At 41.9% G+C, this 212,405-nt stretch overlaps 7 protein-coding genes across 13 annotated transcripts; 5 read left to right on the top strand and 2 right to left on the bottom strand.

Moving 5' to 3' along the window:
- Positions 1 to 5,091: 5,091 nt before the first annotated feature.
- On the top strand, positions 5,092 to 14,790 carry cpa4 (carboxypeptidase A4). 2 transcript variants are annotated; one of them, XM_069686300.1, is made up of 12 exons: positions 5,092 to 5,101; positions 6,805 to 6,889; positions 8,374 to 8,455; positions 11,760 to 11,894; positions 11,978 to 12,076; positions 12,169 to 12,270; positions 12,361 to 12,462; positions 12,536 to 12,646; positions 12,839 to 12,929; positions 14,002 to 14,201; positions 14,375 to 14,459; positions 14,603 to 14,790. In XM_069686300.1, the coding sequence occupies exons 2-12, from the start codon at positions 6,822 to 6,824 to the stop codon at positions 14,788 to 14,790; spliced, it is 1,263 nt and encodes a 420-aa protein (XP_069542401.1). In that variant the 5' UTR covers positions 5,092 to 5,101; positions 6,805 to 6,821. The 2 variants fall into 2 exon arrangements, with proteins under 2 accessions (XP_069542401.1, XP_069542400.1); XM_069686299.1 differs by lacking the exon at positions 5,092 to 5,101 and having other exon boundaries at positions 6,822 to 6,889.
- An 879-nt stretch (positions 14,791 to 15,669) lies between these two features.
- Positions 15,670 to 29,182, top strand: smc1b (structural maintenance of chromosomes 1B). Its single transcript, XM_069686750.1, has 25 exons — positions 15,670 to 15,778; positions 16,374 to 16,562; positions 16,964 to 17,076; positions 17,294 to 17,497; positions 17,692 to 17,930; positions 18,209 to 18,467; positions 18,832 to 18,972; positions 19,621 to 19,703; positions 19,785 to 19,992; positions 20,803 to 20,988; positions 21,138 to 21,329; positions 21,636 to 21,782; positions 21,910 to 22,047; positions 22,165 to 22,281; positions 23,730 to 23,836; positions 24,264 to 24,405; positions 24,591 to 24,736; positions 25,418 to 25,571; positions 26,226 to 26,324; positions 26,403 to 26,559; positions 26,754 to 26,908; positions 27,606 to 27,757; positions 28,136 to 28,205; positions 28,898 to 29,008; positions 29,102 to 29,182. The coding sequence occupies exons 1-25, from the start codon at positions 15,670 to 15,672 to the stop codon at positions 29,180 to 29,182; spliced, it is 3,699 nt and encodes a 1,232-aa protein (XP_069542851.1).
- Positions 29,183 to 29,940: 758 nt separating this feature from the next.
- borcs5 (BLOC-1 related complex subunit 5) lies at positions 29,941 to 34,723 on the top strand. The gene is made up of 4 exons (XM_069686460.1): positions 29,941 to 30,375; positions 30,923 to 31,066; positions 31,592 to 31,749; positions 31,887 to 34,723. Exons 1-4 carry the CDS (start codon positions 30,318 to 30,320, stop codon positions 32,118 to 32,120), a joined length of 594 nt encoding a protein of 197 aa, XP_069542561.1. The 5' UTR covers positions 29,941 to 30,317; the 3' UTR covers positions 32,121 to 34,723.
- Positions 34,724 to 61,397: 26,674 nt separating this feature from the next.
- Positions 61,398 to 109,811, top strand: LOC138613106 (alpha-1,3-mannosyl-glycoprotein 4-beta-N-acetylglucosaminyltransferase C-like). 3 transcript variants are annotated; one of them, XM_069686693.1, is made up of 5 exons: positions 61,398 to 61,581; positions 67,137 to 67,225; positions 107,987 to 108,129; positions 108,225 to 108,372; positions 108,471 to 109,811. In XM_069686693.1, exons 3-5 carry the CDS (start codon positions 108,010 to 108,012, stop codon positions 109,637 to 109,639), a joined length of 1,437 nt encoding a protein of 478 aa, XP_069542794.1. In that variant the 5' UTR covers positions 61,398 to 61,581; positions 67,137 to 67,225; positions 107,987 to 108,009; the 3' UTR covers positions 109,640 to 109,811. The 3 variants fall into 3 exon arrangements, with proteins under 3 accessions (XP_069542794.1, XP_069542795.1, XP_069542793.1); XM_069686694.1 differs by having other exon boundaries at positions 61,398 to 61,639; positions 108,228 to 108,372; XM_069686692.1 differs by having other exon boundaries at positions 61,398 to 61,639.
- A 3,895-nt stretch (positions 109,812 to 113,706) lies between these two features.
- On the top strand, positions 113,707 to 118,842 carry rnf141 (ring finger protein 141). Its single transcript, XM_069686485.1, has 5 exons — positions 113,707 to 113,902; positions 114,672 to 114,780; positions 115,593 to 115,774; positions 117,630 to 117,737; positions 117,869 to 118,842. The coding sequence occupies exons 1-5, from the start codon at positions 113,769 to 113,771 to the stop codon at positions 118,017 to 118,019; spliced, it is 684 nt and encodes a 227-aa protein (XP_069542586.1). The 5' UTR covers positions 113,707 to 113,768; the 3' UTR covers positions 118,020 to 118,842.
- Positions 118,843 to 121,996: 3,154 nt separating this feature from the next.
- Positions 121,997 to 189,519, bottom strand: ampd3b (adenosine monophosphate deaminase 3b). Of its 4 annotated transcripts, XM_069685749.1 has the most exons (16): positions 189,288 to 189,519; positions 185,664 to 185,727; positions 181,742 to 181,964; positions 128,956 to 129,133; positions 128,406 to 128,571; positions 127,939 to 128,158; positions 127,584 to 127,713; positions 127,151 to 127,345; positions 126,648 to 126,779; positions 125,879 to 126,042; positions 125,349 to 125,475; positions 124,990 to 125,153; positions 124,464 to 124,584; positions 124,001 to 124,174; positions 123,728 to 123,838; positions 121,997 to 122,657 (listed from the first exon to the last, which is right to left on the bottom strand). In XM_069685749.1, exons 2-16 carry the CDS (start codon positions 185,719 to 185,721, stop codon positions 122,481 to 122,483), a joined length of 2,340 nt encoding a protein of 779 aa, XP_069541850.1. In that variant the 5' UTR covers positions 185,722 to 185,727; positions 189,288 to 189,519; the 3' UTR covers positions 121,997 to 122,480. The 4 variants fall into 4 exon arrangements, with proteins under 4 accessions (XP_069541850.1, XP_069541849.1, XP_069541851.1 ...); XM_069685748.1 differs by lacking the exon at positions 189,288 to 189,519 and having other exon boundaries at positions 185,664 to 185,739; XM_069685750.1 differs by lacking the exons at positions 185,664 to 185,727; positions 189,288 to 189,519 and adding an exon at positions 184,180 to 184,438.
- A 4,469-nt stretch (positions 189,520 to 193,988) lies between these two features.
- admb (adrenomedullin b) lies at positions 193,989 to 195,466 on the bottom strand. The gene is made up of 3 exons (XM_069685999.1): positions 195,363 to 195,466; positions 194,745 to 194,879; positions 193,989 to 194,262 (listed from the first exon to the last, which is right to left on the bottom strand). The coding sequence occupies exons 1-3, from the start codon at positions 195,464 to 195,466 to the stop codon at positions 193,989 to 193,991; spliced, it is 513 nt and encodes a 170-aa protein (XP_069542100.1).
- Positions 195,467 to 212,405: the final 16,939 nt, after the last annotated feature.

Genomic DNA, 212,405 nt, shown 5'->3' with positions numbered 1-212,405 from the left:
ACAATAGCAACACAAGCTGAAAATGTAGAACCAAAAATCTATGCAATCATATCCTGCGAACATAAGAGCAAGTCCATTTAAGCCTTAAAGGATGCAGATTTGTGTAACCTAATGCATCAATGTCATCGAATTATATTTAATGATTACTTGTGAAAGTACGTAAAGGCACAGCGTTTCATAAATCAGATCAATACATTTTTCACATCGCTCCATGAGACCCTGCTCATCCTGTCTGACACAAAATAATGTCGAATATGCACCTCTCAGGGAAGCACACATCCTAGCTCCTCTCTCACCCGGGGGACCCCCTGCATTGAGCACTGAGACATTAAAGCAATAAAGCAGACTTGAACAAGCTCAGCATGACTCTAATATCACTTGAGCCAATATGGGGAGCTTCTCGAGTCCCCGAGCTGCCGTTTCTGCCAGTTTTTATTTCCCTCGCGCCCCCTTAATAAGCTCATCAGCTAAGAGATGCCTGCATCCTTAAATAGCTGCTGATGAGTAATGGAATAAGGAATAGTGCGTAAAATTTTGATGACAGGCACCTCAAAAAGCCCGCAGCCAGCACACAAACATTCACAGACTCTAGAGAAGGCAGCGTCTGTCCACTCCACTCAGAAAGTACAGGGATTAAACCTCCTGGCAAGTACAGGGCACAGTCTTAGGCTGAATATGAAACATCTCTGCAGCTATTCTTAGCAGTGGATGTTGCTATATATAACCAGATCGTTTTGTGCCTGCCTTTCTATTTTTGCTCAAGCTGAGGCCTTCCTGGGCTGTTACGGTCTTTTTTTAGACTATTATATAATAAACAGATCTCAAGGCATGATGCAATACAGTAACACAGACTCAGACCCAGAAGGAAGTATTTCATCATCCAAAAAGGAGAGAGAATTTTGTGCTCTTATAAAAAAGATCTGTTGTTGTTTTTGCCACAAATAAGACTAAGATGTGCTGTAATCGTGACAGGATGAAACAGCTCAGAAGACAATTTGTCGGCTCGCTGTTAGCTCTGATGGTTGACAGGGAGGGAAAGGTAATGAGTTATTCCTCTGGGACACATGTCATCTTGAGTATGCAGAAGAAAGAACAGCTAAGAGGAAAAAAACGCTGATTTTGAGCATTGAAGTATGCGCCTTGGGACAGATAACATTCACTGCTCGTTCTCATATTGTGAGAAGCAAGTCAGCAGAGCCTCTCCAGTGTCTGCATCTGAGATGTCGCACAGACGTACGGCTCCATCAAGCCTCAATCGGCCAAAATGGAGGATGTAAATGTGACAGGGCCATGGAGCATAGTCAAGAGATGTGGCTCTGTTTCATAGCTTACGTAACCTTTATACAGATCAGTGTAAACGCCCGAATGCATTTTTTTAACGACGTCAGTGTGGATGGAAAATACTGTCAACAAAAGACGAGAAGTGGGGTCTTCTGTTTTATCACAGAAGTTTTCTTTGTGTCAACAATTATTTAGCCTGTTTTTAATGTAACAGTAACCAATAACTTATGTAAAAGGAGTCATTGAAAGAGCTCTGCACTGAAAACCAACACCAAACCAACCCATTGGATATATTTACATTATTCCTTCTACAAAGATGAAGTTACATGTTTGCTTTGAAACGGCTTTCTCGCAAATTTCAGTTGACCCCCAGAACAAAACATAAACAGCCTCCAATGTTGGCGGGTAACTGGCTGGTAAAATCACCATAACCAGCTGAACTTGACACCAATACAACTAGAAATGGTCACTAGTGGTGGCAAACATTTACAGTAGATAATAATCACAACACGATGCAACTTTAACATTTTTAGCCCATTTGCCTTTTTTCATTCAGCAAAAAGCTATTAAAAGTTAATATTTAAAAACAATTCTCAAGCTAAATAATAAGAATATAAAACCTTACAACTATAAAGCAACTGAAATAATGTTACCTTCCCATCGCCAAGCAGTAGAGAGCAAAGTAAAGAATGTACCATATTCACTTGGCGGCCATTTTCCCTTTGATGTCACTCTCAAGGTGGGATGTTCAAATGCTGTTATAATGTCGTACCTCTGTTGTCCAGGTTGTAAATTGTATAAAACATATTGAAATGTATGCACTTTACCATTGATCAAAAACTGATAATACAATGGATGGCATGAATCACACTAATTGGGCCAAATTTGTTGTTTTAATGTTAAAACAACAAATTTGGTAAGCCAGGTACTGAAAGCTAAGTCACAATCGCTAACGTTGGCATTTAACTTATTTCTAGCTAACCAAACCTTTGGCTTGCTAACGTTACTCTTAGCTAATACTACTACTTTCTAGCTAGCATAACTATTAGATAATATTACCATTAGGTAGCTAGCATTACTCTTAGCTAATATTACTAGTTTCTAGCTACCATTACTATTACATAATATTACCATTAGGAAGCTAGCATTACTCTTAACTAATATTATCACTAGATAGCTAGCATTACTGTTAGCTTTCCATATTGTGCAATCAAATGCAATGTTAGCTGGGAAGTGGCTGAATGCTAGTGTTAGCTAGACATTGTTAGCTAATGAGTCATCAAATTTGTTGTTTTAACTTAAAATATGGCCCATATAAAGCACAACAAATGATCAAAATGTCTTAAGTATCTCTGTTTATGTATCTATCAATCCTCTTACACGGCAGTGCAACACTATAACAGCATTTGAGCGTGGCAGAGGAAGATGGCCGCCATGGGAATATGGTGAATTGGCAGCTGATGAAAGTAACATGACTAGCAACTTACGAGACAGATATTTGCCTCAGTTAGTTGGTGGAGCTAAAAGAAAACTGTTAGAGATGCATTGATCCTGAAGCTAGGAACTAGCTTGGTGTCAGTTGATTAGCTTTAACATCTTGATAAACTGATGTTATTTGTAGCTTTGAATCTATTTAACAAAATGATTAGAAATACTGTCACATGTATCCTATAATTATGGTTAAGTCTATATTTTAGTGTATTCTACTAATTTAACAGGCTAATCATAGAAGTGAAGATTTAGCTAGAAGTGAAACAATGATTAAATCCAACAATGTAAAATGTCAACATCCCAAAAAGCATCTTTCTATCCTCAACAGCGCCAGCCTATGTTTAGTATTCAACACGAGAGGCAGGGACAGCATTTGTGGATCATAAAGTTCAGCCGCAGGTCAGGATGCATTTTGATTCAGAGGTCTCTTATTTTTTCACCAGCAGAGAAACTGTCACCCTGCTCTCATTACGTCTTGTTTACACCCGCCGTTATAAACTAAACTGACACAAACAATACAACTGAATTACAGCACTCGGTCATAAAAGGTTGACAATTTGCTGATATGTTAAGAGTGTAATCGAATCAGAGGAGAGATTTTGACTCACAAAAGGAAGTCACAGGTGATCGACTTCCCCTCGCCTCTGTCATCTGACCGCCAGACTGGACAGAAAGACAAATCACATGGTGCTCAGGTGAACTTATCTATGAAACATAATTAAATAAATGCTGAGTCGTCTATTCTCTCTCATACTGCTGTTTTTATAGACCCAAAATATCCAAAAATACACATCACAAAGCTCTGTAATATCCAAGTATATGCGTTGTGCAAAATGAGATGAACAAGTGAGCAATAAATGATTAATGGTCAATTTACTGGTGGCCCTCTGAAATATTGAGAGAGAGAGCTCAGCCATGAAATGCAATGTAAATGGATCTATTTATAGTGTAGCAGAGGAAGTCATGTGGAACAAGCTGCTCGGGGTTTTCTTGTTCATATAGCTTTTAGAGGCAAGCAGCAGGGGAGAAAAGAGGGCAAACGCACACAAACACGACACCCACATTTGCATGTAAAGCCACTTTTCATGGGGACATTAAACTTTTAGACACACACGGCAGGAATAGCAATAAATAATTTCCACATTGAGAAAGACGGAAAGCCCCCAGCTCAACTCCCACGTGCCCTGTAGCCTCCCACTCCAAGTCAAGCCTCCACACCCCGTCCCTCCCGTCCCACTTTGTCTCGTGGGATTGTTTGGGAGTGAAAAGGAAGGGAAGTGACACGTTAAAACCCTCTTTTTATGCATTCTGAGAGGAGGGAGCGTTTGGCGGGGTGTCACTGCAGCTGATGGGAGCAGGGAGGGTGTGTGATGCACGTTCTGATGTCAAACGGTGGATATCAGGATGAATAACTTAACACAAAACCCCAAATCCTCGGCTAACAGTAATAAAATATGATCCTGTTTGCAACATCGGGGGGAAGCCGAGAGAGGAATTCAGATCAGGTCTCCATTTTATTACATTTTCACACCTTAGGAGTTCTTGTAATGGTCCCTTTCTTCGCAACATATTGCAAGAGCTACATGACAGGCTATGTATTCTTGACATGAATAAGTTAGTGTTCAATTATAGTTTGCTGCCTTTGTTTAAAAATTTCAAGTCTACCACAGGAAGCAGTACTTTTGAGGTGTTTTTAAATACCATAAATAGGTCTATAGCTAGCCCTTTTCCTTGTTATTATTGCATTATAATGAAAAAAGGTCATTACAATATCCCAAGACGCCTATAGGTGCATCTTTCAAATAGTGACTCACCAATCGTCCAAAACCCCAAGATATTCAGTTCACGTGTGAGAGGCTGTGTTTGGAAATTTTCCATGAAAAGTGACTTAAATAATTAATGAATACTCTTATCAATAAGTTGACCAATCGCTTCAGCTCTGATCATATTAGTTTCAGCTGCGTTTCCACCGCAGGGACCAGGGTCCAAATAAAGTTACAGGGACTTTATTGCACCCCCTAAAAGGTCCTTGCGTCAGGTGATGTAGTTTCTGCAAGTATGGGGACGTTGGGGGCAGGCCTTGCAGCATTATACAATTCTGATTGGTCGATTACTCATAGCGTTCAGAAGACTGGCAGAGCAGGAAGTAGTTGGACCGTCTAGATGTGTTGGCATACAATAAATATTTGCAACGCTGTGAGGAAGTTTAGGCTCTCAATTTTACCATAATGCACCATTTAGCTCAGTATCTAAAACAGGGGAGGGGGCATAGGATGAGATTATTAGTGGTCTAAATGCTGAATTGCTGTTGATCTGTTGTTAAAACAATAGAGGTATGCAGCTATGACTGTTTTTATCACGAGAAAATGTCATGAGTGTAACCTCTGTATACGAATATTAAACAGGTGTAACTTTACACACCTCAGCAGACTCATTTGCCTAATCTTTACAGGTCTTAAGACCCCAGCTGAAACACAGACAACACCTGGCTGCAGGAACCTTTCAGTAAAAGAAGCTGGTTGGACTAACGGGTCCCGGGTACATTTGGTGGAAACGCAGCTTTAATAAGAAGCTCCCCTCTCACTGGTACTCACCACTATAATGATGACATTCATCAAGACAAAAAAACCCTCACTGTGTGATTAATAATTTAAGATTCGGGGTAATTCCAGTCTGCTTAATCTGATGTCACTCTCTGTAGACACAAATGGTGTGTATTATGATTGTATGGTGCCCTATTAGAGACGTTTGGTAGTGCCAAACTGCCATCTACTGGCTGCTGCGTCCACATGCAAGAGTGTGTGAATCTCTTTGGTTGATTTAACTCATACACACGAAGGCATGTGGACACCTAGATATTAAACCTATTTTAAATTTTGCACATCTCAGGCATTAATCTGCAGATATAACAGCTTCCACTCTTCTGGTTTGAGGTGTTTCTCAAGATTGTGACAGCAATATTTCCATTGTTTTTAAATATTCTAAGGATGGACAACATCAGTCATCCGGGTATATCTTCCCTGCGACCCCATTGGGACTCAAAAGGGGCACGAGATCAATGACACAATTTCACTTGCAAGTTTAGAAGGAGATTTAAAAAAAATCTGCTTTTTACAGTTTGTGTTATTTTGTGTTTCCTTTCCTATCCTTGTTTTCTCGTTACGAAAGTAAAAACAGAAAGAGAAAAGTTATAGTTCAGCTTTAAATGCTTTAAATGTGTTAACATTGGTTGGTATTTTTGTGTGGATTGGATTTTAGATTGGATTTGTAAGCAACCAAAATTATCCACAACTTGTGTGCACATTGGTAATTCCTCATTTAATAAGTGGAGTTTCCATTTTTGACTATTTTGAGCCTCTTTTCTCTCCAAGGTTTAACTCAAGGGGATTAAAATCAGACTTATTTTTTGAGTGAAGCATCACCTTTTGATTGAAGTGTTCACCACTCATAGACACATGCAACCTGCCATGAGAGCTCATGACCAGCATTTCTGTCTTTTAAAGGCTCACAAATTGTGTTGCCTCCAATTTAAAGCCATAAAGTTTAAGTGTACAGTATCGTCCCAACCAAACCAATCCAACTGTAGTGGCGTAAACAGTGGATGTAGCAACCACGTAAACACTGGTTACCCACCTGTCATGATTTGAAACATTTTATGTATGTTTTGTGTTGTTTAAGAAGAAAATAAATCTTAAAGGTCTGTTTAACAGAAGTACATTTTCTCTATTGCCTTCACCACGACAGTCCTGCACTAACGGCGACTATTGTACCTGTTGTTAAATCGAGTTCTTTAAAGCAGAACAGCAAAGTCGGGAACAAATCCAGGGAACTTACCGCTATCTGCAGCTGAGCGCTGGACAGATAAACACACAGCTTATTCAGCAACGAAAACATTTTGTCCTGTCAGGAGAGCTGAGTGGTTATCAGAAGTGTGAGGTAACTCTCCTGTATGGGAACAGTCCACCTGTCACCAGGTGATATGAAAAGACTAGAAAACAGATGCCTGACTCACTCCTGGCTCCTGAAACGGTCCCGGACGTACAGACGAGATGAGAGGCCTCTGGCTGCTGTTGGTGCTCGTGGCTGCGGCCACATGTGACGAGAGGGTCTTCATTGGGTAAGTTAGTTTTTGCACGCTGGAAGAAGAGAATTTATTTGTTTTTTTTAGATTTCACGTTGTTTGTTGATTTTGAATAGAGCAGAAATCATCAAAATTCTTATTTCATATGGACTGTGACATTTTAAGGAATCCAGGTTTTCAATCCTGTACTCATCAGAATGATTTTGTAATCAGATTATTAACCTTTACTTCCCTTTCTTACTCGTTTCAACAACACCAATAAGGTATGGATATGTTAAAGGGTTCTCCCGATAATGTTTGTGGCATCCAACACATCCAACAACCATTTCAAACAGTAGAAAATCATAGAAATAAACAAACTTTTATTAATGCCTGGTGTACACTCGGCAGCTGCGCCACATACAAATAATTGGAAAATGAGGTTAAGGTAAAGACCGTATAATGTTAAGGGTCTTTAATGAGTTATAATCAAGTCGATTTTGTCATTAAAATAAAGCTCTTTTCAAGAAATTGTTTGTCCAAACACAAAACTCCAAAAGATAGGCGTGTTATATACAGTAATATATAGTATTAGATGTCAAATGAAAAAGACAAACATACATGGGGCAAAAAAAGAGTCCGTCCATCCATTATCTATACCGCTTATCCTGTTCAGGGTCGCGGGGGGCTGGAGCCTATCCCAGCTGTCATTGGGCGAGAGGCGGGGTTACACCCTGGACTGATCACCAGTCAATCACAGTGCTGACACATAGAGACAGACGACCTTTCGCGCTCACAGTCACACCTCAGCAATGAACCTAACGAGCGTGTCTTTAGACTGTGGGAGGAAGCCGGAGTACCCGGAGGGAAAACACGCATGCACGAGGAGATCATGCAGACTCCACACAGAGAGGCCCCATTCGTGCAAACCGGGGTTCGAACTAGGCAACCACTGCACCGCCGTGCAGCCTCAGAGTCCAAATACAATAAAATATGTTGTCACTGGTGTAAAACAATGTAGCAGTCATTTAAATTGACTGCTGTCTGTATTGAGTTACCTGATAGCTAAAGGAATAAAAAAGAATTGAACCAGAATATTTATTGGGAATTGAAAAGATTGGAGTGAGTAAATGACAGAGTGAGCCCATTAACTGAGTCTGCCATTTAATTAAAAAACAGAATATGCAGTCTGAGTTATTAAATTACACTTTTTAGAGACTTGATTAGGTGGATTTTCTTCCCTAAATGCATCACATATTCAGAATGTCAAATACCTATCCAGGCTGAAGAGGCACATTTGTATTCACTAAGCAGAACATGACGAGGCTTTATGTTTGGAGAGAGATTAAGTCATAATTACAGTCGTATTAAAGGGAGCAGAGTGGGAGTCTGGGGTACTCGCTGTTCTCCAAGATTAATTGCTTGCTATATTGGTAAGCAATAAATTAAATCTCAACGGAGGAACTCGCTGTAGAGTTTGTATCGAATAAGAGCAACAGCAAAAAAATGAAAATGATAATATTCACATTAATTTCTTGCAGAGATCAGGTCATCAGGGTCAATGCTGAGTCTGAGGAGCAGATCCAGCTCCTGCAGGCTCTGGAGACTCAAGAGGAGTGGGAGGTAAACTCACACACACACACACACACACACGCAGCAGTACAAACACCTACGTTCCAAGTTTTCTCAGCTGCTTGTGCTAAACAGTTTCTCACGAACCCCCAATGAGCACCAGAGGCAAATGAAGTTCAGCCTGGAGTAATCCGCTCCAGAGTGTGTGTGGGCTGAAGGTTAACAGAGTCATCAGCACTTCAGGCTGGTGTTTGGTATTGCACTCTTTAATACACAAAAAATAATGCAGAGATTAACCTTTACTCTTATTTCACTCTAATTATTACGTCTATTTCTGCAGATGTAGGATGAATTAATTAAGTGTAATCAATAAATGTCAGCAACAGAACTTCATTAAGAAAGTGTCTGATTTAGTTTATATTGATAAGATTATTCACATCAGATTCTTACTGGGATTTTTCTAATGATTTGAATTGTAGATTAAAACCTTTGACTCAAGAACTTTTGGTGTTTTCAAACCTCTGCGATATTTATAAGTCTGTTTTGGACATTTGGAGAGCCATGATAAAAAACTTCAAAAGGAAAGTCGATGTATGAGCCCAAAGCAGTTTATCAATGTTTGGCTAATTAATTAGCATCTAGCAGGATTCTCATGCGTCCTGGAAAACCTGGAACACATGGAAATTTAGAGACTAGTTTTCCAGTCCTGGAAACACCTGGAAATTGATTAAAATGTCCACCTGGATCTAAAAATGTCCTGGGAAATTATTTCTTAAAAAGAGTGGGAGCCCTGTCTAGTCGTATTAATTTAATAACAGTCATTGCCTTGGTTCAGTGATTTGGAAGAAATTGGAAGGCATATCTGCAGATTCAGTTGAACTTAAATACCCTGGAAATTTCCCCCCTGGGGATCACTAAAGTATGATCTTATTTTTTGTTGTGAGTTATAAGAAAACGGGCAATCGTCAAGCTGAGGCTTCACAACTTTACAAACTTTCAGTTCAAGTTCAAGTCACTTTAATTTCCATTTGCACAGTTACAGAGCACAAGCGCATTGGAATTGTTGCATGTTTCTTTCAGTCAAGAAACAAACATGGCGAGGCACCAGTTTGGCTCAGTTGGTGGAGCAAGCTTCCCATATGCAAGGGCGAAGTCCTTGATGCATCAGCCATGCGTTCAACTCCGACACACAGCCCTTTGGTGGATGTCTAGCCCCGCTCTCTTCTTCCCATGTTTCCTGTCTATCTTCACTTTTCCTATCAAACAGTCCAGTCGAGGCAGATGGCTGTTCAACATGAGTCGGGCTGTGTTTGTGGTTTTTCTGTTGCCAAATGCTGCTTAGTGCTGCTCATGGTGGATTCATGCTGAGTCTCTCTATAAATAACTTTTAAAAAAGAGTACAGAATGGAGCTGCTCTTTTTGTAAAGCGTCTTGAGATAACTTTGGTAATGATGTGGCGCTATATTCTGTAAATACAGTTTGATTGATGAATTGAATTGAGGCAAAAGGCCAAAAAAAAGAAACAAAGATGGTGTTGTAGAAAAAACTCTTAAAAGGGGCCAAGATATCTTCAGCAACACTTAATTTCTAATGACTCCAATACAGTTATTAATTAATTAATTAACCAATAAAGGTAGAGTCAACAAAATACAGTTAAACCGAGGCTAGTTCATGGGCACTCTATGTGAGTTCCATCAGGCGAGAGAAGTAAATGAAGGAGGAATATTTATTTTACAGTGTTGATGTGGTAATGGATCATGGTCAGAAGTCTTTGGCGCTTGGACTCCACGGGGAGATATGGTGATCGAAGGGTGTCGGCCCTAGCACAAGCAAGATATATATCCTCGCATGGAGTCCGGACACTGGTGGTAGAGGTGATGGCTGATGATGAAGACTGGGCGGTGACCGCGAGGTGGAGGGTCGCGCATAAGGACATCATGAATGAACTGGAGGCAGAGAAAGGCCGTATTTAAAAAGAGGGCTGTGATGTGCAGATGTGACCAGGTGATGAGAACAGCTGATGAGTGCAGGAAACTAAGAGTGAGCATGTGTGAGGGGAGTGTGAGCAGCATGGTGTGAGATATGAGCAATAGACCCAGCATGCAGAATAAAGTCTTCCTGACTGAACTTAGTGTTGTAACGAACACAGATGGGACCCACAGTACAGACACAAAAACAAGTCCAAACAAGGTTACGTTTAACTGTTTATTCCAAACAAATTCTTATATTGTATGCTGATAATGCGGAGGTCATAGGCTGTGAGAGCGGGGTCGTGGTGGTTAGAGTCTCCAGAATCCAGAGTCAGGGGCTGACAGGGCAGAGCTGGGCGCAGGAGGCACAGAGATCTGGGCACAAAAAGGAACTAGGTCAAGAAAAATGCAACAATACTTTCGAAAATTCCTTCAAGAAAAACCCTGAACTGTGTACCACTCAGGGTAAACGGACGATCTGGCGAGGAGTGGAAGACTGAGCCGGGCTGAGTGTGTAGGTGGCTTGATTGTGGATGAGTAGCAGGAGTGTGAATCCATGCCCAGCTCCTGATGAACGCTCACACACAAACACAGAGAGAGAAAAGGAGAAACAAGGGGGAAAAAGACGAGGATCCTCACAGCTAGAGCTCCATTTAAACCCTGCTCGACCCCTGATTTTGTGAGGCTTGTTTTAAAGTATCATCCCACTTTTTAGTATGTTGCATACTCTTATTATTTTTGTCACACACTCCGTCTTTGGCAACATTACAACCTCCTAACATCAACATCTAGACCTCATCAATATTCATCAATATGCCTTGACAGCCGCAAGGGATGAATACATGTTTTAGCCTTTTACCGGCACAAGACTAGCAGATAAAAAGAAGAAAAATATCTGTGTGTAATTCGAAGCTTAGTCCAAATGGATGGATGAATTCACCTGCTCACCTGTTTGTCAGTCGGGAGAGGGGGTGAGTGAGGAGGACGCATTTTTGTTGACCGCCTTTATGACCGCATTTGTCTGATATTACGAGCTGTAATTCGATTTTGCCGTTTTTACTCTTTCTGTTTTATAAATAATTAAATGGATCTTGGACTCGAGCGCGTCAAACAGATGTCGCACTCCTTCACTTAGCCTCTTGCGATCTTTGGGGTCAAGTAGATCGCAGGAAAAAAAGACGTTCATAATGGATTTATAATGTTTTAGATCTACTCTAATAATAGCCAATGACATCAAAATACAACAATGACAGATTATGAAAGAAATGACTACAGATATTCTGCTTGGTACACTTCCCCACTATAAAAATATTAGCATCTTAGTGTTGTGATTGTTCAGGTTTTCTAGTCCAGTCCCTGATCTCTCATCACCTGTCTGTTCTCAGGTGGACTTCTGGCTCCACGCGGTCTCCACTGAGCTCCCCGTCGACATCCGAGTGCCCCTCTCCAGTCAGAGCGCTGTGACAGAGTACCTCCAATCCCATGACATCCCCTACTCTGTCCTTATTGACAACCTCCAGGTATGTGATCCTCCTTGACTGATAGTTCTAACACATATATACCTGACAAAGCTGATTTTACCTCTCTTTCATTTCACATTCAGGATCTTCTGGATGCGGAGAAAGCTGAGATGCAGCAGAACCAGATGAACGAGCGTAGCACCAAGAGCTTCAACTTTGGAGCCTATCATCGTCTGGAGACTGTAGGCTATTTATACAAGCACATAAATCACTCTGGACTCACTTTCCATATCTGTTTAGTATCATATTTTAAAGCTTGATTTGCCTCCCTCAGATCTACAGCTGGATGGACACTCTGGTGGCGCAGCACCCGAACCTGGTCAGCAAGCAGGAAATTGGGAAATCTTATGAGAACAGGCCCATGTATGTGCTCAAGGTAAGAATAATCTTCCTATGTGTTTGTTCCTGTACTGTACTGTTTGTGCATGTGTGAGTCTGCTTCTGATTCTGTCGAAGTTGTATTTAGTTCAGCACCGGGGGAAACAAGCGCCCTGCAATCTGGATCGACACTGGCATCCACTCCAGAGAATGGGTGTCTCAGGCTACCGGAGTGTGGACAGCCAACAAGGTACCACATGGCCATCAGATGAAGTGTGTTAGATCGTCATTCCTTTAAACCAATGCCTTGTCTTTTTCATTAGATTGCCTCTGATTATGGCACCGACTCCTCCCTGACCTCCCTCCTGAACACCATGGACATCTACATGCTGCTGCTGGCCAACCCTGACGGCTACGCCTACACCCACAGCAACGTATGTAACTTTCATTCAGTGCAAGCATGTTGGCTCTTTTCTTATGTGTCTGTTTAATTATGACAATGTACCAAAATACCAGAACACATTATTTTAATTTGTAGGTTGAATATTTGAGAGGTAAAGTTGCTTAATATGAGTCAGTGCACGTGTGAATGTTCTTAACTGACATAAACTGTGTGATGTGTTCAGGATCGTATGTGGCGTAAGACCCGTGCCAGGAACTCCGGCTCCTCCTGCCGTGGAGTCGACCCCAACAGGAACTGGGATGCAGGATTTGGCGGTCAGTATAGAAAAGACAGCAAGTGCTTCTCATGAACCTGAACTTTTTGTTTTATACTGTAAGTTTGATTCAAAACTAGATCAGACAGTCGGGATTACTGTGTCTGCTTACACAGGTCTTTCGCAGATGCGTATTTGGATATGTACTGCCACATTAATCCATGCTGTCATATTTTGCGGGTAATTTATGAACACCTCAGTTTTTACAGAAGCTGTAGGTATGTTTTGTAAGCATTGAATTAAAATGTTCCTGTTAAAAACATCCATCCATCCATATCTATGCCGCTTATCCTGTTGCGGGGGGCCTATCCCAGCTGTCATTGGGCGAAGGGCGTTGTACACCCTGGACTGGTCGCCAGTCAATCACAGGGCTGACACATAGAGACAGACAACCTTTCACGCTCACAGTCACACCTCAGCAATGAACCTAACGAGCGTGTCTTTAGACTGTGGGAGGAAGCCGGAGTACCCGGAGGGACGAATGCACGAGGAGAACATGCAGACTCCACACAGAAAGGCCCACCTTGCCCAAACCGGGGTTTGAACCGGTGACCTTCTAGTTGTGAAGCAACAGCGCTCCACCGTGCAGCCCCTGTTAAAAACATGGATACTGTAGAATATTTTAGTTTAAGAAAGGATTAGTTTCTGTCATAAAAATTGTTTTGGCAGATTACTATCCTTATTAGGCAGCTCTCTGCCGGTCAAACAAAATGCTAGTGTTGGACACAACATGTGAATATTTCCAGTTTATTAGGTTCAGCTAGCAAAAACAATCTTACACAATGAACAATGAATCGCACAAGATTATTATTTTGAGTTCTATTTTATTTTGTTTACTGTATGATCATTTTAGAGGCTGAAGTTTGGGATGCAGTCAAATGGCCAATGGCCTGTAATCTTTTATTCTGAGCGAGTTGTACCTAATACAGGAAGCTGAGTTTATGTATGTTTGCATGCAAGAGCACAGATCTCATGTTGTACCTGAACATTAATTGTACTATAAGTAAGTAGGCATCGGTTATGATGTCTATTGTTACTCATGCATTTGTTTTTATTTTAACGTCTTCCTCCAGGCCCCGGAGCCAGCAGGAACCCCTGCTCTGATTCCTACCACGGCCCCTCGGCTCACTCTGAGATCGAGGTGAAGAACGTGGTGAATCTGATCAAGAGCCACGGCAACTTCAAGTCCTTCATCTCCGTCCACGCCTACTCCCAGCTGCTCATGTACCCCTACGGCTACTCCTGCGGGAGCGTGCCCCATCAGTCCGAGCTGGTAAAATCTGACACCTATTTTTCTGTCTTTGCTGTTTCTGCAAAGTAATTCACTAAAGTTGTAGTACACTAAACTTTACCCTTCACTCCTGCATGTCACCTTCTGCTGCTGTATCATCTGTTCTCTGTACCTACCTACAGCACTGTGTTCTCTTTTTTCCTTGATACCTATAGGACTCCGTTGGCAGAGCAGCAGTGCAGAAACTCACCTCCCTCTATGGTACCAGGTACAAGGTTGGAAGCATCTGCAACATCATCTGTGAGTCGTCTTTTTTTCCTGTTTTTAGCTATTTATACCACTGTACCTGACATTATGGACTTATTATAGATATAAATTGGTATCTGCATATGTGTGAGTAGAGTAAGTAGAGCTGCTGCTTTCATCATTTCCTTTCCTCTCAGATCAAGCAAGCGGCGGCAGCATCGACTGGTCTTACAACCTGGGCATCAAGTACTCCTATGCCTTCGAGCTGAGGGACACTGGCCGCTATGGTTTCATCTTGCCTGCCAATCAGATCATCCCCACCGCCACTGAGACCTGGCTGGCCCTGAAACACATCATGGAGTATGTCCGTGACCATCCTTATTGAGAGATATAACCTTGAAAGGGAAAGCTTTTGATTAGCAGACACCTTCTATGCTGATGTATGACATCTGACTTACCAATGTAGAAAAATAAAGTCATGTTTGCCAAAGTTTCAGCACTCTTTTTTGTCTTTTTGTGTCCTTTTGATGTACATATATAGTCAACCCGTCTGTCAACGGCAGTGATGTGAAATAAATGAAATGTCACAGCAATAACAGTTTTATTAAATTGAGACTCAATAAATAGGAGAAAAAATGTCTTCAGTTATTGACTTGAGTTTAAAGGCATGGCAGTTTTTTATCCTAACTCCATATAATCATGTTATAACACATTTATCCATTTAAATATTCCATGGAAAAGTTTAAATTAGTTCTCTCTCTGGTTAAGACTTGACATTTCGTGAAAAACAGGGCTAAATATTCATTACTTAGCGACTGACACAGGGTTCTGGAAATTGATCAATCCACATTTAAGATAAGATAAGATAGAACTGTATTAATCCTGAAGGAAATTATAGTGCCAGACAGCAACAAAAATACAGTACAAATTAGAGAAATGCAAAAAACAACTCAAATATAAGTGAAAATGTAAAATATGAAGTGTATGGGTTACATAATCCATATTAGTACTTTTATTTCCCAGGGAGTTCTTAAGTTTTACATACTCATTGATCCTGTTAAAATCTACTAACAAAAGGCATTTTAAAATTGCCTTGCTTGTGTTGTATTAAACCATGGATAATGATCTTATGAAATGCTCTTTATGCCTCAAAAGGAAGAAAAAAAGTGTTTCCCGCCTAACAACATCCTGTCTACTCCTGTAAGATACCTTGAACTCTTACACATAAATTAGCAGCTTTTTTGCCATTAAAGGCGAAATTAAAATGGTCTATCTAAAAGAAATAGATGTCGCAAACTTCAAGTCATGGAAAGGAAAACAAGTCATCGGTCCGTTTATGCGATTTAATTGTATAATTGGCACAAACGGCTCTGGTAAGTGAATGTTTAACTTTGCTAGCGAGCGAGCTAACGAGCTAAATTTAGCTATCGATGCTAATAGCCTAATTACGTTCATATAACGGTAACTTTCGCGTTCTTCAACAAAGTTATGCTAATTTAGCCTGATATTGTATTGCATACCCTTTTTGAAAGAACACGAACAGTAGTTAATCACTGTATACAATATTTAAGTTTATTAAAAGCATTTTTTTGTTAATTTTATCTTATATAATGGAGTAACACAAATAGTTAAAATGCATATTGACGTTAGCTAGCTTAACACAGTGTTAATGTAGCTAACTAGCTAACTTTAATGCTGAACATAGATATGTAGTGTGTATATCTGAATGCAAAAGGGAAAGCCGAAACTTTATTGCATTAATCAAAGGAGTTAAAACTGTGGAAGCCCTCAGCGGACATGCGTCCATACATTTTATTTTCTCCGTTTTCCCGTGATAACGAGTTATTTCTGGTCTTTTTCTGAAGATCTCAACTTATTTATCCGGTTATAAATAATACGTATGGATGCATGTCCGCTAAGGACTTTCGTAAATCTAAGTTATGTTCTGTGGATGTTAAATCGCACTAGGCAAGTCCAACGTGATGGACGCCCTGAGCTTTGCCATGGGTGAACCCGCTGCCTCTCTCCGGGTGAAGCACCTCAGGGACGTGATACACGGAGCCCACATAGGGCAGCCGGTGGCCAACACCGCCCGCGTCGCCATGCGGTACTGCGACGATGAAGACCAGGAGACGGTCTTCTGCAGGAGCATCTTAGGTCGGTTGGAAGAGTTCAGCTTATTATTTATCATTTTTGAGCAAGCCTCTCAAACTTATTCTCATGGAGGGCAAGCTAAGGGGACAATTCGCTTGTGACAATAACGTCGTTTAGCCTGTCCTCTAATTTATCATGGTTGTTGTTGTTATAGCTCTGATTTATAGCTTCTCATTTGCTACTGTTTATATGCTCTGCCATAATACAGTACTATATTCTGCTGTAATATAGTAATAATAATTAGATAGTAAGGCTCTGTTTGCGATGTGGTTAAAGGAGTAACGTCAGCAATTTGATGGGTTTTTATATTGGTTCATAAAGATGTTTGTAAGTCCTTGATATAAAGTAAAAGCAAGTTTTGAGAAACCAGCTGCCGTCATAACTCATTACATTGTATTTTTTAGGTGACTCCTCTGAGTATCGTATTAATGGTCAACATGTCAGTCTGGCCAAATACCTGGAGGAGCTGGAGAAGATTGGCATTGTGACCAAAGCTCGAAACTGTTTGGTGTTCCAGGTAAACACAGTTGTAATAAACATGAAACTTATATTATATATCTAGTACTGTCTTGGGGACATTGGTGTAGATGCATATAAAACATGAATATTTGTGAATCTGATATCACATATATACGAGTTCAGATGAATAAATAGCCGTTATATTTATGTGTTCTTCTGAAATGATATAATAATGTCTCACAAACAAGTCTGCTACTCATCATGCTCCTCACCAGGGGGCAGTGGAGTCCATAGCACTGAAGGACCCAAAAGAGAGGACCAAAATGTTGGAGTCCATCAGTCAGTCGAACGAATTTACTGCAGAGTACAACAAGAAGAAAGAGGCTCTGCTGAAGGCCAGAGAGGACACACAGTTTCACTTCAACAAGAAGAAATCCACTAGCATTGAGTGGAAACAAGTGTCCCAGGAAAAAATGGAGGTAGAATCACACTAAAAGAGGAATACAATGTTGATGCTTAGGTCCAGCGGGAAGTAGACCTAGGCCTTGGGGGACATCAGGCTTGCAATTCCCTGGTGAAAACCCTGTGTAGGTGTACAACAAAGCAGAAAAAGTAAGTTCATGGTGTCTTCAGTTGAAAATGGATGCATCTTCCCCACCTCCTACTTTTCCAGGCTCAGAGGTACCAGACACTGGTGGATGAACTCTACCAAAACCGCCTGCAGCTAAGCCTGGCTGAGCTCTACCATAATGAGAAGGGCATCAGCGCCCTAAGCCACGTCCTGAGGGTGAAACAGCAGGCTGCAGCTGTCAAGAACAGTCAACTGTTGAACGCAGAGAGCACGGTCAAGACTTGCAAGAAGGAACATGGACGCCTCAGCAGAGAGCAGCAGCACACAGAGAAGGAGATCCGGTGAGTGTGTGTGGATTTATGATTTTTGGGCTGTTTTCATTAAATGTGAGACAGTAATTTGTTTTTTTCTAAAGTAGAATAAACAATAAAGAAGCACTTTAAAGGTATTTGATTTGCCCTTTCCATCTGTTTTATTTCTTGAAGTAGGGATGTTAAAAGGAAAGCCTTGAATGATAACATCTATTAAGCCCTGGATGGAAGTTGCATATATTATAGATGCACAGTTGGCCTGCCTGGTCCATTAACTAGAATTTACTACCTCTCACTCTGTCACAAAGTGCCCAGGAGCATATTCAGTCCCAGTGTTGCTCCCAGAACGTCAAAGCCAAAGTGAACACCTCCCATCACATGAAGAAGGCTGAGGAGGTCCGTGATGCCCTGAGGAAGAGTCAGAAGCTGATGGCAATTAAAGAGCAGGAGCTGGCAGAGGGACGGCAGGAGATCGCTGAACTGGAGATGACCTGGAGGAGCTACGAGAAGCAGGCGCAGGAGAAAGGAGCCTCCCGAGGGAGAGACATCGACCTGGATGAGGATCAGGTAAGTATGCGTCAAACAATCTCACCTCCTTTCCCGTTCAGTCAAAGTAAGTTAACGTGATGTACAAAGTAGCTGCTGGGAGGTTGGAAGCCAGGGTGATAAAGAATTTATTGTTCCACATAGCACTTTTTCTAAACCTAATAATAAACCCAGTGGACTGTATGTGAGGCTCCACAGCAGGGGCTCCACTGAGTGGCCAAAGCTCAAAAATTAGACAACAATATTCTCATAGTTTATTTTAATTAAAGTTGTAAAAAGTTATTAACACCATATTACCAAACTTTACATACCTCAAAAACACAGAGGACAAAATAGGGTCATGTTAAGACACCCTGATGTGTCTTTGCATGCATTTCTGCTACAGCTGGAGCGATACAAAGAGCTGAAGGAGCTGGCGAGAAAGCAGGGCGCTGTGTTCAGCCAGCAGGCAGAGAAGCTGCACTGGGAGGTGAGAGCGGACTACGAAAGGATGGCCTTCGACCAGTGCAGAAAGAAGGAAGTGGAGGTACCATCAGTTGCACATTTTTTGCTATTCCTACACATTATACCCCTGTTTCTAATACTCGTTCTCTTTTTACACTGTGATATTTAATCCTTTATAGTGCCAGTTTGCCAATTTTCAACCCCAGTGCTATCATGCTATTATGGGGAGCTAATGCCATTATGGTAGCCTTACGGCCAGGGAGCTTGCTGAACTACACTCAATATCGGATGCCTGCCTCCGATGTCATGTCTCGTTCAAAATCATCAGGTTTGAAATGTAGACTGCAGACCTGAAGATTTTTTAGACGATCCTGCAGTAAATCCTCATCGTATTTCAGATTCTGTACCGCTCTGAGCCATTGCCTGCAGAGAAAACCGTAGTATTTCACTCCATTGTCTCTGGCTGGGCAGTTCCAGTTTTTGTTCTGGTGCTGAATAGATAGTGTACAGTTGGTTTTCAGGGACAGACAGCTGTCGAAAAATTAATCTACAAGAGCGCTGAGAGCTATCAATGAGATGAAACTCCCTCAAAAAGAAACAAAAAGCAGATGGGGGAACATTTGGAAGATTCTGGCACATTATCACATTGACATTTAAAGTACTGTTGTTGAACAAAATATAATTAATAGCAGCTTTAATTGTACCACCCATGGAACATCATCTGTTGTAGGCCACCATCAGGAGCCACCAGACTCAGCTGGAAGATTTGACACGCAGGGCAGAGATGCTAGAGGAGTACAACAAGACCTGCAAGTATGTCACATGCACACCTAATACCACATGTCTGTGCAACTTGATGCCAGCCACTTTTTAAAGAGTTACTGTACGTTTCAGGTCTTCCCTTGAAGAGTATCATCAGCAGGAGGAGAGCCTGAGTGCTGAGCTGCAACGGGGCCACCAGCGCCGAGCAGAGGTGAACCAGGAGCTGGGCCAGGTGCTGGAGGAGCTTGGGAATGCCCGTCTGGAAGGCCAGGAGAGCAGACGCCAGCTGCAGCGCAAAGAGCTGCTAGAGAGGCTCCACAGACTCTACCCTGAAACTGTGGTAAGAGACAGACTGACCAGGGACAGACATCATGAGCAGGGATAACGTTAAGAATGTCCTTTAAGTTGTCGAAAAAGTATTGAATTTATTCTTCTTTTAAGGCCTTAAAAGCGTTCAGTCTGGTTTATAAAGGGTTGACTTGTTTTTAAATGTCTTTTTTTCTTGTCTTTTAGAGGATTAATTAATTACCATAACCTCATAAAGACCTTTGAAATGTTGTCCTAGACGATGATTATAATTCTGCACATTTCATCCCTCCAAATCAAAAGACAATTTTTAAATTTACCTTTAGTTACAGTCCACTCCAATGCATGATAATTTATCATTGAGAACTTTGTCATAGTTCCTTAAACTGAAAAATACTGTTAGGGCCCGATCAGACAGGACACGCTTTGCAGGCTGTAAAACGCGAGGCGCACCGCACTGCCTTGGAAGTAAACACCCGATCCGACAGCGCGTTTTAGCAGCTGGGGCGGCTTTTTTTCCCTACTGTTGTTAAGGCAACCACCGAATCATTAGCTGTCATTAACCTAACCGATACATTGTAAAACTGACAGAAGGCTTGCCTCTCCTTTCATTCGATTGGACAATGAGAAAAAACGCCCATGACTTTTTCCTTAAAAACGCGAGGCGCACAGAGTGGAAAAAAGCGAGGCGCTCTGCGAAGCAAAAGCAGCACGCAAAAAGCGTCCCTCTCATTGAAAACAATGACAATAAAGCCGCCCCCAGCTGCTAAAACGCGTCCTGTCTGATCGGGCCCTTATACTGCATTTTTCCCCCCCATTTCATTCCTTTTTGTCCCTGTGGCAGTACGGCCGCCTGTCTGACCTGTGCAGCCCCATCCATAAGAAGTACCAGCTGGCTGTCGCCAAGGTGTTCGGCCATCACATGAACTCCATTGTTGTGGCCACAGAGAAGGTGGCACGTGACTGTATCCATTTCCTCAAGGCGGAGCGATTGGAACCCGAGACCTTCCTGCCCATCGACTACTTGGAGGTGAGTCAAGACTAAAGCAAGCCATGTCTTGTTTGTATAGTTGAAAATCTAAAAAAAGTTTCGGTGTGCAGAATCAATAATGTTTGTCATCCAAAGTGTCATACACACGTATTTGACTGAAATAATAACTATCACGTCTGTGTGCCCAGGTAAGCCCTCTGAATGAGCGTCTGAGGGAGGTGCCCGGCGCCAAGATGCTGGTGGATGTGGTACAGGTTAACCCCTCCGCAGGTGCTGCACACCTGAGAAGGGTGGTGCAGTTTGTCTGTGGCAACACGTTGGTGTGTGAGAACATCAAAGAAGCAAGGACTGTGGCCTTTGACAGGCAGGAGCGCTTAAAGGTAAACCTGGAACAACAAAAGGACTATTTATTTAGCTCAACAGGTACGCTTCCTGAGTATTTGTAAAGAGAATAAGCATAGTTGTCATATATTTAAACCATTGGTTACACAACAGGTTTACAGACTTGTATGCATTAAAACACATATCTAATTATAATTGTGTTAAACACTATAATATAGCAAAAAACACGCATCTGATTGGGCACGCACTCCTGCGGTTTCGGGGACATACTATGTTGAAAACCAGCATTACAGGTTTTTTTGTACTGCTGCTTTGCACCACGTGATCAGATATGTTTTCTGCAGACAGTGTCTCTGGACGGGACACTGTTTGCAAAGTCCGGCATCATCTCTGGAGGCTCCAGGGAACTGCGGAACAAAGCTCATTGCTGGGAGGAGAAGGACATAAAGCAGCTGATGGAACGCAAACACCGGCTGACCGCAGAGTTACGCGTGAGTCACAAAACTGTGGAAATGTCAATTTCAGGATTGTAAAGTTGATTGAATGAATTTCCAGCCCTTTCTAAGCGTGCGCTATTTATTCAGTTAACTTTCACTCTGTGTTTTGGTCCCATGACAGGATTTGATGAGGCTGCAGCGGAAGGAGTCAGACCTGAAACAGATTGTTGCTCAGTCTCAGGGTGTTCAGACGCGCCTCAAGTACACCAAAGCTGAGCTGGAAAACCTTCGAAAGAAAAACATCCTTAAATGCCAGGTGGTAAGGCCACAGAACTCTGACTTTCTTACGTGTAATATCATAATTGAGGCCATGTTCTTTGAGATTGACAAACAGTTAGTTTCACAGTCCTCAATCTGTCCTGCTGCTTGTTTCCAGGAGATTTCTCGTATGGAGAGTGAACTAGCAAACCTGGACTCTCAGATCCAGATGCAGCAGGAGAGTGTGGAAGGGAAGGAAGCAGAGATGAGGAATATCAGAAACCAGATCCACCAGGTACAGCTGTCCTCACACCGTCCTCAACCTATTTCTGCATGAAGATTGAATTTTTCAAGTTCTAAATAATGTATTTAACTAGAGCTAAAACAATAGCTGACTTATCAAACTATTTTGGTTATGTAATTGTTTGAGTCATTATTAGGATTTTAGAGTAATCTGATGTATAGTCATGCAAATTGAACACATTTTTGTTTTGGGGCGGCTGTGGCTCAGTGGTAGAGTCGGTCGTCTTTTAATCGGAAGGTCAGAGGTTCGTTCCCCAGCTCCCTCAGGCTACATGTCGAAGTGTCCTTGGGCAAGACACTGAAACCCAAATTGCTCCCAGTGGCATAGCCAATGGGTATGAATGTGATAGCTGATTGACAGTTAGGCACTTTACGTAGCAGCCTCTGCCATCAGTATATAAATGTGTGAATGTGAAATAATAATAATGATAATAACTTTATTTATATAGCACCTTTAAAAACAAGAGTTTACAAAGTGCTTTGACAGCAAAGTAAAGCAGAGAACAAGCAGATCATAAAACCAGCAACTCACTCAGGACCAGCAAATCACAAAACAAGCAAAGCACAAAACCCAATACCCAATAGGTAGCAGGAGAACCCACACAACCAAGACCAAGGGGACGAAGCAGGAAGAAGTAGAAAGAGTAAATAAAATGAAATAAAATTAAATACCTAAAAGAGATAAAGAAAGGAAATAATGCAAAAAGAAATAAAAGCTGTAAAAGCAATAGGAGAGATAGAAACCAGTAAAAGGCAATACAAACAATAAAAGAGCTAAAAGCAATACAAGCAATAAAGGAGATAAAGGATCAATAAAAACAATGAAAGATGGAAAAGTAAGAATAAGGTGAAATAACATTTTAAAAACATAAATAAGAGCCAATAATAGGACGATAAGAAGATGATAAGAGGACGACGTCACAAAAAAGCAAGTCTATAAAAGTGAGTTTTAAGAAGAGATTTAAAAGATGTCACCAATTTTGCGAACCTTATCTCCTCAGGCAGGTTGTTCCAAAGCCGAGGGGCCCTGATGGCAAAGGCACGATCCGCTTTGGTTTTAAGCCTCGACTTTGGAACGACCAGAAGGCCCCCACCTGAGGATCTAAGGCTGCGGGCTGGCTCATATGGTGTCAACAACTCTGTGATATGGACATGTAAAAGCAGCTTTGAGTGGTCGCAAAGACTAGAAAAGCGCTATATAAGTACAGTCCATTTACCATTTTGGACTGATCAAACGCAACATCACTGCGGGCTTTGGGGAAAAGTTTTCATTTCCAACGTGACATTTCTTACATTTTTTGCACCAACCAACAAATCAATTAGTCGGGAAAATACGTAGCAGATTAATAAATGCCAGAAATTGTTGCTGGCAGTAAAAAAAAAAGCTTAATCGTGCTGGTCATATGTACTAACAACATTGTGGGTGCTCTGTGTGTTTAGATGGAGGACTTGGTGTTTTCTGACTTCTGTCCCGAGATCGGTGTGGAAAGCATCAGAGAGTACGAGCAGGAGCACCTGAAACAGCAGACGGAGCTGGACAAGAAGCGGTAGGACAACACACACCAGTATAAATGTACAATATTAGGATTTAATGTGAGTATATCTGTATCATTTTGGATCACTAAGAAAGACACAAAATACTTTTTAAAAAGCTTTTTGAAACCATTTCAGTCTGATTTATCTAAAAATATCTGCAGCAGCTGCTAAAATAAAAGGATGTGTTGTGGTTTAACAAGTGGTTTAATATAATTCAGATATATCTTTACAGTGATGAAATGAACATAAACATTTACCAAAAATAAAGGGCATTAGTTTCACTACTTATATTGACAGACTTGTCTGGGTCTTTAGGAAACATCCGGTTCAGAATATTCTTGATTCTTTGTTAATACATGGTCCGTGTTGGTGCTCAAATGATCGTACGGGAAATTGAAGTTTAACATTGGAAAACCCTTAATATGTCCCTCCTTTCAGACTGGAGTTTGAGAGTCAGTGCACTCGCTTGTATGCTCAGCTGGAGTACGAACAAGAACAACTGAACCAGCAGAAGAAGAAGCTTCTCAAAATGGAGGAAGCCCTCGACCAGGAGCGGAAAATAATCGCTGGGCAGCGGAAGGTAGTCGTTTCAGGCTTTCATTCTGTGTTAAAGAAGGGGTTAAATGTGTCCAGAATGAATTAGTTACTAACAAGTGGCAAATACTTCTTATGCCCCTTATGCTTGAACATTGTCTATTTCTGATGATTATAAAACCTCTCAGCAATAGCAGACTGTTTCAGCCTGATGTGTCCGTCCCTTCTCAGGATGAGGGGAAGCTTCTGGCGGCGGTGGAGGAGAGTCAGAACAAGCTGCTGGAGCTGAAGAACCAGCTGCTGACTAAGAAGAGTCAGGTGTCTGCTGCCAAAGCTGAGCTGGACCAGAAAACGCAGAGCCTCCAAGCTATCAACAAGTACTAACACTACTACTATTGCTGCAATGCAACTGCTACAGTTACTGCAGCTTTTGGACTATTATTTTAGCCAACATTGGCGCTACTTGCTGTTTCTGTAAAACGTGTGTTCGGACCAAATGTGCAGCATTTTCTTTCTCTATCTAAAGATGCAAAAGTCTATGATTGTTATCTCCCTATGTCCTTAGGCTGCAAAAGAACTAGTCAATCCAAACTCGCAGACAGACATGACAAAGTAGGATTTCAGACACGAATCTGCATATTGATGAAGTAGTTTTTGACATCTTTTGGACCCATTATTTGCAAAGAAATCAAAATATAATCTAGAGGGTTATCGTGTTCAAACAGTTTTAATTGATTTTAAAGATTACAACAGATTCTGTGATCTTAATGAGATCCTGTAATCAAAATACAGCGTTACCCAAACACTTGCTTTTTTTGCTAAATGGATTCATTGTTTTATGATCCATGGTTGTTTTAAACTTAAGTATTTGTAGTCATTAGTCAAACAGAGCCCTGTTTCCAAGTATCATCTGTCCTTATAAGGAAACAGCATCTTTATTAGAGCTCGCCTCTGCATTTTGATACATTTTTGATACATTTCTGATACATTTCCATCAAAATATCACGATAAGATTCAGCAAGAAAATGCACACAATTTCGTCTGTCTTTTTGTCTTAGACAGTTGGTGGAGCTCCAGCGGGAGGTGATGTCAGCAGAGTCGGCCCTGGAGCAGAAACGCCTGGCCAGACACAACCTACTGCTGGCCTGCAAGATCCAGAGCCTGCCCATCACTCTGCTGTCCGGGAGCCTGAATGAGATCAGTGAGGTGCAGGTAGGATGCAGATGCTCTTTTAAAGATTGAAACTTCATGGTCTTTTCTTAAGTACCATCTTCACAACAGTCTTGAACAATTTTGGAAAAGTACACGTTTATAATATTTTATATTTTTTGCGGGTAATGTACTGTAATATATAATAATCCGGAATATATGACAGTATGTTTTGGGGGGTATCCCAAAGGGAAAAGGGGTTTTCCATAGTAATTTATGAATAAAACAGGTACAGTTAGTTATTTAAACACTATTTCAATTTCATTTCATTTGAAACACACACAAATCACAGCCTGTCATCTTTTTTCGCCATGTCGAGTTTGCCATCCTGCTAGCTACCGGTGCTATAGTTGAGCTAAGCCTACGGTAACGTTGATTGTTGTTGCGTCTGCACTGGCGATCATGGCGGCACACGTCCGTGATGAAGCTTTAGCTAGAGCACCATCTTCTGGGTAAAATACCGTATATAGGTCACACCTTTTTATCCAAAGCAGCCCACTTTTTACATGAAAGAAAATGTATTAAAAGTGCGTCATATACACTGAATTTTACGGTGATAAAGAAGCAGTAGACACCTTTATTTTAGATGAATAAGACAGAGAAACCCCTCAAATTTTAAAGATGAAATGAAATAACTTCTCATCTTCTTTTCTGCAGATGGACACAGAATCTGAGAGCACTTCAGCCACCATGGACATCTATGAGAGAGAAGCACTACTAGTCATCGACTACTCAGGCCTGGGGATGGATCTCAGGGTGAGACATCAGTCCTCATCATTGCCTTAAAGTTCTTTTAGTGCAGTTAATTCTTTTAATTCCTGTGTGTACGTGAAGAGTCTGCAGGCAGAGGAGGAGGTGGAGCCCTACTTGGAGAGGATGAAGGAGTCGGTGTCCTCCACAGAGGGGATGCTACTTCGCACTCCTGCACCCAACCTGAAAGCTATGGAGAAGATGAGGGAGGTGAAGGACAAGTTACTGGGAGTGACAGAAGGTATTTGATTGCTAAGTGTATCTAAATTCAAAATGAAACTCTTGATGGGTGAAATTTTGCAGATCTCTTGAAGTATAATCTTTCCAACTTCTTAATGAGAGTGTCAGAGTCTGGGTTTAAGTTAAAAGTTGTAATATAATAACTGAAGTACCTGGACTCCTGATTCCACGTTGTTTCCTTTTTCCCTCGCTCAGAGTTTGATGCCAGCACCAGAGCAGTCAGGAAATGCAGTCAGGAGTTCGAGCAAGTGAAAGCCCAGCGCTTCCAACTCTTCAGCCAGTGCTTTGAACACGTGTCTGTCGTCATCGATCAGATCTATAAAAGAATATGCACAAACAGCAGCGCTCAGGTGAAGCAGCAAAGCCTTAACCTTAACCACTCACACATTTCTCTATTAATTTGCATTTGAGTCTCTTCCCAACAGTCATGGTCGTAAAATGTCCTCTTTTGTTTTGTGGCTTTTTATGCCTTCGTTGAGAGAAAGGTAGGACAGTGGGTAGTGTTGGAGACAGAGGAAGCGAGAGTGAGGATGACAAGCGGCAAAGGGCAGAGGGTGGGAGTCGGACCTGGGACTTTTTGAGGACTTGAGCCTCTGTATAGGGGACGCGTGATTTAACCGCTGAGCTAAACCGGCAAACTTAAAATACTTATATGCCAACTAACTAATTATTAGGGTATGTTTAAGGGATGTAACAGTACTTGTATTCGGCCCAAAGCATTTGGAACATGACCTTTGGTTCAGTATGCTGTCTCGGGTTATTCCAGCTCATTTGGCAGCGATACTTGTTACAAAAGATGTTTTCAAAATTTACTATTTATTCTTATTTTGCTTCTTTTTAAATTGATTATGTGCATATGGACGACTTCATTATTTGCACTGCATTTCCATAGGCCCACTTTGACACATAATCTTTTTGTTTACGTCTTGAAAACATACAGGGAAATACTTAATTTCAGTCTCAAGTGTTCTGTAAATAAAAAGAACAGATGCATTAACAGAGAAAATCCAAAAAATGAAATTAAAACTGCTGCTTTTTGTGCTCCAGGCTATTCTGAGTGCGGAGAATCCAGACGAGCCGTACCTCGGTGGTATTAACTACAGCTGTGTGGCGCCGGGGAAACGCTTCATGTCCATGGACAATCTGTCTGGTGGAGAGAAGGCCATCGCTGCCCTGGCCCTGCTGTTTGCCATCCACAGGTAACACCGGGCCTCAAACAGCCCTATCAGATCGCACTTCATCAGATTATAATATGGGAAACTCAATGAAAATGTAGAGGAAATCGACAAGATGTATTTCATTTTTATATAAAAGCGACAGGTAACAAGTAGAACAAATATCATTATGCATCTTTCATGACAGATTTGACATCATTGCTGCTTCTTAATTATTTATTTTCTTTTGTACTGAAACAATGTTTCAATCTTGACTTAAACACTCTTTTTTCTATTAATCTAAAGCACTTTTTCCACATTATATTTTATTTGTTGCATCAGTTTTAATAGCAGTGGTTCTGACATTTGAACAACATTGCTGCTTCTCTGTTTGTGTCACGGATTTTTGCGAATTTCTCTCAGCTTCCGCCCTGCGCCCTTCTTCGTCTTGGACGAGGTGGATGCAGCCCTGGATAACACTAACATCAACAAGGTAAGAATCCAGCTGCATCCAGGGGGCTACAGTTACAGTACAGTACAGATCAATTTATCGTGATTGTACAGAAGAATACTAAGTTAGGAGTGCTATCCCCAGTTAGTGCTTCTAAACAAAGCATACAGTCATGTCATTTTGCCCTTGAATAGATGTACCCATTCACTGGAATAACCGCATTTATTGCACTGGTTTGAATGCTTATATTTGCACTCAAATAATTGTTTTTTTATTGCACAAGGTCCAGTACGCTGCCCTTGGTCATAATGCCTTGTTTCCACGCTTTCCAATTTCTTGGACAAAACAGGACATTTTAAGGCCACACATTAAGTTCAGGGAAATTGGGATTGGAATCTTGAGAGTTTATACACTATAAGATTAATTGAAACAACTAACAAATCACATATTAACTGATTAGGTAAACAATTGTTAGTTGCAACCTTAATCTATTGTAGTCTCATCCACACATGCTGTTTGAAAGTTAATTTCTTACTTGAGCACAGTACTACTTTGGTGTCAGAGCTTTTGATTTTGTGGTGCAAGGATATTTGTTTTGGACACAGCACAATGCAGTTAAAAGAACAACTTCTGCAGTAGCATTCATATAATTTTATGTTTTAATAAGGTTTGTATCTTATTTTTATGGGTTATATCAGTACTAAACTTATGCGGGTGTTTTTGTTTATGTCCAGGTGACAGGTTTCATCAGAGAGGAGTCCAGGAAGAACATGCAGATCATCGTCATATCCCAGAAGGAAGAGTTTTTCTCAAAGGCTGACGCTTTACTGGGAGTCTACTCAGACGTAAACAAACTTTTTCAACATGTTGCAAATTGGAGAAGAAGTTTTAACTCTTTTCGATGACAGCAGTAACGTTTGTATTGTCTTCTTTCACAGTTTGATGAATGCATCTTCAGTCGTATTCTGACACTCGACCTGCAGTCTTACCCTCTGGGTGAAGAGGACAATGGGACATAGGCAGACAAGGAGAAGACCACGCTTGTGTAGCCTGAAATCACTTTCATGAACACCTTGCATGTGGGTCTCTTGGATTATTGATCAGAGGTCATATCAATGATTGCTTTGACTAGATGTTCAGATGAAGTTGATGATGGTGTCTATGTTCCATTTTAGGCTATTTTATAAGACTTAGTTTTTTATAAGTCAGTTTTGAGGGCCTTCAGGTATTTCACAGTTAACTAGACCTCATAAAAAAAACTGTTCATGTTACTAAATGTCTTTTGTAGATCCCCCGGGATGTTTCATGTTATTGTTGTATTTTTAACTGCTGGGTTTTTATATTTGTTATTTGGATTATATTGTATTTAAGTTATGCTTTTCAGCGTGACTCATATCCTGTTCATTAAATATTTTACAGAGTTGAAGATGCTGTTTTTCTTCTGCTGTGTTATTTCTGAAGGTCTCAGCTGACCACAGTGGGGCAATATAACACAAGTTTTACTGCTCTCACATCGTTAGACGATTTTATAGTTTAAGTATCCATAATTTTAGTATAACCACTGTTATAAGCTATAATTTTATTATTATTCTACTCGATACGTACAAAAATTACAACAATAACATAAAAATAATGGTTAGAAAAAGTACCTTCACTTGCAGATGTTACACCTCAGCACCACTAGGGGGCGGTGAATTGCTGTTCGGGCACGATGAAGAACAACCTCGTGACCAATATTTACGGAAGTGCTGCCTCTGAGAACTGACAGTGACAGTACTGAACCATTTCTGCAGTACTTGTGTCGTTTATATTTAAATATTTTAACTGTTTAACTCCATACTCCGTGTACCATTACTGTCAAGATTGCACTCGAATTAGCACTTAGCTTTAACGGAACTTCCGGTAGCCTGTAAGTGAGTGAACGAAACGGACAATCGAGAGGCTAGATTAGCTGAAATCGCAGAACCAAAACTGATTTTCAGTCACCTGCTTGTGGGCCTGGTTGTCATCTTTGGTGTGTGTGAAAGTCGTATGAAGTCCGAGTGGTGGAGCTAACATCCGATATTTTATATACGATACACTATATGGCTCCAGTTTCTGGAAGCGTTGACGAAAGCTAAACTCTCGCTAGCTAGCTAACCAACCGTTAGCACAATGGGAGCCGAACAGAGCGTCGATACGGAGCACAAACACTCCGATTACAGCTCATCGGGTGAGTGAGACTGCCTGCAGTAGTGGCCTTTTTAAAAACATGATTTATCATAGAAAAAAAACAAGGTACCCTTGGCATATTTGCGTCGCTATAGAAGTCTGTTCGTAATCATATCTTCCTATTCAAGTAACAGTAGCAAGGACGCAACCACAATGTAAAAGTACTTTGCAGAGTTTACATTAACAAGTTCTGCGTTTTTATTCTATACGTATATAGCAAGAAATAATAAATATAGTTAGAGTTAATGGTATTGCTGTTAGCATAGATGCAGTGACATCAACAGCAAACATTTTCATGTTGTAGCTGGTCTGAAATTAAGCTCTTTGGATACACATGTATGTAAAACGTTGTGATGAAAATCGTTAACTCAATAAGAGGAAGCCTAAAGCACAATATTTCCATATTAAAATACAGTACTTGTACTGTGCAAAATGCAAACCATGTATGTTATTGGAGATACAACTGGATCCTTACATGCTTACATGTTGTGAACTTTCTGTTCATTCTGTACTATCTGTTGATTTTAATGGAGATGTTGCCATTGCAGTGGTGCCGTCTCCAGCAAAGCAGAAGGCAAAGATGGATGATATTGTGGTCGTGGCCCAGGGGACCCAGTCATTGAGAAATATCCACAATGACCCAGATGTCATAAAGCTTCAAGAAATCCCCACATTTCAGCCGCTTTTGAAAGGTGACCCCCATGCTTTCACATGCTGACATGGATTTACTGTTATCTTTAAGAGACTAATCTTAAAGTCAGACTGTTCATTTTCTGCACCTAATCTATGATGCATGAAAGGAAGCAAAAAGAATTTGGGGCACTTAACAGAATAGATAGTTTTAACATAGTTTTGAGTGCATTTTTCACAGCTGCTAGATTAATAAGCACAAACTGAATGCAGAGGTCAGAGAAAATGTCTGCTTGCTGCACAATGTTTAAATCTTTTGCAAGTGTTAATGTCTGACTAAAATTTGTGAGATCTAATTTCCAACCAGTCCATTTTCAATTTTTCTGTAGCAAAGTTAATTGTCACTGCAACCCATTAGCACTGTGTTAGAAGATGCATAATGAGTTTCCTGTGTGGGCGCACTCCTAAAAGTGGTTGGAGGGGTTGATCTGTCAGATCCTTTGCAATGCTAATTACAATAATTACCAAGTGTTACGCTGTTCCAACTCGTCCATGAAAGTAATTTGCTCTCTTCACTCTCTCTGCAGGAGTGTTGAGCGGCCAGACGTCACCCAGCAGTGTGTGTCTGGAAAGGCTGGATGCTGCCCAGGTTATGCAGCTCTGTGTGCGATACCAGGACCACTTACACCAGTGTGCAGAGGCTGTGGCCTTCGACCAGAACGCCCTGGTCAAGAGGATCAAAGAGGTACAAATACCAAAGTATAACATTCAGCATAGCGTGTTGCAGAATACTCCCAAAACAATTCTACACACTTTTGTGTCTCTTTTTGAAAAGGGTCTCAAATACTCTCTTTTTTTTGCATCCTGGATGTTGCTCTCCAGATGGACTTGTCGGTTGAAACGTTGTTCAGCATCATGCAGGAGCGACAGAAACGCTACGCCAAGTACGCAGAGCAGATCCAGAAGGTCAACGAGATGTCCATGATCCTGAGACGCATACAGATGGGCATCGACCAGACGGTGCCGCTGATGGAGCGCCTCAACAACATGCTGCCTGAGAGCGAGCGCCTAGAGCCCTTCAGCATGAGGCCTGACGGGGAACCTTCTACCAAGTAGCCTCCTTAACGCCGACACAGCTGCTTCTTACTTGATCCAGTCATCTGTCCAGGAGGGAGTGCAGGTCTGTCTAGCTGTAGGGACACTCTTAAGCCATTTAAGTCTTTGGTGTTATAGCAGGGGTACGTCTAAGGTGTAAATGTGCCATAATAGATCTCCACATCGTTATCAGCGCTTTTATTCTTTCACTTAAAGCTACTTAGGAACCATCATTGCGTGTCAATTTTTGCGGCCCCTGTGGACAAACCAGTACGTATGTTCTACAACCTATGAAAACATAAACACAGGGTCTTTCAGAGTGCTTGCGCTATTTCACTTTGTCTGAATCAAACCTGGTGGCCGAGGCCTTCAATTAATTGTATAGAAGAAGACAATCTTCACGCTGATGTTCTGGTTAGCTTTTGTAGATCATTTGAGGCATCGGAATTTAACTAAGTCTGTTTCATGACCAGTTAAAAACCCCTGCTGTGATCAAATGTACCCCAACTGCACAGGGCCTGGAGAACAATATCGCAGACACAGGCCTTCCTTACTAATATTCAGGAGAGGTAGGACATAACATTTTTGATTGACTCAGAATGAACCCCATTTGCTCAAATCCTTGTCCAGCAGGTTTGTTGCAACTTTCCAAGACTCGAATGGTTGTGAGGGACATAAAATTCTTCCTACTGCTCTGAAGATTTGCGCCTAAGAACTTACGGCGGATGGATTTTGGATTTTGAACTTTACAATCCTGATATTTATCTCGGTTCCTCACCAAATGCCTTGTTCGCTGTTTGGAGACATTGAACTACTTGCAAACACATCGAGTGCTTTTTAATTTCTGAACAATATCAGTGTATCAAGGGACTCACGGAGAGAAACCAGGATGGATTATTGCTGTTGGATAACACAAGAAGCACAGACTTTCTGTACGGTGGAGGCGAAATGAGAAACTTTTTCTTCGTCTTATTAAACTAATGAACTTGTGAACTTTATATTTCCGATGAGAGGATTTAATTTATTCGGATACTTTTGCTCTAATATTTGTGTCAAGCCTTTTTGCATGCAAAACAGGAAAACAAAGGACTGAACAGAGACCCTGACGCTTCACGTTTTCAGCTGAGTGAAGAAGATTGGCGATGCGGTGGAGTTGCCACAATTTCAGATCACTGCACTGCAACTTCAGCATTAACTTAGTATGTTGTTAGCTTGTTACAGTGATAGCCAAACATCACACATACCAAAGATTCACGACCTGTTGGATAATAATTGGAACCTTGGAAACATTTGGTCGTGATTATGGCCTCTTCGAGGAAAGGGAACAAGTTGACTTCACTGCAACTTCTGTTGAATATTTGTGTCTGTATCATACGTTCTGCTTTCTGGGCTTAAAGGGTCAGTTCACCCAAATGGTAAAAAATCTCTCTTACCTCAAGAGGTATCTGAACGTGCATATGTTTTTTATATATATATCTAATTCTAGGTTTTAAGAGATCCGTATGAGATTTCTGCCACAACATCAATCAAATCTAACATTTAAGAACTAAAGAATTAAATTAAAGTTGTAAACTCGAAGATATCTGTTTTGTTCTCTTTGGCAGCACCTAATGTCGATAAACGGTAATTGCAGGAGCACACTTCCCAGATATCCAGACAGTGCTGCATGTGTGACGTCCACGGTTGGCTCCGGTTGTAACTCTTGATTTTCCTGGCTGACGGTCGCTTTCCTTTTCAGACTGTTTGCTTCATCTGAGCGTCGAGTTTGTTTCTTTTTCTTTGGATTTTCACTTCTTGTTGAAGTTGTATCTGTAGTCATCCATCTTTTCTTTGTTTGTTAAGACATAGTAGATTACTGTTTACTCGCAACACTTGCAGAGAGCGGAAAAGCAGCCGCTTAGCTCCGCCTACCCTCTCTGGCAGACCAACCACTGCTGGCTGATGGAAAACGCGTCACTAACTTGGCACTGCTTGGGATTTTTTCCGTGAAAGTCGCCTCAGACAGCCAGTCTGTAATACTGCACATGCAAAGGCTTTCATCAGTGGGCCATAGGCTCAATCACCATTGTGTTGCCTCATTCGGCGATAGACAGTGACTTAACAGACATTTATTTAAAAATCTTCAAAATAATTACTTTAAATTAAATAAACCTATCCACCGTGGTTGCAGGCCACCTAAAAATTTCACCTTCCTGCAAGAACTCACTCTGCATTTTGCAGATGCTAATTTAACTCCCTGGAGGAAACCAAAATTGTATCTCGTGCTCACAGCAATAAAGAATAACATTAATCTGCAATGTTGTTGGAGAACAAATGTCCCTGTTATTTCAGACAATCCACATAACGCAGTATAAACAGGCCAAATAAAGGCTATTAGATTAGATTAGAAAAATAACCAGGACGTGAGCACCACAAACTTGATTTAATTCAGCCTTATGTATTTGTTGGCAGCAGAAATCTAAAAGGCAGTTCTCTACAAAACCTGGGCAAATACAGTCAAAACTATTTGCATTGCTAAATACCACTAAAGTATGTTTTTTTCCTTATTTGGGTGAACAGGCTCTTTAACTACCCATCCACTGGTCAGTTTACAGAGTGACAATAAAAATGATGTTTTTATTGCAGCAGAGTTTCAGTACGTTCATGTGAAACCAGCAGGTGGAGCCAGAGATCAACCAGTATCTGTGGATACTTCACACATTTTAAGGTCAAGTACCTCAGAAGAGAGCAATTTCAGAGAGTTTGAGTGTAACGCTGAAGGGCGCTCAGGCAGTGCTCACACACCGACTGTCAGAGGAATCGTACCTTAAAAGTATTAAACGAGGCGTCCTGTTTTTATTTTCAATTCTTCCAGGAGAGCATCACAAAGTCTAATCCTATCAGAGAATGTAATTGTATTTGCGTCTGCCGCTCGCTGCCCCTAAAGGGATCACAGCTGTTGCCAAACACTGAAGATTTTTGCCCCCCCCCCCCCCCCCCCCCCCCCCCCGGTCCCCCTCAGCAATAAACCGCTCACACAGACATAAACACACTGGATGGTAAGCCAAAACTAGCCTGTCTTTAAAGTTGAAAGTCATTATCTTTCCATGTGCAGTCTGATTTATATGTTTTTGACATGTTCATATTCACTCTTATTTGACACAGTTTAGGATATGAGATCTTTCAGCTTTACTTTGAGAACATTTTTACAGTGACAAATCTTTGCAATGTTTATTATCTGCAAAAAACAGTCTTGTTATCAATGAATTAATTGAAAGAAAACAGCCAACAACTATTTTCATTATTCATTTCACTCTTTTTCAATGCAAAAATGCCACATGTCTTAATTGCATTTGCTCACTTTGATATTTAAAACTGCTTTAAATTCACACGGAAGACGTTGCAATACTAATGTGAGCTGTTACGACATGAGCTCTGGTACACGTGCATATGTAAATAGCCTTTTCATGTGGCCTGTACTATATTTATAACTTACTTCATCTATTGTGTTTTAAAACTTGTCACCTAGTTTTTATTCTTTACAAGTTGCTTAAACTTTATTCAGTAATAATAATAACTTAGATTTATACAGCACCTTTCAAGAAACAAAGTGAGCTGGATAACTGTAGTTATTGATTGTAGATCTTGTTGAAAAGAAAAGTTTTGAGCGTTTTTTAAATGAGTGAATGGTTGTTGCGTTGCAGATCTCCATAAGGAGAGAGTTGCAGAAGGCGGGGGGTTGCCACATTGAAGGCTCTCTCCCCAAAAGTCTGCAGGTGGGTGTGGGGAATGGTGAGCAGACCCGTGTCCGAGGACCGCAGAATCCGGGACTGGGTATCGGGGTATAGAAAGGTACTGCGGGGTTTGGGCATGGAGGGATTTGTAGTTGACAAGGAGGATTTTGTGTGACCTGACCGGGAGCCAGTGAAAGTGGATGAGGGTGGGGGTGATGTGTTGTCGGGGCTTGGTGCGGGTCGGAACCCTGGCAGCACAGTTCTGCACATACTGGAGCCCGTCCAGGGATTCAAGAAAACCAACAATCAGAAATGAAAATGAATGAATCCTCCAGCACCCCTTCATCTGTCCTTGAAGTTAAAGGTATAATAAGTAGGATTTTTCACACATTCAAACTGGGCCCCTCCTCCGGGCTCACTGTCACCCGTTCGAGAACACGCCCACCCCGCCGAGCTAACACCGACAGCATCACGGTTACCTTTGTGCTAGCATGCTAACCGCCGGTTAGCTTGTCCTACCCGGTTTGAGGCACCTACCTGTCCATCAGAAAGAAGGCCAACTCTGCATCGCTCTGTCGCCATGTTCTCCGGTCTGAATGGGGCCCAGTTGCTTATTTGACCCACTCCCACACTCACCTAAATGCTGTGATTGGCTCAGGGAACCAGGACAGCGCCCCTCCTGAAAACGTCCCATTCAAAGCAAAACAACAGAACAGATGCAGAGGGAAGGGTCTCACAAGGGTCTGCACACACACTCACCAACACACATGTATGGAGGCCCATCAGTGATGATTTATATTTATAAAAGTCTATATTTTATTTTTCTAAGAAAATCCCACTTATTTAACTTTATTTATTTATCACCTTACATACAAGCAAGGTGCCAAAACTACTTCACAGAGCAGGATTTAAGCCACACAGACAAAAAAGTAAGAACAAAAATGGACATCAATAAATCAAATTCAGAAAACAAATAAATAACAGCTCAGAATATCAATAAAATAAGTGAACCAAAAGATAAAACAACAGTATGCAAACCAGTGATTAGAACTAAGGCAACAAATTCTGAGGCATCTCAGGCGACTGTTCAAGAGACCAAGGCCATGCGAGAGTGCCACGGCGCCCACTTTGGGATTTACTGCCTGATTAAACTCAGTTTTTCTGAGAACTCCCTTTTTCCAGCGCGTGTTTCTTGTCTTTTTTAACAGCGTCACAGAAGCCTGCTGTATCCTGTGGGGATTACAACGTGTATCAAACTCAAACCAAATCAGAATGTGGAATTAAAGGATTTCTCCCAGAAAGGACTTGCACAGCTGACGGTGAGCGGCTCCTCTCTGGATTCAGCAGCGCATGGTGTTTTTCCCATGAGCCTTTGCAGTCTGATTAGGGCTGGTTGTGTACATTGTTGAATTTTTCATCTGTGTATAAACACGCTGAACTCAATTACACCCACAAAAGGATCCTCCTCCGGCTAGCTTGCTTTGAGGTTCAGAATTAGCGTCTTTGGTTGACATAAGGGACACGAGGCAGAAACAAGTTTTCTTTTGAATTTCAAGCAGAACTCCTTTGATATGTTATCGCCTTTCATGTGTAAATTAAAACGGGTGAAAAACGTCTTAAACGGCCTTGGGGGTATTGTTTGAACATCGAGACAGAAATGGAAATTGTCGCTGCATTCTGTGGCGAGGAGGTGTGAGAGTTCCTGTGAGTCTTTGTAATGAAGAATAGCTCCTGACGCTCAGAGCTGGATATTAACGCCACGAGATGATACAATACGATCTGCCACCAGGAAATTCATTCTCTGAAATGAAAGAGGAATCCAATTTCCCCTGTATACTTCTCATTTGAATATAAATCAAAGGCTGGCTTTTCCTTCCTGTTTTGCCCACTCAAAATTGGAAACATGAAAGTAAGTCTCGGCTTTCTTATCCCCGTCATCTTTTAGGGAGGTTGTTTTTCTGCGATAAGAGCAGAAATGTAAGTTTCCAGCCTTCACATCACTGAACTTCAGAACACATTCCACTTAATTATGTTTTAGTTTCATAATTCAAAGGCTTATTCAGCACTTTTCAGCCTGTTTGAGGTTGTGAAAGAGAAATATCTAAGTTTTACTTAAGATTATTATTTAATTGGATGTGGTGCTCAAACTATTAGTAATCTGCAACTATCCCAAGGATGATAGTAGTGAAGTATAAATGTCAGAACACTCGTAGTTGCAGGTTCTCATGCAGAGGATTGTTTGTTATTCAATGTTATCTGAGTTGAATTGATGAGTCAATCAATTGATTAGTCAATCAATATAAAATTAATTTGATTCTTGGCTAATAAATTGTCTCAGTTTTCAATCAACATTAAAGAAAAAGAGGACCGACTGAAAACAAGACATCAAGATTTAAAACCCGGCTTTTGCAAACTTTTTTTTTTACTTTTTTCTAAAATTTTAATTGAACAAACCAGAAGTCCATTTGTATATCATCAAATCACAAACAAAGTTATCACGAGACTACAAAAGATCAGGCGTGGACAGTCCTCTATGTAAAGCCCCTCTCCCATTGGTCAAAAAACCCGCTAACGCCCGGCTTTATGGCTTAATGGGACCCTTGGCAAAAGACTCTACAGTAGACCCGGGTGATTATTGAACTCCGATCGGCATTGATGGGAACACAAAACCCGTGTGGACACGTTAGTCTCCGCCCCCTCTCCGGCGCGATGCTTTGCTCCGTCGGTAACTTCTGCGACTCCTCGTCATCTCAGCTACAAATTCTGCCCGTCTCCGTCCAAGCAGCGCTCGAACATCATTACAAATGTGTCGTCGCCGAGTTTAATACACAGACATAATGACTAATAGATACAATAAAGACCTAACCACCGTAACATTTTCACTGTGTACTAACTCTGTCTCCGGCGCATTTGTGATTTCTGACGCAGCAGAAAGGAGACTGACAGGAGGATACTCCACTGACAATGGGAACAGAGACAATCGGCATTTATTAGCGGGTCTTCTCGGGTCTTAAAAACCTTCGTCAACACGCTAATTTTGATGGGAAAGAGGTATTATTTGCTGTCCTGGAATCTGTACTAAAGAATGAAGCTACAGCCAGCAGTCGCTTATTTTAGCTTAGCATAGAAAATGGCAGCAGGGAGAAACATCAAGCCTGGCTCGATCTAAAGGTATTCAAATCTTGTGTTCCAGCACCTTTGAAGCTTACTTATTAACCCCTTATATCGGCTAAAATTGGCACAAAAATGTAGGTTATGTGCAGGACTATTTCTTGACCCAGCTGCTTGGCCCTGCTTTTTTCAGACTAGTTCAGGTCAAAAATGAAGCAGGCTTTCTAGTTTGGGTTTGCTATGGAGCAAAAAAATGATATTCCACCTTTTGAAAGTACCCGTTTCTGGGCTCATTCCTTTTTTAAATGTTTTTCAGCAATAATGAAAAACTTTCAATTAGATATCTTTCCAAAAATCATCAAGAGCATTGCTGTTTTCCTGCACAAAAGCAGATTTAAAAACTCAAATGTTTAATAATTCCTTTGATTTGACAGATTCACATTAGTTACTGACTGTACGTGTGCCAAAACCAGTCCCTCTCCCCTCTGAGCAGGTTAAAGCCATTTGTCCTGGACTGTTGTGGCAGTAAGTAGCTCGAGGAGAGGCGAGAGGCGTCCCTTAGATGATTGCCTGTATTGACTGTATTGACTTTCATCCTGTAAAATTACCCTGCACTGCTTTTTTATTTGACACCCTGTCACCTGCAGTGATGGATACCCCGCAGACCCTCCCTCTTGAGTTGCAGCCAAACATTACACCTCTGACTGGAGACATGAATTCTGCCTCAGACCAGATCTATCAGGGGACATCTAATAAAGCACTTTGTTACTTCATTGCACCGTCGTGCTTCAAGGGCATTTAGCCGCTACAGCAGGCCAGGAGGTGACACTGGGAAACCTCTGATAGAGTAGTGTTTGGAGCTGCCCAGCCTTTTAGGACATCTGGAAACACATGCAGTCAGACACTGTTTGGGCTCTATGTTAGTAATATTTCACATGTAGGCTTTCATCTTGGAGAGGACCAGCTGTGGCCGCTCTCAGCTGTTTGGATCATTCAGTTCTCACTGGAGGACACTTCAGCACCTTGGCTGTGTGGGGTCTGAAATGTCCTTTATTATTTAGTTTTCATTGTGAGGTTTTTAACCTCTTTTGTACCACTTGTAGTGCTATTTTAAATACAGTGATATCACATGAGAGGGAGTCGTACTTAAAATCAGCTGTGATTCAGTCCTGGGCACGAGTCTGCAGGCAAAACATCAAAGATGATCACAGCCGTGCTGATATATAGTACAGCAGCATGGCCATGAGTGTGATATTTCTTTCAGACAACACTCTACAAGCAGCACATGGTAGTAAACAGTAATAGAGCGACGCCTGTGAGCTAGTTCAGGCAGGCAACTCGAGCTGCACTTGATAGACACTTGACATGTGTCACTCACCACAATCACCTGACAAACACTTCCTCCCAATTTGGCGTCTATTTAAGCTGCAAGATTTCCGGTCATTGCCACCGCTGCCCTGCACCAGTCCTGCTCTCATACTTTCAGCCACACCACCACCCCAGCATCCACCTGCAGACTCCATCACTCCTTCAATTTCTGCCTGTTAAAATATATCTGCGAGGAGTGCTGAGGTCGGAGCCGAGACGCCAAACACAAGCTGTGTTCTGCTGCTGCAAGAAACATTTCAAACTGTTACAAGCGCGAGTTGTCTGACTGAAATACGTTACACCGGATTATTAGTTTTTGTTATTGTTTTTGGTGGTCACAGGTTAGCACAGGTTTAAAGGGCACTACACTGAAAGTTAATGGTGGAAATGTGGCTCTATTTGGGATTACAGCCAAGTCCTTAATCTTCCGAAGAGCCAGGTGTCGTGCACTGACCACCTTGAAAGCACTGATTAGAATAAAACACTAACTTTGGAAACCATTTACTGAACCGAAACTGAAACCAAATATATATAAAACCAAATATTCTGCATCAATTCTGTGTGAGACGCTTAAATACCCAGTTTATGATGTTACATTTAACCACTGACAAGACAGTGAGGTCTGATTGAAAGCTCTGAGAACTTCTCAGTGGATGTTTAAAGACCCCCTCCAGTGAACATCAAGTGTTTAACCTTGTAAACATCTCCATGTGGTGTTCTTCATGTGCTACAAGACATATCAGGGACAACATCAGCAGTCATCTCCATGGCTGGGCCTGTCTGCTTTTAAACTGCAGTGTACCAAGGACAGGCTGAACAACACGTTTTCAGATTGGCAGGTTTACGCTAATGGACAGGGTGACGCTATGCATATCATTATGTGCAACCTATGGCAGCCACTTTGGCGATGCGCGAACCAGCTGTAACTGTCATCGTAATTTTTGCAAACTCGCTACTGACTAACGTTAACGTTACCACTACTAATTACTACATTTCAAGCTTGCTAAGTTTCAACAAGTTGCCACTAAACGATGGCGTGTTTTGCTTTTCGCGACAGAGGGGGCGGTTTTAAATTTGCATAGTGGGCGGGGCTTATGCAGATTCATGATTTTTTTATGAGGGAGAAGGAGGAGATGCCTCGGGAGGTAATTAAACGTATTTTGCAGAAAAAAAACATATCAGACACAATTTATAATTTCAAGCAGAGCATTTTATCTGTCTTGAAACATGACTGGAGCTGCTCTTTAAACAAAGATTCTCTGTACTCAGTAAATCTGGAAAAGGAATCAAAGGTGCAATCGAGATGTTTGTCATTAAAAACATCTATATCTAAAATCTTTCCAAAGAAGTGGGTACTAACTTACGTTTCTGTAACGACAATTACACCTCAGGACCTCCAGCTGTACTCTGTTAACAGGAGATCAAACGTGTGTGGGCAGCGGGGTGTAAATCTACAACATTACAATGACTCAAACTGTTTAATTATACTGAAGCTACAAAAACATGTTTTGCTTTGCCTTAATGTGTTTAACTTTTAATTGAACAAATTAAACTCCCAGGCCTCTCTACACCCCCACTCAGTCTGCTTGAGTGTAAAAACAATGATAATGTGCCCCTGAGCGTTGCACTTTGCCCCCCACAGCTAATAATCATTGTAGATGTGTGTATAGGCAAATGAATAATGTGTAACACATCCTCCCCCACAGTTATCCTACCAAATCATTAGCGTAAATAGGAACGTGTTTTTGGCCTGTCTTGATAAATGAAGGTTTAACAACAGTGATAAAAAGAAGAAATAAAACAAGAATAAGGACATTAGCACCTGAGACAACATCGAAAATGTTTGAGAACTTGCCTTTGATCAGACGTGGGACGGTGAGAGACTCAGATGGTGATTCAGAGCCGACGGGGCCGCTGCCATGAAATGTGAGTGACAGCATCATGTCTCATCTCAGACAGCCTGTAGCCAAACAAACAGCAGCTCATTACAGCATCAGTTCTGATCGCCTGCTGTGAATGGGAGAGAGGTGACATTGGCTCATAATGTGCGGGAGGGATGAGTAAGTGAGGAGGGGGAGAGGGCCGCGTGGAGCCATAAATTGCTTAATGTTTCTTTTCGTCTCAACGGTCACGATGTCTAACCAAAGGTACTTGAACTTTGGATGCACCGGGGTTGGAGAATACGAGGAAGTCAATCTTGTGAGAAGCTGCAGGCAAGCAATTTGGTGTGTTAGAAAAGTATTCGGGACAAGTAGTAGCTTTAAATCGTAGAGGTGTAGCTGTGTGATTTTCTTTAACGCTTCTAGACGTTCCATTTATCCGATTCAATCGCTTGGCAGTCAGTGATGTTAGACAGGAAGTAACCATAGACTATAAAAAGATGGACGACATGACAGCTCCCTAAAAGTGAAGCCAAACCCTCTCTACCGCCCCCTGCTGACTGGCTGCAGTATAGGTCATAAAGCCCGCCTCCTCCATGTTCACAGATGGGACATGAGTCAAACTATAAAATCAAAATACACGTCAAATACATTTTTCTCAAACATGGTTTCTGTCATTATAGTTAGTTCTTATCATGCTGATTTATGTCCAAGTGTTCATTTTTCAGACAGGTTTACTTTGAATTAGTTATTTGATGCTATAAAGGGGGTGTGGCCTCTTGATTGACAGCTCTGTTGATAAATAAGGCTCCTGCAGCGTTCTGTTCCTGAGTAGCAGAGTATAGGAGGAACGACGAGAGGAGACGTAATTAACACTAACACTACAGTCATTGAACTTTACATAACCGTGAATATCTGCTTCAGACCGACACGAGAAGCTGTTCTGCTGCAGACTGAGCCCACCTGAGGGCTCCAACACGTCAAGGCCACGATTCTGCGGCTCCACCAGCCGATCTCTACTGCACTGACTCTGGATGCTAATGGGCTAGATGGGCGCACTTCACCTCTGGCATTTTGACTTCACTTTTGTAGGGCGAGAGGAGATGGAGACGGATCGTACATCTTTATATACAGTCTTTGGGAGTAACATTCAGGTACCCAGGTGGTTTATAGCTTCTCCAACCAGGACTGAATACTGACTACTTGTCCTCCTGACTGCCCAAATCTCTTTCGAAAGTCTCCCTAAAATATGTTTCACCAAATCCCTGTTTAATTAAGTGTCCCTACAGGTGTGGAGCACTTCCATTGTGATGACTGGATTTGTAGCGTTTTCTGTTGCATTTGTGTTCTGGGGTTTGTGTGTGACTTTGCAGCAATTACTTATTTGCTGTTGTATTTGTCCTCGATTATTATGTGTGTTTTTGAATTTGCATAGTATCTAAATTTGCAGTGCGTTTCTCCCAGTGGAAATCTGTTGTGCTGCTGCTGCCCACGTACATTATGAATCTACTTAATAAACGTACAAAGCCAAGAGAAAAAAGGAGACACGTGATGGAAATCACTGAAAGAACTGGTGTTCCTGGTTAGTTCTGGGATCAGGTGGAGGCTGACATAAACAACAAACATTCACATGGTCAGTGAGAAAGTTTCTAACGAGCCTGTAGAGTTTCCATTTGTGCCGGTGGTTTGAAAAATTATAAAAATTGTCGGTTGCAGCCCCCCAAAATTCCACTGTTGCAAAGATTGTTTCAGGTATTGTGAAACTATCAAGCAGGCACTCTTCTGGCAACACTGAGGCCTTCATACTGTGGCAATGTGCTTAGAAATGCACTGCTTTCAATCGCGAGTGCTGAGGGGTCTTTTTCCAAACGGCCTTTTTATGTGAAGACAAAATATTTCATCCATAATTCATAGAAGAGTAAGAGGAGGAAACCCGGCGAGACAGGAGCCACGTCCATCACTGCTCTGTTATGTTTGACTTGCTCAGATGAGCGAGTCAAACAAGCCGCTGGGACTTGTGCTCTCTCTCTGCTCACTGTTACTTATTGTAGGGCATTTCCATTCACGTCCCTGAGCGCTCGTGTTTTGCTTTTCGGTGCACAACTGCTGGTTACAAATGTGGGGGTTTTGTTTACAGCTAATTCTTCTCTGTGTCATCTTATTGGGTGCTTTAGATGAAAAATCCAGCTAATATTCATTATCATCAGGGCTGTACACAAGAAGACAACACAATTATCCTTTGGGGAATAAAAGAAAATGTAATGCCATAATGTAAATGTTATGATGTAACGTGGAAGATATACAATAATGTTTTACAATGGATTTACTGAACTAGCAAAATAGGTCCTCAATGTAGTACAACGGTGATGCATCTCACACAATGGCAGTGAGCAGCACATTGTTCATTATGGCATCATTTAAGAGGCTACACATGTGGTGCTTCTCTTGGAACAATAACAAGTAGGAGGAATTCATTATTCGCTGGTATTCATATGCAAATCCAAACTTATCCTCCACAAGAACGCCCTCCTCTTCAGCCTCCTCTTAGCTCCAGCTTTGTGTGCGTGCGTGTACGTGTTTGTGTGCTCGAGTGAAGAGAAAAAAAACATCACATCCTATATCAATTATGTCGAGTGGTCTCTTCACCCTGATTACCAGATAAGAGGTTGAGCCAAATGCTTTGTTGCTGGAGCATACTGTGGGCAGACGGGTTGGTGTGTCGGTGGAGGACCCTCGAGGTTTGATCAGAGCTGAACTCAGTGAAAGTGTTGGACACGAGTGAAATGTCCTCTGTGTTTGGGTTCCTCCTCAACATGGACTAACACCCAATCCATCTAACAAATCAATATCACCTTCTCCCCGACACCGAATTATCTGCAGCTTCAGCTTTCTGTTGGCCGTCTCTGCAGCTGTTTGTGACTAACAACACGGACTGTAATACCATTTCTGTTGCCTGCATTTGAGAGCGGAGCAGAGAGCTGACTGACAGACACTTTAAGCACCACAACACAGTTTTTTTTCCATATTATAGCTTATTTAGTACAATTTGTATCCTTTAAGGATATGTCCAAACAATATGACACAGGAGGGAGTGCGGTTGTATGCTGTGCTGAATATCTGCACGGCTGTGATTTGATCAAAGTACAATGCTGCAGGACGAGTGCCAAAGATAATCACATTGGTGCTGATATTCGGAGAGATCTAATGGGTCTAATTGTTAGCAGATCTAAAAATCAAGACCAAAACTAACCATGAATTGATCTTATCACCAAGAACTTTCTGCGTATCCAGTGTGTTATTCTTCTGTGCCAAAGAGCTCAATTGTCGTCCAAATTCAAATCTGCTATGAGCCACACTGTTGCAGTGGCGTACATGTTCCTACATAACCTTGAACAAGGTTGTTTATTTTGAATCAGTCCCACATACACCATCCTGCTACTAGAAATAGGCACTAGACCAAATGAGCAGCTTGAAGCTACTGTGAGGAACTTTGAGCTTATAGTGGCGCCCCCTGTGGACAAAGTAGTACCTCTTATCTCTTTGCTGATCTTGTCCTGTACATGTGTAAGTTGGGTTTTCAGACTAAAAATCTCCTGCTTCATTTTAGCAGTCAAACTCATCACTCAGCCTTTGCTGTTTAAAATGTAAACAAACTCGGTTCTGGCAGAGTCCTGTTAATCGCCTCGTCTGACACCTCGTCTCATGGTGACAGGCATTATAAATAACTGTATATAAATAGTCAGTCTTCTTAATGATGGTCTCGTTTGCTTTTGTAGGTCATATAGAGGCATCAGAATTAATTTTAGTCTGTTTCATAACCAGCTCAAAACTCCTCACAGGAGCTTTGAAACAGTCTCCAACAAAGTTCTGTGCTCAATCTGATGCCTTTTTTTCCGAGGTAAATAATAACACTGGCTCTGACAATGACACCAGTGACACCTGACAGTCCAAGATGTGGCCAAAAACAGGCACATTTGTCTCTCTGAAAGGGAATGATCATTATTACTTACTAATTACTTTCTCTGTGTTTGCAGTTGGACTGAGTACGAGGGAAATGTGGTTTGGTGTGGTCTGAAAATGTGGGAGCATCTGCAAACATCGGGCGGTGGTTTCATGCGACTTGTAATAACAGTGCATAAGAAACAATAACCCATATAAACAAGCAGTATCTGCATGTTGAGCCTAGATTCATCAGCAGCCAGTTGGAGTTTGTCATCTTTTCATTTGATGAGGAAAGCCTCAAACAAATGAGTCACTCGACAAAGAGAAAGCTGAGAGAAAACATGGCATGTTTCTATTTGACGGAGGTTATTACACTTGAGTCAAGGATGACTGCAGTGTCAGATGCTCTGGAGCAGAACCAAGCTGAGTTTGAACTTTCTTTAAAGCTACAACACAGCACGACTGACTCTTTTTAAATTAAAAGTAAAGTCAGGGGTACAGATCGACAAACACTTTTGATGAAGGTCTCACCTTGAAGAGGAGACACCGGGTTAGAAAGATTCCAGTTTGTTTGTCCTTTTTCTTTCAGAAGCTCAAACTGGGATTATTTCTGTTGGTCATGTTTGATTTGTCCCTCAAGTCTTTTCTGTCACAGGTTGAAAGATCGAGATCAAACTAACACCGTAACATGAAATCAAGATGATTCAAACACAGCTGCAGGGCCAAAGCACTAACCACTTGGCTTCTGTTCCACTCTTATAATATTGGCATACTTAATTGATATGTGCTGTCCTCGCTCTAGCTACTCAGTTTGCACATGTCCTGTTTTAAAGCAGGGCTTCTCCACCTCCTCTGGCCTTCAGCTTTAGGCCGTCACGCCACCAGAGTTGTAATTTTCAAACCTCTTTTTAAAAATAAAGCAAGGGCAAAATGTCCTCTGGGTATCAGTCTTCCTCACTTTACAAAATCCCTTTTGCGTCCCTCTCCCTCTTAATGTCTCAGGCTGAGGCCCTTCCTTGAAATGTGTTCTCTTACTGCTACGGGGTTTTCTCCTCGATGGCGAAGGTGTCGGGGCTGTGTTCAACCTAAGAGGACGACTTTAAAACGGCAACCACTTCAGCGATGTGTGAGCCAGCTGTAACCGTCATCGTAATTTTTGCAAACACGCTACGGACTACTAACGTTACTACTACTTATTACTACAGTTCACGCTAGCTAGTTTTCAACAAGTTGCCACTAAACGATGGCAGAGACGTGTTTTGGATGGGGCGGTTGGAAATTTGCATAGTGGGCGGGGACTATGCAGATTCATGAATTTTTAATGAGGAAGAAGGAGGAGGATTTTTACATGGTAATTAAATGTTTAAAAAACATATCAGACAATTTATTATTTCAAGCACAGTCTTAAATGACTGGAGCTGGTCTTTAAAGTATTTTACAATTGAATCAATCTTCAGCCAACCCTTCTGCATATGAAGTCCCTCCCTGAAGGTTTAAAAAGTCAGGTATGATGTTGACTACTATTGACATCTCATAAAGAAGTTTTAGATTCATGCTGAATAATTTATTTCATTTCAGAAAACCTGACCCGGAGAATCAGCAGAGGGAGGCGCTCTGGTTCGGGCCTCCAGGTGACGAGGCGCCGCTCACGTCTCAATGCTGCCTTTCATCCCGTTCCAGCGGGTTAAAATGTGAGTAGCAATTCACTGAATATTTAGTCACACTGGGAGCTCTTGCAACCCTTCAAATGATCGGTTATGAAATATTCAGAGCTCATCTGTGCGGGGACCGAGCGGGAACACAGCAGGAGATTCGACGGCTGATTGGGCGACAGAGTTTCAGCGGAGCTGCTTGTTACTGCATTCACCTTTTACACTGACAGGGCTGACTTTAATGGATACCCTTCATGCCTTTCAAGCGTGTAATTATGGAGCAGGCAGTTTGAAAATACTCTAATTGGCAGTTAAGAGAGGGGAGCATTGTGTCAGGGTGAACTGTTATCCATTACATGTGAAAAAAATAACACGGAAACAACCTGGAATTGAAATAACGGAGCTCTATGTGACCTCGTAATCAAATCTATTCATGATGTTTCAATATCAGTTCATGCAAATATGAGGTTAAATTTCTGTTTTTAAAAGCAGCAGCTGGGAAATAATGTCACAATTTGATTTAGCACACGCTTTTTGTCCAAACCGATCAAACGATCAAGACAGGAGGGAACAAAGTCAGTAAGTGCCAACAAACAGCTTCAGTACAGTACGATCAGACACAGGTGCAGACAGGCAGTGCACAGAGGCAATGCACAGCAACGCACAGAGGCAGTGCACAGAGGCAGTGCACGGCAACGCACAGAGGCAATGCACAGAGGCAATGCACGGCAACGCACAGAGGCAGTGCACAGAGGCAATGCACGGCAACACACAGAGGCAGTGCACAGAGGCAATGCACGGCAACGCACAGAGGTAGTGCACAGAGGCAATGCACAGAGGCAGTGCACGGCAACGCACAGAGGCAGTGCATAGAGGCAATGCACGGCAACGCACAGAGGCAGTGCACAGAGGCAATGCACAGAGGCAAGTGCATGGCAACGCACAGAGGCAGTGCACAGAGACAATGCACGGCAACGCACAGAGGCAGTGCACAAAGGCAATGCACGGCAACGCACAGAGGCAGTGCACAGAGGCAATGCACAGAGGCAATGCACGGCAACGCACAGAGGCAGTGCACAGAGGCAATGCACAGAGGCAAGTGCATGGCAACGCACAGAGGCAGTGCACAGAGGCAATGCATAGGATGAATGATATGTTTTATCAGAGAAATAAGGGACGTAGAGTAACAGCTTTACCATCGAGGAAGAACATCTTACGCTCAACATCTCAGAAATGCTTCCTTTACAGAATAACAGCTCTTAAGACATCAAATGCAGCTTTACTGATCAATAATTAAACATACAAACTGCAGTTTAATTGAGCAGAGCTACATGTGTAAATACAAAGTAAGTTCCTTTAAATGTTTTTAGCCCACTGAAGCCCCTGAAGCGAGAGGACTTGACTTTATTACCAATAAAATACGTTAGTTTACACTAAAATATAAAGAACAATTTGAAATGAATTACACTGAATATAAAAGTCTCTAACAGCCCTGAAACTCGTGTGAGAGTTTCTGATGCGTCCTCCTTTTCCCAGGCCATGAAGGATCTATTGAGTCCATCTCGCAGGCCAACGGATCCCAAGATTTATTGCTCGCAAATTCAAATGAGATGGAGGACTCTCAAGCGGCCGAGGAATACACTTTAAAATGTAAAAGTTTTTGGTCGCAACTCAATCAAATAGCTAGAGAAACAAATGTAAAACAAAAAGAAAGGGGCCATGAGACTTGAAAATTAACTTAAAAAAAAAAAAGGTGATGAGTTACGTAAAGTTAGTTATGATAGCTAGTTAGCCCACTAGCTACCTGTTGCTAGGCAACAGCAACGGTTCTTTGCGCCCTTACCCTTGCATCACAAACAGGAAATCCTCTGAAGACCAGACCGTCTCATTTCAGTCCAGCCTTAGTGGTCTATGCAGGCTACGAATAAACTTGACCTTCGATGGATGCAGCCCCCGAATTGAGAGACAGCTATGGTGAATGTTTCAGGGCCATGTTTGTACAGAAGCCCAGAATGGACAAACTAAATACTGGCTCTTTAGCTTTTTTTTGCAAGTTCTGTGGCCTCTGTTGGTTTTCCAACACGCTTGGAAGAGGATGTTGAGGAGAGCGGTTGTCACTCAAGTGGCTGCAATCTGCACTGCATCTTCTTCCTTTAGAGTGATCTTGGAGGCGCTACGATGCAAATGTTATAATCAAATGAAAAGGGTGAAGGTCTTTCAGATTGAGCCGGCCAACTGCAGCTTTTTTGATGGCGTCCAACAGGCTAAATATTTTTCCAACTGTGTTTTCAGGTTGCTTTTATTGTACCAGTAATCAGAGCTTTGGCTGTCAGAGCCGCCTGCTCTGTGCAGTTGGAAAGAGGAAGCAGGCAGGGAGGTTGCCAGCTTTTCAAATAACAACGCTGTGTGCTTTCGATGCCAAAGCACCTCTTGTATTAGAAAAAGAACTAATGCATATTACCATTCATTCATTTATCCATCCATTCATCCAGTCAGAGACTCACAGGGAGTTTAGGAGGCAGACATGTTTACCTGCTTCTCCTCCTCCTACTCTTCCTCTGCCCTGCAGCACTTTACTGTTCCACTGTTCTACATTCTCACCATGAGACATTAAAGCTCATTATCCTCCACTCAGAAGCAGCCGTTTCCTGCCATTCACACGTCCCCTGCCTGACATAATCCATCATATGCTGTTTAGGTATAGTTGGTGTTTTCATCATTTTTTTGTGGTGTGTTTTGATAAGCAGCATGGTGTTATACTCCCTGTCAATCACCTGTCAGCCACAGAAAGAACCAGAAGTCTCCTCCAGGAAATACACCCTCAGAGACATGTCGCCTTATAGACTCGATTTGTCACATCACTGTTGTTTTATGAAGCTGTATTTGTTGGCTTGAACATCTACAACAATGAAAAATCACTTAAAATATAATAAACTTAATACACTGTGGATCAGTTTGGGTAAATGCAAACCAGACGCAGTAACTTACTGAGAAAACAGCATTTTAACCCGAGTATTTTACCCCAGCTGCTGCTGCAGACACGTCTGTATTCGATGTTTCTGTCTGAATTCTAATTCTGCACCACAAAATCCAGCCAAACACAAAAGCACCAACTCCACCGTCACAACAATAAATAACCCAGACAGATGAATAATTACGGCGAGGGGAATCAATTCCAATTCAAAGTTTCTGACAAGTTAATGGATGGAGTTAAAGTCGGGCCGTGGTGCTGACGTAAAGAGCCGCCGGCCGCCGGAGATGACGGTAAAATCTGAACGCCGCTGATATGATCCACTGCGTTCCCTCTGTGATGGGAAATCTCATGATCTATGGAGGAGATGAGGGAAAGTATTGACTTATCTCGCACAATCATCGCTCTCATTGCGTCCCTCAAGGTCCCGTATTAATCATTCATTGCATCAGGAATTAATTTTATTTTCAGAGGTGGAAGAAGGGCTCCTTTATTAGAAGTAAAAGTAGTCTTACTTTATATGACATTAAAGGACTGTTAATCCTGATGCAACAGTGTGTAAGCAGCGTGTTTACTGTTGCAGCTGGTCAAGGTTCAGCTGGAGCCCCCTCCAGAGATCACACCATAAATCTGAGTGCTACAGTGATGATTTTATGGCTCCGACTGAAGCTAAGCTTTGCTACACATATCTGTTTTCACTTCCTCTTACCTGCACTTATTATGATGTATATGGGATTTTTACCAGTCAGACTTTTTAAGCGGTTCAAACTATATGAGACATTTCGTTGAAAATTTAGATGAAATGATCACTTTGGTGAACTTGCTAACAAAATATAGACACATAAATGTGGAAAAGAAAACCCAGCAGACAAAAAGTTCTGCAATCGCTGGTTAAAAGCTTGAGTAAGCAAATTATTTGACGCACATTTTTGGTTTTATCTGTTAAAAGTCTTTTAACAACCCAACAACAATCAATACATACACATGCTCGGACCAAAAAAGCTTTAACAGGCTGTAAGAAGCATGTTCAATGATTTCAATGCTTAGTGAATGGATGTCAAACCTGCCTGCTTACGTGTGCACACTGTCTGTGCACCCGTTGCATGTGAGTGGAGTTTCCCACACGCTAAACCTAGAAAGCTAGGGGCGACAAAGATGCTCCTCTCTCCTGAACTCGTCCTGCCATAGTATTGAAAGTGCTTGCTCATGTGTTTGGTGGGGAGTTGCTTTGAGTTGCTTTGGGTTGAATACAATCTTTAAGCTAGCTTATTCCTGCTGGTTTCTCCAAAGTCTCCAACCCTGTGTCCCAATCCAGGGGCTGCATCCTTCGAAGGCCATATTTGAAGGCCGAAGGCCGTCCCATTTCGAAGGCTCCTTCAGATGCGGCAACAAATGCATTGTCCTTTACCCGGGCCACGACGGATCCATCGGGTGCATCCTACGCACCCCGGCGTATCCCGAGATTCATTGCGTGCCAATTGAAACAAGATGGCAGACTCTTAAGCGGCCGAGGTACACACTTTACCTTGCCGTTTGATGACGTAAGCATAAGGGCGGGGACAGCTGGTGACACAAACAGGAAATCCTCCATAGACCAGACTGTCTCATTTCAGTTCAGCGTTAGTGTCTACACAGGCGACGAATGACTCATCCTCCATAGTCCTTTGAAGGATGCAGCCCCCGAATTGAGACTAATGTCTTCTTTTATACACTTACCTGAGGAACTGTGATTTTGCGTAGATTTTGCCGCCCCCTGTGGACGGAGCTTGTGTCCTTTCTCTTTACTGATCTTGTCCTGTACATGCGTAGGTAGTATTTTCCATAACATATTTTGTCCTGCTTCCTTGTAAGTGTCTAACATTCAGCTCACAGTGAAACAGATTCTGACCCGCTGGCCAGGGTGACAGACATTAAAATAACTAACTAGAAAGAATCAGTCTTCTAGCTGATGGTCTCTTTGATTCGAAGGGCACATAGAGGCATTAATATGAAAGTGAGTTTATGTTCAGTACACTTAAATGAAAGCACTCAGTTACTTTTCAAGACTGGCTGTGTTTATATGTGAAAGAAAGAGAGCAGGGGTTCAAAGTTCTTAGAAAAGAGGTTTAAAGACTCGCACAGCGAGGACACAAATGTGGTGAAAACATCAGATTAGACTCGTAACGGTTGCTGTTACTCAGGCTTTCAATGCCCCCTGTTGTTGGCGCCCTAACTTTGTTTGGCAGCTAAATCAGAGAACATCTTCTTTTTATTGCGTTCCAGACGGAGGAAATAGTCATTTGCATCCGTTATCAGCGAGACAAGACGAAGCTGAAAATTCAATCTTTCTCCCTCCCCTACTTGTTTGCGATAGACTTAAGTGTCATCTGTCGACCTTAAAAAACGCTCTCACAGCAACTTGAACTTTTAAACAGTTAATTAGGACTTGTTCCGACACATTCAGTGTTGATTTCCCCGGCAGGAAATCCATATTCATATTTGAGAGAGAAGAAGGTCATGCAGCAAAACGCCAAAAGACCAGTCACCCGTGGATGTCTTTGTGCAGGACTTTGCATCGCCTCATCAATTTTTAATTGATTTATTCATCTATTCATGAATTAGCTTAGCTTGTCTCCAGAGCACACATGAATATCTAAAGTACACACCCGGCCCCTGATGTATAATTGCGTTCCCTTGTTGTATCAGTCGTCAGCTGACTGTCACTCTTCATCATGACTGCTAATGGTTCCAGGTTGTTTGCCGCTCAGAGGAGCTGACGGGGAACTTTTGCCCTTAATGAAGTCGCTCCTGAGAGAAGACTGTTTAAATTAGAATCAACAAGCCGAGTTCCCGAGACAAAATGCAGCAAATAATGGCTGTAATCAGGCATGTGAAGAGTACGGAGGCATCGACGGGTCTGCTGGGCACTGAAGCCTGATTTCTGTTTGAGTGGACTGAGCACTGACAGTAGCTTCAGGCTGTTGATATAATTATCACATTAACACTTGTGTGTTATTCCCCTCACAACATTTCTTGGTACCAAACAGCACTGCCTACATATTAGTCACAGTTTACCTCTTAACCTTCAAAAATTAACATGTTGAGTTTCCCTTTAAGCATCTTTTTATTATATTGTCTTAATTTATGAGGACAACACAATTTAATCAACATATTAATGTGCCAGACTTAGCCAGCGGGCTAACTGGGTCTTTAACTGTGTTATTCACCTACCAATGTGTCAGGTTACTGAACATTTCTGTCAGCCTCTCTGTAATTGTGTCACTTCTGATATCTTATGTAAATCTGACTCATAGAGTTTGTACTTTATTTCTCTGACTTCTTATATCCTGGATTTAAAGGGGCCATATCTTTAAGATGGTTATTCTCATGTTGTGCATGTGTTTCACGTTTTTGGGTGTTTATTGTTCACAGTGAAAAAGTGAAAACTGCATAATTCTGTGTTTTTCCAGACTGACATGTTTAAAAAGGTCGCCTCTGAAATGAGCCGTTCAGAACAGCTGCAGGTTTCTACGTAGAACGTTGCTTTTGCTGACATCAACCAATCGTCATTCATCGTCATTTACCTCAGCCTGCCAACTTACCATTCAGATACCTCCTGGAAACTCATGGGTTGCTGCACTTGCTCCGGTGTATCGTCCTCCCACTCAAGGTCCGATTCTGCCTCATACATATAAGGCCGAATAACTGATCCTAGAGCAGCCATGTTTTCTACGACTTTGGAGTGACAGTGCAGTGTGTCCGCTTCCCCACGTGAGGGAGCGGCTACACGGTCACTCCCAATGCTGTCAGCCAATCGCGGCTAGGGTCCTAACCTTTGTATGGCAAAATGGCTCTTTCATTTCAGGAGGAAGGAGAGGCTCCGAAAAATAATTACATTAAAATATGAATGCCATTTTTAAAACGAAACAAACTTTCAATTCAAAAACACATTAGAATAATAGAAAATTGATTGCATAGCTAAAATATGTCCCCTTTAAATGCTGTTTGTGCTCTATGCTGTCTGATCATTTTTACTGCTGCAAATAAAAACATTTGCCCCTTTTGGAATAAAGTTCAACTTGACTTTGGACGAAATGTAAACAACCAGTATAATTTATCTTAATCAAACATTAATGGAAAGAGTTTAAAAGTAATTGAAGTGGTAAAAAGCACATATTGAACACTTCAGTCAAGCAGCAAAGAGTCATAAGACACACGTGCAGAATAATAGTAAACCACATTGTTAATATAATGTTGGTAAACGCATCTATACACACCCAAACCCAAAGCAAGCGAACAGGCAGCAGGAAAAGGGCACTGAAAAAAAGTAGTAGAGTAATGAAAATAGACAACTAGATGCCCTGTACAACATCAGGAGGATCAGACCCCACCTGTCAGAGCATGCAACACAACTGCTGGTAATATCATGCATTGACTACTGCAACTCCCTGCTGGCAGGCCTTCCTGTATGCACATTCAAACCTCTGCAGATGATCGAAAACCAAACCAGAACGGCACATGACACTCCACTGCTCATATCCCTTCACTGGCTCCCAGCTGCCGCTCGCATCATATTCAAACCCTGTTGCTCGCTTACAAAACAGCGACAAAAACGGCTCCTGCCTACCTGAACGCCCTCATCCAGGTGTACACTCCGTCCCGCTCACTACGCTCTGCCAATGAAAGGCGCCTGGTGCTCCCATCACAACAGGGCCTTAAGTCTCTAACTAGACTCTTCTCCTCAGTCGTCCCCCGGTGGTGGAACGAGCTACCAAACTCCATTCGGTCTGCAGAGTCCCTTTCACCTTTAAGAAGAAGCTAAAGACCCAGCTCTTTATGAACACCTCTGACCTTAATGATGATGATGCTATTGATGATGTTGATGTCGGCACCTGTGTCTGAAGCAGTTTGTTGGCTCTTACTGACTTCGTTCCCTCCTGTCTTGATTGTTGCTTGTGTTGTATTTACTCTCAGATGTGCGTCGCTTTACACAACAGTGTCTGCTAAATGAAATTGTAACACTGTAGATGTTTTGCGTTAAAGGTCATTGTAGTTTTAGAGCTTTAACATGTTAAAAAAAGGCTCAAAAATATAATTTAGGACTAGAATTTTGGTTTAATGACAGTCCAATACCTGTGTCGTTTCTTATTACTTGATCAAAGTTAAAACTACAGTTTGATAAAGTGTTTTAAAGTGGTTTGAACATTTTTGTCTATTATCTACAAATTGCATTCGCTTTACATTCCTGCACAAATTTTTCCATACCGGCCTTTCTTCATTGATTTTTATCTCTTCCAGGCAGACACATGTTTCAGCTCATTTAACAGGATTAAAATCATCTAGCAGTAACCACACAGCGCTTCAGGTATAAAATCCATCTCAGTGAACATTTATCAGCTTTCTTTCTTGACGTAGACTCACATTATTGTGCGGTAATTATGTGGACGTTCTAGAAACCTCTCCCTGTTTGCTTCAAGTCCAACATTTGTTGCGAGAGGAGAGCTTACGCACTTTACTGTTATCTGTTTTCTAGTTTAGATTTCCAAACGCTGCAGCTCATGAATGCATTGTGTTGCTGTAGGGGACTCATATATAATGACGTGTGTCCTTGAATGCATCACCAAGGACAGTTATGAAAAGTACCCAGTATAGCAACAAGGAAAGAACCAAATCACAGCCAATTTTTCGAAGTTTTTGAGGCTAGTAAACAGACCAGCAGAGTCGCAAAAAACCCACAAATAAAAACAAACAAGAACGACAATAACACGACTCCTGATGACGACAGAGTCTCCCGCCCCCGGTAACAGCAGGACAGATGTTCCAGCATTCCTCTTTAGTTTCCTCTTCATATTAAAGCTGCACTTGAATCAGGCTGATGCTTATAGGAGAGTTGTAACAGCAGGGGCTCCGTGTTGACGCGTGGTGTTACATGTTGTGATCTAAATGATTTAGGACGCTTACATTTTAAACAGATGCAGCACATTTTTAAAGCCCAAACACGACAACACTGAGAGCACTTCACGCCTTCAACACGACTCCGCCATTAATCTGTTTTCATGCTGAATTAGGGCTAATATCACACGAGGACATGGCAGCATGGAGAATATATGTAATCTACATTTTAAGGGGCTTGGAGGATAATTATAATTGCAAATTGGCAACTTGACTCCTGGCCTTATTTCCACGCAGACCCAGTTCAAACCGATTATTAAAGGCTACATCCACTCAGAATTCATAGATCCTCTTAGAGAGGGCGGCTCAGTGTCCTGCTTTTTAAACTTATACAGAATATTATTTGATTTCTGCCTCTTTCATCAGACGTCATACACTTTGTCAACTTGTCATTTGCGATGCGATAATGAAGGGGGCTTTCACGTTAGGGACCCGGGCCCGGATCCGAGTACACTTGACCCCAAAGTCCAGTTTGTTTGATTCGTGTGAACACTGTGTAACGTACTCGAGACCACCTTTTCAAGTGGACTCAGGCACTGATCAATGAACCGTACGTATGCATCAGGTGTGAAAGCTACTGTACCAAACCACAGAAGTGGACTGCTTTTATAATGTCTCCTCCGAAATCTGCGAACGCACGCAGCACCGCCGATCCCATCCTCTGAACTACACAGCTGGGGCTGATACCGTAGGAATGTAGGTGAGAGGGTCGTTCTTAAGATTTTATTCGAACGACAACATCACCATGTCGTGTAGTTGATGATACTCTTCTTCTATGTGTTTTCGAGATGCATTACCGCCACCTTCTGCTTTGGAGTCCTACCGCAAGTGTACTCGGGTACGGAACGAAATTATTCATGTGAAAGCTGACCGGCGGGAGAGAGGAGAGGGGGGGTGATCGTACTCAGACACCATACAAAGCAATCGTACCTAATGTGAAAACACCCTAAGCCTGTGACAGTATTGTTATCAGCACTTTTTAAGCGGATGTTTGTTTATAAAGATTAATAAAATGCTAAATAGTTGTCCGATGATAGCCTACGAGTTACAGGATTGCGTTTCAGCCAATGTGCTCGGCCTCTTTTGCTCTCCGCACAGACTGTTTTCCGGCGTACAGCCAAAGCCGGCGACTACTCAGACTACAAACAGAACACTTCTGACATCAGAAATCTTGCCCCCCGCCTACAGACTCTGTATTCATAAGCAGACTCTGTTTATAGTTGCATAGTTCTTTCATCCATATGTTGCTTGAGTGGGATGTTCCGGTCTCAAAGCGCTCAGAAACCCCCTCTTTAGACTTCAGAGTTAAAGAGTTTGCTGAGTTTTTAACCTTATTTCTGTCTGAGTTAGGCTTACAGGATATTCTCTGTATCTCTAGGGGGGGGGATAGCTCGCTGCAACTGCATCTATTCTCTTCCAGCACCAGCACGATCAATTGACTTAGTTATGTCCCGATCTCCAGGCTTCACCTTTGCTTTTATTGCAGACTAGCTACATTTGCTACAAGCAGCGAAAACGGCATCCAAAGATAAGCTTGCAGACACGTTTGATTGACCTGAATATTTAGATATATTTATTCAAACCAGAAGAAAAGTAGTGTAGCAAGGTCCACCATCTGGCTGCAATGCATCCTGGTACATGTAGGTTAATCTGCAATTAGACAACTCGGCTTTTTCTGTCAGTGTAGCAAGCACCGAGGCATGCTTCAGGTTCCTCCTCTTGTTGGTGCATCTTAACAAACTACTTAATATGCTTATTAAAACACCTTTCCACATCTTGAAAGTGCTTACAGCTGTTCCTGATCGACAGTTAAAGGCCACAGTCATCATGTTAAACAGCATTATTTAAAGATGCAGGAAACATCAAAATTCACTGTGCCTTTAACTGCATTTTCTCATTATTTATCTTTTCAGATTTTCTAACACGGCAGCCGCTTGAATTAGATGCGTTGCTGCAGGCGACTCAATATTAGATGTCGGCGTGTCCTTGAATGCATCACCAAGGACAGTTTTCAAATAGGCCCGGGTATAGCAACAAGAAAACAGCGTTAATCAAAGTGACTGAATGTTCAGGGTCATGAATCTTTCTATTTCAAACTCATTGCGAGCTTCTTTTTCTTTTACTGGAACTCAATAGAAACAAGGTGCTGCTTAGAAGGTAGGAAGCGAGGTCAAGGTTTCAGCTCGCTTGCAATGCATCCTGGTACATGTAGGCACTGCAAGCACAGATTCACCAGCAGGAGAACTCAGCTTTCTTGGTCAGTATAGCAGGCGCTAAAGAATGTATGTCAAGACCCAAATGTGATTACAGCCGCTCCTTATTCCCCCCACATGAAGGTGGACAAGTTAACTGTATAAAGGAGATATTGACACATAGTTTGTACAGCCTCTTGTCAAAAGCATTCATGGTGTTTTACACACAAGTGATTAAAGTAGTTCAGAGACAGGTTGAAATCCCAGTTACATCCTCACCTCTGCACACCTGACAAAGTTGACATCACATTCAAAAGAAGAAATTAGCTTGACCCATACTGTAATCTGTTGGCCAGTTTTTCACAACTGAAACCAAGGTAGAGTAAGAAAACCAGACCAGCCTTTCAGAGTGTCACTTTTCAAGTAGAAAACCTTTGTACTTGAAGCGCACCTGGTCCTCTCCCTTTTTTTGACCCTGAGAGGACCCAGGTGCAGACAATGGAGGATTTATGAAACACAAAAACAAGGTGAAAACTAAAAACTTACTTCCAACAAGTCCAAGTAATAAAAGTCCAACAACACAGAAGGAGCCACAAAGTAAATAATCCACACTGGGAACACTGGGAGCAAGGAAAATATAGTTTTCTCAAAGGTTTCACACGAGATCGACGATGGTTAGACGAAAGGTTTCACTCAGAAAGATGATGAATGGCCCAGACACAGGGGAGGACAAAGGCTGTGTTCGAAATGGCATACTAACTATATACTGTATACTGTATACCACATATTGCATACTGCGTTAGTATATACTACAGAGCTGTTCAAATTTATTGTGCCAGTTTCCACTTTGGAAAGCAAAGTAAACAATAACCCACCAATAGCAAACCCCCGCTTCTTTAGCTATAGCGCCCCCTTCTGCTCTTCTGCTGACGTCTGACATTTCAACTGCCGTTGTGAAATTTCAGCGATGCATACTGGGGATTTTCTCCGAATCAGAACGGCATCCGGGTATTTTTGTCCTACTGTAAATTTTGCTTTTGTTTGCAGACATTTTGGCCAAATCAGTACTGCTAGTGTAGTACGGCATTTCGAACACAGACAAAGACTAAACACAGCGGGAGGTGAGGGTAATCAGACACAGGCGAGACAATCAACGAGCAGGTGAAGAACAATAAGGACAGGGAACAAAACCAAACAAGCCAGAAACAAACAAATGCTGTGCTCCTAATGCCGTACTATACTAGCTGTAAGTACTGATTCGGCCTAAATGTAGTATGTAGTATGCAAACACATGCAAAATGTGCAATATGCCAAAAATACCCGGATGCCGTACTGATTCGGAGAAGATCTCCAGTATGCATTGGACTAGTCCACCTCGCCTACTGTATCCCACAATGCAAAGCGCTGGAACGTCACAACAACAGTTAAAATAGCGTACAGCTGCATACTACAAGCTCCTCCATACTACATACAACCGCCAAACGCAGTAGTAGTATAGTATGTAGTATGTACGACTGTGTATTTGAACACAGCCACACAAAGGCAGGAAGTCGAACGTCACAGGAGACACGGTCACAAAGTAAAACAGGAAATGATCAAAACAAGAAAATACAAATAAAATACAAAACTAAAAAAGAGTTGGTAAATCTGGGTACATTACTTTCCTGTATTTATAATATTTTAAATCTTATTAGTATTGTGATCATAAAATAGTAACAGTCGGAGCGCCCGTTTAGCTCAGCGGTTAAAGCGGGCGCTACATGCATTGAGGCCAAGATTCAACTCCGACCCTCGTCCCTTTGCTGCATGTCATCCCCCCTCTCTCTTCCCTCGTTTCCAACTCTATCTACTGGCCCTAAAAATAATCGTATAAAACATTAAATAAAATAGTAAACTGTGATCCTTTTCTGCTTCATGAAAGTGACTTGCGAGCTCTGCTTACACACAGATCACAAACGCTGAAAGCTTCGTTTTTCACTAATGATTGTCACTTACCGGTTTTAACTGCTGATGAGAGCGCTGCTAATGTTTGCTTTCATCAGAGAAACTTGTCATAATAGGTTGTTAACAGGTTGTATATCCTACTGCAATCAAATCACACTTTTTGCTCATTAAATTGTCTTAATAACAGACTGTAAGAGAAGGACTGAAGTGTGAATCTCAGCTGCAGAAAAACTCATTATTTTGACAAAGACGGAGCTGTGTTTGCCCTCCTCTTATCCAGATGTTACTTAAGATCAAGCCTTTTCTTTCTTTCCACCTGAGATACAAAGATTTTAAATGTAGCTGGCTAAGATGAAGATGTAAACCGAGTTGTGCGGCTGTGGTGCGATGTGTTGCCTCTTTAAGGTGGACACTCTAAAGAGAAGGAGAGTCACAGAGAGAGAGAGAGAGAGAGAGATGAAGGGGGAAGAGAGGGAGAAGTGTGAGCCAATAAGAGACAGTGGGTGCAGACACACTCTGTTTGTGACACCTTGTGGAGGAGAGTGAGGGGGTGGCAGAGATGGAGAGAGAGGGGGGCACCACTGTATAGAGAGAGAGAGAGAGAGAGAGAGAGAGAGATCAAAGCCGAGAGAGAGACAGAGGAGGAGAGGAGGATGAGAGATAGCAGCTCTGCAGAGAGAGCGAGCGCCCTGCCTGCCTGCCTTTGCAGCGACTGTTTACTCCACTTTTCCTGAGAGCCGGTTATCTTCCCCCTGCGTGAGTCATGGAAGTGATTTAGGTGAGTGGAGCGGCTGCAGGAAGCCACAGATCTGTGTGTGTATCTGCGCTGCGTGCAGGTAAGCTCGCTCTGCATCTTAATCTGAGTGCATATTACATTGTTTAGCTGCTTCTGTCCTCCGAGAAGAGACGCAAACAACTTCTGCACACTTTGTTTAATTTCCTCCTCCTCTCCTTTTCCCTTTAATTGATTCCATATTTCTTCCTCTCAGCGTCAGGAGACTTTGTGCTCAATAGGCTGTATGTGCGACTGTGTAAAGTGTGAAAGGCGTGCTGCAGCTTCTCTCTGGCAGTCTGAGCAGCGTTTAGCGGCTCCGTATTGACAGGCGGGCTCAGTGGGACTCAGGGCTGGAAGAGGATGAGAGGGAGATGAGTCAAATCTCTGCTGGAGGGACCAGGAGGGTAACAGCATCAGCGATGATGATCCCAATCTGTAACGAGAGCGGAGATGGAAAATAGATAATCTTGCACAAATAAGCCCTGGCTGCTCGACAGATTATACACTGCTTTTATTGTGTTTGTGTTTGTGTGTGCATCGGGTGAAGCTGGATGTCTCCCTGGTCTTCCCATCACGTCCACTGACTGAGGTGTGCCGGGTTTTTTTTGGGTGTAGACAGCAGGTGATCTGGGATTTGTGACAGCTGAGCTCTATCACAGCTTGACTCAAGCTGGTAAACCGCAGCTCAGCTCGTGTCACAAATCCCCCCCCCCTCCTCGTCCCCTCAGCGATGTGGGAATAACCTGCCTTCATCTCTCGGCAGGATTAGAGTGATTTACCGCTGCTCCCCGTCAGCCCGGGTGTGTTTGTGTGGGGTTTGACCTATAATGGCACCTAATGGCATCATATGTTATTTCCAAGAGGACACTGTCAGACGGGACGCTGTTGGCGAGCCACATCCAGATGTACTATGACAGATGTTATTAATGTTAGCTCTCCTCGTGACCCCCATCAGAACTACTACTGGCGGAGGTGCTGGATGAGAATTAATGGAGCTCTTAAAATTAGAAATTACATTTATCGCGTGGTGGATTTACTGTCACTCTCTCTTCCGTAAAGGACAACTCCAGAGGAGAGTTTGATCTTGGCCCACAAACACACGGGCCTTCTCAGAATGAAAACATTCTGATCATCTCCTACTGATCAGTCTTCATCCCCTTTCTTGCAGCTTCCATTCCATCTCGTCTGCTTCTCTTCACCTGCCTCCACTCCGCTCTGAGGAAAGGTATGGATTTAATACGAGCAATCAATAATGGAGCACGGCTTTTACCTGGATTGACCTCACTCATGCGCTGTGTGGGAAGAGGAAGAGTCCCTGACATGTTTTTAGATTCAGCCTACTTCGCTGCTCTGTGCGAGCTGCCTGGCACTTTCCAGGAGCTTTTACCACCTTCCTTTAAATTCAAGGCACCATATTAAAGTTTCAGCATCGCAGCTGGGTGAAATAGCTCACTCTGGAGGATCAATAAACAGGGAAAAACAATGTCAGGGTGAAGCAGTACAGCCGGTAAACAAATTTAACAGCTTGTGCCAAGGCAGGTGGACTTACAAATCACAGTCGTTTTGTTAATGTCAAAAAGTATCGAGCAAATAAAGATTTCAGAGCGTGCAGGGACGGGAAGGGATTTTGAGCGTGCAGTCCTGGTTTGATGTGCATTCACACTAAAATCTGCTCTCATAGTTTTCTCCAGAGACCACGAAACTTTTGACGACTGTGATGAAAAGAAGCATATTACTCGCTAAAATCTGAGGGCACACGTTCCCCTCTGGGTACAAAAATCTGAATTGCAAAATTCTGGCCTTACATGCTCCAAAGATTTGTAACTTTCCATTCTAGAAATTCTTCTTTAATCTGAGGCAAGCACAGATCTGATAAACCAAGTCTGCACCAGTACTGATCGTACGAAAGGAGATGCGGGTATTCTTCATGATGTGACAGATTATTTTGTTTTTAGTTTATGTCATTACATACTTAACTATTTCTTCTAAAAGTTGCATTCATTCAGTCAAAGTGGGGCTCCATGTCTGCCCTCATGTTACCTGAAATAAGGACGTCTACAGAGTGAGATTCACCAATGTTTTTAAAGACTGCACTGGTATTAGATCTTTACTTGCTGCAGATACCCTGTGTTGAGGCATCAAAATGTGCAAAAGGAGAGAGAAAGAAATTGATCATTGCATCCCCAGAATAATTTGCAAGATAGATGCTTTGTGAGAGAAACTTAATATCGTCTGAATACGTTTAAACATCACCACTATAAGTCAAATTGTAGCATAATTCATATAACTGTAGCTGTATTAATCGGCTATTTTAACACCTTTCTTAGTGAGTTGACAGAAGAAATATTTTGATTAATTTGTCAATTGGACAGTCGTTTTCTTTTTTGTCTTATTGAAAATGTCGTTGGTAATTTTTTAAAACACAACGGCAGCAAGCCCCTATATCTTATTTTGTTACTTTCCCATTAGTTCCAGGATGCTCCCTGCCAAATTCCATTCCTGTAAGACTATTTATACAGATGCAGTACCTTCATATGTGCGAGGACATCATGTAACCAAAAGCATCTTTCAATAAAGGGGTTTTTGGGCCCCTGAGACCAAACAGCCCCGAGTTGGGAGTGGTCATTATCATGTCGTGATGGCCCAAGGTGTAGGCTAGCAGAAAATGATCGTGAAAAAAGGTAGCAAAAAACATCCTGAGGGCTTTGCCTGGCTCCGGGCCTGATAGAGATGATGTGAAAAAAGTCATTGCACCTATAATGCTGTAGTTAACTCAGCCACCACAGTTAACTCTTTATGGTCACATTGAGGCACCAAAAAACGTTTTTTGAGAGGGTTTGTTTCAATGAAGTATCAAGATCAAGAGAAGATTATGACTTTCCTCCCTTGTTGAAATCACTGATGATCAGAGGTGTGCTTTGTTGTACCTGTAACCTGCAGCAGGGATGTCACCGTGTACCAACACAACCTGAAGTACTCATCTTCATCACTGCAGCATGATGACAAGTTCAACCATCAACAGCAAAAACAAGATTTTCAGTCGATGTGACGTCATTCTGTAAATACTCCAAATGTTAACACTGACTGTAAGGTTTAGATAATAGCTGGTCAAACTCTGCATGCATGTTGACCTTAGTTGAATATTTATCTTCATATACACCGATCAGCCATAACATTATGACCACCTGCCTGATATAGTCCTGACCTGTGAAGGCATGGACTCCACTAGACCTGTGAAGGTGTGCAGAGGTATCTGGCACCAAGACGTGAGCAGCAGATCCTTTAAGTCCTGTAAGTTGCGAGCTGGGGCCTCCATGGATCGGACTTGTTTGTCCAGCGCATCCCACAGACGCTCGATTGGATGGAGATCTGGGGAATTTGGAGGCCAAGTCAACACCTTGAGCTTCCTCGAACCATTCCTGAGCCATGTCTGCAGTGTGGCAGGGCGCTTTATCCTGCGGAAGGAGGCCACTGCCATTAGGGAATACCGTTTTCATGAAGGGGTGCACTTGGTCTGCAACAATGTTCAGGTAGGTGGTCAAAGTAATATCCACATGAAAGGCAGGACCCAAGGTTTCCCAGCAGAACATTCCCAAAAGAATCAAATTGCTTCCATCGGCTTGGCTTCTTCCCGTGACTCAGGATCTGACCTTTGACCTTTGTTGTGCACTGCCTTGCACCCCCAGCGTTCACCTCCACAACTAGCTCCATACGGCTAAATGTTCAGTAAAACGCTCTTATGCTCTTTATTCTGTTATTTTTGCGAGGAGCTTTGATCGCGCATTCACTTGATTAAATTTGTTTTTGTTGAACCTCCTGACAAATCATGTTCCTGCAGTTATAAGATTCAATTCTGACTCATTTCATATCAGCACATTTCCCTTCCAATTGGCTAAATGTGTTATGTACCTCTGAGATGATGTTCCTCACCATCAACAGAACATAAAAAAGTATAAACCAACACTCAAAGGTCAATTTCTATTTAAAAACGTCCAAAAACAGCCTCGGATCTGCGAGTATCCTCCGAGTTGGAACAAAGAAGAGTGTTGTCTTATTTTTTTGGCCTTGGCTCATCCGTGCCTTCTACAAAATCGAGTGTGAAAAATATGGGAGGTGGGTGGACTGCCTACTTTTAAACAAGCAAGCAAAGTCTACACGGCCATCTGCTCGAAGCTGAATGTTTTTTAATCAGGGCTGCAGAGTCTCTCTCTCACTCCCGTAATGTAGCATCTTGTTCTGGGAGCCAACAGAACACACAGTAGAACATGTGAGGGGCAGCTAACCCAAGTTTAAATCCAAGCGCGGCTTCGGGGCCGGGAACAGATGCTGCGTTTGAGAAAGGAGGTTGCTGGGTGTTGAAACATCCAGTTATTTTCTCTTTTATTTTTGGAAGTTTGGAAGAAATTTAGATGCACATTACAGCTTGAACTATGTTAGATATACAAGCTTTATTTAGTGTTACACTTGTGTACTTGTAAAAATGACATTATCCGGTATGTTTTTGGGTATTTTTCAGTACTTATTGTACGGTACTGCTGTACAGTGTTTTATTTTCAGGTACAACTGCAGTGCAATATGTAAAATGCAGAGTGGAAAAGACCAGTGTGTAATAAAGAATAATGATTTCAATAAGAGAAAATAACAGAGAAATATAAATATGTAAAATTTAAAGACAATATTTAAAGTTATAATCTTGAAGATCTCAGTTTCGTTCTCTTTGGCGGCACCTGTGGCAATAAACGGTAATTACAGGAGCACACTTCCCAGATATCCAGACAGTGTCTCATGTGTGACGTCCACGGTTGTCTCCAGTTGTAACTCTTGACTTTCCTCGCTGACGGTCGCTTTCCGGACCGGAAAAGTAGCTCCGCCTACCCTCTCTGGCAGACCAACCACTGCTGGCTGATGGAAAACGCGTCACTAACTGGGCGTCGCTTGTGACCCCCAGTCTGTGATACTGCAAATGCAAAGGCTTTCACCAGTGGGCAATAGGCTCAATCACCATTGTGTTCCCTCATTCGGCGATAGAGACTTAACAGACATTTATTTAAATGAAAAAAAAAATCACTTAAAAAAGAAAACCTGGAATAACAGTATTAAGATTTATATTTTATTGCATATTTGCTTTGTGTTTGTGTTCAAAGTACATTTTTTCAATATATTAAATGTCATATTTTCAAGGCTCATTTTACTACTTAACTTTGAGTTTTGTATTTGGAGTACAAATATATAAATGTGCATGTTTCTAGCTTGTATGAAGAAGCTCAAATTTGCAATAAGCCAAACAACACTGTATTGGAGATAGCTGATAATGAGCCTGTGTGTTTCTTCCAGTCTAAACACAGATGTTGTGTTTTGTAAAGAAGCACTTAAACCGGAGGACGCTCTGTTTGTGAGAGTGTGACGCTGCAGTCTGACTGAACAAGCCTCAGATGGTCAGACAGTTCATTAGACAGTGTGTGGGAGAAAATGCAGTACATTTTTCTTGAGTTATAAAACAAAATGCGTCACCGTGTATTGTTTTCTTCCTCTCTAAGTGTCTTTTTTTTCTCCTTCAGGTTGTCTCATTTCATGATTAAGGATCCATGCCAGTCCTCAGAGCCAGCAGACGAAACAACAAACACGACCTGAACACAGCAGCAGGAAGGTAAGAGTTCAAGACTGTCAGAGCGTGCAGTTTGTTTGGGGCTTTATTTATTATTAATGATTCGATTGTGAAGCGTTTTCTCACGTTGTTGTCGAATAAGTTGTGATCACACATTTTAATTGTTGCCACAAATGTGACTCCTGTCAGCAGAACAACAGTAGCGCCACTTAACAGTCTGTGTCATCCTTTCATCCAAATGTGAGTTCTCAGATTTAATTGTAAAAATCCATGAACACCCTTTGTGTTGAGATGGTGATTTATGCATCAGAGAAACTGGGAAGGAAAAAGCTGCACAGATTCATTAATTCATCAGCTGAATTGAAATTCCCTTTTATAACCTTAATGCTACTGACTTGGATACCTGCAGCCCTCAGAGGTGATTTATTCCAGTTTTTCATGACTTGTAAATTGTTCTTTCTTAATAATTTCATAGCAGTGTTTTTGGTTTATTTTTTAATTAGTGCTTGTAAAGAATACAAATGTATTTAGATCCTATTTATCTATCTATCTATGTATGTATCTATCTATCTATGTATGTATCTATCTATCTAGATTTAGATCTGATATGATACGTTACAATATGATACAATACGGGACAGTATGTACCTTACGTTACCGTATGATACCGTATTACCGTACGGTACGGTAAGATACAGTATAGTACGATACGATACCTTACGGTAGGATACAGTACGGTAAGATACAGTATGATACGATACCATACGGTAGGATACAGTATGGTACAATACGAAACCGTATGGTAGGATACTTTAAGATAAGATACGATACAGTATGTTACGGTACAATATTGTACAGTAGGATACAGTACGTTATGATACCCTACAGTAGGATACAGTACGTTAAGATACGATATTGTACGGTAGGATACAGTACGATACGGTACCGTACTGTAGGATAGAGTATGGCACGATACGATACCGTACGGTTGGATACAATACGATACCGTAGGGTAGGATACAGTACGTTACGATACGATATTGTACGGTAGGATACAATACGATACCGTATGGTAGGATACATTACGATACCGTACGGTATGGTTAGGTTAGGATAACCACTTTAATACACTACCTGGTATAAAAGTTACAGTAAGGACAGCTTAGCGTTCATCCTAAGAGAGAGCACAAGTTACTGTAGGAGGACTAACTTAGTAACTGTTTATCTGTAAAGGCTTTTTTCCTAAACCAGGTCACCATAAGATATGTGATAGGGTCTGCAGTTCTAATAGATCACATTTAATAGAACATTTTGATGGCAGTAGTTTGTTCCTTGGGTGTGTTGATCCCTGTGTGTAAAATATGCTGGTAGCTTGAGGGTTAGAAAACTCAGATCTATATCTCATCTCTCTTTCCAAAGGAGGTTTAAACGAAGAACTGTGTGTCGGCTGAGCAGAAGTCAAAGACAACTCAGCGTTTCTTGGAAAAACCGCTTATTTTGTGAGCTTGCGATCATTAATAATTCAGGAGAGCTCGTATTTTTCACTACATGACAGAACTTTAACAATCTAAAAGTTTCCCATGGTTCGGCACAGTGATCTGCTGCGGAGAGACCTCACCGTACGCCTGCATTAAACATTCATGTAAACAGCTGCTCGGGGCTCAGGGCAGCATGTGTTCACGCTCCAAACTGTGTTTCTGAGCAGGAAAAAATCACAGGCTCCTTTTTGATGAACATCGCTGCTATTTTCCCTGAGATAAGAAGGAGAAGTTTTAACGTCAGTCAGCCTGAATTGACCCTGAAATGATGCTGCAGTGCCTACGTGTGATTGTGAATAAAAATTTTGTTGGCAGGCTTCTGCTGAGATGCCCTTAAGTGAGATCGCTCCAGGGTCTGATCTTGACCTCTGACCTCCCCTGAGGCCAGGAAAGAGAAAGAAACTGCCCGGCTTACTTGACTGAGTTAAACCTTTTCTCTCCTAATGGAGCAGAGGTCATCCACATCTCCTCTCCATCGCCCCCGGTCCTGATCCGACCTCTCCAGCTCCTTCCAAGTTATTCCTTTTCCTCCGTACTTATTGACGTCCTGCAGCTGTTTATGCATTAATTTTGAGAAACTAAAAACACAACAAGGAACTCGTCCTGGAATAAATATCGGAAGTCTGTCAGCTGCTGAAATATATGGACTCAACCATATTTCTGAGGTTTTAGTGATGAAAGGGCTGCAGATTCTTCTACTGAAAGCAGCTGTGAGGAACTTGTGTTTGTAGATCATTCCTTAAAATAATCTCTGCTTCCTTTTTAGTGTCTAACGTACGACTCTTGTCTGGAACAAGGTAAACGGCCAGCATGCTTTAATATCGCTTCGTCTAAATCTGACCCATAGGCAGCAGGCATTTAGAACACCCATAAAGAAGTCTCCTCCCTGATAGTCTTGTTTGCTTTTGTAGGCCATAAAGAAACATCAGTATTAAATTGAGACTGTTTTAAAAGCAGTTAAAAACTCCTGACAGAAGGTCTAACTTTTTTTATGCCTGTAAAACTGCAGAACGGTCTGGCTGAGCTCATTATAATTCAGCACTAAGGGAAAAATAATACTCTGGGTTTTTGGTATTTCTTTAAACTAGGGCTGTGATGGTTTTGCCGTGGTGAAACACTAACAACCCCTTGCGGTTTTAAACTTTATTACCATCTATAAAGCAGCAAAGTACTTCCCGTCCCTCCTGTCACTCGCTGCTGTTAATTTCTTTATCCTTCAACTGACGGTCGGAGACTCTGAGCTGCCGTGCTCGCGTGTCGTGGTTCCACACGCGTGTATTAGTGCTGATCACTTACCTGCTTACTTTTGCCGCTACGCATCCCGGCCCTGTTTACCATCGTTTAGGCATGATACACAAAGTGACCACAGTGCTTAAGACTAAAAGGGTAACCTTTATTAAAACAAGATAAATATTTACCATCAGTAAAGAAAGAGGTGAATTTCTCGGACATAGAATCAGTTTTACTTTTCTTTCACTCTCTTGGCGTCAAGTGTCGCCAGAGCGATGTCAGGGTGTGTAGTCATTGGACCCAAAAGCAGAGACAGAAGGAGACAGTTCAAAGTTATTTATTTAACTTGAAGTTCAGGTTGAAGATGAGAAGTAGATCTGGAGTTCTGTTGGAGCAGTGGCGGCAGCAGCAGAAGCAGAGAGCACGGTGAAATGAGGCAGGCTGACAGAGATCCTGGGCGGCTCAGCCACAGATCAAGAAATAAGTTTGGCCGCAGCACAGAACCACTGATGCAAACTGAACAATCTGGCGAAGACTGGTGTGCAGAGCTGGGGTACATAAACTGCAGGAGCTGGTGAGTGAATGGATCCCAAGTGTGCGGGTGGATTGGCAGCAGGAGGGTAATTGATTGCCACACCCAAACACACACACACAGACAGAGAGAAAACACACAAGGGAACAACAACACACACAAGGAGGAGGGGAAAACAACAGAAACACAAGGAATGAGGGAGAGGCACAGCCCAGACCATGAGAAGCGACCTGTAAATGTGACGTGTGGCGAGCTATAGGTCTGTAATAAAAAAATAAACAAGCGGTGATGACGGTCACTGGGTTGGCGTCACACAACCGCGGTATTGCAGTCATGCGATTACCGTCACAGCCCTACTTTAAACCAGTAACAGTTGTCTTTAGATGCACTGAGCCTGCAGGAAGCAGCAATGTTGCCCCTGCAAAACAGTGCTGGAAGAGAGCTTGTCTTGGTGGAACATTGACCACATGGTGCAAAGAGTCCAGGCAATAAAACGGCTAAACATCTGCAAATAAAACATATGACATTAGGATAGAAGACCTAAGGCCTGCCTTAAATCTTTTCTAAAACTTGCTGTTGACAAAGTGTGGGCTGCTAGCTTGGAAGTTGTTGCTGTCTCTCAGAGAGACTGTAAACATGGGGAGGAGAGAGTGGGGGATGACATGCACCAAATGATCACAGACCGGGAGTCGAGCCTGCGATCAGTGCGTCGAGGACTGTAGCCTCTGTACATGGGGCGCCTGCTCTACCAACTGAGCCAAACCAGCGCACCCCCACCGGGATTTTGAAAACACGCAGCTAGAAAGGAAGGAGAACTTAGTCTGAGATAAGCAGCCAGCATAAGCTTACAGGCACAGCTGCTTCCCTTTAAGCCAGACTGAAACTATACATCAAAACTTTTCTTCTGCAATTAACTAATTGATTGCTCGACTCATCATTAAAATCAGCATCAAACTCTAACGTGTCTTTGTTTAGAGGGCCCTGATTTCAAACTTTGTCTGGAGTTCAAACAAACTTTTCAGAGTGCAAGTGGAGAGGCAAAGAAGCGCAGCTTCAACAATACGTCTGTTGTCTCGGGTAGATTAGCCTTTTTATTTTCTCCTGTGTTTCACAGTCGTTTGATCTGCCTCGCTCTAACGTTTGACAACTTGGAAGAGGAAAGCCTGCAGCAGTCCCACAAGGCTTAATTATCCCTCAGCCTGATAACAACCTGGTACGAGGGGAGGCCTCGGAGAGAACAGGAACTTAGAGAAGATAGAGACGCTGGGATTAATGTAGATTGTCTGATATTACCTGGACTCTGATCAAAAGAGAGTGTTGGCAGGCGGAGCTCCTAATCCCCCTGATTTCTCCCGTTGATGCCAAAAACTGCTGGTGCTGTGTAGAGCAAGACATCAGTGCTTGTTCCCGATGGGTGCGCTCGCTCTACTGTAAATACAAATCTGACGGCTTTCATCAAACAGCACAGGTCAGGGTCCCGGCCTCACAGGTCTGAGGCAGCTACAATTAAATATTCTGTATATATAATAGCTTTCAAACTGAGTCCATCCTTATTTAAATGCAAAATTTAAGTCATATTCTCCGGGATGTTTTTGCTCAGAGAGAGACCACCATTCTGGACACATTTCTCTTCTTTCATCATCCTCTTTTTTCTCCTCTGAAGTGCTTCTCCGCACTTCATGGCATCTCTGTTCAGATTTTTTGCTCAAGGACATTTTAACAACTCGTGTAGAGAAAGTGCACAAAAGACGAAACTTTGAGTGAAATTTTAAATGTTTGTAGACCTCAAAATTCAAATCACAAGCTTTAGTTATAATTGAAATGACTTTTTGTTAGAAATTCCAAAGTCATGATATCTAGTCTTTGATTCAGTAAAAACAATCCTGGTGTACTTACAGTAATAATCTGGAAGTTTTCATGTAAATAAATGTCTGTTAAGTCACTATCTATCGCCGAATGAGGTAACACAACGGTGATTGAGCCTACGGCACACTGATGAAAGCCTTTGCATTTGCAGTATGCAAGCGGCGCCCATGACGCGTTTTCCATCACCCAGCAGTGGTTGGTCTGCCAGAGAGGGTAGGTGGAGCTAAGCGGCTGCTTTTCCTGTCTCTGCAAGTGTTGCGAGTAAACAGTAATCTACTATGGCTGAACAAACAAAGAACAGATGGATGACTACAGATACAACTTCAACAAGAAGTGAAAATCCAAAGAAAAAGAAACAAACTCGACGCTCAGATGAAGCAAACAGTCTGAAAAGGAAAATCAAGAGTTACAACCGGAGCCAACCGTGGACGCCACACATGCGACACTGATTATATCTTTAAACACACAGGGTGTCTTCTGCAGACAGCATGAAGTCTGATCTGGACTGTGTGCATTTATCTATTTCCATAAGTAATATTGTGATGATTTTAGACAGTTTTCTATTTCATTTTATGTCAGAAGAAATGATGACAAGCAAAGAGATATTTGCGTGTTTGCGTGTGTTTAAATCTGCAGAGAGCTGAGCTATATGCAGAGAGGAACAGACAATGTTTCCCTCGGACACCTAAACCTTATTAAAGTTAGACAGAATCACTCTGCTGCAGCCTCTCACTCTAACAGTCCAGTGGGGCCACTCACTCACCTTTTAAACACCTGTGAGAAATCATTTCTGTAAAACGAGGATCTCACTGTGTGTTTGTGTCCTGTTTGGAAGAAAGAGCACAAACTCTGCTCTGTATGAGGTCTTATCGAGTGCTTCTTTTTGCAGAGCCGTCTGCTGCTGGCACAGACAGGAATAGTCACGTCAATAAAACTTGATCGAAAGTGTGGATTGCAACCCATTTTCTTATGGCTCAAACATATAGGTGTGAGTGTGCTCTCGGCTTCCTGCAAAGCAACATGCATCCTGGTTTTTCAAAGCCTAAACAACCGCCACATTGGACTGTTCAAACCCAGCGAGGAGCGGTATAAACTGGTTTTATGCAGTTATATAAATCAGGAGGAAACATCTCCTCTACACGCTCTGGATGTAAAAACAGGAGCGTTATCCTCTAACAGAGATGTCAGAACGCTAAGCTGCTTAAGAGGCAGAAAAAGCCGCTGATTTCGTTTGCACTTGACGGCTCTGATCTGGTCCCAAAAAGAAATCTACTTATGACTTCAGTTATTCAATCATCAATATTCAGTTATCATGGCGTCACAATGCCCACACTTTGTAATAAGGGTACACACACGAGCAGGAATCTATTTAAATGTATTCATGAATGATGTGTAACAATTAGCTGTTTCTCATGCGTGTCTTAAAGCAATGACAATATGTTAATTAATGCCACCACACAAAGAAGTCGTGTAGAAGTAATGCTCAGCTGTGACTGGTCAGTTCGCACCATCCCTCTTTATTAATTTATGAGAGATGATTACGACTGCAGTGTCTTACTTGATGCATTAATTAACATATTGTTCTTGCATAAAGATGAGTTTCTGTTCAGTCTTGTATATTCCTGATGAATGAGTTAATGCTCTTTCATGTATGCATGATAATTCATAAACCCTCACCACACTATAAAATCTGGCAAGTTGGTATAGACTGATCAAAATTAATGATTTGTTTTTGGCACATAGTTTATTATTAAAAACATAATTTGGATGGATTTTTTCACATGGAGTTAAGTAGCAATATTATGCTGTAAAAAAAGAAACTTGCGTATTAATATGTTACTACATCTAAAGTAAGAAATATCAAGAGTTAAAGTTCTCATCATGCAGACAGAACCTTAACTGTTGGTTGGTAAACGGTGTTATAATATTGGATTATTATTAAAGTTGCATCACTTTGTAAGCAGCATTTTAAAGTTGCAGCTTGTTAATGAGAAGCTAAATTTACTGCTTAGTATCCATGTGGGTTATTTATGGAAGCCCTAAGCAGACATGCATAAATACATTTATATGCAATACATATTAGTGAGTAATTTCCGGTTGTTTTCTTGACTCATTTATCTCGTTATCTCAAGATAACATCGCTGCAGGGCGCTGAATTAGCTCAATGGGTAGAGCAGACCCCCCCCATATACAGAGCCACAGTCCTGGAAGCAACGGCCGCAGGTTCGACTCCCTTCTTCTTTTCTGTCTATCTCCAGCTGTCCTATCAATAAAAAAAGGCAAAAATGGCCAAAAAAATAGATCTAATACAAAAACAAAATAACAACGCTGCACCACCGTAACGTCAGAAGATCATAACTCGTATCTCCGGAGCTGCGAAAGCACAAACCAAACATAGAAACAGGCTGAACTTACCTCATTAGTGTGGGCGATGGCAGCATGGCGTGTCCTGTCTGTAACATCACAGTGACCAGCCTGTTGGTCTGTTTTCTGGATCGACAGAAAATAATCCCGTTATCTTTGTTATCTCGAGATAGCAAGATAAATGAGTCGAAATCACGAGAAAACAACCAGGAATTACTAGTTATAATGGGAAAGCAGAGTCAGTAAAATGTATGGATGCGTGTCCGCTTAGGGCTTCCGTAGTTAAAGTCTTAACCTGATATAATTAGTGATTATAGCTTTTAAATAAAGAATTAACTGGAGTAAAGGTATTTGTACATAAAGTAGAAGAATAAAGTAGCAGAAAAAGATACAGTACTTAAAGTTCTTGTGTCACTGCTACTGTTAATAGTACAGTTCTGTTACTCATCTAAAAGTACATATATTATAAAAATAATAATATTAATAATAGTAATCATCATCAAATTGCAGTTATTGTTAAATTAATCTGATTCAAGAAAAGCTGCCGGAAAAGAAAACCTCAAAAATCAATGAAACAGCAACTTTGTACCATCACAAATTGATAGTAGATCATAAGCGGTGATATTAAGGCACATTATAATGAGCTATAACCAAATTAGCCCCGTAACAGCTCACTAATCACTGAGTGTGTCATCAGTTTGCAGGCAGAAGGACAATCAGATGGGAGCTTATCAATCCTGCGTTTGTATCAGCGACCTGGTGATCCGTGAAGAGCAGCCGAGTCAAACTCCCGACACATGCTCCGTGCTGCTCGCTTACCGCGCTGACTCAGATCAGGGATTATTCCTCTAATTAGCAGGGATCCGCTCCTCTTCTTTGACACAAACCGAAGCCCGACAGTGATTGGATCAGATAAGCGTTTGACATTCAGAGCTCGCTTTTACCTTGTTTTGGAAATCCCAGAGCGGATTTCATCACAGATGCCTGCCTGCTGCTGCTGCTGCTGCTGAGCTCTGAATTCAATTTTCAATCTTTTCCAATTTCCACCCTGCAGAAGAACTGTGCTGGAGCTGCTTTAGATCTGGTGAAGTGTTATGACTCTTTTGTTTTCCATTTGAATACTGACCATGACTGTATAAAGATGGATAACCTCTCTGCACCTCCTCTAAAAGTGAAGCCAAAATACCCCCGGATCCAGAGTCAGTGCAGTGGAGATCAGCTGGTGGAGTCGCAGTGTTGACGTCCCGCTCCTTCCTCTACCTGAAGCACACATTTACCTTGTGGACTTGACATGTTGGAGCCCTCAGGTGGGCTCAGTCTGCAGCAGAACAGGTTGTCAAGCAACCTGTAAGCAGGCAAGAATGGACAATGTGTTCTCACCCCAGTGCCTCAAATACTGACGCTTCATCTGTTACGTGTCATACAGAAGCACAGGTTAGCATCAGTTATCATCCTGTCTAACAGTCGGTTCAAACGGTCTGTTTGGTTAGCTTTAAATGGGAAATGGACTGTAGTTATATAGCGCTTTTCAAGTCTTTGTGACCCTACATATCACATTCACCCATTCATACACACATTCATATGGCAGAGGCTGCTACGTTAAGTGCCCAATTGTCAACCAGTCACATTCATACCCGTTGGCTATGCCACCGGGAGCAATTTGGGGTTCAGTGTCTTGCCCAAGGACACTTCGACATGTAGTCTGAGGGAGCTGGGGATCGAGCCTCCGACCTTCCGATTGAAAGACGACCGACTCTACCTCTGAGCCACAGCCGCCCTTAAGAGGCTAATATGCTGAAGGGTACCTTGTGCATCTTTATGTGATACAGAATGACGTGACAAAGTGTCTGTATGTGATGCCTTGGGAATGAGAACAGACTGGAATGGAGTTGGACTTTATCAATTAATATAACTTTGACCAAAAAGGCAGTACAATCAGAATCAAGGTGTATTGCCAGGTAGGTTTACACATTCCTTGACTTGGTGATTGTCTTGGTGTTACAGGTACATTGTGGTAAACTTCAAATACATTATTAAACAGCATAATATAAAATATGTACAATGTATTTATTGTGTATACTACTATCCATATCTATTCAGACTTTTTGGCACTCACTCACGTTGTTCCCTCCTGTCTTGATCGTTGCTTGTTTTTGTATTAGCTCTCAGATGTACGTCTCCTTGGATAAAAGCATCTGCTAAATTAAATTGTAATATTGTATATATACAATGAGAATATGAACACTTCTGAAACCAAAATCTTTCATTTGTATGCAGATACTTGTTTATTGGGGTTACCTGACTTCCTCTGTTAGTTCTGTCATAAATACTTCTGACATCAGAGGAACATAAACGTTTTGTGGCCTTTGCAGAAACCGCTGATTGAAGTTATACGTATACACTCGAGCCAGTAGTTTGATTAACAGTTGTCCGTCATGTTCAACCTTTTTAGGTATCACAGAAATGCTTCAGGGCCACTTCTTAGTGATAAATATGTCCATACAGTTCTGTTAGTGTTGCACCTGAATGCACCTTTAGTTTTGCTGTCTCTTGCGTTCAGCTTTCATGAAGACTGCAGCTTTTAAATGCCGTGTCTTTCTGAGGACAGTCTGTGATTGCTTATATATGTATATTTGTCAAAGTGCACGCAGCATCAGCCATGTTTACCTCCCCAGCATCTGATGTTTTATTCCAAAGAGCTGAGCGAGGATGAAAGGTCAAGGATTATATTGATTGAACTCTGCAGTTTAAAGCAGATTTAGGAGACATTTTTCCTCACTAGCTTCAACAGACTCTATAATATCAAACCATCTGTGAGTCGAGACCAGCTGCATTATTCCAGACTTTCTTTAATGCAGCATTTTTACTTTGGTTTTACATTTTGCCCTGTGCAGCTTCAAGGTGGTGCAGCCTTTGCAAGTGGACTAAAATATGCTGAGATTTCCTACCAATTTAAACTCAAGGAAAATATGGTTTGGTTTAAAATAGGCCTATTAGAGCAGCACACGGTGTTCTGCTTTCAACTTTAACAGGCATGCTTATTATGAAGGATATTAAAGGTAAATCGACAGGTAGTGCAGGTTTGGTAATTGCTCAGTGATTTTCTCTGTGATTTGTTCTGCATCTCTCTGAGCTGTTCTGTGTAAGACGATGCGGAGCATAAGCAGCGTCTGTGTTTAAAGCGTCCCAGCAGGCAGCTACATGCAGCACACAGCTCCTCCACTCTTAATAAGCAGATCCTGTCTCCTCTGGAGGCGGCGGGCTTGTCAGGCGTCCCTACATTCTGAAGAGCCGGTTCCATAGTTTCCTGACAGCAGCTTTTGATCATCGTGGATGGCTGCAACATGCCACACAAAGCATCGCGGCGTTATTTTCTACCGGCACACCTCGTTCCTGGAACAACTTGTGCAGGAAATGAAATCCCCGTAGATCCATTCAAGTCGAAGACGGGGATTGTGCTTTAAAAAATTATGTTCTCGTGCAGTTCTGCTGATGAGGATCCAGCTGTCTTTTGGCTGAGGTCTCCTGGAAAACAGAACCAAAAAAGTGTTTGAACGCCACCTTCTAAATCCGTGGTTCTCAACAGGTAGGTGAAGATAATGAGATCTTACGTGAATATAGTTAATATAATAGAAATCATAATGAATAGATCAAGATGGGTTTTAAACCTGGAACTGCTGCATGAAACATGCGATGATTTTCTACTACACTTGAACTGCTATTATCTAGTCACAACTGCCTTGAAGTAACATAGCTAAAGAGAGTAAAAACCTGCATATAATAAGTCAATGTGTGTGTTTTGTAGTGATACCTTACAGATTAGATTTATTTGGTATCCTTGTTTTGTGCTGCACATGTAAACATCCTGTTATGTCTCTCATGTTATGAGCTCTTTAATAGAAAACAGGAAACAATGGCGCCTAATAACCTCATCACAGTCTCCTTACATTCTTTATTTGTACAGATGAAAGCAGCAAGGCAGACAATAAGAAACCTTAATACTGATAAATTGTGTGGGTGTATTTGTGTGCTTCACTTCAACATCATATCCTAGATGAGGTCAAAACCATAACAATAATGTGCCCTCTGGTCATTTTGAAGGCTAAGTTTGTGTCCAGGATCATTCTTTTATCAGGTTTTACAATAACTTTGCTACACACACCATTATTTATAACAGGGTTATTTATTAAAGTCGAGGTGAAATGAAAAATGTCATTTTAATCCTTTTAGATCACATCCCCGGTAACATTGTGCATCTATTTGACAATATAGGCCAAAAAAAATACAGAAAATCCATTTCTTCCAATCGATCATTTTTTCTTCCTGTAAAACAAGAATATCCCGCGTGCTTACGTAAGTTAGCACCAACCAATTTCAACCAATCAATCTGCAACATTTAGCCGCAGAGCACCAAGAACGCTCGGTCAGTTAGCTAGCTGCTGCGCTGTGGAGAACGTCTGTCTACTCCCACTTCTCAGCGATCAAATCAAATCCCTCTGATGATATGTCCCGCCTGCACGTCCTGTTTCACTTGGAAATACGTCACGATACGGAAGCTAGATACTCTCGAAATTTCACCTTGACTTTAAATGCTTTTTGTCACTTTAAACAGGGGAAACCGACACTAGCTAAAGCTAGCACTAGCTGCTAGGCATGTGAGCGTGTTGCCTTCGTTTTAGCAGTAGTGAGCTGACCTGACCTGAAGATGTCTAACAAGCCGTATTGTGTTGTGTGTTAGCTGCACATTTAACATTGTGTCTTGATAATTCATTTAGTGTTTTAGCTGTAATCCTGTTTTAGACATACAGTCAGCAGGTCAGATTTTAGGGTACACTATTCATTAGGATACACTCCTTTAAGTTCTTATTTTCATATGGCCTTCATTGTAATGTTGCACTATCCACGTTGCTGCTGTGACGCTGTAAACTTCCCCGTTGTGGGACGAGTAAATAATTATCTTAGCAAAGCACTACAGACGCAGGATATTCATTTAAGGCTTTTCTTGAACCACACTGACATCATTCAATGTGTGTAAGAATAAAGTACACAAATTGAATCAAAATGTCTAACTCCACGGGGGTTACAAGCAGATTTGCTATTAGCTCTGAACACATTGTCCCCGAGGGATGTGTATGACGCACCGCGCTGTAGCTGCTACTCTGTTCAAGGTGGCTGCTTGCTGATTGTCTGAGCGTTGTGCTGCTGCCAGTGTCGGCTGTATTTGGTTCTAGTTTTGACTCTTATAATCCTCCAGTATATGATGGATTTTTTCAGAAAATTAACTCATGCACATTAGACTGTTTTTCCACGACATAATCTTTGACACGCTCAGACCTTTAATTGGTAGGTGGCTAGTTACTGTAGCATTGACTGCTGTACTGGTGGATTTGATATTTTCAATATCTGAGGGAAAAAAATGGTTCACTGCACAGAAATTCAAAAATAAATCAGGTTCACTGGGTTGAAAATTTAAATGCAAATTATTTTTTTTGTTTGTCTGCCTCTGTTATGCGGTTTTGGAAGTTGGTTCATGGAGATAAAGAGTTGGTGCTTTTGATTCTCTAGTATACGGCTGAAAACCATTGAGCAACGATGAAATGAAAAGAGTTCCAGTCATAAATAAACATTGAAAAAACCTACCAGAAAACATGTTGCAAATATGGCATTTATTTTTGTTTCATTTGAAGACCGTTACAGTCTCCTCAATGTGTCGTTGTTAATACGCTAAATCTGTTTCCCATGTCGTGTTGTTGTCAAGTTTGTCAAGAACTTAGCAAATCATAAATCTTTATGGGGCGGCTGTGGCTCAGTGGTAGAGTCGGTCGTCTTTCAATCGGAAGGTCGGAGGTTCGTTCCCCAGCTCCCTCAGGCTACATGTCGAAGTGTCCTTGGGCAAGACACTGAACCCCAAATTGCTCCCAGTGGCATAGCCATCCGGTATGAATGTGATAACTGATTGACAGTAGGGCACTTTACGTAGCAGCCTCTGCCATCAGTGTGTGAATGGGTGAATGTGACATTGTAGTGTAAAAGCAGCTTTGAGTGGTCGCAAAGACTAGAAAAGTGCTATTTAAGTACAGTCCATAAATATTTGGATTAAAACAGGTGCATGGAAAGGCATCCTATCACTAGGGTTAGTAAATTCAATATTAGACGTCAGGTTTTGTTCTCCTAAGTTTATCTGTAAGCAGTGTTTGTGAAAGTCCTGAAAAGAGACAAATCACAGTGAGCTAACTCCCCAGCAGAAGAGGAGAGAAGTCGCATCGCAGTGGACCAGACGAGTGCAAACACATCAGTGTCTTTGAACAAGAAGGTGTCAGCTCCAATCCCACAAACTGAAGTGAAAACGACACATTAAACGTGACGATCTCAGTCAGAACATCAGATTTAATTTAACCTTCGACATGCAGAGGTCCGACAGATACGCAGCTGAAGAAAAAGAGGGATATGAGAAGAGTATCGACTCGACGAACAAAATGAGAATTGATCTGGTGAGAAGATTGTTTACACTTCCTGCAGTGAACTGTTAGACTGCTGGTCGGAGTCACACTCTCATTATTCTTCCCGACAGGCATTCAGACCTCAGATTGGAAATGAGAGCGACTTCAGATGGCTTAAAAAAATCTTAATTGATAGAGCTGAGGTTGGTGTCGAGGTCCTTCTCCGGTCTCACAGCCTCCTCTCATTAAAACAGCTTCACAGTAAAGAAGAACAGCCGCAGAGCGAGCTGCGGAGCGAGAAACCCAACAAACAAAATGAAATGTTTTCCTCCAGCACTCTGACATCTACACTTTAAAGGCTGAAAAATCAACTCTGACACTGAGCGCTGTCCTCTGCTGATCCTTTTCAGAGCAAAAGAACAAAACCCCATCCACAAAAATGCTCTTTTAATGTAGGAGAAAGTCTTTAATGCTGTAATGCTGTAGTGCCAATCTCGGAATCCATTGGCTATCGTCTGTAGCCTCTGGGAGCAACGGTGAACATGTCGGGTATTCCAGTGTAGCCAGGTTTAGCAATAAATGACTTCCTTTTCAGTGCGCTGCATTGTTTACAGTCCAGTTAGCAACTTGTGAAGCGACCGTGTGTTCAGATCAAAAGGGAAGTGAACTTCTCCCCTCCAGATGTGTCTGCACAATAAATGCTCTCATCTCTTGTTTCATTAAATCCCCCAGAGGAGCGCCCGTTCATCTGTTTGTGCTGAGTCTCAGTCTCACTGTAAACAGTAAGTTACACAGAGGCTGCACTCGGGCTTACTTCAGCGGCATGAAGCCGAAAAAGAAACAGATTTCTTGTGATTGACTTTCAAGTTTGCTGAAATAACATCATGATGCAGATTAGGAACAACATGAAGCTTTGTCAGGTCCGTCCTCAAGAGGAGAAGAAAACTACTTTAACATGAGAAGTTTGTTGAACGGAGGTCGGATCGATTGTTTCTGATGCGTTCAAGGAAGTCACGCTGAGCGGCTTTCATGACACAGCGTCAGGTAATTTATCTCAAGTTGAGTTTTAGAACAGATTGTGAGCTGAACTTGCTGCAGACGTCTGTTCATTAAGAGATTAATAAGAAGTTAAACCATTGACCGCTGATAGGAGCCATCATTACAGCGCACTACGTCCCGCCTGCTTTTGTTCTCCACACTGACTTTTTCATGCAAACGCCGCAGCCTGCTGATACGTGATTGGTCAATATCACTCGGACTGCAAGCGTACTACAAACAGAAACCAGAACACTTCTGGTACTAAAATCCAGTTGAAAATAGAGATTACATTCAATATAATGAACACCACTTTAATATATTAGCAGCTATTTGGTCATTTTTTACATTATCCAGCTGTAGATTCGAAAAGCAGTGCCGTGTTTAGTTTGTGATCTTTTAACTGTGTTTATTTTTTACTGTTTTAATTGAAGTTATTTTTGTCTTTGAGGACCAAATAAATGGATGAAATCAGACTGAGCTTTTTTCCCCTTTAGGCTTAAATCTTATTGTTTCTTTTTTCAAATCTAATTTAGTCTGGTCCAATTTAATCCAATCCACTCCACTTCAGTCTAATCTAATATAATCCAATCCATTTCACTTCAGTCATGTCTGTTAAAACATCACATCCAATCCTCTGTGAGACGTTTTCACACGTGCCGAGACTCGATTTTACACATTGTTGTGAAATCCTGTGAGAGTAGGGGCTGTGATAATCTAAAACAGGCCTTCAACATGCTTTCATCGGTTGATTATTTCAGCGTAATAAAAAAGACCTCATTATAGCAGTCTGAAAATCTCTGTTTGATGGACTATGATGGGATCTCTTCATGGAAAAAAGGACAATGAGATGAAATGTTTCATAAAGTCAGACTTAAAATTGAGCATTAAAGTTTTTTCTTGACCGCAGAGAAATTAAATCGAAGGTCAACCAGCTTTTAGCGGAGCTCTCTGCAGTCTGTTAACTGAACACCATCTGCTGAGGGAAACAGAGAGATGTGTTTTAAAAGCTTGAAAATGAACCTCGATGCTCAATTTAATATTTCACTTTGTTATTTCCTTTTGCCAAACAAAATCAGACGTTGTTTTGGAGGACATGTACGAGGATTCATCAGCACTGAATGATAAACTTGTCAAACCACTTGCTCATGTTTTACAACAGGCAACAACTGGGAACAAGCATACGTGTCTACAGCTATGCTAGTGGACCTGCCAGACTGCAATGAGGCACAGCAGTGGTTGGAGCTAAATGCTAACTTTAGCATACTAGCAAGCGCACAAAAAAAATACAATAACATAACATGTTGACGTTTATTAAGAATAAGGTTTATAAAGTTTACAGCATGCTAGTGTTTGCTAATTAGCATTACACACTATGTAGAGCTGAACTTGGCAGGAGTGTCATTAGGTCTGCAGGCATTTGGTCATAAACCAAAATATTGGACAAACTAGAATCTGGGCTGCACGGTGGTTCAGTAGTTAGCTCTGCAGCTAGAAGGCTCCTGGTTTGAACCATAGTTCAGACGTCGTCAGTCTTTCTGTGTGGAGTTTGCATGTTCTCCCCGTGCATGCGTGGGTTCCCTCTAGGTACCCCGGCTTCCTCCCACAGTCCAAAGACATGCTCGTTGGGTTCATTGGTGACTCGTTGCCCGTAGGTGTGACTGTGAGTGTGAAAGGTTGTCCGTCTTTATGTGTCAGCCCTCTGATTGACGGGCGATCAGTTCACGATAAGCGGTATAGATAATGGATGGATGCTAGAATCTTACCTGATGATGGCTCTAATTTAAAAGTTAATGAATCATCTAATGTATTAACTTAGTCTCGAGGAGAATGTGAATGTATGTTCCAAAAGTTACCTCCAAACAGAAGTGGAGAAATGAACATATCAACATTCAGGTTTATTAAGTCATAATTTGTCATGATGTACTTTAACTGTAAACAAACAAAACTCTAGATAAAGTCTTTTAATTAATTAAGTGCAGTTATGTGCTTTGGTTTCAGCCAAGCATCATTAGTGGAAGTACATCAATACAGCAGAAGCCAAGCTTGCTAGTTTGATTGACTGATTAATTGATGGTTATCAAGGCGGCTCCAAAAGAAAGCTTGAGGGATCATTAAACTTGGTAGGATTAATCCTCAGGGATTATTATTCCCTGTGATGGTTGCTGAGATTTTTCAGTTTGGAGCCACACAACTAGCACAGCTAAAAACTGCTTTAAACTGCATTAACGTGACCCATTAAAATGTCAGTAACTTCTGCGACTCCTTGTCTTCTCAGCTACCAGTTCCACCCGTCTGAGCAGCACTCGAACATCGTTCCAAATTTGTCGCACAGAGTTTGATAAATAGACTGAATGAGTAATAGACACAATAAAGACCTAACCACCGTAACACCTTCACTGTTTACTAACCCTGTATCGGGCGCGTTTGTGACATCAGGCGGTGACGCAGCAGAAAACAGACCTGAATATTTAAACCTAAATTATTAGACGCAACGAAACACAACAGGAGAAAACATCCAGCCTGATCGCACAGTAACAAGTTGGAGGCAGGAAGAGCTGCCAGTTTGAGTAACAGTGAAGCGGTAAAAGATTGTAGCATTAGTCATCAAACAACGCTTATTTACATCAAACTGAGGTATTAGAGAGAAACACGAGTGTGGGTTGTACTCCAGTCGAAGCGGAGATGTGCTGAAACAGGACGGCTTCCAAGAGCGAGTCAGCCTCTCGCTCGCCTGATTGATGAGCCTTCTGGGAAACATCATTTTGAACTCCCGCTGATCTCCTGAGGATTTATTAGCATCCTATTATGTTCGTCTCATAGTAGCAGCTTCTCTGGTACGCTCTTGGCAGGCACCTGAGTAATGATGGTTTTGTTGCTCTGCACTCTCAGGCTACACATTCTTTCGGGCTCGTTTCCAAATCTCTGCTCCTATCTGATTATTCGGATCGCTGTTTCACGTCTCTGCCTGGGTGTAATAAAATAATCATATTTCAAAATGAGCTGACAGCAAAGTCAGGAGGAGTTCAGAGGGTGAGAAAAGCCTCCTGGCTTCATCCATGGTGGTGATGACCAAAGTTATGATTGTATGTAAAGTAAAGCTGGATGAGTGGAATGAACTCTGATTGTGTGAAAGAAGGTACGTGTTCCTCCAGCGTTAATTAGACAGAATGGTTTCATTCAACTGTACTCTAACGCTTAAAGACCCCCACTATGCTAATTATGTTTTTACACATGTCCATGTGGTGTTTTTTACACACTATAAGACATAACCGGATCGAGACAAGCAACTGTCAATATTATCGACACGTTATCGGTATCGGCCGATATTGGCTTAAAAATGAACGGCCAACACGCCGATATCCGCCGATATAATTAACCGATAAAATAATGAGCTGCTGCATACTTGATTAAATGCCCGACCTCGGCGCAATGTCCCCGGCGCGAAGAAGACCTGCGCGGCGCAGCGTGATGATGTCACGTGTGTCTACCTGCAGCATGAGAGAGTTAGAAGCCAAAATGTCCGTGGTGTGGAAGTTTTTCAAAGTGTCCGAAATAGATAGCAAAACTGCTATTTGCAATGACTGCTCAGCTTCGGTGATGCGAGGAGGAGCCAAGGCAAAGTCTTTCAACACTACAAACTTGATTAACCATCTCAAGACCCGTCACCCCGACCGTTGTAACAAATGTGATGAGAGTATCACCATTGTACTGAACGCTAATTCCAATACAGAAGAGAGTTGATGATCTCTGCAATTAGGTGTGCGGGAAAAAAATATCGGTATCGGATATCGGCTAAATGAGTTGTAAAATATCGGCATATCGGATATCGGCAAAAAATCCAATATCGTGCATCCCTAATTTCTATCCTCAAGAAAGAAAGTTTGGTAACATACAGCAACCATTTTTGGTCCAATATTTCCATGAAAAGTTCACCATAAGGCACCAGTATTCATTAAACCTTTGCCGAGTTGACATGTAGCAGAATTTTTATATAACTCACCTGTTTTAATTACATTAAGCCTTAAATTACAGGGGTGGGGTCACTTGAGTGACAGGTGGATACTGCTGGCGGACACACAGACACACAGTCACTGAACTTAACTTCGCCGTGTTCGTGAGCCTTGGGGAATCTTTCATTCCAAAACCTGGCAAATAATCTGTCTCTCTCTGAACTATCTGGCCTGTTCATCAAACATTTATTCATTTGGCAACCAGTAAATAGAAGTCAGAAGTTGTTGGCTTTTCCCCGGAGAGAGTGAGTGAGATGTAGTGAAGAGAAGAACGGTTATTTTACGTGTTTATCACGTGCTGCTGTATCACCGGGCGAGCTAGCACACTTCTTTGGTGTGATAAATAAACAACTGCGGTCAGTCACCGCCACAAACAGAATCTCCTTTGTGGGAAACACAAAGTTTGACTAGCTCATTCACGAGCCAGTGGATCAGCCACAGCCACAGACTGTTCAGCTTCGATAACTTGGCGTTTGCCAAACCCTCGCTCCTCTGCAGCATCACACTCTCATCCATATATGGTCGCTTCTGGCTCCAGAAAACCAACATGGCGGTGGCCATATTTCAGCTGCATTTACACCGGTCGAGAAACCAATTGGTGACGTCACGGTGGCTACGTCCATTATTTATACAGTCTATGGGATTGGCTTGCTTTTGGATCCAGCCTCAAGTGGCCACTTGTGGAACTGCAGGTTTTGGCACATCCACGTTGACCCCTTTCACACTGCACTGCACTCCTAAAAATATCCGAACATGGTGGGCTGCATGTGAGAAAGCAAATGTCTGAATCCCTTCACCCTGACTCTAATTTGGCTTCAACCTGCCAGCCCCCCAGTGTGAAGGGCGGTGTGTAAGCACAGCAGGTTCACACTGAGCAGAGTTTCTCTGCTTTATACTTTTATCCTCTCACCTCAGTTGCCTTAATATTGTTTTCCATTCTTACATTTGTATAGCAGAATCATCCTTTGAGCATAGATCCCTCCTACGCCTCATCCTACTGTGTGCGACATGCGTGAAAAGGCGAGTCTGGAACATGCCTGGGCATAATCCGGAGATCCATCCATCCATCCATCCATTTTCTTCCGCTTATCCGGGGCCGGGTCGCGGTGGCAGCTGCCCAAGCAAGGTGACCCAGACATCCCTCTCTCCGGCAACATTTTGCAGCTCCTACTGGAGGATTCAGAGGCGTTCCCAGGCCAGGTGGGATATACAGTATAATCCCTCCAGTGGGCTCTGGCTCGGCCCCGGGGTGTCCTCCCAAGAGGCGCCCAGGAGACATCCGAATCAGACGCTGGAACCACCTCAGCTGGCTCCTTTTGATTTATTTCTTGCATTTTTTTCCATGTTGAGTGACAAAGATCAAGAGAGAGACATTTTCTTTTGACCAAACTTGTAAAATGAACTTTCATCTACATGTCAGCGCCGACATGCTTCTTATTATATTGTCATGCTGTTCCCCTGCTGTCTCAAACCGTCACTTTCTCTGACACTAATGAGGGGAAAAAATGTGAATTGGGACATGTTCAGCTGTGGTGTGAATCGCGCTCTGCTTTCCTTAATTATCATGTCTCTGGATCATCTTGTGGGTAAAAAAAAAAAAATTGGGAAGATTTTTTAACGGCTGAGTTAGCTTCAGAGCGGAGCTTTGTGACACCTCTCCCTCCTCCTCTTCCTCTCTCTCTGTAGAGCCGAGCTGTGGGATGGTTTTACAGCGAGCGGCATCGTTTCAGAGTCAAAGATTCTCTGCGTCTTGATGCCACTGAGCTCACACTGATGTTTCCATCCTCTCCTCCATATTCCCCTAAATCTCCACATTGCATCTCCCTGTTTCCCCGCACGTGTTCCTCCCAAACTTGTGCCCCCTTCTTACTGCTTGGCCGTGGATTTCCCCCGTTCCTGCACACTGAGAGAAAGTGATGGGCTTTGAGAATACTTAATGACGTCTGTATTTCCCTCTCGGGCACTTTCATTTCAGATCTCACTTCCCCCTGCGGGCGGGTTGCACACATTCTGAATTTATGCAGCGCACATTGTCATGCGTCCAGGGTGACAAATCGCACGTGTCTCACCTTGGGGCATTGTTGACTTCTCACAGGAGGGCTGTTTGTTATTGAAAATGTGCTTCAGACGAGGCCTGACACTTCTCACTGCCCCCTAGCTGCTTTCTCGCTGATAGAATTTTATTATTGGCAAGTCCAGGGTGATATCATATCCCTTCGTCCTATTGCCCCACAGCGAGTGAAACGCAATAACAGGAGAATTGATTATACGCGGAGCACAGAGCAGCACTCAGAAAATGTGTTTACTGTAGTCTCCTTCCCGACTAAATGCCAAGAATCCGCTCCTCTGCCCGATGAATCATTAATGATGCTTCCAGAACTGGCCTCACAAACACATTTCCACTCAGGTACATCAGCGGCGTGTCGATCCTTCAGCAGTGAGAGGAAAGACAGGAACTTCTGATCAAAGAATCAGGACTGAAGGGAGAAGGTTGTTGGTTTAAATCTCCGTCCAAACTGGGAAAATACACACCATCATGGCAAAGGTTGCACTGGTAAAATGATTGTGGCATCTGTGACCAGTTTTTGCTCCTTAGTACCCTAGAGTAGCCAACAAGGTGCAGATGGGAGGCAACGCATGGAAATGTTTTTAACGCTCTGTTGTGAGCCGAGTGTTTTTTATTTTTGCTGCAGCTGTTGTTTTGTGTGTTTTTGACTTTGCAATGTTTGCAGTGCAGGTGCTGTTCTTTTGGCTTTCTGCAGCTTTATATTTGCAGCTCATTTCAGGTGTTGCATTCCTTTGAGACCTTTTTAACGTGTTCTTGTATCTGCATCGTTTCTAAACTTCATTGCCGTAGCAGCACGTTTGCTCTTGTCGGGCACCGTACATAATCCGTCTCTTCATTTTTTAATTGTATGTTGGCCTTTTTATGCTTTTATTTGAGAGAGAGGACAGCGGTTAGTGTCGGACACAGGGAAGAGAGGGTTGGGGGTGACACACGGTAAAAAGGGCCGAGGAGCTGGAGCCCCATGATCCGTCTCTTTAATATGATGCTGGACATACGACAATGGCTGGATTCACTGTGATTGAAGAGGACGATGTGGTATCAAGATGCTTTTTTGGGGTTTCGGGAAAAACTTCCATCAGTCTGACCTCAATATTTCTGTAAACTTAAACCTGAGCTTGAATAACGATTTCTGGCATTAAGTCTTCTGCTTGTGTGCTTTTGTTTTGGCAGGTATGAGTTTACTTTGGATCATGTTCTTGTGCTTTCCACTTTCCTTAAGGACAAAACATTCTCCTCTCCTGTCCTGTTTTGTGGAAGCTCTCTGCGTTATTTACCAAAACAAACAGTATTGGTGTAAATGGTTAATCCATGCGTCCATTATTTACCCAGCCCCCCGCTTATCCTGTAGGATCGCGGGGGGCTGGAGCCGATCCCAGCTGTCATTGGGCAAGAGGCGGGGGTTACACCCTGGACTGATCACCAGTCAATCACAAGGCTGACACATAAGCCCCTTTCCCACTGGTCAAAAAAAACGCTAACATCCGGCTTTTTTGCTTAATGGGAAAGGTTACAATCGGCATTCAGACCTGGCTCAAATTACTCTCCAGTACACCTGGGTAATTATTGGAATTGATGGAAACAACAAACCTGTGTCAACACGCTAATCTCCGCCCCCTCTCCGGTGCAATGCTATGCTCTGTCAGTAACTTCTGCGACTCCTTGTCATCTCAGCTATAAATCCCACCCATCTCCGTCCCAGCAGCGCTCGAACATCGTTCCATATTTGTCGCACCAAGTTTGATAAACAGACTGAATGAGTAATAGATACAATAAAGACCTAACCAGCGCAACATCTTCACTGTTTACTAACCCTGTCTCCGGCGCGTTTGTTACTGAAAGAAGTATATTCCACTGGCAATGGGAGCAGAGACAATCGGCATCTATCAGCAGGTCTTCCCGGGTCTGAAAAACCTGCGTCAACTCGCTAACTTTAGGTGGGGAAAAGGAAATAGAGACAGACAACCTTTCACACTCACATTCACGCATAGGCCAGTTTAGAGTCACTGCTGAACCTAACGAGCATGTCTCTGGACTGTGGGAGGAATTGCCACCCAGAGAGAAGGCACGCATGCACAGGGAGGGCATGCATGCTCAACTCAGAGGGGCCCCTAGGCCCTAGCTGGGATTCGGGCCAGGTGCCTTCTGGGTGTGGGGCAACAGCACTGGCCACTGCAGCCCAAAGTTACACCAAGAAAAGCTTGTAAAATCTAGCCAAGAGGTTTTGAATCTTAATTAAACTGGAATCTGCAAGTTCACCACTTGCTTCTCAAGGCTTGACGTCCTTGTTATTCTGGTCAAGTAGAGACAGTGAACGTGGATGGTACTCAACGGAGAGACTCTTTTAATGCACAGTGTGACAGCAATACAGAGAGACGAGGAGATTTAGTGATAAAAGCTGCTTTTACATGAACAGAGCAAAAAAGCCCAAATATTTCTTATTAATAGGTTTCTTCTTTCTTTATATAAGTACTTATATTTTTCATGCAGGAATACATTTGACACATAACATAAAAAAAAAACATACAAGACTTCCTTCCTGTAAGAAAAGGCTTTGTCCTCCATGCTGGCTAACACATGCTGTGTGTCTCTTACATATAAACATCTTTTACTGTCTGTCTGAGCATGCCAAATGAAACCAGCACCAGTAAAAGTTAATGGAGCTGAAACCTTTGTGAGAGACAGCACAGACAAATGTGACACAATGTACCCAGAGTACATCAGAGGCCGGATGTCAGCCTGACTCTACTAAAAATGTTATCAAAGTCATCTGAGGCAATTAATGTTTCCAAGGTGATCATGTGTCTCAAACTGACCCCCTCACCAACACGACACCACCCACCAACCTGCCCGCCGCTTCTCACACCAATCACTCATTTTCCTGCATTGAGCTTTGACGTCACACGACTGGACAGAAAAAAACATGGCAGGGTTAGTCATCGAGCCCCGACACAGATCTCAAACACTACATAAATAATCAGACAAGCTGCTGAAATGCTGCCTCAAATAGACACAGTGACACACGATGGCGGATACTGATAATTAAACCACTTTGTGCATCACATAATGAGACATTTTAAGCTTTTTATATTGAATACTTAAAGCCACAAGAAACCTTAATCAGCCCTCGATGTAATTTAGGATCTTCTGTTCATTAAGCTTTTAAAAGTCGCAGTTGTAAGCCAAATTCAAAATATGTAATTTAAGTTCCTAAAAGCCTCTCTGATATTGGGTTTGAATTGGACAAGGTTAAGACGGATATTTGTAATAATGAGCAGTCGAGCTGACTTGACGGCCTTTTGTAGATTGGGGCGTTCTTTTTTTTAGCTGCAGAAGTTTAGTAAGGCAACGGCAGCGTAAGGGCCCGATCAGACGGTGCGCCTCACGTTTTACAGCCTGCAAAACGCGATGATAGCGGTCATTAAAGTCGAGCTGAAGAGAGAGTATCTAGCTTCCATATTGTGACGTATTTCCGAGTGAAACAGGACGTGCAGGCGGGACATATCATTAGGAGGGATTTGATTTGATCGTTGAGAAGTGGGCGTAGACAGACGTTCTCCACAGCGCAGCAGCTAGCTAACTGACAGAGCGTTCTTGGTGCTCTGTGGCTAAATGTTGCAGATTGATTGGTTGAAATTGGTTGGTCCCAGCCTACGTAAGCACACAAAAAATTATCAGATTTTGATACAAGAATACAAAGAAATGGATTTTCTGTATTTTTTGGGCCTATATTGTCAAATAGATGCACAATATTACCGGGGATGTGATCTAAAAGGAATAAAATGACATTTTTCATTTCACCTTGACTTTAATCTAACCTTTATGTTGTTTACTGACAGAAGGCCCGCCTCTCCTTTCATCCGATTGGACAATGACAAAAAAGCCGCCCCCAGCTGTTTAAGTGCGTTCTGTCTGATCGGGCCCTAAAGCAGCCCCAGTGTGTTTTTACACAGCGTTCCGGCGTTGCGTAATCAGAAACGTGCGCGAGGTGCAAACAAACAGCGCGTGCTTCAAATACACACAAACACACAGCACTGTTCTGCCCTGCAGGCTCTGCTGTTTACACTTCTTCCCCTCTGTTACTACCTCTGATGCCGGCTCAGAGGCGGGACGACTTCGCCCCACCACCCCAATAATCACAGCAGATCTCCCAGTCCTTTTGAAGCATACAATAATGTTGCATCAGTGTAGCGATTTTTAGGAGAGCTGTTTTAGTGAAACTCTCCTCCTGTCTAAACTTTGACGCTGTGTTGTGCTGAAAGTTTTAACAATGAATAAAACAAGTTTGTGCTTCTTCTTGTTCCTCTTTGAAATTTTGATGTAAAAATAATGATGACATGTGTTTCAGCCCGTGGCGGAGCAAACGCACGCTGACAACCTCTGCTACCGGGAACGTTCAGCAGAAATATGAATATTTCATCTTTATGATGATTTAATCAATACTGCTGAGCATGCATTAGTTACTGACAAGAGGCTGAATGATATTAATAACCTTCTCTGACCTCATGCTTCACTTCTTAAGGCAACGTCTACACAGTGTGATACGACGGGCCCCCGAGCAAAGAGTGGAAATCATGGGAGAAATGGTTCAGCTGGTTTAGCTCAGTTGGTGGAGTTTACAAATCTAACCAGACTGTGAGACAGTTTTACTTAAAGACGTGGAATCACAGAGGAGAAGATCTATAGAGAAGATTTTTGTCCGTAAACGTTTTTATTTCTGCTGTATAATTGTGCATTTTCACATGGGGGTCTAATAGGAGTGACTGTCTTTTGGAGCGAGCCTGCAGTTTTTGGCACTTCAAAAACCACTAAGCAAGGACGTGGCTGAATGCTAACTTTAGCTGTTGTGTCGGGGTAAAGTATCTTAAATACGTCCGTATCTCCTGCTGGATTTTCACTATCCATTGTCTTGTCAGTTGCTGATCAATCAGGAAGCGGTGTCAGATTCCCTTTGTTTATACCATTGCAAAATCAGTAATGCCAATAGCTGCATGGGGCCGCATCCTTTAAAGGACGTATTTGAAGGCGTATTTTTGCATCACAGCGCCGTCTCAAAGGCTGTCCCACTTCGAAGGCTCCTTCAGATGCAGCCGACCAATGCGTCCTCCTTTTCCCGGTCCATGAAGGATCCATCGGGTGTATCCTTCGTGGCCTAATGTATCGCGAGATTCATTGCGCACCAATTCAAACGAGGCGGCGGCATCTTCAACGGCCGAGGAATACACTTTAAATGTAAAAGTTTTTGTTTTCAACTCAGTCAAATAGAACAAAATGAGCCTTAAATCTAATTATCTTTAAAGTATTCGGTGAAGTTACGCGACGTTAGTTATGATGGCTAGTGAGCCCGTTAGCTACCTGTTGCTAGGCAACAGGAGCTGCATTTGGTGGTGCAAGGATAAGAGTGGGAACAGCTGGTGACGCAAACAGGAAATCCTCTGTGGACCAGACCGTCTCATTCCAGTTCGGCTTTAGCGTCTACGCATGCTACGAATGACTCATCCTCTATAGACCGCAGCCATCGAAGGAGGCAGCCCATGAATGGAGACGCAGCGAATATGAATAATCTCTTTACTTTGATGTTCTGTTCAAGAGGTTTTAGTTTCTTTACCATGTGCTCTTTTCTTTCTCTTTGTCCATGATTGCAATTTTGCACCAAATTATTATCTGCACGCAGTTTTCCAAGGCAAGATCCAGCCGAGACTTATGGGCTTTGACACAAACATTGAAAATGTCCATGAGCTGCAGGTTGGATAAATGCACAGTTATATAAATGACCGATGGGAGCTCAAAAAAATAAGCAGAGAAATGTTGCAGATTATTACTGTAAGCACTCATAAACCTTAAAGCAAAACCAACAAGCTGTAAGTACATTTTGCTCTCCACTCCCTTAACAGCTTCATCCCACTGGATCTCCCTCCAACCTTTGAAGGCTCTTTATTACAGTTTCAGTGGAAAGGCTCAGTGGCTAACAGAGGAATATGGTTATGGCTCTTGACAATTGTTATGGATTGCAGCAGTAAATCGTGCTGGGAAAAAAAAGCAGTTAAGAACCTGCCGCAGTTTCCGACCCGCATGATGCTTTTTTCCACTTACTAATACAAATCAGGCCCCTACAGCTGAACGTTTGTTTCATGTGGGCTGTCGAGCCTTGTTTTGATCGCTGTTTTTCACTGATATCAAACGTTAGAAGTGAAGCTTGCATCACGGCCTCCCTGCTGCGCTCGCTTGTCTTCCCTCGCCTACAAAAGAAATCACTTTTGTCACAGAAAAAAAAAATCCTCTTCTTCACTGAACTGCTGCAGCCTCGTGTTAAAGTGTTAATGAGAAAATACTGCTTTCATCCATCAGGACCATACCATCGTGTTTGTAACTTAACTTATTTTAATGCATACGATACAGTTTTGGATTATTCATGTGTTTTTCTGCTCTGGGACGCCAACATTTTTCTGTGGTTTTTATTACAGATAAAAAACAGTGTTTGAGAGTGAAACCGTAGCTGTAACTGCAACAATATTTAGGTTTACAAGTGAAGTTAATCCATATATTTGATACAGCATTATACAGCTTTTATGCATTTTAATATTTAAAAGTTAATATGTGCATATTTATATGCTTAAATATTTTCTTTAGCTAACTGTAACAATAATCTGCTGACATTACATTTACCTCAGCCTTTGTCATAGCCTCTGATTGGTTAGTTCAGTATCAGGTGATAAAGAAGCAGGAAGTAATGTTATTGTTGTGAGGCCGATGACGGGTGGAGAACAGTCAAAGTACTCACGTTACAAAACCATCAAAATGTGTTTTATGCCAGTGGTCTCAGATGATACTGCAGGTCTGTCCATTGGTGAGTTTATTGACAACATTGATCCAGACTGAAACATCTCAACAACCACCAGAGAGATTTACATTTTGTACAGAAATTAACAATTATGAATGACTCTTTCTGACTTTTATAACCCTTGTTTTCTACTCTAGGAAGAGTGGAAGACGTGGTTTCCATGATTGGCCATAGCTTTAATTTAGCTTTAGATGCTAATCTAAGATGGTGAACATGCACGTTAACATGTCCCTCCAGGATTTCAGGCTTTTTCTGTGATTGTTGCAGCCAGAAACGTCTGATCTTGTGGAAGCTTTGTTCAAAAGCTGCAAAGCAAGGTGCAATTCGAGGCTTTTTTTCTGTGCAGCACATTACACATCCACTGTTAACACGCTTCTGACATTACTTCCAGTTGATTTCTGTCAGGACTCCAAATAGGATGTGTAATAACTGAAGTAAAGTGAAGCCAGAGCCTCGTTAGAACGGCGCATGTACATGCAACGAAGATTGGTCAAATGCTTAAAAGTTGCGGCCATTGGGAGGCATTGGTTCCTTTTGTGAATTTGTGCTCCTTTTTTTCTACTTTGCTAAATTAGTTTTGAAAATTCATGTACAGTTTCCTTTGTTTCATGCTTTTGAACACACCTGCTCAAGCCTGTGTAGATCAATAGGAACAGTTTACAGAGAATAAAGATGTTCATGAATTGCGGTAAAATTGGCTCAAACACACATCACCACTGGTCTGGTTCATGAAAAAACATTCCACTTGGAGGAGCCTCTGCTTCAAAGGCCAAACTTCAATCCCCTCTCTGAGAGTCGCATCAGCTCTGCATCCTGACAAACGAACATGCAGCGTGGGTGCATGATTATTTGGCAGAGGACTTGCAGCCGCGCCTGTTCCCATGCATTTTTAATGGGGTCTGCCCCTCTTGTCCAACAGCAGGAAGAGGGTAACTGCTGGAGCCTTGAGTCTGAGAAACCAGCCCCCCCTCCTCCACCTTGATGAATAAGTAAACACATCGAACCGGGCAGAGATGCAGTCGGTAAAACTCCCAGCTGGAAGCAAAAAGATTTGCTTTCTTCTGGAAGAAATGCTGTTTACTCGCTGATGATTCCACCGCTCGCTCTCTCTGAACTCTATTAACATTTTCCCTCCGAGTCTGGATCCATGCATCAACATTAATTCCAGCCAGGAGATTGAATTTCAGAGCCTCGATCAAATTCTCAGCAACAACCATCAAAGTACAAAACAAATCCTGCTTCAGCCTTGAAATCAGGCATTTTAAACTGTGATTTTAAGGTTTTAATTTACTTCTTTGAGCTAAAATATTTGCTACATGGTTTCCCACCATTTATGAACCAATCAGAGCGTGGTTGTGTTGTTTCTTGAGTTTCTCAGAGATGGGAGGAGGATTAATCACTTTCGCTGACAGTTTGAGACTTAAAGGGATAATTTTTAATTACAGATTCATTTTACTTTAATTGTTCTCTGTTAATGACAATAAATGATCATTTTTATACTTACCACGGGTTAAATAACTAACCTTTACGTAATTAGTGAAAGAAGGGGACTCCTAAACATTTCTTTATTTCCTCTGAGGTTGAAACAATTGTTCTTAATCAGACGACTCTGTCCATGGTGCTGATGCAATATAACCTTTACAGCTCTTTATTATGCTAACAATCTGACACTGAACTGGGCAGAGGCATACAGTATTAGGCACAGCTGTTTCCATGACAACAATACAACACAGGCTCTTAGTCCCACCAGTGTTGTGGAGCTGTGTTTAGCTGCTGATGCTTCTTCACATTTGAAGTCGAGCTCTTCACATCTGACGAGCACTTATCCTCCAGACACAGCCCACATTTCACCGTCATGTTGTTCTCGTCCCTTTCATGCAAACATTCAAAATACAATGTGAATATTTCCAAAATGTAAAAACTGTCCTCTGCCATCTCGTTAGCTGAATTAGCTAGCTACACATGTGCATTGACACAGCTGTGTTTACTTTCTGCTGGTACGCAGCTACCTGCCAAGAAGTAGAGCTTCTGGGATTTTCTTTTTTTGTGGCAACAAAAGGAAAAGAGAAATACGCCGACTTATCTTTCAGTAATGTTAAGTGAAAAAATAACTAAATAACAGATTACTTGACTTGCAGAAGAAACACGTTACGTTACTCGTTACAAAAAAGCAGTAATCCAAGAACTCTAATGGATTACTTTGTAACTCATTACTCCCAACAGTTCTTATAACATGCAAACTTTGGGCACTGCTGATGTGAGAGAGAGCTATACCCCTGTAATAACAGTTTTCAATAGTAGTAGGTCTTTGGGTTCTTGTGTTGTTCAGGCCAAGGTCAAGAATGATATTGTCACGTTTCTCTGTGCTTTTTTTAGTTTTCCAATCAAATCAGACTGTAAATAAAGCCCATAATACTTTTCATACTGCTGACTTAGATTATGTGTACCATGTTCCACAAATCCCTCCATGAATCAGTCTGTTCACTTTAATTTCCTCCTTATTTATTTAGAGATTAATCCAATCCCGGCGACTACAGTGTAAACAGACTCCAGAGGAAATACAGACTCAAGGTTAAAGAAGGGCTCCATCGCTCTATAGTGTGACTATTTGTCACGTTCACTTCAGCAAAATTAAATACATGTTTAAAGCTCATTCAAATCAAATCAGTGCAAAATGTTTGAATTAACAGAACACAAATGGTTTCATCAAGGACACATAGACGACAGCTTTCCTGCAACACACACAGGAGCACAAAGACAGCCGAGCTCAGCAGGGTCCATGTGTGTTCATACTCTGCCTGGATGTCAACAAGCAAATGAACAATGGTGTTTACCAAATGGCTTTGTTGTTCAACACACAGGCTTATTAGAATGGCATCTCATTAGAGGCCCTGAGTAGCCATTTTATAAGAGATTAATTGCATTTTTTGAAAGCGTTTTCTCTTCATTATTATTCCGTGTTGCATATGGATTTGCTGTGACCGTAACAGCCCTACATATTCATATAACAGGAAGCTTAGAAACGGTTGGGAAACGAGCCAAAGGCAGAGCTGTGTTGGTGTGCAGACCGACGCTGAATTTCTAACACAAGCTTTTCTGCTGTGGATGTAAAAACAGGCTCAGTGTGGTCCCTCATAAATTAAGGAAATATGAAGAGTATAGCTCCCTCTGTCCATTCACACTGTCAGCTTAATTTCCCTCTTTTCTCTTTGTACTGTCAAAATGTGAGGAGGATTAAAAGTGTCAGGGTTATTTCCTGACCTTGGAAACAGCCGTTCAGGAAACAGTCTCACCAAAAAGATCCATTTAAAGGTTCTTTGGTTGTTTTTTGTCGGGTCTAAATAAGAATAAATTCAATACTTGTCTCAGCCATGCTAACAGCTCTGTAAGGATGGTGTTTTGAGCTAAATGCTACACCAACATAGGCTGCATGTGGTGAATGTAGACGGTGTGATGTCAGCATTTGGTGTGTGGACATTTTGAAACCTTAAATTAGCGGGCGCCATCTTGCTTTTTCTGAGCCAGAAGTGACCGTATTTGAAGTAGAGGGTTGAAACCAAGAGGTCAAAATGAGTGGCTTGAAAGAGTTGAAGCCTAGCAGCCAGCTAGCAGCAAACAGCTGCAATCCGGTCAAGCCTTTAATTCAGAATCAATTAAAGCCTACATAAAGTGTCATTTGAAGGAGTTAGTTCTGTTTTTTTTGGTTTGTAGCAGGCTGTACACGTGTTTATTTCTGCTGTAAAGTTTTAACATGGGGGTCTATGGGGGTTAACTCTCTTTTGGAGCCAGCCTCAAGTGGCTATTTGAGGAACTGCAGTTTTTAGTAACTCAGCATTGGCTTCCCTTTTCCAGCCAAGGGGTTGCTACTTGGTCAACATGCACACTTAAAATAATAATGCTAACATGCCTGTTCACAGTCTTTAACATCAAGTTGTGCTAGCTAAGTCTCTAACTAGACTCTTCTCCTCAGTAGTCCCCCGGTGGTGGAATGAGTTACCAATCTCTATTTGGTCCACAGAGTCCCTTTCACCTCTAAGAAGAAGCTAAAGACCAGTGTCCGGTCGCACTTGAAGCTGTTTGTTGGCTCTTACTGACTTTGTTCCCTCCTGTCTCGACCGTTGCTTGTGTTGTATTAACTCTCAGATGTACGTCGCTTTGGACAAAAGCGTCTGCTAAATGAAATTGCAGCATTGTAACCTTGTAAAAACATTGACTTGCTGATAGTGCTGGAGGACAAATTAAGAGTTTATGGGTGAAATCTTTGACCTGCTGGTTGCACTAGAGGAAAAGGTTAGAAGATAGCAGGCCAGGAGGATTCATCTGCAGGGCACCATGAATGTTGTTTCCATATTTCATGACAGGCCAGCTTATAAGTCGGAGTTCTCTATTTTGGTGATTGACACTTCCTTCTGCAGAGCCATACTGCTACAATGTTTTAAAAAATAGGCGTTTAAGAATGTCTAAATTGCTCCTCATAATGTCTCTTTTCTAAAATGTGAAGACCAACTGAACAGAATTAATGTACCGAAGACTGCTTGTACCCTCACAGCATTTAAACAATTTGTACTGCCTATCCGGCACCATAAGGCGTGATCAAATTACCCGGGCACTTATTTTCACTTCACCATAATTATCCCCTGATACTGGAAAACAAAAGCTGTTCTCTGCTGATAAATTATCTCATTTTTCTTGAGAAAACATCTTGAGATTAACTTTGATCTCCAGATTACAGCGTTAAGAACTGAAAGTAATTCAAGCGCAGCTGTCGTGCTTTTGGACCAAAGTCGAGCAGTTAGAATATAAAACTGCTGCATTGCTCCCAGAAACCTTTCCATTATCACTACTGTTGTTTCAGATCTCAGTAATCAATTATCACGGCTGCCGTCAAAGTGCAGATGCACAGTGTTCATGATTAAAGGAGTCTTTAGCCCTAAGCAGATCTAATTCTCTGTTTTTGAAGCGTGGTACTTGTGAGCAGCAGGCCTGCACCACATGTAAATTGCATCTGGAGTGTATTTACCTTACAGGTCAAAGTCGAACATGAAAGGCTTTCGCAGTCCCAGTGGTGGCGGCTGTAATGAGGATGGGCTCTCCTCAGCAGTCAGCGCTTTGACCCACATTAGCTCTCTGCCCGAGGCCCGCCGAGGCAGGATGGAGATGGAGAATAATAGCTGGATATAGTGTCTAAGACGCGCATTGTATATTAAATTATATTCACAGAGTTTCACAAGACTCTGTGAAGTTCATAAACTAGAGGGGATTTTAAAGAAAGCCATTAAAAGCCCTTGGCACAGATTCCCGAGCACATCTCACTGCTCCGAAGCCGAACTGCAAGGAACTCACTGCAGAGGCTTTATCATTATTATTGTTCAGGCTGCAGTGGACGTTCAACTTTAAAGACACTTAAAGGAGTGATGCTCGATCAGTCTGCTTTTATTTATACAAGGTCACTCAGAGAATGGCCTCAACTTAAGGCTGTTTACAAGAGAGAGGAAAGAACAGAAAATGTAGAAACAAGAAGGAAATGTTGAGTCCAACTGTCACTATAACATCTTACAAGATACAGTGGGCGGTGTTGAATACACCTTCCGGTGATACTTGGACACGTCATCAGTGAAGAACCCGGGGTCATAGGATCTTTCAGGTCTTTAATCTTCATACACTGTCGCCCCGGGCGACCCAGCCGGGGATGATCAGCCCCCGGCTTGTGTCCAAGTGCTGCGTTGTTCCACGGTTCCCCCCTACGGATCCACAGCCACCTTGAGGCCCTCTCTGCGGCCTCTAGTGTGTTCTTGATGGCTCTCCTAGATTGCAGTCCTTTCACTCCAAGGAGTTTAAGGGTTCGCAGTAATGAATGGCTAGCAAAGCCTCGGCACCCAACCTCGACTGGCTCACAGCGGGCTTTCCAGCCGTTGCTCCTGCACTCTGTGGTGAGCTCTGCGTATTTGGCCCTCTTTCGCTCGTTGGCCTCGTCAATCCGGTCCTCCCAGGGGACAGTCAGTTCCAGAAGAACCACTTGCTTGGTGGACTCTGATGTTAGCACCAGATCTGGGCGGAGAGAAGTGGTTGTGATGTTGACTGGGAACTTGAGCTGTTTTCTAAGGTCGACTTGGAGCTGCCAGTCACGAGTGGTGGTGAGGAGCCCCCCTGTAGAGCTAGGCTGATGTCGATGAGCCTTTTGTCCAGGTCTAATGAAGGAGATTGACTGTTTGGGGGCGACCTGGGTCTTGCTGTGCTGGATCGCCGTGCAAATGGAGTCCGCCAAAGATCTTAAGACTTGGTCGTGACGCCAGCGGATAAAGGCAATATTCTTTATCTTAGATTTTGTCAATAATTTCAAACCGTTGTGCGTCCAAACCCTGAAATATGTTATTACTCTGAGAAGCAAAAACACTTATAACACATAAAAGAGCCAAAGTGGGTGACTTGTTCCCTTATTACACCGACCTGCTGCAGCAAATTCTCACCAGAAGGACAACAGTGTATTAATCCACAGCTGAAAATAATCACATGCACTTTTTCCTCATGTATGAGGCCTCATCGCACCTTGTATTTTTATGAAATTGTAGAATTTGAGTTAATACTTATTTGATATAATAATATTTAATCAACTTAAACATACTTTCATTAACATTCATTCTGAATTTCTTTAAGTGTGCAAACATCCACAATGTCAGAGTCAAACTGTTAAATTGATTTTGCTTTCTATGAATTTGCCACATGAAAAACACAAAAACAAACACATTTGCAAACAGACATAAAGCTAACGTTGGAATCATAGTATTACCAGAGAACGTTATATACTCATTATTGCATTTTGTATGATGAAATTGGTTGGGCATCGATAACAGTAAGACGTCATAGGCAACATACATCTTATATATCGCTGTCTTAAACTGGTCCTGTAGTCATTATCTGACTCTTTTAAGCGATTGGCTAATCCTCCAAGTCTATGGCAAACACTAAATGTGGCAGGAGGTCGTACCTGCTCAGCCCAAGTTATAAAGTTCCATGGTGGGAATGAAGAAGGCATCATTCTCTCTGTCAGTCAAGTCAATGTACCAGCAACATGATTTTGAAGCTGTTATTTTTAAGATTTTGTTTGTTTGTTTGTTTGTTTGTTTGCATGGTGGTGCAGTGGTTAGCACCGTCCCCTCACAGCTAGAAGGTTCCTGGTTTGGACGTAGGCGGCCTTTCTGCGTGGAGTTTGCATGTTCTCCCCAGGAGTTCCCTCCAGGTACCCCGGCTTCCTCCCTCAGTCCAAAGACATGCTCGTTAGATTCGTTGGTGACTCTAAAATAGTTGTGAATGCGAGCGTGAACGATTGTCTGTCTCTGTGTGTCAGCCCTGTGATTGAGGTCTACCACGACTCTCGCGCAGTGACAGCTGGGATCGGCTCCAGACCCCCTGGACCCTGAACAGGATGAGCGGTATAGATGATCAATGGATAGGATAGGATAGCTGAAGATTGACAGGAAATGGGGAAGAGAGAGGGGGGATGACATGCACCAAAAGGCAATGAGTCGGAGTCAAACCCACAGCCGATGCGACGAGGGGGCCCTGCTCTACTGCCTGCGCCAAACCAGCGCCCCGAAGCTGTCATTTTAAGGTGAAATAGTTCCATTATGTTGCTTTAATGCTGCTTTAACGATGCTTTACATCGACTCCTGGCACTAAAATACAATCTGTATGATGGACATGTGAGTTAATAACCACCCTTCAGTGTTTTTTGGTGCATTCCCATCTTTATTAGCCTTTAAAGCCTTCATCTTGTACTCAGACTATCCAACAGGCACTCTGTTGCCATGTTTGAACAGGACGTTGTGCAGAAACCATCAGAAGGAAAATGTGTCTAAATGCTGTTTCAGATGGATTAGCTTGCAGAGCTCACAGCAGGTGCAGGATGTGAAAACAGTCACCACACGGCCGACCTGAAGTAAATGTGTTAAGCACATTTAATCATTCGTGTTCATCGAGGCGGTGATGTGAGCCAGCTGTCATGTAGATACATCACTGTGGAGTCTCACCGTGCTGTGTCTCTGCAGCAACATGTATCCCATCCATCTTTTTTATGGCTTAATTTATACAGGGACGGTGTTTTTGCTGAGGAAGCAGGCTGTGTTTCAGCATTTTATACAATTCCCACATGTGAGCCTCCCAGTACAACCAGCCCCGTCTCCTTACTGGTGGAGCTGAGGCGACTGGGGATTAAGTGCCTTGCTGAAGGGCACCTTGATGGAAGTGGTTGAATTTAAAGTATTCATTTTAAACAATCACGCTTTCACAGCCGGTGTTGTGTTTGAGCTTCACACCCTCCAGAAACTCATCTCTTTTAGTTTCCAAACTGCTGCTCAAATCAGACATTTTCATTTCATTTCAGGATCCGTGTAAAATATCCACGATTTTGCAAAACCCCAGCAGCAAACGAGATTTTCTAACACAGCTGCGGTTTCCGTTGCATCTTGTTGCCCTCCGATCTGAGGTTTTATGGGCTGAAAACATCGGTATCAGATGATCCTGCAAAACCCCAGATTATACGTCTGATGCCAAAGCCTTTAAAACAGCGCTTCACCGATTCTACATCTGAAGATCACTTAACTCGTCACAAGTAGTGCTACTCAGCCCGTGAGAACAGTTGGAGGAGCTCTCAAAAAGTCTTACAAAATAACCCTGATTATGATGTCGAGGTTATCTTTGTTTGAAGCACTCTTTGGCAGTTGTGTGAAGCAGAAAATGTGCTGCTTTCATTTCATGGAGGAATCAAATCAAGCTTTATTGGTAGTTGTCAGGATGTGAGTTCCACTAATCAGGGGACTCTTGCATAAAGTTAAAGAGCAACGTGCAGGTTGGAGACTCCAGTGAATCGATGTGTAGGATAATGATTTAGTTATTATTATATTTTCAACGTGTATGAATGTCAAACCCACAATGTGTGAGTTACTACACTACAGTGGTTTCTGCAGTCACTTTCTTTTATTTTCACTTTAAAACAGACAACTGGATGTGACGTAACGTAAGGGAGTCCCGCCGATTAATGACGGGTTTAACATCAAAGACCAGCTCCAGACATGTTTTAAAACATATAAAAATCAAGTATTAACCTTTTCCACAGCCATTTTCAGGCAAGATTGAGTATTAATGTAGACTGGGACACTTCTGAGTCTTTGTAGTGGTGTACAGCACTAGACTACTTTTATGACTCTGTTGATCCTTTAATGATCTAATTTTATAATCAGGCAAAATGTTTGCGCTTCAATGCTTGAGTTTAGGAGGAAATGATTCAAATGAAATGGTGGACTTTTAAACGGCTGAGGAATACACTTTAAAATGTAAAAGTTTTTTGTTTCAACTCGGTAGAAAAGCGTTTCACATGTTTAAGAAAACAAAACAGCCCTTGAAACAAATAATCTTTAAAATAATAGGTTAACTTACTCCATGTTATGCTAACTAGTTAGCTTGCTAGCTACCTGTTGCTAGGCGACAGGAGTGGCATTTGGTAACGGAAGGGTAGACCAGACTGTCTCATTTCAGTTCGGCTTTAATGGTCTACGCAGGCTATGAATGGAGCTTCCTCCATGGACCGCCTCCTTCATAGGCTGCAGCCCCTGGACTGGGACACAGCTTTTGACTTGCTAGCGTTAGCATTTAGCTTGTAGCACAGCTATGCATAAGAACAGCCTCACAGGGCTCCTAGCATAGTTTTTCTTTGTTTGTGGTTCAATTAATACCAAATGGCTTCCTTTTGTGTCTCCAGTGTTTGGCGCTGTGTGAACATTAAAAGATATCTGCGGATGGCAAACACGTTTCAGTTGATGTTAAAAGGAAAGCTGAAGAAAAGATTAGGTTATGGCTGTCCGACTACAACTAGGATTGGTTAAGTTTAATTTTGAGTGCCATGGTAAGAAAAGGCACCATGATCCTTTTAGCTGTGTAAAAACAGAGTGTGAGACTAACAGGCAACCATCATGTGCAATTATAGAGAGTAGCGATACAAATTACTGCAATACCCCAGTGTTTATCCTCTAAACATAATTTGTCCTCAAGCTATTGTTGAAGCTGTTTAGCTGTTGATTGTTAAAATATTAATGGACTGAGAAATTGCTTGTTTGGGTCATCTCATTCAGTTTAATTTACTGACCTTCATCCAGAAAATCTACTCGCAAGCCAGACTAATAATACTGTTTTAATTCCTCTTTTTGTGTTTGGTTTGAATTCATAAAAACAAACAGTTAAGTGGTCAGGACAAATCTCCTCTCATTTCCTGTTCTGCAGAGTGTTTTGTTAATGTGCACGAGTAAAGATAAGTGCTCCTATGGGACATATAACATTTTTTTCAGTGCTGAGGTCTCATTGGTATTCTCCTCTACCTGTTATTATTTTACTGGCTCTAATCTGAAATGACTTCAGTGGTAGAAATGAGCTCACCGGGCGCACACACGCTGATAATTTGCTGAGGAAAAAAAAACAACTTGGCAGAGAGGAATTGTAAACAAAAGCAAATAGACCCAACAAATGGTGCTTATTTATTCATAGACGTACCTTCATTTCCATATAAATATACGTGACCTATGGGAGGCTTGTTTGTTGTTTACTTTCACTCGGAGAAAGCAAACAAAAATCTAATTTCTTAGCTGTATTTTCCCGCAGAGAAAGCACGAGGCCATTATTTCGCCTTGTTAGATATTCTCTCATCACTTTGATATCTGATTTCGCCGGCTGCTGTCTCGAATAATGGAGTTTGTGTGTGTGTGTGTGTGTGTGTGGAGGTGTTTCTTCGTGAGGACTTTCATAATATTGACTCACAGCTGTCATTGAGTTTCCACTTACTCTTGCCTCTGCATCTCTCAGGTGCCGCCGCAGAGCTTTTCCGTGACAGAAACACAAAATGGCTCACTTCTCTGGCAGATGGCAAATGTGTTTTTTCCCCACTAAAATGGAACTCCAGCAATGAATAACATGATGAATAATAAGTTGTTTATTGAGTTATCGGGCCCGGCGGCGGGCGAACAGGCCTAGGCAGAAATTTGTCGTTGTCACTGGGGAGCTTTGCGGCTCCTCACATCGAAGCCGGTTTTCTTGTGTTACACAACATCAGAATTAGGGAGGGTGTCATGGGACTGGTAGTTTTTTTAGATGAGGTGCCAAATAGGACAGAAAGTGAGCAGAGTAATTCTTTTTAGTTGAATAACTGTCAACGCTATGAGTAAATATCACACGGAACAGGGCTGGAAGCATTTGTTTTGTATTAAGAGATGGCAGCGGTGCTTATTGAGTTTTAAACATCATCTGGCTCGTCAAACTGAACAGATGACTGACTTTTCCCCTCGTGAAAAGTAAGATTAACGACCAAAATGATCCATTATTAGATCAATTTAACTTAATCCAATGATAAACCTTCAGATCAGCCGTCTGTATCTCTGTGTCAGTGCTTCTGGCCACATCTGTCGTCTCCAGCTCCTCATCATAACCCAATTAAAGATGAATTTCATCCAGATTCATGATTGACACCTCAGGGCTGCAACTAATGACTATTTTAATTAAAGCTGCAAAATATATATTTTTATACTAAAGGGAGTTTTCACTATGTTTTATGTAAATGTCCAATCACTACTGAGGGTAATTTAAGTCACTCGAAGCAAGAAATTCCTCAGTATGTGCTATACTATCCAAGAAAGTTCCTGCTTGCAGAGCCTACATGTTCCAGGATGCATTGCATTCAAGCAGATTTACATGGCAGCCATTTACCTCTGACGTCACACTCAGATGCTGTTATAATGTTTCACCGCTTTGAAATGAAGGGTATCTGACAAATCATTATCTTCCCACCCCTTCTCAACTGACAACATCTTTGCTAACTCATTAGACGAGCTAAAGTAAGACAACAACTAATGTCAGCTTTTAACCACTGAATAATAAACCCCAACCATCAGCGAGAAAGTGGCTGAAAGCTAATATTATCGTTTGGTAGTGTTATACTATACAGTCGGAAATGTGTAAATTCCCAGCTAACTTAAGTTTAGCTTTGAGTTTGCTTCATAGATAACATATTGTAACCATGGTAACTATCCTCCTTATTTCAGAGGAAAACAGAACCATGCTGTCTGTCATAATGTTAGCTAGGAAGTGGTTGAATGCTAACATTAGCTGTTGTCTAACATTAGCTAATTTGGTTGCTCAGCCCGATGTTTCCATATAAATTGTTTTTTCAGTTATTCATTAATCCAGAAGCAGTGAAATTATACCGAATGTTAGACACCCAACATACATTATACCGGTGGTTCTCAACTGGTCTAGCCTCAGGACCCACCACCACCTCCTGAGTGACAAATTGTGACCCAAATTTTTCAACCACTCAAATGTATTGAATAAAAAATTGTGCAGGTAACAGTGCAAAGAAACTGTATTCACTAAGCAGCCTTTTTTTCCAACAGAAATAAACTAAAAAAGTGCAACATAAATGCTACTAAATGTAGCTGCAGCTGGGGTTACCCAATCAGTGGATACATGGAGTGTGAATAAACTACACTACTACTGCCCACACCTCATAGGAAACCCATGTCCTTCAAAATAAAAGCACAGCATTGACTTTTTGCCTCAACTTGTTTTTTAAGCACACATCCGCGACCTACTGAAAACCGCTTCATGACCCACTTTTGGGTCCCGACCCACCAGTTGAGAACCTGGGTATTACACGACTTGTGACCTGCAACAAAGTAGTAAAACATTAAACATTTAACATTAAAGCAGGAAATGACTCTTTGTTATTCTAGCCTCCCATTAATCCCTAATGTCAATGTTCTAACCCAAATGTCCACACGACACTCTTCTACACAGTTTCTTTGTTGAGCATCATCCTGTTTTGTCTTTGTTTCCCCGCAGTGAGGGACGTGATCTTGAGGCTGATGTGGAAGTCCGTGGACAAGATGAGGTGTTTCAGGAAACGATCCATGCTCCCCTTCCTCGGCTTCCTCATCACCTTCCTGCTCTTTTTCAACCTCTACATGGATGATGGATATGTGCTGGTAAGACTTTCTCACCTCTGAGAAGTCGATGCTTTGTGACGATGCTCTTTGAATGCTCAATTTACTCTCTTGTGTTCTCGTGTTTTTAATTTGAGGAGGCGGAAAAGAGACAGCTGGGAGAGACACTGATGCATCCTGCAAACTCTGACAGATACGTCCACACGTTCAGAGATCTGTCCAATTTCTCCGGGACTATCAATGTGACGTATCGCTACCTTGCTGGAATTCCTTTGCCACGCAAGAGTACGTATTTCTATCAATCTGATACCACTTTGACTTGAGTTGTTGGGGTTTTGTACACATTTAATGTCTTTTGTTTTCATTTCTCTTTCTGTTCACAGAGTATCTGACCATTGGTTTGTCTTCTGTCAAGAGAAAAAAGGGGAATTACCTTCTAGAGACGATCAAATCGATCTTTGATCAGTCCAGTTACGAGGAGCTCAAAGAGATAGTGGTTGTGGTCCACCTGGCAGACTTTGACCTGGTCTGGTGTGAAAACCTGGTGCAGGAAATCACCAGGAAGTTTGCTCATCACATCATAGCCGGACGCCTCCTGGTGATTCACACGCCAGAGGAGTACTACCCTTCACTAGATGGTTTGAAAAGGAACTACAACGACCCGGAGGACCGGGTCCGTTTCCGCTCCAAGCAGAACGTGGACTACGCTTTCCTCCTGAACTTCTGCACAAACCTCTCTCACTTCTACATGATGTTGGAAGACGACGTGCGCTGCTCCAGGAACTTCCTGACGGCGCTGAAGAAGGTGATCACCTCCAGAGACGGTTCCTACTGGGTGATGCTGGAGTTCTCCAAGCTGGGCTACATCGGGAAGCTGTACCACTCCAGAGACCTGCCTCGTCTGGCTCACTTCCTCCTCATGTTCTACCAGGAAATGCCCTGCGACTGGCTCCTCATCCACTTCAGGGGTCTGCTCGCCCAGAAGGACGTGATCCGCTTCAAGCCCTCGCTGTTTCAGCACATGGGCTACTACTCCTCTTACAAAGGAGCCGAGAACAAGCTGAAGGACGACGACTTCGAGGAAGACTCCATAGACATTCCTGACAACCCTCCTGCCAGCCTTTACACGAACATCAACGTCTTTGAAAACTATGACTCCACGAAGGCTTACAGCAGCATCGTGGATGAATACTTCTGGGGGAAGCCTCCGTGCACAGGAGACTTCTTTGTTATTATCTTCAATAAATCAACTAAAATCAGCAGAATCAAGATCGTGACGGGCACAGAGGACAGACAGAACGACATTCTCCACCACGGAGCTGTGGAAGTGGGACAGAAGTCTGTGGACACCAAACAGGGACGGCAGTGTACGTCCTACATCACGTTAGGAGAGTTTAAAGGAGGGAGTATTGAGGTTAACAGCGTGGACCACAAGATCGGCTTTGACATTGAGTGTGTGCGAATAGTCGTGACTGCCAGTCAGAAAGAATGGCTCATCATAAGGACTATCAGTTTATGGACCACACAGCCTGTCAGTCAGTTTAAAAAGTGATCATCTGCTGTATGTACAGTATTAATGTTGGATGCTATGAGTTCATTTTGAACTACTTCTGGGACGTATGTGTTTCTGGGATTCAAAGCGATCCATATTTTCTTGGGTTGTTTGGAGATCTGTTTTCAATGTGATGTATTAAAAATGAATTATATGTACAGTATGGAGCCTTTATACTCATGTCCATTTTCATAAACTGAAAATCTGTATATAAAATTCTTCATACTTGGCGGCTTCCTTGTTTTGTTTTCGGTCACAGCCTCTGAAAAGGGCGTCACACTCAGGCTGTACTCAACTCAGAGTTTAGTCCGTTTGTAATCGACAGTTCAACGTGAAGCTTCGCCTGTCTGTTCCTTATTTCAGTCCAGAGCCTCCTTAAAGTCCTACAACATCAGCCTACCTGTGCAGTGTGACAACGGAGGATTAAAGAAACTATTTCTTTATGTACATCCATTATCTGACTCCAGCTCCTGTCGAACTGTGTTTGGTGTCCTTTGCTGCCATCTTGTGGTAAGTTGACACAAAGACACAGTTAATCAGCAATTGAACCAAGAGAGCTCTCTGTAACGAACAGTTATTTAAATGTCATAAACTTCCCCTTTCACTTTTTTCTGAAGTTTAGTTTTTGTTGACTTTTGTTGTGTTGAGAGTCAGAAGAGTGTAAATTCAATCATGTGTTTATTACTGAGCACAGACCCACCACTACTTATGACCTTGTCAGCTCTGTGACAGCTTGTAAACACCTGTACATTACCGGCAACATAAAAGCAAATCTTCTGGCTGAGCTGGTGTTTTGGATTACATTAGATTTTTCAGATGTAGCGAATGAAGTGGCCGGTGAGTGTGTATTTAAACAGGATAAATTACTGCATTGTATGGCACCCAACAAAGGCCCAACTCAACTTAGCAAAACTTTAATTAACTTACAACTTCCGCTACAGATTATGGGGTAAAGTTTGCCCCACTAAGGGTCAATGAAGGGTTAATTTAACCCTTTCCCAGTTGGATGAAAACAACTCCAGACAGAGGGTTATTTTAGATCCAGGAATCCAACAGAATTGTAAATTAATAGAAGAAACACAAACCATACTGGGTAATAGTGACTCATGCTGAATCAATTATTTACCTCAATGATTTTTATTGATATGTATTTTATTCTATTAACAGAGAACTGTATGCAGGTTATTATTGGCAGCAATTACATTTAGATGTATACCTTGTTTACCTTGATTTAAATCAAATTATATATTTTAGTCTTTTATTCAGTAAATGTTATTTCTCACAGGTTATGACATTTTATGACATCCGTTTGCTGCTAATTAAATCTTACTTAACACATAAGAACAAAGATAGACATGTTCTCACATAGACATCCTGCTCCTCGAGGGCTACAACCATTGTGTCATGTCATGTCAGTTTTATTTATATAGCTCCGGATTGACCTTAAAACGGTTGCAATCTGTGCGGCATATGACACCCTTTACCTGAGAAACGGTAAAGAAAACCTCACCATGACAAAACCTTTTAAGAAAGCCAGCATATGTTCACAAAAAACTACATTATGGAGAAGCAGAATAACAATATTAGGCGAAAGAACTAAGTGCAAACGTACAGTATGAAGAGTATGATAAAAGGGAAGATTGTTTCCCTCATCCCCTCAGGTTTCATACAGTTACAGGTGTCTCTTCTCTGTACGAGTCCCCTTCAGGTGCTGTGGTTGCCAGTATAAAACAGATGGCCTGGCTACAGACAGAGCCAAACCCTAAATGAGTTTCTAGGTGAAAAATAGACTTTCTGAAGTTAGTTATTTTTTGGATTTTCCTTCACACATTTCCGCGTTACTCATCTCTCATGTCTTCCCCCTGAATCTTACATTATCCTCCTTATATCTGTCCCTAGTGGCCCATTCTGCTCTCCTGCCTTCCAGTCCAATCCAATTTCCCTCTTCCCGTTCCTCCACTCATTATTTCTCCCCCTTCTCTTCTCTTTTTTCTTCTGAAAGGGATGGTAAACTTCATGCTCTTCAATCATATAGCTTAGCAGGAGGGGAACAACATAACAAAATACTTATTCTAAAATAAGATATATGTATTTATGTAATGTTTGTGTCCATGTGATACCCCCAATATGAAAGCCATATAATCTCTGAGATTAAGAAATAGCAAAAGTCTTTCTAAAAACTTAAAATTATGGTGACATGAAAAAAGTTAGGATAAAGATTGCCATATAACTCATATCCACCATACTAATTGCCCATTAAATAATCTTGTGAAAAAGTTTCTTTCTTTCTTTCACAAAACATTGATTTATTATCAAATTTAAACCTCATTAAAGAAAACATATCTGAATACTATATATACAGAAAATACCAAAGGATACAGTAATAGCAATAAGATAAATAAACAGAAATAAATAATAAAAATATCGCTACAGAGACTTTCGTTTCTTAAAGTAGTGCAGTTTCCGTTAGGCTGTTAAATGTCAATTTTATTAAGCTAATTTCAAAAAAGAATTGCATACGTGGAAAAATAATATAATGATGTTAATATGTTGTAATAACGTTGTTCAGTAAGAGGATTACACTCAGTGTAAGTAACAATTGTGAGTCCAATGTCACCAAAATCTTAAGTGAAGTAAATTCAGTAACTGTCATCCAAACGGTCCAGTGGTCTGAGTGAAACCTGAAACAAAACGACACACTGCGACGTCATCAAACGGCGACGTCATCAAACGGCGCCATGTCAACACATACCGAAACAACGCTAGTGTTGAAGTTTGAGCAGAAACTTCTGCCTCCGATGTGAAGTATCTTTCAGAAAAGAAGCTTCTTTTTTCCCCACGACCGGATAGACAAGTAATTTATCATTTTTTTCGTTAGAGAGCTTTTCTCTTTTCCACCCCTGGCTTTAATGGTAAGTGTAACGTGCAAAGTAACTCTTCCCGTTAGCAAACTGCTATAAGGCTGTTGTTAAGATTAGCAGTTCATGTTTCAGTTGGGGTTCACTGTTGGATTATATCTCAAAAGCGGGTGCTTTAAAGACACTGAAGTGTTTTTAAAACATGAGTCTTGCTGCGGTGATGGTTAAAATAGTTGACGTCCGCAGCGTTAGCTTACTGATCACTTGGATGTTCTTACATAATGCTTTATTACAGCTGACATAGTTAAAGTACAGTTTCTTGGGAGCACTTCATGCATTTGTTTTTTTTATCTGAAGTTCTATTAATGATCAAATTATTAATCATTGTTGGATCTTTATCAAGTTTGATTCGTAATTGCTGTAGAAATGTTGCACAAAATCAACTGTCAGCTTGTACAGGAAGAGATATAACGAGATAACAGCCCTTCCTTAAACAGCAACATAAGGGTTAACAGTTGCTCGTTCATTCAAGGGAGCACTTAAGACTTGACAGCCCAGCTCAATGTGATTGCACTTCCGCAGTTTCAGATGAAGTGAAACCACAACATCAGGTTACATGCATGCTAAATGCACCAAAACGTGTTCGCCTATGTCACCAAATGTTAGTGTACTTTTGGTTTTTGCTTGACCCTGCAGCTCCAGTTAGACACACACACACTAAGTCCTTCCTTTCAGATTTCAACTCAATGGTGCCCCAATGCAGAAAGTCAGGTCCATTAAGAATTTAGTTGTCCCACTTGGATGTGGAAGAACTTCTCTGGGCTGCACAAAGAGCTGATCCAGACCTCAGAAGCCAGTTCTTAACTTTCAAAATTTTGGTGACGCTTGTGTGAGAGTGGCTTTCATGACCTCTTGTGACATTTAGGCCATTAGGACATTTCTGCATGACAGAGCAACAATGTTAGAACGAAACCACAGCTTTTGATGAAAGACTCACTCACACAAGACACACTCATGTTTATGATACAAAGTTTTACATTTTTACTACACTGGTTCCAGACCTTTTAGTCACTATCCACTACTCAGATGTTTTTATTGATTTCAAAAGAATAAGAATGAGTCTAGATTGCCCTGGAGAAAGAAAATATAAACCTTAACATATAAAATCTATCAATCAGTCTTTTAACTGTTTATGTCCCATCAGGCTCTGCAGAACTGAATGAGGTGAAGCCTTCTTTCAGTGCTGTTTTTTGAGTGCTGCTGCTGCCAGGATGGGCCAGCAGCTCTCAGGTCAGGCGATGACCCGTCTGCCTGAGAAGCTGATAAAACATGTTGGACTGGTACGTGACAGCGGCTACTTGACCTATGAGGAGTTTCTGGCAAGAGTGGCTGAACTTAACGACGTGTAAGTCTCAGTCTGTTCAGGACACATACTTCAGCTGTTCACCAGATCAAATACCTGCTAATAAGGAACGATAGATCTTCAACACATCTGTTTTCTAATTTCTTTAATGTACTGAGGGGGGGGCAGTGGATGAACAGTTTTGCTTTGCAAAAAACAACTTGAGATATTTCAAAAAGGACGCATATAAGCTATGGATTTTAACTGGTTTTCTTTCTGGCTTTAAGGGTAAACTATTCTAAATGTGCTTCAATAATATCCACCATCATGGATTTTGCTGATTTTAATCCCCTAAACTTCCCTGTGGGTACCAAAGGGACCAAATGCAGTTGTGGTTTGATTGGAGCAGTTTAGATACTCTTTGGTGCTGGGCTTTGTCGGTTGGTACCTTTAAGGTATCTAGTACCGATACACTGCAATATATTATAACACCTTTGAATATCCACTGACAATCTGCAGGTTTGAGATCTAAGTTGATCTATCTTTTGATGGATTTGTATTTAATGTATAGCCATCAATTCACACTATCTAAAGTGTAGAGCACATAACAGCTTTGGCCTCCATATATCATGGCCAGACATACACATCTATTTCAGAAAAAAACTCCCATCTGAAAATATCAATGTTTAAAACATGGACAATATATTGTGTGTGTTTTGCATGTGTAGCTGTGTATGCTGTACAGTTTACTGCTGTAGAAACCAGCAGTTAACATTCAATGCAGACTGTTTTATCGAGTTGAACATATCCTCTCTCCTCTGCTGGATCTCAGTACGGCCAAGCTCGCTGCTGGGCAGCCGAAGCACCTGCTGTTTGAGGTGCAGCCAGGATCCGATGCCACAGCCTTGTGGAAAGTGGCTGTCAGAGTCCTCTGTACCAAGGTGAGAGCAAAGACACTTTAGCACATGCAGCACATGCCAACAAGAGCATCTGTCCACACCTCTGATGTTGTGTTTGAGAGAAACAGAGGAAAAGAAATTCAGGGAAATAAACACATCCATTTAGTTTATGTTTTTAAATGCAAGAGAAGGAATGGGCCAGGGATATTTCAGTATATGTGTGCCTTATATGTGTCTCTTATTACTGGTTTATCAATTTTCTATATATATTGCGCCAAATTACAGCAAAAGTTATCTCATGGCACGTTGCATAGAGCAGGTCTAGCCTGACTAATTTGGAGACCTGTAACACGTTGGCCTTTTAAAGTCAAACTTTAAGAAGTTTTCAGACAGTATTTCATTTGTTTTGAGCTTGGCTGTTGCCTCTTGCAATCCAAGTTTCAGCGACACAAAATATAGTTTCCTATATTTTCATTTTAATATTGCATGTGCTATCTCTTGTTTATTATCTGAGAGGCTGCAGCCCAGCATGTGAGTGCACACGTCAGCTTAAAAATACAACCAGAGCCTTCAGGGTATCTAATATCTTTTTATGTGAAGATGAGCAGTCATGTGTAACACGTCTGTTCTGTACGTGGAACTTGTAAGTCAATATTTTTAGTCATGGAGAACAGCGCAGGTCTGAATTGAATTTGAATGAAAACACATGGTTTGTGGAGCACTTCATATTTACACTTGATTTATATGCAGACTGTAACTAAACCAAACCCAGATACGTACAATGTACAATACTGTATAAAATTCACTCAACCATTGTGTCATATGAGTCATTTGTTGCCTTTGCCTCCTGTCAGATCAACAAGGAGAACGGTATGGTGGAAGCATCTCGCATTATGAACCTGTACCAGTTCATCCAGCTGTACCGGGACATCACCAGCCAGGCTGCTGAGGTGCTGTCTACAGAGGGCGCCACCGAGGGCCCGTCTGCCCAGCTCCCCTCCACAGAGTCCTGTCAGGCCAGCATGTGGATGGGCAGGTGGGTGCACAAAAAGTCGTCCCCATGACTTGACTGTATTTACCTCAAAGCACCTCTTTCACATTAATGTTTTCAGAGGACATTAACAGTTTGATTTGAAGTCAATGTTTCACTCTGAGTGCATGCTTTAGGCCTTTTGTGTTGAATGAATATTATGTTATATTAAATTTATAACCCTGCTGGTTTTAGGGATCACACTACAGCCGGGTTCTTAGAAAGCTTTTTTAGTTTAATAGATTATGGGATGATGCATAATGTAAAATGGGTCTCAAAGTGACAAAATTAAAATCTAACTTCATTCCCAGGTCTGAGCCAAACTCTTATTTTGAAAAATGCTCAAAAAAAAGTGGGCAAGAAGCTGCAGAGGTGAGCCTGCAGGGGGATATGGATGTGTGAGATTGACATAACTTAACTTTGTTGTTTATATGTACATTTCATGTCAAAGATAAATCCCAACAAGTTAACTGTTGGTCAGCACTGGTGGCAAAATTAAGGTTGAATTTAAAACAGTAGATGGCATGTTGAACCATTTTGATCCCTTAAGGTGGCTGCACACTAACCAGAAAAATGGCAACCAACTCCAACCAACTACATCTGATGTGTCAGTGTGCGCCGACAGTCTGTGTTTGTCAGATGGAGTTGTTCGAGTTTGACATGTTCAGTCGGGTTTGGTGGAGTCGTGGAAAGTCGGACCATTGTGCGCATTTTCCCAACAAACCGCAACATTCTGAGAGTGCGTTCCTTTGACAACAAGCCTATACTCCCCTGCGGAACATCAGTACGCACGACTTTCTTTTTCTGATATCGGTTAACTATCTGTCCCTTAAGGAATTGTTGAGCAACCAATCCGTAATTGGTAAGAAAGGCTCTTCAGAGCTTAGCTCTTTAAATAAATTCAGATAGACTACACCCCCTGTTTTTCGTGTTTCATTATTCAAGGTTTACTCCACAGTCTCCTCCTGGCTCGTCCTGATTGCTGTCTCTCCTGTACACGCCTAACAGCTTTAAAGGCCAGGTAGACCATAACTACTTTGGCCATAGTTAACAAGCCCTCCACTTGGTCCACGTAAAATAAAGAAAAAACTTTAAGAAAGAAAAAGAAGGGAACAAAAGTCTGTCCTGTCAGCTTAAGTCTGGGCAGTGTGGAGCTGGCAGTTGGTTTTCAGACCATTCAGAGTGGAAAAATGCGAGGTGCTCTGCAACGCAAAAGCAGCCCGCAAAAAGCGTCCCTCATTGAAAACAATGACAAAAAGTCGCCCCCAGCTGCTAAAACACGTCCTGTCTGATTGGGCCCTAAAGACTGCAACCGGCAACTGCCAACTTTAGAATGCTGAGGTGAGTTGGGCATTGTCTGGGCCGTGTGCAGCCACCTTTAAACTTGACCCTGTCCTGTATTCATTTGCGAAAAACATGACTCCAAATCAATGTTAAGGTTGCTCCCCGTCAGATGGATTTGTTATCAAGTAATTGTTTGTTAATACTGAACTTTATAGGGGTAAAGGTATGTCAATGTTTTTTCCCACCCACCAAAAACCACAGAGAAAAGGTCTACATTCAAATGTCCAGCAGGCTGCTTATATGATGGATTTTACAACCTATTTTGCACTGGCATGATCTTTTATCCCCCTGGATGAATTCCCATCACAGGAGGAGCTTTGCCCCGCCGAGGGGATCATTTTGAAATTTGAATCGCACCGAGGGATATTTCTCCCAAGCAGATACTTTAATTCCGAGCCCTAAAATTCATCACACATCAGGCGTTTAATTTCAATATAAAATTTGGGGAAATACGTGGTACCTATCTTGATGGAAAATAAAATAACTTTATCTATTTTCTGTCTGTGCGCCCATGCAGAGTGAAGCAGCTGACTGACAAGGAGGAGTGCTGTATCTGCATGGACGGAAAGGCCGACCTTATTCTGCCCTGCGCACACAGCTTCTGTCAGAAGTGCATTGATAAATGGTAAAACTATCGATCAAGCTTAATTTTCATTCAAATCATTTTTCTTTACAGTTGTCAGAGAAAAGTAAAAGTCGCAAATAGTTTAAACAAACAGTAATTATTTCACACTGGTCTTCTTCCTGTCTTTGCAGGAGTGGGCAGAGCCGAAACTGTCCGATATGTCGCCTGCAAGTGACCGCTGCCAATGAATCGTGGGTAATGCCTGATTTCCCCACAGAGGACGACATGGCTGGCTACATCCTCAACCTGGCCGACGAGGCGGGCCACCCACACAGGCCTTAACACACATCACACCGAGCCAACTAAATGACAAGGGAAATCGACTCGCACCTAGTAGATTAATTTAACTCACAGAAAAACCAAAAGTCCAGATCTTTCAGGAACTTGGAAGAGGTCCTGTGCTGGCACTGTATAGTAGATATGCTGATCCAAGTTGAAGTTGCCTTTCATGATCATATGAATGGAAAACAAGCTCAGGCGAAGGGGGCACACTCTGGTCAGCTAGAGGTTAGCTTAGCTTATCACAAAGACTGAAAACAAGGAAACGGTTAGCTTGGCTCTGTGTAAAGGTAACATAATCCTCCTACCAGTATCTTTTAAACCTCACTGATGAACACACTACATCTCATTTGCTTAACTGTACCAGAACCAAAATGAACAAACGAATGTAAAACATGTTAATAACCTTTAAGGTTTGACTTATCTTTTAGTTTCTCTTCACATCAGGTTTACTGGACTGCTTGTAAACGTCACTTAAATTGGATTTTTAACTGGATTTACCCTCTTGTTAGCATCATCTTAAATTCTGTTCTTGTACCTGTTTTGTTGCATGTTCTTATTACGTATCTGGCTTCTGTTACATTTTTAATTTCCTTTGGGAATAAATAAAGTAAACTAACTGAATGAGTAAGCTTTAGAGGTGATGGTCAGAGGATATAGTTACTTTTCCATGGAGCTAGACGAGCAGTCGTCCCCTGTTTCCACTCTTAGTGCCAAGCTATGCTAACCACCTGCTGACTGTAGACTTATAACAGAGAGACATCATAAGACTTCCCCGGAAAGTGAATTTAAACATATTTTCCAAATGTCACACTCTTCACAGAGTTTCTGGTCAAACCGTAAACCAAATTTATTTTCCTGCAGTAAAGCTGTTCTGTCATCTGTGCAATGTAACCCTGCATGTTTATATCCAACATGACCACTTATAAACTGATGTTCTGATCCAGTTCAGAACCTGACCGAGCAACTGACAGTCTTTGGGATGGACACGACTAAATAGTTTTAAATGATTTTAATGACTTGGCTTGCTGTGATGTCTTCTTCACTGTTGGAAATAACCACTATTAGTCATCAATGCTGTTCTCATCTTTTTATCTATGTATATTTTTTTTAGTCTAACAGAACCTTCTTGAAGTTATTCTAATGTCATTGCTGTAAACGTACTGTAGTTTACATTCCCAAAACAATGATAGCATCTTTGCTTTGTTCTGCATTGTTATGCCTATGATTGCCTATGATAATTATTCAGATAGGCAGCTTTCAATTACAAATATACTCTTGTAGAAATTAAAACCGCAAAATAGTTTTATTTTGATGAATGAAATAATTTCAGACTTGTTTTGCAGATCACATTAATCGCAGGCAGCACTTTTATTTATAAAAGGATGTGCTTGTAATTGGTGAGGTCTTCATAAAATGTGAAAAAAAATGTTCATTAGAGTGATTTAACTAAAATCATTATCTAAAAGTTGTCATGATATGGAATTCTAATGTAGCGTTTTATTGTGCAAAGTTCAGCAAGGTATCTAATTTTTCGTTTGATCACTTTACGATAACGAGAGATTCAACATATATCCAAGTCTAACTTCATATAGGTCTTTTTATTTTATAGTTATGTTGGATTTCTGTTCACTTAATAGACCTTACACATGTGAAACTGAAGTTGACCAGATATAATTTTTGGTTGTTAATACTGACTCATCGCACTTTGAAACCTCACCGTAGCTTTCTTGGTGTTTGTACACTACAACAACAGATGATTTTTGTAGTGTACAAATTAAATTTGTGCAGTTGTAGGAAACCTTCTCCACTTTATTTAACAGGCATTTTATCAGAGACTGAGGCTGATTTAATGACAGAATTACTACGGGATCCATGCAATATTTATCCAACAATGCTGTAAAATATAATATTTAAAAGAACAGGGAAATTATCAATTTGGTTCAAAGGCAATTTTTCATCGTAGATGACTAAAGCATCCGATCGTACATGGACACGTAGTATGTAAATTTGCTGAATGAAGGAAGTGTATTAAAAATGAATTGATCCTATACTGTATTGTCCTTAATAAACTTTTTGCACTTTATGACTTTGTGTTATGTTGGATAGAAAGAAGGTAGAAATCATTTCACAGTCTTCCCCACCTTGAATACATTTAAAACCAAGTTTTATAACTAATCATAAAAAGCTATTTATCCATCTAATTTCCACAAGCTAAGAAAATATTAAGCAATAAAAATGTAAATACTGTCACACATCGCTGATGGTACATTAAAGCTATGTACTATAGAGGTTTTACATTTGTATGTCTTCATTTCATACATCATTTGAGCTCAGAACTGTGTAATTGCATTTTACAGCACACTGAAAGACATGAAGGCACCACCATTTTCTTTTGTGATTTTGCATCCTGACTGCTCGGAAACTTAAAGGAGGCATTATTTAATAATCCAAAACAACTATTGTTTTTGTTTTGCAATCACTGGGTCACATTACATTAAAGTAATTTAAAATGATAAATTGTCCATACAAACTCACATGTATGTCGCTTTGGACAAAAGCATCTCCTAAATGAAATTGTAACATTGTAAATATACCAAGAAAATTCCGGGAGCACTATATGCCCAATGTGAAGAGGTGACTCCGATTTGTTATTAAATTGGTTTTAATTAAAAGTCAGTGGCTCACATCATAGAAATTATTAATAAAAAATCAAGATTAAAATAGGTGAAGGATAAAAATTGATGTGTTCCTGATGTTGCCCATGAACTAATATTTTTTGTCACTTATTTCGAGTCACTGGGTCACATTACATGGTGGCTACTTAAAATCCATTCTTTTTAATTAAAATATTTATGTAAAATAAAATAATCACATTTTTCATCCTTAATAACTGGCTACATTACACCAACAAAACACTTATTTTTAATTTAGAATTTTCACCAATATCGGCAAATTAGCAGGAATCCACCGAAAAAAACATTGTATTATGTCATGAGGTCTGTATTTTACTGATGGTACCTAAATCATCTTCCAGTGAGTAAGCGCGAGGGCATGGAGGGGAGCTAACCGTTGAGCACGCGGTAGGAACTATTTGTTTTTCACCTTGGACTCGGTCGACTTTCTACCTTCAGATGTATGCTGAGAAGTTGACCTTATCTCGAGAGAGTTCGTATTTTTTTTACTAAAATTAAACGTATGATTATGATATGTGTAAAATGGGTGAGTTTAGTTTATTATGCAGCACTGTAGACCCTAATGTTTCAGGTTCGGGCTAAGCTAACTCCTAAATGCTGGACAGTTGGCACTGCCTAGCAACTAGGTTGATCGTCATGGCGGCGGAATCGGTGTCTTCCGGAAGACAACAATGTTAGCTTGCACTAAGCATTTACGTTAGCTAGCTAATGTCAATATTTAATGAACATTGAACTGGACGTTTAACGTTTATTTTATGTACTTTAAGTAAACTCATTATGTTCGTGGCTACTCAGGTCCGTGTCCGATAGTCGACCACATCATTTGAGCGCTACATGATTACTGTGATTACATTCGAGTTAGCTGCTAAAACTAACTGTTGTCAAGTAAGCCATCTAATTAAAGTAAACCTGACGCTACAGTCAGCAAAGATATGTCCATATGTCTATTAGGAAGAAGTCAGGAATATGTTTAACCACTTAAAAGTACACACTTAATTGAATAGGTCTATTTTCCCCTGCTGACCCTACGTCACAATAAATTGCTCCCCTTGAAGCAATTTGCACATCAAGGGCCTTGATGTGCAAATTAGCATAGACGAGTTACCTTTTAGTTTTACTATTATGCCAACCAGCTCTGGAGGAAATAAACACTGTAATTATGTCATCAAAAATGGCTTCATCAATTAAGATTTTAGATGTTCCTTCTCTCTTAAAAGTAATTTAATCAAATACAACTCATGGACAAGCAGAAGTTAAAGAAACAAACAAACAAACATGTTTTTTTGCAGCCTTTATTTACATTAAAAGTATGATAAATTACAAATATAAAAAAGAAACTAATTCTGCTGATTTCACCACAAAGCTCTCTCAAAACTAGTTTATTACATATTATTGTAACTATTTTCTTCAATTTGTCTTACACCTATAGTCCAGATAGAGGCCCTTGTCCCATGCATATATGCAAGTGAAAAACATTCTCCAATAGTGCCTGTTCTAACTTCACACCCTTGAAAATAAAATAAACCTGAAGCTCAGTAAAATTAGGCATTATGTGATTTGAAAAATTACAAAGATAAAGCATTGAATGTAGTCTGAAAATCAAGTTTTTATAGTGCTACATCAAGTAGGCCACAGCAGGTTTATGCACCAAGGTCAGAACAATTGAGTAACCTATTTTTCAAATCTGGGTGTAATGTTTGTGCTGTCTAACATTTGCCCCTTCATCCTTAAGGACATAATCAGTCCCAGTTTGAGCTACTGTTGTCAGTCACTCAGCTGGACTAGTGCCAACATCCGTCTTCACTGCGTCCACCAGAAAACTGAGCTCATTGCACAGTGTCTCATGCCTGTAGGCCAGGCGGATTTGTGCCACGTTTGTCCGCCTAATGTCGTTGCCCTCTGGTCCATCCTGCAGGTAGTTGGAACCGATGAAGTGTTTCTTCTCCTATGGGGGAAAAGACAATATAAGACAGATATAGATAGATATAAATGTGAAAAGTATGTGGCAGACCTTTTGGTACATTTCAGGTAGCAGGTTTAGTGACCATAACATGAAACCCATTGTGAAGTGGTCAAAATCTTTTTTTTTTAGCATATATCGTGACTGAATAATTTTCCTTTTTTTAAGGAAACATTAGTGATATGAGCCCTGGCACACGTTTACAGGCACACGGTTTCAATTTGACTGTTACATAAACTGTTATATTTATTCCAGTGAAGTAGATATTTATAGGGATGGAGACAGGCTTTTATGGAACCTGGGGTTGTAATTATGAGGAAGTGCTTCTCATTAAAATGCAGGTGGAGCTTATATATTGTACCATTGTACAGTTGTATTGCACTGCTTGTACAGTAATTTACTCATCTAGGGAAAGGTTTTGTACAGCTGGTAGGGTTGGACCCATATACTGTACAATATTAGCTTATCACAGATTATTAGGGAAGAGAAGAAACTATGCCAAAAAATATGTTTATCATTTAATCTTATCATTACATTATTTGTGCACCAGGGGGCACAAGTTCATTTTTTTAAACTGTAAAATCTCTCAGTACAAATCGTTGTCACAGTTCTTTCTTTAACTAGAATAGTAAGGAATATATAAAGTTATTATATTAAGTATATTTGGTTATATTAAATGCTTATGTAAGAAAAAAAAGCTATACCCGGATGATCAGTTTTTAAGTTCATCTTTACCTGCAGCCCACTCACTCACTGAAAATCACATAGTTCACAAGACTTGTGTCATTGTTAAATTTGTGACCAAATGAGGCTCAAATTATCAGTCCAGTTCCCTTGTTTGCATCTTGTGTTCTTAGGAACTGGGCTTATTTGTTAGCTTGCAAAGTTTTAAAAAGCTGGTCTAGTCAACTAACAGTAATGGATATAAGAACAGTAGTGGGAAAACATGTTTGGAGGAGTGTAACTATATAATTTGTTCATCCCTCTACCTTTACCCCTCTGAATGTCTCCTTGATCCGTGTTATACAACTGATTGAGCAAAAGGTGGACTGTACCTGATGTGAGAGTCCGCTCTGCAGCACGCTGTTTCTGGCTATCTCACACAAATCGCAGGTGCTCAGCTTCCACAGCTGTGCTGCAATGGCATACTCCTCCATCAAGGCTTCCTGAAAGGGTTCAGAAGAGTATTTACAATTTTGGGGGGAAATGTACATTTTATGACATGGTGTAAAATTATCTTTTCTGGATTTGCTGCTTATTTCGAAGTGATTTAAATGGTTCAATGAATAAAGAATCATATGATCTGCTCTTTCTCCTGTAGTTCTGACCTTGGTGTAGTGGAACTGCATGGGGTCGTCAGTAGACAGCGACACACAGAGGCCCTTCTGCAGAAACTCTCGTAGAGGGTTCTTGGAGTACTGCAGGAACAGGCTGTTGTTGCTCAGTGGGGACATGGCGATAGGAACTTGGGCCAGGTAGTACATGTACTGCAGCACTGGACTCTGGGGAGGAGGGGGAGGAGGTGTAGAGTAAATAGAGTGAAGCTGTATAGCAGTTTGAGTGGATACTATAGGTAATTAATCTTATATCAAAGCATTATGCACATATTTCATAGAAATATGAGTGACAGATACGGAATTGCAGTTTAAGTGTATTTATTAATCAAAGAAAGAGATCTCAAGCTCTGAAGCTCTCTTGTGAAAATATCACAAGCTTTATCTTAGACGAGTCCTCTGTCCTGTAAAGTACCGAGTTTAAGTTTAGTTTCTTTTTCTTTCTGTCATTTAGCACCTTCTTGAGGTTGAGTCCATGGGAGATGTTGTCAGCCAGGAGGAAAGCAGACACCAGGTGTGTGATGGAGCCGGCCTCTCCACAGTGGGGGCGAAACTGGAATGTGTTCAGTCCTCGCTCCCTGAGGAAGGACAAATAATTATACTAAGTCATCATATTGACAATGTTCCACATAGTGAAATTCTTTTAGGATGCTCAAGTTTAGTTCTTTAGTTCTAGAAAGTTTTCTTCCATGCATGCAGCCATCAACTGGAGAGCACCAGGATGTTATGTTTTTGTTTTTCAACCTTTATGGATTGGCTTCTTATGGATACACCTTTTTTGTCAACTTTAGGCAAAATAATTCCAACGAACTATTGCACATGAACATGTTTTTTAGGCCTAGTTAACTTGTCGTATTTCTAGGTCACTCTACTCCCCACTGATGTGTGCCCAAGATGGCAGCAGAGAGTAAGGATGAACCATGAAGACCTCTTCATACCTGGTAAGTACCATGACTCTTAACTCAGAAACCTGCCAGACTTACTTGCGTAGGTTGTTGAGCACCATGATGTTGGCGTACATGTGGAACAGGTAGTAGGTGTAGGGAGGATTGTCATCTGTGGTCCAACCCTCTGGCTTTGGGCTTTTGTAAGAGAACATGTGGTCGCTGTGTTTGGACTCGTCGTCAACGCTGTCAAAACCTGTTACCTACAAGATAACATAGATAACAAGAGCACATTTGCTAAACAAATATTACACAACCATGCGGTCAACCGTCTCCTACCATTTTTCTGCTCAGTTCGTTCCAAAATAACTGTCACTAAGTATCACTTAATATGGCTGCTAATTCATAAAACGTTTTCTGTTTGTTACTTATTTTATATATATTATAAAAGTACTTACATATTTTAGGAAAACATGTATTGACTTGTGTTTTTGCGGGTTGACTGTAGCCTCAAAGAGGGGGAGGAAAATGTTTTCCAGCATCTTGGCAAAGTGCGGCACTATTTTCTTTGACCTGAAAATGTCACTGTAAGAACAAAAGGAATCAAATCAGCTCGTCTTCTAGTACAAACAAGAAAAACATCTTCGCATATGTTTTAAGGATACACACATTTCGGATATCAGTCCAGTACTGACTGAAATAGCTATGTCAAGTAGCTTTGAGCTTACAAGTTTAGAGACAAAGCTTTGGCATCAATGACATTAAAAGTTAAACTCAGGAATTTTTTGTCTATGATCATGTCAGTCCTAAATTAACAATATGATACTATAAAAACAATATGAAAAGAGGAGTCACTGCTTTGTTATTCCCCTTGATAATAAAGGTTAATAAATAACCAGTGAAACCATTTATAATGGCTGTCATGGCTGTAACAGTTGGTGTCATTGTACTTTACATACTGTACATTGTGCTTTCACTAAGCACTTACTAGATCCTGGGAACTTGGATCATCCATCTCATGTTGGGTGAGTGGACCTTTTGCTGGATGAACCAAGTTGCTAAGCTCTCCCACTCGCTGGCAGAGCGGCCATAAATGGACAGACGGGGCTCAGTATGCTGGTACTTACTGTCCTCCAGCTCTCTGCCCACCTCCTGAAACAGACGTGAAAGCCACAGGAAGTTAGTGATGTTTCTCAATAAAGCAGAAATGACATTTGGTAATAATTCACTGCATAGACAACAGATATTGCTGTCTCATCTGTGTACTTTTTTTTCTAAATACAGACAAGCGCAGTGTACTTTATGTTCCCAAGAAACTTTTTAGACATGCAAGAAACCTTGTGGGCAATTGTCCACCACAAGTGGGAGCAAGGTATCTAAAACATCTCCAAAACCAGCTATATCTGTTTGAAGTCATAAATACTCAATACAAAAATTACACTGAAGATAAAAAAAATATGCAGTTGTATTTTGACATATATAAGCCTTTTCCACTGCAGACATTTTGAAAGTGAGCAAAGATCGTGTGACATTTAGTCCTCAATTCATTTACACATGTTCTTCTGCTGTGACATGTCAATACTCCGGTAGATAAAAAGGCTGTTGGACCTGAATTATATTTCTTATTGCTACATGGATTCATTTGAGTTTTTAGAATTCCTACTTCAACCTGAGCATGACTCTAATCAGACTGGATAAATAAAAACACCAGTATGCAAGGCCCTAAAGTGATATTCATGCTCCGGCTTATACTACACCTTGATGAGACGTGCAAAGTATTCTCCTTCAATGAAGTTGTCGGTTTTCAAGTAAATCTCTCGCAGTTCGCTGGCTCCAACAGGGTTGTATTTGGAGTTGAACTTGTCAAACCGATGAAATGTTTGTCTTCCCTAGGAAAGAAATTCGTGAGAGGGAGTGAATCTTATGTACTGATGAGCACATCCTGATTCCAACAATGTGACTATATCGATTATTTTCAGATTACACATTAAGAGGACCTTGCATGAAACATAGAAGGTGATTGCGTAACACCATATGAAATGCATGAACACCCATAATTGCATCCTTGTGTCAATGAGCACAGGTTAGTAAAAAGAGCTGTAGCTATTTGAAAATGACAAATTAATTCTTTGCAGGAGTTATGATCTGATCTATTTGCATCTGGGACATTTAATTTATTTTCGATAAATTACACAATGTAAACCTCATGTCGTCCTTAACACCTTGGCAGAAATCATACAAGTCTTATATTTGTTCTTACAGCGTGCACATCCAGAGAGTCGACAGTGAGGTCGTAAGGGTCCATGTTCAGGTTCTTGAAGACTTCTTTGAGTGTGATCTTCTGACCGCCCTTCTCCAAGACCTCGCGATCTGCCTCTGCGTGGTACGTGGTCTTTATAAATTTCAGCAGATGCTTCTGGTTCATGCAAGCAGCAGCGTGTATGTGCGTGTCCACCTGTGTTTGACATGAAGCAAACCGTGACAATGTGCATGACTTCACTGGAAAAATGTTGCAGAACATCCATAAACTTGAAATTATTTAGACTCAGGGCACTAAAACTAAAAATAAGTCTTACAACAGCAGAAGCACTTTGGCTGAAGAAGTGTTGGCTAGATTAATTTTCTTACATAACATTTCCTACTAAGTTTATAATTGTTTACATACCAAAGTAAATGGGATAAAAACAACCAACCTTTCTGACATTGTAGAAGTCTCTGTGTGGAACGCATTTCAGCTCTTTTAGCTCTGCCATTTCATTTAGCATCTCATGAAGGTAGAATTTAGAGGCCAAGAAGTTCAGCCGTGTGTGACAGTAGGTCTTCCTGCGAGGCAACACAGCATAATAGATCTTTTTATAAAGAAAGGTTTTTTAATTTTAAGAAGCTACTTTTCAGGACACCATGTTAGCTAATCCTCTGCTCTAGGGCCCAATGTATAGGGGAGGAAAAAATAGTCACACTATCTTGTGAAGAAAAATGTTTTAAACCGTGTAAAATGTCCAGTTGACCTGTGGTTGACGATAGTAGTCAAATTGTTTGTGTACTCACGTTGGGCCGTCAGCTATCATTGCGAGGACGTGGCTCAGGTCTATGGCAAAGGTCTCAAGGTCGGGGTAAGGAAGGCTGTGAGGCTGCTGTTGTTTCAGGGCCTCAGCATTGTCGTAAACATGAACCATGCCATCTTTCATCTGCAGCTCGTAGTTCAGGTTCTCAGGAATACCCTCCATAGAATAAGGGTCCTCGCCTTCTCGGGGGGAAGGCAAGATGTCTACAGACGATAGGAGTAGATAAACAGCATGGCAGATTCGGAATAGACATAGCCATTTACACTATAGAGTGGAGATAAACAACCATATCAAAACATCATGACTCATTTTATTTGTGCATTATATTTCATCTTTTACCTTGATAACATTTAATGGCACTTTTACTTTCACTGTGCAACTCCTTTGCACATTTAAGAGTAAAGAATAACTGGTATTTACCCTCAGACTTTCTTGAAAGAGCGCCCCTACCTGGCATTATCTCATCCTCCTCCTTCCATGTCTCATTTTTGGCGTTGCGGAGAAACTTGGCAATGGTCCTCGGGAAGCGATGATAGGCAAGCCTGGAGTATTTTTCTCTGATGAAGAGCGCCCCGAGGAGACTTTGGGCTGCCTGCTCATAATCCTCAACTGTGATCTGGAAGGATAATGGAAACATTTTCATGTTGCATTTTTCTCAACCAAGAATTTATTTCAAAACAAAGTCTGTAATTAAATGCCCTTAGACATTAATTTTTTTCTTTTATCAAGGGTTAAAACCGTATGATCTTTTTGTTCAGATACTGTCCTAAAATTACAGAGGATGAGCACTTTAAATATTGGTTAAAACATGGCCTTTCCCTCAACACCCTTTTACTCCATTACCGGTATGTCGAAAAATACAAGATTCCCTTTAGTATTCTGGTGTAAGATTAACCATTGCAACTACTATTGGTTTGAAGTCTCGTTCTTGTGGGTAGGAAGATGTGCGTTAATGTTGTGTAGTTGCGCATCAACAAGCATGAGTATAAATCCTGTTTACCCCAGCACAGTAATCTCCACTGATGGTTACTCTCTGGAAGTCTGGAAAGCCCTCTGGTAGAAAAGGTTCTGGTGTGGTTTGGGAGGGCATTGGGGGCACCACAGACATAGGCCAGTCACCATGGCCAGGTATCTGCAAAGATACTGACTGCGAACGCTTTAACATGAAACTCCTCTTCCTAGTGACACACAAGAGGACAGGCATTACTCTCCTGACATACTAAAAGAAGATAACAATAACAATAACTTTATTGATCCCCAAAGGGAAATTCACTTGTCTGGCATCTCTCCGTCCTGCAGCGAAGAGAGAGGAGCCGTCCACCACCGTTGTTCCATCAAGGTGTTAAGAAGTGGATGATCCGTGTTGTTTAGAATGGCCTCAACCTTCTTCACATGATTGAAGTCTCCTGATATTATTTAAAGTGCCTCAGGATGTTTGGTCTCTATCCTGGCAACTATTTCATGGAGAACTTCACATGGAACTTCAGCAGTTGCCTTGGATGGGATGTACACCAGTATTGTTATGATGTGACTGAATTCTCTTTGTACACATATGGTTGCATACCAACTGCCAATAATACAATATCTGGACAACACATCTTCTCCTTGACAGCAACATGAGCAGGATTACACCATCTCTGGTTCCCTCTCCTTCTTTCTTGCCACTAGCTTTAGCATCTCTGTCTGACCGTATGAGAGTGAAGCCAGGTAGATCCACGCTGGAGTCCGAGATGTTTTGATTCAACCAGGTTTCAGCAAAACACAGAAAATTGACACTTACGGGATACTTTTCAAGTCCTCACCACCATCTCCAGGTGGAGATGATCCAGATTGAGTACTTCCTGTTGTTGCCATTAGGGATGTCACGATACCAGAAATTTAGTAGTCGATACCATTACCAGTGAAATTCCACGATTCTTCGATACCACGGTAAACAAAAACAACGTTTAAAAACACACCGAATTTATTATTATTGATTATATTTTTATTCAAATATTTGCTTTGATTAAAAAAATCTGGTCGCATTTGTAGTTCTAATTCTGTATTATAAGCTGATTAGAGCTAGTGTTCTCTAATTAGTGGGCTGTGCAGCACGGCCCACAATGGCCCCCTCTATAGCGTAGCTATAGGGGTCCATTGTGGGCTGTGCGAAGCACAGCCCACTATTGTTATTGCTCGCGCCTCTTTTTAGTGGGCTGTGCAGCACGGCCCACAATGGCCCCCTCTATAGCGTAGCTATAGGGGTCCATTGTGGGCTGTGCGAAGCACAGCCCACTATTGTTATTGCTCGCGCCTCTTTTTTATTAGTGGGCTGTGCAGCACAGCCCACAATGGCCCCCTCTATAGCAAAGCTATAGGGGTCCATTGTGGGCTGTGCGAAGCACAGCCCACTATTGTTATTGCTCGCGCCTCTTTTTATTATTCTTCCTCCCTGATTTTCGGCACCTAACTTGCCCCGCAGCTTTGAGCGCACACAAATAAAAAATACATCAAAACGTGCGGCTCGTTCGGACTCGGTGTGCTATTATTTTTATCTCCAGAATATTAATTTTTCGCGTCGTAAGACGCGAAAAACTGCCACAAATTTCCCATCTGGAATGAATGGGACGAGGTCCAAAAAACGCACAAATCTGCCACGTTTTTCAAACATCTCCTGCTCTGGCCTACGTTCACCTAGAAACACCATTCAAACTTTAAAATGTAGGCACGGGTCTTGTCTATTTAAGTTGTATTTGAACTTTTTTCCTACCATGTTTCGTTTTTGAACGGTGAGCCTTTAAAGATGGTGAGTTATTTTGGAAAAATTCAGGATTTATAATGGGTGTGTATTGCGGAATGTTCGTGCAGAGCTAACTGACAGAGTGCGGAGACTCAAAAAAAACTCTCAGAAATTCTGTCTCTCTCTCGCGACCCCAGCCACAAATTACACAGTAGAACTGTGATTTTTTCACAGAGTTGTAGCCACACTTGTCTTCTTTCTCCCAATGTGTCTACTTTATCAGTAGGATGTACGGTTTTTCATTTATCTGCCCCTAACCGACAAGAGTAGCTCTCAACTGCTCCATTTACTCCAATGTTAATCGGGAGGAGGATTTTCCAGGATTTTCGAAAGTGCACCTGTTTTTAACTCGCTCCTATTACCACATTTTAGAAGCTAGGACCACAAAAACTTATGTCTGTGTTCTTTAAGGCCTTTCTGGCTTGATGGTGAAGAAATTTTGACGATATCATGTTTGGTTTGGAAGAAATGGCAGTAGTTTGACGTCCTAAATGTGAGCCAGAAATCACGCTCAGATCAGCTGCCACAGACACCAGCTTTGGTCGTTGCTAGGGAGTAACGACAACCATCTCCGCGGCAACCGAGCTCAGCTGGGCCAATTAATTCTTCAGACTCCAAAAAACTCTCAGAAATTCTCTCTTTCCGTGACTCACCCCAGCCACAAATTACACAGTAGAACAGTGATTTTTCACAAAGTTGTAGCCACACTTGTCTTCTTTCTCCCAATCTGTCTACTTTATCAGTAGGACTTATGGTTTTTGATTTATCTGCCCCTAACCGACAAGAGTAGCGCTCAACTGCTCCATTCACTCCAATGTAAATCACACAGACAGACAGACTGCAGCAGAGTATGATCGTCCGGCGTCTGTGTCAAGTGCACAGATATCAGCCATCTCATTGGACAAATCACCTCAGATACAGATGACAGACAACACAGGAGGACTCTGATTGGACAGTTGTGTGTGTGTGGTTTTTTCTGCCATGATATAACCTTCTGCTCCGTGCTGATCGATCTCATTTGACAAATCACCTCGGATACAGATGACAGACAACACAGGAGGACTCTGATTGGACAGTTGTGTGTGTGTGGTTTTTCATATTTCACGTGTATGACAAGAGTCCCAGCCTGAACACAATTACATGAAAATATTTCCCATCAGGCCTAGCGCCCGCTACTGGAAACAGGAAGTGACATATAAGCCCCTCCTCCAAGGTGGTAAAACATGTTAACCTCAAATTCATGTCAGGAAACTCGTAAGACCTTGATTAAGGTCTGTGACAAAACTTGTTCAGGTTACAACAGAGGGCGTGACCCTGGCGGCGCGGCGCATATAACCTTCGCCATGATGCCTCGCCATGACATTTAGGCTGCGATAACTCGCCTGTACTTCATCCTGTCTGCACCAAATTTCACATGCTTGATCAGAGTCCCGCCCTGAACAGATCTACACACTCCTTTCCTTACCAATACTATAGCGCCACCCACTGGTGACAGCCTGTATCAACTCTCATATACATTGTCTGATTTGCTCCAAATTTCACAAGTTTGATGAGGGTACCGCCCTGAACACATCTACATATACATTTCTCACTCATAGTCATAGCGCCACCTACTGGGCAGAGCCTGTATCAACTCTCATATACATTGTCTGATTTGCTCCAAATTTCACAGGTTTCATGAGGGTACTGCCCTGAACACATCTGCATATTCATTTTTCACTCATAGTCACAGCGCCACCTACTGGTAAGAGCCAGTAGTAACTCTCATATACATTGTCTGATTTGCTCCAAATGTCACAGGTTTCATGAGGGTACTGCCCTGAACACATCTGCATATTCATTTTTCACTCATAGTCACAGCGCCACCTACTGGCAAGAGCCAGTAGTAACTCTCATATACAATGTTCAATCAGCTTGAAATTTCCCATGTATGATTACAGTGTCGGACTGAACAGTTCTACATAATCATTTTTCGCTCATACTCTTAGCGCCACCTACTGGCAAGAGCCAGTACTTTTTTACACGTGGGGTTCACATACACACGCACACAGACATGCTAACGCTAACGGAGCGTTAGCAGTTAGCTTGGCTAGTCGGAGCCCAGTAGCTCCGGGCCAACAGGGGTTAGCAAAGCTATAGGCTATCCATAAGTACAGAATGTGTCTGTCTAGACAAATACCATAGATGAAGACGCTGCAAATCACGCGCACACAGACATGCAGCGCAGCACAGCCCACTCTCGCGATTTCCCAACGGGGAATTGTCTAGTTAGTGGGCTGTGCAGCACAGCCCACAATGGCCCCCTCTATAGCGTAGCTATAGGGGTCCATTGTGGGCTGTGCGAAGCACAGCCCACTATTGTTCTTCACCGCGCCTCTTTTTATTATTATTCTTCCTACCAGATTTTCGGTTTCTTTCTTGCCCCGCAGCTTTGAGCGCACACAAATAAAAAATACATCAAAACGTGCGGCTCGTTCGGACTCGGTGTGCTATTATTTTTATCTCCAGAATATTAATTTTTCGCGTCGTAAGACGCGAAAAACTGGGAAAAAATTCCCATCTGGAATGAATGGGACGAGGAAAAAAAAACTCGAAAATCGGAGACGTTTTTCAAACATCTCCTGCTCTGGCCTACGTTCACCTAGAAACACCATTCAAACTTTAAAATGTAGCCACGGGTCTTGTCTATTTAAGTTGTATTTGAACTTTTTTCCTACGATGTTTCGTTTTTGAACGGTGACCCTTTAAAGATGGTGAGTTATTTTGGAAAAATTCAGGATTTATAATGGGTGTGTATTGCGGAATGTTCGTGCAGAGCTAACTGACAGAGTGCGGAGACTCAAAAAAAACTCTCAGAAATTCTGTCTCTCTCTCGCGACCCCAGCCACAAATTACACAGTAGAACTGTGATATTTTCACAGAGTTGTAGCCACACTTGTCTTCTTTCTCCCAATGTGTCTACTTTATCAGTAGGATGTACAGTTTTTCATTTATCTGCCCCTAACCGACAAGAGTAGCTCTCAACTGCTCCATTTACTCCAATGTTAATCGGGAGGAGGATTTTCCAGGATTTTCGAAAGTGCACCTGTTTTTAACTCGCTCCTATTACCACATTTTAGAAGCTAGGACCACAAAAACTTATGTCTGTGTTCTTTAAGGCCTTTCTGGCTTGATGGTGAAGAAATTTTGCCGATATCATGTTTGGTTTTGAAGAAATAGCAGTAGTTTGACGTCCTGAATCTGAGCCAGAAATCACGCTCAGATCAGCTGCCACAGACACCAGCTTTGGTCGTTGCTAGGGAGTAACGACAACCATCTCCGCGGCAACCGAGCTCAGCTGGGCCAATTAATTACTCAGACTCCAAAAAACTCTCAGAAATTCTCTCTTTCCGTGACTCACCCCAGCCACAAATTACACAGTAGAACAGTGATTTTTCACAAAGTTGTAGCCACACTTGTCTTCTTTCTCCCAATCTGTCTACTTTATCAGTAGGACTTATGGTTTTTGATTGATCTGCCTGTAACCGACAAGAGTAGCGCTCAACTGCTCCATTCACTCCAATGTAAATCACACAGACAGACAGACTGCAGCAGAGTATGATCGTCCGGCGTCTGTGTCAAGTGCACAGATATCAGCCATCTCATTGGACAAATCCCCTCGGATACAGATGACAGACAACACAGGAGGACTCTGATTGGACAGTTGTGTGTGTGTGGTTTTTTCTGCCATGATATAACCTTCTGCTCCGTGCTGATCGATCTCATTTGACAAATCACCTCGGATACAGATGACAGACAACACAGGAGGACTCTGATTGGACAGTTGTGTGTGTGTGGTTTTTCATATTTCACGTGTATGACAAGAGTCCCAGCCTGAACACAATTACATGAAAATATTTCCCATCAGGCCTAGCGCCCGCTACTGCAAACAGGAAGTGACATATAAGCCCCTCCTCCAAGGTGGTAAAACATGTTAACCTCAAATTCATGTCAGGAAACTCGTAAGACCTTGATTAAGGTCTGTGACAAAACTTGTTCAGGTTACAACAGAGGGCGTGACCCTGGCGGCGCGGCGCATATAACCTTCGCCATGATGCCTCGCCATGACATTTAGGCTGCGATAACTCGCCTGTACTTCATCCTGTCTGCACCAAATTTCACATGCTTGATCAGAGTCCCGCCCTGAACAGATCTACACACTCCTTTCCTTACCAATACTATAGCGCCACCCACTGGTGACAGCCTGTATCAACTCTCATATACATTGTCTGATTTGCTCCAAATTTCACAAGTTTGATGAGGGTACCGCCCTGAACACATCTACATATACATTTCTCACTCATAGTCATAGCGCCACCTACTGGGCAGAGCCTGTATAAACTGTCATATACATTGTCCAATCTCCACCCAATTTCACAGGTTTGATGAGGGTACTGCCCTGAACACATCTACATAGACATTTTTCACTCATACTGATGGCGCCACCTACTGGGCAGAGCCTGTATCAACTCTCATATACATTGTCTGATTTGCTCCAAATGTCACAGGTTTCATGAGGGTACTGCCCTGAACACATCTGCATATTCATTTTTCACTCATAGTCACAGCGCCACCTACTGGTAAGAGCCAGTAGTAACTCTCATATACAATGTTCAATCAGCTTGAAATTTCCCATGTATGATTACAGTGTCGGACTGAACAGTTCTACAGAATCATTTTTCGCTCATACTCTTAGCGCCACCTACTGGCGAGAGCCAGTACTACCTGTTACATACAATGTTATATCAGCTTCAAATTTCACATGCATGATTATAGTCTCGGCCTGAACAGATCTCCATAGGAAATTTCCCAACAGGGGTTAGCAAAGCTATAGGCTATCCATAAGTACAGAATGTGTCTGTCTAGACAAATACCATAGATGAAGACGCTGAGAATGAATGGTAGGTGGTGAAATGAATACATATTAGCATTGCATTGTAGCATTGCATTGTAGTATAGTAGCATCATAGCATCAATGTACACACACAGACATGCAGCGCAGCACAGCCCACTCTCGCGATTTCCCAACGGGGAATTGTCTAGTTAGTGGGCTGTGCAGCACAGCCCACAATGGCCCCCTCTATAGCAAAGCTATAGGGGTCCATTGTGGGCTGTGCGAAGCACAGCCCACTATTGTTATTGCTCGCGCCTCTTTTTATTATTCTTCCTCCCTGATTTTCGGCACCTAACTTGCCCCGCAGCTTTGAGCGCACACAAATAAAAAATACATCAAAACGTGCGGCTCGTTCGGACTCGGTGTGCTATTATTTTTATCTCCAGAATATTAATTTTTCGCGTCGTAAGACGCGAAAAACTGCCACAAATTTCCCATCTGGAATGAATGGGACGAGGTCCAAAAAACGCACAAATCTGCCACGTTTTTCAAACATCTCCTGCTCTGGCCTACGTTCACCTAGAAACACCATTCAAACTTTAAAATGTAGGCACGGGTCTTGTCTATTTAAGTTGTATTTGAACTTTTTTCCTACCATGTTTCGTTTTTGAACGGTGAGCCTTTAAAGATGGTGAGTTATTTTGGAAAAATTCAGGATTTATAATGGGTGTGTATTGCGGAATGTTCGTGCAGAGCTAACTGACAGAGTGCGGAGACTCAAAAAAAACTCTCAGAAATTCTGTCTCTCTCTCGCGACCCCAGCCACAAATTACACAGTAGAACTGTGATTTTTTCACAGAGTTGTAGCCACACTTGTCTTCTTTCTCCCAATGTGTCTACTTTATCAGTAGGATGTACGGTTTTTCATTTATCTGCCCCTAACCGACAAGAGTAGCTCTCAACTGCTCCATTTACTCCAATGTTAATCGGGAGGAGGATTTTCCAGGATTTTCGAAAGTGCACCTGTTTTTAACTCGCTCCTATTACCACATTTTAGAAGCTAGGACCACAAAAACTTATGTCTGTGTTCTTTAAGGCCTTTCTGGCTTGATGGTGAAGAAATTTTGACGATATCATGTTTGGTTTGGAAGAAATGGCAGTAGTTTGACGTCCTAAATGTGAGCCAGAAATCACGCTCAGATCAGCTGCCACAGACACCAGCTTTGGTCGTTGCTAGGGAGTAACGACAACCATCTCCGCGGCAACCGAGCTCAGCTGGGCCAATTAATTCTTCAGACTCCAAAAAACTCTCAGAAATTCTCTCTTTCCGTGACTCACCCCAGCCACAAATTACACAGTAGAACAGTGATTTTTCACAAAGTTGTAGCCACACTTGTCTTCTTTCTCCCAATCTGTCTACTTTATCAGTAGGACTTATGGTTTTTGATTTATCTGCCCCTAACCGACAAGAGTAGCGCTCAACTGCTCCATTCACTCCAATGTAAATCACACAGACAGACAGACTGCAGCAGAGTATGATCGTCCGGCGTCTGTGTCAAGTGCACAGATATCAGCCATCTCATTGGACAAATCACCTCAGATACAGATGACAGACAACACAGGAGGACTCTGATTGGACAGTTGTGTGTGTGTGGTTTTTTCTGCCATGATATAACCTTCTGCTCCGTGCTGATCGATCTCATTTGACAAATCACCTCGGATACAGATGACAGACAACACAGGAGGACTCTGATTGGACAGTTGTGTGTGTGTGGTTTTTCATATTTCACGTGTATGACAAGAGTCCCAGCCTGAACACAATTACATGAAAATATTTCCCATCAGGCCTAGCGCCCGCTACTGGAAACAGGAAGTGACATATAAGCCCCTCCTCCAAGGTGGTAAAACATGTTAACCTCAAATTCATGTCAGGAAACTCGTAAGACCTTGATTAAGGTCTGTGACAAAACTTGTTCAGGTTACAACAGAGGGCGTGACCCTGGCGGCGCGGCGCATATAACCTTCGCCATGATGCCTCGCCATGACATTTAGGCTGCGATAACTCGCCTGTACTTCATCCTGTCTGCACCAAATTTCACATGCTTGATCAGAGTCCCGCCCTGAACAGATCTACACACTCCTTTCCTTACCAATACTATAGCGCCACCCACTGGTGACAGCCTGTATCAACTCTCATATACATTGTCTGATTTGCTCCAAATTTCACAAGTTTGATGAGGGTACCGCCCTGAACACATCTACATATACATTTCTCACTCATAGTCATAGCGCCACCTACTGGGCAGAGCCTGTATCAACTCTCATATACATTGTCTGATTTGCTCCAAATTTCACAGGTTTCATGAGGGTACTGCCCTGAACACATCTGCATATTCATTTTTCACTCATAGTCACAGCGCCACCTACTGGTAAGAGCCAGTAGTAACTCTCATATACATTGTCTGATTTGCTCCAAATGTCACAGGTTTCATGAGGGTACTGCCCTGAACACATCTGCATATTCATTTTTCACTCATAGTCACAGCGCCACCTACTGGCAAGAGCCAGTAGTAACTCTCATATACAATGTTCAATCAGCTTGAAATTTCCCATGTATGATTACAGTGTCGGACTGAACAGTTCTACATAATCATTTTTCGCTCATACTCTTAGCGCCACCTACTGGCAAGAGCCAGTACTTTTTTACACGTGGGGTTCACATACACACGCACACAGACATGCTAACGCTAACGGAGCGTTAGCAGTTAGCTTGGCTAGTCGGAGCCCAGTAGCTCCGGGCCAACAGGGGTTAGCAAAGCTATAGGCTATCCATAAGTACAGAATGTGTCTGTCTAGACAAATACCATAGATGAAGACGCTGCAAATCACGCGCACACAGACATGCAGCGCAGCACAGCCCACTCTCGCGATTTCCCAACGGGGAATTGTCTAGTTAGTGGGCTGTGCAGCACAGCCCACAATGGCCCCCTCTATAGCGTAGCTATAGGGGTCCATTGTGGGCTGTGCGAAGCACAGCCCACTATTGTTCTTCACCGCGCCTCTTTTTATTATTATTCTTCCTACCAGATTTTCGGTTTCTTTCTTGCCCCGCAGCTTTGAGCGCACACAAATAAAAAATACATCAAAACGTGCGGCTCGTTCGGACTCGGTGTGCTATTATTTTTATCTCCAGAATATTAATTTTTCGCGTCGTAAGACGCGAAAAACTGGGAAAAAATTCCCATCTGGAATGAATGGGACGAGGAAAAAAAAACTCGAAAATCGGAGACGTTTTTCAAACATCTCCTGCTCTGGCCTACGTTCACCTAGAAACACCATTCAAACTTTAAAATGTAGCCACGGGTCTTGTCTATTTAAGTTGTATTTGAACTTTTTTCCTACGATGTTTCGTTTTTGAACGGTGACCCTTTAAAGATGGTGAGTTATTTTGGAAAAATTCAGGATTTATAATGGGTGTGTATTGCGGAATGTTCGTGCAGAGCTAACTGACAGAGTGCGGAGACTCAAAAAAAACTCTCAGAAATTCTGTCTCTCTCTCGCGACCCCAGCCACAAATTACACAGTAGAACTGTGATATTTTCACAGAGTTGTAGCCACACTTGTCTTCTTTCTCCCAATGTGTCTACTTTATCAGTAGGATGTACAGTTTTTCATTTATCTGCCCCTAACCGACAAGAGTAGCTCTCAACTGCTCCATTTACTCCAATGTTAATCGGGAGGAGGATTTTCCAGGATTTTCGAAAGTGCACCTGTTTTTAACTCGCTCCTATTACCACATTTTAGAAGCTAGGACCACAAAAACTTATGTCTGTGTTCTTTAAGGCCTTTCTGGCTTGATGGTGAAGAAATTTTGCCGATATCATGTTTGGTTTTGAAGAAATAGCAGTAGTTTGACGTCCTGAATCTGAGCCAGAAATCACGCTCAGATCAGCTGCCACAGACACCAGCTTTGGTCGTTGCTAGGGAGTAACGACAACCATCTCCGCGGCAACCGAGCTCAGCTGGGCCAATTAATTACTCAGACTCCAAAAAACTCTCAGAAATTCTCTCTTTCCGTGACTCACCCCAGCCACAAATTACACAGTAGAACAGTGATTTTTCACAAAGTTGTAGCCACACTTGTCTTCTTTCTCCCAATCTGTCTACTTTATCAGTAGGACTTATGGTTTTTGATTGATCTGCCTGTAACCGACAAGAGTAGCGCTCAACTGCTCCATTCACTCCAATGTAAATCACACAGACAGACAGACTGCAGCAGAGTATGATCGTCCGGCGTCTGTGTCAAGTGCACAGATATCAGCCATCTCATTGGACAAATCCCCTCGGATACAGATGACAGACAACACAGGAGGACTCTGATTGGACAGTTGTGTGTGTGTGGTTTTTTCTGCCATGATATAACCTTCTGCTCCGTGCTGATCGATCTCATTTGACAAATCACCTCGGATACAGATGACAGACAACACAGGAGGACTCTGATTGGACAGTTGTGTGTGTGTGGTTTTTCATATTTCACGTGTATGACAAGAGTCCCAGCCTGAACACAATTACATGAAAATATTTCCCATCAGGCCTAGCGCCCGCTACTGCAAACAGGAAGTGACATATAAGCCCCTCCTCCAAGGTGGTAAAACATGTTAACCTCAAATTCATGTCAGGAAACTCGTAAGACCTTGATTAAGGTCTGTGACAAAACTTGTTCAGGTTACAACAGAGGGCGTGACCCTGGCGGCGCGGCGCATATAACCTTCGCCATGATGCCTCGCCATGACATTTAGGCTGCGATAACTCGCCTGTACTTCATCCTGTCTGCACCAAATTTCACATGCTTGATCAGAGTCCCGCCCTGAACAGATCTACACACTCCTTTCCTTACCAATACTATAGCGCCACCCACTGGTGACAGCCTGTATCAACTCTCATATACATTGTCTGATTTGCTCCAAATTTCACAAGTTTGATGAGGGTACCGCCCTGAACACATCTACATATACATTTCTCACTCATAGTCATAGCGCCACCTACTGGGCAGAGCCTGTATAAACTGTCATATACATTGTCCAATCTCCACCCAATTTCACAGGTTTGATGAGGGTACTGCCCTGAACACATCTACATAGACATTTTTCACTCATACTGATGGCGCCACCTACTGGGCAGAGCCTGTATCAACTCTCATATACATTGTCTGATTTGCTCCAAATGTCACAGGTTTCATGAGGGTACTGCCCTGAACACATCTGCATATTCATTTTTCACTCATAGTCACAGCGCCACCTACTGGTAAGAGCCAGTAGTAACTCTCATATACAATGTTCAATCAGCTTGAAATTTCCCATGTATGATTACAGTGTCGGACTGAACAGTTCTACAGAATCATTTTTCGCTCATACTCTTAGCGCCACCTACTGGCGAGAGCCAGTACTACCTGTTACATACAATGTTATATCAGCTTCAAATTTCACATGCATGATTATAGTCTCGGCCTGAACAGATCTCCATAGGAAATTTCCCAACAGGGGTTAGCAAAGCTATAGGCTATCCATAAGTACAGAATGTGTCTGTCTAGACAAATACCATAGATGAAGACGCTGAGAATGAATGGTAGGTGGTGAAATGAATACATATTAGCATTGCATTGTAGCATTGCATTGTAGTATAGTAGCATCATAGCATCAATGTACACACACAGACATGCAGCGCAGCACAGCCCACTCTCGCGATTTCCCAACGGGGAATTGTCTAGTTAGTGGGCTGTGCAGCACGGCCCACAATGGCCCCCTCTATAGCGTAGCTATAGGGGTCCATTGTGGGCTGTGCGAAGCACAGCCCACTATTGTTATTGCTCGCGCCTCTTTTTTATTATTATTCTTCCTCCCTAATTTTCGGTTTCTTTCTTGCCCCGCAGCTTTGAGCGCACACAAATAAAAAATACATCAAAACGTGCGGCTCGTTCGGACTCGGTGTGCTATTATTTTTATCTCCAGAATATTAATTTTTCGCGTCGTAAGACGCGAAAAACTGGGAAAAAATTCCCATCTGGAATGAATGGGACGAGGAAAAAAAAACTCGAAAATCGGAGACGTTTTTCAAACATCTCCTGCTCTGGCCTACGTTCACCTAGAAACACCATTCAAACTTTAAAATGTAGGCACGGGTCTTGTCTATTTAAGTTGTATTTGAACTTTTTTCCTACGATGTTTTGTTTTTGAACGGTGACCCTTTAAAGATGGTGAGTTATTTTGGAAAAATTCAGGATTTATAATGGGTGTGTATTGCGGAATGTTCGTGCAGAGCTAATTGACAGAGTGCGGAGACTCAAAAAAAACTCTCAGAAATTCTGTCTCTCTCTCGCGACCCCAGCCACAAATTACACAGTAGAACTGTGATTTTTTCACAGAGTTGTAGCCACACTTGTCTTCTTTCTCCCAATGTGTCTACTTTATCAGTAGGATGTACGGTTTTTCATTTATCTGCCCCTAACCGACAAGAGTAGCTCTCAACTGCTCCATTTACTCCAATGTTAATCGGGAGGAGGATTTTCCAGGATTTTCGAAAGTGCACCTGTTTTTAACTCGCTCCTATTACCACATTTTAGAAGCTAGGACCACAAAAACTTATGTCTGTGTTCTTTAAGGCCTTTCTGGCTTGATGGTGAAGAAATTTTGCCGATATCATGTTTGGTTTGGAAGAAATGGCAGTAGTTTGACGTCCTAAATGTGAGCCAGAAATCACGCTCAAATCAGCTGCCACAGACACCAGCTTTGGTCGTTGCTAGGGAGTAACGACAACCATCTCCGCGGCAACCGAGCTCAGCTGGGCCAATTAATTCTTCAGACTCCAAAAAACCCTCAGAAATTCTCTCTTTCCGTGACTCACCCCAGCCACAAATTACACAGTAGAACAGTGATTTTTCACAAAGTTGTAGCCACACTTGTCTTCTTTCTCCCAATCTGTCTACTTTATCAGTAGGACTTATGGTTTTTGATTGATCTGCCTGTAACCGACAAGAGTAGCGCTCAACTGCTCCATTCACTCCAATGTAAATCACACAGACAGACAGACTGCAGCAGAGTATGATCGTCCGGCGTCTGTGTCAAGTGCACAGATATCAGCCATCTCATTGGACAAATCACCTCGGATACAGATGACAGACAACACAGGAGGACTCTGATTGGACAGTTGTGTGTGTGTGGTTTTTTCTGCCATGATATAACCTTCCGAAAAGAGTAGCGCTCAACTGCTCCATTCACTCCAATGTAAATCACACAGACAGACAGACAGACGACAGACACACACAGACACACACAGACACACGCACAAGACAGACAGACAGACAGACGACAGACACACACAGAGACACACAGATAGAGAGAATATTTCTAAACATTTAAACTATATTTAATGATTATCTTTTCATTCATTCAAGCCAGGAACTCCATTGAAATATTTAAATGTTTCCAATCATCAATATATCGAGATGAATTGAATTTCTCAGTCTGATTCAGAGTATTTGACTCACTCTCACTGTAATATCTCTTCATACTCCATCAGCTGATATAATATAAATAATATATTAATATAAGAAAAAATAAATAAAACATATAATGTTTTATGTTATGTATTTAATAATATATAATATAATAATTCAATATTAATCAATTAATATTACTATTAATTAAGTGTTCTAATTAACATTGATGTTTTTTTAATGTATTTGTATATGTATATACATATATATATATATATATATGTATATGTATTTTTTAATGTATTGTACATTCATAAAAATAAATATAAATGATGAACTGCAGCAGAGTATGATCGTCCGGCGTCTGTGTCAAGTGCACAGATATCAGCCATCTCATTGGACAAATCACCTCGGATACAGATGACAGACAACACAGGAGGACTCTGATTGGACAGTTGTGTGTGTGTGGTTTTTTTTGCCATGATATAACCTTCTGCTCCGCGCTGATCGATCCCCTTTGAACTACTCGTAGGTAAGTACCGGTCATGTTCGACATTAGCATACTGAAATCGTTAATAAAAGTTGATTTTATTGAAGCTAGACATTACTATCTCTCCCATGATCACGATTACTCATGATTTCGGAAAATTGAATGTACTTGTTTATGGTCGGTCTGTTTCAGCAACATTAATCCGGAGGTAATTGGGTCCGGATTAGCGAGTAGCCGAGCTAACGCTAACCTAGCGTTAGCAGTTAGCTTGGCTAGTCGGAGCCGAGCTAACGCTAACGTAGCGTTAGCAGTTAGCTTGGCTAGTCGGAGCCCAGTAGCTGCGGGCCAACAGGGGTTAGCAAAGCTATAGGCTATACTTAAGTACAGAATGTGTCTGTCTAGCTAACAGTAACGTCAGTCTGTGTCAATACAACAATATTAAGACGAGCTAACGGCGCTACTCGGCTCTGGTATATAAAGCATTAGGCTGCGCTGTAAGCCAACAGCGGTGACTTTGCGTTTTCTATAGAGAAACGCTAACCGGAGCGAAAAGCTAACTGCGCTAACTGTGCTAACATCCGTACATCTTTAACAAAAGTGAGCTTATTGAAGCTAGACATTACTGTGTCGTGATTTAGGTTAGACTGATTGTTATGGTCGATCTGTTTCTATATAAGAACACTGAGCTAAAAGCTAAAACATTAGGCCGAGCTAGATGCTAACGGCGCGAACCCTGGCCTTTGTTCTCTGTCATGCTTAGATCCGTAGCCTCTTACCACTCTACAGCACGCCGGCGGGCCGTCATGGCGATCACTGCAACATTTGCATATCTGCTACTATGCTTACTTTATGTTGTCACTCGTGTGTCACTACGTTAGAAAGCTAAGATTCTCAAGATTCTATTGATATAAACCATTAAAAGATCCAATCACCACAGCGGGTGCAATTAACGCCAACAATGGCTGCGTCTGTGCGCATTAGGTGCGTAAACAGAGAGACCCGTCTTAGAGCTGTTGTTTTGGACTGTAGACCCCTCAAAGTAATGATTATATTGTATAACTTACACATATATATTTATATTACTTTATATTTATAAATAAATAACCCTTATTTAGAGTTATGAATGCGCATTTTGTCGATCGCTTTCTGGTGTGTTTTCCCTGTGCGTCTGCTGACCTGCAGGTGTTTGTGTGTGTGTGTAATATAACATGTATAACTGTATATTATTACATGAATAAGCCTTAGTTTGAGTTACGAATGCGTTTTGTCGGCTGAAGTGCAGGCAGTGTCATGCAAAGACGCCAGTAAAGTGCCCGTCCTGGGACGTGCCCTTGTGCTTTGATCTCGCTCTGACTGTTCTAATGGCTGCCATGTTGCCAACATGCTGTGAATTTGCATACAGAGGAGGGGGGCTAGTGGGGGGCTGTTATAATGACGTTACCAAGGACCTATAAAAAGTTGATTTTATAAATAGATGTGTACATGTGTGTGCATGTAGATATGTAAATAGTTTTCTGTGTGCTACTTTTTATATAAACTTTTTTTTTTTTTTCCATCTAGCACTTGTTTTGACTCTTTTTATATGCACAAGTTTAGTTTCAAAAGGATAAAAGTGCACTAAAAAGTTGTTTATGCTTCAATAGTTCTGTGTCAGAAGTACTGACAGTGAATCTGGGATATGAATATGAATATGGGATAGGGTACCTCTAAGTGTCACCTTTCATTAGAGCCCTGAACCATGTCTGTAGCTTGAAGCATTCAAAAGTTAGTCATTTTATCCTCAGTATGTGGCCTTGGTTAGCATGGGTCCTTTGGAGTCTCCAAGTGGTCCATTTTGGAAACGCATGGACCAACCTTTAGAAAAACAGCCGTAAACAAATAAATTTTTTGTGTTATTCTTCTCTACTTTGGACTGAGACAAGTTTACAACTTTTGCTAGGGCCCTATGCTGTTTTCCAGGTCATACCTGTCAGTTCAAATTTCTGTGTTGTTCCAAATTAAATAACTCAATGCCAGTAGCACTGACAGTGATTCTGACTGTTTGAGGAGGAAATTCAGAGTCTTAACTTTCAAACAAGCCAAAACACATGCATGTACCCCAAGTGATTCAAAAACAGACCTTTATTTACTTTTTCAATGCTTTTTCTAGGCGTTTTAGCTGAAAATGCCCAGAGTGGTATTAACACAGGTTAGATTTTTAATAGGAGATATTACTCTCATGATTTTGGGATTAAAAAAGCAGGTTTTTTTTTTTTAGTTTTTCTGTTTTTATACAAGAACATTAACACAAGCTGAAAGCTGTATTTTTTATCTACTTGTTTAGTTTGTGACTAGTATTTAATACTCCCTTCTGTCCACCGAAAAACACATTTCTCCTTTTCCGTGTTTGTTTGATTGTCTGTGATAAAATGTGATTAAATGTTTTATGTAGTTAGAAAAATATCATACTTAAATGTATTATACACTTTTACAACCTGCCTTGATTAAATAGAAAAGGAAGCATTTTCATACATGACTATTTTTGCTTTTGGGAATGAATGTCCATTCAGATGTTGATTAAAATCTTGTACAGTTGATGGAGTTAATGTTATTTTTACTTGTGTAGTATATTTATTGTCTCATAGTAATTCTTTGTTGTGAGAATACTGTGTAGTATAACATTAATATAGTATTATCATTTATAGTAATTATAATATAGAATTATTTAAAAAATACTGTGCCCAAAAACACACACATTATGACAAGTACAGATGTTTAACGTGTGTCTGTTATGCGATTAGCTTGTTGCTAACAATGACTCGTAACATTTGAGAGACACTTATCTTTTTATTGCATATTGTCTTAGATTAAAGGGTTCCTGTGCCACAGCTGAGAGTGACCATCAATTTCAATTGATTCCCCTCAACCTTTGGAGCAGAGCAGTATCACCCACACACACACCCACACACACACACACACACAATCACCACATCTTCATCAACCTTGACAGGTTAAGTTACTAACATTTGAGAAGGATTTCTCTTGTTTTTTTCCTCCTGTGTCTCTTTGACTTCTGTCAGCAGGATGCCGAGGAAGTCGAGGCGGTCTGTGGCGTCGACGCGGCGCTGGAGGAAGCCTGACCTGGAGGAGCCGAGGTCTCCCCCTCCCCCCCTGGAGGTACTTACACAGTAGATAAGCTTCTGTGTCGCAGTGACAACTGTCTGCATGAAAATGGCTGTAGAAATGTTACACCTATTGCTTTCTCCTTTAATGCTGAGTTCTTCATGTCTGCCATGTCTTTGATGTTAATGTTTCATCAGACGGTGTCCCCCCCGGCCGGAGAGGAGCCTTCCAGAGGGTCGAGGACCAAGAGGACCAAGAGGACCAGGGAGACCCTCTGCTCCCGAGCGCCAGTCGGCAACGTATGCTCTCACCTCTCGCACACATGCGCGCACACACACACACACACACGCACACACACACACACATACACACACACACACACACACACACACACACACAATGAGACATTGTCTGAGGTTTAATGTGTTTGTAATGTTTGTACTGCCTTAAAATGTTATTATATTTTGTTTTAACTTGTTTGTCTTTATGTTATGCTTGTTGTTGTTATGATTTATCTGTCATCAGGTGGTTGGATCTTCACCCCCTGCCCAGGCCTTCTGGACCCCCGGTGATGCCGAAGTTTGTGCACGTAAGTATCCACCTGTTTTATCCCTAAATGAACAATAAATTAATTCATCATCAATATTAAACTTTTTAAACTGGTTTTTCTGTACTTTTTTACTGGTATAAACAAGTGATTGTTGATCTTTCCTGGTAGGCTTTCCTTCATTAGTTTTACCTTTTATCTGTTTTGTCCTTTACTAAACAGGCCGCGGTACTGGTTACCGCCATCGGGTGCGGAGGTGGCCAACTTCGAAGCTCACTGGACGGAGCCACAAGTTGGTCATCCCGCCGGAGTCTCCTGACAAGAAGGTGCTATTATAGTCCAGTTTATGAAGGAAGTAATTGATCTTGAGAGGGATTAATGATTTTCATGCTAAAGAAATTTTCTTTGTTGTTGCAGTTTGTTCTGATTGTCGGGGACTCCCATCTCCGCGCCATCGTGGACGGGTTCGCTCCGATGCCAGAAGGAAAGTTTTCTTTTGGTATCATGTCGACCCCCGGGGCCCATGCCGCTCAGCTGCGGACTGAGGTCCTGCATGCCAATGTTTATCGGACCCCTGATGCTGTTTGTGTTCTTGCCCCTAGCAACAACCTGACAGCGAGCAGGACCGTGGACGAGGCAGCTGTCGACTTCGCCCGATTCCTCGCTGCTGTGAGGAGCCGCTGGCTGAAGGTAAGCATTTATTTATTTATGTCAGGCATAGACACCTTTTTTATTGAGACAGTGCATAGATTTTTGAAATGGGAAAGAGAGGGGGTGTGACATGCAGCAAAGGGATTCGAACCAGGGTCCGCTGCGTATGTGGCATGTGCTCTAACCACTCGAGTACCTGCGCGCTCACGGTAAGCTTTATTTTCATGTCTCCCTTGTCCTGTATTCTTAGTAGTTTAACAACAATAGAAGTACTGCATTGACTACTCTAATAAGACTAATTGTATGAGCTTTTAAAAAATAATGTGTACTTAATGTGATGTGTGTGATTTTGAATGAAACTGTCAATTGGTGTTTTCTAAAATTTTGTTCTGTACAGGTCTTCGTGCTGGACTTCCCCCCCCGCCTGACCGAGGCTGAGGAGCACCAGAGGGCCCTTCGCCAGGAGTACCACCGCGTGGCGGCTCGTATGGGTACGTAAAACAATATCTTGTCAATAAAAACAAGAAAAAGAAATGTACTTAAAAATGTCTGTGATGAACATAAAGTCATAATACATGTGTGGATGTTGTAATGACTCACTTTTTTTCTTTTTTACATTTTAGGTCTGAGGTACTTCTCTGCGGAGGAGTACTTCCCCCGTACGCGCCTGGATCTGTGGAGCAGAGACGGCGTAAGTAGAACATCTATGTGTGATAGAAAAAGTCTAATTGTCTATAATTTCTTGTGTGTTAATATGAAACGGTCAACACGAGCTACGTTTTTTAGAGTTGAACTTTGTCTGTAAATGGATTTGTCATGTCTGCAGGTTCACCTGAGCGACCGTGAGGGGATGGGGATCCTCACCGAGCTGCTGTGGACCTCGACGGAGCAGTTCCTGGAGACACCACCTCCCCCTACCCCGGTGTCTCCTACTCCTTCACCGCCGCTTAGGAAGGTTTCTCCTAAGCTGGTTGTGAAGGGAGAGGTACGTGCTCCTCGGTCTCCTGACCCCTTCCAATGGAAGGTCGTTGGTCAGAGCCCCAAGGTTAGTACGGTTGTTTTTTAAATTCTATTATCACTTGTGTTTACATGTGTTTGTGTACATTATGGTGAACGGGTTCACAGTCGTAACTAAAAAGCAGCCATTTAATCAAATATGTGTTGTGCTTTCCCAGTCGCAGGTTCCCGGTCCGGCCAGCGTGGCTCAGCAGCAGGTGACTCATTTTTCTCTTTTTTTTTTCGCAACAAGTTAACTGGTTAGTATTTAAACTTTGTGTATTTGACCAGACAAATATTCACGTGTCTTTTTTTCTCCTCTTTCACAGGAGAAGGAGTCCCTCCTCCCACTGAACCCAATGTGGTTCAGTAGCGCGTCCCTTCGTGCTATGGAGCAGGTCTCTCCTTCTCAGCTGTCTGACGTGGCGGACGTCCCGTCTCCTCCGGCGCGCAAGAAGGTAAATGGTCTGACATCTCTTCTCAGCTGTATTATAAAGTTTCTCCGTGTTCCCTACAGTTACCGGTGCTATGTTTTTTATTTGACGGCGCAGGTGGCCTCCCCGGCGGCAGCCAGGCGTCGTAGGACCACGGAGAGACGCCCCCCTCGCAGCCAGTCTCCTGTGAACAACGTATGTTACACAACTGACACACAGTCAGTGTTTACAGTTGAAACGGTGTCTTCATGGAGACATAACCACATTGTCCACTCTGTCTGAATTTTAATATATTTGTTCTCGTCTGTCAACAGCTGGTTGGATCCCCTCCAGCCAGGCTGTCACGGAGACTGGAGGACGACGCCCCCTCCAGCCCGGTTCCTCGGTCCAGGAGCATGGACGGCTCACCCCCCCGCACCCAAACTTCAGTGACCAACGTATGTTACTCTGTGACACAACAGACACAATCTCACACAGAACATACACTGAGACGTGTGAAGTTTAACATGTTTGTTCTCATGTGTCAATAGCTGGTTGGATCCCCTCCAGTCAGGTTGTCCTGTAGTTTGGGTGATCCGGCGACCCCCCGCTGTTCACCGCTTGCCAAGGTAAATATTATTCCTATTGAATAAAGTTCATAACGTCATTAAAGTCTTCATTTTACTGAATTGTTGTTATTATTTGTTCTCAGGTGGCCAGGATGAAGACCCCTTCACCGGCTGGACCGTCCCAGATGCCTGAAGCTGCGGCCTGTCGCTCTCCTCACCCAGCGAAGGTATTTACTCCACAACTGACACACACAGCGTTTACTGTAAAATCAGCTGTAACTACGTTACACTGGTTCATTTAACATCTCTGATACCATTATCTTTCTCTGCAGTTCACAAATGTCAGTGAGTAATTGAAATACATTTGGAAAACTTGCTGCGTTGTGTGTTGCCTCCTATCTAAATATTAACTGGTGTTATGACTTATCACAGACCGCCTGGTCACCCTCATCGACCTGCTGGCCCTGGATCATCGATGACGGACCCTCCCCCGCTCATTCCCCTTCCAAACAGGTAAGGACATTTACATTCGGGTTTATCGTGGGCTCAATAAAGTGTTTGTTCGAGGGGAAAGTGTGGTTTATTTTCAACTGAAATGCCAAAAAACTATTAAGGAAATGAAGGAGAGAATTAATTAATATATTTATGCAATGATTGTTAACAATAATAAAAGTAATAATGGTAATAAAAGTATGAACAAAATAATTGAACAACTAGTTTGATACGATTTTATCAATTGTTTAAAGATAAACACAAGTAACGGAACAGAGGTTTTCTGAAAATTATTATCTTGGTCAGTTAACATCTTGAAGTGTCAATCTGGTGAGTTTAAAATTTCAGTCATGTTTTTTTAACCCTTTTAATGGTAACAAAAACCCAAAACCAACCTTTTACGTCATGTGTAATAGGTGTGACACAATTACTAGGGATGTATGAGAGTTAAAGGTTCTTTAAAGCCTCCTTCAAACTTTGGTCAAGATGACAAGGGGTGACAAAGGTTTATGATGTTCTCAAAACATTTAAATTTGAAATATGGAATAATCTGTGTTGTTAATGTGGTCAAGTATGATTAGCATAATAATCATTTGTGTATGTCCAAGATGTCAGCTTTTTATATATATATGTGTATATATATATATAATGTTCAATTGATCAGGAAAATTTGGTGGAAATGATATTGTATAATTAATTGGACAGTTGATGGTTATTAATTTAATTAAAGCTGCAGTAGGTAAAATGTTTTTAGTCACATTTCCTTAAACTGTCACTATGCTATGACTGTAGTATATGAAACGGTTAATTACTACCACTAATATTAATGTTAACTAGGCTTATGATTATGCTAATAAGTAATCCTTTATGATAATGATTATAATTTATCTTATATTTCAGGTGCCGGTTAGTGCTGGTGTTAGTGCTGGTGTTAGTGCTGTTATTAGGGCTAGTCATAGTCAGAGTGACATGAGGTACAGGAAGTTTTCCAGGAACCAGCAGTGTACCTGCATGTCCCTGACTTTTCTGGCTTATCAGAACGAGGGCTGTCAGTTCAACACTGCTGCCCTCGATAGAGTGCTGGCAAAGGGAGATTCTCTCTATGTAGGTGTAAAACGACAGCTGATCCGCAAAAAAACATTCCAGAGTGACCATCTCGCTGTGGAAGAACTTCCCAAACAAGTCCTGACTGACACAGAGGTGTGTAACGTCCACATGCCTGAAGTCAGGTGTGGATTTGTGAAAGCCAGTGAAGGCCAGACTTGGTATCGGCCCCTGGCCACACAGTTAGAGTGTCTGTCAGGTGAAGTTAATTTGGCTTTAATCATAGTTATTCCAGAGTGCATTGCAGTTTTCCGTGACCAATCAGGCAGGTATGGTGTGTTTGATTCACACTCAAGAAACGTGGTGGGCTTACCTCACCCCCGCGGAACTGCAATTATGAAGACCTTCTCTGAAATTAGTGACTTGGCTGACCACCTGCACAAACTCTTTGCGAATCGTGGACCTTCTGCCGGTTACGAGTTTGTGCCGGTGTCATTCGAAGCCATTGGTTCCAGAGAACGCCCTCAGGCATCTCCTGCACTCAATGGATCCAGGACAGCTCTCCCACCAGCAGCAGAGCGTGTCCTTAAGACGGCTCCTGCACCAGCAGCAGCAGAACGTGTCCTTAAGACGGCTCCTGCACCAGCAGCAGCAGAGCGTGTCCTTAAGACGGCTCCCGCACCAGCAACAGCAGAGCGTGTCCTCAAGACAGCTCCCGCACCAGCAACAGCAGAGCGTGTCCTCAAGACAGCTCCTGCACCAGCAGCAACGGACAATAAAAAGCTGCCAAAGCGTCGGCGAAGAAAAGCGATGTGGCAAGCCCACAAAAAACACGCATTACTGTCTGGTGAAGAACAAAGGAAAAAGTACAGCAGCCGTCTGGAAGCACAAAGGAGAAGATATGCCCAAGACGGTCTCAATCAGAAACGGCGATCCTTCAGACGTTACCATGAAGACGCTAAAGTTCGAGACAAGAAGAAGGAAGAAGTCGTCAGAAGATACAGGGAAGATGCTACTTTCAGGAGACGACAGAAGACTTGCATCATGAAGAAATACAAAGAAGATGCCACGTTCCGCACCAGACAGAAGAATTACATTAGAGATAGGTACCAGTCAGATGCAGTGTTTCGGAGCAGACAAAAATTTGGCATGTCTCAGAGATACAACACAGATCAACGCTATAGCCAAAATCTAAAGCTAAAGCAAAAGCTCAATTTCAATATTAGATATCGCAATGATCCAGAATTTCGACGTCGTTTTAATCAACGTTGCGAGCAGCAGAGAAAAAACAAATTGGCCACAAATGCTGCCTTTAGTATATTTTACAAGATGCAGAGAGCGCTTAAAATCAAGCAAAAATACAGACAAATTGTGCCCCACCGCCCCCAGCCCCTGATAGATCCATTGATGGAAATAGCCATAGCTTTCTTTCGCGAGTCCATTAGACATGGACCCACATACATTTGTACTGTGTGTCACAGAGCCTTGTTTCCCAATCAGGTCAAAGAATGTAAAAGACAAAAATATAGTGAGCACGCAAAAGTGGCAGCCGAATGCTTGACGCGAAAATATGTTCACTTTTGCGACCGCGAGTGCTCTACCCCTTGCTCTGTGCCACAAGAGAGACTACATGAGTGGATATGCTACACCTGTGCCGGCCACCTTTGCAGAGGACGCATACCACCCATGGCAGTCGCGAACAATTTGGAATTGGCGCCCATCCCCACAGAATTGGCTTCACTTAATATGCTTGAGAGGCAGCTGATTGCAAAAATCCTGCCGTTCGCAAAAATAGTTGCTCTGCCAAAAGGCCAACAGAGAGCAGTCCACGGAGCTGTTGTGTGCGTTCCATCAGAGGTGCAAGCGATCGTCAACAGTCTCCCAAGGCCCAGAGCAGAAGCGCAGCTGCTTCAAGTCAAATTGAAAAGACACGTTAAATACAAAGGTTACCAGCACTTCTACACCGTTGATATGAAGAATGTGCTGGCTGGCCTCGCGAAATTGAGAGACGCGCATTCGGAATATAAAGACGTGTTTATCGATGAGACTGCCACTTTTGACTGTCTGCTCGCAGAAGAGGAGCCCATCGTCCCAGAAGAGGAGCCCATCGTCCCAGGGGCAGAAGAGGAGCCCATCGTCCCAGGGGCAGAAGAGGAGCCCATCGGGGCAGAAGAGGAACCCATCGTCCCAGAGGCAGAGCCCATCAACGAAGAGTGGCTGTCTGGCTGGCTGGCAGACGAAGACATGGACATAGATTTGGAGGACATTTTTAGTAACCAAAATGAACCGGGACAGTTAGAGGCGGCCGAGGAAGAACAGGAAGAGCTGAGACCAGGCCTCTCCCTGGACACTTGCATGCAGCCCCCCGACATTGCGCAGGAAATCCTTTCGTATGGCGACGGAGTATTTAGTGTTGCGCCCGCTCAAGGCAACAAACCGGTTGGGTTTTTCACCATACCCAATTTAGAGGCCATGGCTTTTCCTGTGCAATTTCCGACAGGAGAGAATACATTAGACACAGCTAGAAGCGTCTCCCTGTCCCCGAGTCTTTACTTCAATTGTAGGCTCTTTGCTGCAGATACGCGTTTTGCAAGTGACCAGAGTTATCTTTTCTTTGCGCAGTTTGTTACAGAGACTCACCTCGCGACGAATAGCATGTCTATACAAATGCGCAAAGGAAAGTCCAAAACCAGAGACGGCCGCCGAATCAACAACGTCATGCTCCAGGATAAGGACGAGGTAGAACGGCTGATTATGAGCCACGACGCGACCAGGTTCATGCAACCTCTTAGAGGCACTCCAGCCTATTGGAATAAAACGCTTAGAGATGTGCACGCGATGGTTCGTCAAATTGGAAAACCAACATTTTTTACCACGTTCTCTGCTGCTGAGATGAGATGGCCTGAGTTCATAGAGGTCATCAAAGCTCAGCAGGGTGAACAAGGGCAGTTTTCAGATTTGGATTGGAAAACAAAATGCGACATTCTGAGAAGCAACCCCGTCACAGTAATGCGCATGTTTGAAAAGAGAGTCGAAGCTCTCATGACGAACCTCATCCTCTCTCCTTCGCAACCGCTCGGCGAAGTAGCTGATTATTTTTATCGCGTTGAGTTCCAAGCCAGGGGAAGCCCGCACATCCACATGCTGATTTGGATAAAAGATTCGCCGAAATTTGAAGACGCCTCCGATACAGAAGTCATGGAATTTATAGATCGGTACATTAGCTGCAAAATGCCCGACCCCGACACGGATCCGGAACTCCACAAAATAGTGTCAGAGGTTCAGGTGCACAGCAGGCAACATTCAAAGTCCTGTAAGAAGGGAAATGTAGCCTGCAGGTTCGGCTTTCCAAAACTACCGATGGATAAAACATTCATCACCAGGCCCCCCACAGTTGATTACTTCCAAAACGACAATGATGAAAGCGATGCAGACTTCGAAGCGAAAGTAGCGGAGCAGAAAAAGGCCCTCGCCGAAAAGCAACGATTGGCTAAACAAACGCTCCAACCAGTTAGAGATCTGCTTATGGATCCGGCCGCTTCGTTCAGCAGTTTGACAGACTTGCTTTGCCGGTGCAACTTAACCTACGACGAATACATGAATGCCGCGCAGCGCCTGGCAAACAACCATGTCGTGATGCTGAGGCGCCATCCAAATGATTGTTGGGTTAATGCCTACAATCCCGATTTGATTAGAGCGTGGAACGCAAACATGGACATCCAGTACGTCATAGACGATTACAGCTGCATCATGTACATGATGTCGTACGTAGCCAAACCGGAGCACGAGATGACGGAATTCCTTAAGAACGTCATCAAAGATGTTAAGCAATCCGACGTCAACAAGCGCGACGAAATGAAACAAATTATGCAGGCCTACTCTAAACACAGAGAGGTCAGCGCTCAAGAGGCCGTAGCCCGTACGTGCAGCTTACGCCTCAAGAAGTGCTCCCGATCCGTGGCGTTTATTCAGACCGACGAGGACGGCCTGAGAATGAGTCACCCTATGGGTAGACTGGAAAAACTGGAAGCGAATTCCGAGGACGTCTGGATGTCGGGGTTGCCTGAAAAATACGCCAACAGACCTCGCGATCGAGAGTTTGAAGGCATGTGTCTGGCCGAGTTTGCGTCGGATTACAGAGTACTCTACGGCCCTCAAAAGGAAAGCCCGAACGCTAATAAATTGCTAAACGATATGGGATATATTCAAAAGAGAACCACAGGAAAACCAGCAATCATTAGATTTACTCGCTTCTCTGAGGAAAAAAATCCAGAGAAGTTTTATAGAAGATTGCTGAAACTTTATCTGCCACATCGATCCGACACCGATCTGACAGATGAAGCGTACCCCACTTATGAACAGTTTTACAAGTGTGGCGAGAAGTGGGGTATGACGGTAGAGCAGATAGTGGGGCGCAACCAAAAACGTTACGAGGGCCAAGGGAAAAACATGGACGCTGCGTTTGAGCAGCTTCAGGTGTGCGGTCCTCTCGTGAATGCGTGGAACTCTTTTGCGCCCGAAATTGAAGTGGACCGGCTGGAGTGCCTGGCGGAATGCGAACCTCGCGATCCGGAGCAAAACGGCGAAGATGTCCCAGAATTCGGCACTAGGAAGGAGAAGGGGAGCTCTGTGCCTAGAATAGACGCTCCACAGTTGAGTCCAGACTTTGTTAGGAAAATGTACCAAAGTCTGAACGAAACTCAGGCTTCCGTTTTCTACAGCGTTCGACAGTGGTGCTTTGAACTAGTCTGGGGCCACAATCCAGAACCGTTTTATTACTTCCTATCGGGAGGGGCTGGATGTGGCAAATCGCATGTGATCAAGTGCATTCACCGCGAGGCAACGAGAATTCTGCGTGAGCTCCCGAGATTTCGGGACGACGCAGACATGTCCCAACCCGCCGTGCTGCTGACCGCATTCACAGGTACGGCAGCATTCAACATATCAGGCAACACGTTGCACTCCATTCTCAAATTACCGAGGTCCTTGAAGCCACCTTATCAAGGTCTTGGAAATGCACTCGACGAGGTCAGAGCAACACTGGCGAACGCTGAGATTCTCATCATCGATGAGATATCCATGGTCTCCAAAGAGCTATTTGCCTACGTGCATTGGCGATTTCAGCAGATCAGGGGTAATCGGAAGCCATTCGGAGGCATGTCTGTCCTCGCCGTAGGTGACTTTTATCAACTGCCGCCCCTTGGCAAAGCCAAGCCGCTGTGTGTGTACGAGGAGACCGAGTTTGATCTCTGGAGGGATAACTTCAAAATGGTCACCCTGACAGAGATCATGCGACAGAAAGACGATCGAGCTTTTGCTGAACTCTTGAACCGTCTCAGGGTGAAGCAAAAGCAAGATCCTTTGTTAGACGAAGACAGGCTCCTGCTTACACAGGCAGTGGCTGATAGTCAGCATTGTCCAGCACAGAGTCTACACATCTACGCCACAAACAAAGAAGTAGACCGTCACAACGCCGACGTAGTAACCGCCTCCTACGAGAATGCGATTGGCATTGCAGCTCGTGATTTTAGAAAAGACCCCAGAACTGGCTGCATGACGTTTGTGTCTGGGCAAATGAAAGGACACAAGCGAGACTTGCCCGACAACATAATGGCCGCTCAAGGAGTACGCATTATGTTGATCCGAAATTTAGATGTGGAAGATGGCCTTGTGAACGGTACATTTGGAACCATTTCGAACATTGTCACTGAAGACCCACAAGGCGTGAAGATGATTGGACTCCTGCTGGACAATCCTACAGCAGGACAGAGATTCCGCAAAAAAATGCTAGGTCCCTCAGATAACGCGGTGTACATTGAAAGATCTGAGGAGCACCTAAGCAATAAGAAAGGGGTCGTTCGGCGCCAGTTCCCCATGAGATTAGCTTTTGCGTGCACGGCCCACAAAGTTCAAGGAATGACGATGCCGTCGGCCGTTGTGTGTCTGAAGCGCATTTTTGAACCCGGCATGGCATACGTCGCGCTCAGCCGCACAACGTCGCTTCAAGGTCTCACCATCCTTGACTTTGATGAGAAGAAAATTTACGCTGACCCCAAGATCAAGACAGCTCTGGAAAGTATGCCTCAGGCATCTTTCCAGAGCTGTAGACCATTGTTGACGCTATCGCAATCTGTGAAACAAACTCCAAAGGTCTTGACAATTGTCCACCACAACACGCAGGGTCTGCCATGTCACATGGTGGACCTGAAATCGCATCACGAGCTCCAGCAAGCAGATGTGCTTTGTCTCACAGAGACGCATTTGTCGGGCTCCTCTGTTGCTGAAATTTTTCAATTGGAGGGGTACACCGTGTTCACACGTAGCAGACAGCTGTCTTACAACAGCTGTGTGAACATGGCCAAAAAAGAGGGAGGTGGAGTTGCGATGTACTGTCGAGACACTGTTCAAGCAGAGCCTCGCAGGTACATGCATCAGGTCACCGATTTGGAGTTTGTTGTCGTCAAAATCGAGGCTCCAGTCAAAGTGCTAATAGCGACTGTGTACAAACCGCCAAGTTTTCAACTGGGAGTCTTTCTCCAAAACTTGAAAAACCTCTTGGACTCATTGGACATGTTAAACCACCAGCCCATCATTGTTTGTGGCGATTTTAATGAGGACCTCCTTTCAAAAGGAAAAAAAAGTATCAAAGATTTGTTTCAGTCCAGAGGTTACACTCAATTAGTAGCAAATTCGACAACCGAAAAGAACACACTGATTGACCACATTTACATTTCACATCCTGATAAATGTCTTCAATCAGGTGTTCTCCAAACTTATTACAGTTACCACAGTCCAGTTTATTGTATTTTGACTGACTAATAGCCTCTCCAGCTCTTATGTGAAAGACCTGCCACGTTTTACAGTGTATCTGGAGTCTGTCATTATCATTGTTAAATTATGCTGTAGTCTTGTTTAGTCTTTTAGTGTGTTTTTGTCTCATGTAATTGTTTTTCATATGTATGTTGTTACAGTGGCATGTCTTGGCTGGAAAATCTTATTGTGTAAATGTCTTTTATATATCTATTTATATATTTATTCAATTTAGAATGGGGTCAGCAAATTCTTCTCATAAGCCAAGCTCGCATAAGTTATGTAATTTAATGATGTATGTTTAATCATGTAATGTATGTTTAATCATGTATATTTAATCATGTAATGTAATGTATTTTTTTATTGTAATTTTTTTATTTTTTTTTATTGTAATTTTTCTGCTGGGTTGTTGTTGTCGCTACTTGTGTTGCAGGGAGGAAGCTGAACATCCAGCTGAGATGCAGACCAAGCTGTATGTCAAACCAGGTCCATCAAAAAGTAAGTGTCTCTTTTTTTAAAGTGATTCACTTGCATTGAGTGATTTAACTCAATGATGATGTCATTGTCTTTCTAGGATGATCCAGTGAGAAAGACCCCCAGAGGACTGCAGCAGATCTCTCTCCAGCAAAGACAACAACCCAGAAGAAAATAAGGGAAGTAAGATTTCGTTAAATTCTCAACTTTCACTTCAGTCTTTGAAATCTGTTACTAATTTATGTCTTTTAAATCTGGCAACATTTATACAGACAGCAGCAAGAAGACCTCCAGAGGACTGCAGCAACAATAAGGGAAGTCAGATTTCGTTAAATTCTCAACTTTCACTTCAGTCTTTGAAATCTGTTACTAATTTATGTCTTTTAAATCTGCCAACATTTATACAGACAGCAGCAAGAAGACCTCCAGAGGACTGCAGCAACAATAAGGGAAGTCAGATTTCGTTAAATTCTCAACTTTCACTTCAGTCTTTGAAATCTGTTACTAATTTATGTCTTTTAAATCTGCCAACATTTATACAGACAGCAGCAAGAAGACCTCCAGAGGACTGCTGCAACAATAAGGGAAGTCAGATTTCGTTAAATTCTCAACTTTCACTTCAGTCTTTGAAATCTGTTACTAATTTATGTCTTTTAAATCTGCCAACATTTATACAGACAGCAGCAAGAAGACCTCCAGAGGACTGCAGCAACAATAAGGGAAGTCAGATTTCGTTAAATTCTCAACTTTCACTTCAGTCTTTGAAATCTGTTACTAATTTATGTCTTTTAAATCTGCCAACATTTATACAGACAGCAGCAAGAAGACCTCCAGAGGACTGCAGCAACAATAAGGGAAGTAAGATTTCGTGAAATTCTCAACTTTCACTTCAGTCTTTGAAATCTGTTACTAATTTATGTCTTTTAATTCTGCCAACATTTATACAGACAGCAGCAAGAAGACCTCCAGAGGACTGCTGCAACAATAAGGGAAGTCAGATTTCGTGAAATTCTCAACTTTCACTTCAGTCTTTGAAATCTGTTACTAATTTATGTCTTTTAAATCTGCCAACATTTATACAGACACCAGCAAGAAGACCTCCAGAGGACTGCTGCAACAATATGGGAAGTCAGATTTCCTGAAATTCTCAACTTTCACTTTTTTTGCACTCCAGGAAGAAGGCCTCCTCTGCTTGTTTTTTTTTTTGAAAAAAAAAAAATGTTATCTGTTACAAAATGACGGTGTATGCCTGTTTATTTATGTTCCAAGTTTAGTTTTAGTTTGTAACAAATACCAAATAATAGTTTGTAAAAAATATCAATGGTAGGTGGTGAAATGAATACATTGTAGCATTGCATTGTAGTATAGTATCATAGCATTGGCAATCCTCATTGACAATGAATGGGGCTGTGTGAAAAAAAAATGAAACTTTCTTTTTCAAAAATCCAATTCAAAAAATCAAATCATATGATCAATGTACACGCGCACACAGACATGCAGCGCAGCACAGCCCACTCTCGCGATTTCCCAACGGGGAATTGTCTAGTTAGTGGGCTGTGCAGCACAGCCCACAATGGCCCCCTCTATAGCAAAGCTATAGGGGTCCATTGTGGGCTGTGCGAAGCACAGCCCACTATTGTTCTTCACTGCGCCTCTTTTTATTATTCTTCCTCCCTGATTTTCGGTTTCTTTCTTGCCCCGCAGCTTTGAGCGCACACAAACAAAAAATACATCAAAACGTGCGGCTCGGTCTAACTCGCTATGCTATTATTTTTATCTCCAGAATATTAATTTTTCGCGTCGTAAGACGCGAAAAACTGGGAAAAAATTCCCATCTGGAATGAATGGGACGAGGTACAAAAAACGCGCAAATCTGCAACGTTTTTCAAACATCTCCTGCTCTGGCCTACGTTCACCTAGAAACACCATTCAAACTTTAAAATGTAGGCACGGGTCTTGTCTATTTAAGTTGTATTTGATCTTTTTTCCTACCATGTTTCGTTTTTGAACGGTGACCCTTTAAAGATGGTGAGTTATCTTGGAAAAATTCAGGATTTATAATGGGTGTGTATTGCGGAATGTTCGTGCAGAGCTAATTGACAGAGTGTGGAGACTCAAAAAAACCTCTCAGAAATTCTATCTCTCTCTCGCGACCCCAGCCACAAATTACACAGTAGAACTGTGATTTTTCACAGAGTTGTAGCCACACTTGTCTTCTTTCTCCCAATGTGTCTACTTTATCAGTAGGATGTACGGTTTTTCATTTATCTGCCCCTAACCGACAAGAGTAGCTCTCAACTGCTCCATTTACTCCAATGTTAATCGGGAGGAGGATTTTCCAGGATTCTCGAAAGTGCACCTGTTTTTAACTCGCTCCTATTACCACATTTTAGAAGCTAGGACCACAAAAACTTATGTCTGTGTTCTTTAAGGCCTTTCTGGCTTGATGGTGAAGAAATTTTGACGATATCATGTTTGGTTTGGAAGAAATGGCAGTAGTTTGACGTCCTAAATGTGAGCCAGAAATCACGCTCAGATCAGCTGCCACAGACACCAGCTTTGGTCGTTGCTAGGGAGTAACGACAACCATCACCGCGGCAACCGAGCTCAGCTGGGCCAATTAATTATTCAGACTCCAAAAAACTCTCAGAAATTCTCTCTTTCCGTGACTCACCCCAGCCACAAATTACACAGTAGAACAGCGATTTTTCACAAAGTTGTAGCCACACTTGTCTTCTTTCTCCCAATCTGTCTACTTTATCAGTAGGACTTATGGTTTTTGATTTATCTGCCTGTAACCGACAAGAGTAGCGCTCAACTGCTCCATTCACTCCAATGTAAATCACACAGACAGACAGACTGCAGCAGAGTATGATCGTCCGGCGTCTGTGTCAAGTGCACAGATATCAGCCATCTCATTGGACAAATCACCTCGGATACAGATGACAGACAACACAGGAGGACTCTGATTGGACAGTTGTGTGTGTGTGGTTTTTCATATTTCACGTGTATGACAAGAGTCCCAGCCTGAACACAATTACATGAAAATATTTCCCATCAGGCCTAGCGCCCACTACTGGAAACAGGAAGTGACATATTTTACTCTACAAGCCCCTCCTCCAAGGTGGTAAAACATGTTAACCTCAAATTCATGTCAGGAAACTCGTAAGACCTTGATTAAGGTCTGTGACAAAACTTGTTCAGGTTACAACAGAGGGCGTGACCCTGGCGGCGCGGCGCATATAACCTTCGCCATGATGCCTCGCCATGACATTTAGGCTGCGATAACTCGCCTGTACTTCATCCTGTCTGCACCAAATTTCACATGCTTGATCAGAGTCCCGCCCTGAACAGATCTACACACTCCTTTCCTTACCAATACTATAGCGCCACCCACTGGTGACAGCCTGTATCAACTCTCATATACATTGTCCAATCTCCACCAAATTTCACAGGTTTGATGAGGGTACTGCCCTGAACACATCTACATAGACATTTTTCACTCATACTGATGGCGCCACCTACTGGGCAGAGCCTGTATCAACTCTCATATACATTGTCTGATTTGCTCCAAATTTCACAGGTTTGATGAGGGTACTGCCCTGAACACATCTGCATATTCATTTTTCACTCATAGTCACAGCGCCACCTACTGGTAAGAGCCAGTAGTAACTCTCATATACATTGTCTGATTTGCTCCAAATTTCACAGGTTTCATGAGGGTACTGCCCTGAACACATCTGCATATTCATTTTTCACTCATAGTCACAGCGCCACCTACTGGTAAGAGCCAGTAGTAACTCTCATATACAATGTTCAATCAGCTTGAAATTTCCCATGTATGATTACAGTGTCGGACTGAACAGTTCTACAGAATCATTTTTCGCTCATACTCTTAGCGCCACCTACTGGCAAGAGCCAGTACTACCTGGTATATACAATGTTATATCAGCTTCAAATTTCACATGCATGATTATAGTCTCGGCCTGAACAGATCTCCATAGGAAATTTCCCAACAGGGGTTAGCAAAGCTATAGGCTATCCATAAGTACAGAATGTGTCTGTCTAGACAAATACCATAGATGAAGACGCTGAGAATGAATGGTAGGTGGTGAAATGAATACATTGTAGCATTGCATTGTAGTATAGTATCATAGCATTGGCAATCCTCATTGACAAAAAAAATGAAACTTTCTTTTTCAAAAATCATATTATCAATGTACGCACACAGACATGCAGCGCAGCACAGCCCACTCTCGCGATTTCCCAACGGGGAATTGTCTAGTTAGTGGGCTGTGCAGCACAGCCCACAATGGCCCCCTCTATAGCAAAGCTATAGGGGTCCATTGTGGGCTGTGCGAAGCACAGCCCACTATTGTTATTGCTCGCGCCTCTTTTTATTATTCTTCCTCCCTGATTTTCGGCACCTAACTTGCCCCGCAGCTTTGAGCGCACACAAATAAAAAATACATCAAAACGTGCGGCTCGTTCGGACTCGGTGTGCTATTATTTTTATCTCCAGAATATTAATTTTTCGCGTCGTAAGACGCGAAAAACTGCCACAAATTTCCCATCTGGAATGAATGGGACGAGGTCCAAAAAACGCACAAATCTGCCACGTTTTTCAAACATCTCCTGCTCTGGCCTACGTTCACCTAGAAACACCATTCAAACTTTAAAATGTAGGCACGGGTCTTGTCTATTTAAGTTGTATTTGAACTTTTTTCCTACGATGTTTTGTTTTTGAACGGTGACCCTTTAAAGATGGTGAGTTATTTTGGAAAAATTCAGGATTTATAATGGGTGTGTATTGCGGAATGTTCGTGCAGAGCTAATTGACAGAGTGCGGAGACTCAAAAAAAACTCTCAGAAATTCTCTCTCTCTCTCGCGACCCCAGCCACAAATTACACAGTAGAACTGTGATTTTTTCACAGAGTTGTAGCCACACTTGTCTTCTTTCTCCCAATGTGTCTACTTTATCAGTAGGATGTACGGTTTTTCATTTATCTGCCCCCAACCGACAAGAGCAGCTCTCAACTGCTCCATTTACTCCAATGTTAATCGGGAGGAGGATTTTCCAGGATTCTCGAAAGTGCACCTGTTTTTAACTCGCTCCTATTACCACATTTTAGAAGCTAGGACCACAAAAACTTATGTCTGTGTTCTTTAAGGCCTTTCTGGCTTGATGGTGAAGAAATTTTGCCGATATCATGTTTGGTTTGGAAGAAATGGCAGTAGTTTGACGTCCTAAATGTGAGCCAGAAATCACGCTCAAATCAGCTGCCACAGACACCAGCTTTGGTCGTTGCTAGGGAGTAACGACAACCATCTCCGCGGCAACCGAGCTCAGCTGGGCCAATTAATTCTTCAGACTCCAAAAAACTCTCAGAAATTCTCTCTTTCCGTGACTCACCCCAGCCACAAATTACACAGTAGAACAGTGATTTTTCACAAAGTTGTAGCCACACTTGTCTTCTTTCTCCCAATCTGTCTACTTTATCAGTAGGACTTATGGTTTTTGATTGATCTGCCTGTAACCGACAAGAGTAGCGCTCAACTACTCCATTCACTCCAATGTAAATCACACAGACAGAGAGACTGCAGCAGAGTATGATCGTCCGGCGTCTGTGTCAAGTGCACAGATATCAGCCATCTCATTGGACAAATCACCTCGGATACAGATGACAGACAACACAGGAGGACTCTGATTGGACAGTTGTGTGTGTGTGGTTTTTCATATTTCACGTGTATGACAAGAGTCCCAGCCTGAACACAATTACATGAAAATATTTCCCATCAGGCCTAGCGCCCGCTACTGGAAACAGGAAGTGACATATTTTACTCTACAAGCCCCTCCTCCAAGGTGGTAAAACATGTTAACCTCAAATTCATGTCAGGAAACTCTTAAGACCTTGATTAAGGTCTGTGACAAAACTTGTTCAGGTTACAACAGAGGGCGTGACCCTGGCGGCGCGGCGCATATAACCTTCGCCATGATGCCTCGCCATGACATTTAGGCTGCGATAACTCGCCTGTACTTCATCCTGTCTGCACCAAATTTCACATGCTTGATCAGAGTCCCGCCCTGAACAGATCTACACACTCCTTTCCTTACCAATACTATAGCGCCACCCACTGGTGACAGCCTGTATCAACTCTCATATACATTGTCTGATTTGCTCCAAATTTCACAAGTTTGATGAGGGTACCGCCCTGAACACATCTACATATACATTTCTCACTCATAGTCATAGCGCCACCTACTGGGCAGAGCCTGTATAAACTGTCATATACATTGTCCAATCTCCACCAAATTTCACAGGTTTGATGAGGGTACTGCCCTGAACACATCTACATAGACATTTTTCACTCATACTGATGGCGCCACCTACTGGGCAGAGCCTGTATCAACTCTCATATACATTGTCTGATTTGCTCCAAATGTCACAGGTTTCATGAGGGTACTGCCCTGAACACATCTGCATATTCATTTTTCACTCATAGTCACAGCGCCACCTACTGGTAAGAGCCAGTAGTAACTCTCATATGCAATGTTCAATCAGCTTGAAATTTCCCATGTATGATTACAGTGTCGGACTGAACAGTTCTACAGAATCATTTTTCGCTCATACTCTTAGCGCCACCTACTGGCAAGAGCCAGTACTTTTTTACACGTGGGGTTCACACACACACGCGCACACAGACATGCTTACGCTAACGGAGCGTTAGCAGTTAGCTTGGCTAGTCGGAGCCCAGTAGCTCCGGGCCAACAGGGGTTAGCAAAGCTATAGGCTATCCATAAGTACAGAATGTGTCTGTCTAGACAAATACCATAGATGAAGACGCTGCAAATCACGCGCACACAGACATGCAGCGCAGCACAGCCCACTCTCGCGATTTCCCAACGGGGAATTGTCTAGTTATTATTCTTCCTCCCTAATTTTCGGTTTCTTTCTTGCCCCGCAGCTTTGAGCGCACACAAATAAAAAATACATCAAAACGTGCGGCTCGTTCGGACTCGGTGTGCTATTATTTTTATCTCCAGAATATTAATTTTTCGCGTCGTAAGACGCGAAAAACTGGGAAAAAATTCCCATCTGGAATGAATGGGACGAGGAAAAAAAAACTCGAAAATCGGAGACGTTTTTCAAACATCTCCTGCTCTGGCCTACGTTCACCTAGAAACACCATTCAAACTTTAAAATGTAGGCACGGGTCTTGTCTATTTAAGTTGTATTTGAACTTTTTCCCTACGATGTTTCGTTTTTGAACGGTGAGCCTTTAAAGATGGTGAGTTATTTTGGAAAAATTCAGGATTTATAATGGGTGTGTATTGCGGAATGTTCGTGCAGAGCTAATTGACAGAGTGCGGAGACTCAAAAAAAACTCTCAGAAATTCTCTCTCTCTCTCGCCACCCCAGCCACAAATTACACAGTAGAACTGTGATTTTTTCACAGAGTTGTAGCCACACTTGTCTTCTTTCTCCCAATGTGTCTACTTTATCAGTAGGATGTACGGTTTTTCATTTATCTGCCCCCAACCGACAAGAGTAGCTCTCAACTGCTCCATTTACTCCAATGTTAATCGGGAGGAGGATTTTCCAGGATTCTCGAAAGTGCACCTGTTTTTAACTCGCTCCTATTACCACATTTTAGAAGCTAGGACCACAAAAACTTCTGTCTGTGTTCTTTAAGGCCTTTCTGGCTTGATGGTGAAGAAATTTTGCCGATATCATGTTTGGTTTGGAAGAAATGGCAGTAGTTTGACGTCCTAAATGTGAGCCAGAAATCACGCTCAGATCAGCTGCCACAGACACCAGCTTTGGTCGTTGCTAGGGAGTAACGACAACCATCTCCGCGGCAACCGAGCTCAGCTGGGCCAATTAATTCTTCAGACTCCAAAAAACTCTCAGAAATTCTCTCTTTCCGTGACTCACCCCAGCCACAAATTACACAGTAGAACAGTGATTTTTCACAAAGTTGTAGCCACACTTGTCTTCTTTCTCCCAATCTGTCTACTTTATCAGTAGGACTTATGGTTTTTGATTGATCTGCCTGTAACCGACAAGAGTAGCGCTCAACTACTCCATTCACTCCAATGTAAATCACACAGACAGAGAGACTGCAGCAGAGTATGATCGTCCGGCGTCTGTGTCAAGTGCACAGATATCAGCCATCTCATTGGACAAATCCCCTCGGATACAGATGACAGACAACACAGGAGGACTCTGATTGGACAGTTGTGTGTGTGTGGTCTTTCATATTTCACGTGTATGACAAGAGTCCCAGCCTGAACACAATTACATGAAAATATTTCCCATCAGGCCTAGCGCCCGCTACTGGAAACAGGAAGTGACATATTTGACTCTACAAGCCCCTCCTCCAAGGTGGTAAAACATGTTAACCTCAAATTCATGTCAGGAAACTCTTAAGACCTTGATTAAGGTCTGTGACAAAACTTGTTCAGGTTACATCAGAGGGCGTGACCCTGGCGGCGCGGCGCATATAACCTTCGCCATGATGCCTCGCCATGACATTTAGGCTGCGATAACTCGCCTGTACTTCATCCTGTCTGCACCAAATTTCACATGCTTGATCAGAGTCCCGCCCTGAACAGATCTACACACTCCTTTCCTTACCAATACTATAGCGCCACCCACTGGTGACAGCCTGTATCAACTCTCATATACATTGTCTGATTTGCTCCAAATTTCACAAGTTTGATGAGGGTACCGCCCTGAACACATCTACATATACATTTCTCACTCATAGTCATAGCGACACCTACTGGGCAGAGCCTGTATAAACTGTCCTATACATTGTCCAATCTCCACCAAATTTCACAGGTTTGATGAGGGTACTGCCCTGAACACATCTGCATATTCATTTTTCACTCATAGTCACAGCGCCACCTACTGGTAAGAGCCAGTAGTAACTCTCATATACAATGTTCAATCAGCTTGAAATTTCCCATGTATGATTACAGTGTCGGACTGAACAGTTCTACAGAATCATTTTTCGCTCATACTCTTAGCGCCACCTACTGGCAAGAGCCAGTACTACCTGTTACATACAATGTTATATCAGCTTCAAATTTCACATGCATGATTATAGTCTCGGCCTGAACAGATCTCCATAGGAAATTTCCCAACAGGGGTTAGCAAAGCTATAGGCTATCCATAAGTACAGAATGTGTCTGTCTAGACTGTTAGCTAAATGTTATCATATGATCAATGTACACACACAGACATGCAGCGCAGCACAGCCCACTCTCGCGATTTCCCAACGGGGAATTGTCTAGTTAGTGGGCTGTGCAGCACGGCCCACAATGGCCCCCTCTATAGCGTAGCTATAGGGGTCCATTGTGGGCTGTGCGAAGCACAGCCCACTATTGTTATTGCTCGCGCCTCTTTTTATTATTCTTCCTCCCTGATTTTCGGCACCTAACTTGCCCCGCAGCTTTGAGCGCACACAAATAAAAAATACATCAAAACGTGCGGCTCGTTCGGACTCGGTGTGCTATTATTTTTATCTCCAGAATATTAATTTTTCGCGTCGTAAGACGCGAAAAACTGCCACAAATTTCCCATCTGGAATGAATGGGACGAGGTCCAAAAAACGCACAAATCTGCCACGTTTTTCAAACATCTCCTGCTCTGGCCTACGTTCACCTAGAAACACCATTCAAACTTTAAAATGTAGGCATGGGTCTTGTCTATTTAAGTTGTATTTGAACTTTTTTCCTACGATGTTTCGTTTTTGAACGGTGACCCTTTAAAGATGGTGAGTTATTTTGGAAAAATTCAGGATTTATAATGGGTGTGTATTGCGGAATGTTCGTGCAGAGCTAACTGACAGAGTGCGGAGACTCAAAAAAAACTCTCAGAAATTCTGTCTCTCTCTCGCGACCCCAGCCACAAATTACACAGTAGAACTGTGATTTTTTCACAGAGTTGTAGCCACACTTGTCTTCTTTCTCCCAATGTGTCTACTTTATCAGTAGGATGTACGGTTTTTGATTTATCTGCCCCTAACCGACAAGAGTAGCTCTCAACTGCTCCATTTACTCCAATGTTAATCGGGAGGAGGATTTTCCAGGATTTTCGAAAGTGCACCTGTTTTTAACTCGCTCCTATTACCACATTTTAGAAGCTAGGACCACAAAAACTTATGTCTGTGTTCTTTAAGGCCTTTCTGGCTTGATGGTGAAGAAATTTTGCCGATATCATGTTTGGTTTGGAAGAAATGGCAGTAGTTTGACGTCCTAAATGTGAGCCAGAAATCACGCTCAGATCAGCTGCCACAGACACCAGCTTTGGTCGTTGCTAGGGAGTAACGACAACCATCTCCGCGGCAACCGAGCTCAGCTGGGCCAATTAATTCTTCAGACTTTTTTCTGCCATGATATAACCTTCTGCTCCGTGCTGATCGATCTCATTTGACAAATCACCTCGGATACAGATGACAGACAACACAGGAGGACTCTGATTGGACAGTTGTGTGTGTGTGGTTTTTCATATTTCACGTGTATGACAAGAGTCCCAGCCTGAACACAATTACATGAAAATATTTCCCATCAGGCCTAGCGCCCGCTACTGGAAACAGGAAGTGACATATTTTACTCTACAAGCCCCTCCTCCAAGGTGGTAAAACATGTTAACCTCAAATTCATGTCAGGAAACTCGGAAGACCTTGATTAAGGTCTGTGACAAAACTTGTTCAGGTTACAACAGAGGGCGTGACCCTGGCAGCGCGGCGCATATAACCTTCGCCATGATGCCTCGCCATGACATTTAGGCTGCGATAACTCGCCTGTACTTCATCCTGTCTGCACCAAATTTCACATGCTTGATCAGAGTCCCGCCCTGAACAGATCTACACACTCCTTTCCTTACCAATACTATAGCGCCACCCACTGGTGACAGCCTGTATCAACTCTCATATACATTGTCTGATTTGCTCCAAATTTCACAAGTTTGATGAGGGTACCGCCCTGAACACATCTACATATACATTTCTCACTCATAGTCATAGCGCCACCTACTGGGCAGAGCCTGTATAAACTGTCATATACATTGTCCAATCTCCACCAAATTTCACAGGTTTGACGAGGGTACTGCCCTGAACACATCTACAGATACATTTTTCACTCATACTGATGGCGCCACCTACTGGGCAGAGCCTGTATCAACTCTCATATACATTGTCTGATTTGCTCCAAATTTCACAGGTTTCATGAGGGTACTGCCCTGAACACATCTGCATATTCATTTTTCACTCATAGTCACAGCGCCACCTACTGGTAAGAGCCAGTAGTAACTCTCATATACAATGTTCAATCAGCTTGAAATTTCCCATGTATGATTACAGTGTCGGACTGAACAGTTCTACAGAATCATTTTTCGCTCATACTCTTAGCGCCACCTACTGGCAAGAGCCAGTACTACCTGTTACATACAATGTTATATCAGCTTCAAATTTCACATGCATGATTATAGTCTCGGCCTGAACAGATCTCCATAGGAAATTTCCCAACAGGGGTTAGCAAAGCTATAGGCTATCCATAAGTACAGAATGTGTCTGTCTAGACAAATACAGACATGCAGCGCAGCACAGCCCACTCTCGCGATTTCCCAACGGGGAATTGTCTAGTTAGTGGGCTGTGCAGCACAGCCCACAATGGCCCCCTCTATAGCAAAGCTATAGGGGTCCATTGTGGGCTGTGCGAAGCACAGCCCACTATTGTTATTGCTCGCGCCTCTTTTTTATTATTATTCTTCCCCCTAAATTTTGGCACCTAACTTGCCCCGCAGCTTTGAGCGCACACAAACAAAAAATATATCAAAACGTGCGGCTCGTTCGGACTCGGTGTGCTATTATTTTTATCTCCAGAATATTAATTTTTCGCGTCGTAAGACGCGAAAAACTGGGAAAAAATTCCCATCTGGAATGAATGGGACGAGGAAAAAAAACCTCGAAAATCTGCGACGTTTTTCAAACATCTCCTGCTCTGGCCTACGTTCACCTAGAAACACCATTCAAACTTTAAAATGTAGGCACGGGTCTTGTCTATTTAAGTTGTATTTGAACTTTTTTCCTACCATGTTTCGTTTTTGAACGGTGAGCCTTTAAAGATGGTGAGTTATTTTGGAAAAATTCAGGATTTATAATGGGTGTGTATTGCGGAATGTTCGTGCAGAGCTAATTGACAGAGTGCGGAGACTCAAAAAAAACTCTCAGAAATTCTCTCTCTCTCTCGCGACCCCAGCCACAAATTACACAGTAGAACTGTGATTTTTTCACAGAGTTGTAGCCACACTTGTCTTCTTTCTCCCAATGTGTCTACTTTATCAGTAGGATGTACGGTTTTTCATTTATCTGCCCCCAACCGACAAGAGTAGCTCTCAACTGCTCCATTTACTCCAATGTTAATCGGGAGGAGGATTTTCCAGGATTCTCGAAAGTGCACCTGTTTTTAACTCGCTCCTATTACCACATTTTAGAAGCTAGGACCACAAAAACTTATGTCTGTGTTCTTTAAGGCCTTTCTGGCTTGATGGTGAAGAAATTTTGCCGACATCATGTTTGGTTTGGAAGAAATGGCAGTAGTTTGACGTCCTACATGTGAGCCAGAAATCACGCTCAGATCAGCTGCCACAGACACCAGCTTTGGTCGTTGCTAGGGAGTAACGACAACCATCTCCGCGGCAACCGAGCTCAGCTGGGCCAATTAATTCTTCAGACTCCAAAAAACTCTCAGAAATTCTCTCTTTCCGTGACTCACCCCAGCCACAATTTACACAGTAGAACAGCGATTTTTCACAAAGTTGTAGCCACACTTGTCTTCTTTCTCCCAATCTGTCTACTTTATCAGTAGGACTTATGGTTTTTGATTAATCTGCCTGTAACCGACAAGAGTAGCGCTCAACTGCTCCATTCACTCCAATGTAAATCACACAGACAGACAGACTGCAGCAGAGTATGATCGTCCGGCGTCTGTGTCAAGTGCACAGATATCAGCCATCTCATTGGACAAATCCCCTCGGATACAGATGACAGACAACACAGGAGGACTCTGATTGGACAGTTGTGTGTGTGTGGTTTTTTCTGCCATGATATAACCTTCTGCTCCGCGCTGATCGATCTCATTTGACAAATCACCTCGGATACAGATGACAGACAACACAGGAGGACTCTGATTGGACAGTTGTGTGTGTGTGGTCTTTCATATTTCACGTGTATGACAAGAGTCCCAGCCTGAACACAATTACATGAAAATATTTCCCATCAGGCCTAGCGCCCGCTACTGGAAACAGGAAGTGACATATAAGCCCCTCCTCCAAGGTGGTAAAACATGTTAACCTCAAATTCATGTCAGGAAACTCGTAAGACCTTGATTAAGGTCTGTGACAAAACTTGTTCAGGTTACAACAGAGGGCGTGACCCTGGCGGCGCGGCGCATATAACCTTCGCCATGATGCCTCGCCATGACATTTAGGCTGCGATAACTCGCCTGTACTTCATCCTGTCTGCACCAAATTTCACATGCTTGATCAGAGTCCCGCCCTGAACAGATCTACACACTCCTTTCCTTACCAATACTATAGCGCCACCCACTGGTGACAGCCTGTATCAACTCTCATATACATTGTCTGATTTGCTCCAAATTTCACAAGTTTGATGAGGGTACCGCCCTGAACACATCTACATATACATTTCTCACTCATAGTCATAGCGCCACCTACTGGGCAGAGCCTGTATAAACTGTCATATACATTGTCCAATCTCCACCAAATTTCACAGGTTTGATGAGGGTACTGCCCTGAACACATCTACATATACATTTCTCACTCATAGTCATAGCGCCACCTACTGGGCAGAGCCTGTATCAACTGTCATATACATTGTCCAATCTCCACCAAATTTCACAGGTTTGATGAGGGTACTGCCCTGAACACATCTACATAGACATTTTTCACTCATACTGATGGCGCCACCTACTGGGCAGAGCCTGTATCAAGTCTCATATACATTGTCTGATTTGCTCCAAATGTCACAGGTTTCATGAGGGTACTGCCCTGAACACATCTGCATATTCATTTTTCACTCATAGTCACAGCGCCACCTACTGGTAAGAGCCAGTAGTAACTCTCATATACAATGTTCAATCAGCTTGAAATTTCCCATGTATGATTACAGTGTCGGACTGAACAGTTCTACAGAATCATTTTTCGCTCATACTCTTAGCGCCACCTACTGGCGAGAGCCAGTACTTTTTTACACGTGGGGTTCACACACACACGCGCACACAGACATGCAGCGCAGCACAGCCCACTCTCGCGATTTCCCAACGGGGAATTGTCTAGTTAGTGGGCTGTGCAGCACAGCCCACAATGGCCCCCTCTATAGCGTAGCTATAGGGGTCCATTGTGGGCTGTGCGAAGCACAGCCCACTATTGTTCTTCACCGCGCCTCTTTTTATTATTATTCTTCCTACCAGATTTTCGGTTTCTTTCTTGCCCCGCAGCTTTGAGCGCACACAAATAAAAAATACATCAAAACGTGCGGCTCGTTCGGACTCGGTGTGCTATTATTTTTATCTCCAGAATATTAATTTTTCGCGTCGTAAGACGCGAAAAACTGGGAAAAAATTCCCATCTGGAATGAATGGGACGAGGAAAAAAAAACTCGAAAATCGGAGACGTTTTTCAAACATCTCCTGCTCTGGCCTACGTTCACCTAGAAACACCATTCAAACTTTAAAATGTAGCCACGGGTCTTGTCTATTTAAGTTGTATTTGAACTTTTTTCCTACGATGTTTCGTTTTTGAACGGTGACCCTTTAAAGATGGTGAGTTATTTTGGAAAAATTCAGGATTTATAATGGGTGTGTATTGCGGAATGTTCGTGCAGAGCTAACTGACAGAGTGCGGAGACTCAAAAAAAACTCTCAGAAATTCTGTCTCTCTCTCGCGACCCCAGCCACAAATTACACAGTAGAACTGTGATATTTTCACAGAGTTGTAGCCACACTTGTCTTCTTTCTCCCAATGTGTCTACTTTATCAGTAGGATGTACGGTTTTTCATTTATCTGCCCCTAACCGACAAGAGTAGCTCTCAACTGCTCCATTTACTCCAATGTTAATCGGGAGGAGGATTTTCCAGGATTTTCGAAAGTGCACCTGTTTTTAACTCGCTCCTATTACCACATTTTAGAAGCTAGGACCACAAAAACTTATGTCTGTGTTCTTTAAGGCCTTTCTGGCTTGATGGTGAAGAAATTTTGCCGATATCATGTTTGGTTTTGAAGAAATAGCAGTAGTTTGACGTCCTGAATCTGAGCCAGAAATCACGCTCAGATCAGCTGCCACAGACACCAGCTTTGGTCGTTGCTAGGGAGTAACGACAACCATCTCCGCGGCAACCGAGCTCAGCTGGGCCAATTAATTACTCAGACTCCAAAAAACTCTCAGAAATTCTCTCTTTCCGTGACTCACCCCAGCCACAAATTACACAGTAGAACAGTGATTTTTCACAAAGTTGTAGCCACACTTGTCTTCTTTCTCCCAATCTGTCTACTTTATCAGTAGGACTTATGGTTTTTGATTGATCTGCCTGTAACCGACAAGAGTAGCGCTCAACTGCTCCATTCACTCCAATGTAAATCACACAGACAGACAGACTGCAGCAGAGTATGATCGTCCGGCGTCTGTGTCAAGTGCACAGATATCAGCCATCTCATTGGACAAATCCCCTCGGATACAGATGACAGACAACACAGGAGGACTCTGATTGGACAGTTGTGTGTGTGTGGTTTTTTCTGCCATGATATAACCTTCTGCTCCGTGCTGATCGATCTCATTTGACAAATCACCTCGGATACAGATGACAGACAACACAGGAGGACTCTGATTGGACAGTTGTGTGTGTGTGGTTTTTCATATTTCACGTGTATGACAAGAGTCCCAGCCTGAACACAATTACATGAAAATATTTCCCATCAGGCCTAGCGCCCGCTACTGCAAACAGGAAGTGACATATAAGCCCCTCCTCCAAGGTGGTAAAACATGTTAACCTCAAATTCATGTCAGGAAACTCGTAAGACCTTGATTAAGGTCTGTGACAAAACTTGTTCAGGTTACAACAGAGGGCGTGACCCTGGCGGCGCGGCGCATATAACCTTCGCCATGATGCCTCGCCATGACATTTAGGCTGCGATAACTCGCCTGTACTTCATCCTGTCTGCACCAAATTTCACATGCTTGATCAGAGTCCCGCCCTGAACAGATCTACACACTCCTTTCCTTACCAATACTATAGCGCCACCCACTGGTGACAGCCTGTATCAACTCTCATATACATTGTCTGATTTGCTCCAAATTTCACAAGTTTGATGAGGGTACCGCCCTGAACACATCTACATATACATTTCTCACTCATAGTCATAGCGCCACCTACTGGGCAGAGCCTGTATAAACTGTCATATACATTGTCCAATCTCCACCCAATTTCACAGGTTTGATGAGGGTACTGCCCTGAACACATCTACATAGACATTTTTCACTCATACTGATGGCGCCACCTACTGGGCAGAGCCTGTATCAACTCTCATATACATTGTCTGATTTGCTCCAAATGTCACAGGTTTCATGAGGGTACTGCCCTGAACACATCTGCATATTCATTTTTCACTCATAGTCACAGCGCCACCTACTGGTAAGAGCCAGTAGTAACTCTCATATACAATGTTCAATCAGCTTGAAATTTCCCATGTATGATTACAGTGTCGGACTGAACAGTTCTACAGAATCATTTTTCGCTCATACTCTTAGCGCCACCTACTGGCGAGAGCCAGTACTACCTGTTACATACAATGTTATATCAGCTTCAAATTTCACATGCATGATTATAGTCTCGGCCTGAACAGATCTCCATAGGAAATTTCCCAACAGGGGTTAGCAAAGCTATAGGCTATCCATAAGTACAGAATGTGTCTGTCTAGACAAATACCATAGATGAAGACGCTGAGAATGAATGGTAGGTGGTGAAATGAATACATATTAGCATTGCATTGTAGCATTGCATTGTAGTATAGTAGCATCATAGCATCAATGTACACACACAGACATGCAGCGCAGCACAGCCCACTCTCGCGATTTCCCAACGGGGAATTGTCTAGTTAGTGGGCTGTGCAGCACAGCCCACAATGGCCCCCTCTATAGCAAAGCTATAGGGGTCCATTGTGGGCTGTGCGAAGCACAGCCCACTATTGTTATTGCTCGCGCCTCTTTTTATTATTCTTCCTCCCTGATTTTCGGCACCTAACTTGCCCCGCAGCTTTGAGCGCACACAAACAAAAAATACATCAAAACGTGCGGCTCGTTCGGACTCGGTGTGCTATTATTTTTATCTCCAGAATATTAATTTTTCGCGTCGTAAGACGCGAAAAACTGCCACAAATTTCCCATCTGGAATGAATGGGACGAGGTCCAAAAAACGCACAAATCTGCCACGTTTTTCAAACATCTCCTGCTCTGGCCTACGTTCACCTAGAAACACCATTCAAACTTTAAAATGTAGGCACAGGTCTTGTCTATTTAAGTTGTATTTGAACTTTTTTCCTACCATGTTTCGTTTTTGAACGGTGAGCCTTTAAAGATGGTGAGTTATTTTGGAAAAATTCAGGATTTATAATGGGTGTGTATTGCGGAATGTTCGTGCAGAGCTAATTGACAGAGTGCGGAGACTCAAAAAAAACTCTCAGAAATTCTGTCTCTCTCTCGCGACCCCAGCCACAAATTACACAGTAGAACTGTGATTTTTTCACAGAGTTGTAGCCACACTTGTCTTCTTTCTCCCAATGTGTCTACTTTATCAGTAGGATGTACGGTTTTTGATTTATCTGCCCCTAACCGACAAGAGTAGCTCTCAACTGCTCCATTTACTCCAATGTTAATCGGGAGGAGGATTTTCCAGGATTCTCGAAAGTGCACCTGTTTTTAACTCGCTCCTATTACCACATTTTAGAAGCTAGGACCACAAAAACTTATGTCTGTGTTCTTTAAGGCCTTTCTGGCTTGATGGTGAAGAAATTTTGCCGATATCATGTTTGGTTTGGAAGAAATGGCAGTAGTTTGACGTCCTAAATGTGAGCCAGAAATCACGCTCAAATCAGCTGCCACAGACACCAGCTTTGGTCGTTGCTAGGGAGTAACGACAACCATCTCCGCGGCAACCGAGCTCAGCTGGGCCAATTAATTCTTCAGACTCCAAAAAACTCTCAGAAATTCTCTCTTTCCGTGACTCACCCCAGCCACAAATTACACAGTAGAACAGCGATTTTTCACAAAGTTGTAGCCACACTTGTCTTCTTTCTCCCAATCTGTCTACTTTATCAGTAGGACTTATGGTTTTTGATTAATCTGCCTGTAACCGACAAGAGTAGCGCTCAACTGCTCCATTCACTCCAATGTAAATCACACAGACAGACAGACTGCAGCAGAGTGTGATCGTCCGGCGTCTGTGTCAAGTGCACAGATATCAGCCATCTCATTGGACAAATCACCTCGGATACAGATGACAGACAACACAGGAGGACTCTGATTGGACAGTTGTGTGTGTGTGGTTTTTTCTGCCATGATATAACCTTCTGCTCCGCGCTGATCGATCTCATTTGACAAATCACCTCGGATACAGATGACAGACAACACAGGAGGACTCTGATTGGACAGTTGTGTGTGTGTGGTTTTTTCTGCCATGATATAACCTTCTGCTCCGTGCTGATCGATCTCATTTGACAAATCACCTCGGATACAGATGACACAAAACACAGGAGGACTCTGATTGGACAGTTGTGTGTGTGTGGTCTTTCATATTTCACGTGTATGACAAGAGTCCCAGCCTGAACACAATTACATGAAAATATTTCCCATCAGGCCTAGCGCCCGCTACTGGAAACAGGAAGTGACATATAAGCCCCTCCTCCAAGGTGGTAAAACATGTTAACCTCAAATTCATGTCAGGAAACTCTTAAGACCTTGATTAAGGTCTGTGACAAAACTTGTTCAGGTTACAACAGAGGGCGTGACCCTGGCGGCGCGGCGCATATAACCTTCGCCATGATGCCTCGCCATGACATTTAGGCTGCGATAACTCGCCTGTACTTCATCCTGTCTGCACCAAATTTCACATGCTTGATCAGAGTCCCGCCCTGAACAGATCTACACACTCCTTTCCTTACCAATACTATAGCGCCACCCACTGGTGACAGCCTGTATCAACTCTCATATACATTGTCCAATCTCCACCAAATTTCACAAGTTTGATGAGGGTACCGCCCTGAACACATCCACATATACATTTCTCACTCATAGTCATAGCGCCACCTACTGGGCAGAGCCTGTATAAACTGTCATATACATTGTCCAATCTCCACCAAATTTCACAGGTTTGATGAGGGTACTGCCCTGAACACATCTACATAGACATTTTTCACTCATACTGATAGCGCCACCTACTGGTAAGAGCCAGTAGTAACTCTCATATACAATGTTCAATCAGCTTGAAATTTCCCATGTATGATTACAGTGTCGGACTGAACAGTTCTACAGAATCATTTTTCGCTCATACTCTTAGCGCCACCTACTGGCAAGAGCCAGTACTACCTGTTACATACAATGTTATATCAGCTTCAAATTTCACATGCATGATTATAGTCTCGGCCTGAACAGATCTCCATAGGAAATTTCCCAACAGGGGTTTGCAAAGCTATAGGCTATCCATAAGTACAGAATGTGTCTGTCTAGACTGTTAGCTAAATGTTATCATATGATCAATGTACGCACACAGACATGCAGCGCAGCACAGCCCACTCTCGCGATTTCCCAACGGGGAATTGTCTAGTTTATTATTATTCTTCCCCCTAAATTTTGGCACCTAACTTGCCCCGCAGCTTTGAGCGCACACAAACAAAAAATACATCAAAACGTGCGGCTCGTTCGGACTCGGTGTGCTATTATTTTTATCTCCAGAATATTAATTTTTCGCGTCGTAAGACGCGAAAAACTGGGAAAAAATTCCCATCTGGAATGAATGGGACGAGGAAAAAAAACCTCGAAAATCGGAGACGTTTTTCAAACATCTCCTGCTCTGGCCTACGTTCACCTAGAAACACCATTCAAACTTTAAAATGTAGGCACGGGTCTTGTCTATTTCAGTTGTATTTGAACTTTTTTCCTACCATGTTTCGTTTTTGAACGGTGACCCTTTAAAGATGGTGAGTTATTTTGGAAAAATTCAGGATTTATAATGGGTGTGTATTGCGGAATGTTCGTGCAGAGCTAACTGACAGAGTGCGGAGACTCAAAAAAAACTCTCAGAAATTCTGTCTCTCTCTCGCGACCCCAGCCACAAATTACACAGTAGAACTGTGATTTTTTCACAGAGTTGTAGCCACACTTGTCTTCTTTCTCCCAATGTGTCTACTTTATCAGTAGGATGTACGGTTTTTCATTTATCTGCCCCTAACCGACAAGAGTAGCTCTCAACTGCTCCATTTACTCCAATGTTAATCGGGAGGAGGATTTTCCAGGATTTTCGAAAGTGCACCTGTTTTTAACTCGCTCCTATTACCACATTTTAGAAGCTAGGACCACAAAAACTTATGTCTGTGTTCTTTAAGGCCTTTCTGGCTTGATGGTGAAGAAATTTTGACGATATCATGTTTGGTTTGGAAGAAATGGCAGTAGTTTGACGTCCTAAATGTGAGCCAGAAATCACGCTCAGATCAGCTGCCACAGACACCAGCTTTGGTCGTTGCTAGGGAGTAACGACAACCATCTCCGCGGCAACCGAGCTCAGCTGGGCCAATTAATTCTTCAGACTCCAAAAAACTCTCAGAAATTCTCTCTTTCCGTGACTCACCCCAGCCACAAATTACACAGTAGAACAGTGATTTTTCACAAAGTTGTAGCCACACTTGTCTTCTTTCTCCCAATCTGTCTACTTTATCAGTAGGACTTATGGTTTTTGATTGATCTGCCTGTAACCGACAAGAGTAGCGCTCAACTGCTCCATTCACTCCAATGTAAATCACACAGACAGAGAGACTGCAGCAGAGTATGATCGTCCGGCGTCTGTGTCAAGTGCACAGATATCAGCCATCTCATTGGACAAATCACCTCGGATACAGATGACAGACAACACAGGAGGACTCTGATTGGACAGTTGTGTGTGTGTGGTTTTTCATATTTCACGTGTATGACAAGAGTCCCAGCCTGAACACAATTACATGAAAATATTTCCCATCAGGCCTAGCGTCCGCTACTGGCAACAGGAAGTGACATATTTTACTCTACAAGCCCCTCCTCCAAGGTGGTAAAACATGTTAACCTCAAATTCATGTCAGGAAACTCTTAAGACCTTGATTAAGGTCTGTGACAAAACTTGTTCAGGTTACAACAGAGGGCGTGACCCTGGCGGCGCGGCGCATATAACCTTCGCCATGATGCCTCGCCATGACATTTAGGCTGCGATAACTCGCCTGTACTTCATCCTGTCTGCACCAAATTTCACATGCTTGATCAGAGTCCCGCCCTGAACAGATCTACACACTCCTTTCCTTACCAATACTATAGCGCCACCCACTGGTGACAGCCTGTATCAACTCTCATATACATTGTCCAATCTCCACCAAATTTCACAAGTTTGATGAGGGTACCGCCCTGAACACATCTACATATACATTTTTCACTCATAGTCATAGCGCCACCTACTGGGCAGAGCCTGTATAAACTGTCATATACATTGTCCAATCTCCACCAAATTTCACAGGTTTGATGAGGGTACTGCCCTGAACACATCTACATAGACATTTTTCACTCATACTGATGGCGCCACCTACTGGGCAGAGCCTGTATCAACTCTCATATGCATTGTCTGATTTGCTCCAAATGTCACAGGTTTCATGAGGGTACTGCCCTGAACACATCTGCATATTCATTTTTCACTCATAGTCACAGCGCCACCTACTGGTAAGAGCCAGTAGTAACTCTCATATACAATGTTCAATCAGCTTGAAATTTCCCATGTATGATTACAGTGTCGGACTGAACAGTTCTACAGAATCATTTTTCGCTCATACTCTTAGCGCCACCTACTGGCAAGAGCCAGTACTTTTTTACACGTGGGGTTCACACACACGCGCGCACACAGACATGCTTACGCTAACGGAGCGTAAGCAGTTAGCTTGGCTAGTCGGAGCCCAGTAGCTCCGGGCAAACAGGGGTTAGCAAAGCTATAGGCTATCCATAAGTACAGAATGTGTCTGTCTAGACAAATACCATAGATGAAGACGCTGAGAATGAATGGTAGGTGGTGAAATGAATACATTGTAGCATTGCATTGTAGTATAGTATCATAGCATTGGCAATCCTCATTGACAATGAATGGGGCTGTGTGAAAAAAAATGAAACTTTCTTTTTCAAAAATCATATGTTCAATGTACGTGGGGTTCACACACGTGCACACAGACATGCAGCGCAGCACAGCCCACTCTCGCGATTTCCCAACGGGGAATTGTCTAGTATCTATTTAATATTGCTGTGAAAATAATCTCCTCCAAACAACAACAATTATTCAAGTTTGTCGCCAAAATTTGACTGAATAGAGCTTGAACGCATCATAATGTAACTCAATGCAACCTCTGTTGTCTAGCTGTTACCTGCGTTATTTAGTCAAGCAGGACTGTGCTGCCTACTGGCTAACAGCGGACGTTACTAGCTCTCCTCCTGCCTATTTCAACACGGATTTGTTGTTCCCGATGTAACATTATCAGGGAAGAATAGGGACTGGACAGCTGGACGGCTGGGCGGCGTTAGTCTCGAGCTCTTCCCCAGTATCTATGGTACCTGCGTACCGTGCTGTAGAAAAATTAGTACCGTCATGTTTTCAGAATTTAGGCATCGACTTGGTACTACAGTATCGGTTCTCGTGACATCCCTAGTTGCCATGCAGAAGGAGACATATTTGATCACACATTTATCCATATCCTACTTCTTGGCAGACTCCTCAGACTGCTGCTCCGCCATCTCCTTCTTCAGCGCCCTCTCCCTGTCCTCATGCAGGCCGATGGGACAATCCTCCGGTACAGTGAACATTGCCAGAGCGTCCTTGTTGTCTTCATCTTTCAGAGCAGAGGCGTACACCTTCTCTGCGAGCAGACGGACCTTCTCATCCACATCATTGATTGATATTCTTTGGAAAAGCTGTGGCATTTCTGAGGGAGTTGAGAAAGATTTGAGTTGTAGTGAATGGTCGTTATACGGTTTCTTGTAGCGGTACAGTGAATGCTTGGCTATACAAAATGATTGTGTCTTTTCCTTACAGTTACAATGTCAAATTTTCTGCTGATCCACTTCACATAATTTAATGTGAGGTGGGGAATTACATTTAATGAAGCAAATCCCCCATCTCTCTTTCACTGGTGCTGTGCAAGGACAACACAGCATGTCCCACATATAGCATGCTTGCCCCACTGTGATACTGAGTTATTTTGAGCATACAGTCATTACCAGCAGTCACCAAATATGTTTTTGTTATGGTTCTTAGAAATTGAGATTACAGTTCTGATGAGATAACATGCTTTTGGAGTGTGAGAGACCTGCTAAAATGCTATATTTCATCTGAAGAATGTGATAAAATATGACAGCACATAAAGGAGAATAACATTATGTTAGTGGTGGCAATAAATACAAATACCAGCATAATAAACATGAGGCCTCTAAGTATGAATTTTTAAGGGGTTTGCGGGGGTTAAGAGATGAACTTTCAACGCATCATCGTAACTCTCACCAGTAAACATGTCTTGAGTGGCTGACTTGTGTTTCAGTGCTTGCTACGTGTTCATCGTGTCAGGCAAGTTACAGTAAACACAGTTAATCACTGTCCCTGGTGTCCTGGACTGGCAGTCTGAACTCTTAACCCCTGGGGGACTAAGGGTCACCCTTCCTGGAATTACAAAGATTCCTGGAAGATGTTGCTTTGAAGGTCTGTTATTTGTCTGCTGGTGTATCCCTGTGTTTAGTTTGTTTGTTGTGAAACATAATGCTCTATATGGTATTAGAGTGTAATGAATGTCATCAATACAGGATTTTTAAATATCTTGGTCGACATTGAAGGTGTTCGATTTTTAAAGAAAAATACATTTTGCAGGATCTCCAAACCAGATCAACCTGGGAACAGTAAATTAAGTAAATGAAGAAACATTCCCATAAAACCTGGACTAAGTGTCCTGATCATGTTTTTGTCGAGCTTTTGTTGCAGATGGAAAATGCCTGTAGAACTCTTTGTTGTTATGAATGAAGTTATTAGCATAACCTCATTTTGGTTCCCTGGACTGTATGGCTGGTAAAACAGTAATGTATTTACCTTGATTCTATTGCATATCTATACAATGACCTACCTAATTTGTTCAGGCTTGCGGTAAAATATTCTAAATGAAAATGAACACGTCCCGCAGCCGTCACGCACACGCCTTGCTTCCAGTGTTGCCCACAAAAGCGCACATTGACCTGATGCGGTCAGCCACAAACTAGGTTTTGACCTAGTCTTGCTAATATAGCTTTGGTTGCTGGCTTAATCCCCCTGTTGTGAAAACTACTGTTGCTATCCATCATCCCATCAGTATTGGGGATGTTTGGCTATTCTTATCGCTGTGTCATCACCGTTGCTAATAATATTCATCCTCAAAGTCATGGAGGTCACTTGGCCAATTCTAGCATCAATCCTTTTGGCAGTATTTGAATCAACAAGCGCAAGACAGGATATGCATTACCAGTGTATCAAATAGTCGCTGCTGCGGACTCGTCATCCTATTTTGTTTACATGCAACTCTATCTGTGAAAACTTTGAGGGATCTCTGCGCCTTGACACATAACACCGTCAACATTTGCCTTTACATTGGCACAATGATCGGCCTGTCCCTTGGCTAGCACATTTCGGAAGCTGTCATTCCTGGCAAGCCTCTCACCATGTGTACACCCTCTACTAGAACAGCTGAGCTGCCTTTAGAATGACCTTGACCTACATTCCCCCCCCACTATAGAAAACTGACCCACATAGAGCAGTCTGGGTGAGGGTCGTTTAACCAACAATATGTAATATAACTATAATATGCTAATCTTTTTTTCTGGAACAATAGACCTTTTATTTTGCCTGATGTATTATGAAATGAATCCATCAATAAAATCCCCAAGTAATTCACAATACTTACTTTTAAATAGTATATTTACCCATTTTGTTGCAGCTGCAACTTTTGGAATCAGAAGGTTTGAAAATCAGAAAGTTTATAATCCATCAAATATCAACACCTCTGTGCCTCAGACCATAGACACAGAGTAAACCTCTTTATAAGTGTTAGTTGTCATCACATCACACCTCAGTGTCACTACACAGCTCTGTAATAAGTAGAGGAAGCTCTGTCTGTCTCTTACCTTCTGCTGTGCATTTAGCCATGTTTGGCTCTCAGTCTCTGCCTGTTGAGTCAAATATTTCAGCTTTCATGTGTCTGCTTGTTTCTTCTAGACCCTCTAGCTTTAGGCTTGTGGCTCCACTATTTTCATATGTCTGCCACTCGCTGTTTAGTCTCAGAACACTTTAAAGTGTTGCTGAAATGTCTTGACACTGTCAAAACCGTCTTTCTTGTATTCACGATGTATCTCTTCTGGGTTTTCACACTGACTACCTCAGTCAGGCTTCGCTCTGCTGTTTATGTGGTCCAGTGCCTGTATGTATGATGCAGCTGCTCGTTGTTGCTGTCTTGAGTGTCCCTCTCTATCTCTATTTTAGGGTTTTGAGAGCGTCATGACAACAGGGGCTGCTAATCCAAGCTGGTATGTCACAACTGGCTGCTAACATGTGAGTGGCTATCCGTGAGATGGGGCAAAGAGGAGGGAATTAAATACTATGGCTAAGATAACATCGAAGCTCTGGGAAAGTAAATATAAAAAAAAACTTTAATTTTTCCCAGCTGACACAGTTAAGTATAGCCTTGGCATTTGGCATCTTAAGAAACAGAGAGGCTATTTATTAAATGTTAACACTTTATTGAGGCAATTTTCTGGATTTGAAATTCTTAAGAATCTATTATTACCTAAGGTAAACATTCCCAACAATTCTCCCGTTAACCAAGAAAAGGTTTATGCTGCTCCTCTCAGTGTGTTTACTGTAGAAAGCTAACAATAGGTCATGGGAAAAAATCTTTAACGAGAAAATGATTTTCTTCATCTGGTTCATGCCTGTATGTGTGTGGCAAAGACTATGGACGGGGAGAGTATCACTCTGACTTCTGTGCAGAGGGAGCAAGCAATAATAGAGACATTTACCACTGAAAAATAGTAATAAGGTATTTGTACAATTGAGAGGGGGAAAAAAGCCATGCTCTCGTGTCTAAAAAACCCCACCAATCAGTGTTCTCAAAGCTTCACAAGGCACCTACTTTGAAATATAGGTGGGTAAGTTAAGAAATATTTCTGTTGAGACACTGGTTCATTCTTCTCACCTACCGACCAAAATAGGCTACTGTTGATTCCTGAAATGTAACTCTTAAATCCAGCTAACCTACGATTACAGTACATGCAACTTTGATTGACATGTTTTAACTATAGTGATAAAATACTTAAAAACAATAGTTTTAGCTCCTCATAATATCTTGGAATCCATTGGAAATCCCTGCTCAGTATTTAATACTCTAATAAGCCAGTTGAACAAGAATGTTTTATAGCGAAGGGTTGTACATTTTACTTCATGGTCCATCACCAACGTTGAATTGGAGTTGTCACTTTAATTTACCAACACTGTCAACAGGTGTCCTGTGAACTGTAAAATATTTGCATGTTTTATCAAGTGAAAATGAGAGTTACTGTAGTGAGACTTTTGTTTGCTGTGCCTGTGTATACTGTGTTCATAAAATACCAACCTTTCCCAAGGCAGGGTGTGGACTGCTGCTTACACAGAGGCGTCTCCTTTTTCTTCATTTTGATCTGCGTTGACATAAGAGAAACAAAGTTTTAATTAGGATTAATGAGCAATGAGTTAGAGTCTACTTCAAGTCCAGTCTTTCAACTTTACGAACCAACGGCGGTTGATTATTAGCTCCAAGGCTGTTCAATAGGATGACATTTTTAGGGTGTATTTTCCCACGGAGGGTTGTTTTCATCTCTTTTCCTGGATGATACTGGATGGTAAAATTTGTAACTGTCATATGGGTGGTTGTAGTCCAAAACACAATTATATCATGGGCATTTAAAAACTATTCCAGGGAGCTTTTCACGGTGTTCCGAGGTTGAATTTAGCTCTAGTTTTTGGATGCAATTAAAATAATATTTTTCTTATTTTGGCTCCAATTGTGAGATAATCAGATTATATTGTCTTTTGCAGTAGAAGATGAACTCTTATAACATTAACCGACAAAAGTCACTCAGTGTCAACTTTAGCTTCTCAGGAAGTGTAGTTAAAGAAACAATCAATGCATCATAGCATACTAGATTAAGATCAGCTTCGATAGGGGGATGCGTTCTCAGCTTCTTATTTAGGTCAAGCTTGGCTGGTGGTGAGGTAGCAGGAAATAGAGAAAAACAGATTTGTTCCGTGCAGGTGGAAAGGGAGAAATGTTGGTGTTGCAGTTGCTTTAAGTTGCCAAGATGCTAACTTGACTGAGGCTTTACACAGCACTTGCCCACGCAACATGTGTTTGTAATATTGGACCTCCTGGAGGGTCAGCGGAGTTGACACACACACACACACACACACACACACACACACACACACACACACACACACCCACATGCATGCACATGCACAGACAGAGCACTCTCTGCAAGTTAAAATAGTACCAAAAAGTATGTTTTCTTCTTAATTATCAATACAAAAAGTGTCCATTTTACCCAGTAATGAATCCAAAATGCATTCTTATTTTTTCACATTAAAACATTTTAGTTGTTCGAATGAATCTATGTAATGAGAGAAATCTGTGTTTTTATGGAAAAGCTTTTAGCTAAGGAGAGCAATAAAAAGGAGACACATAGGATCAAAACTGCAAACACTAAATGTGCATAAAATGTGACTAAACGGAGGCTGATGTTAATTGTCTGATCGAGTATTAAACTTTGAGATGACTATGCTTGAATTTAAAGAAGTGGACAAGCCAGGCTGGCAGTTGGTTGAGAAAGTTTCACATGAACTGCTTTGTTGGTTTTAGAATTTCCTGTTTTTTTCTGTCAGAAGAATGTACACACAGGCAAACATTGCACAGTTGAGTCACACTGTTCTTTTTTTATGTGAATGCTCTGGACTGATATGTAGCTTCAATGTAGCGACATCATTGTCATGTTTGGCATTTACATTTCCTAATATGTATGTAGCAACCTTGGCAGCTGAGGTAGAGAAATGTTTGATCTCAAGATGTCACAGTCATGTAATATAACATGAAGATGAACAACCAGTCTTGATACTTAGACCAGTTGGTCTTAGGACTTCTAAGTCAATCTAATGTATATCTATAGAACATTATACAACCAGTCTCAGGCCAAACCTTTCATCTGTACAGCTGAGAACTACCACTACAACTTTCCTTAAAAGGCATGTTGAGTCTTGGTGCATTTTTTGGGGGGTGGGGTGAAAGCCAGCACAGCAAGTTCTTGTCTGATAATGGAATGCACTGCCTTTTCTAGCTGCAGGGCACCTATAATAGACATAATGACATTTCCATAAATTGCACGTTTTAACAACTTATCTAAACGTTGTCAATATAAAGTTAATTTTGCTCTCTCTTAAGTCATTATGATATCTTGGTTTTATTAGGGTAAAATGTTGGTCAGAGTGCAATACATTTTACTGGAATTCAATGCACATAAGCAAATGCTCTGGGTTGTTCGGTCCCTCACTGTGACTTACCTTGACAACTATTCATCAGACATCCATGAAATTTCCTACAGATCTCATCTAGTGCCACTGACAGTCCACATTTTTCTCTAATCTTATCATATATCTCATCATTGATTTTGTACGCCATATTGAACAGACCTTCATTGTTCTCAGATAATGTCTCCTACTGGCTTCGTTAATCCCCAGACATATCCTTGTTCCTCTATGGTGTTCGCTTTTGTGCTTTTGAGTGAAATGTCTGAACAAGTATTGGATTGTATCATGTGAGCAGCGTGGATCAGGATGTGTTTGATGAGATTATGTGCTAGAAACACTCAAACCTGAGACACCAAGTGCACTTGGCATTTAAATGTTAGATGACGCTCTGATTTGTTTGATAGATGTTATGTAATGTATGTAAAGAGACTTGATACAACCCATTCCCTCCCTGTGCTTTACTTTGGAGTGTACATAGTTTAACTAGCAAAAGGGGGTTGGACATTTTATACCATGTGCCATGGATTGATTAAGTGCGTCTAGTGGTCTTGTTAAACTGCATTTTGTGTCAAGAGCCTGTAAGAGGGCTCAACATGACCTCAATTGTACCATTGCTCATGGTGCAAGATAACAGAGAGGTGCAGATGGGCAGGTCACTCTTGAATTGAACCACAAAAAAGTGACTGGAAACAACATGTTGACTGAATAAATGGATTTGTTTTATTATTTATTTATTTTAGGTTTCATTGTCCATGGTTGGACTTTGCTTTCTACCTTTCTAGGAAGTCAGTTCCCTCCCAACCTAGTTATATTAACCGCCAAACTTCGTTGGATTTAGAGTTGGAGGTTGGTAGTGCATGATGGGCTTAAACAAACAAAAGTGCATCAGACACAAATTCATCTTATAGTTAACAGCATCCATGACCATGGATTGAAAGTATGCTCTATACATGCAAGCAAATACTGTTTACAAGCTTGCACTTTGACTACTGTATGTTAAACACTTTTCAAATTTCACATTTAAATACATGAAGAACTCGGTAGCGACTGTCATTCTTTGTAATGCTTTGAAATACAAATGAGTTACTTACAAAACAAGACAAACCACTAGTAAAATAGTTTTACCCGCAATACCAGGTTTACACTATGCAGCCATTAGCAGAAACTTTAGGTTGATTGAGTAAAAGGATGGTGGGAAAGGGAAGTGTTTCTTCAGAGAAGATGTTGCTTAACTGAGCTTTACTCTTTTGGCTGCAACACAGTAAATGTGTGAGCCGACAGTTCAGTATCTTTTCCTGTGGGATGAATAGTGATGTACTCCTGATTGTTATGCTGAGGAAAACGAGCAACAAATCTGACATTGCCTGTACTACACACTATAAGTTGCCTGCCCATTACACCTTCACAACTAAACATGAGTAAAACAAACTCCACCGAAAAAGAAACCCAGAGATACAAACCTAGAATCTTTTTAGTGTGAGGTACCGTTGTGTTGTGTAGTGTTAACCACAGTGCACAACTGCAACTCTGCTAAGGTATTTCACCACAACACAAAGCAAGTGCTAGAAAGAATGCAAAAGTGATAAAAATACAATGATCTGAGTATTAATAGAAGAGCAAAAGAAGATTCAAGATTTAAAAACGTTGGTGCTAATAGTAGTTGTGACAGCAGTGTACTTACTGTTTGCACGGTCCTGCACAATGTTATCACCTCTGGGACTGTAGAGACCCTTATTAGGCGTCACAGGACAAAAGACAAGTCCTGTCAGAGCAGCTTTTTCTAGCACGCAGAGCCACAAGCGGTTTACTCTTTCACTGCCAGTATGAGCAAATGGAAAGGGTGCGCAGTTTAAGTTAAGATGTTAGCAGAGTCTACAAATGAGTTTGAGGAAGTGATCTGCATCAGTTCATTAGAGGAAGTATTTGAGGAAGCACCAGCCCTTCTGTCGCTTTATCAAGTGGATGCAAACTATTTTTAAACCACACCCATCCTTGTTTGTTCAGGAACAAAATGCAGCTCATTGTGCAACAAAGTCTCACCCGCCCTGTTTCAGGGGACATGATTGCAAAGAAAATGTCCATAAAGATCTCTGTTGGACAAATAGTATATTATATCTTAGCTTAAGGTTCCCATTGTATATCTCGGTTAGGGATTTCCTTATCCATTAAAGGAAGGAAGTCTTTACAATCACACAAAGGAAGTTGATTAAAGTTTGCTTTGACCTTTGTGCTGCTGTGACACAGGTTAGGGTCTGTTTGACCCTGGCTGCGTAGCCTGGACGAGGGTGTTTTATGTGTAGAAAAACAAAACTATACAATAGTGCTGACAAGGTAAATCCCACCCCCAGTCTCATTTAAATTTGAATTGTTATCTACTTATTTAGACAGATGCAATAGGGGGAAATCATTATTAAAAGAGAAAATGGCACTTTCCTTAAATTTCTTTTGATAAAGTTAATCAAATTTGCAGGTGGATGTCTCCAGTATCAAGCTGTGGTTTGGGTGGCTCATGGGTGGTGTTGTAAGGCCTACAACACCACCATCTGGACATTAATGGGAAATCTTCCAACTGTGAAGTCTCCTTTAGAAATGTGTTTTGGACACCTTATTTATTTTTTTTCCATCGCTACAGTATTTATTTCTATATTTCTTTTATTTATATCTTATATAGAACCTGATATATTTAGATAATACTAAAGAGACAGATTTTAAGTCTTTAAGTCGCCTAATGGTATGAAACAGTATCTACATTATGGACACACAATACCTTGATGTTTTTTAGCGGCTGTCCAAAAAAGGCACCAAGAAATTAAAACATTTGTAATATTCGCTGAGGTTTGATTAGTGTAAGACCTGCCACTTCAGTGCTCATCATTTTCACTTTGTTTTCCTCAAAGGGTCAATTTTACAGAAATTCTGTTCTCAGTGTAATGGAGCTCAGCTTAAAATTACAGCAGATATTTCTCTGGGATTTTGGTTGATGTACATACAGACTTTTTAGCAGACAACTGGTTAAAAACATTTATGTTACACTTTTAGTTGTAATGATGAGTAAGCCTGAAGGATACCGGACTGTTGAGGCTGAAGCTGATGTTAATATTTGACAGTTTAAGAACATAAAGATGATGATTATTGGCTGACGGATTTGTTTTCTAGATAAACCAAAATTATCTCCGCAGTTAAATAATCACCCAGTCATTGCGCTTCGGTAGGCAACTACCATATTACCATATTATAAACAGATATAATGTAAATGTTTATTAATACCAAAATGGTATGGCCAAACAATGGCTGTATATTTTGTCAAAGTAAAAGACATCCAGCAATCACAGTTGGTAGAAACAACAGTTATGGTAGATCAGAGGTGCCATTGTAAAAGTACATTCCTTTATTATTTTGTGTTGTGTACGTGTAATGAAGACGGTTCCTCCACTGCCTCAAACCTAGTTTGGCATTTCTGTAACGTTTGTTGTCAATCAGTTGCTAAATATACTCTCATGATATGTCTGAAATATGCTCATGTCGGGCGATTCAACAGTCTTCCTTTAATTATGAACTGGAGATATCAGGAATTTCTCGTTTGAAGAAGCAGCGTTGAGCAAACTGCTTCAGTGACTCTAATTTGTGTTGATGTGTGTGAGTATTAAGGATGGGCATATCCAGTAATCTCGATATTCAAGTAATCTAATTACCTCATGAACGAGTAATCGAGTTCTCGCAAATTATATATTTTTTACCGTTAAAAAAAAAACAGAGGTTGGACACGGACCTCCCGGCCCGGAAATAGTAGGCTCTATGCCTGTAAGAGAACATTACTATCTAACACTTTCACATTAATGTAAATAAATTGCCAACAATAGAAAGCAAGTGCAATTTCAAATGCATTAAACAACCTTAACAGGCCCTTCAATTAACGTTGTTATTACATTCCGTTGTCAAACCTCACAGCGATAGCGGACTGTATGGACTTCTGTTCTGTTTTGCTTAACACGTAACTCACATGTTTTCCACTCTCGTCGCTGTTGTCCGGCCTGATGGTGGCTTGTACTCTGGCTCAACAAACTGCATCAGCTCACAGAAGCCCTCTCCTTCCACAACACTTAATGGGAGCATATCTCCAGTCACCATGTTCGTTATTAGCAGGCTAATCTTCTCCCCTCTGATATCATCACAGCGACGTGTGCTAACAGGGCTAGCAGATGATGTGATGTGAGACTGTCTGTCTGTCTCCGCTGACTTCTCCTTGTGCTTTAAGCGCGTGTGGTTATGCATGGAACTAGTATTTCTATGATATACAAGTTTAACACCACATATCTTGCACAGCACGTTATCGTCGTCTTTTTTGTCAAAGTTCCAGACATCATTTTTCCTGGTCACGGCTGACATGATGCATGTTACTGAGTTAAACTACTTTAGCCGAAAACAATGCATGCGCGGGTGCGCGAGTAGGGTAACACTACTCTAATAAAGACATCAACAACAAGTACTCGAGTACTCAATTATTTGTCCCCATCCCAAGTGAGGATTGTGTGTATTGTCTCCATCTGCTCTATCTGTATGTTGCTGTGTTTGTCTGTATTTTTCTCTCTTGTGCCGTGTTTGAAATCATTTAATATTCAATAATCTAAAGAAAAGTTAGTGATATCAGTAAGGGATTCTAATGATCCCCTTTGCAGTGTCGTGAAGACTTAAACCATCCTTTTATGCAGTCATCTACTTATTCAAATGGGGGATGTTATGATGTTTTTATGAAGATAACCAGATTTATGTTGAAATTGTTTGACATTTCAGGACAGCGTAACTAAACTGCACGGTATCGGCGAAGGTCAAATTCCACAGTTATTAATAGCTTCACTTAAACCTCACTTGAGTGTTGCTGATTTGAAGAGGAGCACACTGCTGTCCTCTCTCCATTCATCAAAACGTGGATGGTATTTGCCAAAAGATAGCTCATAATGTTGAAATACATAAATATGCACTTAAGCATTTGTAAGAACATGTTGACCCAAGAAAAATGTGATTTCCGTGCACGTGTTTCGTTGTGACACTGCTGCTGATAAACAATGTATCATTTTTAGAACAGAATGTACGCTATGGTTCACATGTTTTGGACTTTGATACTTGAGACAATAACATATACTGTGATGTCTCTGAGCCTCCTGTCTCTAGAAAACACACATGCAAGAACAGAATATTTAATATTAGGGACCCAAAAAATGTTTCAAGTTCTCTTCATTGTTGCTTTCATTCATTTATTTCCAAAACAACGACATCACAGTCAGTTGAAAACCATTACAATTCCTGCCATGTCCATCACAACAACACATAAATCATGTTAATATGATGTCAAGTAATTTCAGCTGAATCATGAGTAAATTAGGAGTTACTACATTCAAATACAGAAGCAGATACATTCAGAAACTAAATATTGTAAGAACATTTGTCATAACACGAGTAAGTGTTTTAATGAAGCTGCGCTGAAACACTTTGGACTGCTTCTGTTACATGTAACCTTCTGTAAAGCTAGATGGCAGCACAACACTGTTATGACCTCAGTCAGTCCTTCTTCTTCATAGCAAAAAGAAGCTCTCCATCACTTTCCTGATCACCAAAGTCCAGCTGAAAACTGAGCACTTTTAAACATCTCTGATTTATTTCCAAAAAGCCATAAGAATCACAATAATGTTATACAATTGGTATAGTACATAAAGAATAATATAAATATCTACACAGTTAAGATACTTCATTGAAGTTAAAATCCAAAGAGATACATGTATAATATGTATTTTGGCTGTATAAAAATATATAGTTGTATGCTTAAATACAAAGGGACCTTATATATCCTTATATACAAGCTGATGATAACATATTGTTGACTATGTGTAGGCGTAGTACATAATGTATAGATTGCACTTCAAAGGCAGTTCACCACATTTAATTCATTTGTAAAAGGCTCCTGCTTGCAGCAGTTTGGGATCCAGTTTTGTCAGTGCCTTGAGAAAAAATCCTCTCCATCACAGCCTTGGTTCCTCCTCTGAAAAGGAATTGATGTCAGAGAAGATCTTCAGGGATTGTCTTCTATATCAGCTGCCAAGTTCACTTTGGAAGCTGAAGAAGAGACAGCACATGGCTGACTTGATTTCATCCATAAATCACACACTTGTTCAGACACACTGAAACCTGCACCTAAACATTATTGGAATCTCACTTTCATCCAGAGTGAGCTGAGCAAATTGTCTTCTGTTGGACTGTGCAGATAGTTTCTTTCTTTCTGCAAAACTAGCTGTAAATCTGTTGAACACAACCTCTGATGGGACTTATCTTCATCTGCTGTTTGCAAATAACCCCAAAAAGCATTCACCTTTGCCTCTTCTTGCCAGTCTTAGGCCACTGTGCGTGTGCTTTTGAGTCGGCGGACTAGCTGACCAGCTTTGGTACTCCGTCTTTGTCTTCCTGCAAGGAGAGCGACATCCAGTAGTGAACGGCGGCGGCGGCCGTAGCCGGTCGAACGAATCTTTGTATCAGGAGCTTTGGCCTCTTTATACTTTGTAATCTGGTGCAGTCGATAGAGCAGGTTTTGGTATGAACATGTGACTAGGACGCAGCCAGCTGATTTGGATGATGCTGCCCTCCTTGATCTGACGTTTAGCCCAAAGCTGAAAAAGGAAAGGAAATGTTTAGCCTCTATTTTCAAGGACTACTGTTAAGAGTTTGTAAATGTGACCTAGAAACATGTAATGTGTTTACAGGGTTATAATCACAATTGTCATCATGGTGTATCAAAATTCATGTAAATCTATCAATGGAGGGTAGTTCATCCACAGTCCTCAGTCACCCACAGTCTTACAAAGATCTGTGTTTTCCCAAATACTTAACATGTCATTTGGAAATCATGTTGAATGTGAACTCTTGTAATATCTGCATCTGCAGCCCCTTCTAACACTTAATAAATGCCGTGCTCCTGGGAGCCTAATGGTTAAAGGGTTACCATACTATTGCAGGGCCTCGGGTTCGATTCCAGCAGGGGGCCTTTGTTGAATTTTATACCTTTTCTCCCTTATCACTGTTCCTTAACATGTTAGATGGTCAGACATCTATGAGGACAAAATTGTTGTCAAAATGCAGCTTTTCTTGTTACCTTGGTGGAGGTGAGACATTGTTTGCAGTCCCGTCCTGCTGCAGTCCATCTTGGATCTCAGAGCACAGCTCATGAAGTTGCTCCAAGCTGTCGTGCAGGTCCCTCTTCATACGGCTCTGCAGCCAAACTCTAAACCTGTCACAAAGAACAGAAGAGGTTGTGATTACAGAAACTAAGCCTAATTTACACAGACAAATTGTAGGGTGTAGACATGAAGTGATATCAGCGTATGAAACCGCATCTGATTCTTTTCGAGCAAAATTTACCTGACCATTAAAATGCAAGGCCGATATTAACTTATCACTAATTATTTGGTATCAGTGCACTTACAAGTTTATTTTTCAATGTAAAACCAACCAAAGGACCCTTATCAAACATGGTTTCTGTGTGTCTCAGCATTGGCCAACATAGATATGACATTTAAAAACTTGAAAAGCCTAACATTCTGTTGTCATTCGATGGCTTTACTGGAATGTTTTCTAAACTTGCGCTCTAACGTTACTAATAGACGTCTCTTGACATAAATATCTGTTGTACTTTTACCAGCAAGCAAAGATAAGGCTTTTTCTTAAGAGTGAACACAATGTTCTCTCAGTGCTTGTTGTTCAGGCAGCTCACCTTTTTTTCAAACTGGTGTTGAGCTCCTCTGTTGCACCTTTTACCAGTGGCAGGACAGTGGTGAAAACACAGCAGCAGATGACAGTGTGCAGGGCTAATTTCATTTTGACTGGAAGCTGGTAAACAAAAAGAAATGATATTTAGGGGGTTAACTCTGAACTCCTACCAAAAGCAGTTTATCAAGTTGTGATTGATTTATTAGCTTTGAAAAGCCTTTGCAGCTGCACGACAGGTTGGGTAAGAATAACAGCCAGTTAATTTGTCAATTATGAGTCCGTATTAATTGATTTGTAAGGTAGGTTAGTCAAGAGGGTTAGTAAGTAGTGCACCAAAAATAACTGAACACATTTTTTAAATCTTCACTTAACTCATACTCAAAGCCCTCTCCCAACTTTGACAGGGAATTAATTTATCTCTAAAATAACTTTACAAGTGTTTTGACATCTTCATCAAAAATAACCTTAATTCTTACATTTAAATGGTCTAAAAAGTCACTTACCTTGGGCTCTAGCTTGTAACAAAGATGTAGAGATGCTCATCCAAGTGTTGTGTACTTTTTTAGCAAAGTTAGGTTGTTTTTTTTTTTTCAAGGCTGTAAAGAGTTTACCATGAGTTGAAGTCTGAAGTTTACACTGCTAACATGAGAGGCTTTATAGAGAGAGAGGGAGGGAGCTGTACCTGAATGCCAGACCCAGTGGGAGGGACTGTGGGACAGTTCATGTCAACCTCATCCACCCCACATGTAGACAGTCAAACCAAAAACATGCAGATAGAAATTACAATCCAGTCAGCAATCCCAAAAATGGCGTGACTCGTGCTTATTAGTTTGTGTAAATCTCGATTTTGATTTAATGCGGCCACTTTATTTGAGTGTGTTGAAACAATGGGTTCAGTATATTTCAGAGTTTTGTGTATATAGACCTGTTTTTTCCACTCTTTCTAAGGGTTTTGTCTTTGCCAATTGGTAGACTATTGTGCACTTACATGCACTTACATTTACATTCAGAAACTGGTTGTTGGGAGTTATATAACGATTTGTTCTTGGGCCATGCATGTTTTGAGGCAGTTAAGTTAGGTGTAAATGTTTTAAATAGCTGAATTAATTCTAAAGGAGATGTGTTTTTGTAATGGTTCTTTTTTTCAGCCTTAATTAGCCATTTGTTGCTTGGTAAGTCTAATGTTATTTAGATTAGCACTGTGTTGTTGTGGAAACAGCATGTGCTGCAAAAATTTAAGGAAAGAACATGTGCTTTGTCTGAACTTGTGCACCTCCAGATGACCAGTTCAATCATTCTGAGTGCTACTTAACACGCACCTGCACTTTCCTCCATTCCAACAAAGGGGCAGTGTGTTCTGCATGTGTGGAGATTAGCATGCAATACGGTCTTGCTCATTAGTTGCAGTGTGATTTTCACAAAGATACGAGTCTTCCAGAGAGATCAAAGGTTCAAGTTCTATTTCTTTGAAATCTATTAAAAATCAATAAAACATGTAATGTAGAGTTTTAATATTATTCTTAACTGACATTGTGTCCACAATACAACCACATTTTTTAATGTTTTTAAAAATACATGTTCAAGAAAGTTCATCTCAAAGAGGCGAGGTTCAACTGGGCCACTTTCACGAAGAGAATTTATGCTCTTGTATTGTAAGGCCAGTTTTAACTTGGCTCTTAGATTAGTCTCATGCAAGTAAGACAGTTTCACAAAAACAAAGACTGACTCATTTTAGGTGTAAATAATTTCCAACAACCTGGCTTCTTCAGAACTGAGAGCCATGTTTGGATCGTAGCAATCGCTGATGCCAGCTGAACAGTGGCACCAGAATGCCAAAAACAAGAAACACATCTCGTGAATTGTGTCTTTTTAATAATGTTTATGAGTGAGTAACAAGATGGAAAACAATTTTAGGGACCGCATTTACCAGTTGGAAAAATACATGCGCGAGGAGATGTAAATTGTTTTGGTTTGCACACGGAAACTATCCTGAGCTGTGCAACATTAGCGAAGCCACAGCATCTCAGCTCTGCCACAGGTCTGTGCTGCTTTTAGATGTTTTACAATTTGTCAGTTTTTGACAAATAATGCTGCAATTTTGCAATCTGGTTTTCTAGTAAATACATTTATTTTAAAAGATCTTCGTCAGGACATGTCGTTTCTGTGGCAATACCTTCCAGAATATTGTTGTACAAGACTCGCTTGTTGCTCCTGTCTCTACCTGTCATGAGTTTTAGCATGATGTCTGTTTTAAGTCTATTAATAGTTATAAAGCCTGTTATCACTTAAATTGTTTTAGTGTTTGTGAATCCAGAGAGCAAATATACACATTAGAAGCATTAAAATACTGCAGACCTACAGTCAGTCACGTTATATAATAATTTACCACTGTGGGTTTATGCAGCACTGTTAACGCAAAGCGATCCAAACAATGAGTTACCTGTCAGTCTGTCTGACTTGTATCAAAAAATTTGGTCTGTGCACGAACCAAGGATTACAATTGATGATGTTTTCTTTTGGTCCGGACCAGTTGAACCAAACCACAAATGCGACAGCGCCCAATAACTGGCTTAAAGTTATAGTCTTACAGTTGTAAAGTATCGCAGTTCCTGGTGATGACCTGAATTGACAGTTCACAGATTATAGGTATAATGGGAGACCGTCCCAGTTTGCTCCGACTCTTTTGCCTCCAACTTGTGTTGACCTGCATATAGCTGATGCAATCCCAGCCCAAATTACAACCACTACCACCCCCACAAATCATCATCCTCATCATGCCCTGAGGCTGAGTTTCTGCAGGAAGTTGTGCCAATGTTACGGCTGTTTTGATATGACTTTATAAAGGCCACTGGCACTTACAGGTTTGATGGGTCTATAGAAGCACATGAGTCACACATTTGGATACCTCCAATAGGTACACACAGTGGTGTCATGGTAACAATACAGCCCTCTCATGGGCCAGAAAGGTGATTCAGTGATGTGTTCTGACATGATCCGTTCTTAAATGAGTTGCCCTCAATCTGCTGTGCATGCTCAACGTTCGCCTCGTGCTGCAGAACTGTATTGTTTTTAAACGGTGTTAAAAATGTGAAAACCTACAGCTTTGATAAATATTTTTTTATTCATATCAATAGGTCAAGAACCTTTTTTCCTTAAATGTCTGCTGCAATAGATTTTACATTGTATTACGTTTTAAAGAAATTAAGTAAATATGGTGTTTGCTTCGGGGAAGGATAAGGCTGTTATGGATTTCCACAGGCTGGGGTCAGTAGAGCACAAAGTGAGCTCAACATTGGCAGCCAACCATTTTGTAATATTATTAGATAGTCCGTTTCTATTTTTAGTCGCACATTTCATTCAGTGTTTTTATAACTACTGAGATAGAAAGGCAGGAGTCGCAGGGATTTTATTAACTCTGCTCCTCTGGTATGTAATACCACGGCGCTCTTCATGGGTCTGAAAGAGAATACTCCCTTGAAATGCACTCAACGATATTCACTTGTCTAAATTTGAGGCCCAAACATTCCTCCAAGTTTCTTTCCAAACAACGGAAAATCCCAGTATGTGTTGTTTTTTGTGGAAAAATACTGGATCAGATATTTACCACTTACAGGTGGAAAATAGCAACTTGCCCAAGGGAAAGACGATGTTCCAAGTATTCCTGACTGATACGGTTCGAGAGAAATAACAGAACAAGCTGAACTGTAGCTTTCTATGTTTACAAGCCTCGGGCACTCTTTATTTTCAGATTGCCTCAGAGTTCTATCGCTAATAACCAAAACAACCTTGATAGATGTTCCAATTCAATTTCTTCCTGATACGGACTCTGATACTGCAACTTGATCATTGCAGATACCGTGTACCCCTCTTACACTATCCTCTTGCACTGCACTATCGTTGTTCGTTATCGTCACTTGTTATTTTACCTGAAACCAGTGAATTTTCTGGTGCTTATACACAATGATATCTAATTGTTGCATTGACCAACATACTCAGCAGTTCTCAATATTGCATATATCGGAGGCCGATACGATGCTGGTATGGCGATTTTGGACTGATGAAAAAAAAAGTGCTTAAATTGATGGAATTGGCCAATATAGTGCAGGATCTGCTCAAGTGTGTCATTTTGGAAAACTCTGAGCTCAGTTAGCAAAGCACCGGGGTCTGTGGTTTGTCACTGAATTAAAATTTCGTGCCCGTGTCTTATTAAATCAAGATTTGATTCTGAAACCAAGAATCGGAATTAAATTGATTTCCACCCCTAACATTTTTATAGTTCCTCAAATATTTTCCACATCCCATCTAAATATAGCTGCTCCAACCCATTTCAGATTCATACCATATGGGACCTGTGAGTCCTGAGAAGTTTGCCATGTGAGTTCTAGCACATGAACACAGACGGCAATGTCTCAACACCTGCCCTGGGAGACCAGTTCATCAGAGCTGGATGAGGCAGGGTAGAGCCTTTAGTCACAAATAAATAATCTTCTGTGGAGAATAATTTAAAATGTTGTAAATAGTAGATAGAATCTGCATTTTCTTGTGTCTAGTATACTTTATCAATTAGAAACTCCAGTACTTCTTTAGCCTTGTGGCACAAAGCAGGTCGCTGCTGTCCACTTTATTGATGTCGGGTATTGATACATTTATTTAAATGCACATTTAGAAGAAATACATTAGAAAAGCCAAATTAAACCTACACAAAATTCGATAAAAATTGCTCAATTAAGAAGGGGGGAAAAAAACGCTTTTGTTTGACATGGTCTTTGCCTCTGTCAAAAAATATTCTAGATCTAGGGCTAGACACCCTGTCTTTAAGCTCGACCCTCAACTTCCACTGTTTTTGCCATGTCATTATAAGGCTTGTTGTTGTTGTTGTTTTCAGCCATTATTTTACTTCTGTTGTTTTTGTCTGTTCTATAAGAGCAATTACTGACCTTAATTGGTATTAAATTGTGATCTAGAGTTTTATGACAAATCAGTTTTATCATCCTTCTTCAAAAACTGAGCTGTGGTGATGAGTCGAGAAAGCTGGACTCAAAAGTTATCGTCTTAAATTATTTTGTTGTACAGAAGATGTCATGTTAAAGTGCCTCTGGATATTACATGTCTTATTTGTTACAGTACTTCTCACTGCCGTTTGGCCTCTTTGTACCAAGTGTATGGGTCCTGTCCTACTGGTGCTTTTGGCAGTCAGATGTACTTAATTCTCAAATCCTGTCAAAAATTAATCTCCTGAAAGGACATATAATGTGCATATTTAAAAAAGGATACTGTGTAGAATCTGACAGTGTTTAATTTTTAATATTTTTAGGATCATTCATGGCTACATAAGATAAGATTTGCCAGTAGCTCTGTCGTAGTGCTGTTTTCCATTATTAGGCAGTTAAATATGTGAGTTGCGTGTCAGAATATCAGTGTGGATGGGGGTGAGTTTTTGTTCCAAAACAAACCAAAGAGTGACTTCTTGTGGCCAGAAATCTCAACACATAGTTAAGCCACAGATGTTAGTTAAGCTGATATTTTGACCATTTGTCACCATATGTCCCACTTAAAAGCTCAGTATTTCCCAATGGGTTTTATGTGTTGCAATGGTGCCGCTCCTCCGTGTTTCATGAATTACACCGATATCAACAGAGATGACAAGTGGTTATGATTTCAGTGGTTTATACTGTACCCGCAGTTTCATGCCTTTTGACTTAATCATACGCCAGATGTTCACATAGCTAAAGAATTTTCACAAAGCAGCAAAATATTTATTTGAAAAGTCAGAAGTTTACCATTGTTGCTGTATTTCAATGGCTTTTGAGCATCAGATGTTTTGTTTGACTTAACTTGACAAGAAGTTACCACAAAATAAATCGAATTACCCAGCCGATTATGTGAACTGGAATATATAGCTATTCTAGCAGTTCTATAATGATCTGTGATAGTTCTATAATTTGTCAAGTTGAACCAAACAAAAAGTACAGCTGAGGTCCATGGGTCAGTCATTACATTTGCGAGTATCAGGTCATAAGCCGAAGCACTGGACAAACTGACCTGATGATGGCTCTAGAAGAAATGTCAGGTGATTAGAGTCATGAATAAGTGATCCTCTGGCGAGTATGATCTACAGTCAGTTCTTAACATCTTTGAATCCAACCTCATGATGGCGCCTGAAAAAAGTAGTGGGCAGAAGTTGGAGGAATCATCAAGTAAGGGATAATGTGTAGTGAGCAGGTTGCAGGAATGGAATTATTTTGGCGAATTGAAGTCTGTCCTCTGGATTGTGTGATTAGAGCTACATCCCTAGCAACGGTCTGTTCTTCATAACAACGGTTTGTTATGGAGAAATAGCAGACCTCGGAATACAGTAATTAACCAATCAGAATCAAGTATTTAACACAGCCGTGTTATAACTGGAAATAATGAATGAACATACAGATTGGTTATACCAGATTTGTTGGCACAATTTTTTTCCCCCTAAAGATTTCACTGAACGTGAATGTGTCCAGGTTTGTGTCGGAGGATCAGCAAAGTAAATAGGATTCATCCTCTGGATACCGTGAATGTCCGTCCCTAATTTCATGGCCATCCAATAGCAGATTTCAGTCTTGTGTGACTGACTGAACAATCTGTTTTGGCATTACTTGAGCCATGGCAAGTCATTTTTAATTCGTTTTCGATTATTTAAGTATTTTCTTAGTTCCGTCTAGGCTGGAATCAATAATTTTGATTATCCATAAATCTCTTGTTTCTGGCAGTAGGCTGCACTCCCACCAATGTGATATTGCTTAAATAGACAGGGCTTTAACAACCCCATAAAACACAAAGCCACATTCAAATTGCTTATTCCTTTTTACAGGGGTCATACATCAGCATTCCAACTTCACTTTTTGATCTGCCATTGACACATATTCAAGTTTTCCAGCTGACGTGCTTGGTAATATTGTTTTCTCACTTGTCTTTGAAATTGCGTTGAAGGTGCATATACGTCAGGGATCCATTTGGAGAGTCCTGAAATTCCATCGGGTGGGGTGCAAGACGGAAAATAGATTTTAAAAGCCAGAAATCTAAGCACCTGGCAGAGAAGTGCTTCATATTGAACAACAACACTGTCAACCATGCAAAGATATATTGTGGCCAATAAATATCTTTCTCCTTATGAATTTTAACAGAAATTTCCCTCTACAATCTGTTTTCAGTGTGGCTGTAATGCTTTGACTTGGTTACAAAACACATCTGGAGTCACGCTAACCTACAATGACATGCAAAAGATGCTTATGTAAGAAATTGGCTTGAAGAGTCTAATTATGTGATAATCATCTGACGATTATTCAGCATAGGTCAAGTTTGTTGTTTTCCAAGAACATCCTGCTTCATATTCATCTTGTTAATGGATTCACACCTTTTAGCTGCACGGCACAGCCAGTACTCTGATGTTGACCCCTAAGAAGCTTCAGGGTTTTGTTTGTTCTTTGATAGCAGTAGGCAATTATTCTGTTTACCCACTTTCTTTCTTTACTGCTGGTTTAATTGTCAATCCTTTGAGAAAGTGATGATGCTAACACCTGAAATTAGCCGTTATGAGGACTGATGCACAACTAGTGTGGTAGTCATAAAAAATTAGATACCCCACTTGTATTAATTTGGATGGATCAATCATTACTGTAAAGCCTGGCTCTGGTTAAACCTTTAGTAAAACATGAACAAATACTATAGATATTTTATTATCTCATGTTCATTTATTGAATTTCTTATTATGTATATTTGACATCAAGTAATAACTGCATCAATAAACAAATCTGGGAATAAATACCAATAATTTTTTGACACATTTCTGTCTTTTGTGTCCAACAAATGACAATTTCCTGAGAGAAACGGGGTGGGGGTGGGGTAGTTTGGATCTGCTCTGCGCATTGACATGCATGCGCATAAATCACATTCACATGCACGGAAATACAAACAGATCGTATCTGTATTTATTCAGTGAGGAGACTGCATCTAAGTTTTTAATACAGGACGAGCCAACGAGAGGGACGGCGCGGGTCAGAGACAGATGATCCATAGTGTGATCCTAGCATCCAAATTTATAACGTGATCCAGCAGCGAGCAGTTTATAATCATGCAGCGCAGTGATGACACCGATCTGTTTGTGTTTCTCAGGCTCTGCCCCTGACTTAATAGGGTTGCGATCGGTCCCGTATTTCCGCGAAAAGACTTTATAGAGCATAAAATACGTCTTCACGCTGTGAATGAGATTGGCCGGAGGTAATCCACGCGTAGTTTATCAGAGTTATCATGCCGCGCGGGGAGGAAACAGACATTAGGAGAGGAGCAGATATGACGCAGACCTGTTTGTGTTTTGACGCTCATACCTGAATCAGTAACGTTGCGATCCATCCGTATTTTATATTTACTGATGCTCATATATTTCACAGATAAACATAGAGCTTTAGAGGGGCATCATGCGTCATGATCAGAGTTTCATGGGATGCGAGGCCCAGGGTTGCCAGGTCTGCGGTTTTTCCAGCTGAATTGGGCGACTTTTGAAGTTTCTTTAGAGGCACGAGGCCCTGTGCGGTTACATACTTCACACAGCCCATGCGACAGTTCTGACTCCGCTTATGTTTGGAATGTCACGGACACCTATTGGGTTTCATGGCCCATGACTCATGAGTCAGAGGACCTCTGTTTTGTTACATGAAACTGCTTTATTTTGTGTTTTACCAGTTTTTAGTACTGTGTCTATATGTTTTCAAGAGGAAGAGACCTCTGTTTAATGTTTATCTCACAATTAAAAAGATGAACACCTTGAAACTACAATGCTAAAGTTAGCAACAGCTTGACTCGCAGCCTCTCTGGATGTGCTGCTGACCAAACAGATTTTTTAATGCAGAACTTTTTTATTCAGTGTTTACTAGTTTTAACTACCATGTCCATTTTTATTTTTTATATCATTTTTGTGGCTTTTGCCTTTAGTTAGAGGACAGCTTAAGAGAGAAAGGAAATGTGGGGAGTAGAGTGGGGGATGACATGCACCAAATGATCGGCAGACCCGGAATCAAACCTGCAATCAGTGCGTTGAGGACTGTAGCGTCTGTACATGGGGCGCCTGCTCTACCAACTGAGCTATACCAGCGCCCCGCATCTATTTGTTTTAGAAAGGAAGAGACCTCTGTGGATCATTTGGCTCAAATTAAAAACTTTGTGAATAGGGCTGCCCCCTGAAAGTCGACGAGTCGAATCTCTGTCTGTGACCCCTCAGTCGACTTGAAATTCTTCAAGCTTGCTGTTTAAGTGGTAAAGAAGAATTGATTGCCGGTGAAATATGCGGTTGATTTTCTTCTAGGCTGATAATAAGGTATTGGATTGGTGCTTAAACTGGTATAATCGCCTAAACCCAATTCCGCTTATTCGGCTGTGCCAAAGGCATTTCTGATACTGATATTGACAAGACAGTTTTTCAGCCTTTATACTTACCATATTCAAATATGTTATATCCTGTTATAGCTAGGTTTGTGACTCTTAATTTAAATTCTTGTTTTGTGTATGAGCATTTAGGAGCCATAAATTAATTTGCCCAAACCAACCATCTTCACATACACAGTATAACTGCGGTGATGTATTGGTCACTGTCTACAATTGTTTATCATGCTTTATTTGTGCACTAAGGCAACAAGCAGAGCAAAAATAGATCACATTTCCAAGATGTTTTCGGGCTTTATTCATTGTTGTCTTCTCCAATTCCAACAGATGGATGTCCCTCAAGTGGCCCATAAATGTGTTTCGAAAATAGCATGTTTACTGTAGTAATCCCTGTGAAGTTACCAGTGTAATTACATCTGATTTTTCCGGCTCCATCACATTCTGCTGCCATGAGTCATATTCTGTCACGTATGTATCGCATGCCGACAGGCCACAGCCCAATGCTGTGTTGATTGTGGATCAAAAAACTAAATCTGGCAAGTATCGCTGGCCATCACTCACCCCAGTCTCCCCACTGAGTGATGAAGACCCTTTGAAATGTGACCCATGGCCTTTTGTGTAACACTTCGTTAGAATTGGGGAGTTAATCTTGAGTTTTGCAGCCAGAGGATTACTGTCACATTGTCTTCATTACAACTTTATAGTTTAAGACATGATTCATCACTTTCAAATTAAGCGGAGAGATGGATTGGGTAACCTACGGAATTTATTTGACTTTTTTACAACACGCTCTTTAAAACGGTACCTCACCACTCTTGTTTCAAATGTTCTGGGGGTTAGGTTTGAGCTTTTTTCACATTTTGCATTCCGGCCTTCATCTATCTGTTTAACTGAGGCTTTTTGTCATTCAGTCGTGTTTGTCAATTATGTCAATGTCCCTTTGCTGCTTTATGCTGACAGGACAGAAAAGAGCCTGAATGTTTGCGGGACTTTTGGCCCCTGTGGTTTTGGTGACTTGATTATAAAGTTATGATATGAATGCAGATGAGTGTTCTTTGTCCTCTCACAAGCTGAGTAAGGAATTGATTTTCGAACTTGTATAGCCATTGATGCCTAAATTAAGGACCATTGTGAACATAAAGGATAAGCTATCATACAGCGGCGAAGCCTTCCGTTTGAAAACCTAGATGTACTTTGTATTTTGCGTTTTTGCTCAACAAAAGCTGAAATGATTATCAAAATTGTTGTAGATGGATTTTCTTTCAATTCAGTAGGTGATTAATGACGAATTGTTCTGGGTGAACTGTGACAGCATACATTAAGTGACAAGGCATCAAGGTGTGGGGCTCATTAATTTCTTACTGCTTACATGCTGTAAGCAAAGTGTTTTGCTGGATATTGACTCATTCATCCATGCAGTTGACATAAATCAAATATCTCACTATCACATATAGAAAAGGGGTTGGGGTGATTATTGTTGTTAATAGATTTGTTGGCTCTTCACAGTTTTTTTGTGATTGTTTGAACGGATTTTCTTTTCTTTACATGCACCAGATGAAATGTATCTCAACAAGACAAACAAGACATGGCTTTAAATTCAGAATTGGGTCATGTTTGAAGTGTTATGTACAAAAGTTTACTGACAACAAAATATTTGAGAGAGCACAAAACAATGTCAAGTGGCACTCAGTCTGCTTTTCTCCTTTTGAGAGCTCACACCTGGTCAGTTCAGCCTGGAAGATAAGGGTCATTATTTGAGTCAATTCCTTCTACTTTTAAAGTAAAGGGCCCGATCAGACAGAACGCCTTTTAGGAGCTGGGGGCTTTTTTGTCATTGTTTTCAATGAGAGGCTTTTTTGCGCAGCTTTTGCGTTGCAGAGCGCCTCACGTTTTTAAGGAAACGCTCTGAGCGCCTCAGGTTGAAAAAACTTAAACTCAAAGCAGAAAAGTGCCCGACGTCATGGGCGTTTTTTCTCATTGTCCAATCGGATGAAAGGAGAGGTGGGCCTTCTGTCAGTTTACAATGTAACGGTTAGGTTAATCACCGCTAATGATTCTGTGGTTGCCTTAACAACAGTCGGGGGAAAAAAAAGCCGCCCCCAGCTGCTAAAACGCCACAACCACAGGAAATGACCAGTATTTTGATGCATGTCTTATCTTTAAAATGACCCAAATTCTTTGGGAAATTATTTAGTTTTTAAGCTATCGTGGCAAAGTAATTTTGAGAGCCAATTTAATGTTCAGCTTAATATCATAGTTGCCTATGTTAGATTCATGTAAACTTGTGTTTCTAATGGGATTTTACAAACCAGAGGACTTTTCAATGCAATTTTCCAGTTAAACAAAATGTACTAATTGTGTCATCTGAGCTGAATGCTGCTGTTGAATGAGCATGATGTGGGGTTGTTGGATTAACTGTGATCTGATCAGACACCAGGATTAAAAAAACTAATTGCTGAAACAATAAACTATATAATAAAATGATCGTTGGCTTTGGTTGCATTCAGAATTAGAGCTTGTTCAGAATAGGAGTGGCACAAATGATTAATGGACTGCACTTCTGACCACTCTGTCAGAGGCTGCTATGCCAAGTGCCAATCTCCAATCAGGACCTAATTAACTACTTTCATACACCAAAGGCTATGCATTCGGGAGCAATTTGGGGTTCAGTGTCTTGCCCAAGGACACTTCAACATGTAGACTGTAGCAGTCAGGGATCGAACTGCCAACCTTCTGATTGAGAGACGACCACAGCCGCCCCCCAACATCTACAGCACAGATCCACACAAACAAAAGTTCAAACTGTAGGCTAAACGATAAAGTATACAGGCATGAAATATGTAAATCACGTGTACAGACAAGAACTTTGACAAAGACATGACCCTGACGTCTGTATGTAGTCGTGTCCTGTTGCAGCTGGCTTGTCAGAAATGGTTTGTAAGTGACCTCTCGCAATCTTAAGTGCTCAGAAGCTGCTACACAGCTGGAGAAAATTGAGAAACAGACTCGGAAACGAGAGCATGATCGAAGTTGCACGCTCAAATCTGATCCTGCTCCTACAAATCAGAGCACGCTCAAAGGTTAACGTGCGGACTAGCAGCTCTCAGAATTTGTCCTGCGCTGTGTCAAATCTCCAGGCTGGTGTCTCTACTAATGAAGGATCAGGCCAGTTTAGATTACGTTCCAATCCCTCCTTCAAATCATGTTTCTTTCTTGACAGGTGAACAAAGCAGGTTGTGTTGCTCTGTGGTCATAAATAGCAGCTTTGGGTTTTACCTTGATGACACACTTATCCTGAGGAAGAGAAAGGGTGTGTATTTAGGGAAGGGATGATGATACAGGAGCGTGCAGGTAATGCTATCCTTGGCACTGCCTCTTCAAGCACTTGGCCTTTCACCTGGTAAAGAGAAGCACTGCTGACTTGCTGACTCGCTTCCTTTAAGCCTGCTGTGCTCTGGTATTTTTAGCGTGATATCATATTCTCTATGCAATTAAGTAGGATGCGGGTAAACAATGCTCTGGTCGGAGGCCAGCTCCAAACTTGGCTCAGTCTTGACCAGTCAGACGGTTTCAACTGAAAGAGGAATAACTTCATGCGTTGGCGGGAGTGCAGCACAGTCCATGGGGGTTGAAGTTTTTTTTTTCACAGAAACACTTGTGTTTTATATTTGCGCCTTGCCACACATTCTTTTGTGTTCATGGGGGTGGAAAAGGATGAGACATCGACTTTTGAAGTCTTTCTGCCTTGTCACGTAAGCATTCCTCACAGATAGAGTAGCACCACATAGACAATTCCACAGAAAGACACCTCACTGCTGCCTTATTACAGTTCATATCAGGCTGTACATCTGTGTGTGTGTCTGCACTACACTACAGGTTTTTAGTTTTGTGCTTTGCTGCAATAATGTGTTTTTGGGTGTGTAAATGTGTGCGTGCTGCATTCCTATATTTGAGCTTGTGCACTTACGCCTATGCACGTGCTTAACACACCTGTGTGGACATTAATGCACGCTTGTAGGTGTGTATATTAATATGCACATATATTTGCACATGTTTAACAATAGGTAAGTGCGTATGTGCATGTTCTTTTACATGTATCCACAGTAACTTCTGACCTCTGAGGGTAAAAATACAAATGGGGGTCACAGTGGCACACAGCTCACCTAAAGCTTGCCGCTTTTCATTGTCAAAAGTTATTTATATCTGGAGTGAACAATTGAGAAAGATGGGTTTGATTTCCCCGCTGTGGCCTCTGGCTCGGCCTTCCTGTGGGTGCAGAGTCAACCTCAGTCAGATGCGCTGATTGGAGACAGATCCTTTGTCCCAAATTCCGTCTCTTTGCACCCTTGAACCTCACGAAATCTCTAAACTAAAACCTTCAGTTATTGGTGTTAGTCCCACATTACACAAACCCAATTCTAATGGGATGTTGTGAAATGTCAGGAGGGTGATGTGGAGGAACATGTCCGTGAGGAGAGGAGGGATGACATGCAGGTGAAATAAGGTTGAAGACAGAGCCGCTCTTTACCGGAATAGTCAGTGTATTTGGTGTGAAGTGGAATGCTGCTGTTAATTCCTCACACTCTGGACCTACTTTCTGTGTTTTTCATTTTTATGAGGCGGAAGAGGACATCTGTTTGCATCATTGACCCTTACAGGAATTCTCTGGGGGCCTTTTAATCTTCCATAGAAATCTGTAATGCGAAGATCCAGTGATATGCTATTTTTGTCTTCTCCCTCGCCAGATGCTTCCCTGAACTCTTAATAGGGCCGTATTACACCCCTGGGCTCCATGAATTGTCATATGCGATACTGTGAAGGAAGGTAAATGTTCTGCAGGCATTTTATTTTACTGTCCCAAGAGTACCGCTCCGCTCCGTAAACCTCCACAGGCCCCGGGGCTCCAGAGAACCCCATTCGCTGTAAATACCCAGAATTCCTAAAACTTTCAAACCCTATATATTTTGAATTCCTCAGACACCTTCAGACACTTTGTAAATTCAGATGCTCTGGTACTCGAGGGGGCAGTGAGACCCCTTAACCCCACCTTGTCCTTTATTTTCCAACCTAACCCCCTTACTCCCTCTCTCACACACACAAACACGCACGCTCGCTACACCCCCTGCGATGGATTCCAGATCGGGGAATTTAATGCATTTCTGTTTCGCATCACTTCCCAGGAATGCGGCACGCGTGCCACAAGCCTCATAACCTCAGGCTGATGAGTGTGAGGATGTTTAAAAGAGAGAGAGGGATGATGGGATACAGACGCTGCTGGGGGTTATGGGGGCTATCGAGGGGGGGTTGACGGAGCGCATCCGGCGCGGCACTTGGCATTAATGACAGGTCGTCTTCTTGCATATAGCAATGTTAGTGCAGCTGTGGTATGTGCCGAGCGCATCTGGACAGCAGATTTTCGGGAATGTATTTTTGTGTGTGTTTGTTTGGTCTGTCCCGTCTCACTCAAATTAACGACTGTTGCACGATACGGAGGAAGGATGGAGTCGATTAACTTAGTTGGGGATCTTTCGAGGGGGGCTGATCTAGAAATGGAGATTTTACAAGGTTTCAGCTATTTATGTGGGTTGAAACTTGTCAGGATTAGATGCTTATTGTCAGGTTGATTGAAGGAGAGCAGACTCACCACAGTGAAGCACTGTGTTAAAGGCAGGTCTTTGTCAAACAGAAACTCGATTACTTATCATTTGAAGTAAACGTGTATGGAGCACCTCCGTTGTAAAGTCTGCTCTAAACATCACAGGAATGTTTTTAAATGGCAGCTTTATTGGTTTCTTGTTATTTACAGTCCGGGCTGCTCTTATGCAAGTATTCAGAGTGCTCAAGTAAGCAAACCAATAAAGTTTTGTTTTATTTCATTTTGTTCCTGATCTTGGTCAATTAAGTCTCTTAACACATATTCAATCAACTTCATTTTTAACAACAATATTTTTCAATATCAATCACATTAAAACACTTGGTTATAAAAAAGATATTCGGTCACTCGAACAAGGTATCAGGCATCAGATTTTTGGTAATGATTGCATCTGTTGGCCGAATCAAGAGTTTCTGAAATGAAGGTTGAGATTTGTCAGCTTTTGAATTTCTGTTACCAATAATTAAATAATAAGTTAAAACATTCCCAAATGTGCCGTCTTCACGTCGCAGTTGCAGACCAGAGCCCAAGTATATTCCAGTGTTCGCAACTGATCACGTTTGACGTTTGTGCTTTATATATGATTTAAAGAAGTAAATGTTTCAGCATGTTGGCGATAAACTTTCAGTCGTCCTATTGATGTATAAGCTAATGTTTAAGCTCTAAACTTAACTGAAACTTGTTATTCAGATAGTCGCTGATTTAAACTTCATTTTGCCACTTCATTCAGGAACAGTTTATGTAAAGCACAACGTTGCATTGAACAAATACTTTGTAGATTTAAGTTAAATATATTTTTTAAAGGTTATTTTATGGAGCAGTAGTTTTAATTAGAAAGTGCCCACCGAAGACAAACAGGAAATTTTGGGGATAAGAGAGAAATGGGAGCTTTAGCAGGTGAGCTACAAGGGCCCCTGATATTTAGTAACTAATAATAATTGTATTTGATAACTACCCAGCCTTACCCTAGCCCGAGTAGTTCAGGAAAAAGAATAAAGAAAAAAAGCAGATAAAAAACTTGGCATTTAATACAAATATCCCTCCAGATTTACTAATCTGGGAAAATGTTCACTTGAAGTTTTTTAATTAACCTTTGTCGTGTACCTGTGATTGGAGACCAGGATTCTTTGTCTTTATTAAACTTCCCAACTCTCCCCAGGACTCAAGTAACTTTAGGTCCCTTATCAGCCAAACATTACACAACAAGGATGACAATTTAATTAGTAATATTACAATTACACAATTATAGAACAAAACATGATCCTTAAGATACAGTCTGTATCATGCACGGACCAGAAGAGAGACATAAGACATCGACCAGCGTTATTTTGGAAAAAGGAAAGTTTAGACAGTGAAGTCATGGAAAAAAGTCACTATTTAACTAAATCTATTCTGTCCCCAGATGATCTTAAGTTAATATGTTTACTACGCTTTGAAGGGAACTGTGGCTCCCCATGAATCTGTTGTCTTCTGCCATCAGAAATACTGAACTTCCCAAAACGCTTTATGTAGTGAAATGGAGTTTGTGGCACTCTGACGCCCTCTGGTGGTGAAAACGATGATGTTTGCAAGAACAAAGCCATGCATGGTTGTGTGCATGTGATCCTTGGAGTCTAATCGGATCTGGGCGTTCAATATGAAGATTCGATTATTCATTGATTTATTATTATTATTAGAGAGGGAGAGCAGGAGCATGGAGGGAGGGAGGGGGTGGGCGTTCGTGGGCTAAAGTGATGGCGTGATATACAACTTAGTTTAATCATGTAAGCCTGATGCTCCTCTAAAGTTCTGTGTGAAATACATGAACTACGCAGCAGACTGTAGTCTCTGTTAACAGTGACAGACAGACAGAAAAATCCGTGTGATTAACACAGATCCACGTTATTAAACGTCTGTGTCTCCCCGTGAACTGATCGCAGGTTACAGCTCCTGCTCATGTCATTCACAGCATGCTGAGACGCACTCCATACTTTACAGTAACGG

The sequence above is a fragment of the Semicossyphus pulcher genome, unplaced genomic scaffold, assembly GCF_022749685.1.
Source record: "Semicossyphus pulcher isolate SPU_LCO1_2020_fin unplaced genomic scaffold, fSemPul1.0.p SCAF_8, whole genome shotgun sequence".
NCBI lineage: Eukaryota > Metazoa > Chordata > Actinopteri > Labriformes > Labridae > Semicossyphus > Semicossyphus pulcher.
The sequence above is the reverse complement of the archived record's forward strand: the minus strand, read 5'-3'. Positions and strand labels throughout refer to the sequence as shown.

What these genes read in the sequence shown, in the direction of transcription:
- ampd3b (XM_069685748.1), bottom strand. Translation starts at nt 185,739, where the DNA reads ATGTCAACGCAGATCAAAATGAAGAAAAAGGAGACGCCTCTGTGTAAG. An exon ending in ACTCTCTGGATGTGCACGCT is followed by an intron (nt 126,780 to 127,150) that starts GTAAGAACAAAT and finishes TTTCTTTCCTAG; the next exon opens with GGAAGACAAACATTTCATCG. An exon ending in ACTTTGCACGTCTCATCAAG is followed by an intron (nt 126,043 to 126,647) that starts GTGTAGTATAAG and finishes CGTCTGTTTCAG; the next exon opens with GAGGTGGGCAGAGAGCTGGA.
- LOC138613106 (XM_069686693.1), top strand. Translation starts at nt 108,010, where the DNA reads ATGTGGAAGTCCGTGGACAAGATGAGGTGTTTCAGGAAACGATCCATG. An exon ending in TGGATGATGGATATGTGCTG is followed by an intron (nt 108,130 to 108,224) that starts GTAAGACTTTCT and finishes TTTTAATTTGAG; the next exon opens with GAGGCGGAAAAGAGACAGCT. An exon ending in AATTCCTTTGCCACGCAAGA is followed by an intron (nt 108,373 to 108,470) that starts GTACGTATTTCT and finishes TTCTGTTCACAG; the next exon opens with AGTATCTGACCATTGGTTTG.
- smc1b (XM_069686750.1), top strand. Translation starts at nt 15,670, where the DNA reads ATGGTCTATCTAAAAGAAATAGATGTCGCAAACTTCAAGTCATGGAAA. An exon ending in CTTCTGCAGGAGCATCTTAG is followed by an intron (nt 16,563 to 16,963) that starts GTCGGTTGGAAG and finishes TGTATTTTTTAG; the next exon opens with GTGACTCCTCTGAGTATCGT. An exon ending in GGCTGACCGCAGAGTTACGC is followed by an intron (nt 21,783 to 21,909) that starts GTGAGTCACAAA and finishes GTCCCATGACAG; the next exon opens with GATTTGATGAGGCTGCAGCG.
- cpa4 (XM_069686300.1), top strand. Translation starts at nt 6,822, where the DNA reads ATGAGAGGCCTCTGGCTGCTGTTGGTGCTCGTGGCTGCGGCCACATGT. An exon ending in GAGTGTGGACAGCCAACAAG is followed by an intron (nt 12,463 to 12,535) that starts GTACCACATGGC and finishes CTTTTTCATTAG; the next exon opens with ATTGCCTCTGATTATGGCAC. An exon ending in TGCCCCATCAGTCCGAGCTG is followed by an intron (nt 14,202 to 14,374) that starts GTAAAATCTGAC and finishes TGATACCTATAG; the next exon opens with GACTCCGTTGGCAGAGCAGC.
- admb (XM_069685999.1), bottom strand. Translation starts at nt 195,466, where the DNA reads ATGAAATTAGCCCTGCACACTGTCATCTGCTGCTGTGTTTTCACCACT. An exon ending in AACACCAGTTTGAAAAAAAG is followed by an intron (nt 194,880 to 195,362) that starts GTGAGCTGCCTG and finishes TCTTTGTGACAG; the next exon opens with GTTTAGAGTTTGGCTGCAGA. An exon ending in AATGTCTCACCTCCACCAAG is followed by an intron (nt 194,263 to 194,744) that starts GTAACAAGAAAA and finishes TTCCTTTTTCAG; the next exon opens with CTTTGGGCTAAACGTCAGAT.
- rnf141 (XM_069686485.1), top strand. Translation starts at nt 113,769, where the DNA reads ATGGGCCAGCAGCTCTCAGGTCAGGCGATGACCCGTCTGCCTGAGAAG. An exon ending in GTGGCTGAACTTAACGACGT is followed by an intron (nt 113,903 to 114,671) that starts GTAAGTCTCAGT and finishes GCTGGATCTCAG; the next exon opens with TACGGCCAAGCTCGCTGCTG. An exon ending in CAGAAGTGCATTGATAAATG is followed by an intron (nt 117,738 to 117,868) that starts GTAAAACTATCG and finishes CTGTCTTTGCAG; the next exon opens with GAGTGGGCAGAGCCGAAACT.
- borcs5 (XM_069686460.1), top strand. Translation starts at nt 30,318, where the DNA reads ATGGGAGCCGAACAGAGCGTCGATACGGAGCACAAACACTCCGATTAC. An exon ending in ATTTCAGCCGCTTTTGAAAG is followed by an intron (nt 31,067 to 31,591) that starts GTGACCCCCATG and finishes CTCTCTCTGCAG; the next exon opens with GAGTGTTGAGCGGCCAGACG. An exon ending in TGGTCAAGAGGATCAAAGAG is followed by an intron (nt 31,750 to 31,886) that starts GTACAAATACCA and finishes GTTGCTCTCCAG; the next exon opens with ATGGACTTGTCGGTTGAAAC.